This window comes from Pleurodeles waltl, chromosome 12 (assembly GCF_031143425.1).
Source record: "Pleurodeles waltl isolate 20211129_DDA chromosome 12, aPleWal1.hap1.20221129, whole genome shotgun sequence".
NCBI classification, from domain to species: Eukaryota; Metazoa; Chordata; class Amphibia; order Caudata; family Salamandridae; genus Pleurodeles; species Pleurodeles waltl.
In genome coordinates this window covers 139,234,062-139,522,419 of record NC_090451.1, presented here as the reverse complement: position 1 = coordinate 139,522,419, position 288,358 = coordinate 139,234,062, and the positions used below count along the sequence as shown (strand labels likewise).

Here is a 288,358-nt window from a genome sequence, read left to right as displayed (position 1 = left end):
TTGGTGGCTTGGTCCACAAAAAGAGACCAAGCAGTATGTCCTTTGTTGTGACATCTGCCAACAAATTAAGGGGTCCACCGTCAAACGCCCACTGCAGACACCCCTCCTAATTTCCAACAAACCATTACAAAGTGTGTACTTGGACCATTGCGGTCCCCTAGCACCGGACAGTGCATACAAATACATCTTAGTTCCTGTTGACTCCTGCTTCAGATTTCTATGGGTGTGCCCACAATGCTCGGCTGACGCTTGGACTGTTCTTAAAGATTTGCGAGTCTTTATCGGCACATATGCAGTTGCAGTTTTCCACTCGAACCAGGGCCCTGCTTTCACCTAAGGGCATTCAGGGACCCATTGGCTTCGTTAGGGGTCCAATTCCATTACTCGTCTCCATTTCATCCTGAGGGAAATAGCGTTGTGGAATGACGAAACCAAGATTTAAAGCAATCCGTAGCAGCCAGAGTATTAGGTATGGGTCGTAGTTGGCTTAATCACCTGTATGGGGTCCAGAGAGCACATAACAATCTGCCTAGAAGGTCCCTGTGGGGCCATACTTCATACAAGTGCATCTTTGGAACTCAAATGTATGTTCCAGATCTTGATGGTCCTGGCATGGAGCCTGCAGAAATACCTTTTGACATAAATGAACATGTCACTGTCTTGCAGGAATTACAACAGTTCCATGTTGACAACACTTCTGCCAGTGCTGCCTCCGTAGGAATTGAGGATGTACCAATAACATCTACCGGCTGTATAAGAAAAAGTTGCTGTGAAAAAGGAGTTTGGTCAACCCTATCGAGCACCAGTCCCAGTCTTGGGAATACATAGTCCCAGAACTGTTATTCTACCACAGCTGCCTGGTTCTAAAGAAAACCACTTTGTCTCCATCGACAATGTCAAGTTACACCATGTGTCCGATCCTGCACAGCAGACCAAGACGAACAACCAGTAGTTCCTGAATCCCTCTCACTTCTGGTCATCATGTCCAACTACAAGTTTTGAGCAGCAATGCTAACACCTCTCCGCGCTTGGGGAGGGTGGAAAATGATCTTACATTAGTTCTACTAACATCGATTACAACAAGCAGCATGGAAATTGCTGATCGATTTGACTCGACTTCTACACAGACGGATGGCATAATTTACTATGAACCACAGCGGGAGACCTTTAGCAGTTCTCTCCCTTCAAATACAGCTCCAGTTTTTGCACAAACTGCTTCTGGATACTTTGCCAACATTAATGACACCTTTTCAGACCTATCTGCCTCTCCTGAATCTGAACTGCCAGAAACATGTAAGCTAATAAATTGGCTCAAAACAAATTACTTCATTTTCCAATGGAACTATCTGTGGCTTTCCTTGACTGTATTAGCTTTCCTCCTTTGGATTGGCTTTGCTATTACTGTCTTTCTATTAATACATGGTCATTGCCTTCCTGAACGACCAACAGTTGAACTGGTGGATGAGGTCCTAAAATCCAATTTTTCTTCTCACAAGGTCCGGAGAGACTTGTCTTTCGTGAACATTTCCGCTATACCAATTCCTGATGGAATTGTTTGGGATAAAGTCACATTTGATGTATACGGGCCGACGGAGGTCATTAGAATACCATGGGCCAGATGTACCAAGAACGCCTTTTACGAGTCGGAAATAGCGATTTTTAAGAAATCGCTATTTCTGATTCGCAAAATGCAATGTATCACATTTGCGATTCGGTAATTGCGATTTCTTAAAAATCGAAAATGCTATTACCGGATCGCAAATTGCGATACTAGCCACACTCGCACCTATGGGCCTGTAGCCCCGGATTTGCAATTTTTTTGCATTTCCAAAATTGCGATTTCTTAACTGGAAATCGCAATTTTGGAAATGCAAAACCCCCAGGTGCTGGGGGCCTAAGGCCCCCTCTGCTGCACCCCAAAAAGTTTTTTAGGACATGTAAGGTGCACACATGCCAAAAGGGCATGTGTGCTTTACATGTACATTTTAAAAATGCATTTTAAATGCATTTTTAAAATTTGCACATGGTTACCACCAAGTTCAACTTGGTGGTAAATAGCAATTCCTTAATGCCCAATTTGCATTAAGGAATTGCTCCTTACATGTGCTTAGAAATCGCAAATAAGGAGTCCTTATTTGTGATTTCTTATTTACAGAGTCGCAATTTGCGACTCTCTAAACAGGGTCACAATTTTAAGGAATCATTATTTTAGCGATTCCTTAAAATTGCTTTCAGAATGCCTTTAGTAGATTCTGAAATGGCTTTTTGCATTTGCAAACGGGCATTCGCACCGTTTGCAAATGCAAAAAGCTTTCATACATCTGGCCCCATATGTGTTTAAACTCTGTATGAACGATGTAATAAGACCCAGAGTTGTTTCTAATGACTGGGATGTAAAAACAGTTGATTCTATGATGACTGAATTGAATTATTTTACTGTATTTGAAAGAGAGGATGTTTATCATTCCAAAGAAAATTATGGTGACATGTTCTGCTATAAATATAATGGACACCATTTCATTCACAGAGCAAGTACTCCGAAAACTATTTTTAATTATACACAATGTGAACATTGTCCAACTCATCCACAAGGAAGCTCTAAAACATATTCTGAAAAATGTGCATATTTTTCTGGGCACAATGTTAAAAATGCTAAGTCATATTATTTTAAATTGCCATTGATGGAAAATGCACATATATTATTTACAGATACAAAGTTCATTTATTCAGATTCCTTTGTTTCCCAGTTAGCTATAGAAGGCTATGAATATTGGTTGAAGTCGATTGACTTAAACAGTGTGTGGGGAACAAACAAATGGCAAATAAGGGGAAAGGAAGATTTATTTAGAGCATGCCTGATACCTGTTCAAATGATATTTTTGAATGAAACTGTACAACAGACAAGCTGTTTAGGCTTAGCAAATATTAAGGAACTGAATGGGCCCAGTATTCCTGCCCCTGCAAAATTTTACAAATGGCAAAAGTATATCAATACAACTGAAGACCAGCTCGATTAATGGGTCCAAAAAGGCCCATTTAATGCTTCACTTTCACATCTTGGTGGGTGGTTATTCTGGTCAATAGATACCAATGTGTGTCATAAACGTTTTGTAATCTCCACGGGGGTTTTAGAACCAGTAGGTCAGACCATCGCTATGTGTTATCTGATCATGCAGGTATAGTAAAGACATATAGTATAGGGAAACTATGCCAGCAATGGGTGAAGAGTTCCTCACTAGATGCTGTTAGAGAACACCTCAATCTCCTGTCTAACGACACTGACTTACAGAATTTCCTGATAGGCCACAGAAAACACCACAGAAAGCGCTTCTCATATGTAGTCTATAATGAAATATGGAAGCTTTCCCAACAAGAAGCAGCCGCCCGGTTATGCCAAATAGATCAGGAAAAATTACAGAAGGCATTAGCTGTTGTAGATGATGGGATTAATACCCTGTCTGACCAGATATACACCTTAAACAACATAGGGGGTGATTCTGAGCTTGGCGGGCGGCAGGAGCCGCCCGCCAAGCGGGAACCGCCAGAAGACCGTACTGCGGTCAAAAGACCGCGGCGGTCATTCTGGGTTTCCCACTGGGCTGGCGGGCGACCGCCAAAAGGCCGCCCGCCAGCCCAGCGGGAAACACCCTTCCACGAGGAAGCCGGCTCCGAATGGAGCCGGCGGAGTGGAAGGGGTGCGACGGGTGCAATAGCACCCGTCGCGAATTTCAGTGTCTGCTAAGCAGACACTGAAATTCTAAGTGGGGCCCTCTTAAGGGGGCCCCTGCAGTGCCCATGCCATTGGCATGGGCACTGCAGGGGCCCCCAGGGGCCCCACGACACCCCATACCGCCATCCTGTTCCTGGCGGCCGGAACCGCCAGGAACAGGATGGCGGTATGGGGGTCGGAATCCCCATGGCGGCACAGCAAGCTGCGCCGCCATGGAGGATTCCCCTGGGCGGCGGAAAGCCGGCGGGAGACCGCCGACTTTCCGTTTCTGGCCGCGGCTGTACCGCCGCGGTCAGAATGCCCAAAGGAGCAACGCCAGCCTGTTGGCGGTGCTCCCGTGGACCACGGCCCTGGCGGTTTTTACCGCCAGGGTCAGAATGACCGCCATAGTTTCTTGTGCAATAGACATAATACAAAGCGACATGTCCTCTTTACACCACGGACACAAACGACTAAGGTCTACTTTGCAGTTGGGTTGGACACTACAAACACTGAAGGCAGGTCAGGGTCCCTGGAACAGGTTAGCGCAATGGACATATTTTCCACATTTAATTTAACGCGACAACAGCAACTAATGGCTAAAAAGAAGTGACTTATGTCATGTTAAACATTGAGAAATTAGAAAAGCTGCCATTTACTGTGGCTGAAATGCCTTTGCTGAGTGGTTAATACACCGGGTCATTAATCTGCCTATTTCAACACTTCAATTCACAGCCTGCTTAAAACACATTCCAGTGGGCAGCTATGAAGGGCTAGGAGATAGTTTCATCCATGAGGTGTGGGAGCTACCCTTCTTGTACAAATGTGTCAGTGGCATGAAAGAGGTCTTTTTTAGCGGTAGTGAAAACAAGACTTCTGGGAACCATTCAATGTTTTGTAAGCAGCTGTCCTTGCACAGGACGTGTAACGCTTCTGCAGCAAACTTGGCTTATTATCTAAAGGGAGTCCCAGTCCCCTTGATTAGACCTGCGTTCCAGGTGCTCTCGAATGGGAGCTATGTGCTCCTTAATAGCGAGAGCTGTTGTGCGACGCGAGCCGGAATAGTTTACATCATTTTGGTCTCCTAAATTGTTACATCCTGCGAGAAAGTACTTTTTCCTCCTACACAACAGAGGGAAGTAGCTGAGATTTGGCCCCATATTGCTACTTCAAATGTGAATTTTAACAAGCAGACTCAAGGCTTTTTTGTTTCAAAAACATGTGGCGCTGACATCAACACACAAGACCTATGCGCTTCAGGTTGCGAGGTCATCGGCAGAGATACAGTCCCTTTTAAGTACTAACATCCCGAAAAACTTTGGTGAGCTCGTGGGATGGATATTTAATGTGTCCAGTACTACTGGAATCGCTAATTTCTTTAAGGCTGTTGGGTCTGGTTTCGTTCACCCCTTCGCCTCTATATTCAGCTCAATACCTTCAACCATCCACTCAATATTATTTCTGATAACTTTCGCTATAATAGGTGGCTTCTTGCTGTTGCTACTTTTTCTGTGCAATGGCTTTCCCTTCGCAATAAGGAGGACTGAAATCGCTTCCACCAGAGCAGCTGTGTCGTGAACGCATGATGCAGTACTTTGGAGCACCACTCTTGGAGCGATTGGAGTGTGAATGGTCTCTGCCATTCAGACTGGTTTTGCATTGTTTGCAGCCTGTGTTTCGGTGCCTTTGGTGCACTTTTGAATGTGCACTGAAGATTTGTCTTTCTATGCAGCGCTTCCTTTCATTGGACATTGATCTGTTGATGTTCTTGCTGAGGGCTCATTACCAGACATGCACGTTTAGGGTGTGTTTGCTACGGGAAGCCGGTTATGAGTTGCCCTATGTGGATCATGCAGCTCTAAACTCACTGTTGTGCACACCATGGAATGCTGCTGCCTCGGCTGGAGTTCAGGCTTTGGAATACGAATGCTCCTTGGTTTTCCTTGGCGATGAACTTTCTATTCTACCACCTGCCGAAGTGAAGGATTTCCTGTCTACAATTATCCCAGATTCGATTGGCGATTTAAAAATGACTCTGACTTTTGAAATTCAGCTTTTCTTGATGCCACAATTAACATTTGAAATTGTCCTTTTAGATACCTGCTCAAGTGTCTTTTTTGACTTGTCATTATTGATATTCCCATATATCAATATGCCTGAGGATAGATTTTAGTAGCATTTAACATATAATTATACTTGAACCACCTTTGAACCGGCATGGGGAGGGTGTTGTGTAGCCATTTTAGTTATAGCTTTACACACGTTATTTTAGCAAACTAGGCCTGCCATTGTGCACTTTAACCTAGATCTGTTTTATTTGAGCTTTGTTATATTATTTTAATAACAGCCACATTTGCAGTCTTGTTTTATTTTCTCTATCTAGTTGCCCCTCGCCTAGGTCAGCACTGCTTTCTTAAATAAAGACATTTCTTTCACTCTGTGCTTTCTCAAGTCGGCATTGAGACAGTCTTATGTGGGGATACTTTCCTGGAACAACTACTGTTTTATTATAAAAACACTACTTTAACCCGTGTACATTAGAGGGAGATTCCGGCCAGATGACCATGACTGTATGCTGATTGCTTCGCTGCAGCTGCTTATGCAGGCCTCTTGCTCAGGTATGAGGGATGATGTCTTCTCAGGGGGAACCCGAAGGGCAGAACTAGAGCTTAACATGCTGTGCTCTAACATAGGCAGGAAGAATCTATGCAAACCCTAATGACAATATAGTAGCGTTATTCTTGTGTTTTACTCTCCTTGTCACTTTTTTAATCCTGTTGTGCTTCATCGTCCTAGTTATTGCAATACATGCTTTATTATCTAAGATGCAGTTAGGTCAATAAACCCTTATTGAACTTTATTCTGCCTCTGATTGTCCTTGCATATGTGAGACTAATGTAACTGAGAGAAACAAATGAGATCCTAGTGACCAAGATTTCCCTAAGGAGTCATTTATGTTATGCGCTTGGTTGCCCAAATCATTCCCGCTCTTGGGTGGAGATGAGGCACTGCTAGTTAGCTGGAACAAACCCGGATTAGGCTGACAGGCATCACCTGGAGCAGGTTCAGACTCAGTCCTCCGCAGTCCAGGCGATTCTGCCTCCAAAATCTAGTAGTCTCATTATGCAATGCTGCTGATAGTCTTCTCAGCTTTCTGTACAACTTTAAGAGTGCAGGTGCATTCCAGAGCTTTTAAGTATCCCTACCCTGCACCCTTATAATTCTTTTCAACCTTAACCTCGGAACAGGCGACTAATCCCTTGAATCCCATAATTGCTGTCTCCAACATTTTTCTTCATGTTGCAGGCAGCCAATAAGAGCCTTGCTCCCGCTGGAACCTTGCTCCGTCTGGAGCAAGATGGCACAAGGGTAAAAAAGCTTCCAATCAGAAGGCTCTATTTATGATTTGGGACCCCCCTTTTTAAGGGCCCCCGCTTGGTGGATCACCCCAAAACTTTCAAGGAAGAAGCTAAGGTGGATGATTTTTTTTTTTTGGAAGGTTCTGTGAAGATTCATCAAATGTGGACACAGTTATAACCAAAACAAAAAATGCTTTTCCTATAGAAACGTGGTCCTAACTATAACTACCCAGTGATGACTATATATATGTATATAAATAATGTTTACAATGTCATTTAAGATTTAAAAACAAAAGAACTGAGCTGCGTTGTATTGACACTAAGGGGGTCATTACGAGTTTGGCGGAAAGAAAAGGCTGTCTGCCAAACTCCCGCGGTCAGGTTGCCACCAGTGTGTCCGCCTTCCTGCCGGTCCCATTACGAGTTTCCCACTGGCCCACCGGGGAACAGCCTACAACATTGATGCTGGTCCATAATTGAGCCGGCGACAATGCTGCAGTCTGTTGGGTGCAGCAGCACCCGTCGTGTTGTTCATTGTCTGTAATGCAGACAGTGAACAGCGTGACAGGGCTGGCCATGTGCATGGGCTGTGCAGTGCCCCCCCCCCCGGCCACCTGCACCCCTTCTCCACTAGCCTTTACATGGTGGTGCTACCGCCATGTAAAAGCTGGAAGAAAGGGGGATAGTAATCCCCAGGTCGGTGCTGCATGCATCGCTTCCCTGGCGGATTTGGACCGCGAGCACCGCCAGTCCCTCCTGTGGGGGTAAACTGGCAGTGCTGGCGGTATGACCATAGCGCAACCGCCACGGTCATAATGTGGCAGTCAGACATCACCAAAGTGATCAGACCACCGCTTTGGTGGCGGTCAAACCGCCCCGTGACCCTTGTGGTCTCAAGACCACCAGGGTTGTAATGACCCCCTAAGTATGTCACAGAAACAGGTGAATGAAAGGAGGTCACCCTCCCCATATGTGTCACCTGTGACGTGTATTGGACCTGGCTTCTATTTGCTAGCATGTAATCTAATTTGGAATATGTATGACTGGGGCTTGCATAATGGGTCAATTCTTGCAGGTGAGGAATTCTCTTTCTCCAGAGGTCCACAAGATTCAGGACCTACATTACTCGTTAGAGTGAGTCAGACATTCTGTGCTTGTACACGGGTTTTGGGTGTGTAGGGTCTAAAACACAGTTGAAGTCACCCAGTCATAGTAACAATGTGCCTGTGTAAGCTGTGAGTGTGCTTCAGAGATCAAGGAAAAAAGTACTGTCATATGTGTTTGGGACATAGATTCCTACCAGTACCAAATTCCTACCACTCAATTTACCTTGTAATATAATGGCCCTCCTCATGAGGCTGTATCCTAGTAGTGATAAATGGTAGGCCTGGTATGTATGCCTACCCTTCTCGTTTGTGTGCCGTAGCTCTTGTGGTGGAAGTGCCCCTTCCGTTTCCGCAATAGGTTGTTGGCTTCTCACATCAGTAAATGCATTTCCTGCAGGCAGCTCACTTGTATGGCGTCTCTGCATATATATGTGTTCGTATCCTCATCCTTTTGCTGTAGTGATGAAGGTCCCTCATGTTCCATGTTAGAAATTTGGCCACATCCTTAGTTTACTTATAAATGTGTACAGTTGCCGTTGGTCCAGGCGTGGCCTGTCTCAGTCTCCCCTCTCCCTGTGTTGTGCCACCATATGTGTGTCTGCACCCAGTAAAGTGTCGAAATTAACAAATTTGGTCACCCCTATGAGCACTCTAGCCTTTACATTCAAGTTGCATCTGTGCCGCTGTCTATTGCTTGTAGATACTGATGCACTTAGTAATTATCAGCATAAAATAAAGTAACTAACACAATGCAGAGTAACAAGAAAAACAGAACAAATCAACTGTTAACATCTGACATGTAACCAAAAAATAAATATCATGTATGCTTATGCTTACCTAGCCATCTGGTTTGCATGGGTCTCAGCTCGATGACTCACAGCAAATGTCAGCTCACACATGTGTCGGGGGGTTGTAGTGTGTTTGTATGTTTTTCTTCATGTGGCCTAAACTGAATGCATCACTTCATCCATTACTCCTAAAGCTGGGTATAGCAAGTCCATGGGACGGTTATGTCAATCTGTGAAGCTGTGCGTGGCGCAGCAGTGATTGAGATGGGTGACCCGGACTCCTGAACTGTAAAGCACCTCCATGCCTGTCAGTCTCTGTGCTCCACAGCACTACCATGTATGTCCAGCCAGTCCCACACTTGAGTTGGCTACATGAAGAAGTGTGTATTGCCCTTGTACGGGATTTTGAGTTTAGCCAGATAAAATAACATGTATTTCACATTGTGAGCTCTGTATTTTTTTTCACTACCTTGAACAACCAGCAGTGTTTCTGTACATGCTGTTTGTATTCCAGAAATACCAATTCTTCTTCGGGCTTGCAGCAGCACATTGTGGTCCCTGTAATTTGAGTAGGTGGAAGATACTTTGAGGGGACATCCGGTGGTGGTGGTGATTTTCAACACCATTTAGTGGGCCCTTTTGATCGAGAAATAGTGCAATAGTCCTTTTGGTAGCCAATTTTCTAGGATCCACTTCTTGAGATAAAGTTCTAGGCTTGCTGCGGGAGCCTCATGCGGTGTACATTATTTTTTCATGATCTGCCCTCTGCATCCTCCACATGGGATTCCAATTGTTTTGTTCTGCGAAGTAAATCTTCTGTATAAGGGAGGCCTTTCACAGTGTCTCTAATTTCCAATGCCATTTTTGCAACCCAGACTGTGGCCTTACTTAGGTCAGCTCTTACCAGGTTCAGATTGATCACCATTGCATCCACTTTATGGTCCTACTAGGTTCTTGTTTCTTGGGCTGCTTTGAGTACATCTGACAGGGTTGAATAACTGTTGTTATGCTCTGTTTCTGCTTGATATTCCACCTGTGACAACAGCCTGATGTATTTGTCCATTAGCATTTGTGCAGCCGCACTCTCAGCCCCTTTCACCATGGTTTCCTCCTCCACATAAATTTATGTGGGTATCCCGCATTTCTTTGCCTCACGCAGGGTCCTCTCTCCATCAGTCGCAGGGAGCAATTCTCCGTCCACTAGGCTTCACAGTGTGAAGGGTCAGCACAGCTCACTGTGTCCCCGTGGCAGAAATGTGGCAGTGGCTCTTAATTCACTAGTGGTTTCCCAGCCACACTGGCATATCGCATCCCCCAGTACCACTTCAGTCACAGATGCTCGCCAGTGAGGGCATTAGGCCATCTTCATGTGCTTCCCTTGTGGGACTCATCCAGCCCCTCATCGTGACTGACACTGCTGCCCTGTCCATAGTGGGGGCCACATGAGTGCTGATCTTCTCTGGGCTTGGTTCACAACTGTCTCACTTGGGGCTCCACTTTTCACTCCTCCGTTCACTAAAAGGGAGGCTCCTCGGGCCATTACTTTCTCTGCTTCACTCTCTCCCCACATGGGCTGGCTCAGTCCTGCCCCACAATGCCATCTTCCTTGTCAACGGATATCTGGCTAATCTCTGTCCTGTCATCAGCACCTGCCACAGTCTGTTTCTCTCCAACAGCCACCCAGCAGCAGCCCACTGACAACCGCTTACCACCCAGCACTGCAGAAACGCAGGCCACAGCCGCTTACCAGTCTTGCTGAAATCCTGTCCAGCAGTATTGCTCCAGGATATTTTCACAGTTTCATGATCAGGAGCTCTGCCATGTCGTGATCAGACAGAATTGTGGATATGATGATTCAGTTTAGTTGTAGATTTTAGCAGGAAATTAGGCCAGGGCCTGGTAGCTTCCACACATATGATCTAAATAGCATGTTGGCCAGGCCCCCTTTCATACAGGCTCTATACTTTCAACCTACCTGTTCAATGATTGCATGCTTCCTCTCATGAATGTGATTAAATTGTATGATTATATATATGCAATTGATTTGCAATTCATCTTTCAGTTAGATGGAAACCCAGACACTTCACCTTTTGTTTCAGAGTGCCTCTGTAACATCAAACATTGGATGGACTGTAATTGGCTGCAAATTAATATTGACAAGACCAAGAGTTTGTCCATCTGTAACAGTCCCTCGCTTTGGTCTCATGATTGTTGATTCAAAAATAATCATGGAAAGTCAGGGATTGTCCATGTTCTCGTCCTACTCTTTTAATTTACACAACTACGCCCTGTCATGCAATTGCTCTCCTTGGAGGACAGGAAAATGGTCACCTTAGCAATAACAGGCATAAGACTGGATTACTGCAACTCACTATACTGTAGTATTTCTAAACACCTTCTGTAAAAATGTTAAGTAACTCAAAATCAGGCAGCCAGACTGCTCACTGGTGCCTCTCGCTTTCTCTTCAGTCAGCATACTCTATCACATCTACATTAACTCATGATACAATATAGAATTTCTTTAAAAAATACTTTGCATTGTCCGCAAATGCCCCTTTGGCAAAGCTGCTGATTTTCTGAAAATGTAAATTCGTAAGTAGCTTCATTGCTCTCTTTCTGTACTGTTCCTTCGCCTTCCTTCTGGTTCAGACTTGTTTTTAAAAAAAAACAAACTAAAGTTGGTACACAGCAGAGCCCTTTTGATTATGCCCCTCACTTCTGGAGCTCGCTCGAAGCTTGAGAACACCTAGGCCCTCATTGTGAACACGGCGGGAAACACCGCACCACTGGCGGTGGCGGGAAAAACCGCCAACAGAGGAGCGGTCCGGACCGCCAAATAATGAACCAACTGAAACACAGGCATCCTGAAAACCACCCACTGCCAGTAGATGAGTGCCAACAACAAAGGCAGAGCCTGCATACAGGCCGAAGGAAAGGCCCAACCCGCCCATCAAATAATGAACCACTAGACCGCCGTTAGTTCCGGGGCGGGAACCACCGCCACGTAAAGCCAGGCGGAAACAAACCAAATATAAGGAAACACTCACCGGAGGCTCACACAACACGCCGAAGCAGACATGGATAGAAAGCTGCAGATCATACCAGCCCTGTTCCTTGCCATATACCTCCACAACCGAGACGGCCGACGAAGACGACGACGGTAAGTACCGCAACCTACTAAACAAGGGAACAAATGGCACAGTTACATACCCACCCACTCCACCCACCCTGCAGTGCTCCCACAACCCTTCACAACAGAACAACCCATAAAACCTACAGCAAGAGCTACTTACACGCCACAAGGCAAATCCAACCTGACCAAAGTACCTACAAATGCCCCACACCCACAAACAATGAAACGAGAGACCAGGGATCAAGAGTGTGCCGCCAAAACACAGGCCACACATAAATGTTTAATGCAGCTCACTGAGCAAACGATTCACATTAAGGCCAATGGCCAGTCCATAGTGCCAGACATTTTTGGGCTACAATGGCCCCAACCTGACTCCAAAAAGTGCTACAGTACTCCACCTTACCAGGGCAACAATGGGGCATCCAGGCACCGCAGGGAACAGGGGCAGGGGGTGGTGGGGTGGGGATTTACGGAGGGGATGAGCCTTGGATTTGCTTTTGGAAGGTGGAGGGGGTTTGGGTTTGGCCTTGGAAGGTGGGGGAGTGTGCTTTGACCGGGTCGAGCCAGATGGAATTGGCTCTGCACGGGGCTTCTTCCTCTCTGGGGAAGGGGCATGGGAATGTGAAGGGAGGACAGGGGTGGGCTGTGAAGGGGGCGTGGCCACGGAGCCGAGCATGGCGCACGCTTGAAGGAGCGGCTCCGGAGGGGCCGACTCTGCATCGGTGCCTGGAGGCGTTGAGGCGGGTGCTCCGGTGTGCAGAGCGGTAAGCGGCGGGTGCCGTGGAAGGGGAGATCACGGAGATGCGGTCTTACCCCCCCGGAGCGGGTCCCTGAGTGTCCCGGGCTGATCGGGACGGCGAGGAGGCTGCGGCCCAGCCGGCCGGCGGGCGAGGCGTTGACGCACTGAGCCAGAGAGCTCCCCGAGCGGGGGAGCAGCGGAGAAGCGGCCGTCACGGGCGGGGCGACGGGGTGCGGCCGCGGCCCTGAGGGGCGGCCTTGGACGGACTTGCGCGCGTCGGCGCGGACCTGGGCCGCGGCCTCGAATGAAGCGGGGCTCGGCGCCCGGCGCTGGCCTCGAGGGCGGTGCCGCCCGGAGGATGGGGTGCGGCCCGGAGCGCCTGCTGGAGGCCCCTGTCAGCATCGGACCGGCCTTCTGCTTGGAGGACGGAGCCTGACGCCCTCCCCTGGCTGAGAGTCTACGCAGACCTGTGAGAAATGGAGGTGAGAGGCCCTCCGGAACCACCCGGTAAGGAGTCCACTTCGAGCGTGTCCAACTGGGGAACACATGGCCGGAGCCCTGGGGTCTGCTGCCCGGGAACCACTGGGGGCCCACAACGCGAACTACCGCGCCCTGGGTGCCCTGGGCTGAGCGCTGGCTGTCTTTTGTGGGGCGAGACAACGGGGATTCACCTGACGTCACCTACTGCCATCTTCCTGTGTTGGAGGTCGGGGACCCGTGTTGCCGGGTACGGGGCTCCCTTTGCTGGACCGGACCGAACCGGATCGAAGGTCCTTGCTGAACCAAACACTTATGCATACAGCAACGCAGAACCATAATAGAGTGTCAGCTCTGTTTTAGCCAAAAACTGATCCCCTGCCTATGGAGCAGAAATTGTGCGAAGGGGGGGACTGAGCAAGGCGCACTTGAGAGCATTCGGTTTGCGGGGGACCGCTAGTGGTTCTGGGCCTAAGCGTGCTGGGCGCTAGCCTCGCTGAGTCGCCCCTACTTGCCTGGCAAATGCCCCCCAAGGGCAAGCATAAGAGTAAGACCATGGATACCCCGGCACATGCACCACTGGGGGAGAATGAACAGACCACGCAAAGCCAGCCGCAAAACAAAATGCAAGACACTCTTGACAAAATTCTGGGCGCCATTGAGGACACCAAATCCACATTACAGCGTGACATCAATCAGGTGGCGATAGAGGTGGGCCTCCTGAGAGCTGATCATCACAAACTGGCGGATAGAGTAAAAGAAGCGGAGGCAACGCTAGCGGAAGTAGTCCCAAAACACGATGATGTATCAGCGGAGGTGACTTCGTTGATTGGCAGAGTGGCGAAGCTTGAACAGCGAGCTGAAGAAGCAGAGGGCAGGAACAGAAGGAATAACATACGTGTGGTGGGCCTCCCTGAAGGAGCCGAGGGGCCGAATATGTTGGAGTTTTTGGAGAAATGGCTACGCACAGTTGTCGCACCGGGATGTCTGACCCCCTTCTACTCATTGGAGCGAGCACACCGGGTACCGGCTAGTCCACTGGCTCCTGGCAGGCCACCGAGAACAGTAATAGCTAGGCTCCTGCACTACAGGGACAGAGACATTCTTTTACAGAAAGCCAGGGAAATGGGCCCGTTTAAAATAGCCAATGGTGAAGCGACACTGTTTCCTGACTTCACCTTAGAGGTCCAAAACAAGCGTGCCTCCTTCCTAGCCGTTAAAAGAGCATTGCGTGAAGAGGGGATACAGTATTCGCTGCTCTACCCAGCAAGATTACGAGTGATCGCGGAAGGGAAGACCACGTTCTTCCAGGCTCCAGAGGAGGCATGGGAATGGCTCGAAAGGTCGGGGACACGGTCGACGCGACTGACACCGGAAAGTCGTGGGAAGAACGGGACCCGGCGGGCCCCGAAGGGGAAAAGACTCAGAGACCGCCAGAGACTAGCACCAACGAGGACACAGAGAGAAACTGGCAGGAGGGAGGCCCTGGAGGCAGCGGCCAAAGTGAGTGGAGAATCGCCGACCCGGGAGATATCTGAAGAAGAATCGGAAGACACGGTAGTGTCTTCGCCCGACGGCTCTGGGGACTCGACTTATGAGCCAAAAGTGACCCCGCAGACCGCTGATGATCTTGCATAGATTGACCCCGCACCGGCGCTGAAAGGCGAGACAAGATAAGAAACGAAATGGCCCCTCCGGACCTGGCCGCCCCCCCGAACCTGACTCTTGCCTGTCAGTCCTGACTGGCGAGTATTGAAGTGATGTGTTTGAATAATTTGCTGTGTTGCAGTACTTATTGGGCAGCCTACAGTTACGAAGGTGCCCTGGGGATGGGGAGTTGGGGTTTGCAGTTATTAGTTATATCGGCTACAGGTGCGAAATGGTACGAACATGTGGAAGGTACATACTTGTGGGGGACTCGATTGGGGCCTGGGGTGTGCCGGCCCTTCATGCAACAGGCTTTTAGAATAGGATGGCGAATTATAATATCATAACTTGGAACGTCAGGGGGATGGGTACTCCTGCTAAGAGACATAGGATCCTTTCCTTTTTGAAAAGGAGAGGGGTGCAAATAGCTATGCTACAGGAAACCCACCTCGCATTCGGAGAGGGAGAGAAGCTAAGGCGGAGGTGGAGGGGGCAGGTGTTCGCCACAGAATATTCAGCTTACGCAAGGGGAGTCTTGATCTGGATTAGGGCGGGGGTCCCCTTCACGATTGATTCCTCCAACATTGACAATGAGGGAAGGTTTGTCATATTGGAAGGGAGATTACAGGGGCTCCAGTTGACCCTGAGTTGCATATACGCCCCCAACCAGGACCAAACGACATTTATGATGACTCTGTCTAGGCACCTTACTCGTCAACACACAGGGGAAGTACTGATAGGTGGAGACTTTAACGCAGTGCTCGACACAGACCTAGATAGATCTACCCCCCCACTGCTGGGAGCAGCATCAACCAAAACAGCTAAAAACTTAGTTGGGTGGCTAGACGCCTGGGGCCTAGTGGACGCTTGGCGGTTACAACACCCAGTGACTAGGGACTACTCGTTTTATTCAGGTCTCCACCAGGTACATACCAGAATAGATAGGATAGTTTGTACTCCGGGACTGGCTCGTAGAGTGACCCATGCTGAATACCTTGCCCGCACAATATCAGACCACAACCCTCTATTACTGACGTGGAGAGCATCACAGGACAGACCCCCCATACCGGCATGGAGAATGCTCCCGACAGCGCTTGAAGATCAGGCATATAGGGAGGAATTAAGATGCTACCTAACAGAACTTATAGAAACTAACCAGGGATCCACTTCCTCCAGAGGCATGGAGTGGGAGACACTTAAAGTGGGGACACGGGGTCACTGTCTTAGCCAGTCAGTAGGGATAAAACGTACGCTCGAGAGAGAATTAAATGCGCTGGAGAGAGTCATACACGAGGGGGAGCTGAAACAGGGCGCCGCAGGGCAAGTGGACGAAGAATACGATCGTGCACATAGAGAGTGCTCCCAGGCTGAAGAGCGACTTAGATGTCATAATATGCAAAGACACTTGGCATCCATACAGTCAGAGGAGGGAAGGTCTGGTAGACTATTGGCATGGTTGGTGCGCCCGAATAGAGATAGTGACCCTATTGCAAGCGTATTAGACAGGGGAGGTACACGTAGACTCAGCCCAGAATCCATAAATGACGCATTTAGAGATTACTACACACACCTATATAGGAGGCCCGCTGACATGGAAAGGGGGACCATTGACAACTTTCTAGCTACGATTCCACTGCCAGTATTGAGTCCAGAGGGCAGGGTCGGCTTGGGGGGCCCAGTGACTGCGGAAGAGACGGTTGAGGCAATTACACAATTGGCCCCTGGGAAGACCCCGGGAACAGATGGCCTTCCTATGGACTTTTATAAAAAATATAAAACCTTACTGGTCCCCAGACTGTTAGAAATGTATAGGGAATCGGCAAAGAACAGAGAACTCCCACGCACATTGCGCGAGGCATTGGTAGTGCCACTTCCTAAAACAAACAGCAAAGAAGCATCGGTGACAGACTACCGCCCGCTATCAATGCTAAATAGCGACTTTAAGATCCTCAGTAAGATCCTTGCCAATCGCCTGTTGCCCCTTATGCCCACCCTGATACATCCTGATCAGAACGGTTTCATACCCGGTCGCAGCACCTCCCTAAACCTTAGGCGTATTTTCTCTATCATACATATGCCTAGTGAATCGAAGCCGCCAACCGGGACCCTGCTAGCAGTGGACTTTGAAAAGGCCTTTGACTCAATTAGCTGGGACTACCTGAGGGCGACAATGCTGAAGATGGGCCTGGGGGAGGGCTGGGTTGAATGGGTGGACCTGCTATACTCATCCCCGCTGGCAAGGGTCAAGACAGGTAGGACAGTTTCTGGAGCCTACCCAGTACATCGAGGAACCAGACAGGGGTGTCCCCTGTCCCCATTGTTGTTCGCCCTAGCGATGGAGCCCCTGGCGGCCTGGGTACGAGGGGAGGGAGCTGATAGAGGGATTCAGTGGGGGCCTACTGACCATATTATATCGCTATATGCAGATGACATCCTGATCTATCTTAGAGACGGGGCGAGTGGCCTCCCCTGGGCCCTGTCCGCCCTGGAGGAATTTGGGGTAGTGTCGGGATTACGACTTAATCGTAATAAAACATATGTGTTCCCCCTGGTGCCCGGATATAGTTGCCCAGCAACATGCCCAATAGATCTGAAATGGGCCCCACAGACATTTAAATATCTGGGGATCCAGATTTATCATGACGTGGGAGACTTAAGAGAGGGCAATATTGGTAGCGCGCTCCGATCCCTGAGACCCTCGGTAGAATTTTGGCGCTCTTTGAAGCTGTCGGTGATGGCCAGGGTGGCGCTGTCCAAGATGATCATGCTCCCCCGACTCCTCTACTACTTTGCCAACTTACCAATACTAATACCCCGAGCATGGTTCCGCGACCTGAATGCAATACTCAGAGAACTAATATGGGACAATGGGCGCAGACGAACTACACTTGCAACTATTTGCAGACCACCCAATGCGGGTGGCCTGGGAGCCCCCGACTTTGAAGCATACTATCTAGCATCCCAACTAGATTGGATATCCGGCTGGCTAGTGGGCCAGGGCCAACTTGATCTATACACAGCCCAAGGACCAATAGATTCGGCATGGATTGCGACATGCATGACAAACAGGAAGATAACCCCCCCTTGGAACAATATAATGATAAAAGTGGCGCTGGCATGCTGGAAAAGATGCATGAAGACAGTGGGAGTGGGCCCCCCATACTCCCCAGCTCTACCACTAGCGGTGCTTGCCATAGAACCCAAGGGGAAAGGGCCGGGAAACACCGGACTTGGCCCCTGGTTGTCAACTGGAATAGAAGTAGTGGGAGGACTCTTCGAGGAGGGAGTGCTGAGGGGATTCGTTGAATTAATGGAAAAAGGGGTTCCCGGTGGGCAGTTCCTGCTTTATGGGAGATTAATACATACTCTTAAGACTCACTGGGGCACAGTGAACGCGGAGCCTACAATACACGAGGTTCTGCACTCGCTGTTGACATTAGGAGAGGAATCACATCTGATCACTAAAATATATCGGGCCCAAGCAGGGGCAGCCTTGGATCCATTACGGTCGCTGAGAGGAAAATGGGAGGGAACAATAGGGCGGGAATTAACTGACTCCGAATGGAGGAGGACACTGGCCTACCCTCAGAAAATATCACGTAATACACGGTTAAGATATATCCAGTATAATTATTTGCATAGAACCTACCTCACGCCTCACAGATTGTTCCGTATATACGGAGGGGCTTTGGGGAGTTGTCCGAGATGTGGAGGAGGGGGGGCAGACTTTGACCACATGGTTTGGAATTGTCCTGTGATCCAGATGGGCTGGAGGGAAATATTGCCTACCCTGTCTGAATTGTTTGAAATTGACTTGAGACCCACCCCTGAACTGTGCCTGCTGGGTCTCAGACCAGCGGCACTATGCGGAAAAGTGGAATGGCGCTTTTTGGACCTTTCCTTGGCCCTTTATAAGCGGCTAATCTCGGGGGGCTGGAAGGCTGCGGCTCACCCTCAATTATCTGACTGGAAAAGGGATATATCAACATGGTCCAGAGCTGAACTGCAGGTCCTAAAGGCGGAAGAAGCCAGAAATATTCGCCAGGTTCCTATAGCCCCGGGGTGGGAGAATATAATGACGAACTGGGAGAATATAAATAGGAGAATGGTAAACTCAGTAGGAGAAACCAGTGCAACTCAAATCACATTGAGGACGGAACCAAATGGTGGAAACATATAGATAGGCACCCAAAATCAGACCCAAACCACACATAGAATGCATAAAGAATAAAGGTGGGTGGATAGTTGAATCCCTGACCCCTGAACCACTGACATAACCAGTGGGCGAGGTGAGCGACCCGCCACCTTCGCCGAATGCCGGTGCGCCCCGGACCCCCGTCCTCCCTCATTCAAAAACGAGTACATTACAGTGCCTCCAAACTAGCAACCACGAAAGCCAATCGCACGAAGTCGTAAAGGTTGACCGTTTATGGTCCTTTGTTCTCCTTTCTTTCTCCCCTTCTTCCTTTCCCTACGCCCAACTAAATTAATCCTATTGTCAGCAGAGACTATACACTGAGCACCTCGGGTTCCCCCTCCCCTCACCTTTATCTCCCCTCCATCACCCCTACCCTCCCACACCTAGCCCCAAACACCACTCTCCCAAGTTATAAAGAAGAAAGGGGTCAGGTTTGATGTTGGATTGTTTAATACACAGCACAGCGAATTGCAGTAACGAAAGGTAACTTAATAAAGTAAATGTACATAATCTACTGAATAAAAATCATTAAGTCTAATGATAATAAAAGATGCAAACAATGAGAAAAAAGTAGAATACAATAATGTACGCAAAACTGCATGTAATATGTACAAGCATGAAACTGTGTAAAAACAAAATGTTAATAAAAATATATAAAAAAAAAAAAAAAGACAGGGGTGGGCTGTGAAGTGGAAGGAGTGGAAAGGGCAAGGATGTGCGCACCTTTAGGGACAAGACGGGGTGGGCCAGTGGGTTGGAAGAGGTCAGCATGAGAGAGGAAACGTTTTTTGGGAGCAATTGGGTTGGACCTGGAGGAGGGCGCGGGAGTGGAAGCAGAGGGCGTGGATGTAAGTGGTGCAGGGGTGCATGTTGTGGGTGCAGGTGACTGGACAGTATGCTGAGGAGTGGTGGATGTGTGATGGGTGGGTGTTTTGGTGCGTTTGTGTGTTATTGGAGGAGGGGGGGTGGACACAGTGGGAGAAGACAGGCTGCCAGTGTAGATGTATGTTGTGTGGGTGTCTGCAAGCCTGGTGAGTGTGCTGCATGTGTCAACTACAGCAGCTGTGGTGAGTGCAGGTGTGGTGTCTGAGGTGCATGTCTGGATGTGTGCTATTGTGGTGAGTGCAGAAATAGGCTCAGCAACAGTGACTGAAGGTGCAGTACCTGGGGATGTGCATGTAGAGGGGACAGACAGGGAGGCGGAAGAGGTGGGCACACTAGGGGAAGTGGATGTTGCTGTGTGTGCATGTGTATGTTGGCTGTGTGAATGCTTGTGGTGGGAGGTGTGGTGCTTGTGTTTATGTGTTTAGAAGTGTGCTTCTTGTGTGGTGAGGTGTTTGACTGCGTGTCAGATTGTGTGCTTTGGACGGGTGAAGGGAGTGGGGTGCTGGAAGGGGTAGAGGAGGGGACGGAATGACCAGGGAAACTGGCTGCCGTCAAAGAGGAGGCCAGAGCCTGAAAAGATCTCTGTAGGCCAGACACGGCACAGTGAATGCCATCCAGATAGGCATTGGTCTGCTGCATCTCTGATGCTAGCCCCTGGATGGCATTGACGATGGTTGTCTGCCCTACAGAGATGGTTCTCAGGAGGTCAATAGCCTCCTCCGTGAGAGCAGCAGAGCTGACTGGGACAGGGGAGGAGGTGCCTGGGGCGAAGGAGACGCCCACCCTTCTGGGTGAGCAGGTACGGGCAACTTGGTGGGGAGCAAATGGGAGGACGGTGATGGCATCGGGGGTGGCTGAAGATGATACAGTAGGGGTGTGCTCACTAGGGTCCGCCACCGCAAGGGAGCCCCCATGGGAGGAGGTATCTGAGTCACTACCTTCAGTGGTAGTTGCCTCCCCCGTGGTGCTCCCCTCGCCCTCCAACCCACTGGTCCCCTTGTTGTCGGATGACTCTGAGGATCCGTGGGCCGGTGCATCCCGACTCGCCGGTGCCTCAGCTCCCTCGCCAGATGATGCTGATGTACACAAACAACACAAGAGAACAGGAATGGGGAGACAAAACAAGAGAGACACTTCCAAATAGCTGAAAGGAGTAAACATAGTGGTCATACACACCCAGAAGACCCTCCAACAGGCAGCACCTTCCACTATAGCCATGGCCATGCCCCTGACTAGTTACCAGAACCCTGCTCTACACCCATTCCCTAAACAACCTAAGGACCCGACATGTAGGAGACCTGACCCAAACACCCCTACTCCCTACGGGGGCCATCATGTAGATGGACATCAGTCAGAGTCCCTGCACCTAAGCAGCATAAACCTGAATGCACACACAGACATCCATCAAGGCTTAAAATTGTGGTATGTGTACTCACCCCTTGTGACTGCTGTGCATCCTTTCAGCGCCCATCCAGGTCTGGGTATGCCCCCACCAGGATGCATAGCATGAGGGGGGTCAGTGCCCGACGGGCACCCCTTCCCCGTTGGGAGGATTTCCCCAGCTGGGCCTCACAGATTTTTTGCGCCCAGTGCCGCATGTCCTCCCACCTCTTCCTGCAGTGGGTGGTCTGCCAGTTGTAGACCCCCCCAGGGTCTGCACCTCCTTGGCGAGGGCATGCCAAAGTGCCCTCTTCTGGTGGGCGCTTACCTAAAAGGGACACACAGAAATGTAACACTGAGGTCAGGCACTTGGAAAATATGTGCAGCTGGCTAGATGTCCACTATGGGACGGGCAGTACAAACAGGACATATGCAGGGTCCATGCAGGGTCAGAGGTGCACACATATGTACTGCCAACACTATCCATTACACACAACCATTTCCCACAATCCCCCAACTCACCTGTTCCTCTGGCCGTCCGTAGAGCTTGGCATACAGGGGCAGGACCCCATCCACTAGCCTCTCCAAATCCTCCTGGGTGAAGGCTGGGGCCCTTTCCCCTGCAACACGAGCCACTTCCATGACCAGAGGCAGGACACAGCAGTACACTCAGTGGAGTACCTGCTTGCACGAGATCAGGGAGTCAAGTGAAGTTGGGGAAACAAATTTGCATACGTACCGCAGTGATGTGCACCGTCACGGCCAGTGGCAATCATGATATGCCAGGATTCCCCATTGGCAACCATGTTACCAATGACTGTGCGAACGGCGGTAAACACCGGCTTACGCTGTTACATCAACCGCTTGTGGTATGAGGTCACTTCCACCACAACAGTTCTAGATTACAGGGGGCAGACATTTTGGCCTTAACTACGCATTTATAATACTGCTATCTGCACAATGCATGCCCTATTGTTCACCTAACACACCTATGCATGTGACCATTAACAATACCACACATGACAAACCCTGATCAATCATTATGGTCTAGTTGATTTGATGTCAAAAACATTTAGCATTTGAGTCCCTATAATCAAGTCAGCAGTGCTCAATGACTGACAATGTGTGCCGATGTATGTGTGTTCCTCACACATGTTTCAAATCCCTCCTAGGTACAGACCCTTGTGGTGCAGAAGGGCCCCATCAGTGTACAGACCACTTGTGGATATGAGGACCATGGTGGAGCGTCACATCATAATCAATTACAGACTCACCTGTGCAATTATTCTCGAACTTTGTGCATTACTGAATCCTGCACTGACTCCGGCAAATCGTAATCAGCATGCCATTCCTACTGAAGAGCAGGTGCTCTCTGCACTCCATTTCCTGGCCACAGGCTCATTTCAAGTGACAGTGGGCATGGGTGCTGGATTTTCACAGCCAATGTTCAGCATGATAATGACAAGATTTCTGAATGCACTTGTACGACACCTGCAGTCCTATGTGAGGGTCCCCCAAAGTACTGACCTGCCTGCCATCAAGTCTGACTTCTATGCCTTTGCCAAAACACCCCATGTGATAGGTGCCATTGATGGCACCCACTTACCTATAATACCCCCAAGAGTCAGTGAACAGGTGTACAAAAACAGGAAGAACTTTCACTCCATGAACATTAAATTGGTATGTACTGCAGAAAAGTACATCTCACATGTGAATGCCATCTTCCCCGGTTCAGTCCATGATTCATTCGTGCTGAGGAACAGTAGTGTGCCACACAAGATGGAACAACTATAAGAGGACAGAGGGTGGATTATTAGGTAGGTGTTTCTGTCACTAACAGCCATCTAGCAGACAGCCAGTCTGTCTGACTCAGAGGCTTGACAATGACTGCTCTGTTTTGCACCTTTTTCTAGGTTGGCTCCTGACACCAGTGAGGAATCCTGGGACAGATGCAGAGAGGAATTACAATGAGGCCCATGGACGTACTAGGAGGGTGATAGAGCGCAAAATAGGTCTCTGGAAGGCTAGATTTCGTTGTCTACATATCTCTGGGGGTTCCCTGGCCTATGAGCCGTGAAAAGGTGTGTAGAATAGTAGTGGCCTGCTGCTTGCTACACAACGTGGCAGTGAGAAATTCTATCCCCCTATTGGAGGTGGATGGTGCTGTATATCCAGACCAGCTTCCTCAGAGAGGGGACAAGAGTGATGGTGATGATGAGGAAGGGGAAGATGTCAATTCCAGGACCCAACTGATACAACTGTACTTCCAGTAACTATGTGGGACTAAGGGCTGAGATTGGTGTTTGTGAAACATACTGTCAGTGTGCCTTGTAATCTAGCAGGTTTTGAATGTACTAATTGCAACTGTGTCCAGGTCTGCATAGGACATAATACAATTTAGTGGTTCTTTTTGTTAACATATTTAGGCACAACAACATGTAAGGTGAGTGTGTACTTACATGCTACGCAGGTACAAATAAAGTAGTTATCAGCCAGTTGCATCCATACTTCACTTTGTTCATACATTATGACAGGGGACAGTGTTACAGGTGTGATATGTGTTTTATTTGGTACAGGTATTGAATAGTGCAAATTACAGTGATGGCAGTAGGTCATGAGTGGTTGTCCTAAATGCCAACATGGTGGCAGCCTCGCTGTAAGTACTGCTAGGTCCATCAATGCTTACATGAGTTCTTATTGATTGTTAGCACTGTTTGTTGGTTCATTGTGTGGGATAGTTGGTGGACAGATTGTTGCAGAGTCACTTCTTTGAGGGGGCCTTGTTTTTGGCAGGGGTTCCAGTACCATATCTTGGCCTGAGGGTCCGTTTGTGTGCCTGCTGTTGACCTATGGGGATGACAAGGTTGTTCCTTGTGTTTCCTCTGAGGGTAGTTCGTGAAATGTTGCTGCTGATGCTGTCATTGTCCGGTCTGTCTCCTGTGCTGCAGTGGGGCCTCCTGTACTGTGTGGGTCTCAGACTGGGTTTGTAAAAGCTTCAGCATCGCTCCTGCTATGCTGGCCATTGTGGCGTTGTGCAGTTTCCACTGCTCTATGGCCTCTTGGTGGTGTTCCTGCTGCATCCTCTGACTATGCTCCAGGGTGGATACTATCTGGGCCAATCTGTCATGGGTATGCTGGTAGGCCCCCAGGACCTCAGGATCACATCCTGGGCTGCAGCATGCATCCTGTGGCCTGCCCCCGGGCCACTGATGCCCTCCCACTGGGCCTAGCCCCCTGTGCCTGTGTCCCCTGCACAGGTCTGGTGGTGCCACTTGTACTGGGGCCATCGTCTTCCTGCCTGTTGGTAGGGGGTGACTGTGGCCTCTGTACTTGTGTTCCACCAGTCTGTGGCCTGGATACACAGGTGTGTGGACGGTTGCCCTGGGCTGATGTTCTTGCCTGAGTGGTAGGGGTGTCAGTGGTATCCTGGGTGGGGCTGCTGGATGGTGACAGTCCAGGACTGTGTGAGGGGCCAGCCTGCTCATCAGTGTCCAGGGTTCCATCCCCAGTGTCCTGTGAGGTACCTCTGTCTCCCTGGGGGGCATTGCCACTCCTTGTCCTGTCCATCAGGGTGGAATGGGTGGTGGTGCCTGTTGGGGGAAATTGGCATGTCTGTTACATTAGCATGGTCGGATGGGGTGCAGAGGCCTGGGTGGGTTGGTGCAGCTTACACACTTTGGGGCCATGCAGGATGCTTTAGTGGGGTTAGCATTGCTTTTAGCTTAAGGTGTGGAGGTGCATTGTGGGTGTTATAGGCCATTGTGTTTACTTGCAGGGGTGGGTGTCTGTGCACAGGGGGAGGGATGTGGGCCTGTTAGTGGGTTTGTGGGCATGCAGGGGTAGTGGATTCAGTGTCTGTGGGCTAGGTGGGGTGCTGGACCTGGTGGGTGTTGGAGGGGTGGGGTGGTACATGCATTACAGGTGTGATGGATATGGGGTAAATATAGACAACTTACCCGAGTCCATTTCTCCAGTGAGTCCAGTGAGTCCCTCAGGGTGCAGGATGGCCAGTACCGTTTCCTTCCAGTCAGTGTAGGTGGGTGGTGTTGGTGGGGGTCCTCCCCCAGTCTTCTGGACTGCAATGTGGTGCCTGGATGCCATGGCCCTGACCTTCCCCCGCAGGTCGTTCCATCTCTTGCGGATGTCATCCCTGATGCATGGATGGTGTCCCACTGCATTGACCCGGTTGACAATGGTCTGCCATAGCTCCATCTTCCTTGCGAGGGGTTTGTGCAGCAACGGAGCCCCGAATATTTGTGGCTTTACCTTCAGGATCTCGTCCACCATGGTTCTTAGCTCCCTATCTGTGAAGCGTGGATGTTTGGGGGGGTGACATAGTGAGTGTGGTGAATGGTGTTGGCTGGAAACGCGGTGAGGGTGCTCTTCTGTGGGTCGTGTGTGTCTCGTGTATAGTGGCGTTCGGTGTCTGCTTGTGGTGCTCTCCATCTTCTTTGGCCTAGTTTGGTTGCAAAGGATTGTGGGGGGTGTCTGTGAGTGTTTTATGGGGTTATGGATGTGTGTCAGGTGTATGGGTTTCAAGCTTATCTAATGTGTGCACTTCTTGCTGTTGAGTCCACTTGTCGCCTGTGGCGGTCAGCACCGCAAATGGTCGTTCGGCTTCCACTGGCCACCAAGGTGATTTGTGCATCATTATTTGGAGGGTGGGATGTGGGTGTGCTCAGAGGTGGCGGGGTGGAAGGTCCTGCATTTCCGCCAACAAGGTTCTGGCGGTGACTGGTGGTCTGGTGATATTTGGCGGGGTAGGGATTTTAGTTCATTATATGGAGGGTTTGTATTCACCGCCAACAGCGGTCTTCTGTTCACCACCGCCACGGTGGTCGGCAGAGTTTACCACTGTGTTCATAATGACCGCCATAATCTTTGATTACTGTGTACAATACACTTTGTGAATTTAGACAAGCCCAATAAAACAGTTGATGGTTCGGCCCTCATGTTATTATATAGCGGTCCCCTCAAGACAAACATGCCGTCTTATATTTCACCAACCAAGTCAAAGAATGAATGTAGGTAGAGGTTGGTATCATCAATTTTATTTTGGGTAATGCTGTCCTAATAAAATTTGGTTAGTAAAATGTAACATGCCTCTGAACAGCACGCATGTAATCTCTGCAGGGGTAAGGTCAAAAGTTGACATCTGTATCATATGCTGCGAAGTACACAATAGATTCTGTAAGGAACATATCGCTGTTGTCATCCTCTCGCATACATAAACAAGCCCCATGCCCAAGAGGAGACTTGGCTGCCTGCTCTGAAATGGGCACTCACACCTTGCAACTCATCCACCCTACCCCATCTGTAGGTATTTCTCAATTGTTGTATATAACATCACATATCTGGGCATTGTCTAGTTAGGCCAAAATAATAATTTCACCCTACCCCATTTGTGGGTATATTTCAAATGCTGTATATAACATAACTGGATATTCTCTAGTCAGGCCCAAATAATGAACCCCTGGGGAAATAGGGATGTCCCCATCATCCCCCCGCCCTAATTGCCTAAAGATATATACCCATTGTCTAGAAATGTGCGTGAAGTAAAGGTTCTCTCCTGGACCTTATTAATGTTATCACATTGCTGAATGCACAAGACCCAGACTTAAAGTTCACTCACAATTTCGGTAAAGATCAGGCTAACTATCAAGTCATGTTTGGTACAACATGAGGGGGGTAAAGTGTATTCTACCCTCTATAGGATGCCAAATGACAAGAATTCATTGCTGGCGTATGACTGTTTCCATCCTAGTGCACTGGGTGATAACTTGCCATACGGTCAGTTTCTGAGGATCAGGCACAGTTGTACTGAACTGCTTACTACCAAATTGTTATAGAGAGGTCACTCCAAAACCTGGTCCATAGGGCTATAAAATGTGCTTGGTATTGCCCACAGGAGACCCTGCTTACACCAGGACAAAAGACAGATACAAGCAGGGAGCACACAATTATGGTCTCCACATTTAATCCAATGTTTAACAGCATAAAAAGGATGATCAATAGGCAATGGCATCTGATTGGGCACACACCTTTCATGATGGTGCAGGGACAGCCTGCCAATAATTTGTAATAACCTAGTATGAAATTACTGCTTATAAGCACCATGCAATTCAGGGGACCTCAGGTAATTTGTGAAATGGAAAAAACAGGTTATGAAACTTGTAACACCTGAGCCAAGGTCTGCCTGCACCATGTCCATCCTTGTCAGGACTCCATGGAGGTGTCTAAGGTCGGGCTGTGAGCTGATATTGCTTTGTGTTCTCTACAGTGGTAAAAGATCATTTACATTACAAACATACACAACATACTTTCAGTAGCTTCAATTGTAAATGTTTTCTTTTTAAATTTCCAACAGACAGAGAGAGCTTTAGTTATCAATACTTTAAAAAAGTAAAAGAAATAGTGCAGCGAGAAAGTAGCCTTTGAATCAGCCCTTTTGCAGTGAATGGTTTTCATGTATTTTTAGGTGTTGTGTTAGCCAAGAACTTTTGATTTCACTACAATTCAATGTATAATATACAGTACTTACATAAAGGGGCTTTCAGCCAGCTCTCTTCAATTGGTCTGTTTTTGTGTCATTCACATTTTGTTTCCACCCATCACAGCATACAGCATGGGGCAATGGGTGAGCCTACTTAAGCCACTGGCTAACTTCACTTTGAGTGACTGAATTTTGCTCTCTCACAATGAACACATTCACACACAAGGTAGTTCCCTTCAATGCCAGTGTTTTTGTTTTTATTTATTATTTTAGTGTTGCCTTTGTGCTTAGAGCCTGATGAGATGGCAGGACGCTTTCTACGAGCTCTTCACGCACATAACACATTTCAACTTTATCAGTTCCTGTCTCCTGCAAATGCTGCTGTAAATTTCCTTTGGAGTGTCCTTTGTTTATCTGACTGCTGCTTTCTTCACACCATATCAGATGGTGTCCATTTGAAACTTTTCTCTATTACGTTATTTTCTTTTTTACCATGCACACAGTACACAAAGCAGAACACATTTATTCAGGACTTACTTTCCCAAATGGTTCTTTAATAAACAAAGCCCAAGAAGAAACCCAATCTTTATTGCCCTTAATTTGCAGCAGTTGTACACGTTTTTCTTTCTTACTTTTCTAGTTATTTCCAAATTCCTTCTTTCCTGCTTTCTTTCTCTCTTGCATTCTTTCATCTGGTCTTTATTCTTTTCTTATTTTTTTTTCTTTTCTTTCTGCCTTGCTGGCTTCTTATTTTCTCCTTTCTTTCCTTCCTTCTTGTCTTCCTTCTTTCTTGCCTTCCTTTTTTCTTTCCTCCTTTCTTGCTTTCATTCATTCCTTCTTTCCTCCCCTTTTCTTGCTTTCCTTCCTTACTATCTTTCCTTCCTTGTTTCTTTCTTTCTTGCCTTCTTTCCAGCCCTTTTCACCTTTCATGTCTTCTATTTGTCTCTCCTTCTTTTTTCTTTTTAATTCCTTCTTTCTTTCATTCATACCTTTCTTTCCTTCTTGCTTGCCTTTTTTTGCCTTATTTCTTTGTCTTTCTTGCCTTCCTTCCTTCTTTCTTTCTTTCCTTTTTTCTTGCCTTCAATGTTTCTTGCCTTCTGTCTCTTTCCTGTTTTATTCATTTCTTCCTGTCTGTATTGCCTTCTTTCTACCGTTCTTGCCACATTTTCTTGCAGTAATTCCTTCCTCCTTTGTTTTTCTTTAATTCTTTCTTAGTTTCATTCATGCCTTTCTTTCTTTCTCTTTTTCTTCCTTTCCTTCCTTCCTTTTTTCTTTTAATTTTTCTTTCCATTTTTCTTCACATCTTTCTGTCTGTCTTCTTTGCCTTCATTTTTCTGTCTTTCACTCGTACCTTTCTTTTTTCTTTCCTTCTGTCTTTTTAGCCATCTTTCCTGCCTTCCCTCTGACTTTCTTGCCTTCTCACTTTTTTGCTTTACTTCTTTCTTACCTTCTGCCTTTCTTGCTTTTTATGCCTTTCTTTCTTTCTTTCCTTCCTTCTTTATTCCTTTCTTTCTTTCATTCATTCTTTCTTTCTTTCTTGCCTTCTGCCTTTCTAGCCTTTTCTGTCTTTTTATGCCGTCTTCATTTGTGCATTACTTGTCTTCTTTTTTCTTTCTCTCTTTCCTTCTTTTTTCTTTCTTCCAAGTAATTCTGTCCTTTTTTCTGTCTTTCTTTCTGTCTGTCTTGCTTTCCTTCTTTCTTAAGGACAAGAGGCTGGCAGTCAATGGTATTACAATTAACCTTTTGGTTTTTCCTCCTTTCTTTCTTTCTTTCTTTCTTTCTTTCTTTCTTTCTTTCTTTCTTTCTTTCTTTCTTTCTTTCTATCTTTCTTTCTTTCATTCTTTCTTTCTTTCTTGCTTGTGGGTCGTCTCTTCCTAGACCTCAGTGTTTCCACTAAGATACTAGCCATACTAAAACAAACCAGAACATTTGGTAACATCTGCAGATAGAGTAGGACAGGTTGTGTGTGCAAAGCCAATCCTTTTTGATAATGGCAATATGAACTGTTGTCTTAGTGGGCAAAAACGATAACAAAACATAACAAAGTGCAGTGTCTTGGTTTGAAAAATCATCATCACAGCTACAAGGCCCCAGATTTGCTGAGGTATTCCACCCTTGTGGTTCGGCTAATAACCAATGAAGTAACTTAAGTCTGAATTGCGTAAGAAGAAATCGGTGCTGTGTAGAAGTAACCACTTCCAAATAAGGCTCCATTCTGGGGCATCATTTTAATACCATGTGTACACAAACTGACGGTTTACATAGCTCTCCAAATTCTCTCTTGGCCTGGGCCCAAGAGAGAAAATGTTTCTTTTCCCATATCAGATATTTCCTCGTGATCTTTTCTGCGGAAGCATACAAGTCAGATGCCCAAGTTTATCCATTGTAATTCTAATGTAATTGAGTCACTGTATGCTCTGGCCCTTCTCCAGAGATAAGCAAACTTCAATAATTAATTGATTTAATTTTAGCTCCAAGTTAGTCCAGATTCTGGGCCACCCTAATAATAGGCCAGGGCCAACAGATCTGTAATGTGCCCAGTACCTAGTTCTTCATGCACAATGAAGGAGGCTGTGGACTGAGGTACTGATAACAGTCTTCGAAGTAGCTTATTCTCCACTATCTGTATCTTTGGCGTCACCTTATAACCCCATTTGTCACATCCGTAGCTAGATAGGGCAATATCTTTAGTATGGCACACTTTCAGGAGAGCCTGCACCGGTTAAGCTCCTAGTCTACTTGCAAAGTCATAAATTGCTGAAACAACTCTGGCCATGGTGTTCATTTTAGCTCTCCTTAAAGGTATCCACTCATCAAAAATCACTCCTAGATTGGAAAATGAATTAAGCATTTTGATTTCTGTACCCTCCCCAAAACATTTCTTTGGGATGTTGTTTTTGCTTTTGGAGCCCATAACTACAATTGTGTATTAGTGCTAAGGTCAAGAGAGTGCATGAAATCTACAAAGTTTTTAAGGGTATGCTGTACCCCTACCCAGTTCTTGCCAGCAGCACGGCATCATCTGCATAGGGGAGTGCCAGGATAGGTTCAGCACCAATGCGGGGAATGTCTCTGCTGGCTAAACATAGCAATTAATATATAAAGTAAACAACTTTGGGGCTAATATGCAACCTTGTCTGCCCCTCCATATTAACCGCAATCTGCATGGAAAGACCCCACTCAAGTAACACCTTACCACAGCTGAGAGATCTGAATGTAGGTCATGTAGGAAGTTAACTATGTCACAATCAATGCCCATATTAAGAAGGAGAGACCAGAGTTTCTCCCTAATGACTATACTGAATGCTGGTGTAAGGTCCATAAAGGCAAGTTATAACATGTTCCCCCTTTATATCTATATATTTCCCTGTGATCAATTGTGAATTAAGGCATTAATCAAGGGTGCCCCTTCGTGGCCAAAAGCCATACTGTAGGTTAGAAATCACTCCATTTTAATATAATCAAATGGTTAACCTGGAGAGAATCACTCTCCCCGTAACTTTGCCCACAGAGTCAAAGAGGGATATGGGCGATAGCATTTAGGGTCCATTCTACTCCTTTCATAAATACTGGGATGATTATGGATTTGGACCATGAGGCCGACATGCCTGCTTTACAGGCAGCATTCTTGGCTGGGTCTGACTTGTATACATCAGCTGGAACCCCATCAGGGCCCAGGGCCTTATCCTTAGACATTATTCCTCCTCTGTGAAAGTCAGATTATGACCACCAAGCACAGTATCTGTTTATTCTTCTGAGGTTCATTAGTTACATTCCCATTAATACCATTAAAGTGCATCACCCCCTGTCCCCAGGGTTATAATGCACTCCAGGACACCATTAGACACCCTGTTAAAAAATAAGGATAATCAACAATTTCCAAAAAGCTGGACCTATTCCTTAAAATCTCAGTCTGACTTAATTGACTCCAGTCTTCCTCTCTAATTTCTTTTTTCCTGATTAGTATGTACTGTTTGTATCTTTTTCTACATAGGATGACCTTGCCCTTACCTCTAGGTGTATTTTTTAAAGAGGCTTACCTGGTGCTACTATCAGGTTACAGGATATAAACCCACAAATTCGGCCATATACACTCATGAGAGAGTCCGGATCCACACTTCCCAACACACAGAGGCAAAGATTCTGGGCACAGGCAATGTGAAAAACATCAAAAAAATGTCAACTGGGACCTTACTCCGTTTAAGCCTTTGTGCTGAATGCTGGTGAACAATATCCCTATTCCTACGGCCTACTTCAGATTGACCTCGACCTCTGCTTTACATTCCCCACTTATGAACAGAGGATTGTGATCACTCATCTGATTCCACTCTGCCTCATATGGTGTTACACATTGCCTAAGAGTGGTCGAGAGGGATATATAATTAATATTTGTGTGAAAATCTTGGCCTGTAAAAGTAGGGATATGTACATCCTTTCTATAGACCTCCAAGCAAGTTAAACTAAAAGCTGCTAAGATGTCTTCCAATATGCTTCCCTAGATTGAATTCTCCAATTGATCTTGACTGAGAATATCTATTGAGTACTTATTAGATGTATAATGTGCTGATCAGAGAAAATTAATATTATAATCCCCAGGTAGGATCACCCCATATGGGTGATTACGTTTGTTAGCGTACGATTCCAGAAAGGATCTTAAAGCTAACAAATGTTCTCCAGGATTGGACTGTGTGAATGAGTATATAAAACTAGTATAGTCATTACATCTTTTAATATGAGCAGCGTGGCCAACAAATAACTAGACCCTGTTTCCACCTGTGTCAATTTACACTTGATATTAAGTGATACAAGAGTCACTAGGCCCCCCACCCCTCGGCCCTGCCAAAGATGAGGGTACAGTAGAGGAGAAATATGACACATCTGTGTCTCAAAAGAATGAATACTTCGTGTCCCAGATTTCCTGTAGGGCCACTACATGCTGTTCGCATAACAGATTTAGCCAGATCCTGTTTCCCTTTTTTTGGATATTCCCGCTATCTTCCAAGGCTATTTTTATGTGGGTACTATGGTTGGTTGCTGAATCTAAAAGGGAACTACCTTCAGTAAGTCTTATGCTAGCTGTCCCTCGTAGGGGCTTTATGGGATGGGAGATCAGTCAATCATTCATATCTAGGGTACTATAGAGAGAAATCTATTCAAGATCTCAAGGGCAGTTACCTCTTCCTGCCTCTCCTGAGAGCCCTGTCTGCCCTTTCAAATTCCTCCACTCGTTATTAGATATCAGCCTTCCTGGGGATAAAAATAACCAACAGGTAGTAGTTTTTTCAAGTTTTTTTTATTGACATATCAAAATATAAAATCTCATCATCAAGCATAAGAATTTCCAACAAAACAGTTAAAAGACAAAAAATAGAATTTTAGATAATACAAAAATGTACGTTATAAATAGAATGAATAACAACAGTCATTGTGACCAGTTAATGGCTCCTCTAATTCATGGTACACGCAGTTCTAGGGGTCTACAGCAATTGAACCCAAAATAATACAGATCATCTCATTATAATAGATTAAAATCCAAAAAAATCTCCAGTCAATGGATAAATAGATCTAGAACTACAGAAGCATAAATAGGGGACTTCCAGGCTTCTGGCTAAACCAATAGCTCAGTACAAAAAAACACAACAGTGGACCATCACTCAGGGCCAGCTTTGCCAAGAGCCGTAAGTGCTCTGAGGTGGATAAACCAAGCAGCCAACAAGTATTTAAAAATGGCACTTACTACCACTGTTGATGGGTTACTTTTACAAAGCTTGTGGGCATTGACACAATCATGGAGGAACAGGATTTTACATAGGGGGACAATCCACTTTCTCCTTGGAACTTAGTATTTGTGGCAGAAGAAAAGAAAGTGTACAATTGTTTCCTCACCTACCAAACATAGTTTTCATCTGCTATCACCAGGGCCATTCGACAACCATCGGATGGTGTAAGCATCCACAGGTAAAGTACCATACCTAAACTGTAGAAACAAAGAGTGGACATGAGCAGGTATGATCAAATCCATAAAGGGTTCCGCAGGAATTCCCAGGTCAAATGGCCCATTGTACTCATCTGAAAAACTCAAGTATTACCCCTCTCCCAAAATTTCTGCCTGACAAGTGGAGCTGCATCGGCTGAAACCGCTTCGCTTCCCAGAACTGGGGGACACCTAATTCAGCCCAAGTTATTTTTATTTTCTGCAGCCAACTAACCTTGTCCAAATATCTCTAAAGCCCTCTCTATAAGGTTCCAGTTCTGCCATCTTCCAGAGGCGAATCCAGTAGAATGGGGGCTTCAGGGCTGCATGATCTGAGACAGTGTGCAGCCCAAGATCTAATCTTAAAGACACCAACAGTGTGCCCTTCCCCAGCCCCGGGTGTTTCTTAAGAAGTTTTTTTTTTTAACTAACAGAATATTCTGGTTATTGAAACCCCATAGTTCTGCATAGTTCTGCTCCGTACAAGGCAGCTTTCCTGACCTGGGCCTTATATATTCCCATTACAGGATTTAATGAGGGACTTTCAGTGACTCTGGCCTTCCAGCACAGGTCTCCCCTGTGACATATTTTGTATGAGCTTTTGCTGATGTGTGCATCCCACCTTCCAGAATCCATCTCTCTTACCACCAGATAATCTACCTTGGTGACTCTTTCTAAGATAACATCAATATCTTTATACTGACCTTCACTTTTTTCTTTCTCTGGCTACAGACCATCAGTTGTGTTTTCCCGGAATTAACCTCAAGTCCATAGTCTTACAGAACAAACAAAAAATGCCAAATAAGTTCTGGAGATCCCTCAGCGATTTCGCCAGGATGAGAGTGTCATCCATATAAAACAACCCCGGTATTTTCTGATCAGCCAGGTGGGGCAAATCATTCACACAATTGGTTAGGTACGCAATACAGTTATTGAAATATAAAAAAAAGAGGGTGGGAGCCAAAACACAGCTTTGGTGCACCCTCCTCACAGTTATAACTGGATCTGACAATACACCATTGCTATTGCATCTGACTCGGGCATATGTTCCTTCATGTAGGAGAATAATCAAGTTTAGAAGACGAGGTGGAATGTCCATTTTCTTTAATGTACCCCACAACTTACCCCTTGGTACTAGATCAAAGGCTGCATGGAGATCAATGAAGGCAATATACAAATTTGTTCCACCGAAATCCACAGTCTTCCATCTAATTACCATGACCCTCAGGACTTGGTCTACTGCACATTCTGCCGGTCTGAATCCAGCCTGCAAACTGTAAATGGCCCGCTCTCCTCAATCCACTCATCTAGCTGCTCCAAAATCTGTTTAGCAAAAATCTTTTGAAGATTGTCAAGCAGAGGTGTCCCCTCTTATAAAGAGGGACTATTTCTGCCCCCTTCGAAGTATGGGGAATAGGTGCACCAGCAGCCACAGCATTGCAGACCATGTTGGTATAGGGTACCCAAATATCAAGATTGGACTTATAGAGGCCTCCTGGTATTTTATCAAGACAGGGGGCTTTGCCCCACTTAATGGAGGTTACGGCTGCAGATGTTTCTTCTTTTCAAGTCTAGACTCATCTCCCCTAGAATAAAGTGAACTGAAGTGTTGGACGCACTCAGCAGCTAGAATTTCAGAGTAATTATGCCTTGGTACATCCAGAAGGGGTGGCCAGCGCTTCCCCTCCCAGTACCTCTGAGCCTGAGTCAGCTTCAGCCTGCAGCTTGTTCTAGGTTGCTTAATCAAACATTTATCACCCCCTCTGAGAGCCCTCAGTAGCCTATGCTTGGCTTCCAGGCAGGGTTTGGTACACCGCCAACCAGTTCGCTTTAGCCTTATCTTCACTACAGATTCTTTAACAAACATTGCTTTAAGGCAATCAGATAATTTTGAATGCTCGACCATTATCCTCTCCTGATCAAGCCCATATTGAAGCATAGATTCCATATGACTTGCCACAATTGATTTAATTACAGTGATGCTGGGATAAGAATTTACCACCTCCCATTTAACATTGCGTTAATTATTTGTCATGATAAGATGCTGGTCAAAGTCCCAAGAGAGGGGAGCCTCAATAAGGGGGAACAAACTTCTAACAGAAAGTATCAATGGATCATGGTCACTTTCCTCATGCTACACCACCACCATATCTTCCATGTGGCCCCACAGACATATGCCTAGTAGCAAGTAATCTAAATGGCTCCTGCACATCCTTAGCCTAAATGTAGGGGCAGGATTTACATCTGAGCGGGAGCGACCATTACATGCCAGAAGGGCATAGGCTAAAGAAATGTCAACAACCTGAAGTGCCGCCCTGGTCAATATATGAACATTGCAGCTAGTGGAGGGATCCCCATGTACAGTCCCCTTCCTAATGAAGCTCCTGGGCCAATGAGTAAGGCTCAACAGTGGTATTAAAATCCCCTGCAATTAGCACATAATAGACTCTATCACAACTAGCAAGCATATTGTCCCACACAGGGTTTCAGCTCCTTCCTGCGCTTCTATTATAAATGCAGATCACATGTTTATCTATAAAATTCCCCTAGCCTGGGGTAGACAATTTGGTCTCTAATCCAGCTATATTCTAGCTGATAAATTTAACTATATTCTCAGACATAGTTTAGGATTGTACTGAAGGGGTTCCCGTTGATTTTAAAAATTGTGGCATTTCTACCTCTAGGGAGTTAAAAGCCTCTGAGAGGATTCTCTAATCCCAACCTGGGGGCAAGCATCACAGAATTCAGGTTGACGTGGAACATCATCTGATCCTCCCCCTCACACTCCCCTCAAATGGGCCCTGGTTGTTCAAACCTTTAAGTCAGTCCACATCAGACAATGGGTATGGACCCCGCCAGCGAACATTCTTGTGGAGGAGAAGACCACAATCTTGGCCACAGGTACTTATGGATTCCCCTGGGCCAAATTCTGAGTCTGCACAGAGAAAGACCCCTGGGCCTAGGATATATCTTGTATCAATTTAGAACAATCTTGTTAACAATTGCGTTATAATTAAAGTTTATCACAATACAATCTTCCTCACAGTACTTGTGCAGTGAACCCACCCATGCCAGCCTCCTCACCATTAGTACTGTAGATGCTAAGGAGTATGAAAAATTAGCATGAGCATGTAGCCATTGTAAAACATTATTTTTCAATTTGGTGAAGGATCCCAAGCTATCTAACTGTAGGCTAGGAACATTTGTGATGACTACCACGAGAGGACTAGCCTCAAGTGGAATATGTAAAACCATAGTTCGCATTTCACTGCCTCCTGTCTCCTTGCCATTCTTTGCTCCCTGGCAGTTAGTGGCCTCCCTGCCACCTCTGACAACTTATTTGGCCCCTTTACCACCCATAATACTTGGGGCTTCACTGTTCAGCTGACATTGCTCTAGGACTAGCCCAGAGGGTGCAACCTCGTGCACCTTCATGTCGAGTTCAGGAATAATAATATTGTGGTCATTACTACAATGTGACTCCAAATTCACTGGAAGCCCAGTTGAGGGGGGTGGCACCCCAGTCAGCATCCCAGACGATATTGAACTGTTCCAGGACTGGAACTGAGGGAGAGGAATTTTAGGCAATAGATCGTTGGTAAGTAAATAAACATATTTCTCCAAGGTTCTCTTCAGTGGCGGTCAAGCGATCATTGGGCACAGTCTTTTGACTAGCTCCTCCACATACTGCTCCACTGGAAGGCCAATTAAGCTGGCAGGGCCCGCCTGGGGCCCTTCAGCCCTCCTACTTTCTGTTCCAGAGTTTGTAAGTCTTACAGTGCATGTACACTTGCTCCTTAGGTTTTTTTTGCTATGCTTCTTTTTCCCTTTGGAGGCTGAGTTCCCAGATGTAGCAGCTGTGGAACCGCTTCTAGCCAAAGGAGGATGTGGTATAGAAAGATATATGAAGCTTGTAACTGTCCTCTCCTGACAAACCTCCAACCTAGCTGGTTAGACCTCAAATTAAGTTGGGGCGTCGGCGAAGACGGAGGAGATGATAAGGGGGTGACCAAGGGGCCTACAATAAATAGCCGTAGTTGAGCCGACTTGATCTTCCGTTCTAAAACCCCAACCACCTTCTGTAGAAACCCATCCAATGTGTTGTTTCCCTTGGAACTGTCATGTGCTGCAGCTACCTTCCGTTTGCCCATCTTTGCTCAGGGTAGCACTATGAACAAGCACAGTGGATAACGGAATAGAATACAGTCTCTACCCAAATGGTGCCATTACCTAGCACCAACTAGGGGCAACAAAGCAGTTAAGCAGCAAAACTCCACTTACTGTAAATACCAGGAAGTTCTTGGCAAAAAGGACATTAGGATGACGGCCCTGCCCAGCCTCTTCTGGTCGATGCCGGGCCTATGCTTGGCCTGGTCTTGGCCCGGGCTGTGCACGGGCGCGTCCCATGCAGAGGGGCCACCTGCCCCTGGATATGTGCCTCCTGGCGCGAAGTCCTCATCACCTTGGCAGCGTGCGTTCAGCCACAAGTTGACCTGGTGAATGGAGTGCAGGCTTAGTCAAGGCCTCCCCGCTCCGGTGAACTCGACTCACACAGCCGGACCGCTTACCCCTTGATATGCGCCTGCTGGCGGCAGTACTTTTATACCTGAATTGTTGGAGCTGTTTTTGGCAGAATGATGTATTTACAGACCCGCAATACCCAATTGATTAAAAGTAATCAAAATACAGTCCCCCTCTCTCATTTCTTTCTCTTCGACCTATGCAGTTTACTCATCTTGCCATGATAATATGTGTTGATAACCTATCCCTACTCCCACTTGGCTATTGCACCAATGAGTAACCTTGCGAATGAGTTCAGGGGAAGATTTGATCACCCCAGCCTTCAAGGGGGGGAATGCTAGTCAATTTAGCTACCAGTGGGTTGGATTCTGGGGTTAGTTGCAAACTGCTTCTAGTGTCTACTGGCCCCAAAGGACTGGGCTGGAGAAGTCTAAGTTTTCCCTCCCTATCATCATTACTATGCCGTAAATCTGACTTGGGAAGAGGGCCCTGCTGACTAACAGACAGAGTACCCTCATTACCCATGAGATGGTTTTTAGACTTCTTTTCAAAATAAAACTTCTTCCTGATTGCTCCCAAGTAATCTTTTATTTCCCCTATGCTACCTGCTAAGGTGACATTGTGTGAATGGATCAGAGGGGATATATAGGATGCTCCCTGAGCTTGCTGCATGAACATATGCCTCATCTGAGGTGGCTGAGACCCCCTCCCAAGCTCTGGATAAAGGCAGAGTCAAGTTGGCTATAAAGCTTCTATAACACTCAGTTTGGTGTAAAGATCATCAAACACATTTTTGACCAACTTTACAATATTGTCCCATAAGATGTTCATCAAGGGCTCTAACTCTGTTTTAATGTCACAGACTTGTGGGGGATTCACCAGAAGCTGAGGCCAAGTTTTTCTCCTTAGCAGTAATTGCCTTCTTTATCCCAACTTTAGATTTAGTTTCCCTGGACTTTCTTAGTTTTACATAAAGTGTTCCGATCAAGGGGTATGGGGCCAGCTACTAGATTCTTAACTGGGGTTTCCCCCTCAGGGCAGTAGAGGGCTAAACGATGACTCCCTCCTCAGGCATTAAAGATGTTTCCCCTACATCCCTGGGGCTTCCCCACTTAGTTAAGCTTTGCATGCTGTTGTCCAATCTAATGCCCAGTTTTTACTCAGCATTCATAATTTCTTATTTGAGGGCCGCCATGGAAGAGGTGAGTCACGAAATGATAGATTTGCACTTATGTGGTGCCTTCACATGAAGTGGCCTGTTGTTTATTTTTGCCCATTGTAAAGGCCAGGAGTTAGAGGAGTGGCCCACCCTCCTCCAGGTGCATAAATGCCCTCTCTTTGCCTGGTCTTTGTCTGGGCATGTGTCCTGCACGAGGGTGATAAAAGAGCGCTTATAAAGCGCAAAGTATCAGCCCCTTCCTCCTGGGCAACAGGTGATGTGTCAAAGCCTGCTGGTGGACATAGTCTCACCCCAGCAGGCTGAGTGGATCAAAGTCTCAACTGGTGCTTCCTGTGCCACGTTGATGAAAGAGCGCTTATAAAGCACAATGCATCAGCCCCATCCTACTGGGCAGCAGGTGGTGTGTCAAAGCCTGCTGGGGAGAGTATCCCCACCGAAGCAGGTCGAGCAGGTCTAATTCTCCACTGGCGCTTCCTGTTGTGCAGTGATGAAAGAGCACTTGTAAAGCACAATTCATCAGCCCCCTCCTCCTGGGCAACAGGTGGGATGTCAAAGCCTGCTGAGGGACATAGTTCCACCCCAGCAGGTCAAGCGGGTCAAAATCTCTTCCAGTGCGACATTGATGAAAGATCACTTATAAAGTGTGATGTGTCAGCCCCTTTCTCCTGGGCAACAGGTGGTGTGTCAAAGCCTGCTCGGGGATGTAGTCCCACCCCAGCAGGTCGAGTTGATCAAAGCTCAAAGTCTCAACTGGCACTTCCTGTGCAGTGTTGATGAAAGAGCACTTATAAAGCACGATGCACCAGTCCCCTCCTCCTGGGCAACAGGTGGTGTGTCAAAGCCGGCTGGGGGACATAGTCCACCCTAGCAGGTCAAAGTCTCAACTGATGCTTCCTCAGCATTTATCAAGGGGCAATGCGTCAACCCAATTATGCCACTGGATGATGTCACTAAGAGTAATGCCATGCTGCCATTTCACAAGGGCAGTATGCCATTACACATCCACATACAAAGTACTTTCCCTCAGTACCAGGGAGTACTATGGTAATTTGTGTGTGTGCTTTTTGAGCCTAGAAACAATTTTACCTTTATACATTGTTTTTTTTTTTTTAGATTTAAGAAGGCCCGTAGCTTCCCAAGCAATAACGTTTTTTGAAAACCATGACAAAGCAAAACAGAAATTGGAAAAAGGATGGTGGCCAATGCCAGGCCTATTGGCTTTATCAAAGCTTGTCTGGTTTGATATTGCGTCAATTGTAAGTGCTTGTCATTCTGTGTAAGGCTCTGTGCTTTGCCATTAGTACTGCCATTTAGTGGTGGAACAGAAAGGAAGCTGTTCTTTTCTTCAACTGTATATGCAACATAATGACCAAAAAGCTTGATAAACTCCATTCTGATATTTTGGTGCAACTTGATGTAAGTTATTGATTTTGTTTAGGTTGTGGCAGCTCTTTTTGTAGAAAAGGCAAAGTTCACTGCATAAGTAGCTAAACAAATTGAATACAATAGGAATGGATTTTACATTGTATACTTTTTTCCATCCACCATAGACCACTATGCTCTGAAAAATACAATAGTGAATGTGTATCATTCTGTATTGCAGGGATTTCTAATTGAATACATTATTGTGCAGTCTTGCCTTATTATAATTGGAGTATCAAACTCACAAGCACACAACCCTGTAGCTCTCTCCAGCCAGTCCAGTTTGCACCAAATTCTGGTGATTTCCATGTAGCCCTAAGAGTACGGTTGAAATATCCTCCCTGCTGGTCTGCCTATCACTGTTGTGCAATAGGACCAATTGTCATGATGTACTACTAAGAAAGGTGACATTCCAACAGAAGAGTGTTCCGTGCTATTGTATATTAACTCCGCCTACAACAATATCTTGCTCCGGTCCCCCCTTGTGGTAGAATTTATATATCTGTTTTATAAATTAATTCAATCTTTCCTTCGGTGCATCCATCTAAGGAAGGTTACTAGAAGACAAAGTCCTATATCCAATTCTAAAGATGGGCCAGACCAATAAATTGAGATACTCTATCAGTAACTAGAACCTGTGGCTATACAATTAAATAATCTGTTAGGAAAACATCCCTCCTAGATCTTTAGAGATGGTAATACCAGGTATGTATAGAAAATGACCCATCGTAGTTGAATGATCCACAACAATGAGAATTACTGTGCAACCCTGCCTTTTGGACAATTGGACAACAAAATACATTTGCATCATATTCCAAGGTCCGGTAGAAGAGGCAAAGGTCTTGATAAACTAATTTGTTTGATTTGTTTGTACTTGCCTTCAAACATCAACAAATAAACTTGACCACCTAAAGTATCTTCTTATTTCTGGTAGAGTCTTAGCAATTCCAGCATGTCCAGGCATCTTTGAATCATGGACCCACTTCATAACCCATTGTCGTAACTTGGCTGATGGTACATAAATAGCTTTCTCTTGGTACAACAAACCAGCTTTCTCGTGTCTATTTTCTTGTTCTTTTAAACCAAGCCTCTTTGTTTATTGATTGACAGACTCAAGTGATATCACTCTCTAATTCACAGTGTTGTGATAGCACATCAGCCTTACCATTTTATGGCCTGGTCACAAATACTAGTTAGAGAAAAACAAAGTCCATTTGAGATGACGTGGGTAGTTGCACTTTATCATATTAGGAACTCTAAGGGGCATATTTAAGAGGACCTAGTGCCATTCCAATGCCACATTAGTGTCATTTTTTAAGCTAATGTGCGTTAGAATGCCAAAAGTGCTTCGCCGTATTTACAGTGGTCCAATGCATGCATTGCACCACTTTGTAACCCTTTGCGCTACATCATGCCTGTGCCAGGCATAATGTATTGAAAGGGGGTTTTCCCCCGTTAGGGGGGGCCAAAAGAATAGCGCAAGGAAATCTAAGAGATTTCCTTGCACCATTATTTTCGGCACTTCTAATGCCTGCTCAAAGCAGGTGTTAAGCGTAGGCTTCCATTACTTACAATGGGCCTCTGGGTGCTTTGTAGGATTAGTGTCCACATTTTTTATGCTAATCCTGCAAAGTGCAGGACTAGCATCAAAAATTCAGATGCTAGTCCCCTAACTAACGCCATGATATGCCGTATTTTAAATACGGCACACACATGGTGGAATTCGGAGGGGCACTAAGGAGCGCAAGAAAAGTGACGCTGTACTGTGTGCAGCAGCACTTCCCTTAAATATGCCCCTAAATGTCTGTGATTGGTATACACTTTAGATTGTGCTTGGCACCTAACAAATGCCTTCATTTGTTAAATCTCTTAATGGCTGACAGTTCATTTTCAGTGATTGTATAATGTAACTGTGGGGGTTGGAATTTCTTAGAAAAGTATGTTACTGATTTAACCTGACCGGTGTTTGGATTTCTCTGATAAAAAGCACCTTCCATAGCATGATGAGAAGCATCCATCTCATCAATGAAAGGACATTTCTACATCTGAGTGAAAATTAGGTCACCAGAAAAACACCTTATAAAGAACAAAATACCTGATCTGCTTACCTTGACAAAACAAAAGTTACTCCCGTCTGTAATAACTTGGTAATAGGTATTGGGGTTTCAGAAAACTGATAACGGGATCTCTTATAAAAATTGACAAAATCCGAAAACCTATGAATTGTCTTAACTGAAACTGGTTTAGGCCATTGAACAATTATTGCCTCTTTCCTTTCATCCATCTTGACACCGTCAACTATAATTATGTACCCCCAGAACTCCACAGAAGTAGCATAAAATAGGCATGTAGTGTTCTTGAAGACAGTAAAGAGAATGGTTTATTAGATGATATTCAATATATGTCCATCATATGCCGCCATATCTGGTCTGCCTTATTAAAAGAGCAGTCTGGCATTTGAAGAAGTTTAGGAGGTTAATTCTACCTTTGGACCTGTCTTTTGTTTTTTAAAGAAGTTTGTTGAGAGTTGGAGGGGGAGCAGAAAAGTGGCAAAAGTAACTTGAGGGGTTAACACCAATTTGATACAGTCTGCTGTCCCCCACCAAGCCATACATTTTGTCAACCACAAGGAGAGTAGATTTTTAATTTTTTGAAAGAGGCTGTCTAACAACAAGCAACACTAACAACTTCAACGATGAAAAACAAAATTCAACACTCCCACTATATGAACATAGACACTAATTTGTCCACTACAACCCAGATATATCCTTACTAACAATATTCAAAGATCAGAGTTTGCCTCTCGCTGGGAAACAAAAAAATAGAAGGTAAGTCTCTGAGGTGTTTGACTTGGACAGAAAAAGATATATTATATATCAAAGACTTAGGTCCCTCCAAAATGCCTAAAATCTGTGCCAAGCTACAATGTACTCACAACTTAAACAACATGGATTTCCAAAGCATTCTAAATCATAAGCTTGCTCTGAACACATATCCATCCTCATCAATCTACTAATAAAAGTATCTACCCTACCACACCCAGCTGCCAGAATTTATAAAATATTAAGCTCTAACACCGTTAACAAAAAGCTCACCATAGAGATTCAAAATAAATGGCAAAATACTAACACAACAGTCCCCTTACTAACCGTATCTGAAATTTCATGGAAAAATATTTGAAAGTTTTCTTTGAAGAACAGATTATCTCCTATGTTATCCCTATGTAAACTATGGACAATACATAAGGCTTTTTGGACACCTGAAAAACTCTTCAAAACTGGCCTTATTGAATCTTATCAATGCTGGAATTACCATGAGATGCTTGAAACATTCTAGACAAAATTTGAAATTACCATTCAAAAAGTGTTTGATATCAATATTTCCCTCAACTACTATGGGGGCCCCCAGGGATCATGGTCCCTTACTCCTAATCAAGAATTAGACACTAATGACCTCCATCTCCTCGACATATTACTAACAATAGAGATTAAAATAATATTTTGTGAATGGGAAATATTTCAGAATCTATCTCACCACATCTGATGGGTGTGGATCTGCTTTAGACAACTCAACATTCAACACAAATGTTAACACCCAATCATTCTATAGACTGTGGAATATATTGGATCTTTATATCCAAAAAAAGTGAAACCCCCAGTGTCATGATTAATGCCTCAACCACATAAACAAACCAGTCTTTACTGCTGTTACCTCCCCCACAAGAATTAGAGGTGGTATTCTAAAATGAGTATCACAAAGCACTTTCAACATCTAGCTAAAACTTTCTACAGTTTGGCTCTTTCCTTTCTCTTCTCTTCTCATCTTCTAATTCTATTTCTCTCCATTTCTTTCATCATATACATAACCATTAACAATGCTTCAAACCTGACTGCTATATAAACATGTTTCTTACTTATGTTTGTTAAAACTGCTACTATAATTTGTGCAAGATACCTGCATTGTGCATATTATGGGAGTGTGTCCTTATTTTATATAACTCAACAAAAAACATTGAAACAAAAAAAAAGACATTTAGCAATTTTAGCAGAAAGTTGGTGCTCTCTTAATTTTTTCAATACAGCTTTAACATGTGGTGTGTGAATTTCAAAGGTAACAGAGTATATCCAAATATCACATAAACAGACAATACAGGACTATCAAAACATCCCCCAATACCTCATCAATAAAATACTGAAATGGTGCAGGAGCATCACAGAGTCGAAAAGGCATGATCTGGTGTCTGACCCGTTAAAACTTAGTACAGAATGCCGTTTTACATTCATCACGCTCTTCGATTTGGGGTAGATGTCTTTTAATATATACATTTGTGAACATCTTAGCAGTTTTTATTTGATCTATTATTGTTAACGAGTAATGATTCTAACTATTGTGGAATTTGTAGTCTATAGATGTTATCAACTGACACTATTTTAGGGGTACAAATAGTGGGGAAGAGGCAGGAAAATGTGAAAGTTGAATAACACCACTAGCCAAATTATCATACAGATACTGTTAAATGTATTCTGACTCTGATTCAGTAAATGCATATACTCATGTAAGAAAATGGGTTATTACCTGGAGAGGACTTGAGTGCTACACAACTAATAAGTCCCAACATCCTGCCAGGATAAACACAAAGTTTCAATACTTTAAACCTCACCTCATACCCTAGTATCTATGACATAGATCAGACAGACTTAACTTAGGAAAATATGCAAAGTATTTAGCAACACTAAAACAGTTAAAAAGTAAGAACACAACTAATATCTAAAATGTAACAAAACATATATAAAACAAATTATACCAAATAGCAAAAATCCAAGATGGTGAACCAGAGATATGATGTTTTTTAAAATTTAAGTAAAAAAGTATGAAGACAAATTAAACGCACTAACCATAAATCCTTGATTGCAGTTAACTGGGACCTAGGGGTAATTTCAGGATGACCATGATGGAGTGTAGGTTGGACACACAAAGTTGGTTGTCCCAGTCAAAGTTTTTACCTTCTGACTTAGGGGCTGATTCTAACCTTGGCGGATGGCGGAGGCCGTCCGCCAAGGTTCCGCCGTCAGAACACCGCACCGCGGTCGAAAGACCGCGGCGGTGATTCTGAGATTTGCCCTGGGCTGGCGGGCGGCTGCCAAAAGGCCGCCCGCCAGCCCAGGGCAAATCAACCTTCCCACTAGGATGCCGGCTCAGAATTGAGCCGGCGGAGTGGGAAGGTGCGACGGGTGCAGTTGCACCCGTCACGTATTTCAGTGTCTGCTAGGCAGACACTGAAATACTCTGTGGGGCCCTCTTACGGGGGCCCCTGCCGTGCCCATGCCAGTGGCATGGGCACAGCAGGGGCCCCCAGGGGCCCCGCGGCACCCCCTACCGCCATCCTGTTCCTGGCGGGCGAACCGCCAGGAACAGGATGGCGGTAGGGGGTGTCAGAATCCCCCATGGCGGCGCAGCAAGCTGCGCCGCCATGGGGGATTCTAAGGGCAGCGGTAAACCGGCGGGAGACCGCCGGTTTGCCTCTTCTGACCGCGGCCGAACCGCCGCGGTCAGAATGCCCTGCGGGGCACCGCCGGCCTGTCGGCGGTGCTCCCGCCGACCCTGGCCCCGGCGGTCTTAGACCGCCGGGGTCAGAATGACCCCCTTAGTCTTGTTTTATGGAATTTGAAATATACTCCAGCAGGGCAAGGTTAAAGGGTGTATCCTCTGAAGTCCTCTCAAAGCCAAATAGTTGCTATAGTTGTTAGGTTCCAGGGGTACATGGCCCACTTGCCATTCTCGGAAATAGGTCTTGTGTTGCCAGTTATTTTCCTGAAGCTGTGGGGAAGGTCAGTCAACTGCTATATTATGTTATATTAAGCTACATCATGTTATGTTATCAGTGTAGTAGTGATATCCGTGAGGATATCCAGATGCTCTGCAAGAGATGTGTGAGGCCAGCTCTGAAGCCTTACTTGAAAAGTAAGTCTTCAGCTTTTTTGCAAAAGGCAAGAAGAGGAGGGTGGCTCTGATGTTTTGTGGCAGGTTGTTCCATGCTTTTGGGGCTGGTACAAGAAGGTGCAGCACTGTGCCCTGCTTCTGTGTGTGGGTAGGTTGTGTGCTAGTGAGAGACTGGCAGAGTGTAGATGTCTGGAAAGTTGGTGGAAGTGAATGTGCCTATTCAGGTAGGCAGTACCAGTGTTGTTAAGCGATTTGCATGTGAGGAGTTTAAAGTGTGTATTCTGTTGCGTAAGTTACAACTTTAACGCATCTCTACAAGGTGTGCCTTCCTATTAAAGGGTGACACAGGTGAACCTGGTTCAATGCACCAGCAATGAACGGGAAAGACAGGTTATTGTAGCCCCACAGAACACTATTCAATGTATAATTGAAATAGAAGTATTGCTTTTGGGTTACTAAAAGCCCCCTAAAGGTATCAGTGGCACTGTGGTAACAGTAAAAAAACGTATTTTGTTACTCACAGCATCACTGTTAGAAATGGGGTCTCTGGCTGGCAGTCAGTAAGCACTCTGTCCAAGCAGGGACCCTCACTCTAGTCAGGGCAAGGGAGATACACACCTAGGAGAAGCCCTGCTTGCCCCCCTAGTAGCTTGGCACAAGCAGTCAGGCTTATCTCTGAGGCAATTTGTAATGTATCTGCACCAAAACACACCATAATACAGAAAAAATACCACAAAAGTATTCAATAACAGTTTAGGACAATAGCCAATATTTATCTGACTAAAACAAGACCAAAACAACAAAAATCCAACATACGCAAGCCAAGTTATGAATTTAAACAAATTAAACTTCAATACAGCGCTTAGAAACACAAGTGCTTTGAATTGGTGATATCACGGCTTCAGGCAAGATGTAGCATCTGCAAATTGGGAAGTGTGCTGGCAGTAGGTGAGGCGGCCTCCGGCAGAATCTCTGGCAATAATATGGGCGCAGGACCTCTCCTGACAAGTGGTCAAATGATAGAAAGCATGCCCTAAATCTTATAAAAAATTGAAATTTCAAAAATAAGTACAATCCTCGCGTGAAGAAAACATATATCAATCACATTGCATCCTTCAGTATTGTAAATTGTTTAACATAATAAAAAAAAAATAGGAGGTAACAAATATAAATTAATTCCCTAAATCACGTGCAATTGGCGTAAATAGCTACTTCTTGAATGTTTTTCGACTCCGGCTCGTTAGGCACGTTAGGCAGACTCTCCAAGTCCACACTTCTGCAGTTGGTCCAGCTACGTTCTTAAGCCAATCTGCCTGTGAATTGAATTGCTCACTGAGGTCCTTCGTCCATATTACAAATTCAAATTCCTTCTCCAAAATGTCATGGTGTTCAGTTCGCTGTCCTGCTGAGAACCCTTGAACTGTTGTAGGATTCGAAATGCGTTGACTTCTCACACCAGAGTGTGCTAATTAATGATTGGATGGGCACACAGGGAATATTGATCTTGAATTGAATACAGATATTATTCCTGTTGGTTGCTCTTCTTTGAACTTTGTTTTGTTTTGCTCCCTCTGGTGTTCCCCTTTGGTCAGGGGCTGTGAAATTATCTAAATGAAAGCCCTGATTGGGAATTGAATCTCAGAACTGAGACATATTTGTTCATGTACCATAAACTCTGTAATGTCCATGATTTTCTGTATGTTTTAGGGTTAAACGGCAAACAAAATCTTTGTATGTCAATATGTTTATGATTTTGGTTGCTCTGTTTATAACAATTTAATTAAAGAACACAGTTGAAGTATGTTGTAAAATACATGTTGATCACCCTGATTCAGTCATGGGTACTTGCATGTAAAATATTTTTGTAAAAGTTTGGTCCGTACTGGCACCTTTTTGTTGTATGACTTTTAGAAAGTTGGCATGTTTTTAATTTAGCCATTTAGTGCCTTTTGCCTGTCTCTGAATACACATCTGGGGTGGGTTACAGCCTGGACTTGTGCATTCCCTCTAGACAGCCATACACAAAGGGAGCATAAGTTTGACTGGTGGACCAATCACATTTTGATGGGCCATCCTAGGAAGGATGGGAGAGAGGAGTGGGCACTTACACCTCAATAGGCTGTGTGCTGTCCCCACATAAAGGGCTGCATACCCCCTGTAGTGAGTCTGGAGCTGGGCAGGAAGGGAACGGTCTCTGTACACTTCAAAGGCCTCTCTTTGAAATATCCCCCACTTCAAAGGTACAACTGGGTATAAGTACTGGACCCCAGACACCAGCAAATCAATACATTTCTGGACCTGTGGATACTCTTCAACGAAGAAAGTCTGCTATGCTGAAAGGACTGCCACTTTTCTGGACTCCTGCTCTGCTGTGCTGAGTGGCTGCCTGCTGCCTCCTTCCCTGGTAGTGAGAAGGACTTGACCTGCACCTCTTCAACCCAGAACAAAAGTGACTCAAAGGGCTTGTTGCTTGCCTCCTGTTTTCTGAAGTCTCAGGGACACAAAAGACATCCTACTCACCTAATACAGCACCTGGACTCTGCCAACTGTAAGTCTTCCACTGCCAAGTGGTGCCAATCCAGGCTTAGGCCCTTGGAAGTTGGTATAAAGTGGTGCACTAGTCCCAACCAATGCATCACCACCACTGTGGGGAATTGAAACTGGCACATTACCCCTGTTGTGTGGATTGGAACGGGTGTATTTGCCCCATTACGTGGAATCGGAGGCAATGCAACGCATCGCCTCTCCAGCGTGGATCAACCTTGGCTCATCAGCTTCAGAACCACCCCATCTCAAATCGGATGCTCCGCTGCTGTTGCGTGGTTGAAATCGATGCATATTTGCTACTGCATGAAAAGGATTGACGCATTGCCTCCGTGCAGGAATCAACACGGAAGCATTGCTTCAGTCTGCTCCCCACACCCTCCACGTTGACACAACCAGGATTAAGGTACTTTTGTTCAGGAGACCTCACTGACTCCCTGTTGTGAGCCTGCGTTTTATCGTGGTTGGCCTGAACTTGCGACTTTGTCCTGGTATGGCACAACCAGATAACCCCTGTTGGCACTTCTTGTTTCTAAGCGCTATTCCACAGTTTATTCTATAAAAATGAATATCTCAAGGTCTACGTATTGAGATTTTTGTTATTTTTGGTCTTGTTTTGTTCATTAACTTAAGCTCTATTTTTCTAACTAGGCGTGGAATCTTTTTGTGTGGTGATATCACTGTTTCACTGTTTGAAGTGTTGCACAAATACTTAACACATTGGGCCTGATTCTAACTTTGGAGGACGGTGTTAAACCGTCCCAAAAGTGGCGGATATACCACCTACCGTATTACGAGTTCCATAGGATATAATGGACTCGTAATACGGTCGGTGGTATATCCGCCACTTTTGGGACGGTTTAACACCGTCCTCCAAAGTTAGAATCAGGCCCATTGACTCTTAAGTTAAGCCTGACTGCTCTGTGCCAAGCTCCAGGGGGTGAGCCCAGGTTAATTTATATATATGTATATATATATATATATATATATATATATATATATAAACAGATACTCTCCATCAATAAAGAACTGCGCTCCACCATAAGTCGCTGTGATAATGAAAAAGATTAATTGCAGAAACAAGCACACAACCCTACGCTTTTCGGCTGTTCATAATTTGTTTTTTACAGATCTATTCTCCTACACAGCGGTGAGCGTCTGAGTTTATCAATTCAGCTAACATTGAACCTTTTCATTTATATTATTATAAGTAGTGTTTCGAGTGTGATTACAATCATGGTATTTCTTTGAATATTGAATATTGATCATTGGTCTTTTATCATTGATATTATGTAGTTCCCACTTGGGCAGGATTGTACCACATCATGACACAGTCAGTAATATGATCTATTTAGTATTATGATTTCGCCCACTTGGTTGTGATGGCAGAATTAAAGGTTGTTTTATGCTGATATAAACTCCTAATATCCAGAGCTTGCAACACAGCCAGTGATGTGTCAAGAACAAATAAAACACAGGAAACAGTTTAAAAATCCCCTGAACCGATTTTAATCGTTTTTGTGTCATTTTAAAGATAAAAATATAAACTATTTTTATAAATTGGTTTTGGATTTTTAAACTGTTTCCTGTGTTTTATTTAATTACTGTTTTGTGATATTTGAATGCTTTACACTTTGTCTCCTAAGTTAAGCCTTGACGCTCGTTGCCAAGCTACCAAGGGTTGAGCTGGGATTAATTTACTGAGACCTAACTGTACCTATGTGGAGGTTAGTGGCTTGTTGCTAGGTGTAGGTACCTACCTGCCCTACCAATAACCCATTTTCCAACATAATTGGAAGCAGCGACGGGATCCTGTACTTGTGTTCAATATCACGTTACAGTTTTAGGTAAAACAAATAAAAAATCCTTTAAATTGTCCTAGTGCAAAAATTGTTTTTAATTTTTAATTTGGATTAATTTCAATTATTGAATTTTTGTAATTTTTCTAAATTCTTGTTTCCAATTTTTGCAAAAAGTTTTTGTTGACACAAAACTAGGGAACCATGGAGCTTGATCTGGCTAGCCTACCCACACTGACAGTAGTCCAGCTTAGGGGGTTGTGTATTGAAAGAGGGTTGCCTGCAACCACTGATCTCAGGAAGCAAATCCTGATCACATCCCTGACAGCATGGGCTGAGGCCCAAGAGGTAGAGTCAGAAGAAGCTCCAGAGGAGGGAGAAAGAAGGGAGGATGCAAGCTCTAACCACTCAGGGGAGGGAAGGCATCTGAGCCCAAGTGAGGATGAGGAAGAACGGTCCTCAGTAAACACAGTCACTAGGGGCAGATCCAAAGCTAGTGGTGGGAAGGGGGTCCTTTCAGGAGGAGAGAACCCATCCATCAGAGAAAGAGAGCTGGAGGTCCAGCTAGCATAAATAGCTTTGGAAGCAGAGAAGCTGGCCCTAGAAAAGAAAAAGTGGGCATACAAAGAGAAAAGAGATGGAGGCAGCGATAAAAAAGCTGAGGTGTCCATGGGTGGGGGAGTTTGCCCCAGATTACCCAAGGGGGTAGTTCCTGCTTATGTAGAGGGGGATGACATAGATAAGTGGCTGGGGGCCTTTGAGAGGGCACTCCAAATGAGAAGGGTTAGGCCTCAATACTGGGGTTCCCTTTTGTGGGAGTTGGTCCCCAACTCAGAGAGGGATAGGCTTCTGACCTTAAGGGGGGAGGAGGCAGATTCATACCCTAGTATGAAGAGGTGCTTAGCCAAGAAGTTTGGTCTGACCCCAGAGCAATATATAATGAAGTTCAGGGACACCCAGAAGGTCAGTACCCAGTCTTGGGTTGACTTTGTGGACATTTCACTAAAGGCACTAGAGGGCTGGATTATTGGTAACAAAGTAGATACTTATGAGGGGTTATACAATCTGATCATGAGAGAGCACATCTTGACCAATTGTATCCAAGAAAGGTTACGCCAGCATCTAGTGGACTCTAAGCAGACCAACCCTAGAGAGCTAGTGGAGGCAGCTGATGAGTGGTTGAGAACCAGGGTGGTTGTCAAGTCCCAGGGGGGAGACTCCAAGAAGTGGGGGACAGGTCCCCAAAAACCTAAGGAGGGAGGTGGTAAGCCCACCACAGAGACTCCCTCTGTACCCCAGAACCCTAAGAAGGAGGAGAGTAAATCCCACTCCCACTCTGACATGCAGAGACAGGGAGACCCAGGGTTAAAAAAACTCTTGGACAGTAGGGCTTGCTTTGACTGTCAGCAGACAGGTCACTTCAGAGGAGATGCAGCCTGTCCAAAGAAGGTGGTTAGCACTGGGCTGTCCAGTGTAGCCATAGAGGAGGATTCCTCAGATGATGAAGTCCTCCTAGCATTGTGCTGGGAGACAGGACCAGATGGTAAGCTGGTGATCCCTGAGGGTGGGAGTAGGCACTTCCACCACATTCAAGTGAATGGGATCCCTACCACTGGCCTGAGGGACACCTGTGCCAGTCACACTATAGTGAGTGACCGGTTAGTGACGCCAGACATGTATGTCCCAGGAAAGACAAAGAAAGTCAAGATAGCCACAGGGGAGGTCACCTCCAAACCTGTAGCCATAGTGCCCCTAGAGAGGGAGGGTATCCTTGACTGGATTAGGGTGGTAGTCAGTGCTGACCTCCCCCTAGATTGTATCCTGGGCAATGACCTCCCAGAGGTGAGTCTGGTCACAGATGGGGTGGTCGCCTAGGGCGCCCCCCCAACCCAAAGTCCTGGGGAGTCAGTCCCTACAGTTAGGAGACAGGGGTCCCCAAGAAAAGGAAAGAAGAAAAGGAAGGGTAGGCCACTCTTAAAGAGAGTTCCAGGGAGCCAAGGGCCCTCTGCCCCAGTAAGGGGGGAGACCAGAGTTGGCACTGGTGAGGCCTCACCTGACCCTAAGGAAGTCCTGAGTAGTCAGGCAGCTGTCCAGATGCAAGGTGTTGCCCCTGCACTGACAGAAGGGAGAGTGGAAGGAGGGTGTCTGCCACAGGAGGTGGTAGCCCCCCACTCTAGACAGCAAGAGGGGTGCCAGGACCCCAAAGATGCCCCTAAAGCAGCTCAGCCACCTGTCAGTGGAGAGCTTAGGGTGTGGTTCTGGGTACTGACAGCTGTCAGTAGCCTCTGCTGGGTGCTAGCCTTCCTGGCAGCACTGTACTTGGCCTGGGAGGCAGACCCCAGGGCCAATAGCAAAGTAGGCCCCCTGACCCTATTGGTCATGGTGGGGTTGCTCAAGTGTTGGGTGACCTCTTTGGGTAAGCTAGGTGTTGCCCTAGCAAAGTTTGGAGTAGGGGAGGTGGGCACCTCACTACCCAAGTTGGCAGAGAGAAAGGAGGAAGATCCCCCTAGAGGAAAGTTTCAGTTTGTGTTGGGTCCTTTTACTGTTGGGATGGCTTCACTACCCATAGGGAGTGACCCTGACAGGAGGATATAAGGCAGAGTAGGCCCTGCAAAGGGACAGCCAGTCTTCTTCACTGTCTTCCTCGCCTAACAAGCCAGGAAGACTCTCCCAGGGTTGGGCTGAGTCTCCTGGGTGTGTGGGCTGGGGGGGGGGGGGGTTGTGTGAGAAAACAGGGCTGATTGCAGAGGCCCCATAACTTTTTGCCCCCATTTTCCACTTTTTGCTGGTGTTTTCCTGACTTTAAAGGTGCCCTGGGTACTGCTAACCAGTCCCAGGGCCTGTGCTCTGTGTAAAATGGATATGCAAATTAGGCTAATTATAAGTGGCTAAGTTAACCTACCTATAAGTCCCTAGTATATGGTAGGGCATGTAGGTTTAGGGACCACAGCATAGGTGGTGCACACCTAGGTGCATTGCTGAGGTGCCCAGTGTCATTTTAAAAGCAAGCCTGCCTTGCTGGCTGCTTTTAAATTAAAGTTATATGCAAATTCGACTTTGGAATTAAAGGTACTTCCAAAGTCTTAAACTACCTTATTTTTACATATAAGTCACCCCTAAGGTGTGCCCTATGTGCCCCTAGGGCTGGGTGCCATGTAACTATAAGCAGGGACTTTATAAAAATAGATTTATAAGCCCTGGTGAGGTAAAAACAGCCAAATTCGTTTTTCCCTCATTGAAGTAAATGGCCTTCAGAGGCTAGAATGGGCAGACTTTATTTTAAATTTTAAAGTCTCCTTAAATGTTGCATACCAAGAATTTGGTATCAAATTAATTGTTGTAATAAATCCTACAACTTCCAGTTGTTGGATTTAATATAACTAGTTCAGGTAAAAAGTTTAGACTTTACCTAAAAAGTTGCCAATTTCAGCTCTGCATTGTTTTTGCTGCTGTGCTCTGATTGGCCAGCCTGCAGCAGCTTCTGCCAGGCTGCCTTGATGAGGTGTGAAGTGGCCAGGCTTCACACAAAGGAATGTGCTTGGGGGAGAGAATCTCCCCTCAGCAGATGGTGAGGCAGGAAGGGGGAGGGCTGCCAAACTGGTCTTCAAAGGCAGAGAAGGACATTTGCAGCACCCAGCAACACCCCCACATCCTGCAACCCCAGACAGCTAGATGCCCCCTTGATTAGATTAGGAGAGGGCAGGAGAGGGGTGTGTTTATGATTTTTAGCCACACCAGTGGGTGGGCTCAGCCAGATGTAACCTCCAAAAATCTGATTCATCCATGTTGGATTTTAAGAGACTGTTGCCTTCTGGGATGGACTTTTGCCACACTTCCCAGGAAGTTGTCATCACAGGGGGACGACCCTGTCCCTGATTGGAGAACCAGGGCCCCCCTGCTTTTCACCCAGGAGCAAGGATAAAACTGGCAGACCTGCACCCACACCGCAGATCCCCTCCAGAATTCAACAAGAAAGGAACTAAAGAAGAAGAAGGACTGCCCTGCTGGACCCCTGGCCTGCACCTGGAACCTGCACTCAGAAGGACTGCACCAGCTGCACACTTGGGCTACACCACAAGAAGGACTTTGCCTGGCTTCAACTGGTTCAAGGAGGGACTCCCTGTTTGCTACAGGTGAAAAATTGCTAAACCAGAGTCCCCTGCACCAACTCCTGAAAAATGAGACCAGTTGACCACTGCCCAGTGGCCAAAAAGGAGTTTGCGCCAGGTGCATTCTGGGAGTTGAAGTCCGCACCCCCAAGGACCATCACAGAACTTCTGGACCCTTGGGGTGAGCTGTGGACCCCAAAAGAACCTTAAAAGAACATCTGGGTGAAGCCCCAGAAGTTTGGAAAAGATTTGAGAATTTTTGGAAAAAAGCTCCAGAGAGGGACCGACCCGCCGCGGAAATTCTAGCCGGCTTGCCTCAACCGCGACCCGGCCTGACTTCGTGGTTCGTCCCGGTAAAGAAAAACATCCAAAAAAGAGACTAAGGCCCTCATTCTGACCTTGGCGGGCGGCGGAGGCCGCCCGCCAAAGTCCCGCCGTCAGGTTACCGTTCCGCGGTCGAAAGACCGCGGCGGTAATTCTGACTTTCCCGCTGGGCTGGCGGGCGGTCTCCTTCAGACCGCCAGCCAGCCCAGCGGGAAAGAGGCTTCCACGATGAAGCCGGCTCGGAATCGAGCCGGCGGAGTGGAAGCTGTGCGACGGGTGCAGTTGCACCCGTCGCGTATTTCACTGTCTGCGCAGCAGACAGTGAAATACATGTAGGGGCCCTCTTACGGGGGCCCCTGCAATGCCCATGCCAGTGGCATGGGCACTGCAGGGGCCCCCAGGGGCCCCGCGACCCCCCCTACCGCCATCCGGATCTCGGCGGTCCGACCGCCGGGATCTGGATGGCAGTAGGGGGGGTCAGAATCCCCGCGGCGGTGCAGCAAGCTGCGCCGCCGCGGAGGATTCAATGGGGCCGCGGTACACTGGCGGGACCCCGCCAGTGGTGCCGGTCCGACCGCGGCTTTACCGCCGCGGTCGGAATCCCCATTGGAGCACCGCCGGCTTGTCGGCGGTGCTCCCGCGGTCCTCCGCCCTGGCGGTCAAAGACCGCCAGGGTCAGAATGAGGGCCTAAGTCCGAACGTAAAAAGTTGACCGGGACCTCCCAGCCATCGTATCCGAGAAGGGCTCCATGGACGTCGGATCAAGATCCAGGTTTACCCCGGTCGAAGGATTTTCATCTCGAAAAAACGACTAAGTCCGAAGGTAAAAGTCTCCACCGAGGAAACCCACATCGCGTATCCGGACAAGGGCTCCAGGAGGTCGGAATCAACTGGCAGGTTCGTCCCGGTGAAGAAAAACTTCAAAATAAAGACTAAGTCAGAAGGTAACTTTTTAACCGAGGCCTCCCGCGACCTGTAGCCGAGCAGGGCTCCATCGCGGTCGGCCTGAAAGTTTGACTTTGCCCCGGTCGAGGTGCAACCAGATGACCCGATTGGCGCTTTTTGTTTCTAAGCGCTAGAAAAGTAATAATTCTTTAAAAATTCATATCTCCGGTTCCCCTGAACCGATTTTAATCGTTTTTGTGTCATTTTAAAGATAAAAATATAAACTATTTTTATAAATTCCGTTTTGGATTTTTAAACTGTTTCCTGTGTTTTATTTAATTACTGTTTTGTGATATTTGAATGCTTTACACTTTGTCTCCTAAGTTAAGCCTTGACGCTCGTTGCCAAGCTACCAAGGGTTGAGCTGGGATTAATTTACTGAGACCTAACTGTACCTATGTGGAGGTTAGTGGCTTGTTGCTAGGTGTAGGTACCTACCTGCCCTACCAATAACCCATTTTCCAACAATAAGACATTTTGTTTCAGATGAATTCATTATAACACCATTATTACAATTAAGTTATTCAACCACTCTCCCTATCACAAACACACACAACATGCTTACAATAGTTTCAGCTTGTAAATGTTTCCTTTTTAAGTTTCCCACAGATAGAGAGAGCTTTTGTTACAAATACTGTAAAAAAGTGCAAGAAATAGTACAGCAGGAGAGTGGTCTTTGAATAAGCCCTTTGCAATGAATGGTTTTAGTGTGATTTTTTTTACACTTGGCATTAGCCAAGACTTTTGGATTTCAATAACATTATATACATAATACGCTTAATTAAATGGGCTTTCAGTCAGCTCTATTCATCTATTGGTCTGTCGGTGTGTCACTTATGTTTTGCTTCTGCACACTACGGAACACAGCATGGGGCAATGTGTCAGCCAACCTCAGTCACAGGATAACTTTACTTTGAGTGATGGCATTATGCTCTCTCACAATGAGCACATTCACACACAAGGTAGTTCCCTACAGAGTCAGTGTTTTTTGTTTTCACTTTATTAATTTAGTGTTGCCAATGTGAGCAGGACTCTTTCTATTAGCTCTCAATGCACAGACCACATTCCAGCTTTATCAGTGCCTATCTCCTGCAAATTCTGTAGTAAATTACTTTTGGAGTGGGCTTTGTTTATTTGACTGCTGTTTTTCCCACCATACCAGACTGTCCATTTGAAACTGTTCCTTACCAAGTTATCTTCGTTTTACTTTGCATACTGTGCACATAGCAGGACACATTGATTCTGGACTCACTCTCACAAATGGTTCTCCAAATAAAATGGCCAGTAAGAAAATCAGCATTTATTGTGCTTAATTTGCAGCAGTAACACTTTGTTCTGTTCTCGCTTTTTCTTTTTCATTCTTTCCTGCTTTGCTTTCTCTCTTGCCTTCCTTCTTTACTTCATTTCTTTTTTTCTTTCCTTCCTGCCTTGCTCCCCACTTCTTTTCTTCCTGCCTTCTTTTTGTCTTTCTTTCTTGCCTACCTCATTTCTAGCCTTCTTTCTTACGTTCTTTATTTTTTCCTTTCTTGCTTACCTTTTTTGCTTTCTTTCTTAGCTTCTTTTTTCCTTATTTCTTTACTTCCTTGTTTCTTTGATTCTCGTTGTCTTTTTTGCCTTCTTTATTTCGTTCATTCTTTCTTGCTTGCTGTCTTTCTTTCTAACTTAGTTTTTTCTTTTTTTCCTTCTGTCTTTTGTTCCTTCTTTCATTCATTCTTTCTTTATGTCTTTCTTTTGTTCCTTTTCATTCATTCATTCTTTTGTTTTTATTTTGTCCTTTCTTTCTTTCCTGCATTCGTTCCTTCTGTCTTTCTTCCCTTCTGTCTGCCTTGTTCCTTTCTGCCTTTGTTGCCTTCTTTTCTGACATTCTTACTATATTTAATTCCTTCTTTCTTTATGTATTTTCTTCCTTCTAACTTTTTCTTATTACCTTCTTTCTTTGACGAATTTCCATCTTTCTTGCCTTCCTTTCTTCTTGTCTTCTTTCTGCTTTCATGACGTCTTTTCTTGTGTGTTTCTTTCTTTCTTTTTTCTTTCTTTCTTTCTTTCTTTCTTTCTTTCTTTCCTTCTTTCCTTCTTTCCTTCTTTCTTTCTTTTTCTCTTCCTGTCATTCTTGCTTTCTTTCTGCCTTCCTCGCCTTCTATCTCTCTACCTCGCCTTATTTCTTTCTGCCTTTCATGGCTTCTTTCTTTTTGGCTTTACTTCTTTCTTTCTTTCTCTCTTGCCTTCTCTCTTTCATTCATGCCTTATTTCTTTCTTTCTTTCTACTTTTCTTTCTTTCTTTCTTTCTTTCTTTCTTTCTTTCTTTCTTTCTTTTTTTCTTTCTTTCTTTCTCTCTTTCTAGAGACTGGCAGCCAATGGCAACGTTTGGCCGTTTTAGGTCCGTGTTAGTCAAGACCTTTTGATTTTACTACTTTACATGCATGTTTTCTTATTTCTGTGTTTCGTTCCTTCCTTCTTCTGTCTTTCCTTCCTTGTTTCTTTCTTCCTTTCTAGTCTTCTTTCTTTTTGTCTTTCTTGTCTCCCTACTACTTTTGTTCTTTCTTTTTTTCTTCCTTTCTTGCCTTCTTTATGTCTTTCTTGCCTCCTACCCTTCCTGCCTTCTGCCTTTCTTTCCTTTTTTGGCTTTCTTTCCTTCTTTCTTTCTGTTTTCCTTTTTATATGATACCTTACTTTTTCTTTCTTTCTTGCCTTCTTGTTTCTTCTTTTCTACCCTTTCTTTACTTTTTCTGTCTTTTATAATCCTTTTTTCTTTCTTTTCTTTTTTCTTAATGGCAGAGACCAGCGGCCAACGGAAAAAATGATTGACCTTTATAGGTCACTTTTTAGAGATGATCTTTTGTTTTTAACTTTACTTCTTTTCTTCCTTTCTTTCTTTCCCACTTCCCTGCTTTTCCTTCTGTCTTTCTTGTTTTTCTATCTTTCTTTCTTTTCTTTCTTTCTTTCTTAAAGGCAAGAAGCTGGGATCCAAAGGCATATAGATTGTCTTTTTAAGGTCTGAGTTACCCAAGACCTTTTGAATTTATAAGAATTATGTGTATGGCACAGTTGTTTATAGGGGGTTTCCGCCACACCTCATCCATATATCTAAGATTATATCATTCACATTTTTCTTCTACCCACTCCTAACGAAGGGGCAGTGCATCAGGCCACTTAAGCCACTGGCTGACTTCACTATGACTTACACAAGGGCAGCGCCATAACACATTCACACACAAAGTAGTTCCCTTCAGTGCCAGGAAATAATATGGTAAAGTATGCTTTTTTGAGACCAGAAAACATTTGTGCCTTTAGCCATTGTTTTTCTTGAGAATGATGAAGGCCCGTAGCTTCCTGAACAACACTTTATAAAAGCCAAGACAAAACAAATCATGAATAGCCAAAAGGTTGGTGGCCAATGCCAGACCTAGTGGCCTTGTCAGTGCTTGTCTTGCTTGCTATTGCTTCAATGGTAAGTGCTTGGCATTCTGCGTAAGGTTACATTCTTTGTCATTAGTACTACAATTTGGTGATAGAAAATATAGGAAATAGTTCTTTTTTCAACTGAGGATGCAACATAGTGACCAAAGGCTTGATAAAATCCCTGCTGAAATTTGAATGCAGATTGATGTGGGTTGGTGAGTTTGTTTAGGTTGTGCCAGCACTTTGTGTAGAACATCTTCATTAGCCTTGCTCTCATTTCTAGTGCTAATTGAAGTTGTTCTTTTCAGTCTGTGTAGGGTGGTTTCTCTATGAAGTCAATCTTCACTACAGAGGTATCTAATGCAATGGGAAGGAATGTTTCATTATGAAAAATTTTGCCAAGCACTATAGAAAGGGGCTTCACAATGTGGACGCTCTGGCAAATACAATACAAAGGTGCATGACACTGCATTACACTGATTTCTAATTGCATACATTATTGTGCAGTCTTTCTTGTGGTATAATTGTTTGGTGTGTCAACTCACAAATACACTGCCGACCCAAGGTCAATTGCAGATGATCAACCATCCACGTGGTACACTCCAGACTCTGGACAATCATGTTTTTTGTCTTCAGTTCGTGGTGGGGGCAGAGGGTTTTGTGTTATATCAGGTGCTAGGAAAAGTGTTTCATATGAAAAAATATCAAAGGATATTTATTCTGGTTTGCACTGAATTCTGGAAATGTCCAGGTAGCTCTGAGTATACAGTTAAAAGGCCCTCTCTTCTAGTAGTGGCCCTCAGTAACCCTGAGAAATGTATCAGGATTAAGCTACCTGAGGTTACAGGAAGTCGTGAATTTTCTGGACAAACAAGAACTGGGTCAAGTAAGCTCTCTTGATCAGTCCAAAGGTGAAACAGCAGCTACCAGACAAGAATCAATAGAAAAGCTACCTGCATCAATCCCCACCAAGTAAATAGATCTCCCATGTATGAACTTGTGCTTCTAGCAAGATGCTTAAGGCCCAGACAGACCATTATGTCAACATTAACTAAACCCATCATTATGTGCACGGACCCAAAGAACGTTACTCTGGAGAACAGCCTGGGTATGATTTCTTGTAACCCATGAAAAACCTTCCCCCAAACAGAATGCTCACCCAGAATCACATTATCCCCAAGCAGAAGAGGGTTTTTTTGCAATCTACTCAGTCGCTTCACAACTCCACTTGGCAAGTCCTACTGAGTATAATGCAAGCTACAGATGCAGCAGTGAATTATCACTCAGGCAAAATGGACATTCAGTTCAACCTGCTTAACAAGCTGGCTCTTTATATGACAGGGATGGACGATAAGTCAAGACAACATAACTCACTAATTGTCAGAGTCCACACTGTGAACAATACCACACAAGAAACTCCCTATAAATGTTTGCCCATGTTGGACAAGTTGACCACCCTTCCAACTATTATAAATAGCCTCATTGATGAAGTAAAATTGAGCAGGACCCAGTCCAAAGAAGGCAAGACTGAGCCAAAAAAGAGAAGTAATTAATCAATTATTCAAGCAAGAGCAAGAATCAAACAAGCCTGGGAAGATGCAGCCACAATACAAATAACGTTATTGCACAAATTCAGTGCTCTAAGTCTGCCTGTCTAATATTAGTTGAATGGCAATTGTTGATTAGCAGGGGATTGCTAAATTGGACAATTACGTCTGACCTTTTTACCCACAACGGAACCATATATCTGTGGATTATCCTTCCTTGAATTGTCTTATATGTTTTGAGTTGTTGATATATGATAACTGTTACTGGATATATGGAAAATTGTGTGAAAAATGTATGACGCATAATATAGTTTTTGGGATGCTGAAGCAATAAAAATAATTGAAAAAGAAAAAAAAACAAGGGCAGGATTGGAGACTTACTGCAGACTTCAGGGAGCTCTCCTAGGTCCCGGTACCTTCTGCCTGCATATTGGCAACTTCTGCCGAGCTAGTAAGGTCTAAGAGTTTTGGACATCAGTAAAGGTTTCTAGTCCATTCCTCTACATACTGACAGCTGCAAATAAACTGAATTCTTTTGGCATGAGAAGTGTTCCAGCATAAAATATTACCCTACGTATTGAAAGTGTCCTCCTACTGTTTTTCACCGGGTCATGAAACAAATGCTGGGCACAGTCCCCTCCCAAGGCAGATCATACAATATGTAGATGGCATTCTCCTTTCTAGTAAAGATATGCCGTTGCATGCAGAACCTCTGCAGAAAGCCATACAGACTATTAGGAGCAGAGATTTGAAGGAGCACTCCAAAGAAGCACAAATTAAATTCTTTGGGTTATATCAATAATAACTTTATTTTGGCTAAAAACCATAAAAGTATGCAATAGACAACATTGCATAATTATACAGTAGATCAATTATGAAAAGGAGATAAACAAAAAGTGTCACATAATACATTAAGAAACCCTCAGTGAGTTATAAAATTGCATGATTGTTAAAACAACGCAAAACAGGCATTGATCTTAAAATCTTAAAGTCCTAAAACAATAAAAGATTAAGGGGGTCATTTTGACCCTGGCGGTCTTGGACCGCCAGGGCGCAGAATGACGGAAGCACCGCCAACAGGCTGGTGGTGCTTCCAAGCCCATTCTGACCGCAGCAGTAAAGCTGCGGTCGGAAAACCGGGGCCGGCGGTTTCCCGCCGTTTTTGCCCCAGCTGGGCGAATCCGCCAGGGCAGCGCTGCAAGCAGCGCTGCCCTGGGGATTCTGACACCCTTACCGCCAGCCTGTTTCTGGCGGTTTTCACCGCCAGGAAGAGGCTGGCGGTAAGGGGTGTCCTGGGGCCCCTGGGGGCCCCTGCACTGCCCATGCCACTGGCATGGGCAGTGCCGAGGTCCCCTAACAGGGCCCCGGCCAGCTTTTCACTGTCTGCCTAGCAGACAGTGAAAAGCGCGACGGGTGCAACTGCACCCGTCACACGGCCGCAACACCGCCGGCTCCATTCGGAGCCGGCTTCTGTGTTGCGGCCTCCTTCCCGCTGGGCCGGCGGGCACTAACTTGGTTAGCGCCCGCCGGCCCAGCGGGAATGTTGGAATGCCGGCAGCGGTGTTTTGGCCTGCCAAAGTTGGAATAACCGCCTAAGTTATTAAAATATAATAGGCCATTGTATTTTAGCTCCAATCGATAATATGCTGCTACATTAAATAATTCTAATCTAAAATCAATTTATTAAAATACACAATTATAACAATTCTCTGGTTCTTATGGCCCATGCGTTTTGCAGGTATCTCGCAACTGAAAAGACTACCTTGTCAGTTGTGTCAGTTGTCAAAATGCGTAATGATATATTGCATTCCCTTATCCCCATTGACCTACATAACGGGATAATCCACTTCTTCCTGGGGACCAGATATCTAGGACAAAAAAACATGAAGTGTGCGAGTGATTCTGGTTTCTCTTGGCAATAGTGACAGAAGGTCAAATTGCAATTCTCCACGCTCCATCTTGCGGTAAATGTCTTAAGCGGGAGGATCCCTAATCTGAATTTAATGAAGAGGGTTTTGGTGTAAGGAGGATTTACATTATCCATATAAGCCTCAAACTTAGGGGTACATTTATGATCCAGAAACTGTAGGGTCCGGCTACCATGGTTTTTTTTAGACCAAATTTGCACCAGAATATTCTCCCAGTAACACCTTATTATGCGCACTTTTATTTCCTTGGTCAAGTTGTGAGGATCTCTCCACACCTCCTCCATTTTAAGGAGTTTACACATGTCTCTGATATATCTAAACCAGGGAATTTTTAATGCACAATCGCCCACTAGGAACTCATTTGTTGCTGTTTGGAAAGTGGACAGATATTCAGAGGTCCAGAGACAGATCCAATACATAAGAGGTCTTAGAGCAATTTCGTTATGGACCTCGTTTAAGGCTAAATCTAATCTAAGAGGTATAAGAGGGGTACTAATCGGCAGCCGCAAAAAGTTACGTATAAAACGGTTTTCTACCGTCGTCAAACACCTGGAGTTAGAGTGCCCCCAAAGCTCGGCACCATAAGTTGAAGTTGCCACTGCCGCTGCTTTGTAAACTGTAATAGCAGGTGAGATCTCCCCTTCCGAAATATTGCAATTTCCCACCCTATCACTGCTGACCTCTGTCTGAGAACTGACAAACTCTTCCCAATCTGTGCCGACCACTGTTGGTCATCTGCTAACCTAAGCCCCAGATAATCGAATTGGCTAACTCTCTCTACTGGATGGCCTGCTATAGACATTGTCCCCCTGAATGATTTATGTGGATTAAAAGCCATGAACTTTGATTTAGTTGGATTTATTTCAAGTCCTCTACTGGAGCAAAAATTATGAAAAACATCCAGTTCATTTTGTAGGCCCATTGGAGTTCCTGAAATTAATAAAGTATCATCAGCGAACATTAAGGTGGGGACAGAGGCTCCTGCTAGCTTTGGAGCATCATGGTTACAGTGTAACAGCTGGTCCACCGCACCATTGATAAAAAGATTGAACAATGTGGGGGCGAGGACGCACCCCTGCCTGACCCCCCTATCAACAGGTATGGCTTCTGTAAGATCACCACTTTGAGACCAACGTACCTGTGCATAAGTCCCCTCGTGTAGGTACCTATTCAATCTTAGTAATTCTTTATCTAGTTGGTAACTCTCCAGAACATTCCACAGTAAGTCCAGTGGGACCATATCAAAGGCAGCTTTTAAGTCAATAAAAGCCACATACAAGTGGCTCTTATTGAGTGACAGGTATTTCCAACAAAGAAGATTAAACCTGAACGCCTGATCTATTGTACTTACTCCTTTCCTAAATCCTGCCTGGAAGTCGGAAAGGATATGAGAATCCTCTATCCATGCCTGTAGTCTGTTCAGTACCTGCTTGCAGAATATTTTTTGGCTGACATCAATTAAACTTATTGGCCTATACAGGGAGTGCAGAATTATTAGGCAAATGAGTATTTTGACCACATCATCCTCTTTATGCATGTTGTCTTACTCCAAGCTGTATAGGCTCGAAAGCCTACTACCAATTGAGCATATTAGGTGATGTGCATCTCTGTAATGAGAAGGGGTGTGGTCTAATGACATCAACACCCTATATCAGGTGTGCATAATTATTAGGCAGCTTCCTTTCCTTTGGCAAAATGGGTCAAAAGAAGGACTTGACAGGCTCAGAAAAGTCAAAAATAGTGAGAGATCTTGCAGAGGGATGCAGCACTCTTAAAATTGCAAAGCTTCTGAAGCGTGATCATCGAACAATCAAGCGTTTCATTCAAAATAGTCAACAGGGTCGCAAGAAGCGTGTGGAAAAACCAAGGCGCAAAATAACTGCCCATGAACTGAGAAAAGTCAAGCGTGCAGCTGCCACGATGCCACTTGCCACCAGTTTGGCCATATTTCAGAGCTGCAACATCACTGGAGTGCCCAAAAGCACAAGGTGTGCAATACTCAGAGACATGGCCAAGGTAAAAAAGGCTGAAAGACGACCACCACTGAACAAGACACACAAGCTGAAACGTCAAGACTGGGCCAAGAAATATCTCAAGACTGATTTTTCTAAGGTTTTATGGACTGATGAAATGAGAGTGAGTCTTGATGGGCCAGATGGATGGGCCCGTGGCTGGATTGGTAAAGGGCAGAGAGCTCCAGTCCGACTCAGATGCCAGCAAGGTGGAGGTGGAGTACAGGAAGAAGTCTGCATCCTTCAAGAAAAACATGATTTTCATGCAGGACAATGCTCCATCACACGCGTCCAAGTACTCCACAGCGTGGCTGGCAAGAAAGGGTATAAAAGAAGGAAATCTAATGACATGGCCTCCTTGTTCACCTGATCTGAACCCCATTGAGAACCTGTGGTCCATCATCAAATGTGAGATTTACAAGGAGGGAAAACAGTACACCTCTCTGAACAGTGTCTGGGAGGCTGTGGTTGCTGCTGCACGCAATGTTGATGGTGAACAGATCAAAACACTGACAGAATCCATGGATGGCAGGCTTTTGAGTGTCCTTGCAAAGAAAGGTGGCTATATTGGTCACTGATTTGTTTTTGTTTTGTTTTTGAATGTCAGAAATGTATATTTGCAATGTTGAGATGTTATATTGGTTTCACTGGTAATAATAAATAATTGAAATGGGTATATATTTTTTTTTGTTAAGTTGCCTAATAATTATGCACAGTAATAGTCACCTGCACACACAGATATCCCCCTAACATAGCTAAAACTAAAAACAAACTAAAAACTACTTCCAAAAATATTCAGCTTTGATATTAATGAGTTTTTTGGGTTCATTGAGAACATGGTTGTTGTTCAATAATAAAATTAATCCTCAAAAATACAACTTGCCTAATAATTCTGCACTCCCTGTAGTTAGTTGGTTCGTCCCTTGGCCCTTTCTTGAAAATGGGGACTATGATTGCTCCTTGCCACGTGGGGGGAAGTCCACCGCCCCTCAGTATCTCATTACTGAGCGCATTTAAATATGAAGACCAAGTTGTTGGTCGAGACAAGTATAAATTGCCTGGGATGCCATCTAGCCCGGGGGCCTTCCCTTTACGTACTGATTGGAGAGCCAAAGTAGTTTCTTTTAGAGAAAAGAGATCCAAATAAAATTTAGGTAGTGTAATGAAGGGCCCATTACATTTTAATGGAGGGACATTAATGTTACCAATTTGAGCCACTCTATATAAGTTTTTAAAATGTGACACCCAAGTTTCTGGCTGGATTACAGGGTAATTCTCCACAGTTTGGGAGCAACCTTTGCCTGCCACTAATTTCCAAAACAGTTTAAGGTCCTTCTCATAGAGTGCATCTACCAACCCATTCCAATGTTTGGTTTCCCACTCTTTTTTAGCGTTTTTTAATACTGCTTTGTACGCGGCCCTGGATACTCTTATTTCTCGGCAGTTCCCTGCCTTCAGTGCTCCCAATAAGTGTGTTTTGGCCTGACGGCAGAAATTAGAAAACCACCTCAATGTTCTGACCCCAGTTTCTGCCCGCCTCCTTACTACCTGGAAATGTGGTTTTAACCGGTTGGTCAAAATACTGAGCAAATTAATCCGATCCACCGATACGAAATCAATATGTTTCAAGGGTAAAAGCATTGATGTGACTATTTTTTAAAATTTGTATATATCTTTATTGATTTTGGATGACAGATACATAATACAAACATTTGTCGAAAATTGTTGCAGGATTATATTTATCTGGTTAATATACTTAGAAACAACCAAACCCCCCCATTTACACACCTTCGGAACAATATTACATTCAGTGATTATTTTCTACTGCTTTGCGTGTGGTGGTATACTTATATTGCGGCTCGGAGAGGCCCCAATTGTAACTGCTGTGGCGCTCCGGTATTTTATTAAGTCGGGCCTCTGGGTTGGCTGAATGCGTGCACGCCTGTGTACTTGTTGGGAAGGCAGAAGGCTTGACCTATACCAGCCCATTTACTCACCCAATGCTCCTCTGGTGCCGCCCATTATCAGGTCAGCCACGGGTGGAGGGGGGTTAGGAATTTCATCTTACTTCTATTTGTTTGTCTCGATGGACTCCTAATGTGTTGTTTCTAGTAGGGGTTCTGGTGGGTGCAGCTTTTATGTTTTACAAACCTCTTCATGGAGGTTTCTCATTGTTTTTTGTCTCTAGTTTGGCTACCAGTGCCTCCCAGGTGTCGCACCCCGTGTGTGGCTGACCTTCCCGTGCTAATTTTTGGAGCACCTGATGCTCTGTGCGGGCCCAGCGGAGCACTAGGGTGTGCCAGGACTTCTGGTCGGGGGGACTGGGCGCTTTCCAATGCATTGCAATCAGCCTTTTATACATCACATAAGCCAACTCTACAAACTTGTGTAAGTGTCTATGCTTTTTTGCTCTAGGCCTCACTCCCAGTAAGCAAGATCTGGGGTCCACTGCCAACACAAGCCCTGTGTATTCTGAGGTCGCCTTCACCACCTTACCCCATTCTGTTTGTATCTGGGGGCAGTCCCAAACCATATGATAAAAGTGAGCCGATGCTTCCCGGCATCTGGGGCATGACGGAGTCATGTCGGGGAACATCCGCTTTATCCTGGCCGGTGATAGGTACGTTTGGTGTATGAAGTTAAACTGAGTGTAACGGAATCTTGGGTTCCTGGAAACTCCTCGTGCGTAGGACAGTGCCTTCGGCCAGTCATCCTGAAGGATCGGGTCGGGGAGGACAGTATTCCATCTCACCCTGGCCCTCTCCAAACAGGGCCCTGAGAGTTTACTTAGTGCCCCATATAGGCTTGAGATTGCTTTAGATTGTGCGTCCCCTTGTAGTATATGGTGTATTATGGGAGAAGTCTCTGGTTCTACGGTGCCTGCTCCCCATGCTTTTTTGATTGCGTGGCATATTGCATGGTATGTTAAGAATTGACCAGCATTCACTGTGGTGAGGGCCTGGATGGCTTCAAGCGACATTAGTTTACCGTCTTTGAAACAGTCGCCCACCGTCTGAATACCCGCCACTGACCACTGCGTATTTGAGTGCAACTCTGTCGTGTGTCGACCCGGGAGGCAGTCCAGCGGGAAGTGCGGGGTATATGGGAAGACTTCATGGGCCTTCTGAACATATTTCCCCCAGCAGGCTTGCGCCGCAGCCAACAATGGGTTAATAGGTTTGCTTTTGGGGTGCTTATTGGATAGCCATGTCAACAATTGGGTTCCCTTTAGCCGAGCCCGCAGCCACATGGATTCAGCTGACTCTGGTCTGTGGAACCATAGCTGTAGCCACTGTAGCTGTGCTGCTGTATAGTAGAGTTCAAAGTTGGGAGCTCCCAGTCCGCCCGATTCCACCGGGCGCTGAAGTGTGGTTAATGCCACTCGTGCTCTCCCGCCCCCCCATATAAGTTGTGTCAGTTTTGTATTCAGGTTTCTAAAAAAGCTCTGTGGTAGGATAAGTGGTAGAGCCGAGAAATAATATAGTAACCTGCGCAGAATCAACATATTAGCAATCGCCACTCTGCCTGGTGGAGAAAGCGGTAGTTTGTTCCAGAAGCGTAGAGAACCCTTCATGGATGCTAGTACTCTCCCTAAGTTGCCGTCTCTGAGGTCCTCTGCATTGTGATATATGTGGACCCCCAGATATTTAAACGTTTCGAAACACCATTTCAGGCGTCCGGGTGGAGCCTCTTCCTGTCTTCCCGGTGTCCACCTAACCAATGGGAATACACACGATTTTTCCCAGTTTACTACTAAACCAGATATCGATCCGAACTCGGCTAGTAGTAACATTATGGGGGGCAGTGAGTCCGTGCCCCTCCGAGTATATATTAACGCATCATCAGCATATAATGAGATTACATGGTGTGTCCCGTTCCTATTTATGCCCCATTCGTTTGCCATTGATCGTACTTTGGACGCCAGTGGCTCCATAGCGATAGCGAACAATAGTGGAGATAAGGGGCAACCCTGCCTTGTGCCCCTAGATATCGGAAAGCTGTCGGAGATCACTCCCCCCGTCTTTACCCTTGCACTTGGGTTTGAGTATAATGTGCGAACCCAGCGCACATAGTTAGGGCCTATTCCCATCCGTTGCATTGTGGCCATAAGGAAGTCCCATTCCAATGTATCGAACGCCTTCTCGATATACAGTGAGAGCACCATTTCATTGTATGCGTCGGGGGAGGTGTCTCCCATTACACTCAAGAGCCTACGGATGTTTAAGAAGGTGTTGCGCTTTGGGATGAAGCCGTTTTGGTCGTCGTGGATTAAGGTGTGTATAATGGGAGCAAGTCTGTTGGCTAGTATTTTACCCAGTATCTTGCAATCTAGGTTTAACAACGAGAGTGGTCTGTAAGATTTGACGTCTATGGGATCCCGCCCCAATTTGGGGAGTACCACTATCATGGCCTCTCTCTGGGATGGGGGCAGTTGTTCGGTGGCCCATGCCTCTTCGAACACCTTCAATAATTGGGGCTTCAAATGGGAAGAGAATACAGAGTAATACTCCAAAGGGAGACCATCTATACCCGGCGCTTTATTCCTGGGCGTCTACGCTATTGCTAAGTCAATTTCCCCTGTTGTGACAGGGGCTTCCAGTGTATCCCTGTCTGTTTGAGATAGTCACGGTAATAGGGAGCCGCCCAGAAAGGACTCAAATTGTGTAGTCGTGCATGAGGTGCGTTTGGAGTATAAATTCCCGTAGTACTCTTTGAATGTTGCATTTATCTCTACTTGTGTATTAACCGTTGTGTGATTGTCGATTCTGATAGCTCCTATGGGGGAGTGTTGTCTGTTTTCCCGCAGTAGCCAGGCCAGCATTTTCCCTGATCTGTCTCCTTCCGAGTGCAGATGCTTTAAGTGGTAATTGTAGTCGTGGCAACGAAGTCTGCTGTCTGCTTCGTTATATTTTGTGCGGGCTGCTTTTAATGCTGTGTATGGGGTTTCCCCCGCGCAACTGCCATTTCCGCTGCTCTTAGATCTTTCTCTAGCTTAGCGATTTCGACACTCAGAGTGCGCCTCACTCCCCAGCTTGTGGAGAGACACTGGCCTCTGACCACCGCTTTGTGAGCGTCCCACTCAGCCGTCCGTGAGCCTGCCGTGAGGTCATTTGTTTCCCAGTATTGGCGTATTGTGGTGCTCAATGTGTCTGTGAATGCCGGATCCTGAAGCGCTTCTACTTGTAGGCGCCAGGCAGGAATCCCCTGCTGGCTCCTACCCCAATTTAGGGCCTCATTATGACCCTGGCGGGCGGCGGAGGCCGCCCGCCAGGATCCCGCCCTCCAAATTACCGCGCCGCGGTCAAAAGACCGCGGCGGGTATTACGAGTTTTCCCCTGGGCTGGCGGGCGGTTCCAGTAAAACCGCCCGCCAGCCCAGGGGAAAACGACCTTCCCACGAGGATGCCGGCTCGTAATCGAGCCGGCGGAGTGGGAAGGTGCGACGGGTGCTGTGGCACCCGTCGCGTATTTCAGTGTCTGCAAGGCAGACACTGAAATACTTTTCGGGGCCCTCTTACGGGGGCCCCTGCCGTGCCCATGCCATTGGCATGGGCACGGCAGGGGCCCCCAGGGGCCCCGCGACCCCCCCTACCGCCATCCTGTTCATGGCGGCTTTCCCGCCATGAACTGGATGGCGGTAGGGGGGGTCAGAATCCTCATGGCTGCGGAGCGCGCTCCGCAGCCATGGAGGATTCCAAAGAGCAGCGGAAAGTCAGCGGGAGACCGCTGACTTTCCGCTTCTGACCGCGGCTGAACCGCCGCGGTCAGAATGCTCATTGGAGCACCGCCAGCCTGTTGGCGGTGCTCCCGTGGTCGGTGGCCAGGGTCAGAATGACCCTCTTAGTGTTTCTCTCAGCGGTGAGTGGTCTGACAGTGTTTTTGCTAAGTATTCTGTCCTATTTATCAGGTCAGAGATATCCTGAGTGCCCCAAATTATATCTATTCTAGTGTGTATTTTATGCGGGGGTGAGTAAAACGAGTATTCCCTCTGGTGGGGATGTCTCAGGCGCCAGATGTCATATAGGGCCTGATTCTAACTTTGGAGGACGGTGTTAAACCGTCCCAAAAGTGGCGGATATACCACCTACCGTATTACGAGTTCCATAGGATATAATGGACTCGTAATATGGTAGGTGGTATATCCGCCACTTTTGGGACGGTTTAACACCGTCCTCCAAAGTTAGAATCAGGCCCATAGTCTCATGGTGGCCACCCAGTGTTGCAGTGGACTTGGATTGCTCCTCATCGACCTCGGGCCCCCTAGCGGGCTGGATCTATCCAAAGCGGGGTCTGGTATGCTGTTATAGTCTCCACCCCATATAGCCGGAGCTGAGGGGTTTGCTAACAATGACGGTATGAGTGTACCCAGGAAGCCCGCTGTGCTGCCGTTTGGGGCGTATATGCCAATTACAGGCCTTCCACCACTACGAATCTGCCCCCTGAGTCTATTCTGTGTGCCGTTTGGTGGAATGGGACTCCTCCAGTGATCCATATCAGTACTCCCCATGCGAACGCTGAATATGCTGTGCCTATCAGTTGTCCTCCCCACTTCGCCTGCAGGTCCCATATGTCTGGTTCCATTAAGTGCGTCTCTTGGAGGATGTCAATGTGTATTCCCAGTCGTTTAAGGCGTGCATAGATTCGAGACCTTTTACTCGGTGTGCCCATACCCCTCATATTCCATGTCAATATGTCGTATTGGTTACTGTTGCATTTAAGTTGTGGCGCCATATGGGGTCATGAAGTGAGCTTGTGCTTGTGCTACCGCTTTGCTCTGCGGGTTTTCAGCTTGCTGCCCCTCTGGTGTCACAGTTTGTGGTATTCGCCTTTCGCAGTAGTTTGCGTTTGTTCGTGTTGTGACCAAGGTGTGTATTTTAGTTAACTTACTACTGCCCTCCCCCCAGCTAATGCCCCACTCTCCTAACAACTATTATGAAACTGGTTAACTTGTAAAAATATGAAAAACCCTGTATCCATCTGGATATCTGTGGTGGTGTTATCATGACGGTTTAATGCTGCTCACTAGTAGAGCTCACATCGGACCGCAGACTATGGGGGTCATTCTGACTCCCGCCGGCCGCGGTATCCGCGGGGCCGGCGGGAGCCGCCAGAATACCGCTGCGCCGTCACAAGACCGCCGCGGGTATTCTGGGTTTCCCGCTGGGCTGGCGGGCGACCGCCAGGAGGCCGCCCGCCAGCCCAGCGGGAAACACCCTTCCACAAGGAGGAATGGAGCCGGCGGAGTGGAAGGGGTGCAGTTGCACCCGTCGCGATTTTCAGTGTCTGCATGGCAGACACTGAAAATCTTGGTGGGGCCCTGTTACGGCCCAGGGGCCCCACGACACCCCATACCGCCATCCTGTTCCTGGCGGCCGAAACCACCAGGAACAGGATGGCGGTATGGGGGTCGAAATCCCCATGGCGGCGCAGCAAGCTGCGCCGCCATGGAGGATTCCCCAGGGCAGCGGAAAACCGGCGGTAAACCGCCGGTTTTCCGTTTCTGACCGCGGCTGTACCGCCACGGTCAGAATGCCCTTGGGAACACCGCCAGCCTGTTGGCGGTGCTCCCGCGGTCCCCGGCCCGCCAGGGTCGGAATGACCGCCTATGTCTGCAAGTGTTTGTGTGCGCCCCCCAGAGCGAGTGTCCACCCCCCGCATTCCCACCCCCCACCCCGCCCGACGGGAGGCCCCCGAGGCCGCCATAGGGCTGTGCAAAAGATACGCTTTGCTTTTTAGAGAATGTTCTTGCATCAGGGACCCGCGACGCTCCAGGGCCATCTGTGTCGGGCAGGAAGGGTTCCTCAAGTTTCTGGCGCGGCAGTCATGCAGTGAGCCGAAGTCAGAGATCATCCGATGTTCTGGGGGTGACCCTCGGCCCTTCGATACCCCCGTCAATGTAGAGTCAGAGCTAGTCGTGTCCGAATCAATGCTGATCTCCGGGGTCTCCCTTATTATCTCGAACTTGTTTTGCGTCAGTATAGGAGTTTCTTTCAGGACTTTTGCTCTTTCCTCAGCTGCTTGTTGAGCAGACGGTTGAACCTTGGTGCGCCTCTTGGAACGCTTCCTTGACGACGAGATTGACCATTCCTCGCCGCCATCCTCGTCGTCACGCATGCTCGCGAGCCCTTTAGCATGTAGCCATGTCCATACATCTTCCGGGGAAGTGAATATGTGCGTGCGGTCCTCTGAAATCACTCTCAATTTGGCTGGAAACATTAAAGCATATTTGATATTAAGTTCACGCAGGCGTTGCTTGACCTTTTCATAAGAGTTATGTTTTCTTTGCACCTCTTGGGTGAAGTCTGGGTATGCATTGATGGTTGAGTCCTCGTATTTGAATGGGCCTTTGTTGCGGAATTGTTGGAGGATTGCGTCACGGTCCCGGAAGTTTAAGAATCTGGCGATTATTGGCCTGGGGGGGGTGTCCAGGAGGCGGGGGCCTGCCCGGGATTCTGTGTGCCCTTTCGACTGTAAAGAGCTTTGATGGGGCCCCGCTTAGTACCTCTTTAATTAGCCATTGTTCTAGAGATAGTTCCATGTTTTGTTGCGGCGTGTTTTCAGGGAACCCCAGGAATCGAATATTGTTTCGGCGTGATTTGCTTTCAGCATCTTCCGCCCGTTTCCATAGTGCCTTCAGCTCCACATCCATTCGTTGAATCTGTTTCTGATTGTCCTGTGCCTTGGGGGACAGTTCGGCCAGCCCCTCTTCTGCCGTTTTGACTCTTTCTGACAGCTTTCAGTGATCCACTCGGAGTAGATACAGGTCTTGCGACACCGCGTCGATCCTATTTTCTAGAGACATTTTAGTGTCCATGATCGCTTGCAGGACCCTCTCCAGTTGCGCAGATTGTGTTGTGAGAGTGCTTTCCAGCGTTTGTAGGGTCGGGTTTGTTTGATGGTCGATGGGCGCGGGTCCATGCGCTGCACGGTCTTGGTTCTTGGATGCTTTGAGCCTTCCCGCCATTGTGTGTGTCCAGTGGTGGCCTTGCAAGTTGTGGCGAAGCTCTTCTGGGGGTTATTTCACTGCGGGTTGCCCATTGATCTCTTGCAGTGATTCTATATTCCTTCCCCTATTTTCGCAAGTTCCACACAGAGGGGGGGAGATGGGATTTGGCCGGACCTTGTGTGCGTTTTTGGTTTCTTGTGACTCGGTCTTATCCCTTCGAGGGGCGCTACGGGGAGCCTCTCAGTCAAGCAGGCGGCACCACTTATTTATTCCTAGGGTTAACTCATGTGTTTCATCTCTTCACAGGCTGTCCAGCTTTATTACTGTGCTTCGTGGCGACAACGGCCTCGGTGGGCTCGAGGGATCCGACAAAGGCGCGGGTGCCCGAGGGGGTTGTATGCAGGTAATAATAGTCCCGGGGGGGGCGGGCGTCCATTCGGCTGTGAGGCGGGAGGTCCCCATTTACCCAGAGGGGGCAGGCTGCCCAGTACGGCCAGGTCTTACGCTGCTCCCTATTTCTGGCACATTTGCTCTCGGGCCCCCCGGTTCTCCAAGTCACATGTTGTCCGGGCAGTTACCAGTGTTGAAGGGGGCCCCTCGCGCCTTCTCCCCCAAGCGGGGGCCTACCCGATGATGGGGGGGCAGAGGGGGGAGAAAGGAAGGGGGGGGAGGAAAGGGAAAGGGGACGCAGGGCCGGCCCGCTGCCTCACACCGTGTTGCAGGCCACGGTGCGCTCCCCGATCTTCCTCTTACTGGTGCCTGACGCGGTGCCGGCTCGTCCCGGAATCAGAGGGGGGAGCGGGCCCTCGGGCATCCGTGCCCGCGTATTGCTCAATCAGGGTGTGCAGGAGGGGCAGATCCTGCTGTCCCGGCGATGTCCCGTCTCTGTTGCAGGGGAGCCGATACGCGCTCCAGCACCTCCAAGATTTAACTGCCCGGGGTGCGCTGTCTCCGGCGGCATCCGCTGCCTCGCCTGCTCCGGCGCAGCGGGGCTCCGGGCGGGTTGCCCCGATCGATCTTTGTTATACTTGCCCTGCAGTGCCTTTCCGATTCCGATGTTTCCAGGTCTACAGCCTCAGCAGGGCGGGGCGATCGCTCGGGTTCGGGCGCACCCGGTGTCTTACAGTAAACATCAGGCCCTATAATGGCGGCCACTCCGTGTGCTGATGTCCCAGCTCCGGGACGGCAGCTCCCCGCCCGAGGGCTCAGGGCCCCAGCTGGTCACGCCGGTGTTCTAGGGGCCGTTCCCGTGCCCCCGCACTCCAGTTTCGCCCCGGGGGTCCGCAGCAGGATATTCACAGCGAGTCCGGGATGGAGCGCGCACACTAGCCGTCCATCCCGGTCGCCATCTTGGCTCCTCCCAATGTGACTATTTTATAAATTAATAACTGAAAATTTGCATCATCTTCCAGCAGTTCCCATTTCACATTTTTGTAATCGTTCGTCATAATTAGGGCATTGCCCTTGACCCACTTTGACAATGTTTTACAGCTAAATAGGGTAGTAGAAAAGGAGGTACTCAGAGCTTGATGGTCACTATCATTACGTGGAAGAACGACCGTATCAATAAGAGATTTCCAGAGAGCGTCGTCTAGTAAAACATAATCTAGATGGCTCGAATATGGACCTCTCCTGTATGTAGGCAACTCCGGTGTATCTGACTTTGTGTTCCCATTTACTATTCCTAACCCCTTTGCTTTTATTAGATCCTCTAGTAGATCTATTACTCCCCCTGCTTTCTTAGTTGCAACCTGGACCGACCCAGATCTATCCCATGGATCTGCAAACTGGGTTTCTTTTTTGCTGGTAGTCGTTTTTACAATTCAGTTGCATGTTATAATCTCCTGCAACAATTAAGCCCCGCCCCCCTGGTAAACAGTTCAAGAGGTCTGTAAGCATATTTATCAAAGCGGTCTGAGACCTTTGGGGGCCGGGTCTGACATATATATTTACAAATACTATACGAACGGGCCCCCTTGGGCTACTAAATTCGACCTCGACAGCTAGTATGTCCCTAGTGGGGGTTGGTAACTCCTTCGCCTTTGGGAAGAGATCATGTTTTAGCCAGATTATCAAACCCCCTGATGCCCTGCCAGATGGTGATGGAAGCACGGCCTTCTGAAAGGTCCAAAAACCTGCTCTATTGATCGCAGAAGAGACCCATGTCTCCTGCAATAAAATAATATGGTGTTGGTCTATGAAGCTGCACCAGTCAGGGTTAGCTATTTTTTGGGACAGACCTGCCACGTTCCAAGATAGGAGCTTAATTAGTGAATCAGTTCCATCCCCCATATCTTGCAGCTTCTCTATGTTCTCACTTAAGTAAGGCATTACTCAGCGGTCCATTTCCTCTATTTGGTCACTACAGTGTGCTCTTGGCTCTACTCCTAGGGTACCCAATATCTGGTTGCTTGACATACAGGGGTCCAAAGCCATTTTGCTGGGTGTGCCGTCTCTCCCATCCTTCACTATGGGGGCTTCACGTCAATCTATGGCTGAACTTGGGCTGCTCCTGTGGTCCCATCTTGAAGTACATGTGCTGGGGGGCATTGGGATACAATGTCTCTCTTTGAAATACAATTTGGCCAATGATTGGGGGATTGTTTGGGCAAGTGACACTTGTGATGAAGTACCAGGTCTCGATCTTTGATCAAGTGCCAAGAGACCCTTTACTAGGCTCTGGCTGCTCAGTTTCAGCCCTATTAGGTCTGTTCCTGAGCATTCTCTTGAGTACCTCTGGACAGTAACTATGTCATACCTTATAAGAGACCTACACTTCTTTACCCCCCTTATCCAATGGATTACTTTGTTCTTAAGGGAATCCCCTTGTTCTTTTAGACCATGGTTTAGCTTAGGGACGTTTGTTATATATACATCATACTGGCTATGCTTAGTCTGGCTTATTGGGGAACTTCGCGGTGGATCTATAGGACTATTATCTAAAAGTTCATTTCTATGCACCTCCTGGTTAGCCCCTTTGTTCCGGTTTGTGTCCCCTTTATTTAAGCCGACCACAACAGGAAGAACACTTTCTTCCCCATGGGAATTTTGTGTTGCCACACCAGCCCTCTTTCCCCTGTGTGTTCCTGTCGTAAGTGTTTCAACTTGTTGGATTTGCCTAGGTAAAGAATTAGGCTCAGATTTAGGAGAAGATTTCCTTATACCCCCGATTACGGCAGATATGCCGTCCAGCTTCTCATATATCATATGGCTGAAAGATGTAAGATACTCTCTGAGGCTCAGAATTTCAGCTCTTATTTGTACTAACTGTGCCTCAACAGGGTGTTCCCCCTGAGTAGCTGAGTGCATTAATGGCTCCTCAGTTTCCCTTGACACACTCCTCTCTGGGCCAGAGGGCGCGAAGGAGGCAAGAGTTAAAAAACGATTAGTGCAGTTTATAAGGGGTAAAACCAAACCCTGCTGGCTAGGCAAGCTCAGTTTGGGGCACTCTATTGGACTGCTCGAAGCTTCTGGCATAATAAGTTCTAAGTTAGATCCTTGTGGCGAAGGTAACAACAACTCTCTGTTCACAGGGGTGAAAAAGGATTTTATGTCGTTGGTAGCGGCGGTAATCCCTTTCTTAGGGGGCTTAGAGGGCTTAGTAGCTAGCAAACTTTCTACTTCCTCTATTAGATCATCAATTTGAGTCAGTGTACAGTTTTCGGCAGCATGTCGAGGTACATTCTTCGCCCCTCCCAGACCAGTGGGGTTACCACTGGCTTTCCTTTTCCCCATCCCGATGGGTTGTTGAAGTCCTTCAGGTTAGGTAGCGTGAAGAAAAAGTCAAGGGGACGCAAAACAAATTTGTGGTAGGTGAATCCCACCCCCAACACCCGTGGCAAAGTCCGATCTTTAAAATACTCAAGATTAAATTTATAGGGACTTAGTCCCACCTCCAACAGTTGCAAACAAGAACCAGTGTTTATAGTGTAAGCACAGCATCAAGTATGTAGAGATTTGGGCCTGCCCCAGTGACAATAACTAAATGCTGCTCTTTTAATGTGCTTTACATAGTCTAGAAATTGAACTCAGTCATGTAAGCAGCAGAAAAATGAAGAGAGAAAAAAAGCACTAAGAGAGTACCTCCTAGCAGCCACGTTCCTGTATATCACCAAGTCCAAAGGCCTTAGTAGAAATGCCAGAGGGGTGGCCCTGCCCTGCCTCTTCCTGGCAATGACGGGCAAGGACGGGCCCGCCCTTGGTCCGGGCTTTGCCAGGGCACGTCCTGCGCGCAGGAGCGCGAGCAGTGAATTTAAAGGGCTCCTGGGTTGACCCTCCTTGTCCGGCTATCAATTTGCGCCTCCCGTAGAGCGGGAGCGCGAGCAATGAATTTAAAGGGCTCCTGGGTTGCCCCTCCTTGTCCGGCTATCAATTCGCGCCTCCCGTAGAGCGGGAGCGCGAGCAGTGAATTTAAAGGGCTCCTGGGTTGCTCTTTGGGTTATAAATATACATCCCAAAGCAAAACACATTAACCAAAGTAGACTAGAGATAATACAACACAAGTCCCTTCCACACAACTTTCACTCATTACAAAGCCTATTAGGTGTTTTTTACTTCTCAAGGCCCTTCATCCCATTTCTCAAAGATTGTGGACCCCATGTATGACCAAATGAGATTTAAAAAGTGGAATTGTATAGATGAATGTACAAAAGCAATGAAAAAATGTCATAAAACACCTGTTGTAGACCGTGCTTTCTCCAGCCCAGATATCCTATTGCCTACTCCTGCTTTGGTGTATGGTGACAGAAATTTCAATTTTATTTATTCTGTCCCAGATGTTTGGAAACAAGCACATTCCTGTAGCTTTTTCCTCACAGTTTTCTGAAAATGGTTGAATTTAAATACTTTTTTGTGAACAAACTGTGCTGTAAGTATACTGGACAATCCAGAAATTTCAGTACATGATTTCAGGATCAGATCTTATCATCAAACCTCACGATGTGCGACTCAAGATGTTTTAGTAATCTTGCAATTAATTTGAGAAATGTTAGCAGTGTGTGCATAGCTCGATGGATAGCAGAACGTAGCAATAACTCCGGACAGTCAGAACATGTTCTACCCACCGACCACCCATTTGTAGGAATACCTCTTGTCCAGACACCGGAGTATATTATTGAAACAAAGGAGACACTACCGCCAGGATTTAGAACTGCCCCAAATACAATGTTCCTACAAGCCTCACCATTTACACAAGGATGGTAGAGTCTGCCTATCTCAGAACCAGTACGAAGGAGGTGCTGGAGTGTATGTTCATTATCCCAGTACCATGAATGAGAATTAAATCAAACACTGTGACAAACTGGTAACAGATCAACACAGCCTGCAGAAGAGGAATCAGTGATACTTGCCTTAAAACAAGCCACCCAACATTTACTAGTGTGTGCCATGATTAATGTTGTTGTTGATTCTGACATTGTTTTCAAAGGGTGTGTGTTATGCCTTAATTGGTGGAAACGAACAGGTGGAAACATGTGGGAATATGTTGTAATTTTCACATTTATGGCACACAATTGATACCTTAGCTTGTTTTCTTACACAAGTAAACATGGTGAGATCAGGTTACACCATAAAGCAAGTTCCTTTTTAAAAAGATATTGAGTGCGCAGATCAGCTGGCGAATGGAATATACCTAAACATTACCTTTATGTTCACAGAAGAAAAAACCTCCACCTGTTGCGTCCGTGGCCCCTATGGCACTTGTGAAACGTGCTCAGGCTGCAGTAGGCAGGATGATAAATGACAGCTTTTAACAGCTCAGGACTGCATTACTCATGATTCTATTCTGGGACCCATGTTAAATCAATGTGCCACCAAGCAAGCGCTAAAACAGATACTTAGGTATGGGTCTTGGCTTTTGTCATATGCCAATATATGTTGAAAAAAGGAATCCCTGATACTGTAGATGAGGAGCATACAGCTAAGGAAGATGTGCAGTGGAGAGTGAAATATGGGCAATATGTGGTACCCATCAAACTGCAATTGCTGTTACTACATTGGGCGCATGTGTAGTTCACACATCCCAAGAACACGGCAGCTGAAGATGCTCTACTGGCACTTGGTTGGTGGGAATCAAGAAAAAATCACTTTTAGGCACATATTGACAGACGCATACATTGCCTTAGACACAACAAATAGTTTAGACTGAAGAGAGGTGAACTTCAGAGTAAACCCTCTCCCTCACCGATATTGTTGAAAATGTTCCATTCCCGTAGGGTCACCCTGGACTTCTTGCTTTTTTGCTGAGCCATGTTTCTGCTGCCCATAGAACTCTGCTTAGCACCCTTAAGTCCTGCTAACCAGTAGTAAAATATTTGGACTCCCCCGTTTCACATGTTGAAACTGGTATACACATGATTGGTTTATTTAATTTACCGGTAAGTGCCTACTATAAGGCACCAAGTGTACACAGTGCTTGTAAATTAACTGTTACCAATGAATTGCAGCACTCGTTGTGCCATTCACTGCAGTGGCACTGTAAAGCATGTCTCCATATCTACTATTGTAGCATGGCTGTGCAATTGTAAACTGCCAATTTTATAACTCAAAATAATCCCTTTTTGAGAGGTCAAAACTTTCTTTTTAAATAATAATCAAAAGTCACAAATGAGTAGGCCTTATTGCCTATTTGGGAGGGTGCATTACATGTAAAAGTAGGACATGTAAACGTTTATTGTTTTAAATGTCCTTACAGAGAAAATTGCCAAAAAGCTATTTCCACTCTAGTAAGGTTGGGTGTGCCATAAAAAAGCACTGAGTTACATTAAGACATGTAACAATGCTGATTTCGGTTTGAAAGCTGATAGATTAAAAAAAAATCAGGACAATTTGTGATAGTCAATATCCAACTTAATGGTAAAATCAAACTTTCTTTAACTATTAAGGAAAAAAGTACTTTTAGAAAATTGCCTGAGTCCATGCAATGTAATCTGCATTTTGCTTTCCCACTTCTAACCAGTAATTGGCATTTGAATAGGTGTGGATGAGGCATGAGCTTGCTCTCAGGACAGGGGAAAAAGACCTTGGGTGTGGGAGAAGTGCCTTTGACCGAATGGCATGTGTACTGGGCCTAAGAACATGAGTACCTTCACAGAGGTTTCTAACATCCAGGCCTGCACCCTTCTTTTATCCCTCAGCCAGGCTATCCCCCATCACTGTTGGCCTATTCTTGACATCACAGTTCAAAATTATGTTGGAGTGTCAGAACCTGTTTGATAGGTCTTCTAGGGTTTTACACCTCACACTTGGGGTAGACTTCAAAAGATGAGAGCATGATCCCAAAATAATTTGTGTGTAGTCCCTATCTGATCATAGAAAAACTCAGCTTTTTTCTAGCAGACATCAGTCTCCGAGGTTTGTTCTGGGTATGCAACCTGCTTCAAACTGGATTTCAGTGTTAGATGTGGAAAGACACAACTGACATGTGCTATAACACGGTCGGCCTTAAATCTTACGCATGTCCCAGTCAAGTGCAACAAGATGACTGCGGTTGGTGATTAATGTTTTTTTGAGCTATTTTATATATAAAATGTTACCAATTCATAACTCTGGTTTTACTTATTAGATTTTTGTTAGTTTGGTGTCATTTTATTAAAATCAGCTCTGTTTTTCTCAATTGGTTTGAGATATTTCTTATGCTGTTTTTGACTTTATTACTGTTTTGATACTGTATGAATTCTTTATACATTGCCTCTAGGGTAAGCCTTTCTGCTCTGTGTCATTGCTACCTGGGGTTACTTTACCTCATGTTACTTTAGTGATTTTAGTGGTTCACCCTGAAAAATAGTGTGTTTATTATTTGAGGTGGGATCTCACCCAATTGAAACTGCACTTAAATTCAATAGCAGATGGCAGTTTATGTACTTTTTAAATTTCCATGAGTTTTCACATACTACTTTGTATGGGTATAACACATCTAATAGTCCATTTTGTGCTATGGTATTGAAATGACCACATTTTGGGCTCCTGAATACAGCATTTTTAGCCTAATGTCTCCATTCTGTATGTTGTCCAAAGTATTTTTGTGTGTGGATGTCTAATATAATGACTGATATACTGCTGTAGTATATTGTATTTCTAGATTTCAAGGATTACCTTTTAGTGACACAACAATTCGAAGTGTATTTTGTACAATAGCAGTTTACAGTATGTTTATGTCCTTTATTGTACATTTCCATGAGGTTTACATCCTATTTTCGAGGGTGATACCAAATATAATGACCCACGGAATGCTATAATATTTGTATCTTCTCATTTTCAAGGGTTAATTCTTACCAATATACATTTTGAAATGAATGCATTTTGGGTTGGTCAAAGATAGTTTTTCAGAGTAATTTCACCCAGACTCAAATATCTTTTTGCTTGGGGAAACCAGATGTTACACCTGATACACAGCTATAGTGTAATGTATCTATTAGGTTGTATTGTTGTATTTTAGTGATAAAGCAGTTAAAACTGCCCTTTATTCAGTAAGAAATTACAATATGGTTGTGCACTTTTTAGGCACTTCCACTAGTTATCACATACTGTTTTTGATGGGATACCAAATATAATGGCCCCTGTAGTGCTATAATATCATTAACATTTACTGATATACGATTTGAACTGGACTCATTTGGGGATGGTCACTAGAACCTTTTGCAACCTAATATCACTATTCTGTACGTTATCCAAAGTCTTTTTGGTTGGCGATGTCAAATATAGCAGCTGATCTATAGCTATAGTATCTTGTATAAACTACTTTTCAAGGATCACCTTTTATTGATACATCAGTGTCAAACTGTCTTTAGTTCAATAGCAGAATATAGTATGTCTGAGAACTTTAAAAAAATGCATTTTCCATGAGTTTTCCCATCCTGTGTTTGTTTGAGGCATACCAAATATAATGACCCATGTAGTGATATAATATTTGGCATCCCTAGGTTTCAAGTTTTAGCTCTTAATGATATACTTTTGGATATGGCCATATTATAGGTAAGTGGATAGGAAAAGATGATGGCTAATATAATGCTGCATGAACCAATGTGCATGGGGCTGGGACCAATCAGGTAAAAGGCCCAGTCAATATCACAAAAATCACAAAAGAGCCGCTATGTCTCCAAAATGTTATTTCTGAAAATAAAAAATGGGTAAGTCATAGTTTTTAAGTGTGATTGATCCAATTTTCTTTGAAAAAGACTTTTATTTTGGTTCATTCACACAAAATACATTAATACAACTATACACAAAGCTGGAGTAATTATATCCCTAAAATTATTTAACAAAGACCACAATAAACATAAGGAAATATAATGATATACGAGCTTTAAGACATAGGCCCTCATTCTGACCTTGGCGGGCGGCGGAGGCCGCCCGCCAAAGTCCCGCCGTCAGGTTACCGTTCCGCGGTCGAAAGACCGCGGCGGTAATTCTGACTTTCCCGCTGGGCTGGCGGGCGGTCTCCTTCAGACCGCCAGCCAGCCCAGCGGGAAAGAGGCTTCCACGATGAAGCCGGCTCGGAATCGAGCCGGCGGAGTGGAAGCTGTGCGACGGGTGCAGTTGCACCCGTCGCGTATTTCACTGTCTGCGCAGCAGACAGTGAAATACATTTAGGGGACCTCTTACGGGGGCCCCTGCAATGCCCATGCCAGTGGCATGGGCACTGCAGGGGCCCCCAGGGGCCCCGCGACCCCCCCTACCGCCATCCGGATCTCGGCGGTCCGACCGCCGGGATCTGGATGGCGGTAGGGGGGGTCAGAATCCCCGCGGCGGTGCAGCAAGCTGCGCCGCCGCGGAGGATTCAATGGGGCCGCGGTACACTGGCGGGACCCCGCCAGTGGTGCCGGTCCGACCGCGGCTTTACCGCCGCGGTCGGAATCCCCATTGAAGCACCGCCGGCTTGTCGGCGGTGCTCCCGCGGTCCTCCGCCCTGGCGGTCAAAGACCGCCAGGGTCAGAATGAGGGCCATAATATTTTATTTCACCAAATAGTATTCTGTGCCCACAAGTGGAGATAGGAGTGATTGGTACTGAAAATACAGAAAAGAAAACAAATCCTCATACTATACATAAACCAAATCTCCCTTATTCAGTGACCCTGCTAATTACTGGGAATTATAATTTCCTTGAATCAAGCTGGGTAAGGTTTATAAAAATAAAAATTCAAAATTGAAGTCCAAGCAGAGGTACTAAGAATGTGTGGTCCTTTAATGCCTGTTCAATTCTGAAGCCCCTGATCAGAGAATAGGTTTTTTAAATTGGAATGGTCCTCTTGTGTATGCTTGTTGATGTAGTGCATTTTGAAGCTAGAGGAACATTTACAGAGTGTACATCAGAACTGATGGTCCCATGTATTGAAGACAAATAGGAAAAGATATGGAGACATGTAGATTCGTACACAACTAACCAAGATGAAATGTCTATGAAACACCCTAAAATGGGTGGTCACACCTGTCACACAGTTCTTGCCAATACTGGGCTAGGGTAAAAGATATAACAGACATTGGAGTGGAAGCTTCCAGAGATGTTTCTGTAGGCGGAACATGGAATAATGCTAAGCATAGCGTTCACTTACATGCTTCTAAGAAGTTATTCTATGAAAGAGAAGGGAAAAGACTATTTTTAAGGGTGTTCAATTTATTTTATATATAAGGACAAGGTGGAAGAAATATTGGAATCTGGGGACCCCAGCCTAAGTAATGTTGATGATGTGAACTGCAAAGCAATGCATGTAAATATGGAACCAGTCATCCATCAAACAAATACATGTATGATGAATTATTTTATTTAACTCACATGCAAACATAAAGTAACCAGAATATGAATTGTAATGTTATGAGTGAAGCTTTTCTAAATTCAATGGAGGTCACCCATCATCCATATTATATTCTGTTTGATGCACTTGCACTGCTTCCTCAAGTTAATTTACTTATTTAGTTTTTAGTTTACAATTTCAAATTCCTTCACATTTACAGAAATTTTTAAAATGTTAAATGTTATATTTTTATATTTTTTCATATACACTTGAATGATCAATCTATTAATATTATTTAATTTTCTAAGCAGTCTACAGATCGCCTCTAAGGCATTGCGGACCGCAAGATCTCCCCAGACCACGGTTTAAGAACCGTTTCTCTATGGAAATATGTGTTTCTAGGAAGGCTGGCAGATCCTGTAGGAGATTAATCAAAATGTTTGGAGCCTGTTGTCACTAAACAACAAGGGCAAAACCTATATGTGTGTGTCTATTAATGAAACAAATGATGACTTCTCATGGACGCATTAAGTCATTCTGATGAAGTGATACACCATCTTTCTTGTGTGGAATTGCTTCATCTAGTTCAAATTGCAGCGTACCAGGGTGCTGCAGCCCCTACAGAGATGATGTGCAACAGGATCATGAGGCCACGTTCTGTGCAAAGTAATGCAGCCTCTTAGTGCATCATCCCTAAGTATCATGGAAAATGTAGTTTGAGGTGCTGGGTATGATAGGAAATGTAGTTGTTCAACTGTGTGAATTCACTCTTAAAACAATATGGGGGTCATTCTGACCCTGGCGGTCAGTGTTAAAGCGGCGGCCATCCCGCCAACAGGCTGGCGGTCAAAAAAGGGAATTCTGACCCTGGCGGGAACCGCCAACACAGGCCGCCGCTTTAACACTCCGACCGCCTCGGCGGCACAAACAAACAGCGCGGCGGTCACCGCCAACAGGCAGGCGGCAGACAATGTACCTCCCACACTATCACAACTCACCAATCCGCCACCTTTTCCGGGGCGGGAGCCCCGCCGATAAAAACACGGCGGAAACAGACTACGAACGGGAAAACGCTCACCTATACACACTCCACGAGGAAGGAGGACAGCATGGAACCCGAATTAAACATCCTACCAGCTATTGTCTACTTGCTCATCTACCACGAGTACGAACGCCGGCGCAGATGACAACGGTGAGTACTGCACCTACGACACAGGGGAGGGGGGAGGAGGAAAGGTTACGGGCACACACGTATGCGACACCCCCCCCCAACTATCTACACACCAATGCAGAGCAACAAGTCACAGTGACACCCCCCAAACCCCCCAGAAAAATGCAAAGACATAATAAAATTGAGATTTATAATTTATGTATAAAATAGGTTCATTGAAGTCATGGTAAATTAGCAATATGAAATATAAAAAATAAAGAATGAACAATGCGAAATCTATAAACATAGGCAATAAGTCCTGCACAGTGACTTAAATTTCCACTGTCCATGGGCCAAAGTGTATCAACACATGGGCAAAGCCCACACAGGAGACCTGAGTCCGTTGGAGAGAACACTGCTGGGGCATCAGATGACAAAACTACAGGCACCTCAGGGGGAAGGGAAGGGGGGGCACCTCAGCCACATGAGTCCACGACACCAGATCCACGAAGGGTCCACCATGCCCACTGTGCCATCCTGGGGAGTGCAAAGCCACAGTCTCACAAGTCTCTACAGTGGGTGGTCTGCCCACTGTGACATCCTGGGGAGTGCAGAGACACAGGCCATCAGGTGGATTACAAACTCCACAGGTAATGGAGGAGGCAGGGTGCCCCGAGTGCAGCGTCAACACTAGCTCGACACAGAACCGGCACTGTCAATGGGCCAGCGGTGCTTGACATGAAGGGCCCAGCGGAGCGGTGCTTGACAGGAAGGGCCTGGCGGAGCGGTGCTTGAGAAGGCGGGGACCAGCGGAGCGGTGCTTGAGATGAAGGGACCAGCGGAGCGGTGCTTGAGAAGGCGGGGCCCTGCGGAGCGGTGCTTGACAGGAAGGGCCCAGCGGAGCGGTGCTTCACAGGAAGGGCCCAGCGGAGCGGTGCTTGAGATGAAGGGCCCAGCGGAGCGGTGCTTGAGACGGCGGGGCCCAGCGGAGCGGTGCTTGACAGGAAGGGCCCAGCGGAGCGGTGCTTGAGAAGGTGGGGCCCAGCGGAGCGGTGCTTGAGATGAAGGGCCCAGCGGAGCGGTGCTTGAGGAGGCGGGGCCCAGCGGAGCGGTGCTTGACAGGAAGGGCCCAGCGGAGCGGTGCTTCACAGGAAGGGCCCAGCGAAGCGGTGCTTGACAGGAAGGGCCCAGCGGAGCAGTGCTTGAGACGGCGGGGCCCAGCGGAGCGGTGCATGACAGGAAGGGCCCAGCGGAGTGGTGCTTGAGAAGGCGGGGCCCAGCGGAGCGGTGCTTGAGATGAAGGGCCCAGCGGAGCGGTGCTTGAGAAGGCGGGGCCCAGCGGAGCGGTGCTTGACAGGAAGGGCCCAGCGGAGCGGTGCTTGACAGGAAGGGCCCAGCGGACCGGTGCTTCACAGGAAGGGCCCAGCGGAGCGGTGCTTGAGACGGCGGGGCCCAACAGAGCGGTGCTTGACAGGAAGGGCCCAGCGGAGCGGTGCTTGAGACGGCGGGGCCCAGCGGAGCGGTGCTTGACAGGAAGGGCCCAGCGGAGCGGTGCTTGACAGGAAGGGCCCAGCAGAGCGGTGCTTGAGAAGGCGGGGCCCAGCGGAGCGGTGCTTGACAGGAAGGGCCCAGCAGAGCGGTGCTTGAGAATGCAGGGCCCAGCGGAGCGGTGCTTGAGATGAAGGGCCCAGCGGAGCGGTGCTTGAGAAGGCGGGGCCCAGCGGAGCGGTGCTTGACAGGAAGGGCCCAGCGGAGCGGTGCTTGACAGGAAGGGCCCAGCGGAGCGGTGCTTGACAGGAAGGGCCCAGCGGAGCGGTGCTTGAGACGGCGGGGCCCAGCAGAGCGGTGCTTGACAGGAAGGGCCCAGCGGAGCGGTGCTTGAGACGGCGGGGCCCAGCGGAGCGGTGCTTGACAGGAAGGGCCCAGCAGAGCGGTGCTTGAGAAGGCGGGGCCCAGCGGAGCGGTGCTTGACAGGTAGGGCCCAGCAGAGCGGTGCTTGAGAAGGCAGGGCCCAGCGGAGCGGTGCTTGAGATGAAGGGCCCAGCGGAGCGGTGCTTGAGAAGGCGGGGCCCAGCGGAGCGGTGCTTGAGATGAATGGCCCAGCGGAGCGGTGCTTGAGAAGGCGGGGCCCAGCGGAGCGGTGCTTGACAGGAAGGGCCCAGCGGAGCGGTGCTTGAGAAGGCGGGGCCAAGCGGAGCGGTGCGTGACAGGAAGGGCCCAGCGGAGCGGTGCTTGAGACGGCGGGGCCCAGCGGAGCGGTGCTTGACAGGAAGGGCCCAGCGGAGCGGTGCGTGAGAAGGCGGGGCCCAGCGGAGCGGTGCTTGACAGGAAGGGCCCAGCGGAGCAGTGCTTGACAGGAAGGGCCCAGCGGAGCGGTGCTTGAGACGGCGGGCCCAGCGGAGCGGTGCTTGAGACGGCGGGCCCTCTTCAGCGGTGCTCTTCACGGCGGGCCCTCTTCAGCGGTGCCTGTCTTGGCGGGGCCCTCTTCAGCGGTGCTCTTCACGGCGGGGACCTCTTCAGCGGTGCCTGTCTTGGCGGGGCCCTCTTCAGCGGTGCTTCTCCTGTCTTTCAAGGGAGCCAGACCTGGCCAGGACTCCCTGCTTAGTCACCCTCCGACCGTGCAGTTGCTGGACCCTTCTGTGACAGAGTCCTGGGCCCGTGGGTGTCCTCCCTCACACCCGGGATGGGGCTTGTGGGGCCCTCCTGGTCCGCGCCCCTGCTGGCTGACTTCTCCGCCCTGCTGCCCTTGCCCTCCTTCGATGAGGCTCTCTGGCCCTTGCCTCCCCTGGATGTTGTGGCAGGTGACGGCCCTGGACTTTGCTCCTTGGGGGCAGCCGTGTCAGTCTTCTCGCGGCGGCCCTTGATTTTACGGGTCCTCTTTCCAGAGGGGGGGCTGGCTGTCCCCTTGCTGCTGGCCGATGTATCAGTGCTGGGAAAGGGTGGACTCCAAAACCTGTGCACAATGGTGACACTTGAAGCAGGGCTGGTGGTGGCTGAGGTGCTCTTGGGACTCTTAGCAGATGGAGGGGGTGGGTCTGGTGGGGCAAAGAGGTTAAGTTTGGAGAGGTAAAGTTTTTTAGGACCAATGTAAAGGGTAGGTGTAGTGGGTATGGGAGTGGAGGAAGAGGATGTGGTTGTAGAAGAGTCAGGTGTGCTGTCTTTGGGTGCAGGTGCTTGTGACGTAGGCTGTGGTGAGGTGGTTGGCTGTTGGGTGGGTGGCTGCCTGCGTTTGTGTGTCTTGGAAGAGGAGGTGACAGACACAGTGGGAGAGGACACAGGGGACGTGTAAATGGCAGTGGGGGTGGTGACTGCACGTGTGCGGACTGTACTGGAGGGTGTGCTGGTGATGGAAGTACTGGCTGATGGTGGTGTGCATGCAGGTGTGAGTGGAGACGTCACAGGGAGGGAGGAGGGAGACGAGGAGGAGGGGGACACAGAGGTGGTAGTGACTGTTGGCATGTCTGCATCTGGGTGTTGCTTGGGTGAATGCTTGTGTGATCTGTGGTGCTTATGTCTGGATGAGCTGCCCTTGGGTGTTGAGGTGTGTGCAGGCTGGTCTGATGGTGAGGATGGGATAGGCTGAGGAACAGGAGACAGAGACAGGGTGGAGGCAGTTAGAAGAGGGAGGCTGGAAACAGGGACAATGGCTGCCGTCAGTGCTGAGGCCAGAGCATTGAACGATCGTTGATGGGCAGCCTGACCCGAATGAATGCCCTCCAGGTATGCATTGCTCTGATGCACCTCCCTCTCTACCCCCTGGATGGCATTCAAAAGGGTAGACTGCCCAACAATGATGGTCTGTAGGAGGTCAATGACCTCCTCACTGAGGACAGCAGGGGTAACAGGGGCAGGGCCTGAGGTGCCTGGGGCGAAGGAGATGCCCACCTTCTTGGGCGAGTGGGCACGGAGCAAAGGCTGAGGTGCTGCTGGGAGGGCGGAGCTGGTGTGCTGGGTGGCGGCTGTACCTGTTGAGGCGGGGGGCACGGATGTTGCCGCCACCGCTAGGGAGCTCCCTTCCGAGGACGTGTCGGTGTCGCTGGTGTCACCACGGGTCCCCGTTGTGGTGCTCCCCTCGCCCTCCGTATCACTGGTGACCTCGGTGTCTGTACCATGGCCCACCGGGGCCTTGTGAGTTGCAGCTCCCTCGTGCTCCAATGCCAATTCTCCTCCGCCTGATGATGCTAATGCACACATGCACAAGAAGATAAAGAAAAAGGGTGGGGGGAGAAATAAAAACAGGTTGAGTGCATGCATTGTCAACACCGTTGGCGGAGAGGACAGACACAGGAGCCTCATGCACTACGCCGCGCAATCGGGGTACACTACTCAGTACTTGTGACTAGGCCAACAGGTCTATGGACAACAAATGCGCACATGGGTGATGCTGGACCATGGATTGCTGTATTTGGCACCCTACAGAGGTGGGGTGCGGGGGCACAGGCCCATGCCTAAAGGAGGGGACTACACTACAGAAAGCGCCCTGGCCTAATGTCACCCACAGACCTCCTCCCCCACCCAGACGCCTCCACTGCGTGTAAAAATAGCAGAATGTGCTGGTACTCACCCCCTTGTGTCTGCTGTGATGTCCTCACGCGCCCATCCAAATCGGGGTAGGCCACCGCCAGGATCCGGGACATCAGGGGGGTCAAGGTACGACTGGCACCCCTCCTACGTTGGGAGGCCATCCCCAGCAGTGACTCGGCGGTCTTCCTGGTCCCGCGGCGGATGTCCTCCCACCTCTTTCGGCAGTGGGTGCCCCGTCTGTTGTGGACCCCCAGGGCCCGGACTTCCTTGGCGATGGCACGCCAAATGTCGACTTTCTGATGGGCGCTGACCTATTTGACATGTACAGGGTGGGAAAGGAATTTTCATCAATTTTCTGCATGTTAGATGTGATTGCCCCCCCCTCCCCAACCCTGCCATGTGGCACATGCTCTCATCTGTCGTGCCTTGCACTCCTCATTCGCTCCCCACCCCACCATCTTACATCCACCATACTCAACCCAGGCATAGCCCATTCAACGTGCACCCAGTGTACTTACCTGTTGGTCTGGAGGACCGTAGAGTAGCGCATACTGGGGCAGGACCCCATCCACAAGTTTCTCCAACTCTTCTGAAGTGAAGGCAGGGGCCCTTTCCCCAGTCGCAGCAGCCATTGTCTCTTCCAGACCGAGGTCACAGCAGCACTTGCAGTATAGGTCCTCTCCTGTGGATGGTCAGGTCTCGAGTGGTTAAGCAGATAGAAAATGGCGGTCACGCCCGCGGCGGTGCGTACCACCGCGGTGCGTACAGCGACCGCCGGCGCACATCGTCATTGGCTCCTGAGACCCATAGGGTTCAATGTTAACCAATGCGCCTTCGCACTGCAGGCTTCGACCGCCTACCGCCACGGTGTGCCACACCAGCGCGTTGACCTCATATCCCACTGTCACACCTCTCAGGTCAGGCAGCCGCCATTACAAGGGCCCACATGGCTTAATTTCTACTGCGTCACACAGGCCTAGGCCTTGCATTGCCACTCATACAAGCCTTTCAATGCATAGTGATTCGTGTACTGTGCAAGCTGGGTGAACGTACCTGTGGGTTGCTTGACTTTGAGCTCCATGTTGTCCTTCCTAGGCACCGTCCGCTGGGACTTGCGAGGAGAAGGATGAATCCTCCCGTGTACCGACCGCTGGTGGACCTGTCGACAATGGAAGAACGACATATTATACTTCGATACCGACTTGACCGAGCCACTATACATGAACTGTGTGCCCAGCTGGAGCCTGACCTGATGTCCCCCATCCGCCAACCCACAGGGATTCCCCCTCTGGTGCAGGTTCTGTCAGTACTCCATTTTTTGGCAAGTGGGTCTTTTCAGACAACAGTGGCCATGTCATCAGGGATGTCTCAGCCTATGTTTTCTAAGGTTTTGTCCAGAGTGTTGTCTGCCCTGATGAAATACATGCGGAGATACATTGTTTTCCCTGAGGAGGGTGATTTGGCCACTGTGAAGAGTGATTTCTATGCCCTTGGACATATCCCCAACATCATTGGTGCCATTGATGGGACCCATGTGGCTTTAGTACCCCCAAAAGACGATGAGCAGGTGTACAGAAATCGAAAAAGTTACCATTCGATGAATGTCCAGGTGGTCTGTTTGGCTGACCAGTACATCTCCCATGTAAATGCCAAGTTCCCTGGATCAGTGCATGACGCGTATGTCATGCGAAATAGCAGCATCCCTTATGTGATGGAACAGCTACAGAGACACCGTGTGTGGCTAATAGGTGACTCGGGTTACCCCAACCTGCCTTGGCTATTGACCCCAGGGAGGAATCCCCGGACCAGGGCAGAGGAACGCTACAATGAGGCACATGGGCGAACTAGGAGGATTATAGAACGGACCTTCGGGGTCCTGAAGGCCAGGTTTCGGTGCCTGCATATGACAGGTGGATCCCTAATGTACTCACCAAAGAAGGTGTGTCATATCATCTTGGCCTGCTGTATGCTTCACAATCTTGCATTGCGACGCCAGGTGCCTTTCCTGCAGGAGGATGGTCCAGATGGTGGTGTTGTAGCAGCTGTGGAGCCTGTGGAGAGTGAAGAGGAGGAAGACGAAGAGGATGACACAGACAACAGGGACAGAGTGATACTGCAGTATTTTCAGTAGCACACAGGTAAGAATCACCCACGCCTTTTTACATTTACTTCTGCCCTCCTGCATCTCTACTTTCTGTGTTTCCCCCCAGTTCCTTTTAACTGATTTTTGACTTTCCCTTCCCTTTTCAGAGCTGTATGACCCACAGCGTGACTGCTGCTTTGTTTGCCCATGGACTAATGCTTATAGACATTGGTATGTTGTAATCACATTGTGACTGAACATTATTGCACCGTTATGTGTAATATATTTGTAAAGAATACAAGCAGACTCCTGATTTTTGAAGTGCAATTGGTGATTTATTTTAAGTGCTGCATATGGGTCCATGATAGTAAAACGGTGATGGGTGGGGGTGGAGTAATGTCCATGGCAGAGTCCAGTTCTCCGTCGCACAGGTGCATTGTCCATATGCCTGTGGAAGGATGGAGCAGGGGCAGTTCAAGGTTGGACAGGGGGACAATGTGGGACAGTGGGATGACATCAGGGGGTATTGTTTGCTGGCGGGGGTCTTGGCATCCTACTCTGTCTTCTTGTGAGATCTCAGGTTCCGCTTGCAGGGTGGTTGATCTTCAGCAGGAGGTGGGGTTCTGGTGGCCTGTCCTTGTGTGGGGGCCTTCTGTCCACTAGCGCCGGCGGAGGTGGTAGGCTGTTTGTGGCCCGGGCTAGTGACAGGGGCCCTTTGGGGTGCCACATGGTCCCGCAATGTGGTCACTATCTGGTTGAGGGCCAGGACGATGGTCCCCATTGCGGTACCTATGTTCCTGAGTGGGTTGGCATGCTGGTGGTTGGGGGGGGTAAGGTAGTTGAGATTAGACTTACCAGAGTCCATTCCTCCACCTACTCCAGCGAGGCCCGCAGGATGCAGGATGTTCAAGACCTCTTGCTCCCATGCTGTGAATTCGGGTGGAGTGGGTGGGGGTCCGCCGCCAGTCTTCTGCACAGCGATGTTGTGTCTTGACACCATCGACCGCACCTTCCCCCGTAGGTCGTTCCAGCGCTTTCGGATGCCTTCCCGGTTTCTGGGATGCTGTCCCACAGCGTTGACCCTGTCGACGATCCTTTGCCATAGCTCCGCCTTCCTGGCTATTGTGGTGTGCTGCACCTGTGTGCCGAATAGCTGGGGCTCTACCCTAATTATTTCCTCCACCATGACCCTGAGTTCTTGGTCCGAGAACCTGGGGTGTCTTTGGGGTCCCATGGGGTGGTGTGGGGTGGTGTTTGTGGTGATGAGTGTGGTGTGTGTGGTGGTGTGTGGTGTTTTGTGCGTGGATGTAGTGTGGGTGATGATGTTGTGTTCCTGTGTGTTGGGGTTTTCGATAGCTGTGCTCTCTCTCTCTCTCTCTCTCGCCTTCTCTCCGAATTTCTAGTAGCGGGGGTTTGTGGGTGATGTGGGTGTGTGTTTTATAGTTGATTGGATGTGTGGGAGTGGTGTTTGTATGTGTATCAGGTGTGTGTATTTCAAATTGTCCAATGTGGCTGTGTTTTGGAGCTGGGTGTGTATTTTGACCGCCGCGGTGTGTACCGCCAATGGAATACCGCGGTTGTAAGACCGCCGCGTGGATTCGTGGGTCGTAATGGCATGGGCGTGTTTGTGTTGGCGTGACGGTGGAGGTTTGGTCATCTCCAGTTTATCGCTGACCGCTGATGAGGCGGCCTTCCGTGGATGTCGGGTTTTTGGCGGCTTGGCAGTTGTGGATCAGAATGACCATGGCGGTTTACCGCGGCAGCGGCGGTAGAATGGCGGTCTTCTGACCGGCGGTAAGAGCCTTTTACCGCCGAGGTCAGAATGACCCCCTATATGTGGTAAACTTTCTAAACTATTTATACTTTTGTAGAACAGAGAAGAGCGAACACACTCATAGCATGGGCCCACAGTGCATCAGGCCTATCAAAATAATAAATCAAATTAATCAAAGCGTTAATCAACAGTTTTAACAGGGTATTTCTATAATCCTTTTATGTAACCATTTTGATTATGTTTATGTCATAATTCCAGAACAGAAAGATATGCACCATATTCAGCATTACGCACACTGTTAATAGAGATGTCTAGAATAAACAAGTGTCTCTTCTGAACTTGCCCATTCTTCACCAATGTTTTTCTTCTATCCTTCACTGGATGCTCTTAGTTCCATGATCAAAATGATTTAGCTTGCCCTTCATGTTACTTCTGTTGTTCAGATCAGGCCGGATCAAAATGATGTAACACTTGGGAAAAAATATGCAAACTACGATACCCATAGAGGAGGATATAATAGTAAAGACCTCCACAGCCACCATGTACTTCCCTTTGGTGTTCAGGTACGTTGGAAGGAACAAAGTCCAAACAGTTAAGAAGGTCACCATGCTGAATGTGATGAGCTGGGCTTCATTGAAGCTGTCAGGCAACTTTCTAGCTCGAAATGCAATCAAGAAACTAGCAAGAGCCAGGAGCCCCATATATCCCACAACACACCAAAAGGCTTGGGGGGAGCCTTCATTGCACTCAATCACCACTTTCCCAATCAGGGCCTTCATATTTCGTTGAGCGCGAGGAGGGGATAAAGTAAACCAGATGACACATATCAGAGTCTGTACAAGTGTGCAAGTAAAGACTATGATGGCTGGCACCTTAGGGCCAAACCCACTTCTGACGGTGGTGTTTGGGTAAGTGGCTCCAAATGCCATCAGCACCAAGGCAGTCTTGGCCAGTAAGCAAGAGACACACATGACAAAGAGGATGCTGAAGGTAACCTGCCGGAGCATACAACTGATATCTGTGGGGTGCCCTAGGAAGAGAAATGTGCTAAGAAGGCAGAGTGACAAGGCCACAAGAAGAAGGCAGCTCAGTGTTCGATTGTTGGCTTTGACAATTGGAGTATCTCGATGTTTGAAGAAGACAACTAGGATTACAATAGGAACCAAGGCAGTAGCTATTGTCACAGTAACCAAGATGTAACCCAAGGGCTCCTGGAAGGAAAGAAACTCAATAGTTTTGGGGATGCAGTGATCACGTTTCTCGTTCGACCATTGGTCATCTGGGCACTTGGTGCAGTCTGATGAATCTTGAACAAGAGAGAAATGTCCATGAGAGGAGAACACAAATACAATAATTGACTACAGGTGACTTAAAGGTATGAGCAAAATGGTAAATTAACATTTTACATGTATCTTTTCATGTGACATGATTTTTGAAAGGGGTGGCATGCTTCTAACACATACATAGCATTTGTTGATCGAGAAGAATGTTTTTTTAAATATTACTCCAACATCGCCCATCTGTCTGGTACCTGTAATAGGTGAAGTTGAATATTACAAACACTCATTTAAGCCAAGAGCATTTATTTACACCAATCTAGAGAGTGAATCAAAAAGGTTTTGTAGTGGGGGAAGGATAATCACATAGTGAAGATGGAAGAAAAAAGGAATAGTGACTTTTCTTGTATAAATAATAATAGAGCAGTTACTTTGAATAAGGAGTTTCCAGGATGTGATTCTGAGCTCACACATACATTTTTTATTTGCTTATTTGTTTCTTGATTGCTGAGGGCCAATAATGTCTGTTGCAAGCCCACATGGATTCACATTCACTATTAATATCCATCTCGGTATGTGAGGATGAAGAGTCACAATAATTTACAAACCTCCTTGCAAAGCAGGACCCCAAAATGTGTTTGTTTCACTTACTCATGAAATTGTTTATTCCTCCTTTGTACACTTTTGTTGCACTACATACACTGTATTGGTGGTTTACAGCCCATCTGTGCATAAAGCCTTTCACATGCTTGAAAGGTTGCTTGTCAATGAAGGATGACATGGTCAGCATGGATCACAAACTCCTGAGAAATACAGACAAGCCTTTTTGGAACAGACTTACAACTAGTTCACAAAGTTCATTGAGATTTGTATTTGTGTCTTAGGTCCTTTCATCTTAAGTATACCTTTTTTAGGCATCATGGCCTTGAAAATGTAATATATTATTTAATGATAATATGTTATTACATAAAATATCTAAATGGGTTCCTAATGAAAGTTTTAATCTAGTGATTAAGTTATTGATTTGCTTCCACAAACTTTGTGGTCATATAAGCAGAGCTCTGGCGACTGCTATTGTTCTATAGCCCCATGTTTTGACTTTAATACACAATTTTTAGCATTCATAGAAGTATCATTGACAAAGTTATAAATGTTTTCTATGTAATGTATATGATACTGCAGAAGGGGCCAAGCTAATACGAAAATGCAAATGTGGCTCCTAACGAGCTGTGTAAACAATCTAGAACAACTCTAAAAGCTACACTTTTCAGAAAGATTGGCGCAATATTGCACCCATTAACATAAGATCTAAGACAGCATTTGAAGGTGATTAGCAACTGCCAAAATGTGTTGAATATCCTGACAGCTCACCTAATAGCTTTCACAACTGTTGTGCTCTGACAAATTCATCTTTGGGAAAACCCCCTTGGCTTTTCAAGAACATTTGCCAAGAAATGTGTTTTTTTTGCCAAAGAATGATCTCAGCCTTGTGGATCTGTCTTCAGAAATGAAAAATAAGAGTTAATGGGTCTAGAACATCATGAAGGCCTGGGGGACCAGCAGTCATTCTCTTTCATCAGAATGACAGTATTGATTTTAATGAAGAATAAATGCAGATTCAGTGATAATCTCTAATGCTGGCAAGTCAACCATGGCTGGGCCAGTAGAGTTGATGTTTCTGTTGTCAAGTTTCTTTGATTACCTGTTAAACATTAAATGAGGGCCCAAGTCTTTATCTGTATATCATTGATTCGGTATGCAAAAATGTTTCTTAAGTAACCTTAATGTGCAGGGTGCAGTGAGGATGCATCTAGGGCAATGACAACCCAAAGTCCAGTACAGCTGCAAAAGTGATTTGGGGGCAGGTACCAGAATAATTGTAGCAGTGGTTTTTGAGTGAACACCAGCACCTTTGACTTTGCCCATCTACCTTTTTTCAGGTGAAAGGGCTTGCTATGTTTGATCTGGTTCATCTTCATTTGTATGAATTAAGCAATTGAGTCTAACCTCTAATAAAGATATTGCAACTGGTGATTTAAGTACCTCCATGAACACAATACCACCCTGTGTGTAAACACTTAACTAGATCCTTGTTCTCGCTGAGACTAAAAAGCCTTGTTCTGACCCTACTCCCAACTTCTTTTTGCCTGTCATTCCTCTAAGGAGGTTCCAGACGCTTGTAAATGCAATTGAGTTGAATCATATGGCCAAGCAATTTTACTTTGACTTTCACTTACCCAGAATAAACAGCTAGATGTTTCTTTCTAGAGACTCATGTAATTATTAATCCACTCTCTGGCTAATGCTTTGGAATCCCGCTTCCTGAGTTCTAGAGTGAACAGATTGTTGAAGACATTTCTTTCTTGTTTAATGTCATGCTGATCCTATTCAATCCACCAGAACGACTAGGTCATTCCTGAACTTTTAATAAAGAAATAAAAAAGGACCTTATCGGCCCTCTCATAATCCACAACCAAGGGCCTCTTCTCTGTTTGTGAATCATTATGGTTACTTTATTGTAAAAGCTGTGTGGGGCAGTGTGTGGAGGTGGAAATGAACTTTCACAACCTTGTATCTGGACTGCTTTATCCTCCATGATATCACCTCAGTGCTCTGGGCTGTGCACTGCTACACATGAAAAGTTCTGAGGTGTGAAGCACATATTTGAATCATGTTTAGGTCTGTTCAGAATTGACATTGGTCAGCAGGTAATGCCGTCTCTTGCTGTTTTCAGTTTTGGTAAGACCCAACAGTTGCCACTTATGGATTTCACTCCACTTTGGGAGTCAGAGAGGAAAGTCTTTACTCAGACTAGTACATACTAGAACTCTGTGCACTCTTCTGAGGCACTATTTTCTGATCAGAACCCAGAAATGCTAAGTTTAGGCTCAATGCCAGTGAGATCAAATCATGTCTTCCACGTGGAGCAATTGATACATGATCAGCAGTAGTCCACCTATCACATATGGACAACCTTCTACTAGATATGGAATGTAGGCTATCCTGTTTTAGGTGTAAACCTATTATAACTGATAAGACCCCACTGACAGCAAAACAGCCCTCATCAGTGTACATGCATAATAAACACCTGCACAACCACACACTTAAAATGTGATTCAAAGAAAGGAAAGTGAAAAAGAATGAGTCATTTTTATATCTTCCTGAAAGGGTCAACACAATGTAACTTGGTTATAGTTGGTAGCAGCAAGAAAGACTGTTATACAATTATGCTGCTTCTTCAGTTTTGTTGTTTAGAGATACCACTAAAATATGTTTTTTTCTTCCTTTTCTTTCTCCCAGTTTTGTATGCTTTGAAAAATAAATTGAGGGAATTAAAAGCATTTATAGGTATTTCATACACTTTAAACAATCTTGAAATATTAAGATAATATTTGATATTTTGGCAGTGATTGGTTCTTTCACTAAATGGTGAAAAAAGCTGGCTAATAAGAATCTTGGCCTATATGTACTATCTCATTTACTCACAGACTCAAAATAGGTCAAACTCTTTGATATATCAGCCCCCTTTTCTAACAAATTACTATTGATAGTAGGCAAACTGAGAAACACCCCAAGCATTGAACATTCATTGCAAGATGTAGTGAAAGATACCTGTGAAAAAAGTGATGTCACCATGCACATGGCTTTAGTGGTGAAAAAATGACACGGGTCATTCCATATACCAACAAAATTCATAGCTGCCATATTACCATTGTTATATGTGAGGCCTTCAGCTACTCCTGACGCTTTATCCAAATGCACTTTACTGCTGGGTTTTTAGGGCACATAAATAGAATGTTAACAACAAAATTTCAAGTCCCAGAATAGAATGTGAGGTCTGTTAAAAGGTCACGACTGACCTAAAGTGAGACATTTGCCCTGGGGATAATTGGCAGCTATGAATGTCCACACAAAAGAAGCGCCACTGTAACGTAGTCAGGCAAAGAGTGCAGGAAAGCAGTGGTAGCATACTTAAAGAATCAGGTTTGAAGTGCTTTTGAATGCAAGGCGAAATCTAATGTACTTCAACAATAAAGGTTTCACAAAAATCTATGCTGCTGGCAGGGATGACCACCCCTACAATGCCATAGTAATCAGTAGGAAGTATGAGAATGGTCTCAGCTGTGTTTAGGAATGTGTTTACTAAAACAGTTGGATATAAGACTTTTTTAATCCATTGATAATCCTGTAAACCAGACAGAGCCCTGACAGAGTAAGTGTAAGAGGTAATGAGATATGAGAGATTATGATGAGTTGTGAGACACATTGCCAAAAGGAAGAGACTACATACCTTGCATTGCTTCTCCTTTAAATAAAAAATGTGCTTGATAACAGATATGCTTTGTAAACACAGTTTGCGTCTATGTAGGAGGCTAGCCTGGCTTATAGTGGGTACCTGAGGGTACTTACACCTTGTGCCAGGTCCAGTTATCCCTTATTAGTAGATTAGTAGTGTTCTAGCAGCTTAGGCTGATAGAGGTAGCTATAGCAGAGCAGCTTAGGCTGAACTAGGAGACATATAAAGCTCCTGCTATACCACTTATATCATATAGCACTATATCATAAGACTCACAATACTCTGGGTTACTAAAAATAAAGGTACTTTATTTTAGTGACAATGTGCCAAAAATATCTCAGAGGATATACTCCCTTAGGAGGTAAGTAAAATACACAAAATATACACACAAACCAAAATCAGGTAAGTAAACAGTTAGAAAAGTAGTGCAAACACTGTAGAATACAATAGGATGCAATGGGCCTGTGGCAACACAAACCATATACTAAGAAAGTGGAATGCGAAACACTTATGGTCCCCTAGCCTACTGTAGTGTGTAGAGGGTCGCTGGGAGTGTAAGAAAACACTCCAAGATACCCCACCCCAAGACCCTGAAAAGTAGGAGTAAAGTGACCCTACTTCCCCAGAAACACACTAAAGTTGTAATAGGAGATTCTGCAAAGACCACAACAGACTTGAGGACCTGTAAAGGAAGGCGACCAAGTCCAAGAGTCACAGAAGTGTCCATGGGGGGCAGGAGCACACTAAACCCCGGATGAAGGTGCAAAATGGCTGCCTCCGGGTGGAAGAAGCGGAAGATTCGGAAACAACAGAAGATGCCAGGAACGTCTCCTTTGCACAGAAGATGTCCCATGGAATGCTGGAGGATACAGAGTTGTTTCCTTGGAGAAAGACTGCAAACGAACCTTGCTAGCTGCAAAGGTCACAGTTGAAGAAAATGGGTGCTGCCCGGGCCCAGGAAGGACCAGAAGGTCGCTCCCTGGGAGAGGAAAAAGAGGGGGCACTCAGCAATAAATAGAGCCCAGGTAGAAAAAGGCAGCACCTGCAGAAGTACTTGAACACAGGTTCAAGAAAACTGAGCACGGCGGTCATCTCAACACTACAATGGAGGGTCCCATGATGCAGGTGGTCAACTCAGTGAGTTGGGCAATGAAGGACAGAGTGCTGAGGACCTGGGCTGTGCTGTGCATGAAGGATTCCTTGCAAAAGTGCACAGAAGTCCTAGAAGCTGCAGTTCATGCAGTACACAGGATTACTGTCTGGCAAGGGGAGGCAAGGACTTACCTCTCTCAAATTTGGATATATGGACCACTGGACTGTTGGGGTCACTTGGATCCAGCACCTGTGTTCCAGGGACCACGCTCGTCTCAATGAGAGGGGATCCAGAGGACCAGTGAAGCAGAAGTTTGGTGCCTGCGTTAGCAGGGGGAAGATTCCGTCGACCCACAGGAGATTTCTTCTTTGCTTCTAGTGCAGGGTGCAGGCAGACAGCCCCCAGAGCATGCACCACCAGGAAGCAGTCCAGAAAGCCGGCAAGATTAGGCGCTACAATGTCGCTGGCAATCTTCTTGCTACTTTGTTGCAGTTTTGCAGGCGTCCTGGAGCAGTCAGTGTCCGATCCTTGGCAGAAGTCAAAGAGGGAGATGCAGAGGAACTCTGGTGGGCTCTTGCATTCATTATCTGAGGAAAAAGCCCACAGGAGAGACCCTAAATAGCCCTCAGAGGAGGATTGGCCACCTAGTCAGGTAAGCACCAATCAGGAGGGGTCTCTGACGTCACTTGCTGGCACTGGCCACTCAGAGGCCTCCATTGTGCCCTCACACCTCTGGATTCAAGAGGGCAGAGGTCTGGGACACACTGGAGGAGCTCTGGGCACCACCCCTGGGGTGGTGATGGACAGGGGAGTGGTCACTACCCTTTCCTTTGTCCAGTTTCACACCAGAGCAGGGCTGGGGGTTCCATGAACCAGTGCAGACCGGTTTATGCAAGGAGGGCACCATCTGTACCCTTCAAAGCATTTTCAGAGGCCAGGAGAGGCTACTCCTCTCTCAGAGGAAATCCTATGTTCTGCCTTCCTGGGACTGGGCTGCCCAGACCCCAGGAGGGCAGAAGCCTGTCTGTGGGTTGGCAGCAGCAGTAGCTGCAGTGAAAACCCAAGAGAGCTGGTCTGACAGTACCCAGGGTCCATGCTGGAGCCCCGGGGATGCATGGGATTGGCACCCCAATACCATATTTGGCATGGGGGGACAATTCCATGATCTTAGACATGTTACATGGCCATTATCGGAGTTACCGTTGTGAAGCTACATATAGGTATTGACCTATATGTAGTGCACATGTGTAATGGTATCCCCCCACACTTAGGGCTCACAAAGCAACATCACAAAACAAAATAAAATGATGGATGGAGTGTTGAAACGTTTCAAACACTCACCCCCAGTTACGGATCTGGGTTTAATCCATCGTTATTTTGCTCACCACGTCACCCCAGTTTGGAACCAGCCATATGCAAATCAGTCTTGACCTTGTTCCCCATGGGAACAGTCCAGCCTGAACTGCTAGGCCACTGGGTTCAAGCAAACCTAGCTGATGAAGGGTGATACCCTAAAACCAGTCCCAGGATGCTTGTTTCCTGTCCAGGGAGGACCTGGCCTAGCAGTTCTGGCTGGACTGTTCCCATGGAACCACCATCACAGCAGTTCCTGCCAATGCTTTTTGCAGTTGGTGCAGGGCTCCACTAAAATGATGGGTGGCTTGAACCAACTCAGGATTTCGTTTTGAAAATAAAAAAAACAAATGCTCCCCTTCCCGCCAGGGTTTTCCTGGTTGTGTCGGGCAGTGAAAACTTACCTCTAATTCCACCCATCAAAGTCAGGAGGGCGGAATTAGAGGTCTGCCTCTGGTTAAATCACTTGCCCACATTTAAATAGGGTGAGGGGTCACCGTGTTGGGGCGATGGAACACTGCTGTTGTTGTGACAGAGTTCACTCTCCGTCAACATATAGATTAGGCCCTGAGTGGAAAAAGTAAAATCTTTGACCAGGATGAATGTGTCCTAGGGTCTCGGGTACAAATTTGAACTACAACTGGATATTTAAGTTACTCCCTTTGTGAACTTGACTCTCCAAGGTTAGTGGAGCTGGGAAGAAAAGACTTACTTCAAGAGGAGAGGGGTTTTGAACTCAGTTATAATAAATGAATACAAAATGGAAACAGAACTTCAAGTCACAGATGGAGACTGGAAGTGCACAGGCAAGTAGCAGGCTCCTGGGAACATAGCTGCCACTTGCCTCCAGTTCCTTCTTATTCCAGCTGGAGTCAGTTGCTGCCATTTACCCACTCCGGAGGTTTTCCCACCCACGTTTTCCTGCTCACCATTCTTCCCGCCATCAGAAGTCTTTCCTATCCCAGGACCTACTTCATGCAGGCTGCAGAGCGACCACACAGTTGGTGCACTGCACCAAAGGCACGCCTGTCTCGACCTGTCCATGCTGGACCACACCCAGCACCACTACCCCTGGCCCTCCCGTCCCTTGGAGATACACCATCACTGAGCTCTACACTCTCAGCCCTGGATGCTGCAACAAGCACTGCCACCATGCCGACCCATGCTTCACAGTAGGACCTTTCATCTGCACCCACTGCCACTTCACCTGCAACAGCACACACACCAGCACACCACCAGAATAAAAACACCAACTGGTATGCGGCCTTCTCAACGTGCGCTCACTATGCAAACTTACCACAGAGATCTGGGACCTCATCTCCACCCACACTCCCAACATCCTCACCAACACCTGGCTGAACCCCACTCATGTGCCCGACATGGCTACTGTAATACCTGACGAATACAAGATAGCCCACTGCAACCAGATCAGCATGCCTGGCAGAGGGATCGCCATCATACACAATCCACTGCACCATCACAAATTACATGAACTCATCCATGGATCGCCTCAATTTCTGACTCCAAACAATCAGCAAAACCACCATCAGGGGCACCCTCCTCTACCGTCTTCCAGGACCTTGTCCAGCCTTCTGCAGCTTAATCACCGACTTCATCGCGCTTCTCACCATAGGCTCCAACAGCAATATTTTCCTAAGCAACCTCAACTTTCATCTCAATGAGAACAACAACGTCAACACTGCCAACCTCTTCAACAGCATGAACAACATCGGACTCGCCCAACTGGTACACAACCCTAAGCACACTGCAGCCCACAGGCTAGACCTCATCCTCACCTTTAGCGATCACATCAGATACAGCTACCCCATGGAACTCAACTGGACTGACCACTCCATCGTCCACTTCAACATCAGCAGCTCACGGACCTCTGCCCCGAAGTCTATCCAATGACCGCCACCACAGCAGGAGCAAAGTCTCAATGGACACATGGATCAATACCACACACCCCATCTCCTCCAACATCCAAGGCCAAAACATCAGACACTTCAAAAACTGGATCACCAACTGCGTCAACAGGGTCGCTCCTATTGGCAGTAACAAATGTCCACCAAGCAGTTGAGCTGGTACACTGAAGACCTCAGAACCGCAAAACAACACTGTAAACAACTGGAAAGGAGATGGTGTACCAGCAATGACACAACCAACAAGACCGCCTTCAAGACAGCCCTCAATTTCTACCATAGTCAGTTTACAGAATAGAAGAAAAAAGCCTTAGCCTTATCAAATCAAGCTCCAATAACAGTGAAGAACTCTTCAAGATCATCATAACATTCTCCAACCTTTCAGTTGTAACAAACAACATTACTCCCTTACAGAAACTCTGCGGACAACCTTGAAAACTTTGTCCATGACAAGATCACCAACATCTACAGAAACTTCAAACCCCAGCCCGAGGCCACTGACTTCTTCAAGCAACACAAGGACCCTGCTACCACCACAGATGTCCAACTTGGTCCACTCAGGGCCCACAACCGAACCATTCCCTCACCATATCTTCAATCTAGGCGAAGCCAGAATGAGCCACAAACTCACCACCTTTTTCAACACCTCAATGGCCACAGCCACCTTCTCCAAGGACTGGACTAGAAACAAGCAGAAGTCAACACCCTACTAAAGAAACTATCAGCTGACCCCAGCTGACTCCAACTACTGACTGATCTCCCTTTGTGCTTTCCCAGACAAAGTATTAGAAAAAAACATCAGCCACAGCAATCCTCACATTGTGAACAGAAGCTACTACTCGAGTCCTCCTGATCTGGATTCTGCAGCAACCACAGCACTGAGACAGTCCTCATTGGGGCTACTGAGGACATTCCAAGCCCTACACGGCTGAGGAGAGACTGTGGCTCTGATCCTCGTAGTCCTCTTGGCAGCCTTCAATACGGTCTCCCACCACACACTCATCACAAGGCTCCACAACCTAAGCATCAAAGGAGCTGCTGTTAGATGGATCATCTTTTTCCTCACTGGAAGGATGCAAAAAATCTGTCTTCCCCCCTTCACCTCCCAACCCAAGGAAATCATCTGTGGATTACCCCAAGGATACTTGCTCAGCCCCACCCTCTTCAACATTTATATAATACCTCTGGCCAGCGTTGTCTAAACCCATGTCTCAACATATATCCTACACCAATGACACACAACTCATCCTCTCCCTCTCTGAAGACACCACCAACATCAATACGAACTTCCACAACTGCATGATAGTGTTATCAAATGGATGAAAAAGAACTGCTTGAAGCTCTATACAAACAGTACATTGGTAGTGATCTTCAGAAACAAAAGCTCCCCATGGGATGCATTCAGGTGGCCTTCAGAACTCAGATTTACTCCTACCCCCACTGACCACATTAGGAACCTAGGCATCATACTGGACAACAAGCTAACCATGATGATTCAGGTTAACTCTGTCTCCTCCTTCTGTTTATTTATCCTCAGCGTACTTTGTGACATATTCAAATGGCTACCCCAAAGCTCAACACGCACCATCACCCAGGCCACAATCTCCAGCCAACAGTACTTACAGCAGCCCTCTAAATGCAGGGATTGCAGCTCACCTCCGATGAAAAATACAGACCATACAGAACATCTCAGCCAGATGCATCCTGGGTCTCCCCAGACAAAACCACATCACCCCCACCTCAGCAAACCCCAATGGCTCCCTGAACAGAAAGGATGCCAGTTCAAGCTCCTGACCAATATTTACAAGGTGCTACCAAACTGTGGTCTTGACTACTTAAACCATCGCCTGAACTTCCATCAGCCCACTAAACACCTCCACTCAGTTTCCTTTTCTCAAACCCTGAGCCCTGTATCTGATGTAGCAGATGCAGAGGTTGCTCCTTTTCCTACCTAGCAGCAAATTCATGGAACGAGCTACCCTTTCATCTCTGGACCTCTCCATGTCTTCCAGAGTTCCAAAAGACCCTGAAGACCTGGCTATTGGGCTAATAAGGTGAATCCTGCCAGTGCCTGGATACCCTCATGGGTGACAAGAAACACTCTACAAATCTACTGATTGACTGATTGAGAAGTTTCTTTAAAAAAAATATGCATTTTATTTACACAAAAGTAATTTATGCAATTAAATTAGACATTATGCTATCTAAAGTACAATTTTAGTGCTTAAACAAGAAGGAACTATTCTACAAATAGCATGGAGTGCTATGACCGATGTGACCCTATATTGGATCAGTGCTTAATTAGTGCAAGTGGTAGCTGGTGGTGGGCACTAGCACCCCTTTTTGTGGAGCAGGATTTTGTTTTCACCATTAGACTGAGTACCAGAACAAATTAAGCTGGAAACGAAGAAAGAAGGAGGAAAGGAAAGAAAAGGTGGGAAAACAGCAACCATAGGAGAAAGGAGTGGTGAAAAAGAACTTGTAAGCATGAGATAAAGCAACACAAAGTGTGGGGTGGTTGAAGAGAACAGAGAGGCAATAGATGGAATAAAGATTAGGCTGCCTTGATCTCATTACAAGACTGGCATTATACGCTTGCCCGTGTCCAATTTTCTTGAGAATATTTACTGACTACGTGTTTGTATTTACTGCTTCTTCAACTATTGGGGTTTGCATTGCAAATCAAGAAAGTAATACTTTTTCCTGTAGACCAAAAATTTGAAAAGTCACATTAGATGGATGATGAAACGGGCAGTCAAACTACCTAGCTCTTATTCACCGGCCATTCACATCGCCGGTGGGCATTGGTGGTATAGGAGGCTGGCCCTTTATCTAGTGTGCAAAGCTAGGCACACTGTGCAGGAGGTCCAGGCAACAACACGTTGGTTTACAGAGGTAAAAACTAGATCACCTGATGCTCTAATTTTTAAGGTAGCTTGGGAAAGCAGTTAGGCCAATATTTGAGAAATGCAAAGCATTTTTTGTATACACGGTATCCATCATGCAACTCACACATTCGAAGGAATAATCAAGACCAATTTATAAAAAAAATCAGATTTTCAATTTTTAAGATCAAGATTATCAAAATTGTTTAAGTACTTTTTGAGATATGGATTTTTGAAGTTTAATAAAAATAGTCTTTTTGTGCATAATTGCGCACCATAGGAATCGATGGACAGCCCCTTTAAAAATACATATAAAATCACACAGTTGCTTTACCAAGATCTTCTTTTGCACGTTGGCTGCAGTCGTCAGTGGGCAGACTGTGCCAGCTGGAGAAGTTAATGTGGATCCAGGTGCTGGCAGGAGCACCAGCGAACAGTCTCTGGAGCTGGTGAAGGGCCACTGCAGGAGACCACTTGGAAAAGGTCTGTGCAGGTAAGTTTAGAGGTGGTTCCATGGGGTCTCCTAGGAGTGTTGGGTTTGCAAGGGGGTGAGGGACCGTTAGGGCACAGCAGGTTCTTCATTGCAGGGCACAGGGTGGCCGGGTGGAGAGCGAATCGGTGAGCCAGGAGCTGGCGCTAGGATGCCCTTTGGATCTGGCGGTACGCCACTTCAAAGGTTGTTTGCAGGACAAGAGGTGTACTCTGGCAGGGGTTTGGGGTGTTCCTGAAGTCCTTTGACTGGGGCTTCCTCCTGGTCCTGTTTCAACCCCAGGTGGGCTAGTTTTCCCGGTGTCCGACGTCAGCTGGCCAGAACCCAGGTACATTTCGATCACTGGAAAGCCCAATACCATCAAACCTGGCACTCTTGCAGGGTTTGTCCTCGCGGTCATTGGAGTCCCGTCGGGTCTGGCTGCGACTTCTGAGTTAGTGGCTGGTCGGTGAAATGACCCTCACTGGGTTGCTGGTACCTCCACTCTGGAAGAAGTTCTTGAGCGATTGGCAAAGCCTGGAAGTCCTCTGGGGTTCTTGAGGTACAGTTGCACAGCAGCCGCAATTGTCGGGTTCTGGGAGCAGCAGGCAGCATTTGGCACCTTTTCTTTGTGCAGCAGGTCCACAGTTCTCGTGCCTTGGATGTTCTTGGTGCTGGTCTTCTTTATGTCCTTCAAATCTGATTACCTGGTCTAGTGAATTTAGTGTATGTTTTAGGGGGAACTTGGCAGTGTCCAATGGGACACTTACCTTTGGTGGCTACACCCACTACAGTGACCACTTCCTGTGGGAAGGGTACCTTCCCTATCCCTGATTGGCTATTTCCTTCCATCTAAGATGGAAGAAAATTAAATGGAGTGTCCATCTCACAGGCAACATCTTAGGGGTGGTGCATGCCAGGTGGGGCCTCTCCCCCTAACCTTTGTGTAGTTTCCACCTTTGCTTTCACCAAAAGTGGGGGTTTGCAAAGGAGTTGCCCATCTGCTGCTAGTTTCAAAGGCGGTAAGCCCTTTGAAGATCACCGCCAGGGCAGTGCACATTCCTGAAGGAGGGGTCGTTAGCACCTCTACCCAGGAAGGGCATTGCTCTACAAACAAGAGAGACAGATATCTCCCCCAAGGTTTGTGGATTGTGTGTCTGGAGGTGGCAGGTTGGATAGGACCAGTCAGCAACCATGCCAGGGTAGTTAGCTTTTGTAGGGGGCACCTCTAAAGTGACCCCTTGGTAATTTACAGATAAATCCTATAATGGAACCAGTTTGGATTTATCATTCTGGGTTGCTTGATACCAAACAACCCAGGGTTTAGAGTGGCCATCATGTTGCTGGGAAACTCGCGTTGACCAGTGTCCAGCACATGTATTAAAATGGCTACTCTATTCACTCACTATGTCCCAGGTTTGGCAAGGACACAGTGGGGGCATATTGTTCATGCAGGTATGCCCTCACACATAAAATGGTCCACCTGCCTTAGGGCTGTAAGGCCTGCCAGAGGGGTATCATTCCCATAGTATGTGCAGTGTATGGTGGACAGGGCACACCGGCAGTGTGCCATGTTGAGTTTGTGTTTTAGGTTTGCACCAGTACACCCAGCCTGCAATGGCAGTGCTGGAGGCATCTGCATGCATGGCCCTGGAGGGTGGCACAATCAGTGCTGCTGCCCTCAGAGACCTACCCGTAGTACCCCATACCCTGGGTACCTAAGTACCTTTTACTAGGGACTTCTAGTGGTAGCTAAAAGTGTATCCAATTACCTTTGCAATGTTTTAGGGAAAGAACACTGGCACTGGGAACCTGGTTATCAGGATCAGGATCCTAGTGCCCTCCAGTCTCAGTTGCATCCAGAGGCTAGGCAAAAAGTGTGTGGGAGGGTGTACTGCAACAAAGTGTCAGTTTCCCACAGGTGGGTTAGCAGAATATCTGGCCAATAAGCACAGATGTGGTGACACTCTTGAATCAAAAGAGTGAGTGTGACTCTTTGATGTGTAAATATTTGTTGGGAGGTGGTCTCGGTTCTTGGTGGGGGTGTTAGAAATTGGGTTTTTGGTTGGCAGTCAGGTTGCCCTCTGTCCAAGAAAGAACCCTCACTCTAGTCAGGGTAAGTCACACACAATCCAAAATCAGCCTGTGCTCACCCTCCGGTAGCTTGGCACGAGCAGTCAGGCTTAACTTAGAAGGCAATGTGTAAAGCATTTGTGCAGTAAATCATACAACACCATAGCATAACACCACAAAAATACACCACACAGTGTTTAGAAAAATATATAATATTTATCTGGGTATCTTCAGGTCAAAACGAGCAAAGTTGCAATACGAATTTGTAAAGATATCACTGAAAAGTGATAGAAAGTGTCTTAAGTCTTTAGAAAGTAAACAAAGTCTCTTTTAAGCACAAAGTACCTGGTTTCTGGTGGAAAATCTCCTCAGAGGGCCACAAGGGAAGAGGTGCGTGGAAAACTGGTGTGTGTGTCGATTTCTCCCCAGCACACACGGACTTGCGTCGTTATTTTCCACGCGGGGAAGTCGGGCATCGTTTTCCGGCGCGCGGACAGTCTCTTTCTGTGGATCGCGGGGATTACCAGATGTCCCGGGTCTGTGCGTGGATTTTCCTGCTTGTTCTCCGGCTGCGCGTCGGTCTGCGGGGCTGCGCGTCGAAAGTACGATCTCACGGCATGCGTTGCGTCGATTTCTCCTCTAGACGTCGATCTGCAGGGCTGCGCGTTGAAATTACGATCTCACGGCAGGCGTCGCGTCGATTTCTCCTCTAGAGGTCGGGCGGCGTTGTCCTTGCGAGGCCGTGCGTCGGATCTTCGATCGTCCAAAGAGCGTCGCATCGATCAGCGTCGGAGTGCGGCATTTTTCTCGCCGCGAAACAAGCTGTGCGTCGAAATTTTCGGCACACGGAGCGTCCAAGTAAAAGAGAGAAGTCTTTTTGGTCCTGAGACTTCAAGGAACAGGAGGCAAGCTCTATCCAAGCCCTTGGAGAGCACTTTAACAGCCAGACAAGAGTTCAGCAAGGCAGCAGGGCAACAGCAAGGCAGCAGTCCTTTTGTAGAAAGCAGACAGGTGAGTCCTTTGAGCAGCCAGGCAGTTCTTCTTGGCAGGATGTAGTTTCTGGTTCAGGTTTCTTCTCCAGCAAGTGTCTGATGAGGTAGGGCAGAGGCCCTGTTTTATACTAAGTTGTGCCTTTGAAGTGGGGGTGACTTCAAAGAGTCTCTAAGAAATGCACCAAGCCCCCTTTCAGCTCAATCCTGTCTGCCAGAGTCCCAGTAGGGGGTGTGGCAGTCCTTTGTGTGAGGGCAGGCCCTCCACCCTCCCAGCCCAGGAAGACCCATTCAAAATGCAGATGTATGCAAGTGAGGCTGAGTACCCTGTGCTTGGGGTGTGTCTGAGTGAATGCACAAGGAGCTGTCAACTAAACCTAGCCAGACGTGGATTGAAGGGCACAACAAGATTTTAGTGCAAAGAAATGCTTACTTTCTAAAAGTGGCATTTCTAGAATAGTAATATTAAATCCGACTTCACCAGTCAGCAGGATTTTGTATTACCATTCTGGCCATACTAAATATGACCTTCCTGCTCCTTTCAGATCAGCAGCTGCCACTTCAACCGTGTATGAGGGCAGCCCCAATGTTAGCCTATGAAGGGAGCAGGCCTCACAGTAGTGTAAAAACGAATTTAGGAGTTTTACACTACTAGGACATATAACTACCCAGGTACATGTCCTGCCTTTTACCTACACAGCACCCTGCTCTAGGGGTTACCTAGGGCACACATTAGGGATGACTTACATGTAGTAAAAGGGGAGTTCTAGGCTTGGCAAGTACTTTTAAATGCCAAGTCGAAGTGGTAGTGAAACTGCACACACAGGCCTTGCAATGGCAGGCCTGAGCCAGGGTTAAGGGGCTGCTGAGGTGGGTGGCACAACCAGTGCTGCAGGCCCACTAGTAGCATTTAATCTACCAGCCCTAGGCACATGTAGTGCACTCTACCAGGGACTTACAAGTAAATTAAATAGTCAATCATGGATAAACCAATCAGTAGTACAATTTACACAGAGAGCATATGCACTTTAGCACTGGTTAGCAGTGGTAAAGTGCCCAGAGGTCAAAAGCCAACAACAACAGGTCAGAAAAAATAGGAGGAAGGAGGCAAAACGTTTGGGGATGTCCCTGTCAAAAAGCCAGGTCCAACATGACCCCCTACCAGCCTAAAGCCAGGGGAGAACAATCACTATCCTGATGTACTTCCCTGTTTGAGGCGACAGAACAAGGACCCAGGCCCACAACAGCAGGGGCATGCTCCAGTTCTTCGCCTTCCTGACTCCAATTGGATCACTCTGTCCATACTCTCAGAGCCCACTAAGCCAACCCATGGGGAACCTTTCTCCTTACCTGCGGATCCCATCTGTGCAGCACCTAACCTTACTTTGCTCACAGATGTATCCCAGGAGCCGGATAGTACCACCATGACCAACACAGTGGTGTTACCCACTCTACCCCCGGGGTGTGACACTTGTCCCCTCCCCAGGGATAACTCTGTCCCCCCGGACAGCAAGCCACAGTGATTACTGACAGCTGTCAGGGATGAGAGCCAGGCCCCAGGCCTCTCAAAGCTCTCCAACCACTGTGGCTGTGGAGAGTGGGGGGCGGTAGCCCCAGGTGCTGGGCACCCTTTAACCACTCTCCCTTCCACCAGGTCAGGGATGACAGCCTGAACCTGGTCCTCCCCTCTGGGGCTCTGTACCCTCCCTCCTGGAGCGGTACCCCCAGAGTCCAACATGGTCAGGGTGCTTACAGAAGGCGCCCTGTACCATTCCTCCACCAGTGCAGGGCTGTTAACCTGCAACTGGCCCTCCAACCTGGGGTCTGTACCTTCAGGTTGGACTAGGGCCCGGGGTGAGGCTTCCCTCCCCCTGCCCTCCCTTCTGGGGTCCAGCACCCTCCAACTAGGAGTGGCCTCCTCAGAAGACAACATGGTAGGGGCACTGTTAACAGTAGCCCCTCCCTCCAGGTTCGGGGGGACACCCTGAACCTGTTCCAGCCCAGGGTCTGTACCCTCAGACTGGATCACTGCCTGGCAAACCAGGACTTTCTGGGAGGCACACCTACCTCCCACCAGGTCAGAGTTTAACCTCTGCACCTGACCATTCAACTCAGAGTCACCACCCTGAAGTTGAACAATTGCCTGGCACGCCAGGACTTCCTGGAGGGCACACTGACCCTCCACCAGGTCAGAGTTTAACCTCTGAACTTGGCCATTCAACTCAGAGTCATCACCCTGAAGTTGAACAATTGCCTGGCACGCCAGGACTTCCTGGAGGGCACACTGACCCTCCACCAGGTCAGAGTTTAACCTCTGAACTTGGCCATTCAACTCAGAGTCACCACCCTGAAGTTGAACAATTGCCTGGCGCACCAGGACTTTCTGGGAGGCATACCTACCTCCCACCAGGTCAGAGTTTAACCTCTGAACCTGGGTATCCAACCCAGGGTCACCACCCTGAGGTTGAACAATTGCCTGGCACGCCAGGACTTTCTGGGGGGCACACCTACCCCCCACCAGGTCAGAGTTTAAACTCCGAACCCGGTTATCCAACCCAGAGTCATCACTCTGAGGTTGGACCACTGCCTGGTACACCAGGACTTTCTGGGGGGCACACCCACCCCCCAACAGGTCAGGGTTTAACCTCTGAACCTGGTCACTCAACTCAGAGTCACCACCCTGAAGTTGAACAATTGCCTGGCACGCCAGGACTTCCCGGAGGGCACACTGACCCTCCACCAGGTCAGAGTTTAACCTCTGAGCTGGGCCATTCAACTCAGAGTCACCACCCTGAAGTTGAACAATTGCCTGGCGCACCAGGACTTCCTGGGAGGCACACCTACCTCCCACCAGGTCAGAGTTTAACCTCTGAGCCTGGTTTCCCAACCCAGGGTCACCACCCTGAGGTTGAGCGATTGCCTGGCACGCCAGGACTTTCTGGGGGGCACACCTACCCCCCACCAGGTCAGAGTTTAACCTCTGAACCTGATCATCCAACCCAGAGTCAACATCCTGAGGTTGGACAATTGCCTGGCACAGCAGGACTTCTTGGGAGGCACACCTACCTCCCACCAGGTCAGAGTTTAACCTCTGAACCTGGGTATCCAACCCAGGGTCACCACCCTGAGGATGAACAATTGCCTGGCATGCCAGGACTTTGTGGGGGGCACACCTACCCCCCACCAGGTCAGAGTTTATCCCCTGAACCTGGTTAGCCAACCCAGAGTCACCACCCTGAGGTTGAACCATTGCCTGGCAGGCCAGGACTTCCAGGGAGGCACACCTACCTCCCACCAGGTCAGAGTTTAACCTCTGAGCCTGGTTCCCCAACCCAGAGTCACCACCCTGAGGTTGGGCAATTGCCTGGCACGCCAGGACTTTCTGGGGGGCACGCCTACCCCCCACCAGGTCAGAGTTTAACCTCTGAACCTGGGTATCCAACCTAGAGTCACCACCCTGAGGTTGAATCTTTGCCTGGCATGCCAGGACTTCCTGGGGGGCACTCTCACCCCCCACAAGGGACACACCGTCCCCAAGGGCCACACAAGAGTCTGGTTGGCGCAGGTATCCCGACCTCTGCCCATCCGACAGAGTCTGGGTTTCCCCCAAACCAGAAACGGTTTCACCTGGGTCATTCCTGGGGGGCTCTGCTCTCAGAGCTGTCCCCTGACTCTCAAGGTCCTCCACTGGGGTCTGCAACCCCCTCTCAACCCTATGTCTGGACTTCTGCACCCCCTCACTAGGAGGGGTACTGACAGACACCAGAACTGTTGGGATGCTGGCTACAGTCACCCCCCCAAGTTCCTCTGACACTGCGGGGCTTCCCTCAAAAGATGGCCCTACGGTACAGGCTAGGCTTCCCTCCTGGTGTTCCCTCATGGAACCCTCTAGGACCTGGGACCTACCTGGGACACTACAATCCTTTCCCACCACACTCGGTTGGGAACCACCTAGACCACTCCCTTCAGGAGCACCCCCAAATGCCTCTTCAGACTCTCTGGTACTCACCCAGAAGTCTGCCTCCATTGTAAGTTCCCTGGGGTCAGAGAACTCACACTCCACCTGGTGTTGGCGTAGCTCTGGAAAATAAGGACCAGACATATGCTCTCCAGCAATTACATCACTCTGCCCTTCACATGTATTAACCACAGTACCCTTCACCCAACCACCCAGTAACTCAACCTTGGAAAAGCACTCTACTTCACCCTCCTGAGACTGGTGAGACAGTATCTGTCTGTCCCTGACACTCAACCCATACTCTTCTGGGATGTCTCTACACTCTATATCCAGGACGTCCACCAGGGGGGAACCCTTTTCTCTGTCACTCTCTGCTAGAGTCAGTAAAGTGTCCCTCCCCCCAGTAGGAATATGACTCCCTGTGCTAGTTCCCCAATCCTTCTCAGGGACCCTGTGCATAACGGGAACTACCTCATACCCTTGAACTGCCTGGGGTGTGTCAACTCCCTTCTTCAAGTTGGGCACCAAATCTCTGGGCTTGTGCCCTTCTTCAGCAGTACTAGATGCAAGATTTTTGCTGCCACCATCTGAACTGGACTCAGCCCTTCCGGCCTCCAGTTTCAGCTCTTTACAGCTCAGCTCTTGAGCTGCAATCTTTTCTTCTTCCAGGGCTAAGAGACTTGCTGCCTCAGCCCTTTCAAGCTGCTCATCTAGCTCTTCCAGACACCGCTCTAGAGCTAGGAGCCATTCATCTCCCACTGGTTCTCTTTCCTCATGTGAGCAGTCTTCCTCCTCATGTGAGCAGTCTTCCTCCTCCTGTGCGTAGTCCTCCTCCTCATCTGAGGGGTACTTAGTCATTTGGTTTCTTGCTGCCTCTCTCTCTGCCCATCTTTCCTCCCCCCAGACTATGTAGTGATGGAGCATCTCCGCCTTAGTAGATCTCCTTGCTACAGGAAGGCCCCATTTTCTGCAAAGCTTCCTTAGGTCAGCCTTAGTGAGGTGGTCAGTACGAACAAAGAATGAGTAGGTACACAATCCCATTTTGATAAGATCTTATCAGCAAAAACCAAAATCCAAAGTCCAAAATATCAATAGTATATCCAGGAGGACATCAGAGAACCAAGAGCCAAAAAAGATGAAAAATCAAGTTGACCTTCAACTGTGGGTAGGTAGTGAAATACTTAGCTACTGTATGTCACTGCACAAACACAAGTCCTATCCTCACCGCTGATCACCAATGTTAGAAATTGGGTTTTTGGTTGGCAGTCAGGTTGCCCTCTGTCCAAGCAAGAACCCTCACTCTAGTCAGGGTAAGTCACACACAATCCAAAATCAGCCTGTGCTCACCCTCCGGTAGCTTGGCACGAGCAGTCAGGCTTAACTTAGAAGGCAATGTGTAAAGCATTTGTGCAGTAAATCATACAACACCATAGCATAACACCACAAAAATACACCACACAGTGTTTAGAAAAATATATAATATTTATCTGGGTATCTTCAGGTCAAAACGAGCAAAGTTGCAATACGAATTTGTAAAGATATCACTGAAAAGTGATAGAAAGTGTCTTAAGTCTTTAGAAAGTAAACAAAGTCTCTTTTAAGCACAAAGTACCTGGTTTCTGGTGGAAAATCTCCTCAGAGGGCCACAAGGGAAGAGGTGCGTGGAAAACGGGTGTGTGCGTCGATTTCTCCCCAGCACACACGGACTTGCGTCGTTATTTTCCACGCGGGGAAGTCGGGCGTCGTTTTCCGGCGCGCGGACAGTCTCTTTCTGTGGATCGCGGGGATTACCAGATGTCCCGGGTCTGTGCGTGGATTTTCCTGCTTGTTCTCCGGCTGCGCGTCGGTCTGCGGGGCTGCGCGTCGAAAGTACGATCTCACGGCAGGCGTCGCGTCGATTTCTCCTCTAGACGTCGATCTGCGGGGCTGCGCGTTGAAATTACGATCTCACGGCAGGCGTCGCGTCGATTTCTCCTCTAGAGGTCGGGCGGCGTTGTCCTTGCAAGGCCGTGCGTCGGATCTTCGATCGTCCCAAGAGCGTCGCGTCGATCAGCGTCGGAGTGCGGCGTTTTTCTAGCCGCGAAACAAGCTGTGCGTGAAATTTTCGCCGCACGGAGCGTCCAAGTAAAAGAGAGAAGTCTTTTTGGTCCTGAGACTTCAAGGAACAGGAGGCAAGCTCTATCCAAGCCCTTGGAGAGCACTTTTACAGCCAGACAAGAGTTCAGCAAGGCAGCAGGGCAACAGCAAGGCAGCAGTCCTTTTGTAGAAAGCAGACAGGTGAGTCCTTTGAGCAGCCAGGCAGTTCTTCTTGGCAGGATGTAGTTTCTGGTTCAGGTTTCTTCTCCAGCAAGTGTCTGATGAGGTAGGGCAGAGGCCCTGTTTTATACTAAGTTGTGCCTTTGAAGTGGGGGTGACTTCAAAGAGTCTCTAAGAAATGCACCAAGCCCCCTTTCAGCTCAATCCTGTCTGCCAGAGTCCCAGTAGGGGGTGTGGCAGTCCTTTGTGTGAGGGCAGGCCCTCCACCCTCCCAGCCCAGGAAGACCCATTCAAAATGCAGATGTATGCAAGTGAGGCTGAGTACCCTGTGCTTGGGGTGTGTCTGAGTGAATGCACAACGAGCTGTCAACTAAACCTAGCCAGACGTGGATTGAAGGGCACAACAAGATTTTAGTGCAAAGAAATGCTTACTTTCTAAAAGTGGCATTTCTAGAATAGTAATATTAAATCCGACTTCACCAGTCAGCAGGATTTTGTATTACCATTCTGGCCATACTAAATATGACCTTCCTGCTCCTTTCAGATCAGCAGCTGCCACTTCAACCGTGTGTGAGGGCAGCCCCAATGTTAGCCTATGAAGGGAGCAGGCCTCACAGTGGTGTAAAAACGAATTTAGGAGTTTTACACTACTAGGACATATAACTACCCAGGTACATGTCCTGCCTTTTACCTACACAGCACCCTGCTCTAGGGGTTACCTAGGGCACATATTAGGGATGACTTACATGTAGTAAAAGGGGAGTTCTAGGCTTGGCAAGTACTTTTAAATGCCAAGTCGAAGTGGCAGTGAAACTGCACACACAGGCCTTGCAATGGCAGGCCTGAGCCAGGGTTAAGGGGCTACTGAGGTGGGTGGCACAACCAGTGCTGCAGGCCCACTAGTAGCATTTAATCTACCAGCCCTAGGCACATGTAGTGCACTCTACCAGGGACTTACAAGTAAATTAAATAGTCAATCATGGATAAACCAATCAGTAGTACAATTTACACAGAGAGCATATGCACTTTAGCACTGGTTAGCAGTGGTAAAGTGCCCAGAGGTCAAAAGCCAACAACAACAGGTCAGAAAAAATAGGAGGAAGGAGGCAAAAAGTTTGGGGATGTCCCTGTCAAAAAGCCAGGTCCAACAGGGGGCAACATACATCCTCTGGAAATAGCAGCATAGTACATTTCTGTATGGTATGTGGAATCAGCAGTATTTCACAAGAAAATGCTTCGGTGGGCAAACTTAAAAAAATATGAATACATGCACTTACATTAGCTTGTGTGTCTTGTCAGGCCAATCTACTATTTTCCCATGTATTGTCTTATTTTACAAAGCGAGGATCTTGCACTATAGTGCCATCAGCCCACTTGAAAAAAAAACCCTCACAAAAGAGTTGGTGATTTATTGACCAGCTAATATCCAGCACTCTCATATCAAAAGTCCCCTTACTGCCAAACAAACATAGGTCATGAGAGCTTTACTCCTCCCCCCTTAATCTAGACCGCTTTGCTCAATGAGGTCATTGCTCACACCAATAATTACCAATTCAGGCTTTACACCTGGCGCCAAACAGGCGAGTTTTCACATCTTGACAGAGCAAGGATGTAAGAAAAAAAGGTTTACTCTTTGAGTTAACAAGTGTAATACAGTTTAACCAAGAAAATAACATACCAGAGATCGAAAGGCTCTGGTGCGTTCAAACTAGACACTGGTTTACAAACAAGACAGGTAAACCACATGTCATTTAACCACTTACACATTTTGAAAAATGGCTGATCACAAAAAAGAATGATAAATTACTTCTATCAGAAATATATCAATTCCTATCACATGTTATCACTAGCAAAAAACACCAGGCCAGTGAAGTTGGGAATCAGAGATTGACAGAATGGTTATCCAGAGAGAGAATGGGGAGATACATCTTAGAACCGTAATACTTCTAGATGCATCCATAGAAGTGAATCACTATTAAAAATCTCCACATATGGGTACGTAAAGCCATTGAGGATTAAGGCAAGAAAGCCTGGAAGGTCAGAAAAATATTGGGGAAAATGTTGCAGCTCTGAAACAATATTATATCTCCTCAGACATTCACTGGTGGTCCGAAACTGATACAAAGTACATAATCTGCTCTTAGTAGGGCAGATGGTCTGATATACCTACACTGATGGCCCCAACTCTGTAGGTCAGCTGCTGTAGGGTTCCCGACTGCAGCGCTAGCTTGAACACCAATGATGGAAACATGACGGACCACACAAATCAAAACAATTCAGGCAGACTGTCTGTCTGCGGTGAAGTGCCCTATCTAGCAAACTATAAATCTAACCTATAGATACCAGTTTTGAAACACAGATCCCAGATTCCATACATATATCATTCTTGGTGTTTCCAATAAACAAGCACAAGTATTATGATCCCCAATGGTCAATTAATTTCCTTACCAATATGTGCAGGGAAGCAAATCATAACTTTCCTCTGGGGCACAAGCAAAATTCTTGAACACTGGGACTCAATATATGGTCTCTTGGACCTTCCTAGGGATCGAGAAAATTACTGCATCTGACAGGTCTCCAGAGTGATGAGTTTGAGACATTGTGGGCTTCATTTATTTGCTTCTTCTCTGTGGAATGTAAAGAACTGACATGCTGTATATATCTAATACACTGTGGCTCACATCACATGTTCTGGATGACTAGTAGACTGCCCAGGTCTTAGGTAGATGGTGCGGAGCCGTAGGATGTCTGGATTCTTCAGATCCTTGTGTAATAGCTAGCTGTCTTTGAGGGTGAGGGGGTGTTGGAAAATGGGTTATTGGTAAGGGCAGGTAGGTACCTACACTTAGCAATAGGCCACTAACCTCCACTAAGGTCCAGTTAGGTCTCAGTAAATTAACCCCAGCTCAACCCTTGGTAGCTTGGCAACGAGCAGCAAGGCTTAACTTAGGAGACAGAGTGTAAAGCATTCAAATATCACAAAACAGTAATTAAATAAAACACAGGAAACAGTTTAAAAATCCAAAACCAATTTATAAAAATAGATTGTATTTTTATCTTTAAAATGACACCAAAACGAATACAATCGGATAAGGGGAACCGGAGATATGAATTTTTAAAGATTCTTTTTTTTTTTTGCGCCTAGAAACAAAAAGTGCCAATCGGGTCATCTGGTTGCACCTCGACCGGGGCAAAGTCTAAGTTTAAGGCCGACCGCAATGGAGCCCTGCTCGGCTACAGGCCGCGGGGGGCCTCGGTTAAAAGTTTACCTTCACACTTAGGGCCTGATTACAACTTTGGAGGAGTTGTTAATCCGTCCCAAAAGAGACGGATATACCACAAGCCGTATTACGAGTCCATAGGATATAATGGACTCGTAATACGGCTGGTGGTAAATCCGTCATTTTACCGTCACTTTTGGGACGGATTAACACCTCCTCCAAAGTTGTAATCAGGCCCTAAATCTCTTTTTCGAAGATTTTCTTCAGCGGGACGAACCTGCCAGTCCAATCCGACCTCCTGGAGCCCTTCTCCGGATATGCGATGCGGGAATCCTCTGTGGAGATTTTTACCTTCGGACTTTGGGGGTCATTCCAACCCTGGCGGTCAGTGTTAAAGCGGCGGTCAAACCGCCAACAGGCTGGCGGTAAAAAAAATGCAATTCCGACCCTGGCGGAAACCGCCAACAGAGACCGCCACTTTAACACACCGCCCGCCACGGCGGGACAAACAAACAGCGCGGCGGTCACCGCCAACAGACAGGCGGGAGACAATGTACCGCCCACCCTATCACAACCCACCAATCCACCACCTTTTCCGGGGCGGTAGCCCCGCCGATAAAAACACGGCAGAAACAGACATTTCAAACGGAAAACGCTCACCTCCATACACCCCACGAGGAATCTGGACAGCATGGAACCCGAACTACACATCCTACCAGCCATTGTCTTCCTGCTCCTCTACCAGGAGCACGAACGCCAGCGCAGAAGACAACGGTGAGTACTGCACCTACGACACAAGGGAGGGGGAGGCAAAAAATTACGGGGACACACATATGCGACACACCCACCCTCACCCTCAACCACTACAACACACACATCAATGCATAGCAACACATCACAGTTACACCCCCAAACCCCCCGGAAGAATGCAAAGGCAAAAGGAAATGATTATAAATATAGAATTATATTGTAAGACTGAGTATAAAATATATCACACATCTATAACTTTATATACATAAATTGTCCAGTCCGATATGTCCATCAGCCATTGTTCGTGGGCCACTGGGCCAAAACACATGGGCAAAGCCCACACAGGATACCTGCCTCCAACGGAGAGAACACTGCAGAGGCATCAGATAGGAAAACTACAGGCACCTCAGGGGGAAGGGAAGGGGGGGCACCTCAGCCAGATGAGTCCACGACGCCAGATCCACGAGGGGCCTCCATGGCCACTGTGCCATCCTGGGGAGTGCAAAGCCACAGTCTCACAAGTCTCTACAGTGGGTGGGTTGCCCACTGTGCCATCCTGGGGAGTGCAAAGCCACAGTCTCTCAAGTCTCTACAGTGGGTGGCTTGCCCACTGCCATATCCTGGGGAGTGCAAAGCCACAGTCTCTCAAGTCTCTACAGTGGGTGGTTTGCCCACTGTTCAATCCTGGGGAGTGCAAAGCCACAGTCTCTCAAGTGGATAACAGTCTCCACTGGTACTGGAGGGGGACTAGTGCCCAGAGTGCTTCGTGCAGCCCTGCCTGACACAGATGCGGGCCTGCCCCTTCCGCAAATGGGCCAGCGGTGCTTGAGATGAAGGACCCAGTTCAGCGGTTCTTGAGATGGCGGTGCCCAGCGGAGCGGTGCTTTAGATGAAGGGCCCAGTGCAGCGGTTCTTGAGACGGCGGTGCCCAGCGGAGCGGTGCTTGAGATGAAGGGCCCAGTTCAGCGGTGCTTGAGATGAAGGGCCCAGTTCAGCGGTGCTTGTCCTGTTCAGCGGTGCTTGCCTTGGCGGTCCTTGCCCTGTTCAGCGGTGCTTGCCTTGGCGGTCCTTGCCCTGTTCAGCGGTCCTTGCCCTGTTCAGCGGTGCTTGCCCTGTTCAGCGGTGCTTGCCTTGGCGGTCCTTGCCCTGTTCAGTGGTGCTTGCCTTGGCTGTCCTTGCCCTGTTCAGCGGTCCTTGCCCTGTTCAGCGGTGCTTGCCCTGTTCAGCGGTGCTTGCCTTGGCGGTCCTTGCCCTGGTCAGCGGTGCTTGCCTTGGCGGTGCTTGCCCTGTTCAGCGGTCCTTGCCCTGTTCAGCAGTGCTTGCCCTGTTCAGCGGTGCTTGCCTTGGCGGTCCTTGCCCTGTTCAGCTGTGCTTGCCTTGGCGGTTCTTGCCCTGTTCAGCGGTGCTTCCCTTGGCAGTCCTTGCCATGTTCAGCGGTGCTTGAGTTGGCGGTCCTTCATTGCCCAGCTGGGCTGTGGCTGGCGGTCCTTCATTGCCCAGCTCGGCTGTGGCTGGTGGGGCCCTCCTGGGCAGCTGGGCTGTGGCTGGCAGGGCCCTCCTGGGCAGCTGGGCTGTGGCTGGCGGGCCCTCCTGGGCAGCTGGGCTGTGGCTGGCGGGCCCTCCTGGGCTGCAGTACCGGGCTTGTGTGTGTCCTCCTGCACACCTGGGATGGGGCTGGTGGGGCCCTCCTGGCCAACTGGCCTGCTGCCGGACTTGTCGGGCGTGCTGCCCTTCCCAACCTTCCCTGCACACTTGTGGCCCTTTCCCACCTTTGGCGGTGTTCCAGGTGGCACCTCACTTCCTGACGGAGCCAATGTAGGGATTTTGGTCCCTGGGGTCTTTGGTCGCTCGCGCCGGGCACTGGCAATTTTAGGATGCTTTTCCGGTGGTGGGCTGGCCGTGCCTTGGCTCCTAGCTGAACTGGATGCCCTTGAGGGTGGGGGACTCCACAGTCCATGGACAACAGTCTTCACTGGTCCAGGTTTTGTGGTGGCTGAGGTGCTGATTGGAGTCTTATGAGATGGACGGGGTGGGGGAGTTGTAGGAAAGAGGTCAAGTTTGGAAAGGAAAAGCAATTCGGAAAGAGAGGGATGGGTATGTGTAGTGGGTATGGGAGTGGAGGAAGAGGATGTGGTTGTTGGAGTGTGAAGTCTGGTGTCTTTGGGTGCAGGTGCTTGGGCTGGAGGCTGTCGTGAGGTGGATGGCTGTTGGGTGGGTGGCTGCCTGCGTTTGTGTAGTTTGAAGGAGGGGTGAACGACACACTTGGAGAGGACACAGGGGACGTGTAAATGGTAGTGGGGGTGGTGACTGCACGTGTGCGGAGTGTTCTGGTGGGTGTGCTGGTGATGGACGTAGTGGCTGAAGATGTTGTGCATGCAAGTGTGAGTGGAGACGTCACAGGGAGGGAGGAGGGAGACGAGGAGGAGGGGGACACAGTGGAGGCAGTGGGTGTTGGTATGTCTGCATGTGGATGTTGCTTGTGTGAATGCTTGTGTGATGTGTGGTGCTTATGTCTGGATGACCTTCCCTTGGGTGTTGAGGTGTGTGCAGGCTGGTCTGTAGGTGTGTCTGGGATAGGCAGAGGTACAGGGGATTGGGTCTGGGTGGAGGAAGTTGGAGGGGGGAGGATAGAGACAGGGACAATTGCTGCCTCAGTGCTGAGGCCAGAGCGTTGAACGATCGCTGATGGGCAGCCTGACCCGAATGAATGCCCTCCAGGTATGCATTACTCTGGTGCACCTCTCTTTGTACACCCTAGATGGCATTCAAAAGGGTAGACTGCCCAACAATGATGGTCCTTAGGAGGTCAATTACCTCCTCACTGAGGGCAGCAGGGGTGACAGGGGCAGGGCCTGAGGTGCCTGGGGCGAAGGAGATGCCCACATTCCTGGGTGAGCGGGAACGGGGCAAACGCTGAGGGGCTGCTGGGAGGGCGGTGCTGGTGCGCTGGGTGGCGGCTGTACCTGTTGTTGTGGGGGGCACGGATGTTGCCGCCAGCACAAGGGAGCTCCCTTCAGAGGACGAGTCGCTGTCACTGACATCAGCACGAGTCCCCGCTGTGGAGCTCCCCTCGCCCTCCGTCTCACTGGTGAAATCCGAGTCAGTTGCATGGCCCCCATGGCCATGTGAGATGCAGCTCCCTCGTGCTCCGATGCCACTTCTCCTCCGCCTGATGATGCTAATGCACACATGAACAGGAAGACCACAAAAAAGGGGGGGAGGAGAAATAAAGACATATTGAGTGCATGGATTACCGCTACCGTTGGCGGACAAGACAGACACAGAAGCCCCCTGCACTACGCCGTGCACTTGGGGTCCACTACGCAATCCGTGGGACATGGACTACAAGCCTATGGACGACAACTGCACACATAGATGACACAGGGCCATGGATACCTGTACTTGGCACCCTACAAAGGTGGGGGGCGGGGGCACAGGGCCATGCCTTACAGAGGGGCCTAGCCTACAGAAATCGCCCTGGCCTAGAGATACCCACAGCCCTCCTCCCCCACCCAGACACCTCCACTGCGCACAAAGTCAGCAGAATGTATTTGTACTCACCCCCTTGTGTCTGCTGTGATGTCCTCACGCGCCCATCCAAATCGGGGTAGGCCACCGCCAGGATCCGGGACATCAGGGGGGTCAATTGACGACTGGCACCCCTCCTACGTTGGGAGGCCATCCCCAGCAGAGCCTCCGCCATCTTCCTGCAACCGCGTCGGATGTCCTCCCACCTCTTCCGGCAGTGGGTGCCCCGTCTGTTGTGGACCCCCAGGGTCCGGACGTCCTTGGCGATGGCACGCCAAATCGCGACTTTCTGGTGGGCGCTGACCTATGTGACATGTACAGGGAGAGAAAAATTGTCATCACCTTCTGCATGCTTGATGTGAGTGGCCCCCCATCCCCACCCTTGCCATGTGGCACATGCTCTCATCTGTCGTTTGATGCATGCCTCAATCGCTCCCCTCCCCACTATCTTTCATCCACCTGACTCAACCCAGGCATTGCCCCCTAAGCATGGTCCCAGTGTACTTACCTGTTGGTCTGGAGGACCGTAGAGTAGCGCATACTGGGGGAGGACCCCATCCACAAGTTTCTCCAACTCCTCCGCAGTGAAGGCAGGGGCCCTTTCCCCAGTCGCATGAGCCATTGTCTCTTCCAGACCGAGGTCACAGCAGCACTTGCAGTGTAGGTCCTCTCTTGTCAAAGATCAGGTATCGAGTAATTAAGCAGATAGAAAATGGCGGTGCGTACCGCGGCGGTGCGTACCGCCGGCGCACATCGTCATTGGCTCCTGAAACCCATAGGGTTCAATGTTAACCAATGCGGCTTAGTGCCGCGGTCTTCGACCGCCTACCGCCGCGGTGTGCCACGCCAGCGCATTGACCTCACATCCCACTGTCGCACTTCACAGGTCAGGCAGCCGCCATTTCAAGGGCCCACATGGCCTAATTACCAACTGCGTCACACATACCTAGGCCATGCACCAACACTCATACAAGCCATTCAATGCATTGGGAATCGTGCTATGTGCAAGCTGTGGTTACGTACCTGTGGGTTGCTTGACTCTGTGCTCGCTGTTGTCCTTCATAGGCACTGTCCGCTGGGACATGCGAGGAGATGGAGGAATCTTCCTGTGTACAGACCGCTGGTGACCCTGTCGACAATGGAGGAACGACATGTCATACTGACATACAGGCTTGACCGAGCCACTATACAGGAACTGTGTGCCCAGCTGGAGCCAGACCTGATGTCACCCATCCGACAACCCACAGGGATCCCCCCTCTAGTGCAGGTGCTGTCAGTACTCCATTTCTTAGCAAGTGGGTCATTTCAAACAACAGTGGCCATATCATCAGGGATGTTCCAGCCTATGTTTTCCAAGGTGTTGTCCAGAGTGTTGTCTGCCCTGCTGAAACACATGCGGAGCTACATCGTTTTCCCTGAGGTGGGGGATTTGCCTACAGTGAAGGGTGATTTCTACGCCCTTGGACATATCCCCAACATCATAGGTGCCATTGATGGGACACATGTTGCTTTGGTCCCCCCCAGCAGGAGTGAACAGGTGTACAGGAACCGGAAGAGTTATCATTCCATGAATGTACAGATGGTGTGTTTGGCTGACCAGTACATCTCCCATGTTAATGCCAAGTTCCCTGGGTCAGCGCATGACGCCTACATCCTGCGGAATAGCAGCATCCCGTATGTGATGGGTCAACTCCAGAGGCACTGGGTGTGGCTATTAGGGGAGTCTGGTTACCCCAACCTGTCCTGGCTACTGACCCCAGTGAGGAATCCCAGGACAAGGGCAGAGGAACGGTACAATGAGGCCAATGGGCGGACTAGGAGGGTGATCGAGCGAACCATTGGCCTCCTGAAGGCCAGGTTAAGGTGCCTCCATTTGACAGGTGGATCCCTAATGTACTCACCAAAGAAGGTGTGCCAGATCATTGTGGCCTGCTGTATGCTTCACAACCTGGCTTTGCGCCGCCAGGTGCCTTTTCTGCAGGAGGATGGTCCAGATGGTGGTGTTGTAGCAGCTGTGGAGCCTGTGGAGAGTGAAGAGGAGGAAGCCGAAGAGGACGACATAGAGAACAGGAACACAGTAATACAGCAGTATTTTCAGTGACACACAGATAAGAGTAGACACCGGCATATTACATTTACTTAATGACTCCTACCTCTCTACTGTCTGACTTTTTCCCCCAGTGTATGGTAACTGTGTTGTGACTTTCCCTTCCGTTTTCAGAGCTGTGGGCCCCACTGCGTGACATCTGCTTTGTTTCCCCATGGACTACAGCTGTGTGACAGCGGTTTATTACCATCACAATGTGAATGAACATATTGGCACGGTCATGTCTAATACATTTGTTATAAATCACAGCCAGACTCCAAATTGTTTTGTGCAATAAGTGTTTTTATTCAAGTGCTCTAAATTGGATGGGTGGTTGCAAATCGGTGAGGGGTGATGGTGGAGGATTGTCCATGGCAGAGTCCAGACTATCAGTTTCACAGGTGCATTGTCCAAATGCCTGTGGGAAGTGGAGCAGGGGCAGTTTAAGGTTGGACAGGGTGACAATGTGGGACAGTGGGTTGACAATCAGGGCGGTATCCTTTGCTGGCGGGGGTCTTGACATCTTACTCTGTCTTCTTCCTGGCTGTCAGGGCCCGCTTGCGGGGTGGTTCTCCTTCTGCAGGGGGGGGGTTCTGGTGGCCTCTTGGTCTTGTGTTGGGGCCTCTTGTCCACTAGCGCCGGCGGAGGTGGTAGGCAGTTCTTGGTGCATGCTAGTGTCAGGGGCCCTTTGAGGTGCCACAGTGTTCCGCAATGTCGTGACTACCTCATTCAGGGCCACTACGATGGTACCCATGGAGGAACTGATGTTTCTTAGTTCCTCCCTGAACCCCATATACTGTTCCTCCTGCAGAAGCTGGATCTCCTGAAACCTAGCCAGGACCGTCGCCATCGTCTCCTGGGAGCGGTGGTATGCTCCCATGATGGAGGAGAGGGCCTCGTGGAGAGTGGGTTCCCTTGGCCTGTCCCCCCCCGTCGCACAGCAGCCCTCCCAGTTCCCCTGTTTCCCTGGGCCTCTGTCCCCTGGACCGTGTGCCCAGTACCACTGCCCCCAGGTCCCTGTTGTTGTTGGGGTGGTGGGTTAGCCTGGGTTTCCTGTAGTGGTGGACACACCGCTGATTGACGTGTCCTGGGGACAGAGGTATGGGCCGGCTGGGTGGGTGCTGTGCTGGTGTTCCTAGAGGGGGGAAGGTCTACTGTGGCCTGTGGCTGTGTGAGGGGAACCGACTGTCCCGAGGTCCCCGATGGACCAGGCTGGTCATCTAGATCTAGGGAGACAGAGCTGCTGTCATCACTGTGGGCCTCTTCTGGGGGTGGAGGGGACATTTGTGGACCCTCCTGCGTGGTGACGTGGCGTTCGGGTCCTGCAGGGGTATAAAAGCATGGTTATTGCTCCTGTGTGTGTCATAGCGTGCAATGGGTGGGTGCCCGTGTACCCCAGTGCCGGCATTCCTTTGTGGGGGCTGTTGTGACGGTGGTTGGGGGGGGTTTGTATGTGTATGTGCAGTGGGCATGCTTAGGTGATGGGTGTCCATGCTATGTGGACGCATGCAGGGCTAGGTGTTGGGATGGGTGGGTTGTGATGGTGAGACAGTTGCAAGGAGTAGGATGTGATGGCGGTGAGGGTGAGGGTGGGGGTATGAGTTGGCATGCAGGTGGGGTGGGGGGGAGAAGTAGTTAAGATTTGCCTTACCAGAGTCCATTCATCCGCCTACTCCTGCGAGGCCCTCAGGATGCAGGATGTTCAAGACTTGCTCCTCCGATGTTGTAAATTCTGGGGGAGGAGGTGGGGGTCCGCCGCCAGTCTTCTGCACCGCGATGTTGTGCCTGGATACCATGGAACGCACCTTCCCCCGTAGGTCGTTCCACCTCTTCCTGATGTCGTCCCGATTTCTTGGGTGCTGTCCCACAGCGTTGACCCTGTCGACTATTCTGCTCCATAGCTCCATCTTCCTGGCAATGGTGGTGTGCTGCACCTGTGCCTCGAACAGCTGTGACTCTACTCGTACAATTTCCTCCACCATGACCCTGAGTTCATCATCAGAGAACCTGGGGTGTCTTTGCGGTGCCATGGGGTGGTGTGGGTGATGTGTGGGGTAGATTGTGTGGTGCTAAGTTTGGTGATGTGTATTGTTGTGTTGTGTGAAGTGCGTGCAAATATTGCTGGGTGACAGTGAATTGGGCGTCTGGGTGCTCGGATGTCTTTTCTCGGTGCGTGTTCACGAATCTCTAGGAGTGGAGGTTTGTGGGTGATGTGGGTGTGTGTTTTATATTTAATTGGGCGTGTGGGAGTGGTGTGTGTATGTGTCTCAGGTGTGTGTATTTTGAATTGTCCAATGTGGTTGTGTTTTGTAAGTGTGTGTGTATTTTGAGCGCAGCGGTGTGTACCGCCAATGGAATACCGCGGTTGAAAGACCGCTGTGTGGATTCGTGTGTCGTGATAGTGTGGGCGTATTTCTGTTGGCTTGACGGTGGAGGTTTGGTCATCGCCAGTTTCCCGCTGCCCTTTGGTGTGGCGGACTTTTCTGGATGTCTGTATTTTGGCGATTTTCCTGTTGTGGGTCAGAATGACCGTGGCGGTTTACCACGGCCGCGGCGGTGTTATGGCGGTCTTCTGAACGGCGGTAAGCGCCTTTTACCGCCGAGGTTGGAATGACCCCCTTAGTCTCTTTTTCGAGGTGAAAATCCTTCGACCGGGGTAAACCTGGATCTTGATCCGACGTCCCTGGAATCCTCCTCAGATACGCTGGCTGGAAGGTCCCGGTCAATTTTTTACCTTCGGACTTAGTCTCTTTTTCAGAGATTTTCTTTACCGGGACGAACCAGCAAATCAGGCCGGGTCGCGGTTGAGGCAAGCCGGCTAGAGTTGCCGCGGCGGGTCGGTCCCTATATGGAGCTTTTTTACAAAAGTTTTCCAAACTTCTCCAAACTTCTGGGGCTTCTCCCAGATGTCCTTTTAAGGTTCTTTTGAGGTCCACAGCTCACCCCAAGGCTCCAGAAGTTCTGAGATGGTCCTTGGGGGGTGCGGACTACAACTCCCAGAATGCACCTGGTGCAAACTCCTTTTTGGCCACTGGGCAGTGGCCAGATGGTTGATTTCTTCAGGAGTTGGTGCAGGGGACTCTGGATAGCAATTTTTCACCTGTAGCAAACAGGGAGTCCCTCCTTGAACCAGTTGAAGCCAGGCAAAGTCCTTCTTGTGGTGAAGCCCAAGTGTGCAGCTGGGGCAGTCCTTCTGAGTGCAGGTTCCAGGTGCAGGCCAGGGGTCCAGCAGGGCAGTCCTTCTTCTTCTTTGGTTCTTCCTTGTTGGAATCTGATGGGGATCTGAGGTGTGGGTGCAGGTCTGTCAGTTTTATCCTTGCTCCAGGGTGAAAAGCAGGGGAGTCCTGGTTCTCCAATCAGGTGCAGGGTCCTTCCCCCTGTGATGACCACTTCCTGGGAAGTGTGGCAAAAATCAATCCCAGGAGGCAACATTCTCAAAAAATCCATCATGGCTGAATCTGATTTTTGGAGGTTACATCTGGCTGAGCCCCCCCACTGGTGTGGCTAAAAATCATAAACACACCCCTCTCCTGCCCTCTCCTAATCTAATCAAGGGGGCACCTAGTTGTCTGGGGTTGCAGGATGCGGGGCTGTTGCTGGTTGCTCCAAATGTCCTTCTCTGCCTTTGAAGACCAGTTTGGCAGCCCTCCCCCTTCCTGCCTCACCATCTGCTGAGGGGAGATTCTCTCCCACAGGCACATTCCTTTGTGTGAAGCCAGGCCACTTCACACCTCGTCAAGGCAGCCTGGCTGCTAGAGGCTGGCCAATCAGAGCACAGCAGCAAAAACAATGCAGGGCTGAAATTGGCAACTTTTCAGGTAAAGTTTAAAACTCTTTATCTGAACAAGTTATATTAAATCCCACAACTGGAAGTTGTGGGATTTATTACAACAATTAATTTGATATCAAACTCTTTGTATGCATCATTTAAGGAGACTTTAAAAATTAAAATAAAGTCTCCCCATTCTAGCCTTTGAAGGCCATTTACTACAATGAGGGAAAAACAAATTTGGCTGTTTTTACCTCACCAGGGCTTACAAAACTATTTTTATAAAGTCCCTGCTTATAGTTACATGGCACCCAGCCCTAGGGGCACATAGGGCACACCTTAGGGGTGACTTATATGTAAACATAAGGTAGTTTAAGACTTTGGAACTACTTTTGATTCCAAAGTCGAATTTGCATATAACTTTAATTTAAAAGCAGCCAGCAAGGCAGGCCTGCCTTTAAAATGACACTGGGCACCTCAGCAGTGCACCTATGGGTGCACTACCTATGCTGTGGTCCCTAAACCTACATGCCCTACCATATACTAGGGACTTATAGGTAGGTTAACTTAGCCAATTATAATTAGCCTAATTTGCATATCCATTTTACACAGAGCACTGGCCCGGGGACTGGTAAGCAGTACCCAGGGCACAGCCAAGAGTCAGTAACCACCAGTACCTGTCCAAAAAGTGTGTGGGTGACCAGGGCACAAAGGAGGACTTTCCTACACTGCCCCCCCCAGATGAAAGGTGATGGGTACTAACCTACACCCTGGTAGTCCTCATCAGCTAAGTGGAAAAACCTGGAAAGGCCACCTGCATTGGCATGGGCAGTCCCAGGTCTGTGCTCCATTGTGAAGTCCATCCCCTGTAGGGACATGGACCACCTTAACAGTTTTGGGTTCTCCCCCCTCATCTGCATCAACCATCTGAGAGGTCTGTGGTCAGTTTGTACACGAAAGTGAGTGCCAAACAAGTAAGGCCTCAACTTCTTCAGGGACCAGACCACAGCAAAGGCCTCCCTCTCAATGGCACTCCATCTTTTCTCTCTGGGGAGTAGTCGCCTGCTGATGAAGGCAACTTCTTGATCTTGGCCTTCTTTATTAACTTGTGCTAACACTGCCCCAATCCCTTCCTCTGAAGCATCTGTTTGCACTATAAACTCCTTGCTATAGTCAGGGGCCAGTAACACTGGTGCTGAACACATAGCCTGTTTTAGGGTGTCAAAAGCTTTCTGACACTCTGGGGTCCAAATGACCTTCTTGGGCTGTTTCTTGGAGGTAAGCCACTATGGTCCCATAATTCTGAACAAACCTCCTGTAGTACCCAGTCAGGCCAAGAAAGGCCCTGACCTGAGTCTGGGTTTTAGGGGCCTCCCAATCCAGGATAGTCTGGATCTTGGGCTGGAGAGGTTGTACATGGCCTCCACCAACAAGGTGGCCCAGGTACACAACTGAGCTTTGCCCTATCTGGCACTTGCTTGCCGTGATAGTCAGGCCTGCTTGAAGCAGGGCCTGAAGCACTTCCTTCAGGTGGACCAGGTGGTCCTCCCAGGTGGAACTAAATACAGCTATATCATCCAGATAAGCTGAACTGAAAGATTCCAACCCAGACAGGACTCTATTCACCAACCGTTGGAAGGTGGCAGGAGCATTTTTCAGGCCAAAGGGCATCACCTTGAACTGAAAGTGGCCCTCTGGTGTGGAAAATACTGATCTCTCCTTAGCTCCTGGACTTAAGGCAATCTGCCAGTATCCTGAGGTCAGATCAAACGTGCTCAGGAATTTGGCAGCCCCCAACCTATCAATGAGCTCATCAGCTCTAGGTATGGGATGAGCATCAGTCCTAGTGACTGCGTTTAGACCTCTGTAGTCCACACAAAATCTCAATTCTTTCTTCCCACCTTGGGGATTAGGTTTGGGCACCAGCACCACTGGACTGGACCAAGGACTGTCAGAGGGCTCAATTATCTTGAGCTCCAACATCTTAGCCACTTCAGCTTTGATGTTGGCCTTGACCTGGTCAGACAGCCTGTACAGCTTGTTCTTGACAGGCAAGCTGTCTCCAGTGTCAACGTCATGGACACACCAATTGGTGAGTCCAGGGGTCAGGGAGAACAGACTAGCAAACTGTTCCAAAACTTGTTTGCAGTCTTTTTGTTGCTGGTCTGTCAACTTGGGAGAGAGTACCACTCCCTCCACTGACCCATCTTGTGCATTTGAGGACAGGAGGTCTGGCAGAGGTTCACTCTCCTCCTCCTTCCCTTCATCAGTGACCATCAGCATGGTCATGTCTGCTTTGTCCTGGTGGGGCTTCAGCCTGTTAACATGCAGGATCCTATGAGGATTCCTGGGGGTGCCAAGGTCCACAAAGTAGGTGACCTCACCCTTTTTCTCCAGAATTGGATAGGGCCCAGTCCATTTGGCCTGAAGTGCCCTAGGAGCCATGGACTCCAAAACCCACACCAGCTGTCCTGGGTGATACTCAGGCCTGGTAGCCTTCTGATCATGCCAGAGCTTCATGAGCTCCTGGCTGGCCTCCAGGTTTCTGCTTGCCTTCTTCATGTACTCAGCCATGCGTGACCGCAGGCCCAGCACATAATCTAGCACATTCTCCTTGGACTCTCTGAGAGGCTTTTCCCAAGACTTTCTCACCAAGCACAATGGGCCTCTTACAGGGTGCCCAAACAGTAACTCAAAGGGGCTGAATCCAACCCCCTTCTGTGGCACCTCTCTGTAGGCAAACAGCAGCCATGGGAGGAGAACATTCCATCTCCTCCTGAGTTTGTCAGACAAACCCATGATCATGCCCTTCAGGGTCTTATTAAATCTTTCCACCAGACCATTGGCCTGTGGATGATAGGGGGTGGTGAACTTATAAGTAACACCACACTCATCCCACATGGCTTTCAGATAGGCTGACATAAAGTTTGTGCCCCTATCTGAGACCACCTCCTTTGGGAACCCCACTCTGGTGAACACACCAAGTAGGGCCCTAGCCACTGTGGGAGCAGTGACTGTCCGGAGGGGTATTGCCTCAGGGTACCTGGTGGCATGGTCCACAACCACCAAAATGTACCTGTTACCTGAGGCAGTTGGTGGGTCTAGGGGACCAACAATGTCAATCCCCACCTGCTCAAAGGGAGTCCCAACCACTGACAGTAGTATCAAGGGAGCCTTTGGCTTGCCCCCTGTCTTGCCACTGGCTTGGCAGGTGACACAGGAGCTGCAAAACTCCTTGACTTTTTCTGACATTTGGGGCCAATAAAAATGGTTGACCAGCCTGTTCCAGGTCTTGGTCTGTCCCAAATGTCCAGCTAAGGGGATATCATGGCTTAAGGTAAGGAGGAATTCTCTATACTTCTGGGGGACCACTACTCTCCTGGTGGCCCCTGGTTTGAGGGCCCTTGCCTCAGTGTAGAGAACTCCATCCTCCCAGTAAACCTTGTGGGTCCCACTGGTATCCCCTTGTTCTTGCCTGGCAGCAGTCTGCCTCAGGCCCTCAAGAGTGGGACACTCTCTTTGTCTCTGGCACAACTTTTCTTTGGTGGGCCCACCTGCCCCTTGCAGTTCTGCCAAGTCAGGCAGAGCTTGCAGGGGAAGTGTCCCTCCCTCAGAGGTCAGATCCTCCCCCTCAGGGTTGGATTCCTCCTGACCCTCTGTATTTGTAGGGGCTGGCAAGCCAGACTCAGTGCCCTTTCTCTTCTTCTTGGAGGCTTGGCCCATTGTTCCAGGGTCCAAGTGTCCAGCACTTCCCTGTTGTGCTGCCTGTGACCTGGTCACAGCACACACCCATTCAGGGAGGTCCAGCATCTGTGCATGGACCCTTCTCTCCACCTCTGACCATTCAGATGCTTCAAGATCATTTCCCAGCAGACACTCTACTGGGAGGGCAGGAGCTACAGCTACCTTCTTAGGGCCAGTCGCACCTCCCCATTCCAGACTCACCATGGCCATGGGATGGAGTTTGGTTCTGCTATCTGCATAAGTCACTTGGTGGAAGACACCAAGTAAGACCTGTTCTGGAGAAACCAGCTTCTCTGTGACCATTGTCACACTGGCTCCTGTATCTCTCAGAGCTTCCACCTCAGTCTCATTAACTTTAGGCCTCTGCCTATACCTCTCCATGCTGCGAGGTAAGGTGGCCATAGTTGCAATGTCCACTCCACCCACGGATACTAAGGTGACCTCTGTGTACCCTGATCCCAGCCCTGGGCCAACTTCCACCCCCAACCCTACACTAGCAATCCCCTGGGATTGCCCACCAGTGGGGGGCTTCTTGGAGCAGATAGCATCTCCTCTTTTGTGTCCAGGTTGATGACACTCAAAACACTTGCCGGCCTTAGCAAGCTCCTGAAACCTTCCTGCTTTAGCAGGATCATAATTCTTTCCCTGATACCCTTTCCCCTTAGAAGTGGAATGGCTCGGGGCTCCCCCACCCTGAGAAGTTTTTGGGGACTCTTGTGAGGACTCCTTGGGCTTTTTATCATCTTTCCCTTGGTTTTTCCCCTGAGAAGAACCATGTCCTCCCTTTTTCTGATCACCCCCTGGGGGTTTCTGGTTAACCCTAGTTCTTAACCAGTCATCTGCTGCCTCCCCCAGCTCTCTGGGGTTGGTCAACTTAGAGTCAACTAGATACTGGCGGAGCTTCTCTTGGACACAATTGGTTAGAAGGTGCTCCCTCATAATCAAATTGTACAGCCCCTCAAAGGTACTTACCTTGTTGCCCTGTATCCAGCCCTCTAGTGCTTTTACTGAAATGTCCACAAAGTCCACCCAGGACTGGGTGCTTGTCTTTTGGGTGTCCCTAAACTTGAGCCTATACTGCTCTGGGGTCAGACCAAACTTTTTAGTCAAGCATCTCTTCATACTGGGGTATGAGTCTGCCTCCTCCCCCCTCAAGGTTAGGAGCCTATCCCTCCCAGAGTTGGGAACCAACTCCCAATGAAGTGAACCCCAGTACTGAGGCTTGACTCTCCTCATCTGGAGGGCCCTTTCAAAGGCCCCCAGCCACTTATCTATATCATCCCCCTCTACATAGGCAGGAACCACCCCTTTGGGTAATCTGGGGCAAAAACCCCCACCCAGGGACACCTCAGCTTCTTTGTCGCTGCCACCATCTCTTTTCTCTTCCCTTGCCCACTTTTTCTTTTCTAGGGCCAGCTTCTCTGCCTCCAAAGCTATGAATGCTAGCTGGGCCTTCAGCTCTCTTTCCCTGAGGGACAGGTTCTCTCCTTCTGAAGGGACCCCCTTCCCCCAACTAGCTTTGGGTCTGCCCCTAGTGACTGTATGTAATGAGGACCGGTCTTCCTCATCCTCACTTAGGCTCAGATGCCCTCCCTCCCATGAGTGGTTGGAGCTAGCATCCTCCCCTACTTCTCCCTCCTCTGGAACTTCTTCTGAGTCTACCTCTTGGGCCTCAGCCCATGCTGTCAGGGATTTGATCAGGACATGCTTCCTGAGGTCAGTGGTTGCAGGCAACCCTCTTTCAGTACACAACCCCCTAAGCTGGACTACTGTCAGTATGGGTAGGCTAACCAGATCAAGCTCCATGGTTCCTTGGTTTTGTGTCAACAAAAACTTTTTGCAAAAATTGGAAACAAGAATTTAGAAAAATCACAAAAATTAAATAATTGAAATTAATCCAAATTAAAAATTAAAAACATTTTTTGCACTAGGACAATTTAAAGGATTTTAAATTTGTTTTACCTAAAACTGTAACGTGATACTGAACACAAGTACAGGATCCCACCACTGCTCACCAAAAATGTTGGAAAATGGGTTATTGGTAAGGGCAGGTAGGTACCTACACTTAGCAATAGGCCACTAACCTCCACTAAGGTCCAGTTAGGTCTCAGTAAATTAACCCCAGCTCAACCCTTGATAGCTTGGCAACGAGCGTCAAGGCTTAACTTAGGAGACAGAGGCCCTCATTACGACCCTGGCGGTATAGAACCGCCAGGGTCGCGGGACGCGGTGGCACCGCCGACAGGCCGACAGTGCCCGCGGGGCATTCTGACCGCGGCGGCTTAGCCGCGGTCAGTAAAGGGAAACCGCCGGTTTCCCGCTGCCCCCAGGAATCCTCCAAGCCGGCGCAGCTTGCTGCGCCGGCTTGGGGATTCCGACTCCCCCTCCCGCCATCCAGTTCCTGGCGGTTCTCCCGCCGGGAACCGGATGGCGGGAGGGGGAGTCGCGGGGCCCCTGGGGGCCCCTGCAGTGCCCATGCCAATGGCATGGGCACTGCAGGGGCCCCCGTAAGAGGGCCCCTACAAGTATTTCACTGTCTGCTTGGCAGACAGTGAAATACGCGACGGGTGCAAATGCACCCGTCGCACCTTCCCACTCCGCCGGCTCGATTACGAGCCGGCATCCTCGTGGGAAGGTCGATTTCCCCTGGGCTGGCGGGCGGCCTTTTGGCGGCCGCCCGCCAGCCCAGGGGAAAACTTGAAATACCCGCCGCGGTCTTTTGACCGCGGCGCGGTATTTTGGAGGGCGGAATTCTGGCGCCAGAATCAGAATGAGGGCCAGAGTGTAAAGCATTCAAATATCACAAAACAGTAATTAAATAAAACACAGGAAACAGTTTAAAAATCCAAAACCAATTGATAAAAATAGATTATATTTTTATTTTTAAAATGACACCAAAACGAATAAAATCGGATAAGGGGAACCGGAGATATGAATTTGTAAAGAATTATTATTTTTTTAGCGCCTAGACACAAAAAGCGCCAATCGGGTCATCTGGTTGCACCTCGACCGGGGCAAAATCAAAGTTTAAGGCCGACCGCGATGGAGCCCTGCTCGGCTACAGGCCGCGGGAGGCCTTGGTTAAAAGTTTACCTTCACACTTAGGGCCTGATTCTAATTCTGGCGGGCGGCGGAGGCCGCCCGCCAGAATGCCGCCCCCATAATACCGCTCTGCGGTCAGAAGACCGCGGAGGGTATTATGAGTTTTTCCCTGGGCTGGCGGGCGGTCTCCAAAAGACCGCCCGCCAGCCCAGGGAAAAACCCCCTTCCCACGAGGATGCCGGCTCGTAATCGAGCCGGCGGAGTGGGAAGGTGCGACGGGTGCAGTAGCACCCGTCGCGTATTTCAGTGTCTGCAAGGCAGACACTGAAATACCTTGCGGGGCCCTCTTACGGGGGCCCCTCGACCCCCCCTACCGCCATCCTGTTCATGGCGGCTTTCCCGCCATGAACAGGATGGCGGTAGGGGGGGTCAGAATCCCCCATGGCGGCGCAGAGGGCAGCGGTAAACCGGCGGGAGACCGCCGGTTTACCCTTTCTGACCGCGGCCAAAGCGCCGCGGTCAGAATGCCCTGCGGGGCACCGCCGGCCTGTCGGCGGTGCTCCCGCCGACCCTCGCCCCGGCGGTCGAAGACCGCCGGGGTTAGAATCAGGCCCTTAGTCTCTTTTTCGAAGATTTTCTTCAGCGGGATGAACCTGCCCGTCCAATCTGACCTCCTGGAGCCCTTCTCCGGATATGCGATGAGGGAATCCTCGTGGAGATTTTTACCTTTGGACTTAGTCTCTTTTTCGAGGTGAAAATCCTTCGACCGGGGTAAACCTGGATCTTGATCTGACGTCCCTGGAGCCCTCTTCGGATACGCTGGCTGGAAGGTCCCGGTCAACTTTTTACCTTCGGACTTAGGGGGTCATTCTGACCCTGGTGGTCCGAGACCGCCAGGGCTATAATGACTGAAAGCACCGCCAACAGGCTGGCGGTGCTTTCTTCCCTATTCTGACCGCGGCGGTAAAGCCGCGGTCGCACCGCCGGGCCGGCGGTTTTCCACCATTTCTGCCCCGGCGGTGATAATCCGCCAGGGCAGCGCTGCAAGCAGCGCTGCCCTGGGGATTATGACCCCCTTACCGCCAGCCTGTTTCTGGCGGTTTTCACTGCCAGGAAGAGGCTTGCGGTAAGGGGTGTCCTGGGGCCCCTGGGGGACCCTGCACTGCCCATTTCTGGGCAGTGCATGGGCCCCCTAACAGGGCCCCGGCAAGCTTTTCACTGTCTGCATAGCAGACAGTGAAAAGCGCAACGGGTGCAACTGCACCCGTCGCACGGCCGCAACACCGCCGGCTCCATTCGGAGCCGGCTCCTGTGTTGCGGCTTCATTCCGGCTGGGCCGGCCGGCGCAAACTTGGTTTGCGCCTGCCGGCCCAGCGGGAATGTCGGAATGGGGGCTGCGTGAGTGCGACCGCATTGGCGTGGCGGATTGACCCCCTTAGTCTCTTTTTCGGAGATTTTCTTTACCGGGACGAACCAGCAAATCAGGCTAGGTCGCGGTTGAGGCAATTCGGCTAGAGTTGCTGCGGCGGGTCGGTCCCTTTATGGAGCTTTTTTACTAAAGTTCTCCAAACTTCTGGCTCTTCTCCCAGATGTCCTTTTAAGGTTCTTTTGAGGTCCACAGCTCACCCCAAGGCTCCAGAAGTTCTGAGATGGTCCTTGGGGGGTGCGGACTACAACTCCCAGAATGCACCTGGCGCAAACTCCTTTTTGGCCACTGGGCAGTGGCCAGATGGTTGATTTCTTCAGGAGTTGGTGCAGGGGACTCTGGATAGCAATTTTTCACCTGTAGCAAACAGGGAGTCCCTCCTTGAACCAGTTGAAGCCAGGCAAAGTCATTCTTGTGGTGAAGCCCAAGTGTGCAGCTGGTGCAGTCCTTCTGAGTGCAGGTTCCAGGTGCAGGCCAGGGGTCCAGCAGGGCAGTCCTTCTTCTCCTTTGGTTCTTCCTTGTTGGAATCTGATGGGAATCTGAGGTGTGGGTGCAGGTCTGCCAGTTTTATCCTTGCTCCTGGGTGAAAAGCAGAGGGGTCCTGGTTCTCCAATCAGGTGCAGGGTCCTTCCCCCTGTGATGACCACTTCTTGGGAAGTGTGGCAAAAATCAATCCCAGGAGGCAACATTCTCCAAAAATCCATCATGGCTGAATCTGATTTTTGGAGGTTACATCTGGATGAGCCCACCCACTGGTGTGGCTAAAAATCATAAACACACCCCTCTCCTGCCCTCTCCTAATCTAATCAAGGGGGCACATAGGTGTCTGGGGTTGCAGGATGTGGGGGTGTTGCTGGTTGCTCCAAATGTCCTTCTCTGCCTTTGAAGACCAGTTTGGCAGCCCTCCCCCTTCCTGCCTCACCATCTGCTGAGGGGAGATTCTCTCCCACAGGCACATTCCTTTGTGTGAAGCCAGGCCACTTCACACCTCATCAAGGCAGCCTGGTTGCTAGAGGCTGGCCAATCAGAGCACAGCAGCAAAAACAATGCAGGGCTGAAATTGGCAACTTTTCAGGTAAAGTTTAAAACTCTTTACCTGAACAAGTTATATTAAATACCACAACTGGAAGTTGTGGGATTTATTACAACAATTAATTTGATACCAAACTCTTCGTATGCATCATTTAAGGAGACCTTAAAAATTAAAATAAACTTTCCCCATTCTAGCCTATGAAGGCCATTTACTACAATGAGGGAAAAACGAATTTGGCCATTTTTACCTCACCAGGGCTTATAAAACTATTTTTATAAAGTCCCTGCTTATAGTTACATGGCACCCAGCCCTAGGGGCACATAGGGCACACCTTAGGGGTGACTTAAATGTAAAAATAAGGTAGTTTAAGACTTTGGAACTACTTTTAATTCCAAAGTCGAATTTGCATATAACTTTAATTTAAAAGCAGCCAGCAAGGCAGGCCTGCCTTTAAAATGACACTGGGCACCTCAGCAGTGCACCTATGGGTGCACTACCTATGCTGTGGTCCCTAAACCTACATGCCCTACCATATACTAGGGACTTATAGGTAGGTTAACTTAGCCAATTATAATTAGCCTAATTTGCATATCCATTTTACACAGAGCACTGGCCCTGGGACTGGTAAGCAGTACCCAGGGCACAGCCAAGAGTCAGTAACCACCAGTACCTGTCCAAAAAGTGTGGGGATGACCAGGGCAAAAAGGAGAACTTTCCTACAGGGCGGATTTTATTCACAGTTGTTTTATGTTATGCATTGCATAATTTACACAAGCTTGGCAATTGCCATTTCCCACTGATCCTTGGCTTCAGATGGGTGTATAAGTAAAAGAGCTTGATTCAAGAGATTTCAACCATAAAAATGACGAGATCTTCTTTGGCTGCTTCATGGAACCTTGGGGCAATTGTGCAGGGCTCAGTACCACGTACATTCTATGGCTACCAACCACCTCTTAAATGCAAGACCGAATGAAAGAGAAATTCATAGCTGACACATCACAGCAGTCACTCCTTCAGCTCCCTCATCATCGCTTGGTCTTAGGGCAAATGTATGAATTAGGGTGAGAATTAGGTGAGGCTTGAAGAAGAGGTCGTAGACATTAGCGAGAGAGGATGAGGCACTGTCCTCTCTCCCACCAACAGTCTCTGGCCTCCTCTGTCATTTGTGAAACAGTGTGTTTTGATTTTTAACTTTATCAGGCTATTAGGAAACCAGAAGTAAATGCAGCCATATCACAGCAATGGAAGTACTCATGGTAATACTCTAGGAAGGGCAGGTGATGCACAATTTTGTCTGGTGCAAATATATCTCAACATTTGTGGAGATGAAAGTCTTCCCTGGTGTGATGTCTTCCAACTCCTGTACTCTGCTTAGGATGGGTACACTGCTTGAGCTACATTTAAATAGCCTGTCAGTAAATCAGGGTACAATTCCACTTTCAGAACCCAGCCATCACTTCAATTAATTGTTGACTGTATCGTTGCCTTTGACCATGTACAGCACTTCCATTTGCCTAGGTTCATGGTATTCAAATACCACATACATAATTACATATGTGACATGCCTCCCTTGTGGTTCTCACATACCGATACTCTCTTCTTTGGTTGATATATACAGCCCTTCTGCTGGCTATTTGGTTCAATTACAGATACTTACTCTAAGGTATATTTAAAATCTCTAACCAGTATGTATGTATACTAGATTGTGAAGAATGTATGGAGTCAAATGACTGCCCTCTAATGTGGAGCCTTCTAATCTCACCAGTCTGGTTGGAGATCTCTCCATCGGAGCACGGGATGCAGTCGTAACAGCAGACTCCTTGGCCCTCACGAGTGGATTTTCTGAAGCCCACAGTGCACATTTCACTGCATGAAGACTTTGGGATCTGGAGTAAGAGATAAACATTTCTTGGAATGTAAACATTTATTTGTATTAGAATTTGGGTTATACTGTAAAAGAAAAAGCTCAAGCTTTCAAGGAACACATGATGATTAAAAGTTACTTTTTTGTAACAATGTTTCTCCATGTTTTGGAATATATATTGACTGTGAATCTACAAAAATAGGCTTCTAGTCGCCGAAATCAACATCACATGCAATTGCTTCTGACCCAGCCTCATTAGCTTTGCATAAACACAGACCTAACAAGGGTATGACTCCATTTTATCCCTCCCTGTCTCCTGAAGCAGCAGCCCAGTATGTGGTTGAATATGCCTAGCAATTCCAGCCCAAAACATGAGTTACAGATGGGTCTAACTCTTTCCCAGGCCCATGGCCCCAGATTACAATATGAATACTATTACAATATCTGGCCCCATCACTACAAGTCATCTAGGTCCATCATCATGTTAGGTTGTTAGCTTTGCCCCAGGCATACTAGCATTTTAAGGTTGGTGTCATAACATCTGGAAGCATTAAAAATTTAAGATTCTGCCTGAATGTTTTTCCACAACAGTGGTTGTACCAAAAAGAAATTTCTGTACCATTGAAGTTTGTGAATCATATATCACGTTTATTGGAAAACTTTAATTCCACAAATTCCACAATTTCAAGTAAAGTAATTAAGGTGCTCCTGTATCACGGTGCAGTGTGAGTGAATTATGTGTTAGTATAAGTGCTACAGTGCTATTTACATGAAAACTAAAACCAAACTGTGGTTAAAAGCATGAGGTCTCAGATAAGCACCTATAACAATAGGTGTTGTGAGTCTGCTGAATTTTTCAAAAGCCAATCCACATTTTCAAATTCAATGTTGATTGTTTCTGCCTCAAGAAAATGAAATGAATTCAGGCGGGTCATCATCAGGACAGAATATTGAAATAGGAAGCACCTAAAATACACTACAGAAAGCATGTATCAGTACTTTGCCCTCCATTTGGTCAGCATCTATTAATTTGACAGTACACGTTAATATATATGGTTATATTTTCAAATCCATGTTTGACATGAGGTCACTACTTCTTTATGTAATAATTAATCAACTTCATAGGAGGTAGAGACAAAATGTACCTACTTAATTTGGAAACTAAACCAATTTGGAGAGGTACTCATCCCTCTTTGATATCAATCAGGCACATCCTAGTCGTGTTAACGATAAAACTTTGCCAATCGACCTTCCATTTCCTGTAACCCTGGTATGTTATCAATAACACAGCTCTTTTACATCACCATCCAGAGAAAAATTATAAATTCATAATTCATTTTCTTATTGTTATTACCAAACTTGAGGCTACTGTATAGTTTTAAAAATAAACATGACATTTGCTCTATAGTTACCTAATGGCTTGTGGACAGTCATAGATCATTCCATGAAAATAAGCCAATTGTTTAAGGCTCTTTTTAAAACATGTTGTCATCGTTCTATCTTAGAGTTAAGGATCTGTTGTCCTGATTTAATCAGGATAAATGCTCTACTTCTAAGAAGAAAGTAAACAAAGTACATTGGAGTGGGATAAATGAGTCTCTGCTGCCTAAAAATTGCAGCAAACCTGTTGGTTCAATCTACTTTCTTGGCTGGTAGTGAAGCAGCATTATGAATCCATTAGATGCCTGCTGCCTACCTCATTCCATTCATAGATGAGGACGCCATGTAAAATGCACAAGATTAGCCTCTGCTGCTGTCTAGTGGCCAAAAAATAGATTTTTCCTCTATTAAATAAAGAAAAGTCCAGTTTTCTAATAGCTATTCTTTTACTAGTCTATGATAAACAAAATAAGAGTTATTTTACTTGGGCCAAAAAGACAGTGAAGGCAAAAGTGAAATACAATTATGTAGTGATAGATCCTAACCCTCTATGTAAATCCAGGTTTTGATTCTATACTGAGCAATTTAATGAATGTCTCTTTCGGTTTTGTCTGTATTTAATAGTGACTGTGATTTCATCAAGTTGTTACAATCTCATGTGATCATCCTTAATAATTTATTTGTGACAGCTAATAGTTAACCTATGGTCAAGTTCATTATTAAAGATATTTTTAGCTAAAAGACCTCTTATAAAAGGTCCCATCATATAGTACACATGGACATGTAATTTGTGCACGGTGTATGTAGGTACTTCCTATTAAATGATACTAAGCAAACAGAGCCTTTTAGTTGGCAATTCAGCCATTATTGAAATATTGTATTCCCAGTTAGACTAAGGGGCTTATTCCGACCCCGGCGGTCAAGGACCGCCGGGGCCGGGGATGCGGGAGCACCGCCAACAGGCTGGCGGTGCCCCGCAGGGCATTCTGACCGCGGCGGTTTGGCCGCGGTCAGAACAGGAAAACCGGCGGTCTCCTGCCGGTTTTCCGATGCCCTGAGGAATCCTCCATGGTGGCGCAGCTTGCTGCGCCGCCATGGGGATTCCGACACCCCATACCGGCGACCCGCCAGGAACAGGTTGGCGGTATGGGGTGTCGTGGGGCCCTGGGGGCCCCTGCATTGCCCATGCCAATGGCATGGGCACTGCAGGGGCCCCCGTAAGAGGGCCCCAAATTCGCGATGGGTGCAACTGCACCCGTCGCACCTTCCCACTCCGCCGGCTCCATTCGGAGCCGGCTTCCTCGTGGGAAGGGGTTTCCCGCTGGGCTGGCGGGCGGCCTTCTGGCGGCCGCCCGCCAGTCCAGCGGGAAAGCCAGAATGGCCTCCGCGGTCTTTCGACCGCGGAGCGGCCATATGGCGGTTCCCGCCAGGCGGGCGGCGCCCGCCGCCCGCCGGGCTCAAAATGAGCCCCTAAATATGTTAGAACCCTCTAGAAGAGGTGTTTATATGTTCATATTATGTGAATTTGTACCTTCCGTTACACTTCATAAAGTCAAAAGCACTGGCAATTATAACCATAACAAACAGAACCCTAGGATGAACAAGAGAGAGGCCTCTGAATCCTTTGATCCTGAATTCTGTCAGAACATTTGTTTTCCAATGACACTAAGAATGTCAGTAAAAACGAGCACAGAGGCATCAGCATGGAATGTAAATTACCTTTGGAATATGCTGATTTTGCTGATGTATTTGTGAAAAGTGGGCTGAAGATTTACCCCCAGATCACATATATAACTGTGCTATTATTTAGGTCCAATTGGCACAGATGGTGCGTGGAGGAATACACACCCTTACTCAGAGAGAAGAGAAAAAACTACAAATGTACTTTCAAAATTGAAGAACTTGACAAAAGAATTATACGACACTTCCTCTGCGCCAATATATTTGCACCAATGCCATTTTGTGAGATGCATCAATGCATACATTCCAGAGAATTAAACACTATTACAATTAGAAATAAACATCCCTTGCTATTATATTTGTCTCACCTGACCAATTCAGGAGTGATCACTGGTTATCCAAGTTGTATTTAAGAGGAGTATATATCCTGGTGTGCAGTTGAGTTGGAGATTAATGGGACACGGGATTAATTACAAAACATGGTCACTATGAATATTTAGTAATGTTATTCAGGTAATATAAGGCTCCCACAAATAATTTACAGCATTTCATCGACAAGATTCTTCAAGATTTATTACATCAATTTGATGTGGTATATTTGGCTAATATCTTAATATGGTCCTACACTGTAAGTGAACAACATCAACAGGTAATGGAGAACTTGTGAAAACACTGAGTACATGCTGAGCTATCTAAATGCTTGCTTAGTGTGAAAAATATTCCATCCTGTCTCATGGAACTAGCATGGATGGTGAAAAGTGAAGCAGTCACTATAGTGGCGGATCCTGCGTTTAGACGGCTCGTATTCTTATGGTAAAATGTGTTTTCCACAGAAGGTCTTTTCTGTGTGTCGTGACACAAGACAGACCCTGAAAAGATTTTTTTTATTTAGAGAGAGAAAACAACTAAGTGCTTCAGAAAATTAAAGCATGCCTTCAATGCAGCACCAATTACTTATCATCCCCATGTTTTTCTTCTTTCATCATGAAAACGGACTCTTCAGTTATTGGTGTGGTTCTGTCATAGCGAGATCCAAATATAGAGGACCTATTAGTTTAGGGGAGTGGAAGTCACACTTAAGTAATAAACACAATACTTTCCAGGGTGAACCACAGAAAGTCACTAAATTAACCAGTGCTTAACCCTCTGGTAGCGGAGCACAAAAGCAGTCAGGCTTAAATTAGAGGCAATGTGTGAAGAATGTATGCAACACACAAACAGTAATATAGTGAAAACATACCACAAGAAAACTCAGAAACCAATTTAGGAAATTAGAGTCAATTTTAATAAATGAAATAATACCAAAACAAATTACATCCAATCAGTAGATCCAGAGTTGTGAATTTCTGAAGTTTTTAGTGAATGATAGCATGAAAAAGAACAAAACGCCACATGGGGTTATCTGGTTGCACGACACTGGGGTCAAATCACAAGTTAAATCCAGACACAATGGAGTGTCAGCTAGATACAGTCACCAGGTTCACCCCGATCAAGAGTTACCTTTGGACTGAAGAGAAATTCTGAAGATTTCCTAGAGAAGGTAGAGCCCTCAGCTGGGCCAGACAGCATGCTGTAGCTGAGAGGAGGCTGCGGATGATGGGGAGCCATTGTATGGTTCTTGGTGAAGCGTTCAACGATGGCTGGAAAAGCTCTGAGCTGAAAAAGCTACATTTGCAGGTGGAGGAGGTAGATGCTAGTTGTGGTCGAACCCGGTGAAGAGTTCTACCTTTGAAATTAGAAGCTTTTTTTAGCTTGAATTCTTCCAGCAGGATGAGGCTGTAGACTTTAGTTGAAGAGAGCTGGATACCATCTTTGAGATTTCCTGCTGAAGAGGACTTGCTGGTGTGAAATAAAATGTGGGGGGAGCTGCAGTGAAGTCAAGGCCAGAAAGAATGCACTTTTGTCAGATCAGCTTGCTAGTAGGTCCCGGTTTTTGGTTCTGTAGTAGTTTTTGCTGGAAAATTGTATAATCCCCAGGTTTTAGTTATTATGAGAAGGAGGCCATCCTAGCACCACATCAAGGGTCCAGGATCTATGGGGCACTGCCTCGAGGCTAGGACCCACTCCAGCAGAAGCAGGTAGGCAGGCTAAAGTGACCCTGGAGCTTATTGCTTCACTGTAGCTCACACAGGACGCCAGTCAGCTAGCCCTTGAACTCACTCTGGTAGTTCTGGGATCAAGGAGCAAATCAAATCTCCCTTCCTCAGGCAGCAAGGCAGCCCTTTGAGCAACAGTGTTCACTGAGTCTCCCACAGGTCCAGACATGATCTGATGAATGGTTCTGGGGAGCTAATCCTTGGGTCACACAAATGTCTTCCTGATCTCTATTACCAGACAGCTTGCCCACACCTCAGTCTTCAGGTAGCTTGTTAGCTGGCTGCATTTCCACATGTTCAGCTGCAACCCCACATATTGGCCAGCTTGGCAGTCATATGGGTTTCTATTTGGTGGATGCGCCGGGCCTAAGTTAGGTAGGGCCTAAGTTAGGTGCTCTCCATTCACCACTGTCTGCTAGAGCTGCTATTCCCACCAGGCTCATCAGATATGTGCTCCAGGCACAGTGAGGGTGTGGACCTCATCAGGGTCCTCTGCTACCTCACTCCTAAGATCCCACAAAGACCAGAGATATCACACTGGATTTCAGAGGGGGCATCGCTTACGTTGCCCTGTGTGCAGTTCCAGGTGCATTTGAGCTCACCAACTTCTAGGCCTAACACACAGAAAGGTGCTCCATCTGGGTCATAGCAGCAAAGGAGGACTCCATCTGTCCAAAATGAGTGCCGCTTCCTCTAAACAGATCTCCTCCAACTTTGTGATACATGGATGTCGGTAGTGTCTTCTGATTCACTGTTCTTCTTGGGTTCATGGGAGCCTCACAGAAATCTGGCAACTCCTTTTCCCATCATGTCACACCCCCTGTTTTTAATTTGTACTCAGAAACTGTCACAAATTTGTCATCAGCCATTTGAGTGGAACAAGGTGTTTATAGCTGGGTGCTGGAAAGAGTAATGTTATTGGCAAACATTGTGAGCTTGAAGCTACTAGGGACGTGAATGACTGGATTTCACTATTACCCACTAGTAGCAATATTAGGAGTCAATATATATAAAAAAAAGATTGTGGGTACAGAACATTTTTGTCACCTTCCTCTCCTAGTAAATTTTAGCTGTGTAATTCCTTCAGCAAATCTACAAACTAATGGCAAACACAAAACTTTGTAAATGGCTTGCCATAGATATGGCCAAACAAATCTGCCAAATATCTTTCTGACAATTAATAAGATGCTATCAATTGGGTAGCTTGCCACGTTGGTCCTTTATAAAACCGCCACTGTAGTGTTTATTTATGAAAATGGCTTCTTGTCTGCTTATATTGCTGAGTATTAAAGTTATTGAATGGGTTAACATTTTATCATATCTTTTAGCATTCCAGTTTAACAGAAATATTGGTTTGTAGGCAGAGCAGTCTAAAGCAAGTATTTTTAGTGAAAAAAAGTAGTATTTCTTGCTGCCAAGATTTTGAATGGGAACTACAGCACCTCTCCTATATGATTCAGAAAAGCACATCGATAAGAAGATTTACAACTATCTGGACTGGTGCTTTTTTACTCAGTTAAAAGACAATGGCGGTCATTCCAACCTCGGCGGTAAAAGGCGCTTACCGCCAGACAGAAGACCGCCATAACACTGCCGCCACGGTCATTCTGACCCACAACAGGCAAACCGCCAAAATACCGACATCCACAAAAGTCCGCCACACCAAAGGTCAACGATAAACTGGCGGTGACCAAACCTCCACCGTCACGCCAACAGAAATACGCCCATGCCATTACGACCCACGAATCCAAGCGGCGGTCTTTCAACCGCGGTATTCTATTGGCGGTACACACCGCCGCGGTCGAAATACACATACTCGTACAAAACACAACCACATTGGACTATTCGAAATACACACACCTGATACACATACACACACCACTCCCACACACCCAATACAATATAAAACACACACCCACATCACCCACAAACCCCTACGACCAGAAATTCTGAGAGAAGGCGAGAGAGAGACACACAGTCAACTACCAAGCATCCACAGGCACACAATATCCAATACCCATAGAACTTCCACGCACCTCACACAACACACCACTAAATAGCACCCCACCTATCACTACACACTCCACCCCACACATCATCCACACCACCCCATGGCACCTCAAAGACACCCCAGGTTCTCAGATGCTGAACTCAAGGTCATGGTGGAGGAAATCGTACGAGTAGAGCCCCAGCTGTTCGGGACACAGGTGCAGCACACCACCATTGCCAGGAAGATGGAGCTATGGAGCAGAATAGACGACAGGGTCAACGCTGTGGGACAGCACCCAAGAAATAGGGACGACATCAGGAAGCGGTGGAACGACCTACGGGGGAAGGTGCGTTCCATGGTATCAAGGCACAACATCGCGGTACAGCGGACTGGCGGCGGACCCCCACCTCCTCCCCCAGATTTTACAACATGTCAGGAGCAAGTCTTGAACATCCTGCATCCTGAGGGCCTTGCAGGAGTCGGTGGAGGAATGGACTCTGGTAAGTCTCATCTTCACTACTTCATCCCCCCCACCCCACCTGCATGCCAACTCATACTCCCACCCTCACCCTTACCCCCATCACAACTACCCCTTGCAAATGTCTCACCATCACAACCCACCCATCCCAAAACTTAGCCCTGCATGCGGCCCCAAAGCATGGACACCCATCACCAAGGCATGCCCAATGCACATACCCATCACCCCCCCCCCCAAAATACCGTCACAACAGCCCCCACAAAGGAATGCCAGCACTGGGGTACACGGGCACCAACCCATTGCACGCCATTGGCACACACAGAAGCAATAACCATACTTTTATACCCCTGCAGGACCCGAACGCCAGGTCACCGCGCAGGAGGGTCCACAAATGTCCCCTCCACCCCCACAGTGATGACAGCAGCTCTGTCTCCCTGGATCTAGATGACCAGCCCGGTCCATCGGGGACCTCGGGACAGTCGGTTCCCCTCAGACAGGCACAGGCCACAGCAGACCTTCCCACCTCTGGGAACACCAGCACAGCACCCACCCAGCGGGCCCATACCTCTGTCCGCAGGACACGTCAATCAGCGGTGTGTCCACCACTACAGGGAACCCAGGCTAACCCCAACAACAACAGGGACCTGGGGGCAGTGGTAGTGGGCACACAGTCCAGGGGACGGAGGCCCAAGGAAACAGGGGAACTGGGAGGCCAGCTGTGCGACAGGGGGGGGGACAGGCCAAGGGAACCCACTGTCCACGAGGCCCTCTCCTCCATCATGGGAGCATACCACCGCTCCCAGGAGACGATGGCGACGGTCCTGGCCAGGTTTCAGGAAATCTAGCTTCTGCAGGAACAACAGTATATGGGGTTCAGGGAAGAACTGAGAGACATCAGTACCGCCATGGATACCATTGTAGTGGCCCTGAATGAGTTAATCTCCACATTGCGGACCACTGTGGCACCTCAAAGGGCCCCTGACACTAGCATGGACCAAGAACTGGCTACCACCTCCGCCGGCGCTAGTGGACAGGAGGCCCCGACAGAAGACCAACAGGCCACCAGAACCCCACCCCCTGCAGAAGGAGAACCACCCGCAAGCGGGCCCTGAGATCCAGAAAGAAGACAGAGCAACATGTCAAGACCCCGCCAGCAAAGGATACCGCCCTGATTGTCATCCCACTGTCCCACATTGTCACCCTGTCCAACCTTAAACTGCCCCTGCTCCACTTCCCACAGGCATTTCGACAATGCACCTGTGAACCTGATAGTCTGGACTCTGCCATGGACAATCCTCCACCATCACCCCTCACCGATTTGCAACCACTCATCCAAATTAGAGCACTTGAATAAACACACTTATTGCACATATACGATCTGGAGTCTGTCTGTGATTTTAACAAATGTATTAGACATGACAGTGCCAAAATTGTTATTCACATTGTGATGCCAACAAACCGCTGTCACACAGCTGTAGTCCATGGGGAAACAAAGCAGATGTCACGCAGTGGGGCCCACAGCTCTGAAAACGGAAGGGAAAGTCACAACACAGTTACCATACACTGGGGGAAAAAGTCAGACAGTAGAGAGGTAGGAGTCTTTAAGTAAATGTAATATGCCGGTGTGTACTCTTACCTGTGTGTCACTGAAAATATTGCTCTATTACTGTGTTCCTGTTGTCTATGTCGTCCTCTCCGGCTTCCTCTTCTTCACTCTCCACAGGCTCCACAGCTGCTACAACACCACCATCTGGACCATCCTCCTGCAGAAAAGGCACCTGGCGGCGCAAAGCCAGGTTGTGAAGCATACAGCAGGCCACGATGATCTGGCACACCTTCTTTGGTGAGTACATTAGGGATCCACCTGTCATATGGAGGCACCTGAACCTGGCCTTCAGGAGGCCAAAGGTTCGCTTGATCACCCTCCTAGTCCGCCCATGGGCCTCATTGTAGCGTTCCTCTGCCCTGGTCCTGGGATTCCTCACTGGGGTCAGTAGCCAGGACAGGTTGGGGTAACCAGAGTCCCCTAATAGCCACACCCGGTGCCTCTGGAGTTGACCCATCACATACGGGATGCTGCTATTCCGCAGGATGTAGGCGTCATGCACTGATCCAGGGAACTTGGCATTAACATGGGAGATGTACTGGTCAGCCAAACAGACCATCTGTACATTCATCGAATGATAACTTTTCCTGTTCCTGTACACCTGTTCACTCCTGCTGGGGGGTACCAAAGCCACATGTGTCCCATCAATGGCACCTATGATGTTGGGGATATGTCCAAGGGCATAGAAATCACCCTTCACTGTAGGCAAATCCCCCACCTCAGGGAAAATGATGTAGCTCCTCATGTGTTTCAGCAGGGCAGACAACACTCTGGACAACACCTTGGAAAACATAGGTTGAGGCATCTCTGATGATATGGCCACTGTTGTTTGAAATGACCCACTTGCTAAGAAATGGAGTACTGACAGCACCTGCACTAGAGGGGGGATCCCTGTGGGTTGGCGGATGGGTGACATCAGGTCTGCCTCCAGCTGGGCACACAGTTCCTGTATAGTGGCTCGGTCAAGCCTGTATGTCAGTATGACATGTCTTTCCTCCATTGTCGACAGGTCCACCAGCGGTCTGTACACGGGAAGATTCCTCCATCTCCTCGCATTTCCCAGCGGACGGTGCCTAGGAAGGACAACAGCGAGCATAGAGTCAATCAACCCATAGGTACGTTCCCACAGCTTGCAAACAACACGATTCACTATGCATTGAATGGTTTTTATGAGTGTTGAGGAAAGGCCTAGGTATGTGTGACGCAGTAGAAATTAAGCCATGTGGGCCCTTGAAATGGCGGCTGCCTGACCTGTGAAGTGTGACAATGGAATGTGAGGTCAATGCGCTGGCGTGGCACACCGTGGTGGTAGGCGGTCGAAGACCGCGGCGCAAAGCCGCATTGGTTAACATAGAATCTTATGGGTTTCACGAGCCAATGACGATGAGCGCCGGCGGTCGCGGTACGCACCGCCGCGGTACGCACCGCCGCGGGCGTGACCGCCATTTTCTATCTACTTAATCACTCAATACCTGATCTTCCACAGGAGAGGACCTACACTGCAAGTGCTGCTGTGACCTCGGTCTGGAAGAGACAATGGCTGCTGCGACTGGGAAAAGGGCCCCTGCCTTCACTTCTGAAGAATTGGAGAAACTCGTGGATGCGGTCCTCCCCCAGTATGCGCTACTCTACGGTCCTCCAGACCAACAGGTAAGTACAGTGGGACCATGCTTTGTGGGCAATGCCTGGGTTGAGTTGGGTGGATTAAAGATGGTGGGGATGGGAGCGATTGAGGCATGCATCAGACGACAGATGAGAGCATTGGCCACATGGCAAGGGTGGGGATGGGGGGCCACTCACATCAAGCATGCAGAAGGTGATGATTTTTTTCTCCCCCTGTACATGTCACATAGGTCAGCGCCCACCGGAAAATCGCTATTTGGCGTGCCATCGCCAAGGACGTCCGGACCCTGGGGGTCCACAACAGACGGGGCACCCACTGCCGGAGGAGGTGGGAGGACATCCGACGCGGGAGCAGGAAGACGGCGGAGGCTCTGCTGGGGATGGCCTCCCAACGTAGGAGGGGTGCCAGTCGTCAATTGACCCCCCTGATGTCCCGGATCCTGGTGGTGGCCTACCCCGATTTGGATGGGCGCGTGAGGACATCACAGCAGACACAAGGGGGTGAGTACACTCTCATTCTGGTGACTTTGCGCGCAGTGGAGGTGTCTGGGTGGGGGAGGTGGGCTGTGGGTATCTCTAGGCCAGGGCAATTTCTGTAGGCTAGGCCCCTCCGTAAGGCATGGCCCTGTGCCCCCGCCCCCCACCTCTGTAGGGTGCCAAGTACAGCTATTCATGGCCCTGTGTCATCTATGTGTGCAGTTGTCGTCCATAGGCTTGTAGGCCATGTCCCACTGATTGAGTAGTGGACCCCAAGTGCGCAGCGTAGTGCAGGGGGCTTCTGTGTCTGTCCTCTCCGCCAACGGTAGCGGTAATCCATGCACTCAACATGTCTTTCTTTCTCCCCCTCCCCTTTTTTGTGGTCTTCCTGTTCATGTGTGCATTAGCATCATCAGGCGGAGGAGAAGTGGCATTGGAGCACGAGGGAGCTGCATCCCACATGGCCCTGGAGGGCCATGCAACGGACTCTGAGTACACCAGTGGGACGGAGGGCGAGGGGAGCTCCACAGCGGGGACTCGTGCTGATGTCAGTGGCAGCGACTCGTCCCCTGAAGGGAGCTCCCTTGTGGTGGCGGCAACATCCGTGCCCCCCGCAACAACAGGTACAGCCGCCACCCAGCGCACCAGCACCGCCCTCCCAGCAGCCCCTCAGCGTTTGCCCCGTGCCCGCTCACCCAGGAAGGGGGGCATCTCCTTCGCCCCAGGCACCTCAGGCCCTGCCCCTGTCACCCCTGCTGCCCTCAGTGAGGAGGTCATTGACCTCCTGGGACCATCATTGTTGTGCAGTCTACCCTATGAATGCCATCCAGGGTGTAGAAAGGGAGGTGCACCGGAGTAATGCATACCTGGAGGGCATTCATTCGGGTCAGGCTGCCCATCAGCGATCGTTCAACGCTCTGGCCTCAGCACTGACGGCAGCAATTGTCCCTGTCTCTAGCCTCCCCCCTCCAACTTCCTCCACCCAAACCCAATCCCCTGTACCTCTGCCTATCCCAGACACACCTACAGACCAGCCTGCACACACCTCAACACCCAAGGGAAGCTCATCCAGACATAAGCACCACACTTCACACAAGCATTCACACAAGCAACATCCACATGCAGACACACCAACACCCACTGCCTCCACTGTGTCCCCCTCCTCCTCGTCTCAATCCTCCCTCCCTGTGACGTCTCCACTCACACTTGCATGCACAACATCTTCAGCCACTACGTCCATCACCAGCACACCCACCAGAACACTCTGCACATGTGCAGTCACCACCCCCACTTCCATTTACACGTCCCCTGTGTCCTCTCCCAGTGTGTCTGTCACCCCCTCTTCCAAACCACACAAACGCAGGCAGCCACCCACCCAACAGCCATCCACCTCACGACAGCCTCCAGCCCAAGCACCTGCACCCAAAGACACCAGACTTCACACTCCTACAACCACATCCTCTTCCTCCACTCCCATACCCACTACACCTAGCCGTCCCTCTCTTTCCAAATTGATTTTCCTTTCCAAACTTGACCTCTTTCCAACAACTCCCCCACCCCGTCCATCGAATAAGACTGCAATCAGCACCTCAGCCACCACCAAACCAGGACCTATCAGGACTGTTGTCCAAGGACTGTGGAGTCCCCCACCCTCAAGGGCAACTAGTTATGGTAGGAGCCAAGGCACGGCCAGCCACCCCCGGAAAAACACCCAAAGATCACCAGTGCCCGGCGCGAGAGGCCAAGTCACCAGGGACCAAAATCCCTACCCTGGCTCCGGCTGGAAGTGGGGTGCCACCTGGCACACCGCCAAAGGTGGGAAAGGGCCACAGACGACCAGGGAAGGGTGGGAAGGGCAGCACGCCCGACAAGTCCTGCAGCAGGCCAGCTGCCCAGGAGGGCCCCACCAGCCCCATCCCAGGTGTGCAGGAGGGCCCCGCCAGCCACAGCCCAGCTGCCCAGGAGGGCCCTGCCAGCCACAGCCCAGCTGCCCAGGAGGGCCCCGCCAGCCACAGCCCAGCTGCCCAGGAGGGCCCCGCCAGCCACAGCCCAGCTGGGCAATTAAGGAGCGCCAGCCACAGCCCAGCTGGGCAATGAAGGAGTGCCAGCCACAGCCAAGCTGGGCAATGAAGGAGCGCCAACTCAAGCACCGCTGAACAGGGCAAGGACCGCTGAACAGGGCAAGGACCGCCAAGGCAAGCACCGCTGAACAGGGCAAGCACCGCTGAACAGGGCAAGGACCGCCAAGGCAAGCACCGCTGAACAGGGTAAGGACCGCTGAACAGGGCAAGGACCGCCAAGGCAAGGACCGCTGAACAGGGCAAGGACCGCCAAGGCAAGCACCGCTGAACAGGGCAAGCACCGCTGAACAGGGCAAGGACCGCTGAACAGGGCAAGCACCGCTGAACAGGGCAAGGACCGCCAAGGCAAGCACCGCTGAACAGGGCAAGGACCGCTGAACAGGGCAAGGACCGCCAAGGCAAGGACCGCTGAACAGGGCAAGGACCGCCAAGGCAAACACCGCTGAACAGGGCAAGCACCGCTGAACAGGGCAAGGACCGCTGAACAGGACAAGGACCGCCAAGGCAAGCACCGCTGAACAGGGCAAGGACCGCCAAGCCAAGCACCGCTGAACAGGGCAAGCACCGCTGCACTGGGCCCTTCATCTCAAGCACCGCTCCGCTGGGCACCGCCGTCTCAAGTACCGCTGAACTGGGCCCTTCATCTCAAGCACCGCTGCACTGGGCCCTTCATCTCAAGCACCGCTCCGCTGGGCCCTTCATCTCAAGCACCGCTCCGCTGGGCCCTTCATCTCAAGCACCGCTCCGCTGGGCACCGCTGGGCACCGCTGGGCACCGCTGGGCACCGCTGTCTCAAGCACCGCTGAACTGGGCCCTTCATCTCAAGCACCGCTGTACTGGGCCCTTCATCTCAAGCACCGCTCCGCTGGGCACCGCCGTCTCAAGCACCGCTGACCTGGGCCCTTCATCTCAAGCACCGCTGCACTGGGCCCTTCATCTCAAGCACCGCTCCGCTGGGCCCTTCATCTCAAGCACCGCTCCGCTGGGCCCTTCATCTCAAGCACCGCTCCGCTGGGCACCGCCGTCTCAAGCACCGCTGAACTGGGCCCTTCATCTCAAGCACCGCTCCGCTGGGCCCTTCATCTCAAGCACCGCTCCGCTGGGCACCGCCGTCTCAAGCACCGCTGAACTGGGCCCTTCATCTAAAGCACCGCTCCGCTGGGCACTGCCGTCTCAAGCACCGCTGAACTGGGCCCTTCATCTCAAGCACCGCTGCACTGGGCCCTTCATCTCAAGCACTGCTCCGCTGGGCCCTTCACCTCAAGCTCTGCTCCGCTGGGCCCTTCATCTCAAGCACCGCTCCGCTGGGCACCGCCGTCTCAAGCACCGCTGAACTGGGCCCTTCATCTCAAGCACCGCTCCGCTGGGCCCTTCATCTCAAGCACCGCTCCACTGGGCCCTTCATCTCAAGCACCGCTCCGCTGGGCACCGCCGTCTCAAGCACCGCTGAACTGGGCCCTTCATCTCAAGCACCCCTGCACTGGGCCCTTCATCTCAAGCACCGCTCCGCTGGGCCCTTCATCTCAAGCACCGCTCCGCTAGGCCCTTCATCTCAAGCACCGCTCCGCTGGGCACCGCCGTCTCAAGCACCGCTGAACTGGGCCCTTCATCTCAAGCACCGCTGGCCCATTGGCGGAAGGGCAGTGCCGCATCTGTGTCTGGCAGGGCTGCACGAAGCACTCTGGGCACCAGTCCCCCTCCAGAACCAGTGGACACTGTCATCCACTTGAGAGACTGTGGCTTTGCACTCCCCAGGATGTAACAGTGGGCAAACCACCCACTGTAGAGACTTGAGAGACTGTGGCTTTGCACTCCCCAGGATGGTACAGTGGGCAAGCCACCCACTGTATAGACTTGAGAGACTGTGGCTTTGCACTCCCCCGGATGGTACAGTGGGCAAACCACCCACTGTATGAACTTGAGAGACTGTGGCTTTGCTCTCCCCAGGATGGGACAGTGGCCATGGAGGCCCCTCGTGGATCTGGCATCGTGTACTCATGTGGCTGAGGTGCCCCCCTTTCCGTTCCCCCTGAGGTGCCTGTAGTTTTTCTATCTGATGCCCCTGCAATGTTCTCTCCGTTGATGTCAGGTATCCTGTGTGGGCCTTGCCCATGTGATTTGGGCCCAGTGGTCCACGGACAATGACAGCTAAAATTATCGGACTTTTAATATTTATGTATATATTAGTTTGAAATGTGTGATATTTTTATATGCCGATAATACAATATATTCGACTGTTTATGATCATTTCATTTTGTCTTTGCATTCTTCCGGGGGGTTTGGGGGTTGTAACACTGATGTATTGCTATGCATTGATGTGTGTGTTGTAGTGGGTGAGGGTGGTGGTGGGTGTGTAGCGTATGTGTGCCCGTAATATTTTCTCCTTCCCCCTCCCCTGTGTCGTAGGTGCAGTACTCACCGTAGTCTTCTGCGCCGGCGTTCGTGCTCCTGGTAGAGGAGCAGGAATACAATAGCTGGTAGGATGTGTAGTTCGGGTTCCATGCTGTCCAGATTCTTCGTGGGGTGTATGGAGGTGAGCGTTTTCCATTTGAAATGTCTGTTTCCGCCGTGTTTTTATCGGCGGGGCTACCGCCCCGGAAAAGGTGGCGGATTGGTGGGTTGTGATAGGGTGGGCGGTACATTGACTCCCGCCTGTCTGTTGGCGGTGACCGCCGCGCTGTTTGTTTGTCCCGCCGTGGCGGTCGGAGTGTTAAAGTGGCGGTCTCTGTTGGCGGTTTCCGCCAGGGTCAGAATTCCATTTTTTGAACCGCCAGCCTGTTGGCGGGTTAGCCGTTGCTTTAACACCGACCGCCAGGGTTGGAATGACCCCCAATATTCTCCTTCATTAAGAAGGCCCTTTTTCGGTGCCAGCACATGGCGACCTCCATTGCAGAAATAGACCAGAGCTCTACATTGGAAAGGAATGCCTGTCATTTCTTTCCATGATAGAATTGGGAGTTAAAAAGTCCACTTCAGAGACTTCGGACGTGAATCCCTGACGAATCTCATCAGAACACCTAACCCTTTGGCCTATATGGTTTATTTCCTGTATTGTGATATTTCTTTTTCTTGACGTTTGTGACAAGGAATTTAGACATCTCAATACTGTTCACTAACAAATGAGATTTATACTTTAACATTGGCTCTCTTACCTTAACCTCAACATCACCTCAATAAACTGGCATATCTCCTTCTCATCTCATTCTCATCTTCATTTTAATTTCCACTGTCTCCACATGACAAATTTACACCACTTTCAGGTCTTTAGCTGTGAATGTGTCAGATTCTATTTATTTTCTATATTATGGATTAAGTTAATTATGCATACCATAAAAAGCTTTAGCCGTGTTCGTGGGAGTGGCTTCCAGCACAGGCCCCTGCTTGATTGGGAAACAGTCTTCAATTTTGAGTTTAAAACATGTTCAGTAAAGGCAATGAATTCAAGAAGCCCCTTTTCAGCAGCAATAACATATGAGGCAGAAACTTTACTCTCTCCAGTATTTCTACTTCCAGGTACAGACATTCTGTTGTTTTCAGTCTTTGAAATATAAAGACATATGGCCTATTTGAATACAATGAGACCTTGTTTGACAATCATTTATCTGAATGGGAAACTGAGGTGGGTGAAGAATTAGACATGAAGGTATAGCTCCAATACTGCGCAGGTACTGTAAAGAAGTGAATTATTAATAGGGAATGATAGTAGTCTGTAGAAGGCTAGACTGGTTTGTACCGGGTACCTAAGGTACTTACAAGTTATACCACGTCCAGTTATCCCTTATTAGTGAAATATAGACAGTGTCTAGAAGCCAGGCTCTTAGGGGTAGTGTGGATGAGCATCCAAAGCCTAACTAGGAGACATGCAGAGCTCATGCAATACCACTGAAGTCACACAGTACTAACACACATGAATGAAAATACTCAGTGTTACAAAAATAAATGCACTTTATTTTGGTGATAACATGCCAAAAGTACCATGGAGACTATACTTCCTTAGGAGGTAAGTAATACACAAATTATATACACTAGTATGCAGAAATAGCTGTAAAAACAGAAAACAGTGCAAATAGTAAAAATCTGAATAGTTAGAATGGGCCTAGGGGGAACAGAAACCATATACTAAGAGAGTGGAATGCGAAAGGCGGTTTCCCACCTCAGCAAGTGTAGTGTGTCAAGGGGCGCTGGGAGTATTAGAAAATACCAAAGGTAAGTAATAGAACCCACTGCAGAGCCTAGGAAAGCAGGAGTAAATCACAGTAACATTCCTAGAACACACAAAAACACGAGAAAGAAGATTATGCAAGAACCAGAAGAGACTGCAAGACACCAGCAATGGATTCCTGGACCTGAAGACCTGTGGAAGAAGAGGATCGAGAAGTACACAAGAGTCCAGGAAGAACAGGAGCCCCTGCTATCCCGGATGAAGGTGCAAAAGAAGAACCACTGGTGAAGAACAACAGTCAGTACTGCGCGCCCAAGAAGACGGATGCAGGTTCCTGGTTGGTGCAGATGATGTCTCACATTGGAAGGATGATTGCAGCCTGGTGTGTGTTGCTAGATTCCGCCAATGAGCCATGGCACACGCAAAGCAGTTAGCAAATAAAGGCACTGTCCGGGACCAAGTGGGACTTGGTGGACTCTACCCAGGAGAGGAAGTCAGAGGGGGCTCTCAGAAACTCATAGAGTCCTCAGAAGGCCAGGCAGCACACACAAAAGTCCCACATCACAGGGACAAAGAAGGTGCAAAAGGAGACCCAGGCAGCACTACAACAAAGGGTCCCACGCCGCTGGAGAAGCATGCAGAAAGCTGTGCTTCACAGGAAAAAGTGCTGGGGGATGGAGCTGTAGGGTGCACGAAGAACTTCTTGGAAGGATGCCAACAAGTCTTGGCAACTGCAAAACATACGGTACTTGGGGATACTGTCTTGCGTAGGGAGGCAAGCTCTTACCTCCACCAAAGTTGGACAGTAAGACGTCAGGACCGTCTGGACCACTTCAGTCTACCACCCGTGATGCTGGATCCATGCAACTTGGTCGTCATCACAGGAGTGTGTCTGCTAAAGCAGGGGAGTGACTCCTTCACTCCATTCCTTCGTTCATCTGATGCAGGCTGAAGACAGGCTGTCCTCTGAGGATGCACAACCAGGAAACAGTCGCAGTTGCTGGCAGGAGCTGAAGATACAATGTTGCAGAAGTCGTCTCTGCTTCTTTGTTGCAGTTTGTAGAGTTCCTAGAACGTCCAGATGCAGTTTCTTTGGTAAGAAGGTGAAATAAAAGATGCAGAGGATTCCTGCTGGAGTCTTGCAATCCGGATCTGAAGAACCACCCAAGAGAGATACCCTAAATAACCCTGAAAGGGGCATTGATCAGCTAAACAGGTAAGCACCTAATAGGGGAGGGCTGACGTCACCTGCTGGCACTGGCCACTGACATGCTCCCAGAGTTCCCTGCCAACTTGGGATCCAAGATGGCAAAACCCAGGGACCCTCTGGAGGAGCTCTGAGCACCAACCCTGGGGTGGGGATGGATAGGGGAGTGGTCACTCCCCCTTTCTTTGTCCAGTTTTGTCCCAGAGCATGGACTGGGGGTCCCTGAACCGGTGAGACTGGATTATGAAAAGAGAGCACCAAATATGCCCTTCAAAGCATTTCCGGTGGCTTGGGAAGGCTACCGCTCCCAAGCCTGTAACACCTATTTCCAAAGGGAGAGGGTGTAACACCCCTCTCCCAAAGGAAGTGCTTTGTTCTGCCTCCTGCCGTCGAGCTGCTTGAGCAACAGGAAGGCAGAAACCTGTCTGAGAGGTGGCAGCAGCTGGGGCTGCCTGTAAAACCTCAGAAGTCTGCATTGGCAGTACTGGGGGTCCTCTAAGGAGCCCCCAGAGTGCATGGAATCATACAACCAATGCTTTAAAAAGAATGGGGGGTATGATTCCTACATGTTTGATACCAAGCATGCCTATGTTTGGAGTTACCGTTATGTAGTGGCCTATGTACAGTACACACATAAAATGGCATCCCCACACTCACAAAGTCTGGCAAAAAGATCCTGGAGGTCGGAGGCAACTCTGCTAGTCCAGGGGTGCCCTCACACACAGGTACTCTGCACCCTGCCCTCAGGGCTGGAGGACCTGCTACAGGGGTGACCTATAAGTGATCTGGTGCAATGTAAATGCCAATGAAAGGGTGCATGCACCTTTTCATGCAGGCTGCAATGGCAGTCCTGCAGAACCCTTTGCATGGGCTCCCTACATGTGGTAAAAGATCTGCTGCAGCCCAAAGGGATCCCTTGGAACCCCAATTCCCTGGTACCTAATTACCATATACTAGGGACTTATAAGGGGGCACCAGTATGCAATTGTGGGTGCAGTACTGTGTTACCAGTATGCAGTGACCAAATTTAGAGGAGAGAGAGCATAATCACTGGGGTCCAGTGAACACAGTCAAACACACTTACATCATGCAGCAAATGGGGGTAACCAGGGCAAAAAGAGTGTACTTTCCTACATAGTCAACCACAAGTAATAAAGTCACCAACTTGTTAGGTCCAACACAGTCTTTCAATAATTTAATCATGAGATCAACCCCTGGCAGCTACTGCACAAAGCAAACAGACTTACATTTGAGAAAATGTCTAAAGCATTTTATAAAAGTAGAGAAAATGTCATAAACCTCCACTAAATGACAACAATACCATAAAGATAATTGGAGATTAAGTAAACCATCAATAGAAAGTACTGTTTACATATGACAGTGACCTATGTACAATAGCATGCTAGCTGCAATGGACAGCAGGTTGAATACCCCAAGCAAGTTCTGCAGGAAGGTAGCCTCTTTCTAGCATTGTTACTCCTACTTTTGGCCTGTTTGTGAGTATATGTCAGAGTGTTTTTACTGTCTCACTGGGATCCTGCTAGCCAGGACCCCAGTCCTCATAGTGAAAACCCTATTTGTCAGCGATTTTATATGTCTCACTGGGACCCTGCTAGCCAGAACCCCAGTGCTCATAGTTTGTGGCCTAAATGTGTATGCCTGTGTAGTGCCTAACTGTGTCACTAAGGCTCTGCTAACCAGAATCTTAGTTCTTATGCTCTCTCTGCCTTTAAAATTGTCACTATAGGGTAGTGACCATTTTTACGAATTCTAATTGGCACACTGGAACACCCTTATAATTTCCTAGTATATGGTACCTAGGTACCCAGGGTATTGGGGTTCCAGGAGATCCCTATGGGCTGCATTTATTTTGCCACCCATAGGGAGCTCAGACAAATCTTACACAGAATTGCCACTGCATCCTGCGTGAAATAATGCACACGTTATTTCACAGCCATTTTACACTGCACTTAAGTAACTTAGAAGTCACTTATATGACTAACCCTCACTTAGTGAAGGTTAGGTGCAAAGTTACTAAATGTGAGGGCACCCTTGCACTAGCAAAGGTGCCCCCACATAGTTCAGGGCAATTTCCGAATATGGCCATGTAACATGTCTAAGATCATGGAATTGTCCCCCCATGCCAAATTTGGTATTGGGTTGCCAATCCTATGCATTCCCGGGGCTCCACTATGGACCCCGGGTACTGCCAAACCAGCTCTCTGATGTTTTCTCTCCAGCTACCGCTGCTTCCACCCCACAGACAGGGTTCTGCTCTCCCGGGGTCTGGGTACCCCAGTCCCAGGAAGGCAGAACAAAGTATTTCCTCTGAGAGAGAGTGTTACACCCTCTCCCTTTGGAAATAGGTGTTAAGGGCTGAGGAGGAGTAGCCTCCCTCATCCTCTGGAAATGCTTTGAAGGGCACAGATGGTGCCCTCCTTGCATAAGCCAGTCTACACCGGTTCAGGGAACCCCCAGTCCCTGCTCCAGTGAGCAACTGGAAAAAGGTAAGGGGAGTGACCACTCCCCTGTCCATCACCACCCCAGGGGTGGTGCCCAGAGCTCCTCCAGTGTGTCTCAGACCTCTGCCATCTTGAGTCCAAAGGTGTGAGGGCACACTGGAGGCCTCTGCGTGGCCAGTGCCAGCAAGTGACGTCAGAGACCCCTCCTGATAGGTGCTTCCCTGACCAGATGGCCAATCTTCCTCTGAGGGCTATTTAGGGTCCCTCCAGTGGGCGTTGCCTCAGATAATGACTTGCAAGAATTCACCAGAGTTCCTCTGCACCTCTCTCTTCGACTTCTGCCAAGGACCGACTGCTGACTGCTCCAGGACGCCTGCAAAAGTACAACAAACTAGCAAGAAGACTACCAGTGACATTGTAGTGCCTAATCCTACTAGCTTTCTCAAATGTTTCCTGGTGGTGCATGCTTTGGGGGCTGCCTGCCTTCATCCTGCACTGGAAGCCACAAAGAAATCTCCCGTGGGTTGACGGAATCTTCCCCCTGCTCCAGCAGGTACCAAACTTCACCGTCACCGGTACTCTGGGACCCCGCTCATCCTGGAGAGTGTGGCCCCTGGAACACAGGTGGTGGACCCAAGTGACCCAGACTGTCCAGTGGTCCAACTGTCCAAATTTGGTTGAGGTAAGTCCTTGCCTCCCCTCTCCAGATAGTAATCCTGTGGACTTCTGTGGGTGCTGCCTTCTTGTGCATGGGCTCTCTTTGTTGCTGAGGGCCCCCTATGTCTCCTCTCCCAAGTGGCGACATCCTGGTCCATCCTGGGCCCTGGCCGCATCCTTTTTCTTCAACCGTGACCTTTGTATCTAGCAAGGCTTGTTTGCGGTCTTTCTCCAAAGAAACAACTCTGCATCCTCCAGCACTCCGTGGGACATCTTCTGCACAAAGGAGAAGTTCCTAGCACCTTTTGTTGTTGCAGAATCTTCAGCTTCTTCCATCCAGAGGCAGCCATTTTGCACCTTAATCCAGGGTTTAGTGGGCTCCTGCCCCCCCTGGACACTTTCACGACTCTTGGACCTGGTCCCCTTCCTTTGCAGGTCCTCAGGTCCAGGAATCTGTCTTCAGTGCTTTGCAGTCTGTTGTTGTCTTTGAAGAATCCTCTATCACAAGTTTGATTCCTGCCTATGTAGAGGGGGATGACATAGATAAGTGGCTGGGTGCCTTTTTAGAGGGCCCTCCAGATGAGGAGAGTCGAGCCTCAGTACTGGGGTTCACTTATTTGAGATGTTGGTCCCCAACTCTGGGAGGGATATGCTCCTAACCTTGAGTGGGGAGGAGGCTGATTCATACCCAGTATGAAGAGATGCTTGACTAAAAGGTTTGGTCTGACCCCAGAGCAGTATAGGCTCAAGTTTAGGGACACCCAAAAGACAAGCACCCAGTCCTGGGTGGACTTTGTGGACATCTCAGTTAAAGCACTAGAGGGCTGGATATAGGGCAACAAGGTAAGTACCTTTGGGGGGCTGTACAATTTGATTATGAGGGAGCACCTTCTAACCAATTTGTGCAAGAAAAGCTCTGCTAGTATCTAGTTGATTCTAAGTTGACCAACCCCAGAGAGCTGGGGGAGGCAGCAGATGACTGGTTAAGAACTAGGGTTAACCAGAAACCCTCAGTGGGTGATCAGAAAAAGGGAGGAAATGGTTCTTCTCAGGGGAAGAACCAAGGGAAAGATGATAAAAAGCCCAAGGAGTCCTCACAAGAGTCCCGAAAAACTTATCAGGGTTGGGGTGCCCTGAGCCATTCCACTTCTAAGGGGAAAGGGTATCGGGGAAGCATTATGATCCTGTTAAAGCAGGAACGTTTCAGGAGCTTGATAAGGCCGGCAAGTGCTTTGAGTGTCATCAACCTGGACACAAAAGAGGAGATGCTATCTGCTTCAAGAAGCCCCCCACTGGTGGGCAATCCCAGGGGATTGCTAGTGTAGGGATGGGGGTGGAAGTTGGCCCAGGGCTGGGATCAGGGTGCACAGAGGTCACCTTAGTATCTGTGGGTGGGGTGGACATTGCAACTATGGCCACCTTACCTCCCAGCATGGAGAGGTATAGGCAGAGGCCTAAAGTCAATGGGACTGAGCTGGAAGTTCTGAGAGATACAGGAGCCAGTGTGACAATGGTCACAGAGAAGCTGGTTTCTCCAGAATAGGTCTTACCTGGTGTTTTCCACCAAGTGACTTATGCAGATAGCAGAACCCAACTCCATCCCATGGCCATGGTGAGCCTGGAATGGGGAGGTGTGTCTGGCCCTAAGAAGGTAGCTGTAGCTCCTGCCCTCCCAGTAGAGTGTCTGCTGGGAAATGATCTTGAAGCATCTGACTGGTCAGAGGTGGAGAAAAGGGTCCATGCACAGATGCTGGACCTCCCTGAATGGGTGTGTGCTGTGACCAGGTCACAGGCAGCACAACAGGGAAGTGCTGGACACTTGGACCCTGGAACAATGGGCCAAGCCTCCAAGAAGAAGAGAAAGAGCACTGGATCTGGCTTGCCAGCCCCCACAAATACAGAGGATCAGGACGAATCCAAACGTGAGGGGGAGGATCTGACCTCTGAGGGAAGGCCACTTCCCCTGCAAGCTCTGCCTGACTTGGCAGAACTGCAATGGGCAGGTGGGCCCACCAGAGAAGAGTTGTGACAGGGACAATTAGAGTGTCCCACTCTTGAGGGCCTAAGGCAGACTGCTGCCTGACAAGAATAAGGGGATACCAGTAGGACCCACAAGGTTTACTGGGAGGATGGAGTTGTTTACACCGGGGCAAGCAACCCCAAACCAGGGGCAACCAGGAGAGTGGTGGTCCCCCAGAAGTATAGAGAATTCCTCCTCACTTTAAGCCATGATATTCCCTTAGCTGGACATTTGAGACGGACCAAGACCTGGAACAGGCTGTTCAACCATTTTTATTGGCCCCAAATGTCAGAAAACGTCAGGGAGTTTTACAGCTCCTGAGTTACCTGCCAAGCCAGTGGCATGGCAGGGGGCAAGCCAAAGGCTCCCTTGATACCATTGCCAGTGGTTGGGACTCCCTTTGAGAGGGTGGGGATTGACTTTGTTGGTCCCCTAGACCCACCAACTGCCTCAGGCAACAGGTACATTTTGGTGGTTGTGGACCATGCCACCAGGTACCCTGAGGCAATACCCCTCCGGACAGTCACTGCTCCCACAGTGGCTAGGGCCCTACTTGGTGTGTTCACCAGAGTTGGGTTCCCAAAGGAGGTGGTCTCAGATAGGGGCACAAATTTTATGTCTGCCTATCTCAAAGCCATGTGGGATAATTGTTACTTACAAGTTCCCCACCCCCTATCACCCACAGACCAATGGTCTGGTGGAAAGCTTTAACAAGACCCTGAAGGGCATGATCATGGGTTTGTCTGACAAACTCAGGAGGAGATGGGATGTTCCCCTCCCAAGCCTGCTGTTTGCCTACAGAGAGGTGCCACAGAAGGGGGTTGTATTCAGCCCCTTTGAATTACTGTTTGGGCACCCTGTAAGAGGCCCATTGTGCTTGGTGAGAGAGTCTTGGGAGAAGCCTCTCAAAGAGTCCAAGGAGAATGTGCTGGATTATGTGCTGGGCCTGCGGCCACGCATGGCTGAGTACATGAAGAAGGCAAGCGGAAACCTGGAGGCCAGCCAAGAGCTCATGAAGCTCTGGCATGACCAGAAGGCTACCATGCCTGAGTATCACCCAGGACAGCTGGTGTGGGTTTTGGAGCCCATGGCTCCTAGGGCACTTCAGGCCAAATGGACTGGGCTCTATCCAATTGTGGAAAAAAGGGGTGAGGTCACCTACTTGGTGGACATTGGCACCCCCAGGAATCCTCATAGGATCCTGCATGTCAACAGATTGAAACCCTACCAGGATAGGGCAGACATGATCATGCTGATGGTCACTGATTAAGGGGAGGAGGAGGAGAGTGAACCTCTGCCAGACCTCCTGTCCTCAAATGAACAAGATGGGTCAGTGGAGGGAGTGGTACTCTCTCCCAAATTGACAGACCAGCAACAAAAAGACTGCAGAAATGTTTTGGAGCAGTTTGCTAGTCTGTTCTCCCTGACCCCTGGACTCACCAATTGGTGTGTCCATGACATTGACACTGGTGACAGCTTACCTGTCAAAAACAAGCTGTACAGGCTGTCTGACCAGATCAAGGCCAACATCAAAGCTGAAGTGGCTAAGATGTTGGAGCTCAAGGTAATTGAGCCCTCTGACAGTCCTTGGTCCAGTCCAGTGGTAAGGGTGCCCAAACCTAATCCCCAGGGTGGGAAGAAGGAATTGAGATTATGTGTGGACTACAGAGGTCTAAATGCAGTCACTAGGACTGATGCTCACTCCATACCTAGAGCTGATGAGCACATTGATAGGTTTGGGGCTGCCAAATTCCTGAGCACATTTGATCTGACCTCAGGGTACTGGCAGATTGCCTTAACTCCAGGAGCTAAGGAGAGGTCAGCATTTTCCACACCAGAGGGCCACTTTCAGTTCAAGGTGATGCCCTTTGGACTGAAAATGGTCCTGCCACCTTCCAACGGTTGGTGAATAGAGTCCTGTCCGGGTTGGAATCTTTTAGTGCAGATTATCTGGATGATATAGCTGTATCCAGTTCCACCTGGGAGGACCACCTGGTCCACCTGAAGGAAGTGATTCAGGCCCTGCTTCAAGCAGGCCTGACTATCAAGGCAAGCAATTGCCAGGTAGGGCAGAGCTCAGTTGTGTACCTGGGCCACCTTGTTGGTGGAGGCCATGCACAACCTCTCCAGTCCAAGATCAAGACTATCCTGGATAGGGAGGCTCCTAAAACCCAGACTCAGGTCAGGGCCTTTCTTGGCCTGACTGGCTACTACAGGGGGTTTGTTCAGAATTAAGGGACCATAGTGGCCCCTCTGACTGAGCTTACCTCCAAGAAACAGCCCAAGAAGGTCATTTGGACCCCAGAGTGTCAGAAAGCTTTTGACACCCTAAAACAGGCTATGTGATCAGCACCAGTGTTACTGGCCCCTGACTATAGCAAGGAGTTTATAGTGCAAACAGATGCTTCAGGGGAAGGGATTGGGGCAGTGTTAGCACAAGTTAATGAAGAGGGCCAAGATCAACCAGTTGCCTTCATCATCAGGCGACTACTCCCCAGAGAGAAAAGATGGAGTGCCATTGAGAGGGAGGCCTTTGCTGTGGTCTGGTCCCTGAAGAAGTTGAGGCCATACTTGTTTGGTACTCACTTCTGTGTACAAACCGACCACAGACCTCTCAGATGGTTGATACAAATGAGGGGGGAGAACCCAAAACTGTTAAGGTGGTCAATTTCCCTATAGGGGATGGACTTCACAGTGCAGCACAGACCTGGGGCTGCCCATGCCAATGCAGATGGCCTTTCCAGGTTTTTCCACTTAGCCGATGAGGACTACCAGGGTGTAGGTTAGTACCTATCACCTTTCATCTGGGGGGGCAGTGTAGGAAAGTCCTCCTTTTTGCCCTGGTCACCCCCACACTTTTTAGACAGGTACTGGTGGTTACTGACTCTTGGCTGTGCCCTGGGTACTGCTTACCAGTCCCAGGGCCAGTGATCTGTGTAAAGTGGATATACAAATTAGGCTAATTATAATTGGCTAAGTCAACCTACCTATAACTCCCTAGTATATGGTAGGGCATGTAGGTTTAGGGACCCCAGCATAGATACTGCACCCATAGGTCCACTGCTGAGGTGCCCAGTGTCATTTTAAAGGCAGGCCTGCCTTGCTGGCTGCTTTTAAATTAAAGTTATATGCAAATTCGACTTTGGAATTAAAAGAGTAGTTCCAAAGTCTTAAACTACCTTATTTTTACATATAAGTCACCCCTAAGGTGTGCCCTATGTGCCTCTAGGGCTGGGTGCCATGTAACTATAAGCAGGGGCCTTATAAAAATAGTTTTATAAGCTCTGGTGAGGTAAAACAGGCAAATTCATTTTCCCCTCATTGTAGTGAAAGGCCTCCATAGGCTAGAATGGGGAGACTTTATTTTAATTGTAAAAGTCCCCTTAATAAATAGATACCAAGAGTTTGGTATCAAATTATTTGTTATAATAAATCCCACAACTTCCAGTTGTTGGATTTAATTTAACTTGTTCAGGTAAAGAGTTTTAAACTTTACCTGAAAAGTTGCCAACTTCAGCCCTACAGTGTTTTGCTGCTGTGCTCTGATTGGCCAGCCTCTGGCAGCCTGGCCAGGCTGCTTGATGAGGTGTGAAGTGGCCTGGCTTCACACAAAGAGGTGTGCCTGTGGGAGGAGTTCTCCCCTCAGCAGATGGTGAGACAGGACAGGGGAGGGCTGCCAAACTGGTCTTCAAAGGCAAGGCAGAGAAGGACATTTGGAGAACCCAGCAACACCCCCACATCCTGCAAACCCAGACAGTAAGGTGCCCCCTTGATTAGATTAGGAGAGGGCAGGAGAGGGGGGTGTTTAGGATTTTTAGCCACACCAGTGGGTGTGCTCAGCCAGATGTAACCTCTAAAAATCACTTTCAGCCATGATGGGTTTTTGAGGAATGTTGCTCCCTGGGATTGATTTTTGCCACACTTCCCAGGAAGTGGTCATCACAGGGGGAAGGACCCTGCACCTAATTGGAGAACCTGGACCCCCTGTTTTTCACCCAGGAGCAGGGATAAAACTGGCAGACCTGCACCCACACCTCAGATCCCCATCAGATTCCAACAAGGAAGAACCACAGGAGAAGAAGGACTGCCCTGCTGGACCCCTGGCCTGCACCTGGACCCTGCACTCTGAAGGACTGCACCAGCTGCACTCTTGGGTTTCACCACAAGAAGGACTTTGCCTGGCTTCAACTAGTTCAAAGAGGGACTCCCTGTTTGCTACAGGTGGAAAATTGCTAACCAGAGTCCCCTGCACCAACTCCTGAAGAAACCAACCAGCTGACCACTGTCCAGTGGCCAAAAAGGAGTTTGCACCAGGTGCATTCTGGTAGTTATAATCCACACCCCGAGGATCATCTCAGAGCTTCTGGGACCTTGGGGTGAGCTGTGGACCCCAAAGAACCTTAAAGGAACATCTGGAAGAAGATCCAGAAGTTTGGAGAAGTTTGGAGAACCTTTGAAAAAAAAGCTCCATAAAGGGACTGACCAACCGCAGCAACTCTAGCCGGCTTGCCTCAACTGGGACCCGGCCTGACTTACAGGTTCATCCCGGTGAAGAAAATCTCCAAAAAAGAGACTAAGGGCCAGATGTAGGTGGCCTTTTGCGCCTCGCAAACGGCGAAAAACGCCATTTGCGAGGCGCAAAAGGCCTCACGCGATGCAGAAACACATTTTGCGAGTCGGTACCGGCTCGCAAAATGTGTTTCCGACTCGCAAATAGGAACGGGTGTTCCCTTCCTATTTGCGATTCGCACCGCGATGTAGAGTTGATTTGTGACCACGAAAGTGGTCGCAAATCAACTCGCAGTTACCATCCACTTGAAGTGGATGGTAACTCATTCGCAAACGGGAAGGGGTCCCCATGGGACCCCTTCCCCTTTGTGAATGCTCACAAAATTATTTTTTCAGAGCAGGCAGTGGTCCTATGGACCACTGCCTACTCTGAAAAAAAACGAAACTAAAAGGTTTCAGTATGTTTTCTATTTGTAGCTCGTTTTCCTTTAAGGAAATTGGGCTGCAAAGAGAAAAAAATAAACTGCTTTATTGAAAAGCAGTCACGGACATGGTGGTCTGCTGTCTCCAGCAGGCCACCATCCCCGTGAGTGCCTAGACTCGCTATGGGGTCGCAAACTGCGACCCACCTCATAAATATTTATGAGGTGGGTCTTTGCGACCCCATAGCGAGTCGCAGAAGGTGTCTGAGATACCTTTCTGCATCGCGAATTGCGAGCTGCAATTTGCGAGTCACTATGACTCGCAAATTGCAAGTCGCAATTTGTGACTTACCTACATCTGGCCCTATGTCCGAACGTAGGAAGTTGACTGGGACCTCCAAGGTCGTCGGCTCTAGATCCAGGTTTTCCTCGGGCGAAGGATTTTTACCTCGAAAAAACAACTAAGTCCCAAAGTAAAAATCTCCACTGAGGGGTCCCGCGACGGGTATCAAGAGAAGAGTTCCAGGAGGTCGGATTGCACTGGCATGTTCGAACCGCTGAAGAAAATCTTCAGACAAACGACTAAGTCCGAAGGTAAACTTTTGACCGAGGCCTCCCATGGGCTGTAGCCAAGCTGGTCTCCATCACAGTCGGCCTTAAACTTTGACTTTGCCCCAGTCGAGGTGCAACCAGATGACCAGATTGGCGCTTTTTGTTTCCAGGGGCTAGAAAACAAAAATTCTTTAAAAATTCATATCTCCGGTTCCCCTTATCCGATTTAATTTGTTTTTGTGTAATTTTAAAGAAAAAATAGTATCTATTTTTATAAATTGGTCTTGGATTTTTAAACTGTTTCCTGTGTTTTATTTAATTACCGTCTTGTGATATTTGAATGCTTTACACTCTGTCTCCTAATTTAAGCCTTGTCGCTCGTTGCCAAGGTTCCAAGGGTTGAGCTGCGTTTAATTTACTGAGACCTAACTGGACCGAAGTGGAGGTTAGTGGCCTATTGCTAAGTCTGGGTACTTACATGCCCTTACCAATAACCCATTTTCCAACACAAGAGAGTTAAGTATGGCAATCAGGGAAGTAGCAAATTTTTACACATTTCAAGGGACAGCCCACGTACACTGGGCACTGGGCAGCAGAGTCTTGGTGTGTAGAATCATAAAACGTACACTAAAATTCTGCAAAAATAGGTATGACCACACCGCAAAAGGGGGCATTACCTCACAGGTGTGAATGTACCTCCCTGTAATTAAATCTCAACCTGACACAACATAAGGTCAGATCCATAATTTCAGGGTGAGCTTGCTGCTGGCAGGTGTGTGCAATAGTGCTTAATTACACAGTCATTTCAGCTACTCATATAGAGCCAGAATGGCTGTTTAGAGAATAAACAGTGGAATCATCGTTTCTGTAATTGAGCAGTGGTTCCCAACCTTTTGACTTCTGTGGACCCCCACTTAATCATTACTGGAACCCAGGGACCCCCACTGAATCATTATTGGAATCCGGGGACCCCCTCTACACTAAGTCATTACTGAAAGCTTGGGGTCTAATATTATTTAATTTTTGAAGCAGTTGCGGACCATCTGAGGAGATTTCATGGACCCCCAGGTGTCCCCGGACCACAGGTTGAGAACCACTAGATTACTGCATATTGCCTTTGACAGGTAAAGCTGTCAGAGACATCCAAAATGTACCTGTTATCTGCAGTATTCACCAGGTAACTTCCTATTACTTTTTCTGCTCCTGGTAATTGACCAGAGACCATTTTTATTGGGTGTAAGTCTGCTGGCCCGATTAAAGGGCACCCCTACACTCTGCACAGTGACACAACAATTTTGACTGAAGATCTTAGCTGGGCCCACTAAATCAGGCTGTGGGCGAGTAATACAATATTTGTCGTTCATTCATTTATTTCTAACACTTGTAGAACTCATGGCCAAAGAAACATATTGATCTCTGAAGGAATATTGAGCAGGTCAAGCTAAGATTTTCAAGGGCATTTGTGCATGACCCTTTGTTCTTTTGAATACAAGCTGTTGATTAGATTTCATAGTAAATCTGTTTAGTATTTCAAAATGGCATTTTATCCGAGCCACTGTAAAAAAAATGTAAACACACTGTACACTTCCCCTCATTGAACCCCGCCCATCAACAATGTATACACCAAAGTCAGTACTGTAGACAAGGTCCCACGCCCCATGCACACCTTATTATTCAGAGGGCTAGAGCATTGAATCTAAACCAGTACCACTTTAGAGACAAACACTCCTAAGGAGACGAAGGTGGTTGCCTGAGGCCCTGGATGATACTATATGTATATGGGAGCACTTTAGGGATAGGCCTGTCCAGTCACCTGCTCATACCCGCCCAGCTGGATGAGGCTGTTGTTCAGGGTCAGCACTGGCTCTGAAGTGTGTCCCGGCTGGTAAGTTCCCACCACCACATTCTCTGCCGCTCCTTCTGCGGTTATTTTCCAGTTCACTATTTCGTAGGCTGGTGGCGGGTTCCCATTGGAGTCAAAAAATACCTTGTCGCCCGCCGTGCTCCGGAAGTTAACATTTCTCAAGTAGTGAAGGAGCTGTGAAAATAAAAAAAGTCATGCTGTACTTTAGCACTGAAAATACCTTATGAATCCTCTGCTTGTGGCAGTGAAAATTAATGAAGTATTGACTTTCTAGAATCTTATGTCTTTAGGCTGCCCCTGACCCACCGACCATGTCGTTGAGGTAACAGATTCCACCTCTGCCCCCCTCGGCTATATAGTGGATTGGTCCAGGATGCCACCACTCCCGTGCCCCGTCACAAAGGCGGCACATAACTTTTGGTACAACTTTCCATTTTTGCCATTCTTTGCACAGATCACTGATTTTAATATTCAGTCATTTAAACGTTTTCAAAGTGTGGAGAAACCGTGCAAAAGATCCTAATACACATGACCCCCTGCTGCTGATGCTGCTCTACTGACAAGTTCTGACTTCACTCAAATGGGCCAAATTCACAAAGCTTCCCTGAAATAATTTGGAATGTGACTTGGATACATTTCCAATTAAAAGCCAATAGGAATTAGCAAAGAAATGGACGCAAACCAAAGACCACCATGGAACCCAAGTTGATTTACTTCATAGAGAAAACCCCAATTAATTGTGCATCAGGGTCGTACCTATCAATAATGCAGTAGGTCCAATGGCACCGAGACCAATGAATCTGTGGGGCCAGCTGCACCCAGGCTCTTTCTATTTTTTTAATACCAATCTTGTGGATGGGGACTATTTTCTCGCTTATATTAAGCCACATAGCATCCTTGTACGCTACTGCAGCTTAGTAGTAGAATGTTCATTTCCATATATTTTTTCATTTCTATTTCTTCTTTGGGATAACATGCTTCGTATGAAGAAACTCTTTCTCCTACCTCATGAAATAGGAGGATGCAGAATTAATCAATGCAGATGATACTCGTTTGAAGTGTCTACTATCGTAATGAGCTTAGAAAAAATAAAATCTGATTTGACCCATCAAGATGTGGAATTGTGAAATTCAAAATGCATTTTTATACACGTGAAAAACCTGTGTCAATTGGCTCCTATTGTCACCAAACGGAATCAGAAACCGGTCTTAGCTGAAAACGTTTCAAAAGTAACTCTCTAGACTACCAAAAGCGCTTCTAATAGCAAACAAGTGTTCATAGACAACAACAATATTCACGCCAGTGCTTTTCTTCATCTACAGTTCTCATACTCTTACAAAGTTCATTTAATCACATTGTTTACTAAAGGATATTGTGGACTGGGAACTGACTAGGTAGGAGAAGAAAGGAGAGGGGCAGGGAAGGGGCTGTGTTTGGTAAATGTGCTACAAATACTAGTTAGGCTGTGCCGCCTAGTGGTACAATATAATGTTACTCTTTGTTGGAGAAATCCAATAAAAACGTAAAGGTTTCACTGTTGTACTAAATTTATCCAGTAGGTGGCAGTGCCAGACAACATGTGCTGATGAACCTAAGTTATACACAGAATCTTTCTCAATCAATCAATCAATCAATCACAGGATTTATAAAGCGCAGTAATCACCCGTTAGGGTCTCACGGCGCTGGGGGGGGGGGGGGGAAACCTACTGGTCGTAAAGCCATGTCTTTAGGCGTTTCCTGAAAGTTAAGAGGTCTTGGCTCTGGTGAAGGTGGAGTGGTAGGGAGTTCCAGGTCTTGGCGGCCAGGTGGGAGAAGGATGTTCCTCCGGTGGTGGTGCAGGGGATGCGGGTAACGGAGGCGGGTGCGAGGCTGGCGGAGCGGAGGTTGCGGTGGGGGTGTGGAAGGTGAGTCTGTCGTTGAGGTAGGCTGGGCCTGTGTTGTGGAGGGACTTGTGTGCGTGGATGAGGAGTTTGAAGGTGATCCTCTTTGGTATTGGTAGCCAGTGTAAGTCTCTGCGGTGATGTGGTTGCGGCATGGGACGTCAAGAATGAGTCGGGTGGATGCGTTCTGGATTCTTTGCAGCTTTGTTTGGAGTTTGGTTGTTGTTCCTGCATATAGGGCGTTTCCGTAGTCCAGTCGGCTGCTGTCCAGCGCATGGGTGACAGTTTTCCTGGTTTCGACGGGAATCCACTTGAAGATTTTGCAGAGCATGCGGAGTGTGTTGTAGCAAGAAGAGGAGATGGCGTTGACCTGCTGAGTCATGCTGAGTGTGGAATCCAAGATAAATCCCAGGTTACGTGCGTGGGTGGTGGGAGATGGTGCGGATCCTAGGGAGGTGGGCCACCAGGAGTTGTTCCATGCTGAGGTGTTGGTTCCAAAGATGAGGTTCTCTGTCTTGTCTGTGTTTAATTTGAGGCGGCTTGATTCCATCCAGCTGACGATGTCTTGAAGTCCATTGTGAAGGTTGATTTTTGCAGCTGTAGGGTCTTTCAAGAGGGAGAGGATTAGCTGAGTGTTGTCTGCGTAGGAAATTATGTTGATGTGGTGTGTTCATGCGATGTTGGCGAGTGGGGCCATGTACACGTTGAAGAGTGTGGGGCTGAGTGACGAACCTTGGGGGATGCCACAGATGATTCTGGAGGCTTCTGATAGGAACGGTGGAAGGCGGACTCTCTGGGTTCTGCCTGAAAGAAATGATGAGATCCAGTCGAGTGCTTTATCGCGGATTCCAGCGTTATGGAGGCGTGTGCAGAGAGTGTGATAACATACCATGCCGAAGGCTGCGGAGAGGATGAGTGCTGCTGTTTCTCCTTTGTCGAGCATGGTCCTGATGTCGTCTGTGGCAGCAATGAGTGCGGTCTCGGTGCTGTGGTGTTTGCGGAATCCGGATTGGGAGGTGTCGAGTGCTTTGGTGTCTTCCAGGAATCGGGATAATTGGCAGTTCACAATTTTTTCGATGACTTTGGCTGGGAATGGGAGGAGGGAGATCGGTCGGTAGTTCTTGGGGTCGTCTGGGTCTGCATTGGGTTTTTTCAGCAGGGCGTTGACTTCTGCATGCTTCCAGCTTTCTGGGAAGGTGGCTGACTTGAAGGAACTGTTGATGGTGTTGCAGAGGTGGGGAGTGATGATGATATTTGCTTTATTGAAGATATCACAAATGTTGATTGGTTCGGATTAGCCATTCCACTTGCGATTGTTCGAAAAATGTACAGGTCGGATGATATTAACATTCCATCCTTATCAGGTCGTCATTAGTTAAGTACTAATCAGTGGCGGCCCATCTTTTAGGGCAGAGGGGCCACGCCCCCCCACCTTTTGCCCCTCATTAAGAGTGTCTGTCAGGCTGAACAAAGGTCATCCTGACAGACACTCTCCATGTTCAGCTCAGGCAGACAGGAGCAGATATGCGCGATTTGCGCACACTCCTGGCTGCCTGAGCTGAACTTTGCTGGGCTGAGGAGGTCACAGCTCCTATGGGCGTGACCTCCTCGGCTCAGCAAAGGTGCCTCGAGGCCCTCCCCTGGGTGACGAGGAAAGCGTCACGAATTGACACTCTCCCTGGGTGCTTCAGGTTTAAGCCCTGAAGTGCCCAGGGCGAGTGTCAATCAGTGACACTTGTCACAGAGTGGGGTGGGGTCAGCAGTCTCACTGACCCCATCCCACTCTGTGACGAGGCTGGGACTGCTGCCTTCCCTCATTGGCTGACCTAAGGTCAGCCAATGAGGGAAGGCAGCAGTGCCAACCCTCCTGGGACCTGGAGGCTTTAGGTAAGTGTGTGTGTGTATGTGTGTGATGTTTTACATTGAATGTTTGGTGCGCGCATGCATGTTTGAGTGCTGTGAGTGTTGTTAATGGATATGCGTACGTGTGTGTGTGAAAGAATGAGTGTGTGCGATCTTTTTAAATGAATGTTTGGTGCGTGCGTGCATGTTTGAATGGTATGAGTGTTGTTAATGGATGTGCGTGCATGCATTCGTGTCTGTGTGTGAAAGAATGAGTGTGTGTGTGTGTCCCGCCCTCCCCCATCCCTCCTAAAGCTGCCGGCCGCCACTAGTATTAATGTGGGATTTATGGATTTACCACCCGCTAAACTCTGTTTTAGCCAGCTGGAAAATAGAGCCTGTGAGTGTACACTTGCCTATATTTAGGACATTAAAAATAAAGACGTCAGGGGTGTCTTAAACTCGCACATCACTTTAGAATCTAGGGGTGACTGGCTTTTCTATGGCCATGAGTTCTATGGGCTAGTAATATGGGCCCTGTGAAAACACTGATAGATTATTTATTAGCATTTGAGGCAGTGTTTTATTTGCAAAAATAGAACTGCCAGGGCTAAAGATACTCCACTGTAGCTTGCACAACTCAGTGCTCTTGCCATTGCTGCCGAATGCCTGGGTCAGCATCACCTGCTAACCATCACATTTAAACAACTCTGACATTTTGCACTGCTGGAGGTCACCCAAAGCTGCAGGGATGGGTTGGTAGAGCGAGTGTTATCATTTCCTAATACAAATACATTGAGTAGCTAAACACACAGGCTGTGCTCAAAGGATAGGCTGAGAGTGCTACTATGCCGGCACAAATTAAGCACTGGTTTTCTATCTGAAGGATTGCAGACAAAAGTTCATAAATGTGGCTGTAAGGGGCTACGAGGGTGAGCTGAGGGGTGGAGACCAAGGGCCACCACATGATCTAAGCAGAGTGAAGGAGCTAGAGAAAGAAATGAAGAGAGCGATCAAAAACGGCAGAGTGGAACAGAAAAAGTGAGGCCATTAGTGGTGATTGGATATAGAATGGAATGAGGGGATGAAAGAAACCTGGGTAGACAACAGAGGTCCGGGAAAGAAAGAGAGAAGAAAAGAAGAAGGGGAGAAAAAGGACAAAGGAAGGAAGGATGGTGTGAATAAGTTGATGGATGAACAGATGATGGATGGAATGGCCAATAGATGGACCTGTGAATGAGATGGCTGATGAAATAATGACAGAAGGAAGACGTAAAGGTGCACGATGTGTGTATGTTGAATGGATGGGTGGATGGATGAGTCGATGAAAGGATGGATAGGAGGAAATATGAATAAATGGATGCATGCGTGACAAGATGGATGGACTGGCTGATGAATGAACGGATGGTTGGATGCCTGGTTTGAAGGGCAAAGGGTCACAGGGATGTACATTTGAAAGGCGGGCTAGATAGATGAGTGGTTAAATATGGAAGGGGGAAGTGCCTCTTGTAGGAAGGGTCAGGGTAACTTGCCTCAATTTCCCTGTCATTTATTTATCTAAGTGTCTTTGCTGTAGCGCAGTTTCACCCAAGGCATTACAGCGCTGCACATTGAAATTTAACAATATATGCGAGATATGTTTACAATAAAAAGAAAAAACGACAGGACCACGAGTAAGTTGAACAAGGAGCAAGGATGGGAGGTGATAGAGGAAGTAGAGAGGGAGTGTGAGAAAGTAGCCTCTTTCTAGCATGGTTAGCCCCATTTTGGCCTGTTTGTCAGTGTGTTTTGACTGTGTCACTGGGATCTTGCTAGTCACGAGCCCAGTGCTTACGGTTTATGGACTGCTTGTCAGTATGTTTCACTGTTTTCTAAATTGTCACTGGAATCCTGCTAATCAGGACCCCAGTGCTCATGCTCTCTCTCTTTCCAAATTTGTCCTTACATACTGGTAACTCAGTATTTCACTCCAAATTGGCATACTGGTGTAGGAAAGTACCATCTTTCTTGGCATGTTACCCCCATTATTACCTGTATGTCATTATGTTTTTGCCTGTCTCACTAGGATCCTGCTGGTCAGGACCCCAGTGCTCATATTTTGTAGCCTAATGTGTGTGTTGTGAATAGTGCTTAACTGTGTCACTGAGGGTCTGCTAATCAGAACCTCAGTGCTTATGCTCTCTCTGCTTTTAAATGTGTCACTATAGGCTAGTGACTTCACTTACCAATTTCAATTGGCATACTGGACCCCCCCTTATAAGTCCCTAGTATATGGAACCTAGGTACCCAGGGCATTGGGGTTCCAGGAGATTCTTATGGGCTGCAGCAATTCTTTTGCCATCCATAAGGAGCTCAGACAAACCCTTTCACAGGACTGCCACTGCAGCCTGCATGAAATAGTGCACACATTATTTCACAGCCATTTTCACTGCACTTAAGTAACTTTTAAGTCACCTATATGTCTAACCTTCATTTACGGAAGAATAGGTGCAAAGTTACTAAGTGTGAGGGCACCCTTGCACTAGCAAAGGTGCCCCCACACAGTTTAGGGCCAATTCCCTGGACTTTGTGAGTTTGGGGACGACATAACACACGTGCACTACATATAGGGGATCCCTATGGGCTGCAGCATTTCTTTTGCACCCCATGCAAATGCCTCTACAGGACTGCCATTGCAGCGTGTGTGAAATAGTGCAGGCACTATTTCACAGCCATTTTCACTGCACCAAGTCACTTAAAAGTCACCTATATGCCAGGTCTTCCAACTCTGGAGGCTGGGTGCAACGTACCTGTGCTTGAGGGCACCCCTGCACTAGCAGAGGTGCCCCCACACCATTTAGGTCAATTTTCCTGGACTTCGTCAGTGGGGGTACGCCATTTTACATTTGCACTGGACATAGGCCAACTTCACAATGGTAACCCCGAATATGGCCAAGTAAGGTGTCTAACAACTGGGAATTGTAACCCAATACTGATTCCAGTATTGGTTGCACAATCCTATGCACTCTGGGGCTCCACAGTGGACCCTCAGTACTGCCATACCAACCTTCGAAGGTTTTCCAGGCAGCCCCAGTTGCTGCCACCTCACAGACAGGTTTTTGCCCTCCTCTTGCTTGAGCAGCTCCAGCCCAGGAAGGCAGAACACCCTCTTTCTTTAGGAAATATGTGTTACAGGCATGGGACAGGTAGCATCCCAGAGCCTCTGGAAATGCTTTGAAGGGCACAGATGGTGCCCTCCTTGCATAATATAGTCTACACCGGTTTAGGGACCCCAAGTCCCTGCTCTGGCATGAAACTGGACAAAGGAAAGGGGAGTGACCACTCCCCTGTCCATCACCATCCCAAGGACGGTGCCAAGAGCTCCTTGAAAGTGTCCCTGGGTTTTGCCATCTTGGATTCCAAGGTGATGGGGCACTCTGGGAGCATCTGAGTGGTCAGTGCCAGCAGGTGATGTCAGAGACCCCTCCTGATAGGTGTTTACCTGGTTAGGTGACCAATCCCCTTTTCAGGGCTAATTAGGGTCTCTCCTCTGGTTGTTTCTTCAGATTTTGATTGCAAGACTCCAGCAGGAATCCTCTGCATCCTTTACTTCATCTTCTACTGACCGAACTGCAGCTGAACCCCGAGGAACTCTACAAACTGCAACAAAGAAGCAATTATGAATTCTGCAACATTGTAACTTCAGCTTCTGCCAGCAACTGCAACAGTTTCCAAGTCATGCATTCTCCAAGGACTACCTGTCTTCAGCTTGCACCAGAAGAACCGAAGGAACCTCCCGTGGAGTGACGTAGTCACTTCCCTGCTACAGCAGGCACCTCTCTGCAGCGACTACTGGTGGCGTGGGTCCCCTCTCCAGACAACAAGTGTGGATCCAGCAACATGGGTGGTGGACTAAAGTGACTCAGACAGTCCTAACGTCGAGCTGTCCAATTTTGGTGGAGGTAAGAGCTTGCCTCCCCACACAAGACAGTACCCCGTGCACCTTGTGACTTGCAGTTGCCAAGGCTTGTGTACGACCTTCCAAGAAGTTCCTCGTGCACAGCACAGCTTAGGCCCCTAGTACTCCATCCTGTAATGCACAGCTTCCTGAGTGGTTCTCCGGCGGCAATGGATCCATTTGTGTCGTGCAGCGTGGCGTCCATTTGCACCTTCTTTGTCCCCATGCTGTGGGACTCCTGTGCATGCTTTCTGGTCTTCTGAGGGCTCTCTGAGTTGCTGAGAGCCCCTCTGTCTCTCCTTTGTGGGTAGAGGCCACCAGGCCCCTCCTGGTCCCGGGAAGCGCCATTTTCTCCTGTCCGTAAGGTTTGTGTGTGCCAAGGCTTGTTGGCAAATGAGACTGCATTCATCCATCCAGCGCGGGACATCTTCTGCACCAACCAGGAACCCGCATCTGTCTTATTTGGTGCAATACTCACTTTGTCTTCTCACTGGCGGTTCTTCTTGTGCACCTTCATCCTGGTTAGCAGGGGCTCCTGTTCTCCCTGGACTCTTCAGTGCTTCTAGGCCTTGGTCCTCTTCTTCCACAGGTCTTCAGATCCATGAATCCATCCTTGGTGTCTTGCAGTCTCTTCTGGTTCTTGCATAATCTTCTATCACAACTTCTTGTGTGTTTCAGGAAACTTACTGTGATTTATTCCTGTTTTCCTGGGCTCTGGGGTAGGGTCTATTACTAACCTTTGGGGATTTCTTACATTCCCAGCCCCCTCTACACACTACACTTGCCTAGGTGGGAGACCGACTTTCACATTCCACTATTTTAGTATATGATTTGTGTTCCCCCTGGGCCCATTGTAACCTATTGTGATTTTCACTATTTGCGCTGTTTTCCGAATGTGTACTAACCTGTTTTTGGTTACTATTGTGTATATTACTTACCTCCTAAGAGAGTATAGTCTCTAAGGTATTTTTGGCATTGTGTCATTAAAATAAAGCACCTTTATTTTTGTAACACTGAGTATTGTCTTTCATGTGTGTAAGTACTGTGTGACTACAGTGGTATTGCAAGAGCTTTGAATGTCTCCTAGTTCAGCCTTGGCTACTCTGGCCTCCGTCACCCGCCAAACTTAAAATGAGGCCCTGAATGTTCATGATACTTGCTAAAAAGATTCTCGCCCAGTTATAACTGCTATAAATATGTGGGGAAAAAGCATGAGTGTAAATTAGCATATGAACAAACAGCACATGTAAACCAGCAAAGATGATGGGTGGATGCTCACAAAAGACTTAGGTGGTCACTACAACCCTGGTGGACGGTGTAAAAGGTGCGGTAATACCGCAAACAGGCCGACGGACAAAAAAGGGAATTATGACCCTGGCGAAAACCGCCAACAAAGACAGCCACTTTAACACACCGCCTGCCACGGCGGTACAGACAAGCAGCGCGGCGGTTACCGCCAACAGACAGGCGGAAGACAATGTACCGCCCACACCATTACAACCCGCCAATCCGCCACCTTTTCCAGGGCGGATTCACCGTGGATAAAAACACGGCGGAAACAACTTTTGCTATGGGAAAACGCTCACTTGAACACATCCCACGAGGAACGACGACTCCAGGGACCCGGAACTCCAAATACTACCTGCCCTTGTCTGTCTGCTCCTTTACCACCAACAGCGACGTAGGCGCAGAAGATACCGGTGAGCACTGCATCTACGACACGGGGGAGGGGGGAGCAAAAGTTAGGGGGACGCCCAACAAACACCCCCACCCTCGCATATTACAACATACACACCAATGCAGTCAAATATATCACATTAACAACCCACAATCCCCCCGGAAGAATGCATAGACAAAGCGAATTTCTGTTAAACTTTGTAATGTGCCAATATACATGTCATACAAAAATATACAGATATATATCTCTAAATCACTCATAATTATATATACAATACAAGAAGAAGTGCAGATATGTACACAACAATGTCCGTTCACCAACAGTCCAAAAATGCATGGGCGAGGCCCACAATAGATACCTGACCAAAATCGGAGAGAACACTGCCGGGGCATCAGATAGAAACACTACAGGCACCTCAGGGGGAAGGGAAGGGGGGCACCTCAGCCAGATGAATGCGAAGCCAGATCCACGACGGGGCTCCATGCCCATTGATGTATCCTGGGGAGTGCAAAGCCACAGTCTCTCAAGTCTCTACAGTGGGTGGGTCGCCCACTGTGCCATCCTGGGGAGTGCAAAGCCACAGTCTCTCAAGTCTCTACAGTGGGTGGCTTGCCCACTGTACCATCCTGGGGAGTGCAAAGCCACAGTCTCTCAAGTCTCTACAGTGGGTGGCTTGCCCACTGTGCCATCCTGGGGAGTGCAAAGCCACAGTCTCTCAAGTCTATACAGTGGGTGGGTTGCCCACTGTGCCATTCTGGGGAGTGCAAAGCTACAGTCTCTCAAGTAGATGCAGGTCTCTACTGGTACTGGGTGGGACTGGTGCCCAGACTGGATGAGTCTCCCCATGAAAGTTCATGTCCTGTCACTGTCCCAGCTGCACATGGGATAAGGATGCCTGATGTGGCGGCCTTTTCATTCCTACACGGTCTTTGCCCTGTTCAGCGGTGCTTTGCCATGGCGGTCTTTGCCCTGTTCAGTGGTGCTTTGACATGACGGTACTGGACTGTTCAGCGGTGCTTTGCCATGGCGGTCTTTGCCCTGTTCAGCGGTGCTTTGCCATGGCGGTCTTTGCCCTGTTCAGCGGTGCCTTGCCATGGCGGTCTTTGCCCTGTTCAGCGGTGCTTTGCCATGGCGGTCTTTGCCCTGTTCAGCGGTGCTTTGCCATGACGGTTCTGGACGGTTCAGCGGTGCTTTGCCATTGCGGTTCTGGACTGTACAGCGGTGCTTTGACATGGCGGTTCAGGACTGTTCAGCGGTGCCTTGCCATGGCGGTCTTTGCCCTGTTCAGCGGTGCTTTGCCATGGCGGTTCTGGACTTTTAAGCTGTGCTTTGCCATGGCGGTTCTGGACTGTTCAGCGGTGCTTTGACATGGCGGTTCAGGACTGTTCAGCGGTGCCTTGCCATGGCGGTCTTTGATCAAAAACAAATGGCAACTCATTAGTTGAAATCAATGCACATTCGAATTATGTAAGAAGAAACTTATGGGTGCTCATACACTGAAACACATCGTTGCCCTGATGTGTAAAACCGAGTTTCTAAGTAAACCCGTTCTAATACTACAAAAACAAACCAGTGGTGCACACCAAGCAAAACAATATCTCTACTTAAGAGATAGTCAAATATCTTGAAGAAACCAATTAACATATCATAATAAATTCCCCTAGAATGCTTGTTTGGTCCTCTCTCTTCCTTAAATGAACTAAACATTCATAAATCTGACCAGAACATACTGTAAACAAATATACAACTAACCAAAAGATGAATATGTCCATGCGAATATAAGTTTTAATACAAAAAGGAAAAATCTTCTTAAATACATAAACATATACATATATATACAAAACATGAAGAAAATAAATGAATAGCCATCAGCCGACACGTGTTTCGTCCTGACTGGACTTCTTCAAGGCTGAGAAAATCACAACAGACAACAATCAATACACGACAAACATATATATACAATTTTACACAAAAGTTAAAACATATTTACATTTTATCCTATTGTTTTCCAAAATCACCAAACAAAGGTATTCTTTTGGTCAGTTAGGTGTCCAACATATTCTATACAAATCATATTTATAATATTGATTTGAATCTAAACCAGAAACTACACAGGAAGAGAAGAGAACCACCACCACATAGTTTTAGTGGCAAAGTGTTATTTAATGTCCAAAGATATAGCATAGAATACTCCCCACGTCTCAAAAAATTGGTATATCAAAGCCATATCCAAAGTTCAACATGCCACATGCACACCCAAGTGTAAAAAGACTTCTTTTGTTGGCATTCTAACAGTTCATATCTAGAATTCATATTTAGTTAATATTAGACCGCTCAATGCCTCAAGTGACCCCTCCTTATACCATGGTGTAGAATAATTATGTACCTTTGCTCACTTCTATGTCCATTATATTCATATCACATCTACCATACTCTATAACAAGAGGGGGGAAAGAAAGACCATTTCATTAACCTCCTTTTGCTTTGTCCAAAATACTCCTAAAAAATGTGGAAGTTACTCATTATAATGCCATTACTGACCTGTTTCAAAACCACAATCAATCACATCTTTTCCTTCTTCATAATCAATTTAAATACTGGACATTGCTAGTTTCGTCTATTGGTGAGTCAACTGGAATAAAGACAAATAAAATATCTCTAGTAACCTTTCTACAAAACCAAATAGCCTTTAGTTTCTATCTACGTCCATTCACCTAACAGAATTTATATCAGTGTCTCCATAGTTTCCAACAATGAAACAAACACATTAATATGGCTCAATTTTTCCATTACTTACACTAAATACCATTACCAACTAACGTGCTATTAACTTACCTATTCACCCCTCTTTCTATTCTTTTTGTTTACTCTCCAAGCCCGTCTGCTGATAAATCTCGGCAAAGAAACGTCGAGGGAAGTATGTGCCTCCTGTAAGTCTTCTGTGGGCCCGAAAATCAATATGAGCCCTTCGCCGGCATTAGTGCATGCCGCGTTTTTTCTTCAAAACGCGATCATATATAGCAATGACGGAGGGAATCGTGTGCCCTCCGTTAGTCCTCTGGCTATTATGTCCTGCCTGTAACCCCCGTGCCGGCATTTAAAATGCCGCGTTCAATTTCAAAGCAGGCTAATGAACAGCAAAGCCGGACTTCCGCCTGTCCGACAGGACTATGGCGGCCCTCTTAAAAAGGGTTCATTACTGAAAATAGAATTACTAAACAGCAAGGAAGGACTTGCCGTCTATTTATGTGTATATATGGCGGCCATTTTGATGTGGCAATTCCAGTCTATGGACATATTAAGTCCAAGGCATACAAGTACGGCGGCCATTATTATATGGCAATTATAGTACATTGTGTTATTCAACAAGTACCCCAGCCACAATGACAGGAGAGATTTCGATACAAAGATCATATGTATCTCCAAACAATCGCCGTTTTTACTAAGCCGGCAATCCACTTAAAGTATATGGAAGAATGCCAATTAGATCTATTTGCCAACAAAAGAGATCAATTTTCCCTTAGCTTTCGGACATCAAGTTCCATAATTACAACAAAATAAATGCCCCAAATGTATATAGAAGTGTCAAAATTAATGCACATGCAGAGTGAGGAAGAAAATTTGTGGTATATATATTGGAATGTATATGTGGCCAGATATATGTGGGCAGTACAATCAGGCCCTTAAAGGAACGAATCCAAGAACATATCAGAGCCTTAAGAAATTTTTTGGGGGGATTTTTCCTTCTTTCACCCTAGTTTCCCTATATACTGGGGGGACTCTTTACTTCCTCACTCTGCATGTGCATTAATTTTGACACTTCTATATACATTTGGGGCATTTATTTTGTTGTAATTATGGAACTTGATGTCCGAAAGCTAAGGGAAAATTGATCTCTTTTGTTGGCAAATAGATCTAATTGGCATTCTTCCATATACTTTAAGTGGATTGCCGGCTTAGTAAAAACGGCGATTGTTTGGAGATACATATGATCTTTGTATCGAAATCTCTCCTGTCATTGTGGCTGGGGTACTTGTTGAATAACACAATGTACTATAATTGCCATATAATAATGGCCGCCGTACTTGTATGCCTTGGACTTAATATGTCCATAGACTGGAATTGCCACATCAAAATGGCCGCCATATATACACATAAATAGACGGCAAGTCCTTCCTTGCTGTTTAGTAATTCTATTTTCAGTAATGAACCCTTTTTAAGATGGCCGCCATAGTCCTGTCGGACAGGCGGAAGTCCGGCTTTGCTGTTCATTAGCCTGCTTTGAAATTGAACGCGGCATTTTAAATGCCGGCACGGGGGTTACAGGCAGGACATAATAGCCAGAGGACTAACGGAGGGCACACGATTCCCTCCGTCATTGCTATATATGATCGCGTTTTGAAGAAAAAACGCGGCATGCACTAATGCCGGCGAAGGGCTCATATTGATTTTCGGGCCCACAGAAGACTTACAGGAGGCACATACTTCCCTCGACGTTTCTTTGCCGAGATTTATCAGCAGACGGGCTTGGAGAGTAAACAAAAAGAATAGAAAGAGGGGTGAATAGGTAAGTTAATAGCACGTTAGTTGGTAATGGTATTTAGTGTAAGTAATGGAAAAATTGAGCCATATTAATGTGTTTGTTTCATTGTTGGAAACTATGGAGACACTGATATAAATTCTGTTAGGTGAATGGACGTAGATAGAAACTAAAGGCTATTTGGTTTTGTAGAAAGGTTACTAGAGATATTTTATTTGTCTTTATTCCAGTTGACTCACCAATAGACGAAACTAGCAATGTCCAGTATTTAAATTGATTATGAAGAAGGAAAAGATGTGATTGATTGTGGTTTTGAAACAGGTCAGTAATGGCATTATAATGAGTAACTTCCACATTTTTTAGGAGTATTTTGGACAAAGCAAAAGGAGGTTAATGAAATGGTCTTTCTTTCCCCCCTCTTGTTATAGAATATGGTAGATGTGATATGAATATAACGGACATAGAAGTGAGCAAAGGTACATAATTATTCTACACCATGGTATAAGGAGGGGTCACTTGAGGCATTGAGCGGTCTAATATTAACTAAATATGAATTCTAGATATGAACTGTTAGAATGCCAACAAAAGAAGTCTTTTTACACTTGGGTGTGCATGTGGCATGTTGAACTTTGGATATGGCTTTGATATACCAATTTTTTGAGACGTGGGGAGTATTCTATGCTATATCTTTGGACATTAAATAACACTTTGCCACTAAAACTATGTGGTGGTGGTTCTCTTCTCTTCCTGTGTAGTTTCTGGTTTAGATTCAAATCAATATTATAAATATGATTTGTATAGAATATGTTGGACACCTAACTGACCAAAAGAATACCTTTGTTTGGTGATTTTGGAAAACAATAGGATAAAATGTAAATATGTTTTAACTTTTGTGTAAAATTGTATATATATGTTTGTCGTGTATTGATTGTTGTCTGTTGTGATTTTCTCAGCCTTGAAGAAGTCCAGTCAGGACGAAACACGTGTCGGCTGATGGCTATTCATTTATTTTCTTCATGTTTTGTATATATATGTATATGTTTATGTATTTAAGAAGATTTTTCCTTTTTGTATTAAAACTTATATTCGCATGGACATATTCATCTTTTGGTTAGTTGTATATTTGTTTACAGTATGTTCTGGTCAGATTTATGAATGTTTAGTTCATTTAAGGAAGAGAGAGGACCAAACAAGCATTCTAGGGGAATTTATTATGATATGTTAATTGGTTTCTTCAAGATATTTGACTATCTCTTAAGTAGAGATATTGTTTTGCTTGGTGTGCACCACTGGTTTGTTTTTGTACCATGGCGGTCTTTGCCCTGTTCAGCGGTGCTTTGCCATGGCGGTTCTGGACTGTTCAGCCGTGCTTTGCCATGGCAGTTCTGGACTGTTCAGCGGTGCTTTGACATGGCGGTTCTGGACTGTTCAGCGGTGCTTTGACATGGCGGTCATTGCCCTGTTCAGCGGTGCTTTGCCATGGCGGTTCTGGACTGTTCAGCGGTGCTTTGCCATGGCGGTTCTGGACTGTTCAGCGGTGCTTTGACATGGCGGTTCTGGACTGTTCAGCAGTGCTTTGACATGGCGGTTCTGATACTGACATTGGCGTGTCTCATGACGATCTCCACACTGGACATTGGTGTGTGGCATGACGATCTCCATACTGGACATTGGTGTGTGGCATGACGATCTCCACACTGGACATTGGTGTGTGACATGACGATCTCCACACTGGACATTGGTGTGTGGCATGACGTTCCATCATTGGCCAGCGGGGCTGTGGCATCCTGTCCCCTCCTGGGCTGTGACTCCGGCAGTGGTCTCCTGACCAGTAACGATACTTGGGCCCTCCTGGGCTGTGACTCCGGCGGTGGTCTCCTGACCAGTAACGATACTTGGGCCCTCCTGGGCTGTGACTCCGGCGGTGGTCTCCTGACCAGTAATGATACTTGGGCCCTCCTGGGCTGTGACTCCGGCGGTGGTCTCTTGACCAGTAACGATACTTGGGCCCTCCTGGGCTGTGACTCCGGCGGTGGTCTCCTGACCAGTAATGATACTTGGGCCCTCCTGGGCTGTGACTCCGGCGGTGGTCTCTGGACCAGTGACGATACTTGGACCCTCCTGGGCTGTAACTCCGGCGGTGGTCTCCTGACCAGTAATGATACTTGGGCCCTCCTGGGCTGTGACTCTGGCGGTGGTCTCTGGACCAGTGACGACGGTGCTGGAGGTTGTTTCTGGACTGCCGGAAATGATGGCGCAGTTCTCCGCCGTGACACTCACAACAGGCTGGCGGGACTTCCTCTGGACCTTCCCCACCTTTTTTGGAGTTACAGCTGACTCACCAATCGCCTTCGATCCCATTTCACTTGTTGTCCCACCAGGAGTCTTGACACGGTCCCGTCGTCCACTCTCCAATTTCAGAGCCTTTACAGGGGGTGGGCTGCCAGTGCCTTGGCTCCGGGTCCTACTGCCTGCCCTGGTGGACGGTGCACTCCAAAACCTGGAACACGCACCACTGGTACTGGAGGCTTTTTGGCTGAGGCGCTACAACGGGACTGATTAATTGGAGGGGGGGTGGGGGCAAAAAGGTCAATTTGACATAGGGACAGTTTCTGACGGACACTGGGATGGGTAGCTGGAGGGGGTCTGGGAGTGGAGGAAGAGGAGGTGGTTGTAGGAGGTGTCACTTTAGGTGTTTTGGGTGCAGGTGCAGGTACTGGAGGCTGTCGTGAGGTGGATGGATGTTGGGTGAGTGATTGCCGGGGTTTGGGTACTTTGGGAGGGGGCGTCACAGACACACTGGGAGAGGACACAGGGGACGTGTAAATGGCAGTGGAGGTGGTGAGTGCAGGTGAGCGGCTTGTGGTGCTGGGTGTCCTGGTGCGAGTCCTAGTGCCTGTAGATGTGGTGCATGCAGGTGTATGTGTAGACAAGACTGGGAGGGAGGAGGGAGAAGAGGAGGAGGGTACACAGTGGATGTTGCTGTGTCTGTATGTGGGTGAGGCTTGCGTGAGTGCCTGTGGTGTGTGTGGTGCCTATGTTTGCTTGAGCTACTTGTGTGTGTTGACTTGTGTGCATGCTGGTCGGTAGGTGTGCTTGGGATGGGCTGGGGTACAGGGGATTGGGTCTGGGTGGAGGAAGTTGGAGGGGGGAGGCTGGACACAGGGACAATGGCTGCCATCAGTGCTGAGGCCAGAGATTGCAGGGTTCGCTGAAGGGCAGCCTGACCAGAATGAATGTTCTCCAGGAATGCATTATCGTGTTGCAACTCTCGTTCTACACCCTGGATGGCATTCACAATGGTAGACTGCCCAACAGTGAGTGACCTGAGGAGGTCAATGGCCTCCTCACTGAGGGCAGCAGGGGTGACTGGGGCAGGGCCTGAGGTGCCTGGGTCAAAGGTGATGCCCACCCTCCTGGGTGAGCGGGCACGGGGCGAATGCTGAGGGGCTGCTGGGAGAGCGGTGCTGGTAGGGGAGGTGGAGGCTGTACCTGAAAAAGTGGGGCGCACAGATGGTGCCACCACCACAGGGGAGGTCCCATCGGCGGACGAGTCCGTGTCGCTGGTTGGTGATCCGGTGGCCGACGTGAAGCTCCCCTCGCCCTCCGTCCCACTGGTGCATTCAGTGTCTGTGGTGTGGCCCTCCATGGCCATGTGGGATGCAGCTCCCTCGTGCTCCGGTGCCACTGTACCTCCGCCTGATGATGCTTATGTACAAAAGAACAGGGAGAGCAGGAAAAGGTGGGGGGGAGACAGAAGAAAGAGAGTTTTAGTGCATGGCATACCGCTACCGTTGGCGGACAAGACAGACGCAGCAGCCCCATGCATAATGCCGTGCTCCTGGCCCCTGCACATGCAATTTCTGGGATATGGCCTACATGGCAATGGTGGAAATCTGCGCACATGGATGCCACAGGGGCAACTATACCTCAACTTGCCACTCTTCTGAGGTGGGGTAGAATGCCACATGGCCTACATTACGGAGGGGCCTTGCCTACCTAACTCGCCCTGGCCTAGGGACACACACAGCCCACCTCCCCCACCCAGACCCCTCCACTGCACGCAAAGTCCGCAGAATGAGGTTGTACTCACCCCTTGTGTCTGCTGTGATGTCCTTAAGCGCCCATCCAACTCCGGGTAGGCCACCGCCAAGATCCGGAACATCAGGGGGTTCATGGTGCGACGGGCACCCCTCCCACGTTGGGAGGCCATCCCCAGCTGAGCCTCCGCCGTCTTCTTGCTGCAGCGGCGAATGTCCTCCCATCTCTTCCGGCAGTGGGTGCCCCGTCTCTGGTGGGCCCCCAGGGTCCGGACCTCCTTGGCGATGGCACGCCAAATGTCCCTCTTCTGGTGGGCGCTGACCTTCATGACATGCACAAGGGAAGATGAACAGTCATTACCAACTGCACCGTCAATGTGAGTGGCCCCCTCCCAATTCTGACCATGTGGCCCATTCATTCACATGCATTAATGTACTATGAACTCTGGCCCCTTCCCTCTTCCACCCAGCCCTGTCCACCCAGGCCTATCCCATACAACGTGCTCCCTGTGTACTAACCTGTTGGTCTGGAGGACCGTAGAGTAGCATGTACTGGGGGAGGACTCCATCCACAAGTTTCTCCAACTCCTGTGCAGTGAAGGCAGGGGCCCTTTCCCCAGACGCAGCAGCCATCGTCGCTTCTAGACTGAGGTCACAGCAGCACTAGCAGTGTAGGTCCTCTCCTGTCGAAGGTCAGGTATCTAGTGATTCAACAGATAGAAAATGGCGGTGACGTCCGCAGCGGGGCGAATCATCACCGCCAGCGCACCTGTTCATTGGCTCCTGGGACCCATAGGGTCCAATGTTAACCAATGCAGCATTGCGCCGCGGTCTACGACCGCCTACCGCGACGGTGTGCAACGCCAGCGCTGTTACCCCGCAATCCCATTGTCCCAGTTTAGAGGTCAGGCAGCCGCCATTTCAGGGGCCCACATGGATTCATTTTCAACTGCGTCACACATACCGAGGCCTACACTCAACACACATACAGGAAGGGTTTATTGTCTGGTGTAGTCTTGTGTGTGACTGTGGGTACATACCTGGAGGAATAGTGACTGTTTCTTCGCTGTTGTCCTTCTTAGGCACCGTCAGCTGGGACTTATGAGAAGATGGCCGAATCCTCCGGTGTACCGACCGCTGGTGGACCTGTTGACAATGGAAGAGAGACATTTAATCGTCACCTACAGGTTTGACCGTGCCACAATCCAGGAACTATGTACCCAGTTGGAGCCAGACCTGATGTCACCAATCCGCCATCCGACTGGAATCCCCCCTGACGTGCAGGTGCTGTCAGTGCTCCATTTCCTTGCGAGTGGGTCTTTTCAGACAACAGTGGCCATGGCATCAAGGATGTCCCAGCCTATGTTTTCCAACGTGTTGTCCAGAGTGTTGTCTGCCCTGCTGAAACACATAAGGAGATACATCATTTTCCCTGAGGTGGAGGATTTGCCTACAGTGTAAGGTGACTTCTATGCCCTTGGACATATCCCCAACCTCATAGGTGCCATTGATGGGACCCATGTAGCTCTGGTCCCCCTCGCAGGAGTGAACAGGTGTACAGGAACAGAAAGAGTTATCATTCCATGAATGTCCAGATGGTCTGTTTGGCAGACCAGTACATCTCGCAGGTAAATGCTATGTTCTCTGGCTCTGTGCATGACGCCTACATCCTGCGCAATAGCAGCATCCCTGATATGATGGGTCAACTCCAGAGGCACCGTGTATGGCTATTGGGGGACTCTGGTTTCCCCAACTTTTCCTGGCTATTGACCCCAGTGAGGAATCCCAGGACCAGGGCAGAGGAACGCTACAATGAGGCACATGGGCGGACTAGGAGGGTGATCGAACGCACCTTCGGCCTCCTTAAGTCCAGGTTCAGGTGCCTCCATATGACAGGTGGGTCCCTATTCTACTCACCGAAGAAGGTGTGCGACATCATCATCGCCTGCTCCATGCTCCATAATTTGGCATTGCGACGCCAGGTGCCTTTTCTGCAGGAGGATGATCCAGATGACGGTGTTGTAGCAGCTGTGGAGCCTGTGGAGCCTGTGGACAGTGATGAGGATGAAGCTGAGGAAGAAGAAAACGACAACAGGGAGTCAGTCATACAGCAATATTTCCAGTGAAACTCAGGTGAGTACATTTTCAGGTTTAACATTACATTAACTTTCACACGTCTACCTCTATCCTGTACCGACATTTCACTCACTATTTGTTAACTGAGTTGTCCCCTTCCATTTCAGTTTCACAAATGTGGTAACCTACGAGTCAACTGCTTGCATCCTTGAAGGGCTTGTGATGTGTGACATTGGTATGTTAGCCTTCCAATGGGTAACCCATTATGACACTGTAATTCAGAGGTTCCCAATCTGTGCGCCGTGGCACCCTGGTGCACCACCAAAACTACCCAGGGGTGCCATGATGTAAAGCCTCAATATTCCGAGTGCAATTTCTTTAATTTTTCAAGCTGGTTTTCAACCATGTTTTGCTAAGATGAAACTCCCTTTAGTACCACTAGATGGCAGTGCGACATGCAAAATAGCACAGGAATTTCTCCTATCTGTCAGAACAGTTAACACAAACTATGAGCAATGCAGAAATAAAAACAGAGGCACGTGTTAGACTTAAGTATGTTCGGTGTCACTTTTAAGGAAATTGTGGTATTGTTTTAAAAATATATTTTATTTAATCCTGAAGGGCACTGTTTTTAGTCTTGTTTATGTTAGTTGGCGGGAAGACTTTTTAATAACTCTTGTAGTGTATGAATAAGTTCTTATAACTATGATAGTATGCAACATGTTTAATGCATAAATGTGTTTTTACTTTTTTGATATGGTGTTATGTGGACCTCCATCGGAGTTTTGTCCCATAATAAGAACTGAATTGACACGAACTGTGACACACAACTAAAGTGAGAAGGAATCAGAGACTGCAGACAAATACAGAGGTCTGAGACAGGAGAGTGTAATGACTCCATCAGACGCTAGAAGAGACAGAAGCAGAGTTAAGATACTGGTAGCTGCTGGAACATTTAATAAAGTACTTTAGTAAAGTACTTGAAAGTGAAATATAGTAGAGCTGATTAGTGGAGCTGCATTCTTATATATCAAAAGTGGCTCCTTGACAACTAGAATGACTTGAAGGAGAGCTCCCTGTGCTGGAGGTAATTTTTAAGGGCCAAAACATAGTTTTAAAGAAAATCGTTATGCAGACCACAGTGCTGAAGAGCATTGTTTCTGTCTTAACCAATGAAAGTTTATTTTTTATTTTTATTAAACAACTGTTATATATATTTTTATTTTGCTACATCTATGATTATAATACCTTCATAGTTCCTACCAAATATTTTTGAAGGAACAAAATGGAAGAACTCCAGAGGCTGGGCTTACAAGCCCCCCCCGGCCCTCTCCCTCACTCGCCAAAACAAAAATAACACAGTGGGGAGCCGAAGCCAACTGCCAATAGGTCAAGGGAGCCACGGGTCGAAAAAGTTTGGGGACCACTGCTGTAATTGATAATACAAAATTACAAATCAAAGACTGACTCCAGTTTTTTTAGTGTTTCAAGGGTGTTTATTTAAGTGCTAAAAAATGAAGGGGGGTTGTAAAATGGTGATGGGTGATGGTGGAGGAATGTCCATGGCAGAGTCCAGTCTATTAGTCTCACAGGTACATTGCACATCTGCCCATTGGAAGTGGAGCTGGGGCAGTTCCGATTTGGACAGGGTAACAAAGTGGGACAGTGGGGGGACAATCAGGGTGGCCTTATTTCCTGGCGGGGGTCTTGCCATCTTGCTCTGTCCTGTTCCTGGATCTCAGGGCCCGCTTGCGTGGTGGTTGACCGTCTGCAGGGGATGGGGTGCTGGTGTGGTGGTCCTGTGGCGGGGCGTCCTGTCCACTAGCGCCGGCGGAGGTGGTGGGCAGTTCATCGTCCTGGCTAGTGTCAGGGGACCCTTGGAGTGCCACGGTGTCCCTCAAGGTCTTTTGAATGTCCGTCAGCACCCCTACGATGGTGCCCAGGGCGGAGCCGATGGTCCTGAGCTCCTCCCTGAACCCCAAGTACTGCTCCTCCTGCAGACGCAGGGTCTCCTGCAACTTGTCCAGGACCGTCGCCATCGTCTCCTGGGAGTGGTGGTATGCTCCCATGATGGAGGAGAGGGCCTCGTGGAGAGTAGGTTCCCTTGGCCTGTCCTCCCTCTGTCGCACAGCAGTCCTCCCAGTTCCCCTATGTTCCTGTGCCTCCCTCCCCTGGACCGTGTGCCCACTACCACTGCCCCCAGGTCCCTGTTGTTGGGGTGGTGGGTTACCCTGGGTGCCCTGTAGTGGTGGACACACCGCTGATTGACCTGTCCTGGGTAGGGAGTTTGGGCCTGCTGGGTGGGTGCTGTGCTGGTGTTACCAGAGGGTGGAAGTTCGGTGTTGGGCTGTGGCTGGGAAAGGTGAACCGACTGTCCTGAGGCCCACAATGGTCCGGGCTGGTCATCAAGATCCAGTAGGGCAGAGCTGCTGTCGTCACTGTGGGCCTCTTCTGGGGGTGGAGTGGTGTTGTCTGGACCCTCTGGTGTGGTGACGTTCCTCGGGTTCCTGCGGGGGTATAAGTACATGATTATTGCATGTGTGTGTTTCATGGTGTGCAATGGTTGGGTGTGGGTGAACCCCAGTGCAGGCATTCCTGTGTGGGGGCTTGTGTGCTGATGGTTGGGGGTTGTATGGGTATGTGCAGTGGGCATGCTTTAGTGATGGGTGTCCATGCTTAGTTGTGTCATGCAGGTCTTGGTGTTGGGATTTGTAGTTGGTGTTATTAGTACATTAGTGAGGAGTTTGGGTGATAGGGGAGGGTGTGAGGGTGGGGGTGTGTGATAGCATGCAGGTAGGGTGGGGGATATGACAGTTAAGATTTGACTTACCAGTGTCCGTTCCTCCAACGACTCCTCCGAGGCCCTCAGGATGCAAGATGGTCAGGACTTGCTCCTCCCATGTTGTTAGTTGAGGGGGAGGAGGTGGGGGTCTGCCGCCAGTCCGCTGTACCGCGATGTGGTGCCTGGATACCGTGTAACGCACCTTCCCCCGTAGGTCGTTCCACCTCTTCCTGATGTCCTCCCTATTTCTTGGGTGCTGTCCCACTGCGTTCACCCTGTCCACTATACTTTACCATAGCTCCATCTTCCTGGCTATGGATGTGTGCTGTACCTGTGAGCCAAATAGCTGTGGCTCTACCCGTAGGATTTCCTCCACCATGACCCTGAGCTCCTCCTCGGAGAAGCGGGGGTGTCTTTGGCGTGCCATGGGGTGGTGTATGTGATGTGTGGGGTGGTGTATGTGTTGATGAGTGTGGTGAGTGTAGTGGTATGTGGTGTTTTGTGCTTGGATGTTGTGTGGGTGATGGTGTTGTGTGCCTCTGTGTGATGGGGTTGTCTATTCTGTGCTCTCTCTCTCGCCTTCTCTCAGAATTTTTGGTAGTAGGGTTTTGTGGGTGATGTGGGTGTGTGTTTTATATTGTATTGGATGTGTGGGTGTGGTGTGTGTATGTGTATCAGGTGTGTGTATTTTAAATTGTCCAATGTGGCGGTGTATTGTAAATGTGTGTGTATTTTGAGCGCAGCGGTGTGTACCGCCAATGGAATACCGCGGTTGAAAGACCGCCGCATGGATTCGTGGGTCGTAATGGCATGGGCGTGTTTCTGTTGGCGTGGAGGTGGAGAATTTGTTTCCGCATGTTTATCGCTGACCTTTGGTGTGGCGGTATTGTGTGGGTGTCTGAATTTCGGCGGATTCCGTGATGTGTGTCATAATAGCTGTGGCGGACTACCGCCGCCGCAGCGGTATATTGGCGGTCTTCTGCACGGTGGTAAGCGCATTATACCGCCAATGTTGTAATGACCCCCTTAGAGACATATCTAAGAAAAGTGGTGCTCCACATAGTGCCCCATTAACATTCATTTCTTGGGGGGAGTGCAGGTCCTCATTTCCATATCCTTAATTCTTTGTGTCAGTCAATGCTCCATGCCTCATGGCTCTGAATAGACAGAGTGGGTTTAAACAGATCCCATCCACATGTCATTGTTACACTAAATAAATTTTAATTTAAGTTTGTCATTCCTGGGATGACTTTCCAAATAGTTGCAAGGTTTTCATCCCAGACCGGAGTCTCAAACAGTTTGGTGGTGTTATGCGGTCAGTAGTGTTAATGGAAATGTGGTTTTATTAAGTTAGTTTGACATGCTGGATATAAAAAAATCCACCTTTTCCTCTGATATTATTGCTTTTGTTTTGGACCCTTTATTTCTGCTGGCATTATTCTATACTATGTGCACTTTACCACTGCTAACCAATAGTAAAGTGCCTGTGCTTCCCCTTCAACAGTGGTTTAACAGTGGTCAACTTTGTGCACTCCTAATTCGTATATTTAACTTCCCTGTAAGTCCCTAGTATTCTAAAGGCATACATTAGATGTAGCTATATTGCATTATACAAACCTAGCTCCTGGCAGTAGAAAGCTCACACACAGGAGATGGCAGGGGATCTACTGCACAGCTGGTTTAACTTCCCATGCTTCGGAAGATGCTCATATGGTTAGGCAGGGGCTCAGATGTTCAACTGTGAGAGTTGTGCACTGTTTCAGGTGGCAGGTGTGTGATAGCGCAATGCTGATAATGATGATCTACAATTCTAAAGAACACTAAACAAAAAGGTGGTACAGTGGGGTGCTCTACCACAACTCTGGTGTGGCGACTTTGTGTGCGCAATATTCATCATGGTATCGGACAGTGGTTTATTGGATGTCTGACGGGCTGGAGCACCTCTAGAGCCGGGTTATACTCACTATTCGTCTGTATACGATCTTTGTACATGAATAGATTACTGGCTGCTGTCATGGCGAGTATTTTCCAGTCTAAGTAGATTTTTGCCACTGCCGTGCACTTACTCTGATGATTCCCCAGTAGTGCTGGCTTTGACTTTACAACCACACAGGCCGAAAGAATTTCTGTGGTAATTTTCTCCATATTCACTTCAAGATGCAGTGTTTTGGGAGGAATTGTTGCAGGAAAGAGGAGTTCTTCTCCACAAACCTGGGCTCAGTTGATAGGCTTGCAACAGTTTGGGAGGCGTTCAAGGTTTACATTAGAGACGTCACCATGTCAAAACACTGAGATCAATTTGTGATCGATTGGCAACACTGGAGAGGGACCTGGCAGATTTAGAACACTGCCACAGGGTGACCGGGTACAAAGAACTTCTAGGTACACTGCGGGCCCAACTCGACGAATATCAGGAGACAGCGCAGAGTGAGCTGATACATCTCAGGAAATACGCAGTGGCTCAGTCGTATGGTGTGGAAGAGTGGCCACGTACAGTACTGGCAGCATTACTGCATCCCCAGTGGGACACTGATGAGATTCTGAAGGTGTTAGGCAAGCATGGTCAACCCTTACATACCACGGATATGATTTCAGACTGCTTCTGCAGGAATTACACAGCATTATATTAATCCAAAAAGTACCAGAGTTCTGAAGCCATAACAGACTACCTTACTCATATAGAAATGATGTGGCTTATGAACGAACACTGTGAATGCCTTACGGTGCCTCTGTGTCCTGGGGAGGTTCAAGAGGCAATTAAGGATATGCATGCTGGCAAGGCATCAGGTACAGATAGCCTGACTTTGGTTTTGTATAAGTCATTCAGAATCAACTTATACCACACTTGATCACATTATATAATGAAATTGTAGATGATGGGATCATGCCTTCTACTATGCGAGAGGCACTGTTGGTGACACTGTTAAAGCTGAGTAAATAAGCGAATCAGTGCTCCTCCTACCGGCCCTTGTCATTTTCATATTTCAACACTAAGATCTATGTAAAAAGTTTGACTAATAGCCTTGGTCCACTCCTGCCTGGTGTGGTTGCCCCAGGGCAGGCAGGCTTTGTCCCGGGCAGCAGCTTAGCACTCAATCTCAGAACACTGCTTGGTGCAATACAACAGCTAGACCCTGACGTGCACACTACAGCACTTTTCCTCAACGCAGAGAAAGTGTTCAATCCAGTTGAATGGGACTTCTTGATGGAAGTGCTCCACCGAATTGGTGTCGGTGGGGTTTTCCTTAAATTATTCCAAGTACTGTATAACACACCTTCGGCACATATCCGGGTTAATGTCTGTCACAGCCCCTATCACCATTACATGAGGCACTAGGCAGGGCTCTCCATTGTCTCACCTGCTGTGTGCCCTTGTGGCGGAACCATTGTCATGTGTCCTAAGGGTGCATCATGCGCACCGAGGCTTGCAATTTTCAAATTACAAATTAATATTAGCTTATGCTGATGATACACTATTATGTACGCGTGATCCGGATCACAATTTGCCTCCAGTGTTTGGGGAGGTGGTGCAGTTTGGTAGTCTCTCAGGATTATGCATCAACTGGGAAAAATCCATTTTATTTCTGCTCACCTTTATCACAGCACATGTGCAGTCACCCTACCCATTACAATGGCTCACAGATTCGGTACACTACCTGGGAATGGAGGTACACACAGATCCAACAAAATTGATGAGAGACAATTACGGCAGAACTATGCAAAAATTGTCAGAAGCATAGATCTGTCGATCAAGTTGCCATTATCACAGGTGTTAGCGCGTCTGACCATAATAAGTAAATTTACAAGGGGATGCGAATAGCTTGATGAACCTTTTGACTCATTCAAAATGTTTTCTCCATAGATCCAGAACAAAAATAATTTAACTCAATAATCAATAATCAAGAACAATCAATAATCAATGGAGTCAGTAAATATCACTCACTATGACCTTTCAGTCATGAATAACCACACCTTTAGTAAAGTTTAGTATGTTTATTTCCCTTATAAAAACAATGCTAAAGTAATGTAAATTAATCTCAAAATCAAATGAAACACATATAAGAACAATACTGGTTGTCCAAAACGGCGGAAGAAACGCAATCTAATCAAAACTTGAATCACAGCACATTCTAAGGTTACAGTACATTTCATCAGCAGAGTCAGTTGCAACAAAGTAATCACATACATAGAATTCAGTAAGATAACTTGTCAAACATTAGTCCCTGTAATTCGTCAGTTAAGGATGAGTGCCCTCAACTAACATCAGATTAGCTTCAGCATGTTGGGCTTCATGCAAAACAATTTAGAACACAAATTTAAGAAAACCTCTTGCTAAAGGGCTATCAAGACAGCGCAGTTGGTACCTCAAAATAAAAGGCATAAAAATGCAATTCAGTCACATTGTCTACCTATCCACGGTATGGGTCGGCAAGCAGAATCAGTCTTCGTCCTCAGGTCATCAATCGATCAGCAAAGCATCAGGCTCCCAGTCAGAGAGTATGAGCCCAATGACAGAATCTAAAGTCTCTTCTATAGTCTCTTCTTCTCTCAATATCATAGCAATTCCCTAAATCTAAAATCTGAATAATTCTTCTCTGTCGCGTTGTTATATTAAAGTCACCTAAACTATCCCCTAATTCGCCATTGGTCAGTCAATCGTATGTTTATACAATACCCAATAATATTTCTATACCAAATCTATGAATTCTAATATTTCACTCTTCACATGAAGTTGATTGGTTCACTTTACGATGTCCTCATCACCCCGCTCTTCAGGTAACAATTTTGTTGCATCTTCATCTCCAGTCAGTGTCTTTATTGTTCTCGTCCTGGGAAAGTACATCTCACACACATTACACACGATTTGTTACGCAGCTAGGAACATCATCTCCTATCCATTGGTTCTCACGGAAAGCTTCTGTCCAACACTTTTAACAAGACAATGGACATTTCACAGTTTAGTTCACTCTGTCAGCATTTTTATTAACCACCAACAAATACAGTTTCTGCATGAGGCCTGGCAAAACTAGGCCAAGACACTAGCTAAATTAAGATAAACTAAATTATAAGCTAAAGCATACTTCATAACCCTAAATATGACATATTACTACATTAGGCTAGTACATGTTCAATATTTCATAAATATTAATCATTAATTAGTGCATTTCGTGAACATTGGTGGCCATTCTCCGAGGTCACATTTTCCAAGCGTGTGCATTATTTTCTACGTTGTTTATTTTCTACATAATTCATTATTCAAATACATAATCACTCATTAATAATTTCTGCTTCAGCAATCCCTCCTCTGATGACTAAATGTGTCATCACACCAATTACTACCCACAACCCTTTACTATTTGATTTCTTCAGAATGTTGTCTTCTCCGTGAGTTTTCCCTGTAAATGTTTTCCCTTTTCTTTTCTTCCCTCCTCTGATTATTCTTAGACTTCTTCAAGTTAATTCTTTTACATAATTTGCATAATCCCCATATCCCAATTAGACAAACCACAACAATTAATATTCCCTGTAATATTTTTAATAGAACATGTCACTGAGCCAGTTTCCCACTGAAGCAAACCCTTTCCCAAACCCCTGGTTCTTTCAATTCCTTCAAATCAGCACTTGCATTAGTTATATTAGTGAGTAGGGGCCAGATGTAGCAAAAGAAAATTTTGCGAGTTACAAAAATTTGCAACTCGCAAAATTGTATGCAGAAAGGTGTCTCAGACACCTTCTGCGACTCGCTATGGGGTCGCAAAGACCCACCTCATGAATATTAATGAGGTGGGTCGCAATTTGCGACCCCATAGCGAGTCCCTGCGCTCAAAGTGATGGTGGCCTGCTGGAGACAGCAGACCTCCATGTCTGTGACTGCTTTTGTAATAAAGCAGTTTTTTAAATTTTTTTATTGCAGCCCTTTTTCCTTAAAGGACAAAGAGTTGCAATACAAAAAAATTATGAAACCATTTGGTTTCATTTTTTCAGAGTAGGCAGTGGTCCATTGGACCACTGCCTGCTCTGTAAAATTATTTTTTGCGACATTCACAAAGGGGAAGGGGTCCCATGGGTCCCCTTGGGGACCCCTTCCCGTTTGCGAATGAGTTACCACCCACTTCAAGTGGGTGTTAACTGTGAATTGCTTTGCGACCGCTTTCGCGGTCACAAAGCAATTCTGCATCGCGGTGCGAGTCGCAAATAGGAAGGGAACACCCCTTCCTATTTGTGAGTCGGATTCACATTTTGCGAGTCTGTATCGACTTGCAAATGTGAATCAGCATCGCAATGGCCGTTTTGCATGGCGCAAACTGCGTTTTTCGCAGTTTGCAACATGCAAAACGGTTCCTACATCTGGCCCTAAGGGGGTCATTACAACATTGGCGGTAAAAGCCGCTTACCGCTGTGCCGAAGACCGCCAATACACCGCCGCCGCGGCGGGAGACCGCCACAGCTATTATGACACACATCACGGATTCCTCCGAAATTCAGACACCCACACAAGTCCGCCACACCAAAGGTCAGCGATAAATATGCGGAAACAAATCCTCCACCTCCACGCCAACAGAAACACGCCCATGCTATTACGACCCACGAATCCACGCGGCGGTCTTTCAACCCCGGGATTCCATTGGCGGTAGACACCACCGCGCTCAAAATACACACACATCTCCAAAACACCGCCACATTGGACAATTCCAAATACACACACCTGATACACATACAAACAACACTCCCACACACCCAACACAATATAAAACACACACCCACATCACCCACAAACCCCTACGACCACAAATTAGAGACGAAGGCCAGAGAGAGACAGCACAGAATAGATAACACCATCACACAGAGGCACACTACACCATCACCCACACAACAGCCACGCAGAAAACACCACATACCACTACACTCACCACACTCATCAACACATACACCACCCCACACATCACACACAACACCCCATGTCACGCCAAAGACACCCCCGCTTCTCCGAGGAGGAGCTCAGGGTCATGGTCGAGGAAATCATCAGGGTAGAGCCCCAGCTATTTGGCTCACAGGTACAGTACACATCCATAGCCAGGAAGATGGACCTATGGCAAAGAATAGTCGACAGGGTCAACGCTGTGGGACAGCACCCAAGAAATAGGGAGGACATCAGGAAGAGGTGGAACGACCTACGGAGGAAGGTGCGTTCCACGGTATCCAGGCACCACATCGCGGTACAGCAGACTGGCGGCGGACCCCCACCTCCTCCCCACAACTAACAACATGGGAGGAGCAAGTCTTGTCCATCCTGCATCCTGAGGGCCTCGCAGGAGTCGTTGGAGGAAAGGACACTGGTAAGTCAAATCTTCACTATCATATCCCCCACCCTACCTGCATGCTATCACACACCCCCACCCTCACACCCTCCCCTATCACCCTAACTCCTCACTAATCTACCCATAACACCAACCACCCATCCCAACCCCAAGATCTGCATGACACAACTAAGCATGGACACCCATCACTAAAGCATGCCCACTGCACATACCCATAACACCCCACAAACATCACCACACAAGCCCCCACACAGGAATGCCTGCACTGGGGTTCACGCACACCCAACCATTGCACACCATGAAACACACAAATGCAATAATCATGTACTTATACCCCTGCAGGAACCTGAAGAAACGTCACCACACCAGAGGGTCCAGACAACACCACTCCACCCCCAGAAGAGGCCCACAGTGACGACAGCAGCTCTGCCCTACTGGATCTTGATGACCAGCTCGGACCATTGTGGGCCTCAGGACAGTCGGTTCCCCTTGCCCAGCCACAGCCCAACACCGAGCTTACACCCTCTGGTAACCCCAGCACAGCACCCACCCAGCGGGCCCATACCTCCCTACCCAGGACAGGTCAATCAGCGGTGTGTCCACCACTACAGGGCACCCAGGGTAACCTACCACCCCAACAACAACAGGGACCTGGGGGCAGTGGTAGTGGGCACACGGTCCAGGGGACGGAGGCACAGGAACACCGGAGAACTGGGAGGGCTGCGTGCGACAGAGGGAGGACAGGCCAAGGGAACCTACTCTCAACGAGGCCCTATCCTCCATCATGGGAGCATACCACCACTCCCAGGAGACAATGGCAATGGTCCTGGACAAGTTGCAGGAGACCCTGCGTCTGCAGGAGGAGCAGTATTTGGGGTTCAGGGAGGTGCTCAGGACCATCGGCTCCGCCCTAGGTACCATCGTTGGTGGTGCTGACGTACATTCAAAAGACCTTGAGGGACACCGTGGCACTCCAAGGGGCCCCTGACACTAACCAGGACAATGAAATGCCCACCAACTCCGCCGGCGCTAGTGGACAGGACGCCCCGCCACAGGACCAACACACCAGCACCCCACCCCCTGCAGACGGACAACCACCACGAAAGCGGGCCCTGAGATCCAGGAACAGGACAGAGCAAGATGGCAAGACCCCCGCCAGGAAATAAGACCACCCTGATTGTCCCCCCACTGTCCCACTTTGTGACCCTGTCCAAATCGGAACTGCCCCAGCTCCACTTCCAATGGCCAGATGTGCAATGTACCTGTGAGACTAATAGACTGGACTCTGCCATGGACATTCTTCCACCATGACCTCTCCCCATTTCACAACCCCCCTACATTTTTATGCACTTCAATTAACACCCTTGAAACCTCAATAATATTGGAGTCAGTCAATGATTGTGAACTTTGTATTGTCAATTACAGTGTTAAAAAATGTTACCCATTGGAAGGTCAACATACCAATGTCACACATCACAAGCCTTTCAAGGGTGCAAGCAGTTGACACGTAGGTTACCATATTACTGAAACTGAAATGGAAGGGGACAACTCAGTTACCAAATAGGGAGTGATATGTAGGTACAGGATAGAGGTAGACGTGTGAAATGTAATATAATGTGAAACATGAAATTGTACTCACCTGTGTCTCATTGAAAATATTGCTGCATGACTGACTCCCTGTTGTTGTTTTCATCTTCATCAGCTTCATCCTCATCACTGTCCACAGGCTCCACAGGCTCAACCGCTGCAACAACACCGTCATCTGGATCATCCTCCTGCAGAAAAGGCACCTGGCGTCGCAAAGCCAAGTTATGGAGCATGGAGCAGGCGATGGTGATGTCGCACACCTTCTTCGGTGAGTAGAATAGGGACCCACCTATCATATGGAGGCACCTGAACCTGGCCTTCAAGAGGCCGAAGGTCCGCTCGATCACCCTCCTAGTCTGCCCATGGGCCTCATTGTACCGTTCCTCTGCCCTGGGATTCCTCACTGGGGTCAGTAGCCAGGACAGGTTGGGGTAACCAGAGTCCCCCAATAGCCATACACGGTGCCTCTGGAGTTCACCCATCATATCAGGGTTGCTGCTATTCCGCAGGATGTAGGCGTCATGCACTGAGCCAGGGAACATTGCATTTACCTGCGAGATGTACTGGTCTGCCAAACAGACCATTTGGACATTCATTGAATGATAACTCTTCCTGTTCCTGTACACCTGTTCATTCCTGCGGGGGGGACCAGAGCAACATGGGTCCCATCAATGGCACCTATGACGTTGGGGATATGTCCAAGGGCATAGAAGTCACCTTTCACTGTAGGCAAATCCGCCACCTCAGGGAAAATTATGTATCTCCTTACGTGTTTCAGCAGAGCAGACAACACTCTGGACAACACGTTGGAAAACATTGACTGGGACATCCCTGATGCCATGGCCACTGTTGTCTGAAAAGACCCACTTGCAAGGAAATGGAGCACTGACAGCACCTGCACGTCAGGGGGGATTCCAGTTGGATGGCGGATTGGTGACATCAGGTCTGGCTCCAACTGGCTACATAGTTCCTGGATTGTGGCACGGTCAAACCGGTAGGTCACGATGACATGTCGCTCTTCCATTGTCAACAGGTCCACCAGCGGTTGGTACACCGGCGGATTCCGCCAACTTCCAATATGTCCCAACTAACGGTGCCTAAGAAGGACAACAGCGAAGAAACTGTCAGCATTCCTCCAGGTATGTACCCACAGTCACACACAAGACTACAACAGACAATTAACCCATCCGGGAAAGGTTTTGAGTGTAGGCCTCGGTATGTGTGACGCAGTAGTAATTGAAGACATGTGGGTCCCTGAAATGGCAGCTGCCTGACCTCTAAATTGGGACATTGGAATTGTGGGGTAACTGCGCTGGAGTTGGACACCATCTCGGTAGGCGGTCGTAGAGCGCGGCGCAATGCTGCATTGGTTAACATTGGACCCTATGGGTCCCAGGAGCCAATGAACAGGTGCGCTGGCGGTGATGATGCGCCCCGCCGCGGACGTCACCGCCGCGGACGTCACCGCCGCGGACGTCACCACCATTTTCTATCTGTTCAATCACTTGATACCTGACCTTCGACAGGAGAGGACCTACACTGCTAGTGCTGCTGTGACCTCGGTCTGGAAGCGACGATGGCTGCTGCGTCTGGGGAAAGGGCCCCTGCCTTCACTGCACAGGAGTTGGAGAAACTTGTGGATGGGGTCCTCCCCCAGTATACGCTACTCTACGGTCCTGCAGACCAACAGGTTAGTACACAGGGAGCACGTTGTATGGGCTAGGCCAGGGTGGAGAGGGCTGGGTGGATGAGGGAAGGGGGCAGAGTACATAGAACAGTCATGCATGGGGATGAATGGGCCACAGGGATAGAGTTGGGAGGGGGCCAATTACAACGACGGTGCTGTAGGTAATCACTGTTCCTCTTTCCTTGTGCATGTCATGTAGGTCAGCGCCCACCAGAAGAGGGACATTTGGCGTGCCAACGCCAAGAAGTCCGGACCCTGGGGGCCCACCAGAGATGGGGCACCCACTGCCGGAAGAGATGGGAGGACATTTGCCGCTGCAGCAAGAAGACGGCGGAGGCTCAGCTGGGGATGGCCTCCCAACGTGGGAGGGGTGCCCGTCGCACCATGACCCCCCTGATGTTCCGGATCCTGGCGGTGGCCTACCCGGAGTTGGATGGGCGCTTAAGGATATCACAGCAGACACAAGGGGGTGAGTACAACCTCATCCTATGGACTTTGCGTGCAGTGGAGCTGTCTGGGTGGGGGTGGTGGGCTGTGTGTGTCCCTAGGCCAGGGCGAGTTAGGTAGGCAAGGCCCCTCCGTTATGTAGGCCATGTGGCACTCTACCCCAGCTAAAAAAAAGGCAAATTGATGTATAGTTGCCCCTTTGCCATCCATGGGGCAGATTTCTACCATTGCCATGTAGGCCATATCCCAGAAATTGCATGTGCAGTGGGCAGGAGCACGGCGTAATGCAGGGGGCTGCTGCGTTTGTCTTGTCCGCCAACGGTAGCGGTATGCCATGCACTAAAACTCTCTTTCTTCTGTCTCCACCCTTTTTCTGCTCTCCCTGTCTTTCTGTACATCAGCATCAACAGGCGAGGGAGCTGCATCCCACATGGCCATGGAGGGCCACACCACAGACTCTGAATTCACCAGTGGGACAGAGGGTGAGGGGAGCTTCAGGTCGGCCACATCATCACCAAACAGCGACACGGACTCGTCCGCCGATGGGAGCTCCCCTGTGGTGGCGGCACCATCTGTGCGCCCCACTTCTACAGGTACAGCCGCCACCTCCCCTACCATCCGCCCTCCCAGCAGCCCCTCAGCGTTCGCCCCGTGCCCGCTCACCCAGGAGGGTGGGCATCACCTTCGCCCCAGGCACCTCAGGCCCTGCCCCAGTCACCCCAGCTGCCCTCAGTGAGGAGGCCATTGACCTCCTCAGGTCACTCACTGTTGGGCAGTCTACCATTGTGAATGCCATCCAGGGTGTAGAACGAGAGTTGAAACACGGTAATGCATTCCTGGAAGGCATTCATTCTGGTCAGGCTGTCCTTCAGCAAACCCTGCAATCTCTGGCCTCAGCACTGATGGCAGCCATTGTCCCTGTGTCCAGCCTCCCCCCTCCAACTTCCTCCACCCAGACCCAATCCACTGTACCCCAGCCCATCCCAAGCACACCTACAGACCAGCATGCACACAAGTCAACACACACAAGTAGCTCAAGCAAACATAGGCACCACACACACCACAGGCACTCACACAAGCATCAGACCCATACAAACACAGCAACATCCACTGTCTCCACTGTGTCCCCCTCCTCCTCTTCTCCCTCCTCCCTCCCAGTGTCGTCTACACACACACCTGCATGCACCACATCTACAGGCACTAGGACTCGCACCAGGACACCCAGCACCACAAGCCGCTCACCTGCACTCACCACCTCCACTGCCATTTACACATCCCCTGTGTCCTCTCCCAGTGTGTCTGTGACGCCCCCTCCCAAAGTACACAAACGCCGGCAATCACTCACCCAACATCCATCCACCTCACGGCATCCTCCAGTACCTGCACCTGCACCCAAAACAGCTAAAGTGACACCTCCTACAACCACCTCCTCTTCCTCCACTCCCAGAGCCCCTCCAGCTACCCATCCCAGTGTACGTCAGAAACTGTCCCTATGTCAAATTGACCTTTTTGCCCCCACCCCCCTCCAATTCATCAGTCCCGTTGTAGTGCCTCAGCCAAAAAGCCTCCAGTACCAGTGGTTCGTGTACCAGGTTTTTGGAGTGCCCCGTCCACCAGGGCAGGCAGTAGGACCCGGAGCCAAGGCACTGTCAGCCCACCCCCTGTAAAGGCTCCGAAATTGGAGAGTGGACGACGGGACCGTGTCAAGACTCCTGGTGGGACAAACAGTGAAATGGGATCCAAGGCGATTGGTGAGTCATCTGTAACTCAAAAGAAGGTGGGGAAGGTCCCGAGGAAGTCTCCCCAACCTGTTGTGAGTGTCACGGCGGAGAAGTGCGCCATCATTTCCGGCGGTCCAGACACATCCGCCAGCACCGTCGTTACTGGCCAGGAGACCACCGCCAGAGTCATAGCCCAGGAGGGCCCAAGTATCGTTACTGGTCAGGAGACCACCGCCGGAGTCACAGCCCAGGAGGGCTCAAGTATCGTAACTGGTCTGGAGACCACCGCCAGAGTCATAGCCCAGGAGGGCTCAAGTATCGTAACTGGTCAGGAGACCACCGCCAGAGTCATAGCCCAGGAGGGCTCAAGTATCGTAACTGGTCCAGAGACCACCGCCAGAGTCATAGCCCAGGAGGACTCAAGTATCGTCACTGGTCAGGAGACCACCGCCAGAGTCATAGCCCAGGAGGGCCCAAGTATCGTTACTGGTCAGGAGACCACCGCCAGAGTCACAGCCCAGGAGGGCCCAAGTATCGTTACTGGTCAGGAGACCACCGCCACCGCCGGAGTCACAGCCCAGGAGGGCTCAAGTATTGTAACTGGTCAGGAGACCAACGCCAGAGTCATAGCCCAGGAGGGTCCAAGTATTGTTACTGGTCAGGAGACCACCGCTACCGCCGGAGTCCCAGCCCAGGAGGGCTCAAGTATCGTAACTGGTCAGGAGACCACCGCCAGAGTCATAGCCCAGGAGGGCCCAAGTATTGTTACTGGTCAGGAGACCACTGCCACCGCCGGAGTCACAGCCCATGAGGGTCCAGAATCCCACAGCCCCGCTGGGCAATTATGGAACGTCAAGCCACACACCAACGTCCAGTATGGATTTCGTCATGCCACACACCAATGTCCAGTGTGGAGTTCGTCATGCCACACACCAATGTCCAGTATGGAGTTCGTCATGCCACACACCAATGTCCAGTGTGGAGATCGTCATGCCACACACCAATATCCGTACCAGAACCACCATGGCAAAGCACCGCTGAACAGGGCAAAGACCGCCATGGTGAAGACCGCTGAACAGGGCAAAGACTGCCATGGCTAAGCACCGCTGAACAAGGCCAAGACTGCCATGGTGAAGACCGCTGAACAGGGCAAAGAGCGCCATGGTGAAGACCGCTGAACAGGGCAAAGACCGCCATGGCTAAGCACCGCTGAACAAGGTCAAGACTGCCATGGTGAAGACCGCTGAACAGGGCAAAGACCGCCATGGTGAAGACCGCTGAACAGGGCAAAGACAGCCATGGCTAAGCACCGCTGAACAAGGCCAAGACTGCCATGGTGAAGACCGCTGAACAGGGCAAAGACCGCCATGGTGAAGACCGCTGAACAGGGCAAAGACCGCCATGGTGAAGACCGCTGAACAGGGCAAAAACCGCCATGGCTAAGCACCGCTGAACAAGGCCAAGACTGCCACGGTGAAGACTGCTGAACAGGGCAAAGAGCGCCATGGTGAAGACCGCTGAACAGGGCAAAGACCGCCATGGCTAAGCACCGCTGAACAAGGCCAAGACTGCCATGGCAAAGCCCAGCTGAACAGGGCAAAGACCGTGTGGGCATGAATAGTCCGGCACATCAGGCATCGTTCTCCCATGTGCAGCTGGGACTGTGACAGGACATGTACTTTCACGGGGAGACTCATCCAGTCTGGGCACCAGTCCCACCCAGTACCAGTAGAGAACTGCATCTACTTGCGAAGATGTGTCTTTGCACTCCCCAGGATGTAACAGTGGGCAAGCCACCCACTGTAGAGACTTGAGAGACTGTGGCTTTGAACTCCCCAGGATGGCACAGTGGGCAACCCACCCACTGAAGTGACTTGAGAGACTGTGGCTTTGCACTCCCCAGGATAAAGCAGTGGGGAAACAACCCACTGTAGAGACTTGAGAGACTGTGGCTTTGTACTCCCCAGGATAAGGCAGTGGGCAAACCACCCACTGTAGAGACTTGAGAGACTGTGGCTTTGCACTCCCCACGATACATCAATGGGCATGGAGCCCCGTCGTGGATCTGGCTTTGCATTCATCTGGCTGAGGTGTCCCCCCTTCCCTTCCCCCTGAGGTGCCTGTATTGTTTCTATCTGATGCCCCGGCAGTGTTCTCTCGGATTTTGCTCAGGTATCTAGTGTGGGCGTCGCCCATGCATTTTTGGACTGTTGGTGCACGGACATTGTTGTGTACATCTCTGCACTACTTCTTGTATTGTACATTTATTTTTGACAGATTTCGTGATATATATATCCGTATATTTTTTAATTAGTAGTATATTGGCACAATACGAAGTTTGACCGCTATTCGCTTTGTCTTTGCATTCTTCCGGGGGATTGTGGGTTGTTACTGTGATTTTTGTGAATGCATTGGTGTGTATGTTGTAATATGCGAGGGTGGGGGTGGGGGTGTTTGGTGGGTGTCCCCGTAACCTTTGCCTTCCCCCTCCCCCGTGTCGTAGGTGCTGTACTCACCGGTATGTTCTGCGCCTACGTCGCTGTTGGTCGTAGATGAGCAGGAATGCAAGGGCAGGTAAGATTTGTAGTTCCGGCTCCATGGAGTCGTCGTTACTCGTGGGATGTGTTGAGGTGAGCGTTTTCCCATAGCACAAGATGTTTCTGCAGTGTTTTTATCCACGGTGAATCCGCCCCGGAAAAGGTGGCGGATTGGTGTGTTGTGATAGTGTGGGCGGTACATTGTCTTCCACCTGTCTGTTGGCAGTGACCGCTGCGCTGTTTGTCTGTACAGCCGTGGCGGGCGATGTGTTAAAGTGGTTGTCTTCATTGGCGGTTTCCGCCAGGGTCGTAATTCCCTTTTTGTGTCCTCCAGCCTGTTTGCGGTATTACCGCAGCTTTAACACCGTCCGCCAGGGTTGTAATGACCACCTACGTCTCTTATCTCCTTACTATTGTCAGGAATGTACGAGCAACAATGCCTAGAGTTAATCATTTTACTGACTTCACCATCCTTTGCTAAAAGAATGTCTAATGCAAGACGATTTTGAAGAGTCATAGCTCTATCCGCGGCTAATTCAGTATCTATCAGGAGTATAGCCCCTGAAAGATTTGCCAGCATGTTATCCACAATAGTAGAAAAATTTCTAATCTTGATCGAATTCAGGATGACTCCTTCTGAAGGAATCACCTCACCAAATATATCTACCACTATCGCAGAAGAGGACTCCCTTTTCTGTCTCTTATGATGTAATTCAGTCATTTTCTGAAACTTTTTCAAATCATCCATCTGGTGAATATTTGGGAAAACTGTCCCCAAATAACATGTCCCGTACCATCCCCCTAGAAGACGGTAATAAGCATTAAGTCCACAAATATAATATAGCCCTGGAATCGCAGGGTCCTGCCCATTTAACGTAAATGTCCACTTACAAAAACACGTCTGCATTCACTCATACCCACAAATAAAGTGTCAGTGCGTGACTTTGGCCTGTCTATACAAAGCTTCCTTACGTGTAGTGCATCTAAAGCTAATTTCCCTTGCGTTTTAATTGCACTATAAGCATGATCATTCTTGTAAGTCCTTTTCTCTAAGTCTTTTTCTAATTTCTCTTTTAGCGCCTTTTTCCTATCATCAGTATGATCTAAAAAGCTCTTCTCTTAATGTGTAAGCAAGCATGTTAGATTTATATTTGCACATATGCTGAACCAAATGTCAAAGTAGGTTCAAAGAATCCTCTAACTAATACTATGTCATTATCCTTAGCTACTCTACTCAAATACCTAATGATAGGAACAAACAAAAACACAAGATCATGGTTAGAATATAAATACTGAATATACTCCTCATTATAAAACCTTGTTAGAAGCAGACTACAACTTATTCCATATCTGAACGGTAAGCTATGATAGGTGACTCCTTCCTCGACTGATGAAGGAATCTGCGTGCACATAAGCCAATTCTTCGCCTCCATCGTCTCAACAAACTCAATAAGTGATAGAAAACATTAGAAGAAAGTTCTCCCTGCGCATTTGTATAATCATGCAAATACTTCTCATCTAACTTAAACCTCTCTAAAGCCGTTAGTGCAGTAGTTGTCTCAAAAGCAGAAGTATGGTTGGCTCCTCTCGCATCAAGAACTGACAGACCCACAATCAATATCATAAACAATATCCCACTCATAATTGCCAACCCAATGCTCGTATATTTACAGCGCTTAGCATCTCTAACCTGCTTATCTAAGTCAGCCATGATCTGTAAAGAATCAGAAAGCAAAAATAACTTTAGGTAAACTCGCAGCAAAAATCAAAACTCAAAAATAAATGACTCTTCTTTCAGCAGTTCAGTTTCCCTCCAGGAACCCTTCTTCCTTGTCAAAATCAGTTAGCAGCATGTCAAATCAGGTTTTAAAAGTCAAATCAAGTTATCAATGTCTTTTCTGGTTACTTTCAACAGTCTTCTTTCTCAAAAATAATTCTCTCAGATTTGTTTCAACAGTTTAGTTCATCAGTCTTCTTCACATCACCTCAAAATATGGACTTGAGACCTCTCTATCAAAACAAAAAGACATAGGCCCTCATTACATTGCTGGCGGACGGCGGAAAAAGGGCGGTAAGACCGCAAATAGGCCGGCATTCATTACCGCCCCATTATGATATCGGCGGTTTGGTGGGTTGGCCAAACCGCCAATGTCCCGCACCGTCCGCCATGGCGGTAACAACCTCCAGGCTGGAGACAATGGTCTCCAGCCCGGCGGCCATAACTAGACCACTGGCGGTATCAGGACCCCGCATACTGCCATGGATTTTGTGGGGTTTTGTACCGCCACGAAATCCATGGCGGTATGTACCATCAGTGCCAGGGAATTTGTTCCCTGGCACTGATTGGGGTCTCCCCTTCCCTCCTCCTCCTCCCCCTCCCCTGAGTCCTCCCCCAGCACCCACAACCCCCCTACCATCCCCCAAATGTGGTAGGACCCCCCACCCCCATTGAAACCCACACACATACCTCTCACACCGCCCTATACGCATGCTCACACCACTCACACACATACACGCATACATACATGCACACATGCAAACACGTTACATTTCCCATACACACATTACACCCCTGCATGCATACACGCACTCACACAACCCCTCTACACACGTACACCCCCCATGCACACACACACCACACAACACCCTCCACCCCCTCCCCTAACGGACAATCACCTTACCTGTTCCGGTGATCCTCCAGGAGGGAACGGGATTCATTGGGGCTGCTCCGCCGCCAGCACCCCATCACCAGAACACCACCGCGCCGAATACTGGGTTGTATTATGGAGGACGGTGTTCTGATGACGTGGCGGTGATGGTGGAGCAGCCTCCACTTCACCGCCGACCGCCAGTATGGCTGCTGGCGGCTCTCCATCCAAAAAAGGGCACAGGGTTGCCAGCAGTCATAATATGGTTGGCGGAAGACCGCCACCACTGGCGGTCTTTGGCCCGGCAAACCTCGGCGGTCTTGTGAAAAGACTGCTGAGGTTGAAATGAGGGCCATAAACTCTTGCTGCCATTCATTTGAAGTTGCATACGCCCATTCAGGACCTGCATATCTTCGACTTGCTACTATCTTTCTTTTCAACTTTCGATCACCAATCAGCTCTCCTTAACTTAGTTCCTCTTTTCTCGTAGTATCTACTTCTTCCTCTATTGTTAGTTCGACATCCACTTATTTCCTTTTCTCCACTTGTGATTTGGGCCACTTATCCCCTTTCAGTGAACCTTCTGTCAGTATTCTCTTCAAGATTGAACTTGAACCCTTTTCTTTCTCTGTGGTGTTTTCTCTTGACGGACCTGCAACCGCTTCAGGAGGAGTCAGATCACTTTGACTTTGATTCACCTCAACTCCCTCCCCTTCTCGGTCTGGCAGTTGCTCTCTTTGTCTCTAAGAATCATCTACTTCTGGGAGAGCCCCCTCTTGACTAGGTTCTCATGTTGCTTCAGTAGAGACAGGTTCCCCTATACTCTCCTGGAAGTCTCCACCCTCGTCTCCTTCAGGAGTAACTACACCGTGCTCAACGAGCTCAGATTCAGCCTCAGTTCCTCTTCGTTCCTTTTCTGGGGCTGTGATTTGTCTTACTGTTGTTTGTACTCTCAACAATGCTTCTTCATGATCCAGTGGACATGCCACTTTCTCCGTGTGACTTGCGTGAATCCAGTTTGGGATCCCAGCACACTTCACAGCTGTCGTAGTTGTCAGGACCACCTGGTACGGTCCCTTCCAACGAGCCTCCAAACATGTCTTTCTCACAGGCTTTTGGACAACAATCCAGTCTCCAGCCCTCAGGTTGTACCCTGGATCATGGATCACTGGCAGTGTGGTAGCCTCCTCCTGCTGAAAAAAAGAGCTGACTACATCAGCCAGACCTTTGCAATAATCCAACACCATATCATCTGTAATGTTGACAAGTGCATTGGCTGGTACAGCTGGCAGTCTCATTGCTCTCCCTATGATGATCTCATGAGGCAACAGTCTTGTCATCCTATCAGGTGTTTTTCTCATTGACATCAACACTAAAGGCAATGCATCAGGCCATTTAAAATTAGTGGCTGCACACACTTTTGCAATTCTTGACTTCAAGTTACCATTCATTTGCTCCACTAGTACTGATGCTTCAGGACAGTAACTACAATGCAACTTCTGCTCAATGTTCAATGCTGCACACAGTAGGTTAAACACTTCATTGTTAAAGTGACTTCCCCTATCTGATTCTAAAGAGATTAGAAACCCAAAGTGCGGTATCATTTCTTTGTGTGGGATATGCTTCAATACAGTGACTAAAGATGCTAACAATAACCATCACATATCTCAAACCTCCACACACAGGCATCTCAATAAAATCCATCTGCATTCTGCTGAATGGACCTCCTGCTCTTCCAATGTGGCTCAAATTACCCACTGTCCCTTTCCCTGCATTTAATTGCTGACAAATGACACAACAATGGCATACTGCTTCAGCATCTTGCCTAAGCTTGGGGTTAAACCAATCAATTTTGAACAGACAAACCATGGCATCCCTCCCAATGTGTGTCTGACCATGACAGTACCTTACCATTTGAGACAACAGGCTTTTTGGCAGAACCAATTGACCCTCCTCAGAAACCCACAATTCATCCTGTCTTTGAACACATTTCATTTTACTCCATGAACGTTTCTCCTCTTTGTCAACATTACTCTGCAATTTAACTCTTCCAAAGTGTCAGTCACTTTCAGTGCATAACTTGTACATGTGGTGTCTTCTTTAGGTAACAATTCACACTTGTCCTTGAATGATATGCAGTTCAAGGCGCAAAACCTTGCGACTTGATCCGCATATCAATTCCCCAATGACACGTAGTCCTGCGACTTTAAATGTGCACTGCATTTTACCACGGCAACTTCTTCAGGCAATTGAATTGCATATAACAGCTCCTTTAATCTTTCACCATTTCTGACTGGTGATCCAGAGGAGGTCAGGAAACCTCGCTGCGACCACAACTGACCAAAATCATGAACTATTCCAAATCCATATTGGCTATCCGTATAGATAGTAATTCTCAATCTAGCAGAAACATGACACGCTCTGGTAAGAGTGACCAATTCCGCTACCTGAACAGAATACACTCCTCAAAGCCAAGAAGCTTCAAAGGTACCTGTAATTGTGCACACAGCATATCCAGCTGTCAGTGTCCCTGTGTTGTCTCTCAGACAAGAACCATCAACAAAAATAATTTGATCATTCTCTTCCAATCGGGTTTCTCTAATGTCAGGTCTCGGTTTTGTGTACAACTAAGTTACTTCAAGACAAATCATGTTCAACATCTTCCTCCTTTTAAATTTCAGCAATATTACTCGGAAGTAAAGCTGCCGGGTTCAGCACTGTACATCTTTTCGGTGTCACGTTTGGTGCTCCCAAAATACTTGTCTCATACCTAGTTAACCTAGCACCAGTCAAGTATTGGGTTTTCGTTCTTGTCTGTAAAATCTCAATCGACTGAGGGACAATTACAGTCCGGAGAAATCGCATCACCACGCCTTCACACTGTGAAAGAATCTGACCAACTGCATGCAAACAACCTGATAAGGCTGCTGCAACTGGGTTCAAAGTAGCTGAAACATATGCTACTGGACCATGAGGACCTCCATGGACCTGAGTCAAGACAGACAATGAACATGCATCACGCTCATTGCAAAACAATGTGAAAGGTTTCGCGTTGTGAGGCATACCCAACAATGGAGCTCTACACAAACTCTCTCTCAACTCAGTGAGCTCTCATTTCATCCTGATCCAGCACTATGGGGTCTGTGACATCCTTATGAGTTAACTTCTGCAGTGGTCTTGAAACTTCTTTAAAAATTGTGATCCTTTGGTGACAATAGCCCACCATTCCCAGAAACATCCTGACATCGCTCTGTGTGGTCGGGGGACTTCTCTGCAGTATCATTGTAATCCTTTCTCAAGATATTTTCCTCGACCCTTTCTCAATTTGGTGACCCAAATACTTCACTACCATTTGACAATACTGCAATTTTACTGACAACAATTTATGACCATATTTTCCCAAATGGTTCAACAAGGCAACCGAGTAATACTTACACTCGTCACTTGTCTTGGATGCAATCAATAAGTCATCAATGTACTGCACCAGGTTTGACTGAAAAGGCAATTATAAAGAATCCAAATTCTTTTTCAAGATCTGGTTGAACAAGGGAAGTGATTCTGTGTTCCCTTGAGGACGACTATCCCAGCATTAGGCTCTATCCAGAAATTTGAAACAAAAGAGAAATTGGCTATCCTCATGAAGGGGCACAGAAAAGAACGCTTGTGACAAATCAACAACTGTAAACCACTCTGCATCACATGTAATCTGGAACATTATCACAGCTGGTTTGGGCACTATAGAACAACACTTGATCACAATCTCATTTATTTTTCTCAAATCTTGAACAGTTCAAACCTTCCCACAAGGCTTCTTCAAACCCATTATTGGTGAGTTACATGGGCTGCTCAACACTTCTTTCAGAACTTCCTGCTTCCCAAAATCTGCAATTATCTGAGCTACTTTCATCAGGACGTCTTGTGTCATGTTGTACTGAGGAAGCTGAGGGAAAACTGCATTCGGTTTTAAAGTAACCTTTATTGGTTCCACTCCTTTGATCAACCCTACTTCTTTCCCTGTCAATTCCCACACATTCTCTTGTACTGTTCCCTGCAAATCAGAATGAAGCTCTTTCACTGCGAACATTGGGAAAAATTCCATCAAGGGGTACTCCTCATTTATAGTTTCACACTCAGTTTCTGGGGCTTGGTCTTCCTCATCATCACTATTTGTCTGGATCTCAATTCCATCATTTGAGCAAGTAATAAAACACTTTGGTGGTCATTATGAACATGACAGGAAACAACGTCGACCGCTGTGGCGACGGTGAACAGAAGACCGCAATTGGCGATGAATAACACACCACCATATAATGATGCCAAAAACAGAAACCTCCAAAAGTTCTGCTACCTCCAGCCACCGCCAGGGCCCTTGATGGTGGAAAGGCTGTACACCCCACCCTGCCACCACCAATCAGACAAATCCTCCACCCTCCAAATAATGATGCACAAATCACTGCGGCGGATAGTGGATTTTGAACGACCATTGGCAGTACGGACTGCCACGGCCAGCAATGGGACCCAACAGCAAGAAATGCACAAATTGGCAAGTTTGAAACCCACCCACCTGACACACATCCACAACACTATAAAACACTCACATACACACCCTACAATCCTTTGCAAGCCAATAGCACAACAGATATTGACAACGCAACATGCATACACTGAACTCAACATCCCACAGGTCACACACCCAACCACAATGCAGCACCCTCACCAATAATCCTACAACACACCACCCACAACACACACTATGGCACCCCCTAAGCACCCCCGCTTCACAGATAGGAAGCTAAGAACAATAGTGGACGAAATACTGAAGGTCAAGCCACAAATCTTTGGGGCACAGGTCCAGCATACACCCATCGCCAGGAAGATGGAGTTATGGTAGACGATTGTAAACAAGGTCAACGCAGTGGGAAACCATCCTCGCACAAGGGACGACATCCACAAGAGATGGAATGACCTGCATGGGAAGGTGAGGTCAATGGCATCCAGGCACAACATTGCGGTCCAGAAAACTGGGTGAGGACTTCCACCTACACCCCGACTACACCGACTGGGAGGAAAAGGTACTTGCTATCCTGCACCCTGAGGGCCTCACTGGAAGACTGGACTCAGGTAAGTCATCTACAATTACTTCATATACACCACACCTGTAATGCATGTACCACCCCACCCCTCTAACTACCACCAGGACCACTACCTCACCCAGGCCACATTCACTACATCCAGTCACCCTGCATGCCCACAAACCACTAACAGGCCCACATTCCTCCCCTTGTGCATAGCTACCTACCCCTGCAAGGAATCACAATGGCACTACTGCACCCACAATGCACCTCCACATCCCATGCAAAATGTAAGGACAACCCCACAATAGGTCCCTGCATGTCTGACAGGGCAGAGCTGTGCATCCTTATTCGAATTAGAACATGTAACATACATTTCCATTCACCCCCACAGGCACCACCACCCATGCCACCCTGATGGAAAGGCCAAGGAGTGCCAGTGCCCCACATAGAGAAAGAGGCCCCACTCAGGAGACTGGAGAGGGATGTATGGACAGTGAGGAATACCCTGGACCGTCACGCAGTTCTGGGCTGTCACCCTCCAGCAGCCCCACCCAGGATACTACTGACACCCTTACTACCCAGCCATCACCATTAGCTCTGGCCAAATGACCACACATGAGTGTCGCCAGGCCACAGACTGGCAGAGCACAAGTACAGAGGCCAGAGTCACCACCAACTAACAGGCAGGATGATGATGGCCCCAGTGCAAGTAGGACTGCCAGACCTGTGCAGGGGACACAGGCACAGGGGGCTAGGCCCAGTAGGAGGGCATTAGTGGCACAGTGGGGAGGCCAAATGATGGATGCTGCAGCCCAGGAGGTGATCTCTGAGGTCCTGGGAGCATACCACCATACCCAAGACCGGATGGGCCAGATTCTGGCCACCCTGGAGCAGAGTCAAAGGCTGCAGATAGTCCCAACACAAGGAGACCATGGAGCAGTGGAAACAACTCAATGCCACCATGGCCACTATTGCAGGGGCGCTGCAGCACCACTACCCAAGCCAGCCTGAGACCCCCACAAACCTGGAAGCCCCGGCCACTGCTGAGGACCCAGAAATGCCCTCTACATCTGCAGCAGCAACTAGGCTGATGGCACTGGGAGAGGACACACAAGAGACCAGCACCCCTACCAGTGCAGCCCAGCACCAGACACTCAAATGTGCCCTCAGACCCAGATATGGCACTGGAACACATGCCAAGACCAAGGCCACCACAGAGAAATGACTTTGACCTGAACTGTCTCTCAAGTGTCCACTGTGCTACCATCCTCACCTGCCAATAGCAACATAACAACTTGCAAGGGACATATGGACAATACCCACTGCCACCAATCGCTGAGCCAATGTACCTGGTATTGACATCCACCATGAGCCCACTCCCTATCATGGTACAGCACACCTATGCAATTGTGACACATAATAAAACACATTTACACCAATTTGTATGTCCTCTGTCATTATGAATATTCAATTGTAAGTGTGAATGCATTGGCCAGTCAATTCCATATTCATACCTTTATTGCAGGAAAGTTACCCCACGCACAACATCATCTGGCACATGCTATCTTAGTCTTCAGGTTACAGTGTCAATGAATACAGACACCACATCCCCAAACAAATGAGTCAGACAAACATTATGCAGTGCAGACAACATCATCAGTGAACAGTACCTCATAGTCACTGGAAGTATAGGTGGATCAGCTGGTTCCTGGAGTGGACATCTTCCCCCTCTTCATCCTCACCATCACTCTCATCTCCTCTCAGAGGTAGCAGGTCTGGATGTACCTCACCCTCCTCCTCTAGTAGGGGATAAATCTCCTCACAGCCACATTGTGCAGCATGCAGCAGGCCACCACTGTTCTACAGACCTTGTCAGGGCCATAGCACGGGGATCCCCCAGAGAGATGGAGGCAACAGAATCTAGCCTTCAGGAGACCTATAGTGCGCTCAATCACCCTCCTAGCACATCCATGGGCCTCACTGTAATTCCTCTCTGCATCTGTCCTGGGATTTTTCACACGTGTCAGGAGCCTTTGCAAGTTGGGGTAGCCAGAATCACCTGCAAAAGGGGTTGAAACAGGACTGTAACAAACTGCCATTATTTGCCTACAGCCTGGCTGTCACCTATGTACTGATCCAGTGTCATACACACTCACCTATGAGGCATCCTCTGTCCCCTTGTAGTTGTTCCATCATGTGTTGTGCACTGCTGTTCCTCAGGACAAAGGAATCATGAACTGATCCTGGAAACATGGCATTTAAGTGTGATATGAACTGGTCAGCAGTACACACCAATTGTATATTCATTGAGTGGAAGTTCTTTCTGTTCCTGTACACCTGTTTATTCACTCTTGGGGGGATGAGAGCTATGTGGGTGCCATTGATGGCACCTATCACATGGGGAATGTTAGCAAAGACATAAAATTCAGACTTGATGGCAGGGAGTTCAGCCCTTTGGGGAAACTTGACATATGCCTGCATGTGTGGTACAAATGCATCCAGGAATTTTGAGAGGTTGAGGCTAAACATTGGCTGTGAGAACCCTGCACCCATGCCCACTGTCACCTGAATGATCCCGTAGCCAAGAAGTGAAGTACAGAGAGCCCTTGCACTTCAGTAGGGATGGCATGCTGATTCTGATTAGTCGGTTTCAGTGCAGGATCTAGTAAAGCACATAGGTCCTGGACTGCTGTGTGATTGAGTCTGTAGTTGACAATGATGTGACAATCCACCATGGTCCAAATCAACAAGAGGTCTGTACACAGATGGGGCCCTCCCTCACCACATGGGTCTGTACTTATGGGGAGGAAGGAACATACATGAGGGACACACATACACATGCAAAACATGTTGTATTTGAATAACTGTAGTGCAATATATAGGTTACGCACACAAGCGATGTATGATGTACAACTCTAGGAACATGTATGCAGTGATACCTCTGGACTGATGTGAGGAACAGACACTTATGTGGGCAGGCGACTAAGGGCTGGGATCTGAAGGCCCTGAATGGGGCCCATGACCTGGAAATATGTACGTGGTGCTAGCAAAATGGCAGCTCCCTGCCATCCAGATATGAAGGAGTGGAAGTGACATCATGCCGCTGTCGGTAGTTGTCATGGCGGAAGGCGGTGATCACCGCCGTGCACCCATTCATTGGTTTACATGGTTGTCAATGGGGAACCTGGACTTTTCATGATCGCCGCGGAGCGTACGCCATGTCATCAACCCAATTTCACTTGACTCCCGAATCCCGTGCATGCAAGTACTCCAATGAGTGTGCTGCTGTGTCCTGACTCTGGTCACTCCAATGGCACATGTCACAGGGGAAAGGGGCCTGGCCTTCACCACGGAGGAGCTGGAGAAGCTGGTGGACGGGGTCCTACCCCTGTATGCCAAGTTATATGGACGACCAGAAGAGCAGGTGAGTTGGCAGTTGTCTTGCATGGATGTGTGTGATGGTGGCTGATGCCTGTATGCATATGTGGTCAATTTGTAACTGCACAGTCATAGATTGTGTGGCAAGTACTGTTAGTGAGGTGGTAAAATAATCCTGTGAGGTTTCCGTCCCAATGGGGACGACATGTCAGTTGAATGAGATGGCCATATCCTGACGTCTGTTTTTCTTGCCTGTGTTTCCCATACAGGTCAGCGCCCATCAGAAGAGGGTACTCTGGCCAGCCATCACCAGGGAGGTTTGGACCCTGGAGATCTACAACTGGAGGAGCACCCACTGCAAGAAGCGGTGGGAGGACCTGCGGCGCCTGGCCAGGAAGACCTGCGAGGTGCAGCTGGGGAAGGCCCCCAACGAGGAAGGGGTGCCCGTCGGACCCTGACCCCCCCATTTGTCCCGCATTCTGGCAGTGGCATATATGGATGTGGATGGGTGCTTGAAGGCTGCACAGCAGCCACAAGGGGGTGAGTACCAACACTTTTTAATTTCACTTTGATGGATGTGTTTGGGTGCTGTGGTATGTAGGATGTCTAGTGCCAGGCACTCCGTAAGGTGTCTTCCAGCAGTCCTGCCCCCATGAGCACAGAAATGGTTAGGGGCAGGTCTAAACAGTCACAATAGGCCCTTGGGGATTGATCTTCCTGTACTGTTGGGTCCTTTGTGGGCACATGGACTAGTGGGTGCATTGGCTGGCCAGGGTCCCCCATGTGTGTAGTCCACACAGTTCATCAGGTCCGTGTTTCATGTTTGAAATTAGTTTTATGCTGGGGTAGTGGCCGCTAGTCAGGGCCATAGTTATGACTATAGTTGTAGGTGCTGCCTGTAGGTGTGTAAGCTGGATGGCAGTGTGTGTGCACCAAGTATGTCATTCCATTCTGGTATTTACAGATTTCTCTCATGTTTTGTCTCCCCACCCCTGTGCTCTAGTGTTTTTTGTGTACATCTGCATCATCTGGCAAGGGAGGAGTGGCACTGGCAAGTGGGGATGCTGCGGCCCACGGTTCCAAGGATGCAGTCGGCCAATACCAAGGGGACCAGTGGGTTAGAGGGCGAGGGGAGTGCCACAGGGGAGGCAACTACCACTAGCAGTAGTGACTCTGATACCTCCTCCGATGGGAGCTCCCTGGTGGTGGAAGACCCTAGTGGGCCCACCCATTCTGTGTCATCTTCCACCACCCCGATATCATCACCACCCTCCCAGTTGCCCGTGCCCACTCACCCAGAAGGGTGGGTGTCTCCTTCGCCCCAGGCACCTCATCCCCTGCCCAAGTCAGCTCTGCTGCCCTCAAGGAAGAGGCTATTGACCTGCTGAGGTCCATCTCTATAGGGCAGACAACCATCATGAATGCCATCCAGGGGCTAGCATCCCAGATGCAGTAATGCAATGCATACCTGGAAGGCATACACTGTGCCATGTCTGGCCCACAGAGATCTTTTCAGGCTCTGGCCTCCTCTTTGACGGTAGCCAGTGTCCCTGGTCTTTCCGTCCCCCACTCCAACCACCTCTACCTCGTTCCAGCACCCCACTCCCTTCACCCATCCTAAGCACATGTTCAGATAGCCATGCACACACATCAACACACAAGAAGCACACAGAGAAACACAAGCACCACATTTCCCACCACAGGCATACACACAGCCAACATTCAAAGGCACAAACAACAACATCCACTTCCCCCAGTGTGTCCACTTCTCCCGCCTCCATGTCTGTCACCTCGACATGCACACCCGCAAACACTGCACCCTCAGTCACTGCTAGTGGCCCCATTCTTGCAGTCACCACAACATCTGACATCACACCTGCACTCACCACAACAACATTGACAGAGACAAGCAGCACACTCACCAGACCTGCAGACACCCAGACAACATCCAGTTACACTGGCAGCCTGTCTTGTCCCACTGTGTCCACCCCCTTCCTCCCAAGACACTCAAACGTTCCCAGACACCCACTCAACACACATCCACCACACATCAGCATACTGTACAGGCTCCTGCATCCAAGTCCAGCACACCTACACCTGTTACAAGCACTCCCTCTACCTCCACTCCCACACCTTCCTCCATATCGACCCCAACTGCCCCTAAAAAACTTTTCTTGTCCTGTGTTGACCTGTTCGAACTCACTGGCCTACTCCTTCTTGTCCCTAACTGTGCCCATCTCCTTGTCCTGTCCACTCCTTCCTCATCTAAGTACGCCCTAGTCTGCCCTTCCCATTCCCGTGCCCCTTCCTCAGAGAGGAAGAAGCCCTATTCTGCCCCAGGTCCATCTGCCACCCCTTGGTCCAAGCCCACTCCTCCACCTTCCACGAGCAAACCCCCTCCAGCTCCACAAAGTAAGCCCATCCCCCATCCCAGACATAAGTCCCCACCCCCCACCCTGCCACACCCTGCCCTTGTTCCCTGAGGTGTTTGACTGCCCTATTTATGTCCCTTTATGGTGGAGTACCCTGTGCACATGTGGGAGTCAAGTTTGGCCCACTGGGGCCCTTCAGGCTATTTATCATGGACTGGCCATTGGCCTTATTTGGACAATCATATTTCATTTTGTATTAAAGTTTGTGTGCCCAGCGGTGCTGTTGGCACAATATGGAGACGTGGTTTATTGTTTCTTTGTGGGGGTGTGGTGTGCACATGTGTGTACTTTGGGCAGGTTTTGTTTGCCTTGTGTCGGGTAAGAACCTCTTATTCTGGTGTGTATGGCTTGTGATGGTGTGAGGAGTTGGGAGTGCATTGCAGGGTGGGTGTGTAACTGTGCCCTTTCTTCCCTTGTTTACTAGGTTGCAGTACTTACCGTCGTCAGCGGCAGTCACGGTACCAGAGGTATATTGCAAGGAGCAGGACAGGCATTATTTGCAACTCTCTCTCCATGTCTGCTTCGGCGTGTTGTGTGTGCCTACGGTGAGTGTTTCCTTTTATTTGGTTCCTTTTGTTCCTTCTGCTTTGCGTGGCGGTGGTTCCCGCCCCGGAACTGACAGCGGTCTTGTGCTTCATTATTTGTTGGGTGTGTAGGGCCTTTCCGTCAGCCTGTGGGTGGCCTCTTCCATCCTTGTCGGCACTCGAATGCTGGCGGTGTGTGAATAGCCCGCTGACTGTTTCTCATGTGCTTCAGTATTTGGCGGTCCGGACCACCAGACTGTTGGCGGTAGTTACCGCCACTGCCGGCGGGGCGGTGATTGCCACCATGTTCATAATGAGGGCCTTTGTCTTACACAGCAAGTCCTTTCCCAGTAGGGATACTGGACTCGAATCACAAACTACAAAATATGCAGTCCCTGGGAATTGCCAATCTCAATTTGCACTGGATCTGTAATCAGGTTTGTCAAATACTGATTCGCTACCCCCATAACCTGACCTGTTCTACCTGAAAGGGGCAAATTTGGAACCTCTGCACTTCTCACTGTAGAGTGTGTAGCTCCTGTGTGCACCAAGAATGAAACTCTGTGACCCATAATCTTTCCCCTCATATAGGGTTCTCTCTGATCTACATCTAAAGAAGTCGCAAGCACACATGGCTCCTCATCTGAACTGTCACTCATCCATTCACCATTTATTTAATTCTCACTGTGTAACAGGAATTGGTGCACTGTGTTACTACTTCTGTCTTGTTTCTGGCCTCTTGAGGAACCATCATCTGTTGCTGCTCCATCGGGGCTTGAGGTATCTGCATTTGCTGTTTACGTACCATGGGAACCTGCTGCTGCATTGGCTGCAACTGTGACACTTGTGCACGGGGCATTTGCACCTGTTGCATGGGCTGAAAATTATGCTCTTGGTTCACATTACTCTGAAAATTTGGATTGGGGGCCCTTATTCACTGTCTTATCACATTTTGAAATGTATTGATGTCATTACATTGCTAAACAACACCCTCCTGCACCATCACCGGACACTCCCACTTCCAATGTCCCACAGCTCTGAAAATGTGATACAGCAATAGCTTCTTCATTCCCTGCACCTCATTTTGAACCACTACAGTATTCAAATCTGGACCATGATTCATATTGCCTCCACAACCTCTACCTCTCATCTGAGGCTGGAACATGACATTTCCTTGCTGCTGTGGCATCTGCTGCACAAAGTTTCCTTGCACTCCTGTTTGAGCTACCTTAATCTGCATCACCATTGCCTTCTCTTTCAGCTTCTTCTGCTTCAACTCAATCTTATCACTACAGTATTTTGCATACTGCAATACTGCAACACCTCATCAATCGGCTTTGCTTGCCAGGAAATCAAATGACTCTTAATCATCTGACTTATTTCAGGCTTCAATCCTTCCACAAATCTGAACACAAAATGCAGCATGTCTTTCAGCTTAATTACATCTTTGCCATTATACTCCTTAAAAGCCTTCAACAATCTCTCATAGTAGGCATGTATCGACTATTTTGTTTCCTGCACTGTCCTGTCAATTCCCTGCCAATCAATATTTTTGGGTGAAATCCTTATTTTCAGAAACTCAAACACCTTACTTCAGGAGGCGGTGCGGCTGTACGCTTATCTCTCTGGTTCACTTGTTGGCCTATCTACAGTCCTCTTACACTCAACCCATAAATCAGCTGGAACCACTATCTCCAGTAATGTGTTTAAGTCCTCCCACAGACACATCGCAAGTTTTACGAACCTGTCTGTCTGATGATACTACTCTACTGGCTTCTCCTTCAATTTTGGATAATCATTCGTAAATGATAGAATGTCACTCCTACTCCAAGGAACATGAACAAAATTACCCCCTGTGATTTCCCTCATTGGTGAAATCTTCACCGGATCCTTGTCCTGTTATACATTCTCAGTCAGCTCCAAGGAATCTCTTTTCTTCTTGTCTCTTTTCTTTACACATATGCCTTCCCACTTGTCTAATGCTCCCCAAACCTGAGCACTCTGCAGTAATTCTTTAAGGTGTGCCTTCATACCGGCTGACATCGTGTTCAAAATCTATTGCCTCAAAATCTAATCTGTAACTCCTCTTCAAATGCTTTGTTTTCTCAATTTCTATGCCATGTTTTTCTGCCAAATCTGCTAAACTCTGATGCACTTTGCTCACTTCTTTCATAATCCTTGGGCACAAATATCTCAACTTTGCCTCTGTATAGGACTCTAATCTATTCACCCTTGTTGTACCCTCAACTAATTCACCCGCTTCCAACTACCCGATAATATTTCTATACCAAATCTATGAATTCTAATATTTCGCTTTTCACATGAAGTTGATTTGTTCACTTTACGATGTCCTCATCATCCGGCTCTTCGGATAACAATTGTGTTGCATCTTCATCTCCAGTCAGTGTCTTCATTGTTCTCGTCCTGGCAAAGCACATCTCACACACATTACACACGATTTGTTACACAGCTAGGAACATCATTTCCTATTCGTTAGTTCTCACGGAAAGCTTCTATCAAGCACTTTTAACAAGACAATAGACATTTCACAGTTTAGTTCACTCTGTCAGCATTTTTATTAACCGCTAAGAAATACGGCTTCAGCAGTAGGCCTGGCCAAACTAGGCCAAGACACTTGCTAAGTTAAGACCTACAAAATTATAAGCTAAAGCATACTTCATAACCCTAAATATGACATATTACTACATTAGTCTAGTACATTTTCAATATTTAATAAGTATCAATCATTAATTAGTACATTTTGTGAACACTGGTGGCCATTCTCCGAGGTCACATTTTCCAAACTTGTCCATTATTTTCTACGTTGTTTATTTTCTACATAATTTATTATTCAAATTACATAAACGCTCATGAATAATTGCTAGTTAAAACACCTGCTTCAGCACTGGTGGGGTGCATTGTAGTTGTGAAAATGGTGATTCTACCTGGATTGTTGTTTCTATTCACAAATATACCGTTTATGCTCCCACAAGCATTTTTCACTCAACTTCGAACACTTATGATCCGCCTGGGCAGGTAAACAACCTTGTGTGCGGCGAGAGACCCTTATGCTGCTGTATGATCTGTGTGGACTGGATCCCCCAGAGCTAGAAAACTACTACAGGGTGGCCCAATGTGCATTTACACATTACTGGATCCTCCAGATCTCCCGCAACTCTAGTTGTTTTAAGGTGCTGGGGTTCCACTGACCTTACCGCTTTGCTGTTTCACAGTCCAGCCCATTGTTATAATGTGTTTGATTCACTGAATACCATGGTTTTTGCGGGACACCAGCTCCTGGAGCACCAAGTGGGGTCACAGTTAAATTCTCCTCCAATACCATTACCCTGGTGCATAGGGATCCCTCTGGGACAGGAATAGGATGTGCTCAGTGTGCTAAATAAACTGTACATATAATCAAAAGGGGTCAGTGAAAGACTCTACAAGCCCCCTGCCCTAACACAATTTTAATACCACAGAGTGCACCATGCACTATGAAGCTTACTGGACGATGACATTCTAGAAGCCCCGGAGATGCCTACCCTAACAGCTCTATTTCAGACTGCTACTCTCAGCCGCTTGGTGTCTAAACTCTAGGCATACGCTCAAGATGTTAATATACCGGGGATGCAACAGGCTAGGCTGGAGTGACAGAGGGATCTTGGACTCCCCATAAGTGACCAGCAGTGGCAATATTGCTACAAAATGCCAAAAAAGATTTCATTCAATAGCAGGCACAGACTATAGCATTTTAAGTACATTAACAGAGTGTACTATACTCTGGAGCGCCCTCATCTCTATGGCCTTCACGATAGTGACTTATGCCAGGGATGAGGGGTAGAAGATCTTGGCTTTGCGCACCTGGCCTTGAACTGTCCTGGAGTACAGAAATGTTAGCACAATGTATACACTAACCTCAGGGCTATTAACAGGGAGACACTGACACTTGGTCCACTGTCGGGCCTTTTGGGTTTTGTCATGGAGGTACCAAGGGCAGTACGCCATCTGGTGACAGTGGGTTTGTTGCTAGCCAAACACCAGATAGCCATGAGATGGGCCCGACCAGGCGTACTTGCTCTCTGTAAGTGTCCCCAGTGACGACAATGTCCCTGATGGGAAGTGTAACTAGCGAAGTAGTACCACACTAATACAGTTTGCTTCAGGTCGCACTTTGTAACCAGTAGCACAATCCACAGGCCCCTGGGATACTTGATGTACTGTTTATGAAGCAATGGTCTTGTTGTGTGCAGAAAAGGGCTTTTATGCAGCAACAAAGACTGAGTAGGGAGCTTTAGACATCAACATGTCTGTGGCTTCACTAAGTACTATAGCATGTGACTAGTAACAGTTCTGAATGCTCCAATTGTTTTGCTGAATAATGTTTATAAGATATGCCTTGCTCGTGTTTTTGTACCATGCTGATGACATAAATGCATACTTATGTTTAACAAAAAGAAAAAGGAACTAAATAAAGTTTTTTAAAAGTGTCCCTAGTATGTGAAAAAAACTGTACCCAGAGGTCTGAAATGTATTTGCCACCAGATGACAGCAGCACCTATTGTCCCATCCACTATAGTGCCAGTGCAAACATGACTTCAGGCCTACCATTGTAGCCTGATTGTAGCAGTGCAAATCAAGCACAGCAATTTGTCATAAAACCATTTTAACAGGTGAAAATCTTACCTTCTAAATATTAATGTCACCCCTATATAAACTTTGATGCCTATAATACAGGACTCATAGTAAGGAGGACGTGTAGAAATTCAAAGTTAACATGATGTTACAGTGACCAGCAGCCAAACACAGGTTTTTCTTGTAGGAGGGCTAGCTAGCCCATAGAGAAGCACTGGGAAACAAAGTGAAATACTAGCACTGTACCTCAGCTCCACCATGGCTGGTCCCAAGCGTGGCTGTGAAAGGAGGAGATTCATATGTGGAACTAGCTACCCCATCTTGTAAAAAATCTTAGATACATGAACGTCAACCAAAAGACCAAAAAACACCCTGGTCTTGGGGAGAGAGATCTATGATGCCTTGTGGTGAAACCCAAAGATCCCTTGAAGTCACAAAAAACCCTCAAGGGAAAAGGAAGAGAGGAAGGCCATTTCATTTCTAAATTGCAAACTTTAAAAACAAATGTATCTTCCTAAATAAATAATTTATTAATAACTCAAGACAAATATAACACTTTAACAAAAAATAAAAATACTAAATAGTATTTAAAATGTCTTCACAATACAATTTATTATAAATGAAATACCTAATTTGATACATTATTTCAAAACTTTATTTTACTTAATACAGATGCTGCAATAATGTAATTAAAATATAGTAATATTTTAAAAAAATATAATAATACATTGATTACAAATTCATATTATTTTAATTTTAAAAATTAATTTAAATAATAGAAAATCCTATCCCATTTAAATAAAAAAATCTACGAAAACAGAGGAAAATAACAAACACTAACAAGAGAAATTATATGACATTCTGTAGGAAAGTAGCCTCTTTCTAGCTTGGTTACCCCCACTTTTGGCCTGTTTGTCAGTGTGTTTGACTGTGTCTACTGGGAACCTGCTAATCAGGACCCCAGTAGGTATGCCCTCTGCCTTAAAGTATGGTTGTTGCATACTGGTAAACCAGTATTTCACCCACAGTTGACATACTGGTGCCCCCTTATAAGTTCCTAGTATATGGTACTTAGGTACCCAGGGTATTGGGGTTCTGGAGGATCCCTATGGGCTGCAGCATATATTTTCCCACTCATAGGGAGCAAATGCAAAGGCTTCTGCAGGACTGCCATTGCAGCCTGCGTGAAAAGGTGCATGCACCCTTTAAACTGCAACAGGTCACTTATAAGTCACCCCTATATCAGGCCCTCCAGACCTGAGGGCAGGGTGCAGAGTACCTGTGTGTGAGGGCACCCCTGCCTAGCAGAGGTGCCCCCACAACATTGAGGACCATTTTCCCAGACTTCGTGAGTGTGGGGTTGCCATTTTACGCATGTACTGGACATAGGTCACTACCTATGTCCAGCTACATAATGGTAACTCTGAACATAGGCATGTTTGGTATAAACAATGTATGAATCGTACCCCCATGTTTTTGCAAGCATTGGTTGTATGATCCCTTGCACTCTGGGGGCTCCTTAGAGGACCCTCAGTACTGCCATTCCAGCCTTCTGAGTTTTTCCAGGGAGCCCCAGCTGCTGTCACCTCGCAGATAAGTTTCTGTTGTCCTGTTGCTTGAGCAGCTCAATACCAGGAAGGCAGAACAAAGGATTTCTTTTGGAGAGGGGTGTTAAACTCTCCACTGGAAATGCTTTGAAGGGCACATTTGGTGCCCTTCTTGCATTATCCAGCCTACACCCATTCAGGGACCCCCAGTCTCTGCTCTGACTCGAAACTGGACAAAGGAAAGGCGAGTGACATTCACCACCCCAGGGTTGGTGCTCAGGGATCCTCCAGCAGGTCCCTGGGTTTTGCCATCTTGGATTCCAAGTTGGCAGGGAACTCTGGGAGCATCTGAGTGGCCAATGCCAGGAGATGATGTCAGAGCCCTCCCCTGATAGGTGCTTACCGGTTTAGCTGACCACTCCCCCTTTCAGGGCTACTTAGGGTATTTCTTGGGTGGTTCTTCAAATTCGGATTGCAAGACTCCAGCAGGATTCCTCTGCATCCTCCACTTTGATTTCTCACCAAAGAAACTGTGTCCTGACCCTCCAGGAACACTGCAAACTTCAACAAAGAAGCAAGATGCCTTCTGCAACACTGTATCTTCAGCTCCTGCCAGCAACTGCAACTGTTTCCAATTCGTGCATCCTCAGAGGACAGCCTGTCTTCAGCCTGTACCAGAAGAGTGAAGGAATCTTCCTTGGGGTGAAGAAGTCACTCCCCTGCTTCAGCAGGCACCTACTGCAATGCCGATCGGCTGTGTGGATCCCCTCTCTTGGTGAGCTGTGTGGATCCTGCGTCATGGGTGGTGGACTGAAGTGGTCCTGACAGTCCTGACATCCAGCTGTCCAACTTTGGTGGAGGTAAGAGCTTGCCTCCCCACACAAGACAGCACACCGTGCACCACGTTTTTTGCAGTTGCCAAGGCTTGTTGGCATCCTTCCACAAAATTCCTTGTGCACTGTGCAGCTTGGCCTCCAGCACTCTATCCTGCGATGCACATTTTCCTGAGTGGTTCTCCGGCGGCTTGGGAGCCTTTGTCATAGTGCTGCGTGGGCCTCCTTTTGCACCTCCTTTGTCCCTGTACTGTGGGACTTCTGTGTGCGCTGCCTGGTCTCCTGTGAGCTCTCTGAGTTGCTGAGAGTCCCCTCTGAGTCGCCTTCCTGGGTAGAGTCCACCTGGTCCTTCCTGGTCCCGGGCAGCACCATTTTCCACCAACTGTAACACAACGCATCACGACACAAACACGACTGCAATCATCCATCTGGTGTGGGACATCATTTTCACCAACCAGGAACCCGACTCTGTCTTCTTGGGTGCAGTGCTGACTGTTCTTCTTCACCGGTGGTTCTTCTTTTGCACCTTCATCCGGGTTACAGGGGGGTCCTGTTTTCCCTGGACTCTTCTGTGCTCCTTGGACTTGGTCCCCTTTTTTCCACAGGTCTTCAGGTCCATCCAGGAATCCACTGTCGGTGTCTTGCAGTCTCTTCTGGTTCTTGCATAATCTTCTTTCTCGTGTTCCTGTGTTCTCGTGTTCTGGAAAAGTTACTGTGATTTACTCCTATTTTCCAGGGCTCAGGGGTAGTTTCTATTACTTACCATTGGTGTTTTCTAATACTCCCAGGACCCCTCTACACCCTACACTCGCCTAGGTGGGAAACTGACATTTGCCTTCCACTTTCTTAGTATATGGTTTGTGTTCCCCTAAGGCCCATTTCTAACTATTGTGATTTTCACTAATTGCACTGTTTTCTAACTGTTTTACACCTGTTTTTGCATACTAGTGTATATATTGTGTATATTACTTACCTGGCTTCTAGACACTGCCTACATTTCACTAATAAGGAATAACTGGACCTTGTATAAGGTGTAAGTACTTTAGGTACCTACTACAAACCAGGCCAGCCTCCTACACATTCTGAAAATAAAATAACTTCAAAAAAGTTGTTTTTTACTAAACATAATTAAAAATTAATATATAGCATTTTAACCTAATACAAATATATTGAATAAATATAATGCGACATATAAATAATACAAACGATTTAAAATAGAAAAAATAAAATCATGTTAAGCTTACATTTGAAAAAAAATCACGTTAAATTTTAAAATGTAATAAATATAATGTATTTTAAACACTTCTTTTTCAATTCAGTTTTAAAAGAAAACTCAAGTAACAAAAATATTAAAACAAGTATAGTTTGAACATCTCCCCATCCTTTTCCTCTATAAACTCAACATTCCACTACTACAAAATTCAAAACATACATTTAAGTATTAAGATGAAAGGAAATACAACAAAGTAAAATAACAAAAAAACAGGTTTTTATCATAAATAAAAATAAAAACTGAGATGTTGCAATAAATTGTAAACATAACACACATGCCATTCAAAGATAACTTACAAAACAATATTATATGCAGTGGTATTTATATTAATAATATATTTTACAACAATATTTAAAAAACATTTAAAACAATATTCTTATCTTTGAAATGTATGTCCATGATCATTTGGAGATCACAATATTTTTCCAATATTTTTCCAAACACCTGCCTAGGAGTCACCACACATCCTAGTTGGGTTTGGGCATAAATGTTGGCAACTTCAGGCACCCACTTCAGGAACACTAGCAGAAGATCAGAAGAGAACTGGATATGCTGCCTGTAATCTGCAGGATTGGACCTTCTCCCTGTTGCAACCTGAGCAACAAATTGGATTCCAAGTGCCAACTGGTTGCCCTCTGATGTGGCCACAGGGAGATAACAAGCTGCACAAGGCCATTTCCTGGATGACCCAGCTATCCAGTGGTAACAGAGCCCAGACTGGACCATGCTGTTAACCTCTGCCTGATACCTTGTGAGTCTCTGAGTGCCTCTACTGAGGTCCTCGGGGCTCTAGAATTGTACTTAAAATTGATTGGGACTTAAAAGTCAGAAGGTAAAATCTTCCTGTCCTTCATTGTGGTCAACCTCAAATTGTGCCTAGGTCCCTGTCTACCACAACCACTGACTAAAATTGGGGCTTTGTGCTTCTTCATGCACTTTGCACAGTCTCTCAAGCTATACATGTCAATTCAGTGCGTTAGCTAGCAGAATTGATTGAAGAGAGAGGAATATCCTACACTGAGTAGGGATTGAGTTCAGGTAAATTTGGGAACTTTGAGGGTTCACTCTAACAACGGTTGTCATTATTCTTTGAGACGGGTATTCACCTACCCCAAATAATAATCCAATTTCTTACACTGGGGATTGTGACAACCCACTACACTTTACCACAGAGTATTGTCTATTGAGTATTGTCAACAGTGGTGATTGACAGGCATTTTCTGCAGTTTCTCCTTTAGAGGTGTATGTGGGCTGTTCCTGGTTATGAAAGACCAGCATATCTCCCAAGCAGGCCCTGTGACAAACCCTGTAAGGGTAAAGTCTCAGAAATATGATTTTCAAGTGAAGGCAACATCTTTAATTTTGCAACATTTCTGTGAATGAACTGAGGCTATGATGAGTTGTATGTTGCCCAGTAGGCGCACATGTATGAGTGTCTATTACTAAATGCATTCCAAAATGAGAAGATAATTTATTCAAGTACTACTATGTGTCAGACTGTATAACGATATGGTCAGGTCACCTATCATTACTTTGCAGTATGACGTATTGTCTTTACTGATATATGCCCTCAGGATTTTCCGATTTTACCTTGATGGTTTTTGCTCTATAAGCACCTGTTACCAGGAAGTCTCAGTTGAGCTGAAAATTGTGTAGCTGTGTACTGATGGGAAGACTATAGGATATTTCATAATGGTACAGTTTATTTATGGACAATTCAAGGGCTCTTGCTGATTGGTTGATACCAGTCAATTGGCTCCAATATAGCACTCCTTGAAAAAAACGAATCTACGTTCACTTAAAGTATTAGATGATCTGTGCACTGTGAAGTCAATGAGGAAGCCTGCAGTAAATCTTTTCTTACATTCTCCAGGGAATTCATGTGAGCGAATCTAGTCACCTTCACCAATATGGCAGTTCCATATGGTAGTGCCTAGAGTCTATTGGGGGAGTTCTTCCAGACGGCTGAGTGCTGTATCACATTGAAGTGCCTGTTTTGAGAGCACCCATATCCTCACCTGCCAGGACTCAAAGTGAATCCTATCTGCGCAGCTATTGTTCTGAAAGGGGCCCTCCCCATCTCTGCAAGCACGCAGGTTATGCAGGGCATGAGCTACGGCATAGACAGCTTTGTGGGCAGTGGCTGCATTATTGAATTTGGTCTCATCAAGAAAGGTTTTGTTGAGTCCTGTCAGCTCTTCTGTACCATAACAGTGTTTTAAATCTGTAGATATTCTTTTTGTCTCATTTGTAGGCCACTGGCAGTCAAATACTTCTGCCCAGAAGCTTCTCATGAAAATGTCAGAAGAGGTGTGAGAGGGTTGAATGCCAAGCATGAAATTTCTGAATCCTGGCAACAAGCTCTTCTGGATTAGTAGTCTTAAGGAGCCGTTTAGAACTTTGCTGAACTCAGTGTCAGAGAACTGCTCAAATCCTGCCCAGCCTTCACTTGCTATCCAAACTTTCCCGGTAAGGTTGAGTCTAGCTGCCTCCTTAAGAAGTGGAAGCATGCTGTCCATGCTTGAGAAGCTCACAACAACCTTGGCACGGGATTCCTTGATCACATTAATGACATGATTCATTTTTCTTTCTGAGTAGACGACTGGAAGCCCCACATGGAAAGCAGCACATGCTGAATACCTGCCCAATTCCTCTTTCAGGATCTGGCTGCCCAGCTGGCCATAGTCACTTTCTTCTGCTACAATGCCCACCCAAGTCCAACCAAAGTGTGCAATGAGATCAGCCAGGACCCGTGATTGGTATTCGTCACTTGGGACAGTGCGCAGAAAGGAAGGGAACTGCTGTTTGTCACTGAGGAGCGAGACAGTGGATCCATAGCTTATCTAAAAACAAAAAAAGACAAAAATATAAATTCATGAAAAAGGCTAAAATGTACAGAAGTGCCCAAATAGCATTAGTATAAGGACAAATAAAAAGTAGAATTCGGTAATATATGTGTGTCAGAGAGTTCTAAATCCACAGAAGACTTGCTAGTGAGCTTGTATGTATTGATGTAGGTTGGGCCTTGCAACCTATGTCTCTGTTTTACAGAATATGGCGAGGCATATTATAGGGGCAATCTTGGAATTAGAGCGATAGCTTGAGTCATTATATCCATAATTGTACTTGTGGTACTCAGTTATAGATCATAAAATATATAATAGATAAAACATTCTTGAGATTTTGATTCCTGAGAGGAGAACTGAAATTGAATTTTTACATTACAATTGTGTTTTAAATGATTTTTCATTTGATACAGAACCGTTTCTCACCAATCATTAGCTGTTCTACTTCCTTTCAGCTGTCATAATTGATCCACCCTTTATCTGGAACCTAAACTTCATTTTTATAGCAGCATGTAGCTGTTCTGCCTCCTCGCAACTACATCTTCTGCTCACTTGATCCAATCTGCATCCCACAATCCATTCACTAAAAACCTTGTTCACCACTCAGGTCAAGAGAAAATATGTCTATTGCACAAGCTTTCTCATTAGGTTACACCGTTACTCCTTGGCCCTCAGGTGCTACATGTACTGCTTTCAACTTTTCTCATGCTGTCTCATGTCTTTCTCAGACCAGACATGGTGGCTCAGTGGACAAAATAGAATTCTGCCCAAATTCTTCACTCTGGTTTTTAAAACCATATATGTGATGGATGCCCATATTTCATGCAACCATATTACTTGAACCTCTGACCCAGCCCCTGTACTTTTTACGGCTACATAGCAGTACTGTACACTCTCTCACTGTAACCTCAGTGTGCCTGCGCATCACCTTCTTAGCACCCTCATTGAAACACTCAGTGTTTATGAGAATTACTCTAGGCTTCATGTACTAATGGTTTTAGCATTTGCATTCCATCTGATTGAGTAAATTATAAGGTTTGTGAATGCTAAAATTCTTTTTCAAATGCACAAAGCTAATTTAATGAATCTGAAAAAAATAAGAATCATTAAATGGATTTAAATGGATTTAGGAAACCATACCGAATATGTATTTGTTTTTATTCCCACCTCAAAGGAGGAGGTAACGCAATGGCAAATGGAAAGGAGTTCCCAACAGACCTTTTCTCCTCTGTGAATGTTGACAAAAAAACGTTTTACAGGCAGGCAGCAGTCCATGTTCCTGAAAAAAATATGTAAAACCTATGATTTTTTTTAACGCATCCTATATTTACCTTTAAGAGAAATGGACTGCATTTTTTGCTTTATTGAAAAGAAATCACAAACATTGTGGTCTGCTAATGCCAGCAGTCTACCATCCCTGTGATGCAGTTTATCATAGTGGGTCACAACTTGCGACCTACCTCATTATTATTCATGAGTAGGTCAAATTGCAACACACTATTATTTTGGTATTTTCCCAACTGACCTATTAGTACACAGGTCACTTCATAAATTACCTATCCATTTGGTACAATTCTGCATGCAAACTGCAATCACTTTTACCAAATGCTTTGTTGTAAGAGGTCTTATGTTCCTAAAAAGGCACCTTCTCTGTCAAGAAGATTCAGCATAGTCTGACCTCACAAAACTGGCCATTCCAGCACTGCCACCACTGTGAATGACAGCTTATCTTTTCAGTATTATAATATGATGGCCCTCTCACATACCATTCCGCAGCCCAGCAGTTATGTTTATGTAAACATCCTTCTCTGCTATTGGTATGTACTGCTTCTTTAAATCAAAATAAGTTGTACTAATCAGAAACAAACAAGTGCAAGAAGGCAAATCACTGACATTGCCTTAAATGGTTGATAATGAAGTACTCAGCATAACATCACCTGTGGTTGTCTGTGCAACCCCAAAAGTCGAGCCATGGGAATACTGGCCAGTGAGGCAGCATCTCCAATGATTGCTGCAAGTGGTGGGGTCTTTTGACAACGGTACAGTGGAATAATCTTTTCTCTTCCTGTAATCATCCATAAGGCACTTCTTAGTGTCCTTCCCACCACCCCGCAAGAGTCGTACATCCAGAATCCAAGCGTGGCATCAGGGAGAAGAACAGGATTCTGATTGATTTCTTCTATGGCAAACACCATAGCCAGGAGTCTCTGGTATAAAGGGGCTCTGAACCTAGAAGAGACAGAAACACAGGACAGATATATAGTTAGATCAGAGATAATACAGGTCCTTCTGATACATAGGAGCTGTTTTTTTGGTTAGTTCCCCTAAGGTTGTCAGGTCTAACAGTTACTTAGATTTTGCATTGGACTTGAACCACAAGGAGGGAAGTCAGAGTACTTAAAATTCCTTTTTAATGGGATGGCAGTTTAACAAGTAGATAGTAGCAGTGCATAGACTCAAACTGGTAAATATGTGGTACATCAAGAGAATGCATCGACACTGCCATTTAAAAAGGGCATAAAATCTCTGAACTTCATGCTATACAATATAGGGAAAGCAGTAGTTTACTTGTGTGGGAGGGGTAGAGATGCAATGGATTAGAAACTAGGTTGTGGATTACGAAAAGTTAAGTTGTGAGGTTGAAGGTGTAGGAATGTAGGAAGGGATATTACAGATGGTGATTAGCAGCTGGAAATTCTGATAGGTGATTTAGGGGCTAGGTGGACAATGCATGATCAATACTAATATGTCATATGAAATGAGTGGATTTTGAATCTCACAGGTTAAATCAATTAATCCACCCTATGGGTTCATGCTCCATACAGCCATGAGACAATCTGTGCTGTTTGTATGGTTGATTAGCTAAAATAATTATGGGTGGGAGAATCTGTAGTGATTATGTTACTGAATGCTGAAAAAGCATTTGGCTCTGGTGAAAAGCCCTACTTAAAGCTACAATCATAGAAGACAGGATTCAGTCTGAAATAGGTGCAATGGATCAAATTGTTGTATGCAAGGCTATTGGCCTAGGTACATGTTAATTGTGCAGCCTCTGAGACTTTTCCTTTCAACTGAGGCTGGACTTGCCATGGTACTCCTGATGTTTGCCCTAGCTCTGGAACCATGGGCTTTCTGGCTAGGAAGAGATGCCCAGATTAGAGTTTGGAAGTATGGCACTGAAGAGGTGGAAATAGTGCCACTCTAAGCAGATGATATAATTTTATATCTAGGGGACTCTGCCCAAACTATCCCCGAGACCTTTAAATTATCAGAAAATTTGGCAACTACTCAGGTATAAATGAGTCATATATCCATTGATAAAATGACCCCACAAAATGTGAAAGAGTATCCCCTACTCATAAATAGGGAAGGGTTCAGAAACCTCGGGATATATGTGACTGAAGATAAAAAGAGATTTATTGATAATAACTTGGGCATGCTCCTAGATATACCCAGCTCTTGTGTTGCCCACAGTAGGATTCTCCTGCTCTATATGATAGGTAGACCTGCCCTTTTTAAAATGATTTGATTGATAGATATACTTCCTAATACTCATTACCTGGTCTCAGATACATACTTTCCAAAATAGATATCACCTTGGGCACGCTGCTGTGAGATGGCAGCTGTCCACATGGCCGTGATGACCTTATGTAGCGGTATATATGGGGGGGTGGGGCTAGCACTGCTGGATTTCTGGAAATACCATTGGGCTTTGCAACCCCTTGTTATTGACAACTGAGCATACAGCACTCCAACTGAATGATCTATCATGGCAAATAGTACCACAATAAACCTGAAGTGCCACTTAAAAGGATTATACAAATCTTAGGTACCCATCACTTCATTAAAATCTGGCAACCAACAAACTGTAAAATTGGGTGACAAGAAGTACTTACTTTTGAAAATGACTATGGGAGTCTATTGGGCTACAAGGACTGCAGACCCTGGAGGGGTTTAGAAAATGGAACCTGATAGGTATCTTAGGCAATTTCTAGAGCTTCAAAGGCCTTAAATTCTTCAAATAATTAAAAGAAGAACATGAATTAACAGACTCACAATATTATACATATCTCCAGATGAAGCATACACTATGAAAGTACTTCCTAGATAATCTAGAAAATAAAAATGAATCCCAGTTTGAGTACAGGGTACTATTGGCTGCAATGCACAACACCCAATAGCCATCATTTACAAAATATTGCAAGAACTGCTTACAAACATTCAAGAGATGTGGGATATGGTTAACGGGCAGTAGAAAACGAGGATTGGCCAGATGTGTGCCATTAGTAGCCATCAGGACAAGTTTTAGAATGGTGAAACTTAAAATATTACAATGGGCGTTCCACACCACAACACAATTGTTAAACTTAGGTTGATTCCAAACAGTTTCTACCTGAGAAGGGGGTGGGAAGTAGATACCTCCTTACATAGTTAGTGGGGATGTCCCAAAATACACTTCTGCATAGCAGTTATAAACCAGAGTAATCGAACAATTGGAATTGCTTTAATGTCCGAGTGGAAATTGCACTGCTGGGAATATGACAAGATGCATTGATACCAAGATACTCCTGAACCTGGTTGCTAGAAGGGACAGTGCTAAGAACTGGAGGGGGACAGCGATGCCCTGAGTGGATTAGCTGGGCAAAATTAGTGTAGAAAAACAGTTGTAAGAAGCCCAAGTGTAACTTGGGAAAATTTGGGACTGATTGAGAGATTATAGATGTCTAATGTAACAGTGATTAATAACTGAAGTTGACTGTTACAACTCACTTGATTGTCACAATGATCGTTGTGTTGACACTGGTGAAAAATACATAAGAGATGGAAATATGTGTAAATTAATGGATGGCCAATGTCTATAGTCAATGTTACTGAGACTGAAAGTTTGCAAAGACCATGGAAATACTTTGTGCAAATTAGGGGGATCATGTTCAAGTCTCTCTGAGCATTCCTACAGCCCGATCGCATAGTGATCGGGCTGCAGGAATTCCCACTAGACACCAGGGATTTTTTTTTTTTGGGCAAGGTTCGCTCCCCTGGGGGTGATTATGTTTTACACCATTTCTGCCCCCCTTTGGGGTAGATCGGCCTATATTATTTAGGTCCATCTGCCCCCAAGTGGGGCAGAAACCTCTAGACACCAGGGATTTCTTTTGTTTATTGACATGAGGGGAGCGACCCCTTAGGCACTGATCGCTCTCCAAGGTCGGCAAATTTATTTTAGGCAATTTGGCCTATTTTTATAGGCCTACCACACAAGTGAGGTACCATTTTTATTGAGGGACTTGGGGGAATGCTGGGTGGAAGGAAATGTGTGGCTCCTCTCAGATTCCAGAACTTTCTATCGCCGAATTGTGAGGAAAAGTGTTTTTTTTGTGCTAAATTTTGAGGTTTGCAAAGGATTCTGGGTAACAGAACCTAATGAGAGCCCCACAAGTCACCCCATTCTGGATTTTCCTAGGTGTCTAGTTTTAAAAAATGTATAGGTTTACTAAGTTTCCCTAGGCGCCGGGTGAGCTAGAGGCCAAAATCCACAGCTAGGCAAAAAACAGTTCAGTTTTCTTTGGGAAAATGTGATGTGTCCATGTTGTGTTTTGGGGCATTTCCTGTCGCGGGCATTAGGCCCACCCTCACAAGTGAGGTACCGTTTTTACTGGGAGACTTCGGGGAATGCTGTGTGTAAGGAAATGTGTGGCTCCTCTCAGATTCAATAACTTTCTATCACCGAAATGTGGGGGAAAAGTGTTTTTTTTGCCAAATTTTGAAGATTCTGCGTAACAGAACCTGGTGCGAGCCCCACAAGTCACCCCATCCTGGATTTCCCCAGGTGTCTAGTTTTAAAAAATTTACAGGTTTGGTAGGGTTTCCTCGGTGCCGGCTGAGCTAGAGGCCAAAATTCACAGCTAGGCGTTTCCAAAAAACACGTCATATTTCATTGTAAAAATGTGATGTGTCCATGTTGCATTTCCTGTTGCGGTCATTAGTCCTACCCACACAAGTGAGGTACCATATTTATCAGGAGACTTAGGGGAATACAGAATAGAAGACCAAGTGTTATTGCCCCTTGTCTTTCTCTACATTTGAGCCTTCCAAATGTAAGACAGTGTGTAAAAAGGATGTCTATTTGAGAAATGCCCTGTACTTCACATATTAGTGTGGGGACCCCGGAATTCAGAGATGTGCAAATAACCACTGCTTCTCCACACCTTATCTTGTGTCCATTTTGGAAATACAAAGGTTTCCTTGATACCTATTTTTCACTCTTTATATTTCACCGAATGAATTGCTGCATACCCGGTATACAATGAAAACCCATTGCAAGGTGCAGCTCCATTATTGTCTCGGGGTACCTAGGGTTCTTGATGAACCTACAAGCCCTATATGTGCCTGCAACCTGAAGAGTCCAGCAAATGTAAATGTTTATTGCTTTTAAGAATCTGCCATAGCTGGAAAAAGTTATAGATGAAAACGTGGACGGAAATGGCACTTTTTTCATGTCAATTTCAATATTTGTTTATTTTAGCTGTTACTTTCTGTAGGAAAACCTTGAAGGATCTACTCAAATGTCCCCTTGCTGAATTCAGAATTTTGTCTACTTTTCAGAAATGTTTAGCTGTCCTGTATCCAGCATTGGTTTTACACCCATTTCTGTCACTAACTGGAAGGAGGCTGAAAGCACAAAAAATTGTAAAAATGGGGTATGTCCCAGTAAAATGCCAAAATTGTGTTAAAAAATGTGGTTTTCTGGTCTGCCTATTCTTGAAAGCTGAGAAGATGGTGATTTTAGCACCACAAACCCTTTGTTGATGCCATTTTCAGGGAAAATACTACAAGCTTTGATCTGCAGCCCTTTTTTCCCATTTGTTTTTAAAAAAAAAACATTTTAGCTGTATTTTGGCTACATTCTTGGTCTCGTCCAGGGAAACCCAGAAACTCTGGGCACCTCTAAAATCCCTTGGATGCTGGAAAAAAGGACACAAATTTGGAGTGGGTAGCTTATGTGGACAAAAAGTTATGAGGGCCTAAGCACGAACTGCCCCAAGTAGCCAAAAAAAGAGGCTTGGCACAGGAGGTGAAAAGGCCTGGCAGCAAAGGGGTTAAAGAATTAAAAAGGAAAATACAAATATTAAATTGAATATTCTTTAGTCTATACAGACTTTATGCAGCACTGGATTGTTTGTTAAAAATCTAATGGTTTTCCTGTACTTCTTTTGTACGTCTCGTGTATGTTTCTATGACAAAGTGTACGTCTGAGTTGTATTGTGCAGAAGAATCTGGAGTCAGTGCTAAGGTGTTTATGTGATCAACAGAATCTTGATGCTGCGGTTAAGGGAAGAAGGCAGGTGAGAGTTAATGCCTTACAAGAGAGAGGAGTTCAAGTGTACAGTGATTCAGCCGCCCCTTGTCTGTACAGGCAGTTGCAGAGGAGAGGAGGACCCGGAGATACTTAGATATTAGGAGGGTGGGAGAATTGCCCGGATTCACAGTAGGGTGTAGCTTTGAGGTAACAGTGTTATGCCTGTGATTGCTGGATAAATGAATGGTGGTTCTAGTAATAAGTGGGACATCGGGGTTGTAGTGTTTCGAGTAAAAGAAACTTGGTTGATAGGCTACCCTCTCAGTTGATGTACTCAGTAATAAGGGCACCGCGTAGAAATGGAAACAAAAGGAAATACTCATCTCTCAAAACATTCTAACCAAGATACTGGCAAATGGAATACAGTTTTATGAAGGCTAGCTGTGATAGTCCAATCTCGGAATGAGAGCACAGAATCAAAGTATATGGTAGTGATACCCGCAGAAGGTTCACTTGAGGAGAGAAGTACTTGCAAAATAAGAACAGCTGTAGCACAGCAGAGATCTTCGACCACTGTAGTTTTAATTCCATTGATACGTTTAAATATACAAAAGACCATTGAACCCAAAGATATGGCGGGGGGAATGGTTTATTTTGTCAGTACTGTGCAATGTATGTTTTTTAAAACACATTTTGTTATAACATTCATTTCGTTTCTCGTTTCTTACATTCAATGGCTTCTTAGTAACATGTGTTTATTTATATGAGTGAATAAAGTTCAAAAGTGGGAAATAACTTACCCAGAGTTCACTAATCTTAAAATAAAAATGTCCTCCTCTTTTCACTGTCGGTACCAGTATATGACCATACTACAGCATGAAAAGAATGATGTTCTAGAGTGAAACCAACTTACTCAGAGTTCTTTCAAACTAAATCACCCATTACAGTCAAAATAGCAAGCATACGTGTATGACATGCTGGAACCACAAGACCCAGAAACACATTTGAGTAACCAGCCATGTATGAGGGATGGAATCAAATACAAGTCAGGAAAACGTAAATCAAATGTGTACAAGTAACATTTCTCATTCATAATAAATTGGTCAATACTTTTATGAAACCAGATCCCCACAGGCCCAGAGGTGTACTCTCACCCTTGTGGTGTAGAGCTGGCATGCTTCCTCTTATGAACCTGAATACATTCCGTGGTTGCAAACTGTTTACATATGCAAATGATTCACAACTTATCTTCCAGTTAGTGGAAATTCAGACACTTCAGGTCTATACACAAACGCTATTTTGTAGTACTTTAGTAGTAATATTATAGCATTATTATGGTAGTACAAAATAATATTCACAAAGATACAAGTGTAAATCTCCGCTGCCACCTTTCCTATCTTTTCTACTGGGAGATCCTCACACTTGCGAATCTACTACTAAGAAGTATGTGTGACCAGGGGATTGGTTGAAAATGTGGCATCATTTCGAGAAAATAGGTCGTTTTTGGAGGAGTAAAGAGGAGTTAAGAATGAGTCTAGGGAGGGACAGACACTCACCTGCAAAAGAATAAATTCATTCCTGGAGCGATAGAGAGAGAAACATGGCGCTGGAAGGGGGAGAAGCACACAGGCACAAAATCATTGCGGGTGAGGGGGGTGGCTATATGAGGATGAGCATATCACAAGTGGGGAGGAGGAGCAAACTGCAGATGAATGGGAGCAGCTTGGAGAGGGGAAGAAAACCACACTGGGGAGACTGCCAGAAAACACCTGCACTCTAGTGGATTGCTTAAGCAAAAATAAAAAAGGTTGTGCCAGAAACAGCAAGCAGTATAAGGGCACATTAATGCACCCATGCATCAGGGGCAGGAAAAACAAGAAGAGGAAATAAAGCCCACAAAAACTAACAAATAAGAAACAAGCAATGAGAGTGGCAATTAAGCCAACCAGTGTGGTAAGCAATTGGCCTGGACTAAGTCCACTGTAAGGTAATACATCTCACAACATAGTAGATGAGACCTAAGGAGATGCATAGTCATGATGAAATGCGGAAAACAGTAGGAAACTGAGAGATAATCATCATGTCATACTGACACACGCAGGGGGCATCAGCACCCTCAAAATGCGCACAATGTGCACAGCAGACAGTGCGCATTTCGAGGGTGCTGGGCAGAGGAACCCCTGACCTGCCAATGCCACGGGCATGAGCAGTGCAGGGGCCCTCCTGGGGCCCCCTGCACATGTTCTCTGCCAGCCTTTTCATGGCAATGGTACCGCCATGAAAAGACTGACGGAGATCAAAGTTGTAAGCAACAGGGCAGCGCTGTGTTCAGCAGCCCCCTGGCTGATTACAACCTGCACCCGCCGTCAGCCCATCACGATCGAAGATCCTTGCAGGGACAGTGGTAGGTTGGTGGGTTTGCCAGCCAACCTCGTAATGTGGTGGTCAGACCACCTCAACAGCGGCAGTCTGACCGCAGCATTGACGGTCCTCAGACCGCCAAAGTCGTAATCAGGCCCTAAGTGATTTGCCTAGAATCACTGGACATTAAGCCAATGCTGAGAATCAAACCTGGTTCCCCAGTTCCAAAGTCGACTGCTCTGGTCGTAATGCCATAAAATCATACCTTCTTCTGCTCATCTTCTACTTTCACTGACATTTTCCAGCCTACAAGATGCCCTTTCTTTTATGAGAGGGTAATCCTGCAGACTGAGAAACAACCTACTAGTGCGCTGTGGTGTGGTAAAGTAGCCCTTGGTGATGCTAAGAAAACCACAGCAGTCTTTTGTGAGGCCTAGTGTCCAATGATGCACTGCTTTGCAAGAGAAGGTTTACACTTCACCTGTCCATTCTGGAGATGTGGGAGCCAGGGTGGAACTGATTGGGCTAAGAGCAATATGGAATACCTTGCAAAAAACAGACCATCTAATACTCAAGGCATCTAGGATGTCAGTGTAAATTGTGGACATAGCACAAGCTGGGCAGTATTGCTGAATGTTCTTTTTATTTAGCATACTTGCACAGATATGTACGCTGCATCCTAAAGGAATGGAAGAAAGGAATGGAGAGACAACTCAGTAAATGAAACAAACAGGGCAGCAATACAGGACTCTTGAAGAGAAGAGGCTTGCAAGTGAGACCCCCGCTAAGTTGTGTGCAAGAAGGAAGAAGTTTTGTGAACTTGGGGGTGAATTGCAGCAAAGACACCCTTGGTGGCTGAAAACATCCAAGGCATTTTTAATTGTTTACAGTACACATGATGACAAGAAAGGAGTTTATGAAAAAGTGTTTTTAGAAACAACAAATCCTTTCATGAGAAAGGATGTGCATATCTGTGGAGACTTGCTAGACAATATACGTTGTACACATTTGCATGTTAAAAACCTGATTTGATTTAAATCTTCCAAAGAGTGTGACTTGAGGCCAGAACCAATTGTTTTCTGTGTTCCTACATTATTCCTTGTTACACAATTTGCATCAAATCAAAGTTGAACTTTATCTGCTGCCACCAAGGCCACAATGTGTTCATTGGAATAATTGTTTAGTCAACCACATTTTCCAGAACACAGTGATGAAAATGTAGACCATAATGGATAAAATGTGGACTGCAGCTTTTTTGCTTCTTGTGTCAACACGGTTTTGGGGTGTTCATTTAAAATGATCTTCTTCCCTTGGTGCTGTACAACAGCTATGCTCTAGTACACTGTGGGGTTGCCAATGATACAACTTCAAATCATTCAGATTTAGCAAGCAATGCACTTAAACTTAATGTTAGACAATTTTTGTATTTTTTTCCATGTGAAGTTCACGAAGTTCGTCTTCAATGTAATTTATGCCATTCCTAGTATTTCTTATTGCCATGTCTATGCATAGTGTTTTCTGTGCATGGTGAAATAATATCCACACTAATAGAACCCAGGCAGCCTAAACATGATTTTGTATCATTTTAGTATGCACAATGGTTTGAGGGAAGATAAGAACACTAACAGGTTTCTGCTAACGAAGGTCTTAATTTACATGTTGGTGTAAAGGGTACTCCCTTGCAACAGTGATAGAGTACCCTTTTCACCAATATAATGGCCCACCTGCCCGAATGAAATACAGGATGGCATCTGGTATAACAACAGCAGCACTACACCGTCTCCACCATGGTTGCACCAGTTTGATGGCCCGATGGAGTATGGACCATCATAGGTCGACCTGTAGGTCTGCTCACTTAATTTAGATGGGCGGCCATACACGTCAGCTTTCACAGTCCATCACCGCTAGGAAAAACCTTGTGTCATGGGCAGTGAAACTGCAAAATGACCCCCCTCCTCATGGGAGGTCACTCGCATGGTAAAGGGGGCATTCGTTATTGAATTTTCCCAAAAAGAATCCTGCTTTGGGGAGTTGATTTGAAAATTTTAAAAAATGTAATTTTGCTGAATGGCTCAGAGCCTTACGGGAAAGTTACAATGCATTGGCAAAAACCACCTTGACTGTGGTTTCTGTCAATGCTAGAAATGTGTGCAGGCTGAAGGACATTTCAAAATGTGGTCATCAGGACCTCCACCAGGATGATGGAGGCATTTTTTCTATTGCTGTGTCAGCCTATATCCCAGCAGAATCATTGTTTAGAATTCTAGGCGGTGGAAGGGTTTTCCAAAGACTTTCACCAAGGTTTCAAACATTTTTGCAACCCCGCACACCACACAGAGAGGTAAGATCTAACACTATCATTCTCAAAATTAGCCTAGAATCCAAGGACTTCAGGGTGCAGTTTCTCATGTTGAAGGTTTTGACCAATTCTTATGGCTTTACTTTTATTAGAGATACATAGTATGACAGTTTTGACCTATCTGGGGTTGTACTGAACAAATGTATTTCGCTTAAGGAAATATTGGCCTTGATTGTACCACATACACAGAGGGGTGTGAACCTGACCCATAACAAGCAACCATTGACACAGGCTGCACTGCCCAGGAGCAAATCACATCTGTAAATAAAATGTGAAGCACCAATTGCAGCGACCATCAAGAGTCTACGGGAGCAAGCAAAATAAGAAGTGACATTACCAAAGACAAGAAGTAAAGTGCGATCCTGGTTTTACCGGGGCACTAATCTAGTGAAACTCAGGTTTCTAATTTCTTTGATGAAAACCCCTATTACATGATTGTGAGGAGTGGGAAGTATCTGACTAAAATGTGTAAGTCCTAGGTGAGTCTTCGGATCACATGGATTGCATTGTACCATGTGCTTAGTTATAAATATGCTTGAATGGGCCGTCATTGTAGGATCAGAAAAGAAAACCTGGAACCAGCAATTCTTTATATGCTGGCACCATAACAAGTGCATTTAACCATCTGGAAATGTTATTGTAAATGACCCCCTCGGTGGACAGGGAACCCTGAAACCCGCACACATAGTAAAGCTACACTCATTACATAGAATACATTCCTTGAACAGACTTACTGCAAGTCAACAAAAACTCACGTGTGACACTGAACGGCTTCCTTCAGCTCAGAAAATGCAAAGGTGGTGTTAAAGCGACTGAAGTGAAGGGGGAAGATGCCCCCCAAGATTAAGTCTCCACTCCTGGTGTACCCCTCTGCCTGCAGACCTTGCATCCCACACCGAGTCTCCCCAAACGTCAGGGAGAGCATGGTAGACAGCAGCAAGAGGAGGGATTCTTCAGGAGACATCCAACCACAACCCATGCAGATTCAAGGCAGCCGAGAAGATGGCCCAGTGAGAGGGGACCACCTTGACCACATAGGTCTAAGGTCAAGGTTTTTACCTGACAGGTCAGCAGAGGCAGCCTATAGTGTTGCTTACAGATTCTGATGGAGCTACATAGTGTTTTTAGACCTTCATATTTCCCATGGGTGCAAAGTCTGAGTTTGTGAAGTCTTTGTATGTGAATGTCAGGACTGCGCCACAGTGCTCCCAGTGATCTTTTATACACTGTATAAACAACCCCTCTGGACACATTCCTTGCAAAACCTCCCAATTATTTTTAATAACTAAGTATGAAATTACTGCTTTTAAGCAACCATGCAATATCAAAGGCCGTATATAATTTGCGTAATTGATAATATCAGGCTCCGAAATTTGTAACACCTGAGGCAACGTCCACATGCATGCACAATGCCTGCCTCGCCAGGCCTTGTGAGAGGGGTCTGTGGTCAGGCTATGAGCTGATGCTGCTTTGTATTCTGCAAAGTAGCAACAAAAAGACTCTTTGTTTCAGATTTATTTATTTATAAAAATAATTACAATGAAGCAATTCATCTTCTCTGACCAGTAGTTTCAGACTATAAATGGGTTTCTTTTAGGTGTCCCACAGATAGATGTAGCTGTCTGGGGCAGCTCATATTCCCTATACTTAAAAGAAGTACAAGAAATAGTACAACAAACAAGTGGCCTTTGCATCAGCAGTAAATGGCTTTCATGTGTTTTTCTTGTTAACCATTGCTTTAATAGGTTGTCTGACAAGTGCTTGACATTCTAAGGAAGGCAACTTTTTATATGACAGAACTGACATCAACGCTAGAGTCTCTATAAAGGCAGTTTTGTAATACTCAGAGATGGACAACAGTTTTCTCCTGCCCAACCCTTTCCTCTTTTGGGTCCTTAGAAAGAGTGTTTTTCCCTTCTGGTATAACCTGGACCTAATGCTTGCGTCAGGACTTCCATTCACATCTAGGAAGTCATGGTCCCCTCAAAGAGGCACAGCAATGTAGGAATGGAATATGGGACTACTTCCTTTTAAAATGCCGCCATCTAGCCCTGTGGAATAAAGTCAGATTCCTCACCTACAGTTGACCATTCCAAAACCAATAATCATGTAGAAAACCTAAAGTGGTCACGCTGTTCTCCTCAAAGCCCATCACATTTGTGCCACCAACTCCAAATAGCATGTAAAAAATATGGCCACATTTTCATGCAGCCACAACCCTTGACTTTATTGTGGCTTCCAGGATCGAAGCACCACAGCACCAGCTTCCTTCAGGTTGACAGGCCTGAGCCTGTTGTTACCTGTGGTCTGGTGTCCTGGTACCCCGTCTCTGTAAGTGGCTGTCCCACTCATCCCGTTGACCTCTGGCTGTTCACACGTTATCCTCTCCTTGGCCTTGTTGCTTCCTGGTCAATGGGCCAGTCCACCTCACTGAAAGCGTTCACCCAGATCTGCTTGCCTCCCATCTTCTTTTCCGATCCTTGCTCCTCTCTCACTCTTTGTGACCCCCGTCCCGCTTCTTTCCACACGCTGACTTACTGTTCTCCCATAACTAAAACATTCATTCCCCCCTTCTCCTGGGCTACTAATGAGACCATCTTGGAAAATTTGCAGTTTCTCTCCGGCTCCCTGTCACATACCGCCATATGCTTTTTGTAGTGGGACATGACGAAAGTAGCGCTTTTGTTCAACTGCAGATGCAACATAATAATAACATTATAACATTATAATGCAGATTGATGTATGTTATTAAATTTGAATAAGTTGTGGCACCTCTTTTGTGCACTGACGTTTCTTAATTAGTCTTGATGTAATTTCTAGTGGCACTTGATGTGGCTCTTTTTACTTTGGGTAGGATGGTTGCTCTTTGAAGTGAAAGTTCTACTGCATAGATAACTATAGAAATGCCATGCACTAGGAAGTTTTTTTATTGTGAACTCTATGACAAATACAATAGCAATGTGTCTTACATTGTATTACAGTGGGTTCTCAGTGTCTATTTTAGTGCAGTCTTGCTTGTTTCATAATTGCTTGGTGTACCAAACACTCACATACACCCAGACAACCCTGTAGTTCTCAGCAGTTAGTTCATTAACTTACTGATCTGCTTTGCTGTTTGCAGGGGCTACATCCTGGTACTTTGTGCATCTAAGTGGGTTTGCCTCTAACTCAACAGAAAGCTTGCAACAGGAAAGCTTTTCAAGGCCATGCAAGTGCATGTATGAATGGCGAAGTGAGACATTTGACTTTGTCAATGGATGTTACTTTCAGTTTTAGAAGGTCATTTGTATTTTTTCATCAGTCCTCTTGGTGCACTCCAGACTCTGGGCAATCATTTTCTTGCCTTCGGGTTGTGGTGGGGGCAGAGTGATCTAGGTTGCCCCACATACTAGAAAAAGTGGTTCCTATGAAGAAAATATCAAAGAATATTATGCTGATTTGCATCTGAATTCTGGTAATTTCCACATACCTATGAGTATGCAGCAGAAAAATCCTCCCTGCTTGTCTTTCCATATAGCATGCCTATCACTGCTGCACCCAAGGACCAGCTGTCAAGAAACACTAAGAAAGGTGACAGTCCAGTAGCTGAGTGATCCTTGTTATTGAATGTTTACTCTGGGAGCCACAATATCTTGCTCCAAACCTCCTCTCATGTCCACCACAAGGAAACCATATTGTGGGACTCTTCAGTATTCTAATAAGCTTCCAGGCCTTCCCCTGTATGCATATACTGACTTCCAGCCATTTGGACACTATTTGGAAACTGCCATCCATTCCCAATGCATTTTCAATCCATGCGGGTTTTGTAAAAGGCAGTTTGCTCATGCTTGAAACTCCATTACCTATAATCCCCCTAATCACTGCTTCATCTCAATCCCTGCAGGGCAAGGATGGGTTGAGGATTTCAGCACAACTGTGGCTGGGTGCTGCTAGCCTGCTCACACCTGATGGGTGTGATCACTTTGAGCTTTTTCAAGCCCCAGCTCCCTTTAGTCCAGTTGTTCCTGTTTGGCTAACCTCCATGTTTCCTGAATTCCTAAACTTTTGCTATTCTTGTTTCCAGAGTTCCTAAGCTATAGATATTTCTTGCTTCCTGTTCCTGAGTTGTAGCTAATTTCTTTGTTCCTGTACTAGCGCTGCCTGCAGTACTACCTTGATTTCTTTATTCCTGTGCAGTTGCTAATCCTTTTCCCGAACTAGCACTGCCTGCAGTGCTCCTTTGAATTCTGAGCCAGCACTATTTTAGTGAACCCTTGTATTCTCTTCTTCTATATTTACCTTTTTACAGTCCCTGCCTTTTCCCCATTTGCCTTTGTTCCAGTTGTTAGTTTGCTGTCTTCCTGTTCCTGCAGTCAACGCTTTCAGTGCCCTTGTGTGTTTTGTTTCTTAACTCTTGCCAAGTGAGCCCTTTGTTTATCCTTCTTTCCTATTAAGCACCCCTCCTTGCTAGCTCATTGTCTATTGTGGCTGTGTATTTATTTCTACACCCTTGCTGTTACTGCCTCGTCTGTTCCTGTTTGATCTGCAGGATCTGTGGGCACAGCTGACAACCTAGCTGGTGTTTTCATGTCCACTGTGAGTATTGTCTTTGAGTTACTTTTATAGCATCACCATAGGTATCAGCTCCACAGTCCCTGCCTTTCACATATGTCCTATATTTTGTTATTTGCAGTCAGTATCTGTAACTGCAATTGTGGATGAGGAACTTGCTGAGTTTCATTCTTACCATGTGGAGCTCATGAGTGCTCCAATCCATATTCCCTTTATTGTTCATGTTGTTATTTATATGTCTTGCATGTCTGTCCTGGGTGTTAGTCTGAATTTCAAATTGCCTCTTGAGTGCCTGTCCTTTCTGAACTTTGGCCACCTTGTTCCCTTGTGTGTAGCTTCCCCTTTGAATCCCTTTTTGCCTGCTGACTCTCTATATGATCTTGAGTGGCTCTGAACCCAATATTCTGCTTACTAGTTCTACTCAGCCACCAGTCCTTACCCGAGTTCCTGACAGTTTATGGAATCAAATACTATGTTGTAAAAAGATTTGTGCTAGATCTTTAGAGGTGGGCAAAGAAGACATGTATGAAAAAAGGGCCCATCTTAGGTAAATCGTCCTCGACCATGAGAATTCCTCGTAACCCTGGACTTTTGGGGAATTCTTCAATAAAATCCATTTACACCATATGCCAAGGTCTGGTGGAATAAGCAAATGCCTCAATAAACCTACTTGCTTATTTTGTTTGGACTTAACTGGTAACAGCAGCAAATAAACCTGACAACAAAAAGTATCTCTTTAGTGTGATTTTACAATTCAGTTTGCTCAGTCATCTTTGAATCATGAAGCCAGTGCATAGCTTGTTGTCATAACTGTTCTAAGGGTATATATATAGTTTTCCTTTGGTACAGCAATCCTGATATTTAATGTCTATTTTCATGTGCTTTTAACCAAGCCTATTTGTCTATAGATTGATTTCTGTAAGTGATTTGGTAAGAAACAAATATGCATTAATTAGAACAATGGAAAGGTCTTCCTGAACGTCTGTAGACAAAATAAATACTGGGACCTTTCTCGACTGATTTTACCCTCCAGATCATGTTGTTGTGATCAGCATTTCCTTTCTTAGGATCTGGTCCATAGTTTTACACAACGTCATAGTCAGAGATAAACAAAGTCCACCTGAGTTGCCAAGGGGCACATGTACTAGCTGAATATACAAACTACAAATGTATGTGATGAGTTTACACTTTTACAATTTGTTTGGCCCCTAACAAATGTCTCAATTCTTAAGATGTCTTCACTGGCAAACACTTCTTGTCAAGATTATATAATTTAAATGTGCAGGTGGGAAGTTATTAGAAACATAGGATGCTGAGTGAACATAGAATGCTTTTGGATTTCTATGAGATAAAACACCTCCCATATAAAGCATTCATTCATCTCAACAATTTAATTATATTTTACAGCAAAGGATGCAAAATTGGGGCACCAGAAAAAAAATACTTGATCTGCATCTGTTGAAAAAACAAAAGATTCTCCCTTCTTCAATAACATGCTAATGTGTCTTATGATTTTAGAAGACTGATGAATGAATCCGATATAAAAACAGGCAAACCCAAAAAATTCTGAATTGTCTTAGCTGAGGCTGGTGTAGGCTACTGAACAATGATTGCCACTTTCATTTCATCCATCTTGGTGTCAGTTTATAAGTAGGTACCTACAAAATCCCTAGTAGTGGCATTGATCTATTTTTTCAATATCATTAAGATATAGTATGTGAGTTTCCAAGGTGGTAGAGTAGATCAAATTATCTTCTAAACAGACAATACAGAACAATCTAAATCAGTGGTCTTCAAACGTTTTAATGTCGCGCCCCCCCAGTTGAAAAATAAAAATCATTGGCCCCCCAGTTTGAAGACCTCTGATCTAAATGTTCTTGCAATACATCAATAACATACTGAAATAGCACAGGAGCATTTCAGAGTCCAAAAAGCATCAAAACTCAGTATGGAATGTAGTTTTCCAGTCATAATCCTTGCTGACCATAGCTAGATAGAAAGCTTCTTTGAGATCTAAGTCCCAGAGTTACACTCTGTTTGCACTGAATTAGCGTAATTGGTTTTACGGTAATTCAGCGCAAACTTAACTCCATATTTGTATTTTGATGCTAGAATAGTCTAATGTCAAAATATTGGAGTTAATGTCATTTTTTGGATGCGTGAACCCACCTGGCATCAATGGGATGCAGGATGGGCATTCCAATTCAAAAAATGACTCTAAGGCCCTAGCGCCTTATTTATCCTCTCGTGCAAAAATGGTGCACAGGAGGGAGGCGGGCCTAAACAATGGAGCTAAGCCTGCTTAGCCCCATTATTTAATTCCTGGGTCAGGGGCATGCGTTAGGGGACCTGTGGACCCGTTTCCATGGTCAGACACCATGGAAAGAGTCCACAGGTGCCCTCTCCAAGCCCCAGGAATACCCCCACCCACTCCAGAGGGCCACCACAGGATGGGGGAACCCATCCCAGGTAAGTATAGGTAAGTGAAGGTAAGTATTTTAAAAAACTTTTTAAAGTGCCATTGGGGGCCCGGACATGGGCCCCCTACGTGGCACTGGGTGCAGTGGCCATGCCCAGGGGACCCTTGTCCCCTGTGCTGCCCATTGGGGTGGTGGGCATGACGCCTGTCTTTTCTAATACAAGAGTCACATGGTATGGATAGTTTTGCGTCAAGAGATGATGCTGGGCTGGTTAGTGTCATTTTAATTTTACTCTAACAAGCCTAATGTCATTTTTTGGTGCAAAACCACCTTCTCCCATGCCGCCACCCCCACCCCCCACCCGATTAACATCAAGTTTTTTTATGCTAGCCCACCCTTTGAGCCAGATTGCGCCTTTCCATTAAAATGGTGCTCGGCTGGCTGGAATGGCGCAAGCCGGCACCATAACTTTTTAACGCAAAACTGCGCAAAGGCAGTTTTGCTTCAAAAAGTATAAATCTGGGTCTAAGTTTGTTGATGTCATAACAAATCTTATCTTTTCAAACAGTACACATATTAGTGGCAAAGGGTAACAATTCTTCACTGTAACTCTGTTGTTGGGTCTGTAGTCTACACAAAATTTGAGGGTTTAATAAAGCCATTAGACAAATTCTCATCTAGAACCTGTTGAGTATATTCTTTCCATTATTCAGTATGAACATATTTTCATTTAAATGCATTTGTGAATATCGCTACAAATCAATCTGCAATCGTCATATGTCGACTAGAAGGTAAAAAGATAGCACACCCCCATTCCCGTTCCTGTAAATAATTTAAAAGGACAACAGGTTATGGTTTGGCCTGAACTCATACCACTAGTCTGACAATAGTCTGAATTTGAGTGAATTGCCCATGTGGTCCAATCAGTACAATAATTATGTAAGTCCACCCAGAGTAACCCCACAATTACCCTAAACAAAGGAGCATCTATCAAATCAAAAGGAACTTTATCATGATGATTTTTAAAACAAGCCAAAGAAATCACATTTCAATGAAACCTCACTAAGCTTGAGGATAAATTAGCACCATCCACTGCCTTAACAACCTCCAGAATAATTTTCTTGATTACTGGCATCTGTAAGGATTGAGAAAATTTAGGCCCTCATTTTAACCATGGCGGTCTTTTGACCGCCAGGGTTAATGTCGTGGTATCACCGCCAACAGGCTGGGGGTGTATACCACCACATTATGAGATTGGCAGGTTGGCTGCAGCCAACCTGGCACTTCTCCACTCATACCGCCATGGCGATATGAGCCATCAGGTGGGAGATATATATCTCCAGCCCGGCAGCCGACATAGTACCACCCATGGCATTATGGGCCCGCCTACCACCATTGTTTTCGTGGCATTAGCAACGCCACGAAACCCATGGCGGTAGGCCCTACCGGTGACTGGGAATTCCTTCCTTGTCACCAGTAGGCAGCTCCCCCAAACCCTCCAATACTCACTTGATACACCCTCACCCCCCTCCATCCAGACTCACCCCCACACTCCCCTCCGATCCACACACTCACCCCATACATGCACACACCACACAACTGACCCCACCCCCACACTTGTACACATATTACCCTGCTCCCCTCACTACAATCGGAGCGCACCTCACACCACACACACCCTCGCCGCATACACACACACAGACATCCACACGCACCAGGCATACACCCATTCACTTAGACATAGACGCATTAATTCACACACTGACATACACGCATTCATACACACTGACATACACGCATCCATTCATGCATACTTCCAGACATACTAAACACATTCTAACACACAGTCACACTGACATGCAGACACGCACTCACTTCACCATTCTTATACGCATTCACTCACACACATATACCCACGCAAACAACACAACACACACACAGGCGCATTCACACAAGCACTCACACACTCAGACACACACACACAACACCCCCCACAATCCCACCCCCCTCCCCTGTCGTAAGCCTGACTTACCTTGGTCGAGGAGGTCTTCCGGCAGGGAAGGGGCACTGCTACCGCCAGCAGTGCCCCACCAGCAGAACACTGCCAGGCCACATCACTGGTCATGATACAGCTAGCGTCGTTCGACTGGCATGGCAGTGATGGTGGTAGCAGTGCCAGCTTATCACCGTCCACCACCGTGAGCACTGCCAGATTTCCGCCCTTGTTGCGGCCGAAGCCGGGAAGTGCTTATAATATGGTGGACAGATGGTAGCCGCGGTGGCAGTATGTTGGAGGCCGTCACCACAGGGGTAGGCGGTAAGTACCATCAATGTTAAAATGAGGGCCTTAGTATCCAAATATTTTTAGAAGTTTTAGAATATAAAAGCCCTGAAATTCTGCTCATTATCTGACAAAATCATCTACTTGGGAATTATCATTCTAGTTTTCACATTGTCTGCATCTTTTCAATATGGGACATCGCTGACTCCTAGATTTACTTTTACAATCTTTTACAAAATGACCAACCCACAATATAAGCACAGACCATTTACGCATTTTATTTTGCTGGTTTCTTTCAATATAATCCTTCTTGTTCTGCCAAGCTGATTTAGTCAGAAGTCACAATAACTCTGTTCTCTTCTGCTGAGGCCAACTTCCAATGACTTTGACCTTTTCTGAAATGCGTTTCACATAATTGTGGATTCAACTGTACCACCAGCACCAACACATTCTTCAACTCACTTCACAATTCTGGATAGAATAAGGATGCCCTTTTCACTTCTGGCCAACCACTCTCAACTATCAGCTGATTAACTGTGGTAATATGACATATCAGATCTTAATGGCTTTACTATAGGTTTAACAACTTCTTACCTAAAAAAAAAAGTATGTGATGTCTATGAAGCAATTTCTGCATTTGATTACAAAAGGAAGAAAATTGATAAACTAAAGGATCACTTGTCAGAGTTGTTTGACTTGTATCGTTCTTCTAATATTTGAAAATACTACCTATCTCTTATTTCATTGTGGCTATTTGTGAACGGAGCAGCACGCTCTCTGATTTTGAAAAGCTGACCTCCTGTTATAATTTAGTTACAACCTGCAAAATATGAGACAGAATGGTGACCAAATCCATTGTGCAGGTTAGATGACAATGTATGCTACGCAATCTGTCAAGATGCACTGATTTTGTGTGCGAAATCCAACAGAAGTGATGCTCTGCTGTCTCTCACCAGTTCCACCAGAAACCACATTCAGAGGAAAAAGAGGGCCTTTGAAAAAAACGGGAATAGAAAAATGAGGGAACAGAGAAAACAAAAGTACAGAGACCCACCACTCTGACTTGTCATTCCTGGTGCTTAAAGGTATCTGCAGAATGTAGAAGATATCTAGGAGGCAAAGAGAGATCTTAAGTAACTTGCCATTGAACGTTCTAGCATATCTATAATGGTGAATGGATATACATTAGCAATATCTCTGAATATCCAACATTCTGTTCATTGATATGGAGCTTGCAAAATCTGAAAACTTAACACTCAAAAGAATGAACACCTCAAATATATGTTCACTAGTTCTTCCCTCGATGACATAGATAAGTACCTCAAATGTCATCACTAAGTGCTCTCCGTGGAAATTGAGTCATAGCTTCTACATCATTATTGGAGAACTGCAAAGTAACTAGCAATATTGATATTCTGTTGTTCCCTAGTCCAGTCAATTCCTGGGTCCACATATGAACGCTATACTTCAGACTTGACAGTCATACATAACATGAGAAACACAGTCCAGTCTAATGTTCCTTCCTCTTCCAGCATAGGATATCCCTTACAAAACTCCAGTCTTAGAAGACATTCTCTGCATGTTCAGAAAAATGGTTCAAAATTTGTTGACACCAGGAACATGAATTTCTGAATACTACTCTGTATTGCCAATGCCTTTCATACAAATCTGTAGAAAATCAATGGGTCTTAGTAAGTTCTAAATCCTTGTACCCAGGCACTGGCTGCAGCAACATAGGAGTATAGCCCCATACCTAATAGTAAACAAGCCATATTCTTCCAGACACCAACAAAGGCTGTTCCAACACACGTGTGAAGCTCAGCTATTCAGAGTTGGAACTCTTCAATACAGGAAAAACCTCCTAAAAGTTAAATAAATGAAATCAATTTGAACAGGGAAGTGGTGTGGAAAGCCTAAGTGGTCAAACTTTGAGTAGCCATGTTCAAATACAAACCTTAGCCTCTTTTTTATATAAACTATTAAACATGTGTCCTACCTCATTATAATTAATTATGTTTTTATTATGGTAGACAGACATTTTTCCTGTGTTATTGGCCAATGGCATATTTATCATGGAGGTCGGCCTAAGTAATGATGTGTGTTTCAAACTATATCAGGTGACATTCAGGGCCTTTGTGGTTTAGGTTCACTGAAGATAACAATTTACTGTTTTTTCTAAGAATTTCTAGAGTTTTTCTGATGCACTGCATTCAGCTGTCATTTACTACATGGAGAAGAACCACACTTCACATTTTTGACAATTGGAGAAAATATTTCCAAACATAATGAACCTTTTAATGAAAAGGCACCAGTTAGGTTGGGTTCATATTTCTTGTTCAAACATCAACGTAAAGACCAACTGTTCTGTGATAGGCAGAACCTATGCTACTTCCATACATAAAAGAGTCCTAACATTTACCTCATTCAAATAACCTAGGTCTTGATGCACTAGTGGACTTTGTGGTCATCAAGCCACCAAGTCTCAAAATCATAGACTTTGTGACTGCAAAATGCAAAGATACAACATGTTAAGAGGCATTTTGTGAGTTGAAAAATAATGTATGACTTTTAAAATGCCTTTTGCAACTCATTAAGGATTGTTATTTAGGAGAAGTACACCTTGCTAATTGTGACTTGCAATCAGATATACTGATGTTTTGTGGTTGCAGACCTATTAAATAGTTCATCTCCTAAATTGGGATGATAACGGATTTGCACTGTTGCAATGGGTCTACTGTCACAATGGGATTCATTTCTGGGGGCTCAAGGGGAGCAGGCAGTGGTGCACCACTACTGTTCCACCCCAATGTTGTCTCAAATTGATTTTATTTACTGTAAATGACATGCTATGTAAAAAAGAATGTTCTCATTTAGAAATTCTAACATTTAGGGTTGGTGGTGTCCTGGTAACTATATTTTAGTGAAGGGCAATGGGCGCAGCAATTAACCAAGGAGATCATTTACCCTTAGGAGGATGGGCCACTGGAGCATAGTACGCATTGTTGCCATCTACCAAGAGAAGGTTTTCCATTCACATTGCAAGTTTCTTTTGTGTTGGTATTATAGCCCTCACTACCTCTCGCACCACTACACGCTCATGAAACCCACAGGGACATCATGTCTGCTTTATTTTAGGAAGGTGGCCCCCCTCATTCTTGTGATATCTATGTCTGAATATGATATGCTTCACTGTTCCTTGGTGGCAGTGATATTCCTTAGTATGTATGTGTATGAGTTGTTTGACTGTTCCCTGGTGGCACTGATAGACCTTCAAGACTATTCTCAGATTGCAGGAATACTCAAGAGTAGAAACATTACAGTGATTGTGCCAACTCCCTCGTGGCTGTGGCAGGCTCGTGTTCAGAGCAACACGTGAGAACCAACATGTGCAAACATGTCCTTGTGTGAGCATCAACATGCTGAGTCACTGCTCCACATACTGGTACTACCCATGCTCAGTCATTGATCTGCGTGCAGATGCCCGCTGAGCAACTGCCTCGTGCTTCATGTGTGCCGTCTTCTATGCAAACCGCACCCTTGCCTATTGCCAGCGGCTTTGTCTGATTTCCCACTTACCTGTGCTCCTGACGTCAGTCTCATTGTCTCTGGGCTTGCTGGAACCCTTCCGCCGCTTTGCTTCTTCAGCACTGAGCCTTCCACTACTAAAAAGAAAGGCAAACATAAAGAAAGGACCATAATTCAGGTATTCCTGCTCCGCGGCTTGCGGAATCACTTCACTACCAAAATAAAACAACAAACACAAGGCAAAACAATATTTGAAGTGCTTTAGAAGAGTTAAGTGAATAATATCTGGACGTTTACTGCATGCAAGATTAACATATAAACACTGACTCTGGAATTTTAATTAGGGGCAATAATAGGCAGTGCTTACAGAACAAAATCTCTGCCAGCAGATTGACTTTTGTGGAATGTTGGTATTCGCAGGCTGAACAAGGACTCTTATCAATATTATATTGTTTGGTGCTGAAGTGCCTGCGTTTTTACATATGTTGTGATATGTTATGAAACGTTGTGAACAAACGACACTTGGTCAAAGGACCATTTCCAGTGTACATCTCAGAGAGACTAGATGTGATAATCTTGCGTGTGTGGTCAAGAAACCTAGTGGTATGTTGCCATGAGAAATTCTATATTAGCATCATGTCATAGTAATAACATGCTGTGAGATCATATAGCCAAGACTATATAGAACACTGTGTTAATTCATTTACAGATATAATTCACCTGGTGCTCTTGTGAATCCCAGATACCTGACACTCCATTAACTTCTAGTGTGTACCTGAATCCTGTGGACAACATGTCTCCCAGCACCCAGTGTCACAGAGAAGTACCCGGTGAACATCCCAACCACGCTTCCCTTTGGGGATAACCTCCGGTGCAATGTAGGTATTGACTGGTACCTGGGTTAGTCATCATAGGGATTCGGGGTATATCATCACCCTATCGGAAATCCCTGGAGTTCAGGCGAGTAGCTCGCAAAAGATGGCAGGGCATAAATGGCAAAAGTTCACTCTCTGACTTGGCTGGACCACTTCTGATGAATATGCAATTCAAGAGAGTTATCTATCATGTGAGTCTGCTCTGCATTGTTTTTGTTTCACAGCAACAAATCTGCAAGGAGCAGTCTTGTTTTAAAAAAAATAATAGCAGTCACCCTGACATGCTGACATTTTCTCCCTCCATGTGGAAGTCATTGATGATTTTTCCTGCACTTGCCATGCCTCGCATGATAATCCCTGGGGAGGAAAATCCAATTTTAGATGCTCCACCCAAAAAAGGGCAGGTCAACATTCAAAAGGCAGTTCTGTTAAAAAAAATGGAGCCAGATGAGGCTGCATCGACATACATAAAGTTTTCCCCATCCGTAAATGTTGTGGGAAAACCATGAGTGGAGCAAACAAACTATCCTCCACTAACCCACACCCTCAATCACCCCAAAGTCTCTCATTATGGGCAGGTAAGTTTTTGGTGTAGGGATACCAGAAGGCCAGAATATCAAATTCTGGTCAGTATCTCCACACCAAATTCCAAAGATTACAACTTTTCTCCCTGAAATGGTGAAGAAATGCATAGACCCAATAATATTAGGTCCTTTTCTCTGTAGTTTTCCCCAACAATTAGAATAAAAAGGCAAACATTTCCTGTCTGCTCAGCACAAGTGTAAAGGTCAGTGTGAGGACCGGTGGGAGGGTTGGGCAATAAGATGCCGGGAGGGGTCAGGGCATAGTTGAACCTGTTTAGGAGAGCATTGACAAGTCTGGCAGGAACCTTAATATGCAGCTGCCCACAGTCACTGCTCCTGCAGCCTGGAAAAAGGTCAGATGTTTATTGGCCCAAAATTATCGAATCAGAGTTGTTGGCCCAGATTATTCCAGGCCTGGAAACAATTGGAACTGTGGGTGGTGAAACTTTATCAAGAGAGATTTCACTGAGAAAAATTCCACTACTCATAACAAGGGCCTCGGTGTTGATATATAATCTTTTTTTTTTAATTTACTTCAAAATTGCACCCAACAGTGCCACATACACTTAACCGGATCAGATTATCCATACAATGGCATTACTACATGTGCAGAAATCAAAACCACACCCCGTGAAATCCATTGCCCATTAGGCATCTCCTTCTCTAACTCCTTCAGATTACACAGCAGATATGTAGTAAGGGGACCCCAAATATCTTTTAACCTTGTGGGCCAAAGTAGCCATTCCGCATATAGTTCCAAATGTTCCCTGCAGTATGCCAGATCCGAGAGCCACTTCCGTTTAGTGGGTACTCCCCGTTTGCAGAGAAATTCTCCACTTTGACAACAGGGCTACTGCCACACACCTACTATTGGCTGCCTGCAAGTATTTGACCAGTCCCAGTAAGCATACTCCATTGATACAGTCCAGCAGCTCCTACAACATAGCTGCAAGAGCCTCTGTAATTTGAATCCAAAATCACCTGCCAGAAGCACACAACCAGGCCAGATGCATCCCCCTCAGACCATAGTTGCATAATTTGACAGGTATGTAGTACATTTGGGCCCTCATTACAACATTGGTGGCAAATGCCGCCTACCGCCGCGCTGACGGCCACCAATATACCGTGACCGTGGCAGTATAACGCTACGGGTATCATGACCCACACAGAGAAATCCTCCACTATACAGACACCCACACAAGTCCGCCAGACCAAAGGTCAGTGATAAACTGGTGGTACCAAAACCCACACCGTTATGCCAACAGAAATATGCTCACAGTATCAGGACCCACGAATCACCGCGGCGGTCTTTCAACCGCTGTAAACCATTGGTGGTACACACCGCCGCCCTCAAAATACACACACACTAACAAAACTACACCACATTGGACAATTCAAACTACACACACTTGACACACATACACACCCGCACACTCAGACCGCTATAAAACACACACTCACATTATCCACAACCCTTTCAATGAAAAAAAAGATTGCTTACTGAGAGAGAGACAAGCCAGGAGCACCCACTCAATCTGAGCCACAGAACACCATCACCCATACACCATCCACGCACCTCACAGCACACACCACAACACATCACCCCACACACCCTCAAACATACCACTCACACCAAATCCATGGTACTCAAAAGCCACCTCAGGTTTTCAGAGGAGGAGCTAAGGGTCATGGTGGAGGAAATCATCCGGGTAGAGCCACAGCTATTCAGGTCACAGATGCAGCAGAAGTCCATTGCTAAGAAGATGGAGCTATGGTGGAGAGTCATGGACAGGGTCAACGCCGTGGGACAGCACCCCAGAACAAGGGATGACATCAGGAAGAGGTGGAACGACCTACAGGGGAAGGTGCGTTCTGTGGTTGCAAGACACCAGGTAGCCATACAGAGGACTGGCGGTGGATCTCTACCTCCTCCCCCACAACTAACAACATGGGAGGATCAAGTATTGGCAATAATGCATCCTGAGGGCCTCACAGAAGTAGCAGGAGGACTGGACTCTGGTAAGTCAAATCTTTACTATTATATCCCCCACCCTACCTGCATGCCATCACAAACTCCTACTCCACCACCTCACATATACTCCACTATCTCAACCCACCCATCCCAAAACCAAGCCCTGCATGCCACACCAATACATGGACCCCCATCACAGATCTACATGGGCACCCATCACTAAAGCATGCACATAAGAGAGAATCACCAAGCCCACAAAATCACCACTCACACAAGGCAATCACACCCATACAGGGAAACACACCCATGCACAAGATGGCACACACAGATACAATAACACTGCATTTACATCCCCACAGGACCCCCACTCAACATCACCGGAGAGGAGGTGCCACCAACATCCAATCACCCCCAGAAGAGGCCCACAGTGATGACAGCAGCTCTGCATGCCTGGATCCCGATGACCAACCTGGCCCATCAGGGACCTCTGGACAGTCGGTTACTCTGCCACAGTCCCATAGCACCACAGAGCCTCCCCCCTCAGGAAACACCACCACAGCACCCATTCAGCGGGCCCATACCACTGTTCCCAGGACACATCAATCAGCAGTGTGCCCACCACTACAGGCACCCCAGGCAACCCCACAAACACAGGACGATCAGGGACCTGTGGTCAGTGGCAGTGGGCACACGGTTCAGGGGACAGAGGCACAGGACAACAGGGAAGCTGGGAGGACTGCTGTGCGACAGGTGGAGGACAGGCCCAGGGAACCCACTCTCCACGAGGCACTTGCAGGGATCCTGGGAGCATACCACCATTCCCAGGAGGTCTTGGGCCAGATACTAGCCATGTTGCAGGAGACCCAGCGGCTGCAGGAAGGACAGTACCTGGGGATCAGGGAGGACCTCAAACACATCCACAACATCCTGGTCACCATTGCAGGGGTGCTGGCTGACATGGGCAAGACCATGAGGGAGGCAGTGGCACACCAATGGGCCATTGACACTAGCCACACCGAAGATCAGCCCTCCACCTCCGCCGGCACTAGTTGACAGGACCAACAGACCACCAGCACCCCACCTCCTGCAGAAGGAGAACCACCCCACAAACGGTCCTTGTGATCTAGGCAGAAGACAGAGGACATTGCCAAAACCGCTCCAGGAAATAAGACTCTCCTGAATGTCACCCTTGTGTCCCACTATGTCACCCTTTCCACCTTCAACTGCCATTGCTCCCCTTCCTATGCCCCCTTGGACAATGCACCTGTAATACAAAGAGACTGGACTCTATCTGGACATTCCTCCACCATCACCCCAGCCCATTGCACATCCCCCTCCACCTCTTAGCACTTAAATAAACACCCTTAAAACAAATACAAGTATGGAGTCTGTAAATTGATTGCAATATGTATTAGTTTAACAAGCTGTAAACATTTCAATCTATATGTACAATTATATACACATTGGTATGACCTGTAGTGGGCAGCAGTAAACACACCAGGAGCCAGAGTGGGCCACAGAGAGCTGAAAAAGGAGATGACAAAGTGTATAGTAAGTGGCCATAGACATAGGGAAATCAGGCTGGCATGGCCAAGGTCTAACACAAAACTGCAATGTAAAGTGAAGTTACAGTGTCATACCTGTGTGTCACTGGAGGTACTGTTGAATGAGAGAATATCTGTTGTCCACATCTTCATCCTCTGCCTCCTCTTCATCACTGTGCACAGGCTACACCGCTGCCACAAGACCATCTCCAGCTCATCCTCCTGCAGAAAAGGCACCTGGCGTCTCAAGGCCAGGTTGTACAACATGCAACGATGATCTGGCACACCTTCTTGGGTGAGTCGTTCAGGGATCCACCTGTCACATGTTGGCACCTGAACCTGGCCTTCAGGAGGCCAAAGGTTCTTTCAATTATCCTCCTTGTTCGCCCATGTGCCTCATTGTAACGTTCCTCTGCCCTTGTCCTGGCATTCCTCACTGGGGTCAGTAGCCATGATAGTTTGGGGTAGCCAGAGTCACCTGCAAATATCGAGGGATACCTGTTAGCCACACACTCCCCCTTAGGGACAACCCCATACCCATACACCAACATATACTGGGTGGGGACCATGGGCTCACCTATTAGCCACAACCGGTGCCTCTGGAGCTGAGACATCACATACGGAATGCTGCTATTCCTCAAGATAAAGGCATCATGCACAGAGCCAGGATTCTGGGCAATCACATGGGTCCGCCAAACACACCATCTGCACATTCAAGGAGTGAAAGCTTTTTCTATTCCTGAACACTTGTTCATTTCTCCGTGGTAGGACAAATGCTACAAGTTTACCATCAATGGCACCAATGATGTTGGGGATATGTCCCAGGGAGTAAAAGTCAGCCTTCACTGTGGCCAAATTCTCCACCTTGGGGAATACGATGTATCTGCTCATGTGTTTCAGCAGGGCAGAGCTGCATCCCACATGGGCCTGGAGGCCGAATCCACAGACGGTGAGGGCACCAGTGGGACGGAGGGCGAGGGGAGCACCACGATGCAGACAGGAGGGGACACTACAGACAGCGACTCCTCCTCCGATGGAAGCTCCCTGGAAGTGGCAGACACCTCTGTGCCCACCCCAACAACAGGTACAGCCACCACCCACGCACCTGCACTGCCCTCCCAGCAGCCCCTCAGCTTTTTTCCTGTGCCCGCTCACCCAGGAGGGTGGGCATCTCCTTTGCCCCAGGCACCTTAGGGCCTGCCCCAGTCAGCCCTGCTGCCCTCAGTGAGGAGGCTATTGACTTCACTGTTGGGCAGTCAACCATACTGAATGCCATCCAGGGTGTTGTGAGGCATTTGCAACAAACAAATGCATACCTGGAGGGCATTCACTCTGGCATGGTGGCCCAACAGAGAGCATTTCATGCTCTGGCCTCCGCATTGATGGCAGCCATTGTCCCTTTCTACTACCTCCCCCCTCCAACTTGCTCTACCCAGTCCCAATCCACTCAACCCCAACCTATCCCAAGCACACCTTCAGACCAGCATTCACCCAAATCAACACACAGAAGTGACTATGGCAAACACAAGCACCACACATCATCCCACAGGCACTCACACAAACACTATCCAGAAGCAGACACACCAACATCCACTGCCTCCACTGTATCCCCCTTCTCCTCGTGATCCACCTCCCTCCCAGTAGCGTCTTCACTCACACCTGCTTGCACTACATCCTCATCCACTACCTCCATCACCAGCACTACACGCCCCTCACTGGCAGTCACCACCCCCACATACATGCACACGTCCCATGTGCCCTCTGCCATTGTGTCTGTGACCCCTCCTCCCATAGTACACAAATGCAATGCAGGAAAGTACCATCTTGCCTGGCATGTTACTCCCATTTTTACTTGTGTGTCAGTTTGTTTTTGCCTGTCTCACTGGGATCCTGCTAGCCAGGACCCCAGTGCTCATAGTTTGTGGCCTAAATGTGTTCCCTTTGTGATGCCTAACTGTGTCACTGAGGCTCTGCTAACCAGAACCTCAGTGCTTATGCTCTCTCTGTCTTTACAATTGTCACTGCAGGCTACTGACCATTTTCACCAATTCTGATTGGCACACTGGAACACCCTTATAATTCCCTAGTGTATGGTACCTAGGTACCCAAGGTATTGGGGTTCCAGGAGATTCCTATGAGCTGCAGCATTTCTTTTGCCACCCATAGGGAGCTCAGACAATTCTTACACAGGACTGCCACTGCAGCCTGAGTGAAATAACGTCCACATTATTTCACAGCCTTTTTACACTGCACTTAAGTAACTTATAAGTCACCTATATTTCTAACCCTCACTTGGTGAAGGTTAGGTGGAAAGTTACTAAGTGTGAGGGCACCCTGGCACTAGCCAAGGTGCCCCCACATTGTTCTGGGCAATTTCCCCAAGACTTTGTGAGTGCGGGGACACCATTACACGCGTGCACTACATATAGGTCAATACCTGGATGTAGCTTCACAATGGTAACTCTGAATATGGCCATGTAACATGTCTAAGATCATGGAATTGTCTTCCCATGCCAAATCTGGTATCGGGGTGCCAGTCCCATGCATCCCCGGGGCTCCAGCATGGACCCCGGGTACTGCCAAACTAGCTCTCTGGGGTTTTCACTGCAGCTACCGCTGCTGCCAACCCACAGACAGGTTTCTTACCTCCTGTGGTCTGGGCAGCCCAGTCCCAGGAAGGCAGAACAAAGGATTTCCTCTAAGAGAGGGTGTTACGCCCTCTCCCTTTGAAAATAGGTGTTAAGGGCCGGAGAGGAGTAGCCTCTCCTGGCCTCTGGGAATGCTTTGAAGGGCACAGATGGTGCCCTCCTTGCATTAACCAGTCAACACCGGTTCAGGGATCCCCCACCCCCTGCTCTGGTGTGAAGCTGGACAAAGGAAAGGGGAGTGACCACTCTCCTGTCCATCACCACCCCAGGGGTGGTGCCCAGAGCTCCTGCAGTGTGTCCCAGACCACGGCCATCTTGAATGCAGCGATGTGAGGGCACAGTGGAGGCCTCTGAGTGGCCAGTGCCAGCAGGTGACATCATAGACCCCTCCTGATAGGTGCTTACCTGGTTAGGTGGCCAATCCTCCTCTGAGGGCTATTTAGGGTCTCTCCTGAGGGTTTCTCTTCAGATAACGAATGCAAGAGATCACCAGAGTTCCTCTGCATCCCTCTTTTCGATTTTTGCCAAGGATCTACCGCTGACTGCTCAAGGACACCTGCAAAACCGCAACAAAGTAGCAAGATGACTACTAGCAACATTGTAGTGCCTAATCCTGCCAGCTTTCTCAACTGTTTCCTGGTGGTGCATGCTCTGAGGGCTGTCTGCTTTCACCCTGCACTGGAAGCGAAGAAGAAATCTGCTGTGGGTCGACGGAATCTTCCCCCTGTCAACACAGGCACCAAACTTCTGCATCACCGGTCCTCTGGGTCCCCTCTCAACTTGACGAGCGTGGTCCCTGGAACACAGGAGCTAGATCTAAGTGACTCCGACAGTCCAGAGGTCCTTCAGTTCAAATTTGGTGGAGGTAAGTCAGACAGTAATCCTGTGTACTGCGTTAACTGCAGCTGCTAGGGCTTCTGTGCACTTTTGCAAGGAATCCTTTGTGCACAGCATAGCCCAAGTCCCCAGCACTCCGTCCTGCATTGCTCAACTTGCTGAGTTGACCACTGACTTTGTTGGAGCCTCTTTTGTAGTGTTGAGATGACCGCCGTGCTCAGATTTCTTGAAAACCTGTTCAAGTGCTTCTGTGGGTGCTGCCTGCTTCTGCATGGGCTCTCTGTGCTGCTGAGTGCCCCCTCTGTCTCCTCCTCCAAGGGGCGACCTCCTAGTCCTTCCTGGGCAGCACCCATTTTCTTCAACTGTGACCTTTGCAGCTAGCAAGGCTTGTTTATGGTTTTTCTGCATGTTAACAACTCTGCATCCTCCAGCATGTCGTGGGACATCTTCTGTGCAAAGGAGAAGTTCCTGTCATCTTCTGTTGTTGCAGAATCTTCAGCTTCTTCCACCTGGAGGCAGCCATTTTGCATCTTCATCCGGGGTTTAGTGGGCTCCTGCCCCCCCTGGACACTTGCGTGACTCTTGGACTTGGTCTCCTTCCTTTACAGGTCCTCAGGTCCAGGAATCCGTCTTCAGTGCTTTGCAGTCAGTTGTTGTCTTTGCAGAATCCCCTATCACGACTTTAGTGTATTTCTGGGGAAGTAGGGTAACTTTACTCCTACTTTTCAGGGTCTTGGAGTGGAGTATCTTGGACACCCTTAGTGTTTTCTTACACTCCCAGTGACCCTCTACACACTACACTAGGCCTGGGGTCCATTTGTGGTTTGCATTCCACTTTTAGATTATATGGTTTGTGTTGCCCCTAGGCCTATTGCATCCTATTGTATTCTACAGTGTTTGCACTACTTTCCTAACTGTTTAGCTACCTGATTTTGGTTTGTGAGCATATTTTGTGTATTTTACTTACCTCCTAAGGGAGTATATCCTCTGAGATATTTCTGACACATAGGGCCTCATTCTGAGGCTGGCGGGCGGCGGTAGCGCCCGCCTGGCGGGAACCGCCAAATGGCCGCTCCGTGGTCGAAAGACCGCGGAGGCCATTCTGGTCTTCCGGCTGGGCTGGCGGGCGACCGCCAGAAGGCCGCCCGCCAGCCCAGCGGGAAACCCCTTCCCACGAGGAAGCCGGCTCCGAATGGAGCCGGCGGAGTGGGAAGGTGCGACGGGTGCAGTTGCACCCGTCGCGAATTTCAGTGTCTGCACAGCAGACACTGAAATTCTTTGTGGGGCCCTCAGGGGCCCCACGACACCCCATACCGCCATCCTGTTCATGGCGGGCGAACCGCCAGGAACAGGATGGCGGTATGGGGTGTCGGAATCCCCATGGCGGCGCAGCAAGCTGCGCCGCCATGGAGGATTCCGTCGGGCAGCGGAAAACCGGCAGCAGACCTCCGGTTTTCCTCTTCTGACCGCGGCCAAACCGCCGCGGTCAGAATGCCCTGCGGGGCACCGCCAGCCTGTTGGCGGTGCTCCCGCCGACCCCGGCCCCGGCGGTCCTTGACCGTCGGGGTTGGAATGACCCCCCTAGTCACTGAAATAAAGTACTTTTATTTTTAGTAACTCTGAGTATTGTGTTTCTTATGATATAGTACTATATGATATAAGTTGTATAGTAGGAGCTTTGCATGTCTCCTAGTTCAGCCTAAGCTGCTCTGCTATAGCTACCTCTATCAGCCTAAGCTGCTAGAACACTACTAATCTACTAATAAGGGATAACTGGACCTGGCACAAGGCGTAAGTACCATCAGGTACCCAGTATAAGCCAGGCCAGCCTTCTACACGCAAGCACACACCCACCCAACAGCCATCCACCTCACAACAGCATCCAGCTCATGCACCAGCACCCAAACACAGCAGACTGATCCCTCATACAACCACTCCTTCTTCCTCCACTCCCAAACCTTCACCCTCTTCCCGCCCCAGTGTCCCTAAGAAGCTTTTCCTCGGTGGGGAAAGGTGATGGGACAAGGGGTAGGGGGAGGGTGGAGCTTCACAGGTCAGTGGGGTTGGAAGGGCCGTGCTAGGCTTGGCCCATGCTGGTGGGTTTAGATGGGGGCACTCAGGGGGAGAGGGGTTTTGCACCAGGGTGGAGGAGACAAATAGCAGGTGTTGAACACACAGAGGTCTGTGATCCATGTGCTGGTAGCGTAGGGCGGAGGTTAGGCAAATGGAGATTAAGGATCAGGGCCAATAGGAGATGCCTCTTATCATCAGTAATAGGCAGCCAGGACAGGTGGAGCAAAAGGGCTAGTAGACTTCTAATTATACTTTTCTCGTTAAATGATAGATAATCACTCTGGTATAAGTTTCATTACCTCTTTTAAGATTGTTTCCTGTAATGCAAATGGGCTTAACAATTCTCATAAATATAGAGCTATTCTGCAATGGCTAAGAACCCTTTAACCCCAGGTCATTTTATTACAGGAAACCCATTTTAAGCACCAGACTACTAGCCCTCGAACTCCTAGTTTTATTTCCCACCCTTTTTTTGCCTCTGCCAGTTCAGCGGTGCATGGAGTTGCAGTACATTTGACCCGGGACTTTCAAGGGGAGATTCTTCAGGTGTTTCATGATCCCCAAGCTAGATGGGTAGTTGTTAGTGTCAAGGTAGGCAGCCAGCTTATGCATATCTCAAGTTTCTATGGTCCGATCGAAGATGAAACCGCCTCCCTCATGAGCTTGTATAAACTTCTAAGCACGTTTTCTGTTTTTTTGGTAGTGGGACGGGACTTTAATATAATCCAAGATATGAAACTTGATGCTTCTTGAAATAATTGCGCACAGAATAAACGTTGTGCCTCATGATTCTTGGCAAAATGTATTTGTGATCTGGCATTACAGGACCCATAGCACTCGACCACCCACAAGATCAAAGCTACACTTGCTTTTCCAAAAGATTTAATTCAGCCTCTAGGATTGATTTTTTTACTAATCTCTCATTACTGGGACAGAACTGGTTCAGAAATAATGCATAACCCATTTTCAGACCATGCTGTGCCATTGGTTCAACTATCTCTCTTCGGCCAGCACCCAGTAAAACATAGCTGCTCCTTAATCAAATCCCTACTAGGCAATGAAGATTGGATTCCAGTCTTGAAAGCATCAGTGGTTGAATTCTTAGCCCAAAACTAAGCTTCCGCTTCTGTTTTTGCTCTCTGGGAGTCATGCAAAGCCCATATTAGGGAGGAAGTGATTACATTTAAGGCCTTCCTTTTTTTCTTTTTTTTTTTTTATTAGAAGGAAACATATCACCCATATATTCTTAGATCATTTTACACTGAAAACTTAAAAAAAATTCAGAACATAGAGTGGGACAGACAAGAGGAAGACATCACCTAGTTAAATTGTACAAAATACAAAACTTAACCACCCCTCAGATCCAATCTAGAGATGGTACCCCATTAATTTAGAAGAGGGTGGCCCGATTATTATGGGCCTGTATCCAAGCCTGAAATGGACCCCATATTGCCTTCCCTTTCCTCCTAGCCTGTTTCCCCTTACGTTCATACAATGCCATCTCCAAATGATATACAGACAGCAGCCTAGCCAACCATTGTTGCCAGGACGGGGGTCGTAAATCCAGCCATGCTGTTGATATACAAATTTGAAACACTGCCATAGCTACAAAAATAAATGCTTTATGTGATCCAGCTGCTTCGCCATCAATCCCAAAGACCATAATCTCAGGTGTAAGGACAAAATCATATCCCAAAACCTCCTTTAAAACAGATTGAATACCTTCCCTCGAGGCCTTTAATTCCCCGCAAATAGCCATCATATGTATGATGTCTGAGCCATACATCCCACATCTTGGACAGTTTATTCCTGACACACATCCCCATTTGGCGAGGTGAGCTGGGGTATGATACAGATCGAACATAGTCTTATAGTGTTGCGCTTGCAGGGAAGATGATAATAGAATAGTGCATCCCAACTCCAGTGACATCATAAAGTTGTTACTCCCACCTACCAACTTCTTGCCCCACCTCTCCTTATTCTTTTCTAGATCATCTGATTGTTCTGCCAATAAAAAAGGATAAATTGACCTAATAGTTATACTGGGATTAGCCAGAATATCATTCAGCAGCTGGTTGCATTTAAATCCCTGTTTTTTTCCTTAAAAAATCCCTTATCTGTAGATATTTGAAAAAGTCCCTTTTCTCTAGACCATACTGTTCCTGAAGATCTCGAAACGCCTTGACCCCCGAGTTATCCAAAAAGTTCCCTAACCTGGTTATACCTAAGGTGGACCAATTTGCCAAATATTTATCATGAAATATTTCAGGGAGCAGTGGATTCTTCTCGATCATGGTATAATAATTATATCTACCAAATCCTTTCTTTTTATACCATAATCGCCAGCACTTATGGGACGCTCCCAAAACCTTATACCTAGTTTTCTTATAATATCCAGGCTTGTGATATGTTACCAAACACCCATTGGCTATTGCTCCTATCTGCAACTCGTATATATTGGGGCGTTCCACTTTTATAGCTCCATCTTTATTAGGCCCCCATAACGGGCGCATATACTGGAAAGCTGCTGCCATTTGATATAATTTTATATTCGGTAAGGACCACCTACCCCTTTCTCGAGGAAGAGACATAAATTTACTTGATCTCCTACACTTACCATATGCCCATATAAATCTCATAATTACTCTATCGATCTCTTTAAATTTCAGGTTATTAAAGTTCAGTGGTATGGCGCGAAATAGATACAACAGCTTCGGGAGGAAGATCATCTTTACCATATTGCATCGCCCTACAATAGTTAAATGCAGGTTATTCCATCTGCACATATCTTCTCTAAACTTTGCAAGTATAGGATCTATATTTAAATTGACAACTTCATCTACCTTTGGTGTAATATTAATACCTAAATATACTGCATGATCCACCCTCCGTGTGCCTTTAGTATTTGTATATTGATTAGCCAACAGCTGCGTTTTAGCTCCATTTAACAAGTATCCGGAAAACCTTCCGAATTTTTTCATCACCACTTCGATCTCTCTCAGTGCTGAATCAGGAGAGGGCGTTAGTATGGCTATATCATCTGCATATGCTAAGACTTTTGTATCCCATCCCTGCCTATGTATTGGTGGAATCTTACTATTTACCTCCAACTGTCTAAGCAAAGGGTCTATATACAAAGCAAACAGGAGGGGAGAGCATGGGCATCCCTGCCTCGTGCCTCTCCTAATCAAAATACTCTTGGATTGTCCTCCCATTAATTGTATTCTCACAGCCGGAGATCTATATAAAGCCCTTACTGCTATAATAAATTTCTTCCCTAGCCCATAATACTCCATAACATACCACAGATACTTCCAATTCACCCGATCGAATGCCTTCTCTGCGTCCAAAAATGCAGCCGCCATAGGTTCCTTTGCTACTTCCGTAGAGTCAAAAAGTGCTAAAACTCTCTGGATATGATTAGTTGTATCTCTTCCTGGGACAAACCCATGCTGCCGAGGGGAGACCAACTTCTTTATCACCAGTGATAATCGGGCTGCCAAGATCTTTGAATATATTTTAACATCACTATTTATTAATGTGATCGGGCGATATGAGGCTGGATTTAACGGGGGTTTTCCCTTCTTCTGGAACATAACTATTTTAGCCAGATCCCAAGATGGGGGGATTTTCCCTCCATTCTGTACCTGAGTATATAGCTCTAACACTACCGGAAGTAACAATAGTTTAAAAGTTTTATAAAATTCTAAGGGGATCGAATCAGGACCAGTAGCTTTCCCTGTGGGCAGGTTACTCGTTGCCATATCTATTTCTGAAATATCTAACTGCTCTCCCAGGCGTAACTTGTCGCTCTTACCTAGTTTCTCCATCTTAATGGGATATAAAAACTCTAAAATTTCTTCATCCGAATATACTGATATATCATTATAAAGTTCCTGATAATATCCATGGAACACCTTTCTGATTCCACCCACTTCTGATATTATCTGTCCTTGCCAGTCTTCGATCTCCCTAATAACCCCGGCCGCTGTTTTCTGGGTTGTCCGTATCGCTAGCAACCGCCCAACTTTTTCTCCAAACTCAAACCCTTGTGCTCGCTGTGCTAAGTATTTCTCTGCTATTCTTTGGGCCGTGACCTCATTTACTGCTGCTTTTACTATGGCGACTTCTTCCTGCGCTCTCCTTATATCTACTCCAGTTTCTATAGCTATAACCAGTTGCCTTTCTGCAAGCCGCAGCTTCGCTTGGGACTCTATTATTCTCCCTTGAGTATCCTTCTGCCTTTTAATACTAAAACTTAATGTTTCCCCACAAATACCTGCTTTCAGAGTATCCCAAACTATCTCTACTGAGGCTGACCCCTGATTAAACCCCAAAAATTCAGTTATCCACTTACTCATATGCTCACAGTATTCCGGGTTCTTTAAAAGTCCCCTTTCAAATGTCCATCTACTAACTTTTGGTTCTAACCCATCCAGTTCTATATCCAGAACTAAAGGATTATGATCTGACACCATCCGTGCATATAACTCAATCCTGGCTTGTTTTAGAAATACAGGAGAGATTAGAAAATAATCAAGTCGTGCTAATCTCACATGAGGAGCCGAATGATAAGTATATCCGGGGTCGGGCTTACGCAACTTCACCCAGGCATCCACTAACCCTAATTCTTGCTGAATAGCACCCATTTCCTTATATACCTGAGGTTTACGCCCCTGATACTTCTCAGTTGTGGGTGTTAATAAATCCTGTAGTCCCTCCCACGATCCATTAAAGTTAAAATCACCACATATATTATAGGGAGGGGCCCATCCTGTTAACTCGATAGCGAGGGTATCGACTACTATTGGGTCGTCCGTGACTACCCCATATATGGAACATAATGTAAAGCCACTATGTCCATCGCTACATTCTACTATTACCCATCTTCCGCCTGTATCTGCCTTCTGCCGAATAAATTTTAATTTATTAGTCCGATCTAGAATCGCCACTCCTTTAGTTCTAGCTTCTTGTTTCGACCAAGCGATTACCTTCATACCAAGCGATCCAAGGATCCCTGAGTTTTTATATTCCACATGTGTTTCTTGTAGGCAGATAATATCTGCCTTAAAAGTTTTTAATTCTTCGGCCACTCTCCTTCTTTTACGAGAATCATTCAGTCCACATATATTGATTGACACAATTCTAAATCTAGCCATAACCCTTTTGTTTTGCAATTTCAAATCTTTTCTCTTTGGGATCCCTCAGGTTTACATATTTACCTGCACCTTCTCTTGAATTCTCTTTCCTTCCTATTCTTCTTCTCCGCCCCTTTTCTCTCACCTCAATTAGTCGTTTCCTTTCCATTTTCCTCCCATGGTTCACCCCTATCCCTCCCCCCCCACCCCTTCCCACTTTCCCCTTCCCATCCCCCCTTCCCCCACCCAAGACCAGTCTCCCCTCACCCCCTCCCCGACCCCTTCCCTCCCCCCCTGATACTGGCCCCCTACCCTGTTGAGCAATCAGACCCCCAATGGCCTGAATGTTGGTGTTGTGTATGCATCGGTCCGCCCACCCACCGGTAACCTAAGCGCCTTTACCTTCCCTATGATTCTAAACTCTATAGATTGACCCCCATCAAGTATTCTTTTGCCTTGATTTATGAGGTAAAAACTTTTACTTTTCCATTCATTATTGTTTTAAGCCTAGCAGGGGCCAACAGATAAGCCTCCCCTCCTTTCTCGAAGAATGGCTTAATAAGCTGCCGCAGCCGCCATCTCTGCTCCACAGTGGCGTGACAGAAATCGGGGCGGGTAAAGAAGGTAACCCCGTTACAGGAGCGTGGGGTATTGGGAGGAGTCTTATCAGCTATCTCCTGTCGTACTAAATAGTTCCCAAAATATACCAAAATTGCTCTTGGGTATTTAGAATCTGCCCGTTGACCCCCATCCCGTCGGTTTGTCGTGAACCTATGGACCCTCTGCACCTCATTGTCCCAATCCCGATCCCCCAGTTCTGGAAAGGCCCCGCGCAAAAGGTTAACCATGTATGCCTGTATATTATTCCCTTCCAGTCCTTCTGGTATACCCAGAAATCGAAGATTGTTTCTTCTCTGTCTATTTTCCAAATCTTCTATTTTCCACATCACATCCGTCAATTGTCCGTCTCTAGCAGTGTTCTGCTCTTTGAGAGTATCCATATCCTCCTCGACTGCCACTATCCGATCTTCCATAGAACATAACTTAGCTTCAATTTCCATGCATGATTTTGCTACCTTACGGACCGATCCCTGCAGTCTCTTTGTAGCAACCCTTGCCCGCCGACTTTCGATCCTGGTCTCTGTTTGTAACTCTTTAATTGAACTGTATATTGACTGCAGTATCCCTGCCTCGGTGCCCATCGCATGAGTATTACCGGAGTTGCCAATGCCCCCAGCCGAAGCTCCCAGATCAGTTTCATTATTATCATTGGCGGGGCCTTGGTTGCCAACGGTAGGAGTATCTGCTAAGCCGATACCAGAGTAATCCCACCTTAAAGTCCTACTACTCATAGATGCCGTGTTTTCCGAGTCCTCTTGAGAGCCAGAACGTGATTTAACAAATTTCCGTTGATGAACCTTACGTACTGTAAATTCACCACTTGATGATTTGTTGCCCTCCTCAGATGTCTGACTCTCATCAGTTTCACTAAAACTGCAATCGGCGCTGCCGAGATCAGACTCTTCTGTCAGGGAGTAAAACTTGTCACTACTATCTTTACCCCAGTCCGTTAGTTGGGGATTCCCCCCCCCCCATAATTTTATCCCATTTTTTAGGGCTTCCTAAGAGGTTAGTAGAGTCGTCCTCCTCTGCTGTAGGTCCTAATGGGCTTCCAGTTTTTCCCTTATTTTGATAGTCCGACTGCTTGCTTTGATCCGTTTGTTGTACTTGTAACTGTCCATTTCCGAGGAGATCATGCACCTTTTCCCTTGTCTCCCTGTTGATTTCTTGGATTTCTGACGGGCTCTCTACAGATTTATCACAATGATCTTTGTTTTCAATACATAACTTTAGGGGAGTAGGTTCTTTTCCTGACCCATTGTTTTCAGGGGAGGGGGTTGCATTTACAGTAGAGGTACCTTGTATCCCACCTGCAAGAAAAGCCGTAATAGTAGATTGATTTTTACCTTTCAATTTAATTGCCAACAGGGAGGTAGTGCTGTCACTCATCTTGGCATCTTTCATCAATCCTGAAGTATTCTTCCCAGCCGCTTTACCAGTTGTAGACGTCAATCATTTATTTAAACCTGCTAACTCTCCTTTATCCCTGCCAGTACGTGAAGTCTTAGCGCCCTCACTTTTATCTCCCAGATTCCTACTAGCTTTGGGTGCCATATTTATTGTTATAGTATGAGATAACAATCTGATAAATCTTGTTATACCCACCGCTATTGCCAACACCTCTGATATTGTTTGTTTAATCACACTCCTCAAAGGCCATGAGGGGGTAGACAGATGCCAAGATGCATTACTATGTATGATCGAGAGCATTGAAGCCTCCTAAGACTCCTCCTCTTCCCCCCCCTGATTTAATGGACTCTTTTCAGAACTTTTTTAGATCCTTCTCGTCTATTTTCTGGTGGTAGGAGGAAGGAACAGGAAAAAAACTAGCAGAATCAGACACCGCTGGCTGATATAATTTCTCCTGTCATGATATCATTTCTCCTATAGTTAGAATATTTCCCTTGGTTTCCAAGTGCTTGGTTGCTGTAATAAAAAAATAAAAAAATCCTGGATAGCCACAAAGTCAGAAAACCAGGGGAATTTTCATCACCTCGGGATAGAGTCCTTATTTTAACGAGGTTTTTACCCTTCTTACCGGCACGTGGCACTTCAGCGTCCTCCCAAACCGCGTTCTAACCGCGTTGCTCCAGCTCCAACCACATAAAGCCAGGGCGCCCCTGCGCTCCTTGCTATAGATAGATAATCCTTGTTACGCTCGCGCAGTAGCGGCTACGGCTATGTGCCGTGATCCTGGGGCAGTCCTCGTTGTAGTGGCGGCCGCGGTAGAAGAGCGGCATCCACTATATGGTGCAGCAAAGACGGCAGCGGTTGCAGATATGCGCCAGAGTCCTCGTTGTGGTGGCTGCCACGGCGAAAGAGAGCGGCAGCCACTATGTGGTGCAGCAAGGCAATTACAGTTCCGTTAAACGCCGGTGTCCGGGGGCCAGTTCCCTTTATGGTGGCAGCCGCGCCGCGATGCGAAGTGCGGCAATCACTACAAGCGGTACATCAACACCGCCAGCGGCTGTATGATGGCTGCCGCAACTAGGGAGGCAGCAGCGGCCGGGCGCGGCGCATAGCTCCGGTGAGCATGATCTGCAGGCCTCCCCATTACGCCGTCACCATCTTGTTCAAATAACAGTTTCACACTCCCCTCACATCCTCTTCTTGCCTGGATGTAGACGAGCAGTGTTCCATGGAGCTCTCCCCCCCTCAGCGTTTTCTTGTTTGGCCCAGCCTCAAAGTTTAAAGGGCCATCACAGCCCAGCCTCGTGGGAATCCAGCCCGTGATCAGGGCTCGAGCCGCCCTGCTCCAAGGCTCCTCGATTTGCAGAGTTTACAACACCCGTCGTTTCTTGAACTGCCGCCTCTGCCGCCACTTCTAACCTCCGCTCAGAGGCAAACTCCGCCGGCGTGCTGAGGATTACCGGCGGTTCCTCTCCCCAGTCTCTGTGACCGAAGCTGCACGGCCGCGAACGCGGCACCGACTGTGGCCTCAGGATCCCGGGTGGGCGGGGCAGACAAGCCTCGCGATTACACGACGACCATGTTGCTCGTAGTTTACATTCCTGTTACGGCTTTCTCATGTGGAACAGAACTGGTTCAGAAATAATGCATAACCCATTTTCAGACCATGCTGTGCCATTGGTTCAACTGTCTCTCTTCGGCCAGCACCCAGTAAAACATAGCTGCTCCTTAAACAAATCTCTACTAGGCAATGAAGATTGGATTCCAGTCTTGAAAGCATCAGTGGTTGAATTCTTAGCCCAAAACAAAGCTTCCGCTTCTGTTTTTGCTCTCTGGAAGTCATGCAAAGCCCATATTAGGGAGGAAGTGATTACATTTAAGGCCTTCCTAATGAGAGAAAGAAAGAAGAAAATAGGCAGTCTCCAGAAGGAATTTGATCACACCATGAGCTCATATGAGCTATATGATGATCCTATTGCATGGTCTCGCCTTCAAAACGCCAAAACCCAGTTAAAGGATTTCTTCTTAGCTGCAGAGATAGTAAATCGTAGCACATGTTTTCAGCAGTATTATGAGGAGAGCGAGCATGTAGGGAAATGTTTAGCACATTATGCCAAAAAACGCCAGAACGCATAAGCAATCAAAACAATATTTGATGAAACCCAGGGCCGAATCGAGAACCAGGTGAAGGAGATACGAAAGGTGTTTTATAGACATTATATGAATCTCTATACTCCCACAATGACAGCGCATGATGATTCTAATAATAAATATCTTCCTCAGTGATGAGCTCCAGGCAGTGTTGACACAGCCCGTCACTAAACTAGAAGTGGTGAAGCCATTAGAGATTCCCAAAATGGCAAAGCTCCAGGGGAAGACGTCTTCCAGCAGAATTATATAAAGCCATGTTGGATCAGATCATGGATATTCTAGTTACGTTATTCAACGCAATATTCAATAGTCAAGAAGTGCCTAGCTCATTTACCCAGGAAGTTATAGTTTGCTTTCTTAAGAAAGGCAAACTGGGCGACAAACTGGACTCTTATCGGCTGATCAGCCTCCTTAACAGTGATTACAAGTTCCTCATGAAAATCTGGGCTGCCGGCATTGCACCCATAGCCCAGGGCTTTAAACATTATGACCAGGGTGGGTTTCTTCGGGGTAGACATATTTCTACTAATATGAATTTCTTGCTCCAGGAAATTGATTATTATTCAAAGAACAGGGTTAAGGCGGCGGTAATCATGCTCAATGCAGAGAAAGAGTTTGATCTGGTACAACGGGAACTTCTATTTGCAATCCTTAGGAAATTCAAATTTCCTGATAAAACAATTGACCTTCTTTCTAATCTTTATCATCGGGCCGAGGCTAAGATCTTAGGCAATGCACAGGTTGCTGGTCAAGTCCCAATTCGGAGAGGAATAAAACAGGGCTGCCCCGTCTCGCCAGTCCTTTTCGCTCTCTTTATTGAATCATTGGCAATGGCACTGAGGCAAGACAATAATATCCATTCCCCGATTTTAGGTGCACCTAAATTAAAGCTATTTGCAGATGACGCAATTTTATATCTTGCGGCTGATTCTCAGTATAAATACAATGCCTTTGATAAAATCCAAGTGTTTTCTAATTTGGGAGGATACCAGATCAATAAGACAAAATCCGAGTCTCTGCATTTCAATGTCCAAGAGACAATTCTACCATTCGAGATGCAAGCCTCCTACCAGACTCGACATTCCGTTAGATATCTCAGTATAGATGTCACCCAAAATATGTTGGACCTCTGTTCGCTTAATTATCTAACCACTCTCCAGAAAGAACAAGTCCTCATGGACAAATGGCAGAATTCACCACTAACAATAATTGGTTGTGTCGCTTTGGTCAAAATGAAATTACATCTATTCTTGTTTGCTTTTTCCAATATTATGATTAAGGTGCCCCAGAAATTTTTCTGAGATCTTGACTCAACGCTACACAAATGTATCTGGGCAAATAAAAAACCCTGTGTATAACTAGAAACACTCCAGTTAACTATGGAGGATGGAGGCCTAGCCCTGCCCCATTTCAGAAAATATTATGAGGCAGCTTTTCTAGACTGGTTTGTTAATGGTGTAGGAGACTGGCCTGGTTTGTAGTGGGTACCTATGGTACTTACACCTTATGCCAGTTCCAGCTATCCCTTATTAGTGAAATGTAGGCAGTGTCTAGAACGCAGGCTAGGGGTAACTGTAGCTAAGCAGCCAAGGCTTATCTAGGACACATGCAAAGCTCATGCATACCACTGTAGTCACACAGTACTCACACAGATTTAAAAAAAATAAGGTACTTTGTTTTGGTGACACAAATACCATAGAGACTATACTCCCTTAGGAGGTAAGTAATACACAAATTATACACACTAGTATGCAGAAATAGCTGTAAAAACAGTGCAAATAGTGAAAATCACATTAGTTAGAAATAGGTCTAGGAGGAACACCAACCATATACTAAGAAAGTGGAATGCGAATGTCGGTTTCCAACCTAGGCAAGTGTATTGTGTAGAGGGGTGCTTGGAGTATTAGAAAACACTAAAGGTAAGTAATAGAACCCCCCAGAGCCCAGGAAAGCTGGAGGAAATCACAGTAACTTTCCTAGCACACACAAGAACACGAGAAAGAAGATAACGCAAGAACCAGAAGAGATTGCAAGATACCAACAGTGGATTCCTGGACCTGAATACCTGTAGAAGAAGGGGGCCAAGTCCAAGAAGCACAGAAGAGTCCAGGGAGAACAGGAGCCCCTGCTAAGCCGGATGAAGGTGCAAAAGAAGAACCACTGGTGAAGAACAACTATCAGTACTGCACCCAAGAAAACGGAAAAGGGTTCCTGGTTGGTGCAGATAATGGCCCTCATTCGGACCTTGGCGGGCGGCGGAGGCCGCCCGCCAAAGTCCCGGCGTCAAAATACCGTACCGCGGTCGCAAGACCGCGGCGGGTATTTTGACTTTTCCCCTGGGCTGGCGGGCGGCCGCCGAAAGGCCGCCCGCCAGCCCAGGGGAAAACGACCTTCCCACCATGAAGCCGGCTCGTAATCGAGCCGGCGGAGTGGGAAGGTGCGACGGGTGCTACTGTACCCGTCGCGTATTTCACTGTCTGCTATGCAGACAGTGAAATACTAGCGGGCCCTCTTACGGGGGCCCCTGCAGTGCCCATGCCATTGGCATGGGGACTGCAGGGGCCCCCAGGGGCCCCGCGACACCCCCTACCGCCATCCTGTTCCTGGCGGGTGAACCGCCAGGAACAGGATGGCGATAGGGGGTGTCAGAATCCCCCATGGCGGCGCAGCGAGCTGCGCCGCCATGGGGGATTCAAATGGGCAACGGAAAACCGGCGGGAGAACGCCGGTTTTCCATTTCTGACCGCGGCCAAAGCGCCGCGGTCAGAATGCCCAAGGGAGCACCGCCGGCCTGTCGGCGGTGCTCCCACCCCCGTTGGCCCTGGCGGTGCAACACCGCCAGGGTCATAATGAGGGCCAATGTCTTACGCCGGATGGAAGATTGCAGTCTGGTTTGCGTCACTGGATTCTACCAACAAGCCTTGGCACACGCAAAGTTTGTGGTTAGCAGAAAATGGCGCTGCCCGGGACCAGGAGGGACTTGATGGACCCAACCCAGAGTGAGTCAGAGGGGGCTCTCAGCAACTCAGAGAGCCCTCCGAAGACCAGGCAGCATGCACAGGAGTCCCACAGCATGGGGACAAAGAAGGTGCAAAAGGAGGCCCATGCAGCACGACCACAAAGGATCACACGCCACCGGAGATCCACCCAGGAAGCTGTGCGTCGCAGGATAGAGTGCTGGGGGCTGGAGCTGCATGGTGCAAGAAGAACTGTGTTGGCAACTACAAAACATTCATTGCATGGGAGTACTTTCTTGCGTGGGGAGGTAAGCTCTTACTGCCTCCAAAGTTGGACAGTAGAACATCAGGACCACCGGGAACACTTCAGTCCACCACCTGTGATGCTGGATCCATGCAGCTTGTCAGGGGAAGGGAGCCACGCTGCCGGTCGTCGATGCAGAGATGTGCCTGTTGAAGCAGGGGAGTGACTCCTACCCTACAAGGGAGATTCCTTCAATCTTCTGGTGCAGGCTGAAGACAGGCTGTCCTCTGAGGATGCACAACCAGGAAACAGTTGCAGTTGTTGGCAGGAGCTGAAGATACAATGTTGCAGAAGTCGTCTTTGCTTCTTTGTTCCAGTTTGTAGAGCTCCAGGAGGGTTCAGATGCAGTTTCTTCAGTGAGAAGGTGAAGTAAAGGATGCCGAGGATTCTTGCTGGAGTCTTGCAATCCGAATCTGAAGAACCACCCAAAGGAGAGCCCCTACATTGCCCTGAAAGGGGTATTGGTCAGCTAAACAGGTAACAGCCTATCAGGGGAGGGCTCTGACATCACCTGCTGGCACTGGCCACTCAGATGCTCTCAGAGTTCCATGTCAACTTGGAATCCAAGATGGCAAAACCCAGGGACCTTCTTGAGGAGCTCTGGGCACCACCCCTGGGTGGTGATGGACAGGGGAGTGGTCACTCCCCCTTTCTTTGTCCAGTTTTGTGCCAGAGCAGGGACCTGGGGTTCCTGAACTGGTGTAGACTGGAATATGCAAGGAGGGCACCAAATGTGCCCTTCAAAGCATTTCCAGTGGCTTGGGGAGGCTACCCCTCCCAAGACTGTAACACCTATTTCCAAAGGGAGAGGGTGTAATACCCCTCTCCCAAAGGAAACCCTTTGTTCTGGCTTCCTGGGCTTGAGCTGCTCAAGCAACAGGAGGGCAGAAACCTGTCTGAGAGGTGGCAGCAGCTGGGGCTGCCTGGAAATCCTCAGAAGGGTGGAATGGCAATACTGGTGGTCCTCTAAGGAGCCCCCAGAGTGCATGGATTCATACAACGAATGCTTACAAAAGCATTGGTGTAAGATTCCAACATGTTTGATACCAAACATGCCTATGTTTGGAGTTACCATTATGTAGCTAGACATAGGTAGTGACCTGTGTCCAGAAAATGGCATCCCTGCACTCATGAAGTCCTGGAAAATTGTCCTGGAGGTTGTGGGGGCCCCTCTGCTAGTGCAGGGGTACCTTCGCACATAGGTACTCTGCACCGTGTCCTCCGGCCTGGAGGACCTGCTATATGGGGGACTTACAAGTGGCCTGGTGCAGTGTAAATGGCAATGAAAGGGTGCATGCATTTTTTCACGCAGGATGCAATGGCAGTCCTGCAGAAGCCTTTGCATGGGCTCCCTATGGTTGGAAAAAGAGGTGCTGCAGCCCATAGGGATCCCCTGGAATCCCAATGCCCTGGGTACCTAGGTGCCATATACTAGGGACTTATAAGGGGGCACCAGTATGCCAATTTCGGGTGAAATACTGAGTTAACAGTATGCAATAACAAACTTTAGAGGAGATCGAACATATTCACTGGAGTCCTGGTTAGGAGGATCCAATTGAAAACAGTTGAGCACACTGACATCAGGCAGAAAATGGGGGTAACCATGGCAAACGGAGGGTACTTTCCTACAAATACTACCACCATAAGCCACAAATGCGCCAACTTTTACCTAAGTCAAATGCTCCTCAAAAGTAAAACTAGCTTATCCCATTTTCTTAAGATGCCATGGCTACTGAAGGTCTCTAGATACAAGACTCACAATCTACTTTGTGTCAAAGCTACCGAGTTCAAAATAGGTATCATACCCGCGTGCCCACTTGTCTATTTTACTTTGGGAGGCCGAAGGATTTGTGCCCTCATTCCCAGCAAAGCTTTTAAAAAATTGAGAGAATTGGGGATTGTGAGGCTTCGGGAGTTTGTGCTAGGAAACTATAATAAATCATTGGAACAACTTAAAGCAAACAATTCCGCTGTCCTGGTGTGGCTACGTTTTTTCAGTATTTTCAGATCCACTTCTTTATCCAGGCCAGGGCCCTCTAGTCCTCCATCCATCTGAAGCTCTATCTTCTAAAATAGTGCAAGCAATGTGGGTTCAGAAATGAGCTGGAGTTGGTAATAGATATCGCATTCTACAGGAGGAATTGCCTGCCAAAGTTCTTCCTCCTGCATTAGAGAGGATCTCAGCTACCACACGCTGTGATATTGGCGTCCAAACGTGGAGATATTATAACAGCTACTCTTTTAAAGCACTAAGAGGGGCTAATCTTAAGAGGATGTCTTTTTTCACTAAGTAACAGCTTTATTATACACAGGCACAGCTGAATGAGATGTTTCCATCAATCTCAAGTAATTGTTTTCGATGCCATTGTGAAGCAGGGATTTGTTCCACATGTTTCACCTGTCCTATCATTACCGATTTCTGGGTGAAAGTCTTCCAAGCTGTCAGCACTCAACTTCAGATCTCACTACAACCAGACCCAATAGGTGTGCTTTTTGGGATATCTAACCATCCCATACTGTCGAAATCTACAAAGCAATTTGTTTATTGCAACATTGGTAGCAAAATCTCTAGTCTTGCAGCAGTGAAAATCCCCGAAGCCCCTGTCATTTGAATCTTAGACTAAGAAAATGAAAGTGGTACAAGCTAAAGAATATCTTTTTGCTCAAAGGATTGGTACTACCCGGAAGTATCATGGCATATAGAATAAGAATTCACGTACCTCAGTTTGAATGTAATTAAGTCTAAAAACCTTCACATTGTATTATGTGCTTTTGGGAAGTGTGGTAATTTTTCTATGTTTGAAAAGGAATTAGGGCAAGTTTTGTATACCTGCTTATATAAATAACATTTAAAAAAAATGATTAGCATAATAATACCGAGCATCACCATGAGGGCTACTGAAATAACATACGAACGGCCCCACCTACTTCTGCATCCCAAACATGCTAAAGACAGCCCCACAATCTAAAAACGAGATGATCCTAAGCAAAAACTTGACTAAGAACATTAGGCATTCTGCATCCATAAAGGTAATACGGGGTGCTCCCTCGGTGGGGCCGCCAGGTTCCCTATACTCCTCCAAGTGTCCGGAGATGGTTGTGAAAACCAACAGTGCAATGACCAATGTGGTCAATCCAGATTGCTAGGACACCTCACACTGCAGGGAGATCAGGGCTCCCATCTTTCCCACGAAGCTCCACACCTCTTGAACAGAAAGGATACAATGAATGAAATAACCAGCTCGCTTGTACAGTCAGTTGTCATTTATTCAATTTCATCTGTAAGCTGGTCTTGACATTTCTGGGTTATAGTCTTAAGAAATGAATTTGCTGCCCTGGGGTGCATGACATTTTTTGAGTTCTGCTATAGTGTTAGTGGAGATGTGCCTGGTAGAGCAGAGCATAGGGGAATTCGGACTTTTGCAATTATTCCTTTGCAGTGAAGAACTCCCTGCAGGCTACCTGCAATGCTGTAGTAAAGTCGGGATAGAAGACAATCTGGTTACCCTGGTATGTAAATTCCTTATTCTCTTGCGCCAGCTAGAACACTGTCATGATCAAGGTAGTTTAACTATTCTGCTATGATTGGGTGCAGGGTGCTTCATGGAGCAGCCGTGCCATGAGGGATTGATTAGCTCTCTCCACCACCAGCTAGTGTGACAAGTTTTCAGGGCCAAAAAGTGTGATTAGCAGTGTTTCCACATAAGTCTCCAGTATGCCTGTATTAATGGATTCTGGGGTGCCAGTGATGTGCAGATTATTTTGAAGTGAGCACACTTCTAAAATTGTATTCTTGGCCTGAATGACTGCCAGTACCTTCTCTATGTTCATGCATTTCGTAGATAGCCTATGCTCTGCTGCTGTGGTTTGTGCCATCTGCTTATCGACTTTCACTGATGTGGTCCATTCACAGGTTCAAAGAGTCAATTTTCCCTTCAATGGACTGTAGACTCTGTTACATTGCTATTAGTGCGTTTTCCAGTGTGGTTGTACCATAGGGCCCTACCACCTGCTCTTGATTCAGCAGTATGTCCCACAAGGGGGTTGGCTAAGTACGAGACTCACAATTCAGGCACATTTGGCTTTGATCTGTTTTCTCCATGATCGCCAGCAGGTCTGTCCCAG

General features: G+C 47.4%; 1 protein-coding gene across 1 annotated transcript; it reads right to left on the bottom strand.

Moving 5' to 3' along the window:
• Nucleotides 1-95,102: 95,102 nt before the first annotated feature.
• LOC138267091 (extracellular calcium-sensing receptor-like) lies at nucleotides 95,103-239,958 on the bottom strand. The gene is made up of 9 exons (XM_069215940.1): nucleotides 239,885-239,958; nucleotides 238,263-238,554; nucleotides 235,498-236,322; nucleotides 212,828-212,851; nucleotides 192,022-192,127; nucleotides 175,834-176,030; nucleotides 173,014-173,238; nucleotides 141,697-141,820; nucleotides 95,103-96,069 (listed from the first exon to the last, which is right to left on the bottom strand). Exons 1-9 carry the CDS (start codon nucleotides 239,956-239,958, stop codon nucleotides 95,138-95,140), a joined length of 2,799 nt encoding a protein of 932 aa, XP_069072041.1. The 3' UTR covers nucleotides 95,103-95,137.
• Nucleotides 239,959-288,358: the final 48,400 nt, after the last annotated feature.

Coding starts and splice junctions, on each gene's coding strand:
- LOC138267091 (XM_069215940.1), bottom strand. CDS start 239,958: ATGTGGACAGCTGCCATCTCACAGCAGCGTGCCCAAGGTGATATCTAT. Junction 176,031..192,021: donor AACAGTCACTATTCCTCCAG/GTATGTACCCAC, acceptor TCCCATTCCCAG/CCAAAGTCATCGAAAAAATT. Junction 96,070..141,696: donor AGAGATCTCCAACCAGACTG/GTGAGATTAGAA, acceptor CTCTTGTTCAAG/ATTCATCAGACTGCACCAAG.